Source organism: Rissa tridactyla, chromosome 1 (assembly GCF_028500815.1).
Source record: "Rissa tridactyla isolate bRisTri1 chromosome 1, bRisTri1.patW.cur.20221130, whole genome shotgun sequence".
NCBI classification, from domain to species: Eukaryota; Metazoa; Chordata; class Aves; order Charadriiformes; family Laridae; genus Rissa; species Rissa tridactyla.
The window spans coordinates 179,276,756-179,565,113 of NC_071466.1; the positions used below are offsets into that span (position 1 = coordinate 179,276,756).

Sequence of the window (288,358 nt, forward strand, 5' to 3'; positions counted from 1 at the left end):
GCGTGCCAAAATTACTCCCAAAATGCTGGACTATAATGAAGCAGCTAACACGAGTTACCAGGAGGACTCCACGACTCCCCGCTTCCACACATCAGAGACTTTGTCAACAAAGCACAGAAAGAAGTGAAGCTCCACAACTTTTCAAAAACCTGCCCCTTATTTTGAGGCAGCTGCCTATGAAATCAACCAGATTTCAAGCATGACAAAAGATAATTTTGAAGTAGCATTTATATATTCAATGTTTGTTCAGTGGAAGGCAGACCAAAACCCTTCGAGTTTATGAACACTGCTCCAGATGAGTCACCTCCCGAACATCAATAACCTCAGGTGCTTGTTCTCATGGATCTGAAGCAGCAGCAGAATAGAATATTTATTTAAGTATTGAGAGGCAGAGTAATAGGAAAAAGTGAATTAAAATATCTTTTACATACAACAGGAAAAGTTTTTAAGCTCAAAAGTTCAAGTGAATAATCTTGGTGTAAGAGTTGATAATTTTCTTACTGAATTTAAGACTTTCTGGTTCACTGGTACCCATTCATCTTGGAGGCATGTTCTATTATTTTTCATTCAGCATCCCGAGTAAGTTTCTAACAGGATGTGAACACAGTCCAGGTTGTGGATTCTTTTGCAACACAAACTTAGATATATTTTTGTGTTGTTGTGAAATAAATGCTTAATTATCACTCAGAGCTTTTTCTTTAAATGTTGTCTAAACTAGGGACCATATTCTGCAAAGATTTACAGATACTTGGTTTTAGCTGAAGACAGTAGGCCTATTCTAGATGTTAAAGTTAACACTTAGGTGTTTACAATCTATTGGGTCCAGGCAATTAGATACAACATTTGGACCAGGTGCCTTAGACAAGGGTGTACAGGCTTTACCATATTTTCTGCAATATTTATTTGTAATGAAGACTGGGAACACCTAAATTTTCTCTGAACTAGAGATCCATAAAACATTAATACTCATGTAGCCAGACTGACTTTGGTCTTCCTTCTCACCTCCCAAATTTTCAGTTGTTATGGTTTGAGGAACCCACAACAATTTATTGTCATTTAGACAATTGTTCTATCACCTGATGACCCCTCCAGGAAGGGGAATAGGGAAAAACAAGGAAACCTGTGGGGTGAAATATAAAGAGATTTAATAGAATAAGAATAGATAATTAACATTAATAACACTAAAGAACCAATATTGATCCTGATACCAATATAAAATGTACGAGGATTACACTCGGCCAATTCTATCAGCAGGAAGCTGTGCACTCCCAGCAGGGGACAGCAAATGTTGAACACTGCGAGCACTATGGCTCTGGGAGGAAGGGAAGGGCTCAGGGGTCCTGCACTGGGGCAAGAAGTTCTTAGGATCGCAGCCATCACGGGGTAGAGAGAACTTCTCAGCAAACTTTCTAATTTATATTGAATGTGACATTCATGGTATGAAATAATCCTGTTGGCCAGCTTGGGTCAAATGTGCAGGTCTCGCTCCTCCTCATCCCTGCACCTGGCAAGGCGTGAAAACACTGAGACCTTGAAACCCACATACCGTAGCTGGCTATAAAGTAAATATTTTCACAAATTCAGACACTAGAGTCTTCTAAAAGTGCAGTTTTCCCAAGCATTAGAGTAGAAATTAGTCCTGTGTCATTCAAACCAGGACATCATTAAACCTCCATCTGAGATCTGGACTTGAAATCTGAAAATCAGGGGCTCAGTAGCCGGGCTTCTCTGTAAGAACAGGACACCTTTCAAAGGATAAAACCGATATGACATTGCTTAGATGTTCCTGCCAAAATCTAAGTAACCGAATTTTTCAACCAGAACAAGATCAACTTTACTTAGACTGGTGCCTGAACAAGTAGCTGCTTGTTTAGGTGTAACCAACTCATAAATTTATTAACTCAGATACATCCTTCACTGCAATAAATTGCTTTATTTAAATTTATTGCTTACTTTTTGCTTTGGAAACTGTAACAGACTGATACTGGAATTTCTGGGGGAGAAATAAAGGTTCCTGCAGGAATCTCACAGCCCTGGCTGATAACCTGTGGGACTGTACAACCATGGGACCGTGATTAATGGTAACACACAAGCTGGTGTAAGAGGTTTGTGGAGCTCTAAAGGACCCTTCAGCTTCCTTCATAGATCCCATTCCTGTGTTAAGCAGCACTGATTCAGCGTGCCAGACTATTGCCCTGGCTTATCCACAGGCCTTGCGCCTTGGCTTAAAGCCACGGATGCTGCTGCTGGAGTTTACGTGAGCGAGAAAAGCAAAAGAGAGTACTGCTGTCAAAACCTGTCATGAAAGAGGTGGTTCTAGTCATGAAATCTGTATCAACCATTGCATGAATAGTGTTGGCTTTGACTCCGCTTTCAGCTCTGAGACTTTCATGAAATGTGGCTTCATACATCCCTCTCCCAGTGTTTTAGATTATATGAAACCAACACCTTTTCCTGCAGTTGCTTGGTACACAGTAAATGTTACAAGTAGATTAGAAAATGAAAAAAAAAAGGAACCCGAAGTCAGACTGCTTTCTACATTTAGAAACTGGAAGAGGTAGCCACGTTTGTGAAAGTAATGTCTACAGCACTTACTGCCGTTGGCCCAAATACTATGTTTTAAGTCCTCCTTTTTAGGTGTTGCCCTTTGGTTTTACTAGGTTCTGCAATTAAAAAAAAATCAAACAACAAAACAAAACCACAGCACTTCTAATGGGCAAAAGTTTTTTTTTTTAAATTTAAATGTCCAGCTGGACGTTTACAATATTGTGAATTTAGAATTCACATACTTAAAATGCCATCTTGAATCAGTAAGAAAAGTATTATGCATATTTAATACAATACATGCAATACATACATTTCATAAACAATTTTAACTTATAAAAAACCACATATGCCATTCACACTTAATAATATTGATAAACTTGATAACTAAAAAATGGCAAGTAACAGTTGCTTGAGACAAATAAACCTGAAAGCTTTGCTTCACAATTTCTCACAACTACATACTTGAAATAAGAAAAATCTGAGAAGTTTAAATAAAAAAATAATGTCAGAATTATAAGCTAGCTAATATTGAGAAGAAGAGCTTTTTCTTAACCTTTACCAAGATCTATAGGATGCAAAGCAGGACCAGCACAGAGTCTAGAAGTAAAAATAAATATGACTTAATAGGAGACAGGAATGTGAAATGATTAAAGGCAGCATGACAAACTGAAGATAATAGCATGTTACTGTACATAGCATCCTAGTCACTCTTTTACATTCATTCTTTTCTGAGGACTACATTAGAATTTAGTAGATTTGCCATAATACAGCATAAAATATCCAAATGTTCATGGAGACTTTAGAAATAGACTTTCTGTTCTGCTTTGCATTTCTGCCTATTTTTTTTTTGTCTCTCTGAGACAGTACTCTCCATTTCTCTTCACTGCTTAAAACATGATTCATGTTTGTGAGGGTTCTGTTTTCATTATGCTAGTCTTTTTTCTTAGTGGCGTAACATTGATAGGAAATGCTGATCTGACCATGGAATAATCCATTTCACCTCGCTCAGTAGTCTTTTTTACAAGATACGAAATATTGTTTATAGTGGAGGCAAGAAGAAAGATAAAGAGAGCTGGACATTGGTTTTTAAAAGCTGAACAGATGCCATTATTAAAATTCTGTTTGGAGATAAGTATTGTTCGTGTTATGGCTAATACAGCAATGAAAGGAAAAAAACCACCTTTGACGATCCTGATTTTTACTTTCTTTTACTTAGTTATTATGAGAGAAAACACCATACTTGGACATGAACTTTTATGCTCTACTTTCCTTTTTACACTTCACAAGAATTTTTATACATACATATATTTACTTAAGGGAATATTGCTGCTTTTTATCGGTTGCCTTTATAGTTTTTGTGCTTGATAGAATCTATTATGAATAATATAGCTTGAAGCTTAAATAGTAATATAAGCATTTTTTTATTCCTCTGTTAAACATGTCTTTTCAATAACTAGAGAACTGATTGAAGACAAAATAGTGTTAAATATGTGAGACTAAAAATCTGGAAACATTGTTAACATTGTTCTAAGGATAGCTACTTGAAAGAGGGTACATTTACATTAGATATTAGGGACATTCTTTACTGTGAGGGTGGTGAGGCACTGGAACAGGTTGCCCAGGGAAGCTGTGGATGCCCCATCCCTGGAAGTGTTCCAAGGCCAGGCTGGATGGGGCTTTGAGCAGCCTGGTCTAGTGGGAGGTGTCCCTGCCCATGGCAGGGGGGTTGGAACTAGATGATCTTCAAGGTCGCTTCCACCTCTAACCATTCTATGATTCTATGAATGACCGTAAAATTTTATGCTGATAGCATCATTAGATAGTCTACAGAAAACAGAAGGAAAAGCTTAATACTGCATGTAAATACTTGTCTCAAGCAGAGCACCCAAAATTAGTAGTCAGCTGTGAAAATGCTAACCAAATTGCAAACAATAATTTTCATACCACAGAAGTTGCTACACAGATGAATTCATAACATTTCTGAGGCAGTGAAAATCTTAAGTGATTAACACTAGAAAAACCATTCATAGCAGGATTTGGATTGTGGACTATACAGCAACACATGATGAAGAGTAAATATCCAACTGCCTCACTGAAAAGAAAAGAACACAGAATGATGCTTCAAATATTAAATTTACTAAATATGTGTGGATAGGCTTTACCTTTGTGTTGATTCAGTATTGTCAAGGATAGTGACATGAGTTAAATGTATTCATAATATTCTGAAGTGTTTTGGCTTTTTCAGAGCATCCAAAGTATTACTTGAAGCTTTCAAGAATGATTTGGTATTTCACTGGGCATGCCAAATTTATTTTAAAAAAAGTTATTTTTATTTCAAGTTAAGCATTTTGTGCACTTTGCATGCTGTGCAAAACTGAACTTATACCAGATAGAACTATAATCTTCCTTCCCCATCCATAACTTCAGAACAAGGACTGTGTTTTTCATAAAGCTTGTGAACATGTTTGAGTACTACTGGAAACAACTGTTAGAAGGGGTGGTATAGAGAAATGCTTCATGAATCTGTATCAATGTATTATCCCGGTTTAGCAAACTTCTGCAAGCGCCTGACTCTAAACATATTAGCCCTATTGTTTTATGATAAAATGCTTTACTGAGTCAGTTCTGTTCCCTATCTTGATCCCTGATGGTCTGTGAACAAAGGATTTTCCTATGCTTTATTTTAGCACATGTCCCTAATGAGTATAACAAATATTCCCAAACTGACAATGATTTTTTGAGTATTTTTTTTATTGTTTGAAAACCTACACTTGATGAGTAGTGATCTATTTATTTCAGTTCCTTTGATTAGATGAACATGAGTCTCTGTTTTCTCTTTGAGATTCTGGGATACTTTCAGAGATGGAAGTCCATCCCTTCTGTTCTCCTGTTTCCTCAGTTGGACACAATTTGTGATGGCATTATATGTCCAGAAACTGCCTTATATTGCAGGACAGCTTTCTGATGCAGCAAAATTGTCTTTTTCTAGTGGTGGAAACATTTATTGCACACGACCTACTTTTTTTACGATGTGTTTACTCTGTATTTATCTACTTTAGCAAGTAATTCGGTGAAATAGGAAAGGATCGATATATTGAAAGTAGTGAGTGTTCAGGCTTCTGATACCTCCAGTATATTTGATCTGGGGAGTTTATTTTGGATGAGATAGACTGGCCCAGTGCTGCACATCTCCATTGCGCTTGTAGTTTGAAACTGTCTGAAAGATAGACAGCCTACAAAGCTTTCTGTGGGTCCCTCTGGAAACACCAACCCCTTTGTTCATTTAATTCACAACAATGTCATTAACGTATTAGTGCCCATATTATTATCACTAGTATTAAAGATAGCATATGAAAGCCCTTTCAGTGTTATTATTTGTACCATTTCCAAGTGAAACAAGGGCGTGTGCTGTACGATCTACCTTCCCTGTGCAAGTTTGAACAACATATACTGCAAGGAAGATGTAGGGAAGAATAGTAGACTTAATCCAGCACCTGCAGCAGCAATGCTAGGAAGGCACCATGAACAAAGTGGCCTTCAGTCCTCTGACATGTCCTTTTCGCTGAGGAAGCAGTGGAAGAATGTCCTTCTGATGACCTTGCCTCTCCAGCTGCTTTGCCCATGGTTGACTGGAAATTTATGGGGATGGGAGGTGACCTCAGGCTTGTGGAACTCCATGATCATAACACATGGGATAATGAACACTGGGTGTGAAATTTTCAGATGCGGAGGGGCACCTTTTGAAGGTGTCTCAGCTGGCTGCATTCCTTTACCGTTCTTGCGTAATATTTTGGAATCCATACTTGTGTTCAAAAGAGTCCACTCCACCTCCTTGTGGAGTCTTGCAACCCCCAACTCCTACTAATCAGTGGCTAACCAGCTTGGCATAGACAAGACCACTGTGGGCAAAACAGTGATGAAAGTCTTCAAGGCCATCCATGAAACACTTTTTGTTTGAATAGTGGCAACCTCCTGGCACTGTTGCTGAGTTATCCTATTGTTTTTGTGATAACTTTGTCACTTTCAGATGAACAAGTAATGTTGTTAATTGGTTTCTGGGAGGTGGAAGGCATTTTATACAGCAGGAAAGTCAAAGAGATTGAACTAGACTGTAAAAATAAGGTAATAAAAATAAGGGGTTCAGCACTGGGGAAGAGGAACAAGAAGGAAGGCAGGTAAAGATGGGAAAGGACTATGCACAAGGAACGTGGATGATTGAGGAAGGATCAGCAGAGTTTTAGGAAAGAGTTGAGAGCTGGCAGCTGGCAGTTGAGGCAAATGCTCCCACGGCATTTGGCTCTGTAGAGCATCAGATGGATCCACTGTGTTTGAAAGCTCTGCCTTGCTTGAGAACCTCATATTGGCATTTGTTATATACATGGTGCAGGACTTTGCGACAGCGTGGTCCTCATGTGGGGTCAGGCCCCTCAAGACATTGAGTGTATCTGGGGGGAAACTGGGAAGTTAGGCTCCTCCAGGAGGAATCTAGCTCAGGTACACCAAAACTGCTTTGAGAAACGAATACCAACATGTGGTGGGTAAGAGCAACGACGGGACTGGCGTCAAAGCTGCATCGTTTTTCTGTAACACTGTGCTAGGTAGTCAACCTAGTCTGTGTTGACATAATAACAGCTATGCAAGGGAACAGGATTGGCTGGCTTTTAGATTTAGGTAACTCTTAAATGATTCAGAGTCATTAAGTTACATACATTTTTAGGCTGCAAAAACACATGTCCTTCCACATCTGCCTCAACACAAGTAAGAGGGTGTAACTTGTCATACATAATGACTCAAATCAGCAGTTTGACCTGTTTAGGCAGACTGAGTAGAAGTGATGGAACTATGCACATATATATTTTTTTCTACATAGATCACAGTTAGATTTTAAGACCTTCAGCAAAAGAACTATGTCACATTTACCTCTAGAGTTTTTAGCAGAACTGGTAAATACTGCTAAAGATTTAAGATGACTAACTTTTTGCTGTACTTAAAATAATTTGTAAGAGATACTGAGGGGCAAGGGGATGAACCAAAGCTAAATCATGGGAGGTATGGAACAAAGTCTTAATAAAAAATATCGTCTTCCAGGTTATTAGTGACTAGGCCTGGATTCTTACAGGTTTGCCAAGCTCCCATTGATTTTAGTTGGAAATGGGTGCCCAAATATCTGTGAAGACATAAGCTGTAGTTCTTTAAACAGAAAATACTCGGAAATGCAGTCCAGAGGAAGGGCAGATGGGAAGTATGAAATTGTTGAGCTGGGGCTTCATATAAAAGAAGATTGGTGGCTTCAGGTAAAAAAAAAAAGTCTAGGACAAAAATGGGGACTGCAAAGAAAAGAAGGGCAGGCAGAATGCCTGGGAAACACTGGTGGAAATAGGCTGGAACATGGGAAGAACCCTCAGGCAGAACAAGAGGTGGAAAAAGCTTTGCTGACTGACACCAGCAAGAAGAAACATAGAGAGGAAGGTAGAAATGGTAACATGATGAGTGGATGCACAAGTGCAAAGTGGATGTTCCAGCACTTTTTGACACCAATTTTCAGACTTAAATGTGGACAGAGGAAATCCCTTTTTTTTGTTTTCTTGTCAGCAAGATCAAATTAAGACCTCAAAAAGAGATTTTTGGCTGCAGACATGACAGTTTCCTCAAAAAAATTAAATTCAGTGCATTTACCTTCAAATGATTTAATGGCCTGGAAATCAGTGGGCACGCAGAAGACCAATGTTTACTCGTCTTTACTTGTCTTCACACAAAGAAGCAGAACAAGGATTAAAATTGGGTTTACTATTTTTGACCGACTACTCCAACCATCAGACTACTGTATTTTCCAAGGGATGTCCCTATTATAAGAGTTTTATCCACTTTCTGTCCTGACTTCAGGAGTTTCACAACAAAAAAATTAGTCAAAACTGTTTTGATTTTAGCACAACAGCACTTCCCAAAAGGAAAAAAAAAAAGTACGTAAAATTCCTAAACATTTCTTCCTGGTAGAGGAACCACATCAACAGGCTATCAAGTCCGACTATTTGTTGAACTTATGTTTCATTGTAGAGGTTCAAAAAGTAGACCACCCTATAAGCCATTGGAAGATGAAGAGCAACAGGGAAATATGACTCACATTTCAAAAACGATCTCCTTTAAGAGGACAGTAAACTATGCTTTCCTTGTGCTGTGTCTATGTGAATAGCTTTTAACTAAGATTTTTCAAGCAGTTGCTCATCGTATCTTTATTTGCATCTGAAATTAAACAGTATTGAACTACACAATGGCTGTTTGCAGGGGTAACTGCCAGTGTAATCAAGGGGTGGTGGTGTTTTCATCTGCCAGGTCTCCAATAAGGTGTAACTTCACATCTCCTCCTACTTCCTTTTTCCAACATTTTTTCAGTTGCTGTAAGCTATAGTGGCTCCAGTTCTCTGCCTTTTCCATGTGAAGGAGGGTTGGGATGCTCTTGTGACACAATGGAGACTTACATACATTCTGGGATGAATCCTTTGTGGCTCTATGATGCTGCAACACCAAGCAAGTCACTGAAGATGTGGTGTATTATAGAATGTGCAAGTCTGAACCAAAAACTCAAGGCAGATGCCGTTAATACCATCAAACAAATATTTGCTCACTAATTATTGTTTTAAGAGCAGACCTGATATCAAACAGATCATCAAACAGGTATTTGCCCACTAATTATTATTTTAAAAGCAGACTTGCAGTGAGAATTGCTTTTTATTAAAGGAGAGATTGTTTCTCAAACATCACTTAAATGCATTTATTTTCTTGTCTCTGCTTTTTTGCTGCTTGTTCCTTATTATGACCATCTTTTTTAATTGCTTCAGAGAAATAGATATGTGAAGCGGTATTTTTTTATTAGTGATAAATGTTTTCGGAGTGGTAAATCACAAAATGCCTGGGGTTTGTGTTCCCTCTACCTTGTAGATATATCTCCTTTAAACCAGTGGAAGAATTATGCTTAGGTACTTACTAGGCAGCAAAACTATGGGCCACAAAGCCAGCCTTTGCTGAGCTCATGAAGACAGATGACAGCGAAGAACAGATGACGAAGGCACTGTCCCTGCTAGTATATTTTGCTTTAGTTGCCTAAGGCATTACAGCTTGGACTGATATTAGATGACGCATGGATGAAAGTGATACAATTCATATTTCCAGTGAGAAGCGTGTTCATTTCGGTTGAATCATATGATGAATACCGATGTGCTCCTGCTAGTTCTGATAGAAGAAATAAAGTAGTCAGCACTTCATGCATTATTGAATGTGCTCTTCATTTGTATTTGTTTCGGTTGATTAAGATTAGAGGCACAATAGAGGTTACTGCACATGTACTAAATTCCAGGTCTGACTAGGGAAGTATAGAAAAATAGCCTTTGCAACTCTTTTCCGCAAATATGTATTCTTAGATAAAATTTATAAGCCATTTTATAAAATCGAGTGGAGCATGTAAAATGCCTCTTAAATCAACTTCAAAGCAACTTTATTTCACTTTTTTAGCTTACTAAAAAGAAGGGTTAGCTGAAAGTGACGTATCAAAAGCAATCTGAGTTTTAAACTGAATGAATTATGGTATGAAGTCACCTATTAGTGTAACATTATGACTGGATGTTATATGCATCTGAGAGGCAGGGGCACCAATTATGAAGACACAGCTTAAGTACTGCCTCTGAATTAGTAACACACGCTTTGCATTTCCATAGCAGTTCAATCATAAGAGGTTAAAAAGCTTCACAAACATTACATTTTGGCATAGTGTAAGGGAGGGAAAGAATATTGGTAAACGTCTTGTTCCAGACCACACGGGAAACTGAATCAAGAACAACATAAAGCCAGATGGTCTGCCAATTCTTTCATACACAATGAAACATTATATTAAACATTTTATTCAACATTTGGAAAAGACACTGTAAGCCCTAAGCAGAGTCTCTGGATCCTGGAATAAAATAAATGATAAAATCATCCTTCAATGCTTACCTCAATAACTACCAAAGAAACTGTAAGGAAAGTTTATGCTGGAATTATCCAGCTGAGGGGTGTACCTGGATTCAAATCTACAGCACTATGGGACTTCCCACACGTTTCATACATTGTAGAAGAAACCTTGTATTGATTTGGTCTCAGGACACAGAAGACCCTACACATTAGTAGTAGCCCATTAAAAATGACTACAGACAGCAGTGGTGTCTGATGAGTTTTTAAAGAGAGTTATTTTTCTTAACCTACACTGCAGCATTACTATAAAGATATAAAGTTTATAATATAAATTAAACCCCATAATTCTTAGATTTACAGTAGATTGCAAATATGTATTAGATTTACAGTAGATTGCAAATATGTATTTGTAAGGTTGTATCTGAAAAACTAGATGTTGTGTAATTCCTGGACAGATGTTCAGTTTTCTCTTAAACCAGATAAATATTATTTACTTGGAGAGATACATATTACAGGCCAACACACTTGTTAAGCACGCTACAGATTTAACTACATGTTGCAGCTAGATGAAAGCAGCAAGTTCTCCGTGGCCAACAAATTGGATTTCAGGAGATTTGCTTTTAAATAAAGAACAATTTTTGTATCATTAAATACTTCACTCATGCAAATACAATACTTCTGATTTTGGCAATCCAGAATTTTAGTCCTGGGTTACCTGGGGCAACTACCTGCACATCTAACTGTAAACACTGCTAAGGAGCTGAAGAGTTTTTCACTTTAGAAACTGGATAATTATGTAAGAAATGTGAAGACAACCTGGAAAACCCAAACCACAGAGTGAGGAAGGAAAGTTTTAGGTAAAAGAGGTGATTACAAAAATGTGCACTCAAAAGTTATGCAAAAATATCCCTTACCTTTCAAGACTTCTGTTCAGTCCCGATTCAGTAGAATCAGTGCAGAAAAAGTACTTCAAAAGCAAGATGAGCTTAAGTCCTGTGACAAAGAATCACAGATGCCCAGCGTTGTCAGCAACTGAAGCTTCTCATCAGAAAGAATATTTAACTGCCTATTCTGCTGCTTTGCCGTGATAATTTATTCCCATTCTTTCAGTCACAAACAGCAAAGTGATGCCACAGCAAATCATCCTGTCGTGAAGCAGAAGAAAAATGAAGAAATCCAGACACTAACAAACAGGGTGGAGCCCAGTCCACTCTTCTCAGGCCAAGACAGTGTCAATTAAAGATTTCTTTTCTTGTTCTCCTGACTTCAGAGATCCACCCAGTGTCATAAATTGGTATTGAAGCTGCAAAGTGCCCTATCACTGTTCACAACACTCTTAGTTACCACTGTTTTAATCTCAGAAAAGATTGTATTTTTGTCTAGCTGTGGGGAAAAAAAAAGAAAAGCATCCTTAATCTGTGAAAGGATTCTGTATTTATTCCCTAACGTGGTCATAACAAAAATAAACAAAACTTGGTGCTCTGCTTTTCCACATAAATCTGAGCTACTTCAGTTTTGGGAAGTCTAGGACATCACCATAGCAACAGGAGGTTACCTCACTGCTGCCAAGTCTGGCTACGTTTGATACTTTCTCTTGATGACATAGACATTGGGTAATATGAATGCAGAAAGGAGAATGAATTGGATTCAAACAGTATCTTCTCAGGAGAAATCTGAAGACATAAATAAAAAGTGAGTATTGTTAACATCCGTGATTATTTTAGTGGAATGGGTCATGATTTTTTGATATATTTTGCATTCTTCTGTCTTGAGACTTTACAGAGCCTGCTTTTATGCTAATTATTTGAGCCTCCCACTTTTAAGTCTGTTCAACTATCTGGAATTCATCTTATATGTTTAATTTCTCTTATGTCAGCCACTGATTTGGCTGTAAGCCTTAGGCAAGCTGGAGCTGTTCCAGTCTTTGTGAGCAAAGTACTTACATAAAAAAAAAACACCTTTTTTTTTTTTTTGCCAAAAAATTCAAACTTTTGTCAAAGGCTTTAGATTCCTCTCTTGCAAACGAAGACCATGAGAACTCTTCCAGAGTCAGTACTGCCACATAGAAAAGCTTCTGATTTATTCTGATCTTACGGTTTCCCTAGAAAATGCTCATATCCAAAAGATAAATAGTAACGAAAAGTTCTCTATACAACAATCAGGCCAGTGGTAGCTGCCGGCTGATGTAATGTACTAACACTTTTGCAGAGATGGCGAAAGGTCTGATGTTCATGGATTTATTGTCTTAGGGCACTTGTGTTGTATATATAAAAGTTAAGTTCAGCCTATGGAAGCCACTCTCCTCTTATTAACACAAGATTCCTGCTATGTGTTACCCCTCTTGAAGTCAGTTGGCATTAGGTGAACTGAAACAACTGGTAGAGAAATTTTTCTCTCTCCATTAACTAAGAGAAGACCTTGGCGATAAATTTATTCTGATAAATAAATAAATAGGACCAGGGTGCAGCTCAAGCACTGACCTCTCCGTAATCGACACTGCTTAATTTGTAAACTTACTCTCCAGCTGCATTTGGACTGCTCCAACTAGTTGTTTCCAGGAGGTCCCTAGAGAGTGGGCTAGTCCTAAGCACCACTTGGCCTTGAGGCCAGGGACTGGACCCAAGCCCACTTATTTAGGAGGACAGACAAAGCCCAATATTAGCCATCTGTGCTTTAAATTTGGGCTTTTGTGAATATCATCCGCTTCTGTTTTCTTTCTGAGTTAAGGTTCCTGAGCTTTCCTGAAGAAAAGATGTTTGGAGCTGGACAAAACATTTCAAATTCTTTAATTTTCATACATATTCATAGTTCAGATTAGGCTGAAGAATAACAGTAAAATGGTGGAAGAAAAGATGAAAAAATTGTCCTGGCACTGAGGGTTGTGACACACCTCTTTACATATCAGTTTAATTCTCCAGGACTGCAATCCCAACACTTTTCACAGCTACCAGCTGAGAAGTAACATGCATACCCCTTTTTTTTTAATATAACTTTTATAAGACATTCATTTTTGAAAGTCTGGCTCCCTTGTTGATATGTTTAATAGTATAAATACTCAGGAAACCTGGTGGCCCAGGTCCAATGGGATGTCTTTTTCAGCTGGTATGAAAAGACATCCAATGGAAAAAACAAACCAAAACCCAAACAAAAAAAATCACAGAAAGTCACTGCTGCTGGTTTTTTGATTTAACACCCCCCCCGCCAATACTCTGGTCCTGGATCATGCCCTAACTGTTGCCATTCCCCACCCTGTTACAGCCCTCCTTTTAGAAGAGAAAACACAGCATATTTCCAACTTGCACAAACATATTGTCCAACAAAAACGATTCCTGTCATCAGCCAACTTTTTTCTTGCTGCTCTGTCCTTAACCCTGCAGCATTCCATCCTGCTCCTTCTGATGGAGACCACCGCCGCGACCGTCTTTTTGTCACAGAACAACCCCTGGCACCCCTCCACGACCTCAGAGATGTTCCCCTACAGAAGCCAGACATAATCCTTTTTGTAGATGGATCCTCGTCCTTTCCCCATGGCTCCACAGGGCATCCAGCTGCAGGGTGTGCTGTCTGTACTTGCACCAACGGTCTAGAAGCTTATTCGTTGCCAACCATCTCTTCAGCACAAATTGCAGAACATGTTGCACTGACTCGCGCCTCTGTCCTTGCACAAGAGCATTCAGCCGCCCCTGAGCAATCAGTGTTTCGCTGATTCCCAATATGCCTTTGGGGCTGTGCACAACTGTAGGCAACTCTGACAACAACTAAACTTCTTAATATCTGGCACTCCTATTCGAAACAGCTGCTACGTTGAAGCTCTTCTGCAAACATTGTTATTACCCTCTCTTTTAGCAACAGTAAAACGCTAAACTCATGTTTTTCCTTATGAAGATATCACATGAGAATATGCCTTAACTGATGAATCAGCAAGGAGAGCAGGACTTCCTGGCCAGCAGGGTCTTGAACATGCTCTCATCAGCCTTTCCTCATTTTGGAATACCCTTGTACTACACAGCAAGCGGGGTACTCATTTCACAGGCCAAGTTGTCCAGCTGGCCTGTAAAGCCCTAGGAATCCAACAGCATTTACCCTGGGGAGCTGCTGAAAGGAAGAATTCTGTTTTAAAAACTAGACTGGCCAAAATTTGTGAAAAAAAAGGCTTTAAATGGCCAGATGCTTTACCATTAGCCCTGATATACATCAAGAGCACCATGAATAAAAAACACACGCTACCCCCATATGAAGTTGTAATGGGTAAAGCCATATGGGTACTGCATGGTTACCGCACCTAAGCCACCTCATTGATCCAAGCTACAGATGACTGATGATGTTATGGTGGATTGTTGCAATGAAATGTGTGAGGACTATTCACTCACGGGTAAAAGAGGCACTTCCAGAACCTGCCTCTGAACATGCCACTCTAGGGAATCTGGAGACTTGGGTCTACACCAAGGTGACACACAGACAACTCAAGATCAACAGAATGGAACCCATAAAGATGCCCTGTCTTCTAAGAGTCGAAAGTCCTTATCTCATCACATAAACTATTAAAATACCTTTCTTCAGTTGGCCTACCATTATACTAAAGATGTAGATGTTTCAAAATATTGGGTGTGTTTCCATATCCTTCATCAATCTAATGAATGTGTCACCACCCTTCCTATAGTATGTAATTCATCAGTAAAAAGACCAGTCTGGAATGCCCAGAGGGCAGAAATTTCTTGTCAAAGATTATCGCTAATGACAATACATGGGAACTGATCCAAATTGATCCAACATGGATGTGCATGAAGCTTCAACTCCTGCTCGCCACCTGGCACTGGATGCCCCTGGGGAACATTTGTTACTTGAAAGCAAACGCAACATGCGACATGTGACACAGTAATTGTACCAAAACTATTAATTTTCAGAATGATACTAGATGTTCATTTGATAACTCATAAAACCGTGAGTTGACATCATCTTCTATACATACTTCCTTGGGACACTATTTCATTAGTGCCACATTTGCATACCTTTGGCTCCCACAGGACTGGTTTGGATCATTACTGGTTATATTGGGTATATAATGCCAGCTGTTCCAGTTGCCGTCTCTCCCCTCTGAGTATTCTCAGAAAAGGCAAGCTATGTCAGCAAAGACAAGAGTGTGAAAAAATCAGGACTGTTATACCTCTCATGTATGAGGTGGCAAGTGCCATTAAAAATGGTTTATTAGCTATTATTTAAACAAAATTGGGAATAACGCTGCAGATTCTTACCAAATAATGATTGAAATGACTGCTACCTGTACAGCCACCCTTCAAAACAGGTTAACACTTGACTTTATGCTGGCTTATAAGGGGGAAATATGCACCTTAAGTGGAAAAGAATGTTTTAGCTCTTTCCCAGCCAATTTTAAACTATTCATAATTTGAGTAAACACATTAACAAAAAAGGCAGCCAAAGCAAAACAACCCAATAACTGTAACATGTGGAGCTGGTCTGAAAACATTTGAAAATGTAGGGTCGCTAGGTAAAAAGAAATTGGATGGTGTTTTATTCATATTCCTGCTGTTGTTTGTATTGTATGTGCTTATTCAAATAATTCCCTGCAGAGTAAAACTGTGTGTGAAGAAATGCAGAGAGACTGTTGCGACCACAGTAACCCTGGCCTTGCAGATGGGACTCGTGTGCCTTGACATGAAATGAACAGAAGTGGAAAGCGAAGAAGAAATCCAGAAGCAAAGCTGCTTGACACCCAAGCCTAGAGGCAAAAGCAGATGACAAGATGTGACAGTGTTGGTCTTTGGCAGCAGAGCCGTAAGACGGCTGCAGCTTGTCTGCTGCACTCCGTAGCGAGGTGAGGATCTGTCTCTTCTCCCAAGTAACAAGCGATAGGACAAGAGGAAATGGCCTCAAGTTGCACCAGGGGAGGTTTAGACTGGATATTAGGAAAAATTTCTACACTGGAAGTGTTGTCCAGCATTGGAAGAGGCTGCCCAGGGAAGTGGTGGAATCACCATCCCTGGAGGTATTTAAAAGACAGGTAGATGGGGTGCTGAGGGACATGGTTTAGTGGCAACCTGGCAGTGTTAGGTTAACAACTGGACTTGATGATCTTAAAGGTCTCTTCCAACCCTAATGATTCTATGAATCTCAAGTAGCAACACACCATCCTCAGCTGTAAAACTGAGGGGATAAAGCAAAGGGCACTGAGGTTCCTTAGAGGAAACTGCCATTCTTTTTAGCAACATCTAACAGGAGGAAGGTAGCTGCTGGCTGGCTGAGTGTGTTCCATCTGAAGTTATCTGCAGCGATTATTTTATGTTCCTAAAATTAAAGCCTCTTCCAAAACAAAAAAGCTTTGTTCTGGTTTGAGGTAAAACACAACCAACTTTCTGTTCAGTAATTTTTACTTCTTAGCTAGGCCTCTTCTAGCTCTCTGAAATTAACAGCATGTTGTGTCTAAAGCGGTTCGTTCTGAGTGATAAGACAGTTTGTGCCAAGGAATGGTACGCAGAGAGGCTCTTGCTTATACTTACTTCTATAACAACCAAGGTCAGCTAGTTTTGTTATTTGCCCCATTGGAGGGTCAGAAGCAGAAAAGCGTAGAGGGGTCCCACCTGCGGCCAGGAGCGGACAGGACAGGTGACCAAAAATTGACCAACAGGGGTATTCCATCCATGCTCAATATAAAAGCTGAGGGATCAGAGGGTCAACTCTCTTCCTTCAATGGCTGACGTCCGAGGAGGACCCTGTTCATCTGCCTTTGATCCTGATCCCTGTGTTCCTGACTCCAACTCTGGAAGCCGGTTCCCACCTGTTGCTGAGCCCAGCCTGGGACTTCCCCAGTGCCTGCCAGTGATGTCATCCTGAGAGCTTAATACGGTTTTGTATATACTGTATCTATTTCATTATTTCCTTTTTATTTTATTACTAATATTTCATTAAAGTAGTTTAGTTTCTTCTAAACTCGTAAATCTCTCTTTATCTCTCCCCCTCCTCTCTGTGCACAGGAGGCTGGGGGGGTAGCATCTGTTGCTGGCCATTGGCCAATTTGGCCAAAACTACGACAAGCTTCTTGTACACACTTTGGGAAAGACTGAAGTCACAGAACGAGCTCTTCCATCAAACACTATTATTACCTGAGGTGAAAATCTAAAATCACATTTTAACATCTTCCAGATTTTAAAGAAGTCTTCAACAGTAACTGATGGGCATTGAATAATTACACACTCATAAAAAGATTTTTCTCATCACTGAGTGAATCTCTGAGAGCTTATCAATGTGAGTGATTCATATTTTAGCATTAACTCAGCATAAATACCAAAGTAAAGATTACAGACTAGTTTTTGATTTGAAAATTTTTTCTAAATATTCCTCTTCAGAATATTTAATTTTCATCTCTTATCTCATATATCATACTTTTATCTGGTATTTTTAACTCAATGAAGGGAAGATTCCTTAAGGCATTTAATGTAACCTGCTCAGATATATCTCTTGGTGAAATATTATTTTATTTTAAGCTTTTGATGAGGCAAGTATTTTGATGTATCATTGTACAGCTCCGCCTTCTGTTTGAATGTGATTCTTTATTCTATTTCTTAATCTTACTGTCTCCTCTAATTTTTACTTCTTTTTACTTTCATGGGTCCTTTGAAGGCATTAACTGTGTTCAGTAAGAACTTGTTTACACTTAATGTTTATTTTGAAGTTGGATGTTCCTTCTTGGATATAAACCTCTTTCTTCTTAGGAAGATTTCACGCAAGTTTCTGTTGAAAAAAAAAAAAAAAGACGGAAAAAGCCCCAGAAGAAATGAGTTAAGAAACAGAAAAACAAAGTGATGTGAAATTGTGTGACTTGCATCACGTCAAATTATGGACTAACTGAACATAATTCTCATAAATGCAAATACAATCTATACAGTGTTCAACTATTTCTGTAGTGCCTTCATCATAAAAAATGCCTATTTCTGAATGTCTTCATCATAAAATTTGACCCCTTCAAAACCTATGAAGATTCACTTCAGTCACATACTTTGTCCTCACCCCTTCCCCAAATTCAATTTTTAACTGCTTCATGTTTTCTTGAATAAAAAAAAGATCGCATTATTTATTTAGAGTCCAATGTATTTAGAATTATAATCATTTGAATACCAAGAAGAAAACAAACAAACAAAAAGGAAATAAAAGGCGCAGAAGTTTCTTAGTTCCAGAAAGGTTTATTGTAGAATCATATAAAAGTTATTACAGTTCATCCTGTCAGATGTTTGGATGGAAAAAACAGTGAGTACGCAAAAGCAGTAACTAGTAGCACATGTATACGCTGCCCGTGTAGCTGAGGTATCCAGCTGTGCTGGGTTGACCCTTGCCAGCAGCTGAGCACCCACAAAGCTCCTCGCTCACCTTCCCCCCACCAGCGGGATAGGGGGAGTTAACAGGAAGAACAAAAGTGAGCAAACTCACGGATTGAGATAAAAACCTGGTTAACAGGTGAGGTAAAGAATTAAAAACCCCAAGCATCGGAAAGGCAATCGCTCGCCACCTCCCACAAGCAGACTGATGCCCAGCCAGTCTTTGAGCAACAGTCAGCTTGGAGAACAAGTCCCTCACCATCCTCCTTCTTCCTCTACTGTTTTTTATTGCCAAGCATGAGGTTATATGCTGTGGAACATCCCTTTTGGCTGGTTTGGACACACAGCTCTCCTGGCTGTGTCCCCTTCCCATCTCCTGCCACCCCATGGGGTCACGGTCAGAGTGGAAGAAGAGCAAGCCTTGAGGCCGTGCAGGAAAGGTTCAGCGACAGCCAAAACGCTGGTGTGTTATTTACAGTTTTAGACGACCTGAAACACAGCACCGTTCCGGCTGCAATGAAGAAACTCCATCCCAGCCAGACAAAATACATCAATACAAGTTTCAACTTAATGTAAAGTGAATTAAGTTTAAACTTGGCTAGATTAAGTCTCGTGTTGGTGTCAGGCAATTGTAATTGACACTTACAAAGCAGGAATGGAACAGAAATAATCATATAAATAGCCTCAGCCAAACACTATAGTAACAAAAGATACTGCACATCTTTTATATTCTGAAATGTGGCCTAGTCCTTAAGGGTCAGACTGTGCTTATGAAAAAAAAGACTCCACTTTACTTGTAGTCATTTAATTTAATTTGTATGGCAAACATGCTAATATTTTTCTGCCTCAAACTTTGAAAATTTGATTTTTTAAATGTTTTGTGGACCAGAAATGAGGTCACTTAAAGCAAAAACATCTTTGAGACCACTAACTGCAGTATTGTTTTTCAGCCCTGGATAATGAGTTTGAAACCCGTATTATGAGAAAATGAGAATATGGTAATTATTTATATCAGGGATATTTAAAACTTTAAGAGAAGTAATACTGCTAGGATTAGGATAGCTGCGGTAATGGTCGTAGTTCGCATTTGTAAAATATGCAAATGAGTTGCATTAAAGCTGTGTAACCATCCATGACCTTTGCTATTTACCTTTAAATACAGAACTTGTTACCAACTGCATGAGCTGAGTTGCAGGAAGAGATCTTGAAGATATCTTTTAATTCAGTGAGTCTTAACTGCTCATGTACACAAATTTCAGTAATTCAAATACATCTTCACAAACATGCTATTTCGCCAGTGCTTTTTTTTTGCCCATGTCTAGAGGTGCAGCTAATATTCAGGGAATGTGATAAAGAATAAATCAAATTCTGTGCTCCAGTATTAAGATGTATGCTTTCCTATATTTTAAATTATTAAATCCTTATTTTACTGAAAACATACTCAGTATTTAACACAAAAAATTGTGCTCCAAAACCAATACCAAATCTCAAAGAGAAATGAAGTCAATTGCAGCTAAGATAAAATCACTTTACTTTGGATTTTGTCTTAAATTTACAAATTGCAATGAAACCTCACAAAAAAAATTCTTCATCTATCACCCATGCCATAAGCAAGGAAGTTTCTTAATGTTTTCTCTTTGAATGGCAGCTCCCTCACAGTTTTCAAATGTTTATGGCTTTTTGTTCAAATGTGTAATGCCAAAACCATCAGATCAACACCTCCTTTTTACACATGCCATTTTCTTCTCTTTACAGAAGAGAATTTAACACATCAATTTCCATGTTTATTAACAGTGATGAAAACAGTTGATGAATCCACCTCTTCCTGAAAATTTAGACATAAAATTACTTGCCTGATAACCCTAGACGAGAGAAAAAAGCAGGCAGTATCAGATGACTGAAATAAAAGAAGGGACATATGATACCATAGGATACACAAAACCAGTGGAAGATTCTCAGGATCTTCTTTTTCAGATGGTTAAGTATCTCAGCTAGAAATTTATAATACAGATCATATAGCATTGTTGAATAAATTCAGCACACTTGTTGGATGAACTGTAGGCAAACACACAGTAACGATCAATAGATGGGGAATACCCACATCAGGTTAATTTCCCATAGACCTGCTGCTTCTTTGACAATACTTTACAGTTCTATAAACATTTCCACTCCCACTCTAAAAAATGCTAATTTCCTACTGGTGCGTGAAAGCCTTAGAAATAAAGGTAATTGTACAAAGGAAACTGGAACCAGATATATGAAAAGCTCTGAGATGCCCAAGTAAACAAACATCTGCTGGGAGGGAAATTTCTGCAGCTTAGGTGTAGCGATATTGAAAATTCTTTTTAACTACAGTAGATCAGATTTCAGACACAGACAAAGGCAGCTAGCACTGTTTAAGAAACCTGCCTGACCTCCAGCTGCGAGTTCAGAAAGTTTTCAGTAGGTCCTATGTCATATCTGCTGGCCCCTTCCAGATGTTGTTATGTAAAATAGTATAAGCCACCAATGAAGTGTGATTTCTAGGGGTAACATCTATTTGAATAGAAGAACTGACACAAATAACACCCTACTGTAGTATGATGGATACCTGTAAAAAAAAAGAAGCAGGCTTTTGCCTTGCTTCATAGTTCCTTGTAATTATCTTACTAGAACCCACACTGTGGAAGAAATTAGAGAAATTTAGTACATGATATACACATTTAATTACTTTACCCTGAGTTTTGTATGAAGTCAAGTCATTGGAACAGTATCTGTTATAAGTCATGTAGTTTGTCCAGTTAGTTCAAAACAAGAGCATGCAAAGTGTTTTGCAAAAAGAAAAGTAAGCTTGTTTGGCATAACATTTCGAACTTTACGAAGCACATCCATTATTTATTCCCCTATTCTTGTTGGATCTAAAGAAAACCTAGAGAGAAAGGCAAAGAAGAAAAATAAATAGTAACATGATGCTGGATTTTATTTTTGGTGCTCATGCTGTCATAGCACATTATTCATGGAAAAAAATCCCTTCATAATTCATCCTCAGGAAAAGCTCAAAAAGGCAACAGTCTTTTTCCAAGTATTAGAACCATGGCAAGTCTGCAAAGACTTTTAGCATGCACGATCAAGCAAAGAAACTCTCAGGGACTGTGCCAGAAGTTTTAAAAATCAAGTTTTGTGAGTTTTCCAGGAGACACCAAGTTGACTTAGAAAGGCTGAAAGGCTTTATTTAAAATAAGGTTTCTCCTTCTACCCAAGAAAGCCATGACTGCTTGCCTGGCAACACCCTGCTACGAGGCTGCATCCCTGGAACAGACAAGGTAGCACCAGAGTACTCAGAAAAGTGAATTTAAACCAAATGATTTAAGGAGCTTATGCAACTGCTTTACTTTTCACTCCCGTCACGAGTCACACTGGGGCCAACCTCAGCTTCAAAGCAATTACAGGTCAGGAGAGTTTGCCAGAAACCTCCCTCTTAAAAATTTTAACAGCAGTTCAGCTACTGGTAGGGAACTGGTGGGTTAAGGATGCGCACCAGGGTGCTGGGCACTGCCAGGACACCCACTGCTTTTTCTTCTTTAGAAGCCTGTGCACCATTTGAGGGGTGGCAGGACAAGAGCCCCACCAACGGAGAAAAGGGCTGCGGCTTAAAGGAACGAGCACCCACGAGTGCCCAGGAGGACCCCTGCTCCAGAAGCGCCGTCGTTGCCCTGCTCCGGACGGTGCTGAGGGAAGCTGCCATTGACACTCTTGTGGTGATACACTCTCTGACACTCCGCCACCATCCTGCCGCTCACCATCGCTTCACCACCACCCTCCTCCTCCAGGCAGCTCACTTCCCTTCAACAAGATGGCGGCCTTTCCACTCGCCTCCTTTACCAACATGGCGAGTCGAACTCCCATTGGCGCCCGCTCCCCGCCACCGCCCCGCTATTGGCTCAGCCACGGGCTTTCCCCGCCCCCCCGCCGTACACGGCCTCGCCCTCGCCCTCAGCTGCGAACTTCATTACCCAGGATACCCCGCGCTCCTCCCGTGCAGCAACGGACGGGGCGCGATCTCGCGAGAGTTCTGGCGGGGCGGGGCGAGGGGAGGGGAAGCGAGGGGAGGGGAAGCGAGGCACCGCCCTGCGCAGGAAACGAAAGGGCCCGAGCGGCGCTGCCAGCCCGAAACCGTTGGCCTGGGCCCCATGGCGGCCGCGGAGGCGGCGGCCGCGCCCGGGGAGGCGGTGGCGGCACTGGATCCTAGCGGGCTCTCCCCGAAGGAAGAAGGGGAGCTGGAGGACGGCGAGATCAGCGACGATGACAACAACAGCTTCGGGCCCTATGGCGGTGGCGGTGGCTCCGAGCCCGGCGGCGGCCTCGTCAGCAGCAGGCCCTACTCGAGGCGCAGGCCGCCTCCCGGCCTCCGCGGGGACATCTCCCTCTCCTCCTCCGGCCGGCGTTTCCCCCGCTCACGGCACCAGCCCCCGCCGGAGATGGGGCACCTGCACGGCCACGGCGGATATCGGCCCAAGGACTCGTTCCGCTCCCATCCGCCGCCCATGCCGGCGCCGCGGATGCCGTCGGGCTCGCACTCCGAGACGGGCCCCCGGCTCTCTTTCTGGGAGCGCAGCCACAACGCGCTGGACCGATTCCGCTTCCGAGGCCGGCCCTACAGGGGCGGAGGGCGCTGGGGTAGGAGCCGAGGCGGCGGCGGCGATCGGGGAGGCAACCCTCCGGGGAGGCCGCCCGGAGGGGGAGGCGGTGCCGGATTCAGTAGCAGCCAGGGCTGGAGGGAGCCCTCGCCTCGAAAATGTATCCTTGAGACGTGAGAGGGGGCGGAGGCGGGGCGGCCGTGCTGCTGGGGTGGGCCTGGGTGTGTTAGTGCCGGGTTACGTGGCCGAAAGTCCCTGGGAAGGGACGCTTTTTCCTCCCGTTCTGGCACTAGGACTCCCGTCGGGGTAACGGGGAGGGAGGCTCCCCTTCCAGTCCCAAGGGCTGGCCAGGACAGCGGGGCCTGCTTCTCAAGGAGAGGCTGCTGGGAAGCCGCATTAGTGCCGTGACCTGGCTTGCCACCCAGCCGATCAGCCCAATGTAGGGAAAAAGTGTAGCCTGAAACAAAGCCTTAGTCGACTGTGTCCCAGGTGGCTGATTTTCTAGCCTGAAGTGCAAGTATTGTGAAGTAGGGTCAGTCTTTGGTGCGGCAGTTTTAATGCGTATAATTAAAGTGTCACGGTTGTAAAACCAAAACCCGAAGCTTGTTAATTTCCTTTATTGGGCAATGAAGGATCCAGTGTTTTTTCATTTTCGCTTCCAGCTCTTCAGAGGCTGTTACACTTAGTTAAAGCTAACTTTAAAGCTAAACCTAAGTTGAACAGGAACCACAGAATGTGGTTTTTGTGGGAGTTTGGAAAGCTCTATTTCTGTATAAAGCCATACCCAGCATCCCTTGTAGAATGGTCTCTATTGATTGTAGGGATGGTTAGCTGACCTTTTAATAGAGTTCTAATGTTTCCTCCTTTTAGGAGTAGGAACTGCAAAAGTGATGGGAAAAGCTCCTCTCATTTTCCAGGGTTGCTGTAGGGCAGAAAAACCCACACAACTGATGCCCAGTGTAACTAAGGTGCAGCCTGGTACTGAAACTTGATGTAACTGCATTGTTGCCTAACTGAAAATGTAGACAAGTGTAAAAAAACACTGAGTGAGAGAACTAGTGGTTAAAACCTATTCTCCAGGATCTTATAGTGTTTTATTGTCCTCTGTACCAATAGTCAAAGGATGTGCATTGTTTGCTTGACTCTGCTGGTTGATCCCAGGAACAGGAATTTTGCTACTGGTGCCAGGACTTAAGGCTTTGAAAGCTACTCATTGGATCCTTGTGTTATTTTAGATACAAGATTATCTATCCATGTCATTAATCATTTTTTTTTGTGTCAATGGGATATGTAAACTGGTGATAAAAAGATGCTTTTATTTAATCTCATGTGGTAAAGGTACAACATTACTGAAGCCTTTATAAGAAGTCTTCTTTAAAGGGTCTTATCTTGAGATGCAGTGAGGGAAGATGTGATTTGCCCAAGGTCGCACAGTAAGACGGTTCTAGTGTCTTACCATTTAAGCCTAGTCTTTTAATTTGCAGTGTTGCTCTTGAGTACCACAAGATGGTTACTTTCTGTGTAATGGGTAATTTATTTGCAGGGCAAATGTGCTGATCGTCATAAACAGACCTTGCAGTGCTTGTTATTACTGATACACAGTCTCCTCTCTTTTAATTAAAAAAGTGTTCAGAAAGTGGTAATTCTATTTTCAAACTGTGAGCTGACAGGCCCGACGCAGGAACAACCACAAAACCACAGATGAGATGCAAAGAGTACATTTATTTTCGTTAACCTTGCAAACTGAGGCGTCTCTGAAGTAGCACCTGGGCAGAGGCACACAAATGGGAATGCAGGCACCATGCAGCTCGATCCTTGCTAGAGAATTTTTGAACGTGTTGCTTTTGCCTATATATCGGGGATTCACACAGGCGTACTTTACCACTGTGCTTTGATCTTTCCCACAGCAGGGCAGGAATCTCAAGCATGTTTGATAGGGTGCCTCTGAGTCTGTCACAGGTCTGTGTTATCTAAACACAGATGTTCTACTTGTCAAGCACATGAGACTAAGCAATGATTAGTATGATATAATGTGTTTTTCTGCATCTCAGCTGCAGGTCACTTAAGTGTGTTAATAACCCTCCTTGCTGACCTTTCCTTATTTTCCCCATAAAACCAAAAGCAGAAAAATAGGAAGTTGGGCTTCTGTTATTTTTCTTTAATGTTTTAAGTGTCTGTTAAGAGATACGTCTTTTTTTTTTTTTTTTTATCCTTGGAATTAGTACTTTGCACAATGCTCTGTAGAAGTAAGCATATGTATAAATGAAGTAGACGGCACAGTGGAGCACTATAAGAATTCTTGTTACTTCTCTTTGGGTATTAGCCCTTAATAGGCTTTTCTCTTTTAATTCCTAGCAACTTTAACATGAAGCTGTTGGATAGTCATTCTGCAGAAATTCTTGCATGGAGAATTGTGGAATTTTGAGACTGAAATATGGGACCAAAATGTGACTTTCTCTTTCCATTGAATTCTGAACTCTTCGCAGTGTACTCTTTTTTTTTTTTTTTTTTTTTTTTTTTTTTTTTTTCTTCTAACCCCCCAGTTTCTTTAGTTCGTCTCTTTTTGGTTGTAGGATGAAGTTTCTCTTGCATTGATTGAAGAGTAGCTGTTGTTTTTAATGTACATGTGCCTGTCTGCTTTTCATAGCATACCACGTAGTCTTGCGTTCTCTCTGTAGAGCCACATATAAAAAAAAATTTCTACATAAGTGAAACACAGAATTTCTGATTAATACTGTTGTGGGAGCTCTAGCAATTGCATTATCCTGAGCACCAAAAACATCTCAAAGCTTTGTCTTGTTACCCAACTCTAGATGACTCCAGAAGCTGTTGAAGTATTTCAGTATTAAAGAATAGTTAGACTTATTTTTATAAGTGATGTTAAATCACTTAATTAACTTCAGATGTTCCTGTGACTCACAAAATCACTAATGTAGTTGTCTTTTTGGAAGTAGAAATGTGTTGGAAGTGAGTATGGCAAATATGCTTAGTACATAATTTGGCGTTATACTGCACACAGCTCTGAATATTTTCAGCATATTTATGTTTGTTTGCTTACCTTCCAGACTTTATGTAGCTCATCTTTACTAGCTTCTGCTTTTTGTGCTGAGGCTTAAGAAAGCATTGTATAGCAAAACATTTCCTGATATTACAGAAGTTGGTTTTGTGGGATATGTACCAAGATTCTTCATACTTACTTTAGAAGTTAGCATAACGAAACATCCAAGTTGTTGATGCATGATGTGAGCAGAAGACAAATATAAAGTTATATTCCTCTGGATTCAGTATGTCTGTATTCAGAGGACACCTATTTTAGTTTTACTTCGTTTATTGTTTTAACAGATGACGTTGATGAAAAAGCATTTCATGTAACTGGGTGTGAGTCAGCTGTTATCACAGCAGGGTTGATACTGAAAAGTCGAATGAGTCAAACCTGACTTGGTATCCTAAAAGACTTATCCCCGAGCATGATTATTTTACAGGATAGTTTAGTTTTCCAAGTGTCAGGTTAAGGTACGAGAAAGTGAACCTCCAATAGCAAGAACTTTTATTCTGGATACAGTTGCCTAAGAATATTTCCGTTGCCTGCCTTGGGCAACATGTTGTCGAGAAAGTGTATCCCTCGGGCATACATAGACAACCTTTTCTGAGTAATTAGTAATTCCCAATCCGTTTAGCATTTTTTTTTAAAAATTTTGATTGCAAGACTTTAGCCACTTTTTTTTATTCCCTTCAGTTGTTGATTGTTCATTTGTTGAGCTACGATTACTGCAGTGTGTAATTGTGCTGTGACTAGACTTAGCGTTTTATGAAAGGATAAAATAAGTGAGAACTAATTTAACCTGTCTTTTTCAGAATGTCAGATGGGGAGTGAATACTTGAGTTATGAACTTTGGAAGTCTGACTTACTCTTTGTGATAGGAAACCTTCTCAGCATTACAGCTGTTATTTCTGGGAGGATGGTGTGAGGAAAAGACAAGACTTCTTGGCAATTCATGAAATTCTTGTCATAAGTAGGATATTTTAAATAGTGGGTTTGAGAAAATGTTTATTTAAGCTGTCAATATGTAATAATGGATATATTTTTTTGTATGCTGCTTGTATTTATAAGGGATACTTTTCAAGCTAGCCTTAAGTTAAAATTAAAATAAAATGTATGGGAATGATCTTAAGTTCTGTTTGTCATAATTCAGTCTTCAGTGATAATATTGCCACTGTTTTAAGGTTATACATGTTCTTGTCTTAGTTTTCTTGACCAGTAATTCAGCCAAAACTTTTGGAAGGTCCCCATCTAGAAAGCAGAACTACTCTTCTAAAAATGAAAACTCAGTGGAAGAAAGCTTTGAGGATCTGCTCTTGAAGTATAAGCAGATACAATTAGAGCTTGAACACATTAATAAAGATGAAAGACTGGCTTTGAGCAACAGGGAAGAAAGCGAACAACAAGATGATGATAAAGCAGTGGACACTGAGGACCAAATAACTGTAGAAAATGACAGTATTACAACAGATGCTATAAAAGAAGTATCTCCTGAGGAGAAAAATCCGGTTATAGCCTTTCAGGCATTTGAACTGAAACCTCTCAGACAAAAACTGCCTACTCCAGCTGAGAGGAGCAGATTAAAAAAAGGCAAAGAAGGAGCGAAACAGTCATCGCAAAAGTCTGAAGTCGCAGAATCTGGCCAAGGTAAAATTTTGTAAAGTTGTTCTAGCTTGTAAAGTTATTCTTGCTTCCTGTTATCTATCGTATTTATTAGACGTTGGGGAAATTTTTACTTTAATTAAAATACTAATTTTAATTGAAATGTTAAACATTTTAAGTTATAGATTTAATGTACTTAATTCCTGTTTTGTGTAATTCTTTGAATTACATAAACATGCATGGAAGCGTGTTTTTTTCGCTTTTGTTTTTAACTAATGTGTTTTCTTAGACTAACTGATAGTTTGGCAAAAAGCACGAGGACAGGTCTTGAAGGTTTTAATTACTGTTCACAGTAGAAATCATTGGCTTTGACTTAAATTTTTCTCATTTTCCCTTGTTCCTTTTTGCAGAAGCAAAATGTGATTTATTCTTTTTTTTTTTTTAGCTGAAAAGATAACATTTGGAGACATTTTTTTTGCATTTCATCTTCGTTACGTATTTTCTTCAGTGTAACAAGCCCGTATGAGATTTTCACCAGAATTATTTTGGTCATAATTGCTATTCAGGAATAGTGAAGAAATAGAAAGGATTTGTAGAAGAAATGTAGCCAAAGGGTAGAGTAAGTGTCTTGCCCAGATAGTTCTGGACTGCAGGCCAAAGAGGATAATTGCACAGATGCACGAACCAGTCAGTGAGAAACAAGTTACTGAGTCCAGCTGACCTGTAGTGAAAGTCCTTGAGATTACTTTTAAGTCTGCAGTAAAATAAGGCAGCTAGTTTAAATTTCCTATTCTGAGGCTTCATCTAGTTCTAATAAGTGTTCACTGTGGTTGAGGGTGTGCTTGTGGATATCACTTGTCATCTCATGTTAGCTAATTTGTCAGTGTGAGGAAACTATCAATTTGAGTGGGAAGAGACTGATTAGTAAGTGGATGGATTAAGAACACAGGTGAGTAATTAGTAGGAATATTAAGAAAGGTAGGACTAGAACACTGAAAGTCAGAATGATATGTACGTAACTTCAGGATGAGAATTTAGAAGACAAAGCCTATAAAAAGAAATCGGAAGAGAAAACTGATAATTGGTAGCCAAATCACCTAATTCTAAGTATTTTTTCCCATAATAAAAAAAGGCTCTGGTATTCTTTAAGAGGTAGTGTAGTTTTTAATGGGAGACGTAAGGAAAAACCACAGATCTTGACTATAGAAGAAAAAAACAGTACTGTGCAAGAAGACAGCATAGCAAGGCAGGAGTAAAAGAGATATTTAAAAAGCAAAACAGTCTCAAAAAAAATCCAACTTCAAAACTGAGAAGCACTAATGTTGAAAATACAGTTCATATGATAGTGAAAATAGATTCTATAGCATGGACGTTAAGAGCATCTTAATTTTTGCACACCACTCAGTGTAAGACACAAAAATGATCTGAAAGCAGACAGATTATGTATGAGGGTAACTGTTTGCGACAATGTAATACAGGCTTCTGAAGTAAAAAACCCAGCTGATTTCAGTTATTGTGGATTCATGTGTATCAAGTGAATGTATACTACTTGGTTATGCATATATTAGGAAATGAGAAAACTTGTTTTCCCATTGTATTTATTTTTAAATGGTGTACTGGATGCTCTCTAGACCTGTTCAGGGTGAAGAACTTGTCTTAAAACTCAGGGAAGTTTGTGTCTCCAGAATTCATTCTCTGTGGTTCAGCTGCTCTGACAGAGGCTTTCCTTCCCTTCTTGCCCATTAGTCTGTTTTGCCTCTGTTGTCCTCTTGTTTGAAAGAGCGTTTTAGTTGTGTAGTATGTCCCTGCATGTGTCTGTCTGCATCACAGAAACTACTGTACCAGCTGTGTCTCCCTACTTCCATTCTGTGGACTGAATGGTTAGGATCGTTGCTTAGTGTAATAACTCTTTTGAATTTTCTTTTATAATATGTATGGGTATTAGATGTTATTTTTCTTCCTCTTGTATGTGTGCTTTTAAAAAATAGATGCATGTGCAAAAAGGAAGACCTTCAGCATTTGCTACATACCATTTTTCTTTAGCTGTAAGGTCTTGGTATATTTTAAACAGTGCTTTTTTGAATGTGACTCTGTAAAAAGCTAGGAAGACTAAAAGCTGTATGGAATGCAAAATTTTTTTCTGCCAATTTGAATTGTGGGAAGGAATCCCTTTTTGAAGAAAGCAAAAATATTTTAATAGCTATTAGCTATAATAATTATATTATTTAATAGTATATGATATACAGCATGTATATTCTATATAAAATAGAATATGTTAATGTATATATACACTATGTAATAATCAGATGGATATATGGCTTTTGGGCAGTCTAGCAAATTAATATCTCAACATCTTAATGTTTATCAGGAAAGCATTACTATTTGTTATTCATTTCCATAGAATAACTCTTTTCTATTTTCCTTTGGCATGAAATAGAGCAAGTGTGTTCTTACTGCAGCTTTTGGGCTTTATATTTAATTCTGCAAAAGACTAACCAGTTACTCAAAATAGCTTCCAGTGGAATCTGAGATGCTTAGGACAGCAGCTGATATGAGATGGGAGCATAAAACAGATGGCAAGAAGTCATCTTTTCCCCTTGTCTCCAGATCTGTTTTTCTCTGTTTCTTGGGGCAGTACGTGTCAACCTTAAGACCGACAATTACCAAAAAATGACAAATCTTGCCTTAGGCTTATGGCGTAATGATGATGCGGATTTCATCAGACATGGCAAGTTTATATTAATGTTTGTTAATGTGCTTTTATACATACAACTGCTATTGTGTTTTACACTGTATACCAATGGTACTGGTAAAATATGTCTGTATGGATTAAATTCTGCACATAATTTTAATGTAGCTCTGTCTCATGGGAAACAGCTTGTTCAAAAATACGGTATTTTTCTTTTGGAAGGTGCAGAGGACAAAGAACAAACATCAGTGCGAAAGCTTAGCAGTTCAGATGTTACATCTGAAAAGGTAAGAAGGTATTTCTCCGTAGATGAGGCATAATTGCATTATGATACTCTGATGGCTTTTTCCAAATTGCAGTCCAGAAGTGTTTCAGTAATAGAAACAGTCCGTTCTTAAGGAATGACACTAGTGCAGTAGGATTTTTTTTAAGCTTTCTCCTGGTAAAAAATTTGGGACAGACTTCAAAAGACTTTTTAAAAAAAGATTTAGTTATTAAATGGTGTTTCTTGACTTTTTGTCTTATCCTTTCTTCTCTTTTCTTCTCAAGAAGCTGCTTGATGATGAGGAGGAGATGTCTGAATTGCAACTTAGGCTTCTTGCACTTCAGTCTGCCAGTAAAAAATGGCAGCAAAAAGAGCAACAGGTGATGAAGGAAAGCAAGGAAAAGTTAAAAACGAAAAGTGTAACACAGAAAGTCAAAGCCAATACAAAAGCCCACTCAACAAAAAAAACTAGTGCTACAGGTAATAAGTTTAATACTACTGAAATGGCTACAAATGGCATGACCTCTAAAATAAAAAACATAGTATGTTAAGTGAAGCATTGGGCAATGAGCCTTTAATGCTTCTAAAACCCCATACATCTACTCAAAGCGCTTGAAGAATCTAAGATTGGGGGAACTATTTAGGTAAGGTGGAGTTAATAATTTTTTTTTATTTATTTAAAGCCAAGCAAGCTTTGAGGAAACAACAGACAAAGACATCAAAGAAGATGCAGCAGCAAAAGGAACAAGACAGGCGTCAGAAAGAGGAAGACCTGAGGAAACAAGAAGAGGAGGAGGAGAGAAGAAAGAGAGAAGAAGAAATCAGAAAAATTAGGGACCTCTCAAATCAAGAAGAGCAGTACAATCGATTTATGAAGCTAGTTGGAGGAAAGAGGAGATCAAGAAGCAGGGTAACAAATTTATTATATATGTTGGTCAGGTGTTACATTTGTGATTCATGAGTAATTTCTGTCTTTATGTCCCTCCTGGTTCTATGTGCCTTCTAACCTGCCCCTCCTTTAAAAAAAAAAAAAAAAAAAAAAAAACAAACAAAAAAAAAAAAGAGAAAAGCTCAAAGTATTTCAGTGTTTAGAGTGTTTTAATCCCATGCTGGACAGACATTCCCTTTGGGTTTGGTAACATCGGTTTTGTACGAGTTGTACATTTGCAAGTTGGTGGAAGAGCATTTTTCTCCGAAAGATTTTTGAATGTCGTGATCAAAGAGTAGTCTGTAATCTAACACAAAACAGTCAATCAAATTTCCTTGGCTTTGTTCTCTTAGATTGCAGTTTTGTCTCCACGTTTTCAAAGTTTTTGGGTCTATATAACTTCAGTGGCCTCTCCTTTCAAAATGTTTTCTGAGGCTTGGTTTCTTTCTAGTATTTGTTTAATTTGTCAAGGTGAAAAATATGCCGAGAAGCGAAAGATAATTGCTTCAGCCTCATCATAGGATGATGGAATTGTGTCAGATTTATGAAGGAACAGAGTTTCTGCAGGAGTTGTCATGCTGCACTTGTAGGCTGTCTTCATTCTGTCATCTTGAGATTAGCAAAAGGCACTTGAATCACTAATGTTGTGTCTCTAAAACATTGGTACCTTACAGAAAAGAAATTCAGCGTTTCTTCAGCATTAATTCTTTCATCATGGAAGTACAAGCTGCTGCAGCTAGGTGCTTCAAGGGCTTGGAGCTACTGATGCTGTAATGAGAAATGAAATTGCAACTAAGGGAATTGGGACTCCCTATTTGAGGTCATGTTATAGAAGAGTCCCATTTATAACAATAAATGTGGAGAACAGTGGAAAATTGAGGCTAAAAGTGTTCTAATTGTAAACAATAGAAATTCTAAAAGCTACTAAAATGTCTGCTGTATGCACCTGAAAGATATGCATTGGGCAGTCTAAGAAGTCATACCTACCTGTTCTGCATATTTTCACTGTTCACTGAACATGGGTTGGCACCCATGCAGTGTTAGGCATTCTTTGAACAATCTGATTTGTTAATTGACAGTCTCTGGGCATGTGGCCCCTTCTGGGACAATAAAAGGATTCTCTACCCAAGACATCAGTCTTAGAACAATCAGAACATGTTTTACCTAAACACACAACCTTTGTCATACTGAAGATGATTCTCATGCAATCTTGTATTGTTTCTAACAAGGGTAGTTCAAGCACTCTTAGTAACTGCCATGGCAGATTAACAGAAATAATAAAGCATTTAATTCTCTTTCCCTGTTTCAGAAATAGAACCATAGCACTTTCCCAGATACATAATAACCTAATAGGTATTTAAAAATTGCTTCTGTGTTATCATGATACCACCTCCCCCTCCCTGAAAAGGTGTAGTTTTAAAACTGCCTGTTAATTTGTCATGTCACTACCTGCTATGGATTTGATTAAAAAGTAACCTTCAGTTTGCTCTTTTTGTACAAGCCAAGTAAATGCATTTATAAAGCCATTAGAAGACAAAATTGTAAGTGCCTGTTTCTAAAATTTACTTTTAATTGGTTTGCTCTAAAAGAATAACATATAGCTAAATAAAATACACTTATTTGTGTCTCTAGTCTTCAGATACGGACTTGAGATGGTCTTTGGATAAGCCGTCTACAGATAGTGCAGGAGGCATATATCAGTATGATAATTATGATGAAGTTGCTATGGATACAGATAGTGAAACTAACTCTCCAGGTAAGACTTATTTTCAGTTTTCTTATATGGTGAGTCGTAATAAGAGTTAAAAAGTAGGAAATGGGCTATCATTTTAGAAGGAAAGTCATTCTTTCGGGATGTGGCAGTTTGGAACTAACATTTTAAGGTGGGCTAATTCTATCTTGTTTTAATGCTGACTCTTTCCTCTCATCTCTGCTGTAATGGCATTTTGAAGGTCCTCAAGGTTATACTGTTCTCATTGCAGTACTGTAGAGTTTATTCTTTTACATTCCCAAGCAATACAAAGTAAGGGCCCCAGGGAATTGACTGGATAGACAGCAACTTTGCAAAAAAGGGCCTGTGGCTCCCAATGGACGTTAAGTCATATGTGAGTCAGCAGCGTGGCTTTCGATGATAAAGGCAAACTGCAGCCTTTAAAGATAGTGATGTACTAGAAGGAATCTAGCAAATGACCTTTTTGATTAAGGGAAACTATCAGGCTTGTTTTTCATAAAGTTCATTGGGGACTGGAGCTCTTGATTTATGGAAAGAGACTGGGAGAGCTGTTTGCATTGAGAAGAGGCGGCTAAGGAAAGCTTTTGCTGCTGTCTTCAACCACCTAGTCAGCAGTTACAGAGAGGACAGAGCTAAACTCTTCTGCGGAGTGTGTGACAGAAGGACAAGGGGCGACACTTAAATTGTAACAAAATAAATTCTGGTTGGATATAAGGGAAAAGTTTCACAGGGGATGGTCAGATGCTAGAACAGGTTAACTGGAAATGTTGTGGAATCTCCATCCTCAAATATACTTTGACTGGACAAGGACCTTAGCAAGCTGACTTTGGGGGCTGCCCTGCTTTGAGCACCTGTGCTGGGGCAAATGCCTTCCAGAGATCTCTTCCGGCCTAAATAATTTAATGACTGAGTTGAGGTGCATTTTAAGGTATTCAGGTTTCTTTGTTCCATCTCAACATGTGGAGTGTTGAGAAAGCTTCATCAAGTATATTACTTTATTGGCCACTTTTATTCTCTTGCTTTTCATCTTCCATCTCTCTTTTTTTTTCCCCTCCTTTCTTGTCAGGCTTCCTTATGTGTTAGTTTGCTAAAATACTGCACCTGCTGTTTTGGATGTGTAAGCTACATGAATATTCTCTTCATGAAGCATCTCAAGCTTTAGTTTTATGTTTCAGAATTCACTATGAGCTCTGCATTTGGTCTGCTTCTGTCCCAACTTGTATTGCATTTTTGGTAGCCACTAATCAGGAGGCTCTCTGAGATACCTAGTTGAAGATAAATTCTTGCAAATTAAATCAAATATGAGGTCTGAATCATTACCTTAGTAGTACTGTGTGGCTGTACTTGCATTTTGTATGTAAAATAGAAGAAGGACAGATAACTACTCTATTTATATACATATATGTAAAAAATAAATGCACTATACAGTGTCTGATGTTACCTTTCAAATTGGCACATAGCAAAAATATATCTCCTCCTTCTGCTGTGTTAAATCAGTTGAAGTATCAGCATGAGTTGGTGTTCAGTAATTACCTGCCACGTTTCTTATGCTCGATAACTTTTTTTTAACTACAGCGTCTTCTCCAGTGCAGCCTCCTTTCTTTGAGTGTCCAATAGGATATTTCCCACCTCCAGTTCCACCAATTTCCTTGCCACTGCCACCTCCAATTCCAGTAAGTAACCTTGAAAGAAGTGTACGCTTCAAAATGTTGGTAATTCTTATTTCTAATGCTAAAGTTAGGATTAAACTTAGATTCTGTTTTTGATGCAATTCTGTTTGGTGATTCCCTTGAACTATCTGATAGACTTGTGGTTGTTTTTTAAAAAACTTTTATTTCAGCTATTTTTTTGCTGATCCAATTCCGGTTTAATGGAAGGTCTCCCTATTGAATCAAAATTTTCCCTTCACTTAGAGTTATGCTGTTTCATAACAAAACAAAAATTGTCTGAAGCACATGAGGAAAAATAATGAATTGGAATTGTTAGTGCAAGGCAACTTTCCCTCTTATTTCTAGGCCATGTACGTAGATATGCTTATCCTCTGACTTGTTACCTGGTGGGGGGGAAGCACAAAAATGTAGCTCATCAGTCCTTCCTTCGAACTTTGTGCATTTTGACTATATGCTGTCTGTCTGCTCACTTAAGAGTCCGCATGGAAATTGAATTTGTTTAGTTTTTTCCCCACCACTTTTCTTCACTGTGTGATTCTTACCCTTCTTAGTAAAGCAGTAGAAAGTTGCCATTCCCTGTCATGACAGCTTCTGGATTTTTTGACTAAAGGAAATTGTCATTTTGTTATTCAAGACAAATTCATAAAACTGTTTAAGGACTGTTTTTTCAAGCAGTGTGAACCTATCTGGTCAGCCATACTTCTGTAGCTAGACTATCTGTGGTTCTGAATTCTCATTTATGTTTAGTTTGTATATATGTACTACTTGACTATCCAAATGGAACCTTGTTGTTTTCCATTATCTTCTTTGAGAATTGCTCACTGTTTAGTAACAGCGTTTGACAGTGGTCTGAATCCACTGCAGTTTGAATTAGTTTTAAATCATGAATTAATTTAGGACTCAACCTCTGTTAAATGATCACAAAGTAGTAGTAATTTTCAAGTTTCAAACCCTTGTTTTCTGTTTTATCTCAGCCTGTACCATCTTTGAGCCAACTTTATGTGGAGGGTATTTCTTGTGTTTCTCTTGAGCCGCCTCCACCTCTTCCACCTCTTCCCCCTGAAGAGCCTGAACAGCCACCAAAACCTCCATTTGCAGATGAGGAAGAGGAAGAGGAGATGCTCTTAAGAGAAGAATTACTCAAGTCTCTAGCCAACAAACGAGCTTTCAGATCTGAGGTACTGTATTGGTTTTTGAATGTAAACCTCTAGATGGCAATCTTGACCAAAACTTAAATATGACCTGCTAAGTGAGGATTACAGGCTTTCTCATGCTGCCTTTCTGATGACTTAAAAAAAAAAAACAAATTCTGAATTTTCATCACCCTCTACTCCTCCTCCCCACCCCAAAGAAACCAAAACAAAACCCACCCCAGAACATCCTTTAAATCGTAAATCACAGCTTGTCTTTTATTTCTGAAAGAAGTATGAAACTAAAAGTTTCATGTGTTCAGGGGAATGGGGATTTTATTTTCTGCAAAAGATGTTTGTTATTTATCAGGTATCAGTTAGAAAACAAGACACCTTTGTTTCAAGCTTCTAGCAAAAGGAGTTAGGAGAGGTTAACTGTTCTGGTTTTTATTGTTTTGGGTTTTTTTGAGTGAGAAGCAAAATCTGTGGTTTTGAAAAATTGGATTGTTTTTGACCTCATTAAAAGGTCCCAGATCTTGTGCTGCTGACCTATGAATAACTCATATTCTTCTGTGATTTTTTTTTTATAATATTGCAGAATTGCATTGTCTAATGTGTTTGGATAGTCTGCCTAAATTACAATTCCAAGTCATGTATGGAACAATCTCATTTATGCTTATGTCTTTTAAAATAGCTGTGTATAGTGTGTATTTTTATGACTGTATTTTTTTTTTTGTTAGGAAACCTCAAGTAACAGTGGTCCACCTTCCCCTCCTGTTCCAGATAATTTGCAGTCTGTGCCAAGAAGCAATCTGTCCGCTGTCAGTATTAATACTGTGTCACAGCCACGGGTACAAAACACAAAGTTTGTTAGAGTACCGAGGCCTCCACGAGCAGTGATCACAGTAAGGAAATATTGGTGCTTTCTGTTAATAAGACTATGAGTTGAAGTTGTCCTCAGTTCAAGTGAACAGCAAAAAGACTTAAGGTTTTTTAGTGAGACAGCAGAGAATGGTGGAGTTCCAATTAAACATCTGAATTATTAGTAACTTCAAAAATCCACGTGCTGTTCTGGAAAGAATTTGACACTGAAACAAGAATTTACAGCTTAAGAGAGCATCAAAACATGCCAGCACTCATCTGAACTAAAAGAAACTGTAAATGTAGTTCGATTAATTTATTTTCCAGATTAGCACAGACTACAGGGTGCTGTTCAATGGTAGCTGAGCCAATCTAATCAGTTTGTTGCCAAAAAAGAGGTGATCTTGCTCTTTCTCCTGCTGCTGGCCAAATGGTGTCTCCCTTTTTTTTTAAACTGGGGTCTGGAGCATCAGTCCTGTTGCTTACCTTAAATATAACGTGCTAAACTGTTTAGAAAACTAACCTGGCGGGGGAAAACAGTACTTTTCCTTCTAGGGGGAGTTGAATTTTTTCAGTGAACAGTGTGTGAGCATGAGAGGTAGCACAAAAGTGGTGGCAGATGGCATGTCTGTGGGAGGGTGTGAGACAGGAGAGAGTATTCTCCTTCAGGCAGCAGCAGACTTCATCACATTAGCTCAAACCATATTCTGTAACTTGACCTTCATTTGAATGGTCATGGGAGCTGTGTGCAGGTAGCATTTGATTTGTGATGTCTGCAGTCTCCTTGGATTGTTGGAAATGTGTTATAAAAACATATTTGCCTGTGTTATGCCAAACTAGAAGCCCATATAGTCTATTGTTCTGTTTATGGGAATGAACACTACATATGGATGGTTTGTGATGATTTTAACACCACATCTTACAGAGCTGGCTTTGTTGTAGCTCTTTCCCATGCAGATTTTCTAATGAATAGTGTGGTTGAGTCCGTACCTCTGCGTTTCTGTCAGTGGATGTTGTTTCTAAAACTTTTTTTAACAAAGTTTGGAGGAATATATAGTATCTTTGAGGCTATTGTATCACTATGAAGTCTAGCTGTAGCTGGCCAACAGCTTGCTTGCCCATGAATACAGACTGTATGATCACTTAGTCACCTGATTCCATAATGGAAAAAAAAGCTTTAGATGGTAGACACCTGTATATTCCATTTTTGGTCATTCTAAGGCCTACTTTCCTTTCTGTAGGAAAATAGTGCTCTTAAGCTTAAGTGGATGTAGGTGTTGGTTTTTTTTTTTTCTATACCAATCTTCATAATCTACTTGAAATTCTAGATATAACTGGAGTAATTGTTCAATTTGGGCATGTTCTATCCTTTCTATAGTTGCTTCACGTTTACTTAGATTTTTAAGGGTTCCTATGCTTAAATACTAAACCTATTCTGAAAAAAACCTTAAATTACCACATATTCTGTTGTCCTGAGACTTCATTAACTGCTGTTGCGTAAATGAGGGAGACCACATGTTACTGGGGAGCTGTTGGTTTGTTTTAGTAACTTGATAAATGTCTCTTATCAACTGTACATTATGTAAGCATTAAGAAAAACTGAAATGTAGTGCCTGTTGCTAATGATGGTTAGCTTAGTTAAAGCTGACAGATTAATACCTTGTATTTGAATCAGCTAGCTTGGCTAGGGCCGTTTTTACAAAAGTGATTATAGAAACAAAGCATTTTGCATTTGTTAATTTTTTAATAGCTAGGGATATAGAATATTTTTACATAAAATAAGTGCATGTATCGCCCAAAAAGTCTCACAGGAGACTAGTCTGAAAAAGACTTATTTGTCTTCTGTGAAAACAATATAAATTACTCCTGTTAGTTTAAGCTTTTAGAAACAACTTGTATTGAATGCTTATGACTCTTTCAGTTTTTGTAGTATTTGGTACTTCTTACTAGAACATAAAAAAAGTGAACTCATGAGAATTTTATTTTGAACTTAACTGATAGTTTTTCTGTGAGCATTTTTGGATATATCCAGAAATTAAAAAAATCACAAATGCAAATTCTTCAGGTTTTGAAATCTAATTTCATAGTTTTGGGGGCTCGGTAGCTTTTGAATGTTTGAGTATGCTGTACCATATTTCAGAAGAGGTTTTCTATTTACAAACCTTGGGATTTCTTCTGTGGAGTTGAGGACCTCTGCATAGTGAAATAGCCTGCAGATACTGGTTTGCTTTTTCAGTGACACCTTGTGACCCTCTTTCAAAGTAGTCATGGACACTCAGGGATCTATTCATCACAGATTGAAAAGAATGTCTTAGAACATCATGGAAAGAGATCTGCCGTTACAGCTGGGGCTGTGGTTCCCCTGCAGTAGAAGTTAAAAGCAGCCTGGTGTCTTTGGTCTTTCAATACCAAGAGCTAGTGATAGGGAAGAGGTGTATCTGGCATCTGAAAATGAGAAGGGTGGGGTGCCTTGCCTGATTAATTTAGGTTTCCATGGAGCTACAATCAGAATATTTGTGAGGAGAGGACCAGTGCCTTGCTTTGTTTTCTTTCACCAATATAAACTGGAATTTCATCTAGTTATGCTATGGTGGTGCCAAAGTGATGTAACTCTAGTACATGCAGGAGTAGTAAATATGATCCTTATTCTAAGAACTGTCCAGAAAGAGAGTATCAGAAACAAACATTAGAAATTGGGTATTTTTCACTCTTTAAAAAGTAGGGGGTGTTGTGGGTTGTGTGCTTTAAAAGACACTTAGAGCTTCGAAGAGGTCCTGTCCTGAGATAAAGGTTAATTGTATAACTGTAATTGTCCAGACCTACACTAGGACATGGGAAGAGCAGTCCTGGAAATGTGAACTAAGTTGCTTCTTTTCAAGCTGTAACTCCAGAGCATTTGAGGTTAATCTAAATTATCTGCTTCTTTCTGCATCTTTCTTTGTGCTGGAACTGGCAGTCATCTGATCTTCAGTGAGCTGTTCCAGTTAGTGATGTTGACAAAAAGTGATGAATCTTTTTTCATATGTTCTTTATGTACTGTTGATGTTCTGCCAATTTAACTGCCTGAGCGGCTCACTGTAAGGTCAGCTAAGTATAACTGTGGGACAAGAGGCATCACAACTGTGTGGCTGAAAGATGAGGGAGTTTTGGTATGTGTGCTGCAGCATTTCTAATGCAGATTTGATTTATTGTTACCTCTCAGTTACTTAAAAAAAATTGCTTGCAAATGGCAGATCATAATTTTCATTACAATTCAAGTAATTCATGAAGTATAGGAGTCAAAGGTTTGAGATTTGTATGACCATGCAGATGTAAATATGCTGCGGATACTTGGGAATATGTTGAAAATGTTGGAGTACCTTTCATGTTACAGTATCAAGAATTGGTATGGTATCTCTGTCTTTTAGTGGAGAAGCACAATATTTTTTTCTCTTTTTTTCTTATAATGTCGAATTGGTGCGCCATGCTAACAAAAAGAGTCAACCTCCTTTTTCTCTTCTAGTAAGTATGTGCTTAGTTGTATCTGTCTCTAGCTTTTCTTCTTGCTGTGAAACTCTTTTAATTCTCCCCACAGCTTCCAAAACACAAATCTGTTGTAGTTACATTAAATGATTCAGATGATAGTGAGTCCGATGGAGAGCCATCTAACTCAACTAACAGTGTATTTGGAGGACTAGAATCTATGATAAAAGAAGCAAGGAGGAATGTTGAGGTAAGCGTTATCAGCATTTAATAGATTTATTTTGTGATGAATTTGCTTTGTATATGGAATTTAAGCTTTAGAATTTGGTCAAGAAGTACTGGATTACATCAGAAACGGGTAAGAGAGAGTACATTACTTCTGACTGGACCATTGCATTGAAATTTGGATTGCACAAGCCTAATTAAAATTATTTTTTGGTTAAGATGGCATCTTGAAGATGGAATTCTGGCTTCATTTTTTCAATTAAAATTCAGTGCATATTTAACTACTAGCAAAAAAGTATTGGCTTAGAAGATGTGGTTAGCCTTGAACAGCTTTAAGTTTGTGCTGAAATGCCTCTTAAAAAATAGTAATTAATAGCTGTATTTTAAATTAGTGTGACTAGCATTAATTTGAACCTCATTGTACAGGCCTCAAAAATCAAAGCCCCTCCAAAATCAGAAAAAGAAAATGATCCAATGAGAACTCCAGAGGCTCTACCAGAAGATAAGAAGATAGAATATAGACTCTTAAAAGAAGAGATTGCCAGGTACAACTGAGTTTCATTGTTAAAGTAAAATGTATATTCTTTGTAGTCCTTTACTAGTCTATTTTTGTAACCAGAAGGGAAATCCAAGTTTGAAAACCTTGCCATTACCTTCGGGTTTTTTCCCCCCCTCAATTTTTAATAAGACAACATAGAAGTCTGAAGAAAGTCCTTGGGTTTGAACTGACTTACAGTAGTTGATTGCGGTTGTGGAAAGTTCTTTTTCTTTTAACTTGAAATCTTGTCTTGCTACTTTTTTGAAGACTTTAAAGCTATTGTAAGTGCACCGCGAATTTAATATTGAAGCTGAGGAACATCTTTGCTTTTAATCTCTCTGTTTTAGTCGTGAGAAGCAACGCTTAATTAAGTCTGATCCACTGAAGAACAGCTCGTCCCCTGCAAATTCTGATGGTGAAGTTGATGGAATTGGGAGAATAGCAGTAGTGACAAAACAAGTTACAGAAGCAGAAGCGAAGCTTAAGAAAAACAGGTGTGTATTTCACTGTCATGTTATATCTTTTTTGCTTAGGATTAAAATTGTAAATAATCTTCTTAAATGTGTGGCATTAAAGTACAGCAAATGATTGTTTTTCTGCTATCTTGAACTATTCACTCTTGAATTCTATTGCCATACTAAAGGAGTTGTGTTTGGTAACTTCTTTAAGTATGGTTTGTTGTGCTGTTTTCAGCTCTGTTTACATTTAGTGACTAGAACATCATCTGTGCCACCTAATAACTCTGAAAGATCAAAAAATGAGTGTGCTTTTCACTACTCAGTACACTTTGAAGGTAGCATGTTTCAATGCTACCAATGAAGGTAGCATGTTCCCACAGGCTAGGTGTGCTGTTTGAAGCTTTTCCTGTATGCCTCTCCTCTTCTAGCATGCCTCTTGTTTCTCACCCTTCTTCCAAGTTACTGTAGAAAATAAAAGTTCTTGTCATCCTTCTCTGCTTCTGTTGCCACTAGACTATTTCTGCATGGTCTTGTGGACAACCTGGTTCCTGGTCAGACATAAATTGAAGGAGATTCTTCTGCCCTGCCTTTATTCATACCCATCTATCTACATCTTTATCTTGCTTCCTTTAATGCATAGGTCTTATACTTAATTACTCTGATACTGTGCCATAACACTATGGCTTGTAATCTGCTAATATGCGTATGTGCCCTAAGGAAGAATTTGGTTGTTCCTTAACAGAAAGCAAGAACATGTGTGTTTGGGATGTCTTAATGTTAAAAACAGTATTAAAGATATACCATTTGCTTACCTTCTCTTGTTCTCATAACTAGGATGTTTTCATACTGACATGCTGAACTTCAGATACTGAAATCTGCTGTATGTACTACCAATATTTAATGTCCTGTGAATGTTAAGACTACCTGGAGAAACTTAGAATGTTGTTTGTTGATAAATGAAAAAGAGCTGTGTTCTTAAATAACTAAGGTTTCAGAAGAACAGTGATAGGTCTGAGAAACTTCATTTTGGAAAAAAACTTGTTACATTACTTTTCTACTTTTTCTACTCTTAGACTTCTGTTGATGAAGGATGAATCTGTCTTGAAGCATTTGTTGCAACAAGAGGCCAAGAAGAGAGAGAATGTTAGAATTGCTGAAAATAAGATTAACAAGCTGGCTGAACAGCTACAAGCAACAGAGAAGATCTTGAATGCTAATAAGATGTTTCTCAAGAAGCTTCAGGAACAAGTAACTTTAATTTTGAAATGTTTCTGTTTCCTAGAGCTGGAAATCTTGAAATGGGAAGCCTGATTTTTGGAGGCAGTAGGCTTTCTTTGAATTGATTATTAACTAATTCCCATGTCTTTTCTGATGATATTTCATTGTGTGGTCACATCTGAAAATTTGCATCTTACTGTAGTATTTCTTTTTTTTTTTTCTTAGATTCATAAAGTTCAACAACGAGTTACAGTAAAAAAAGCTCTGGCATTAAAATACGGGGAAGAACTTGCTCGAGCAAAAGCAGTAGCAAGTAAGGAAATTGGGAAACGAAAACTGGAGCAAGATCATCTTGGAGTAAGTCTGTTGCATACCTTTGAACCATGCTGTACTTGAAAAGCAGTAGCAATTTTGATTAGCAAATGTAGTTCAAATGGGATTTCAGGAAAATGGGAAAATATTTCAAAAGCACTATAAGAATCTTCCTATTGGTTTCCTATATTTTTGAGAATTCAACAGAAAAACCACTAGGTATTTAAAAAAGAAAACTGTTCAAAGCCTGCATTTATCTACCAGGGATATATTTTTGTGCCAGTAGATAAATAATAAGAGGAGCTATATGCCTGTGAAGGAAATACTTTATAGACATCAGGGATCTTGTTAAAATTACCTATTAAGGATGCTGAAGTGAGGATCTGATCTTCTTGTTTTGAAAAACAAAATATAGAAAAACAAGGCTAAAATATTTTTGTACATTTTTTCTTTGTGTTCTCCCTCACCCCTCCAACACCTCTGTGTATGCTTGTTTTATAGCTCACCTTTTAAATGCAGCCACAACTTTTGTTGAAGCCCTGTACATGATGTAGGCTAATTTTTATTTAAAAACCTGCAAACATGCCAGTTGAGTTGTGGCAAACTCCTTTGTGGTTTTCCTGCTGTTTGTTTGAAATTTTCTAGCAAGAGTTTAAAATATATTTTTATAAACTCTGAATTAAATATCTTGCCCGTATTTCATTTACATCCTGTTGATAGGTCAGTAAATGTGAAAATAAAGGGAACTTTTTTTCTTTTCAGCCAAGCAAAATGTTGAAGTTGGAGAGCTCCCCTGCATCAAGTCCAAAAAAGCATTCAGCAGAATTGATTGCACTAGAGAAAAAACGACTACAGCAACTGGAGTATGAATATGCTCTGAAGATTCAGAAACTGAAGGAGGCCCGTGCACTCCAAACCAAGGAACAATCAAATATTGCACCTCAGGCAGAAGAGGAGTCTGAATTTGCTTTACCTCAGCCATCACTTCATGATCTTACACAGGATAAGCTGTCTTTGGACAGTGAAGAAAACTACTTTGATGATGAAGTTCTGTCTAATTCAAACCGAGAACGAAGGAGGTCTTTCAGAGAATCTAATTCTTTCACTAAACCAAATCTTAAACACATGGACACTCCGAAACAAGAAACTAAAAACAAACTTTCTAAAAAGGCGTCAGAGGAGCCTGAGCTGTTCCTTGGGTTGAATGTTGATGAACTGAAAAAGCTTTATGCTAAAGCTGACAGCTTGAAAGAGCTCCTAGTGAAAAGTGCTTCCTTTATAGTACCTAAGGAAGATCTGTTGTGTGGTCAGGTAAATGCTTTAAAACTAAATATGAAGGTTTTCTTTATTAGGTGGTATTGCACTTGCTATATAGCTGTTTATCTGTTTCCTAGGAAATTTCAGTGGACATGGATTTTGTTACATCTCAAAACAAACAAACTGAAGTGAAACCATTTCCATTTGGACCCTATCATAGTCCTCTCCTAGTATTTAAATCCTACAGGTATGAAAACTGTAGCAGCTGTTTGACTACTGTGTATATGTGTTCTTGTTCAAGTATTCTTCACTGCTCTTCCGTAATACCCAGGCATGTACAGAAAGACAAATCGCAATGAGAAACTTGACTATCCTGAAACAATTTTGTCTAGTTTAGGGAACCTAAAGATTTAGTTACTTTTTCTGGTATGCCGGAATCCCTTGCTTTTGTGCAGTTTCCTGCTTTTACATTATATTGTGTACTATAGTTTGGTATAACTAAATTAAAAAATAATAGTTAAGCATTTGAAAACAGGATTTTTTCCAGGAAAAAATTAACAGGAGTGTATTTTGCTTATGCAGTCTTCAAACTTGGCTAGGATTTACATTGTGAGAGTCAAGATTGAGCCAATCACCTGTTTTTAGATTCCTGCTCAGTGGAAAGAAGCATGACTACAGTGATGCATCTTGACTTAAAATAGGCACCTGCAAGTGTAATCAATTTGACACATCTGTTTTTTGACTAAAGAGACTTGTTCCTACACATTAACTTTTAGAAAACAAAAGTTTGGAATTTAAACTGGAGCAGTTGAATCCTACCGTATGCTTCAGGCTTTTTATTTCTGTATTCTTAAGTAGCCAAAGATGGAGTATGCATCATAAAGTATTCATTTTATCTTCTAGTAGGTGATGGCTTCAACTCCTTAAGGAGCTAGAAATCCCAAAATTGACATATTCAAACTTCAGCTAAAGATTTAAAACAAGCATTTGTCCGCTCAGCTCAGACTGTTTTTTGTTTGTTTACATGTTCTAAAATCTGATGGGGATTTTTTCATTGTTTTTTTGAGGTTAATCTTCAGTGGTTCTCTTTATACTTCCATTTGACGTTGATCTTACGCTGACCAGAGCATGAGTGCATTTTTTTCTAGAACTGAGCTGAAATTTGATTTCAGTGGTTTGCGTTCTCTACTGGATGATTACTACACTTCCTCTTTTAACATGAATGAAGTTCTGCACCCAAGGGGGAAGAGAATGCTAGAGCAGAATCTGTTTAGATTGAGAAGTACTGTTTTGTTCCCCGCCTCTCCCACTGCTTTTACCTGTCTCTTAACTCACTGGTCAGCAATGCCTTTGGTTTGTAGTAGGGGTTTGGAAATAAAGAGATTTAATACAGAAAATGTGATTTTTTTTTTTTAACTTTTTGTTTAGTAAAACTGATGTCTTACCTTGGAACCTTTGTCAAAATAATTCATTGTTTCGTTTTAGGTTTAGTCCGTATTTTCGAACCAAGGAAAAACTGTACCTCAGTTCAGTAACGTATAGCAATATGATTGAGCCAAAACAGTGTTTCTGCCGTTTTGATTTAACAGGCACATGTAATGATGATGACTGTCAGTGGTGAGTTCTTTCTTAATTTTGTTCATTTAAACTAAACCTCTCTTCTAGATGTCTGACTCAAAGACTGAAATATGCATGATTCTCATTTCTTTAAGAGGTCTGCATTTATGATGCTATGCACAAGTTCTAGAAAAGTTACTTTTAATACCCTATTGCAGATACTTGGTTGGCAGGAAAGCCATGAAGAAAGGAAGCTCTTTAGATGTAAATTTAGAAAAGCAGTATGCATTGTTAAAGAATATTTGACCTTCTGGTTTCCTTGTAATTCAGATGGGACTCCTCTTGCTTCATTGCTTCAGTATAACTTCAGACCATCATGGAACCTCAGGTGGTGGCTGATACTGTTAGGCACAATAGAGAGGTATCATGCTGCTAACGGGGGAAAAAAAGCATATACCAAATATTATGTAATTATGTAAAAAACCAAACAGACAAACTGTTGTAGTAGTGGAATCCTAGTTTTCTGGGAAAATACTGGCTGAGTTTGTTTCTTTGAAGCGTGGTGTTAAATGATATTAAAAATAGTTTGTTAAACAGCGTTGCACAGTCTATTTAAAAAGTTGTTACAAGTATAAGTGGGTATGAATTGGTCAGGAGTAAACTCAATTTGGAAACTTCTAACTACTGGAAAAATATAATAGGAGTGAACTTTATCTCTCTTCTCCCCTTTTCAGTGGCAGGTGGCTTTTTGGATCAGCTTTTAGCTGCTACCATCAAACCATAGTTTGAATCTTTTAAATACAAAGTGATATCTACTTCTTAAAACTACCTTGTTTGAACGAGAAAGTTCTAAATACAGTGTTTTTGTGTTAGTGTGAAACAAGTGTGTAGAGGTTTATTTTAAAGAGTAATGCTTTAGTGAAATAATGAAGACTAGGGTTAAGTTACTGATGCAGGCTTTAGCTTAGAGAGAAGACCCAGATATATTTAGCAGAAATTTCAAAGCAGACTGTAGTGTTTTCTGTGGGTGTCATTTTCTTTATGCCTCACCCTAGTGTGTATCAAAACCAACTTTCTAGTTATAAGCCTCATTAAATTGCTGCTGTGATAAATATATTAATTGCTTATCTGTTTGTTTTAGGCAGCACATGAAAGATTGCACTCTTAGCCGTAAGCAGCTGTTTCAGGATATTCTGTCTTACAACTTAGAACTGATTGGCTGTTCAGAAAAAAGCACTGATGAAGAAATCAGCACTGCCACAGGTTTTTAAGTCTTTTGTTCACTTTTATATCCAAAGATTCATTTCTGAAGGGAATGGCTTTCATAGAAAGCTCTGGGTGCGAGGACTTTGATGTAAAGCAATGTATAAGATACAGCTATACGAAAAAATTGGTTTCTGCAGTTGTCCAATTCAGTCCTTGAAGTGGGTAGTTACCTTGGTGTCTTTACAGAAAGGAAAAGTCATTAATCTGTGGAACACTTCAGTCAAAAAAAAAAAAATATATATATTGCTAGGATTTAGGGGATTGGGGAGTGATGGGCACAGTCTCTCCCCCTCTCCTTCCAGACTTTTTGTAACTACTGGACTGGTCTGTTTCGGCGGAGCTAGAATTTTATAATAATGCTGTTGCCATATAGGCAAGTTGCCGAACAGAACTCTTTCAGTTTTTCATTTCTTTGTTCTAGTATGTTAAATTACTATACCTCTCGAAGCAGTTATATTTTGTGAATTCAGCATAAGTTGTGCTAAATTGCTCTTAAGTTACCTATCCATTTTCATTTATGTGTTTACCTAAGATACAAATATTCTTGTTCCAGAAAAATATGTTGAAAAACTTTTTGGTATAAACAGAGACCGTATGTCAGTGGATCAGATGGCCGTTCTTCTGGCCAGCAACGTCAATGAGAGTAAAAGTCACAGTAAGTAACTTTGGTAGATTAAATACAATATAAACTTTTAAAATTACATAAGTACCTGGATGACTTTTTGTAGACCAAGAATATTTTTTGTTGTTGTTTCTTGGTTTATTTATATCAGTATTATGTATTCAGCTTATGGTACATTAAAGGCAGCAGAGTTTGTTTTAAGGCGGTAATATAGTAGTTTTGGAGTCCAACTTGGAAAAAGTGACTTACGTACTCGAGCGCAATTGATTTTTAAATAAGTAGTGTTGAAACTTATACACTTGTATTGCACTCACAGAATGTTTTTATCTAAAATCTTTATAAGCAAAGAGGACTTAATCTTGAATATAGAAAAGTAAAAGAATTTCTACTACTTTGCTTGTTTACAGCACCTCCGTTTACAACATGGAAAGATAAAAGGAAATGGAGACCGAAGTACTGGAGAAAACCTCTGTTAGATAGTAGCAGCAGTGAAGAGGAACAGTTCGTTGGACCTATTAAATACGGTAAGCTGGATTGTGGCATCCATTAAAAAAAGAGTACTCGGTGCGGGGGGGGAAATACCTACCAGCCTCTTCCCAACACCTAATTTTTAAAGTGGTTCTTAAGAAAATCAGTGCTTTTAATATCTCTCTTAACTTTGTATTTCCTGTATGCAAACTTTATTTTGCATAAACTTTTGGGTAAAGTTTGACCTTAATTTGTTGTATGTAAGGAAAAAAGCTATCTAGTATAATGTGTGACTGGAAGTTGAAGTGGAATTTCTACTTACCTGTTCTTAAAAGGAATGTAAGGAACTGTTTCCCTAGAATGTTTCAACTTTGCCCATAGACCATTAGGGTGGGTTACTTTTTTTAATTTTTATTTTTCCTTCACAGAACTAGAGGTAGTAAAACTTTGTGCTCAGTTATCCTAAATTTGTACAGAATTAGTGTTTGGTGTTGAGGTCAGGAGTTAAAAAAAAGCTGCTGTTAAATGGCATTTGAGAAGCAAGCTTGCTAAAGCATCAGTAACCCAACAGTGTTTAATGTGTGACTCATGCAAGTAGGAGCTTTAGGATTTGTTTAGCAAATGCTGTAAAAAGAAATCTTAGAGACTTAGAGTTGAGATAAATTTTGCTTTGTCAGATGTGTTTATTTCCTAATGCTGCCTAATGAACTACCTTAATTGGTGTCAGTTGATAAAAGCAGCCTTTTACTGCCATTTATTTCTTGCCTTTGCATTTGAAATACAACCAGTTTTCTACAGACTACACAGCTCTAAGTTTAAGAGGATGTTGAAATAACCATATTTTGCTCTGGTCAATGGCTATACTTGAAATACATAAATGCCACCCCTTGTGAGTTCTAATCTTGCAGGTCACTTCTGTTTTGAAAAGAAATATATTTCTTCTTATTTTATTTTTATTTGCAGCCCATCCCACAGAACATAAAAAAAGAGTTCCAGCTCTTGATGCTGTGGTGACTCCAGATGATGTTCGATATTTTACAAGTGAGACTGATGACATTTCCAACTTGGAGGCAAGTGTTCAGGAAAATCCCTGTGATGTACAGCTTTGGATTAAACTTGCATACAAATACTTGAATCAAAATGAAGGGTAAGTCTGCTACATTTTAGATTTGATTTTGTGCTTTACGCATGTTGCTGTGATCAAGTTTCCTTTCTGATGTTTAAGAACTTTCTTCAACAATGCGACTTAAAAGCAGGTTAAAAAGTAGATTAGATTTCCTGTTGTATGCAGTATAGTATGTGAGTAATAAATGGCAGTGATGTTTTACCTTTAGGCAGGTTCTGATTCCAAATGGAATTTGATGGAAAGTAGTGTGGGAGAAATAATTGCTGGTGTTTGAAAAGTGCACAACCTAATGTATTCCAAAGATTGCAGTGGAATGTGGTACTTCCAGTGATAAAGTAGTGGACCAATGAACTCAAATCCATTTCTCCTCTATGGAGTGAATGGTTGGAATAGTGTTTAAAATTGCTTTCATCGGAAAGCTTTGTTATAAGAACAGTTCTGCTATATGGTTTTATCCCTGTACAAATTATGCAGTTGAGCACTTAATTTCTTATTTTGTCATTTTTTTAACTTTTTGGATTTCTAAGTTTATCTGGTTTATGTTCCTTTAAATTATTCTGCAGGGTACCACATTTTTATTGGCAATTTCAGTAGGAATTTTGTCATGATGGTTTCATGCTAGAGATTGACTAGGTACTGGCTTAAGCAGCTGCAGCAGGGAGGAAAATGTAGGAAAAGATTGGTTTATCTGTATCAATGGCTTCCTGAACACTAGAAGGGATAAAATTGGAAAGGCCAGTACTCAAAAGAAAATACTACCAGCAAGTGGTAGGGTGAGGAGAGCACACTTTTTAAATATAAGCATACTTGGAAAAATACCAAGAAAAGAAGGGAGAAAACCTAATGCAAGACAATGCATCCTTTTCTTAAAACAGCCACCTCCCCCATTCCCTACCTGCCCCCCAACCTCAGTATTCTGAAGAGACTGGTTTAGTAGGTGGCAGTGGTGACAGAAGGGGTTGTGAAGGCTTCAGGCTTATACATGGTTAACTGTGTTAATTTTATTTTGGGACATCTGTTTTTCCTCTCATAAATGTCTATGCAAAGTAATTTCTGAAGATGTTTTCAGAATAAGTGTGACCTTGGAAGCTTTCTGTGGTTTCATGGAAGCTTGTTTATGAATTAAAGCTCAGCTCTGTGGTTTGAAATATAGTCAGTTATTTGAGCTAATCTTGTATTACTTTGCTGGTATCATCTCATGATGGTTATCTCAAAAAGTAAAATTTTTTTTAATGATTTAGAGGCAGAGAAAACCTGTGTGACATGCATAGAAACCTGAAATAAAGGCTTGTATTTGAAGACTGTAGAAAGTAAATTAAATATGTAACAAAAATATTCAAACTTACTTTACTAAGCCTTTGAAATTTCCACTTAAGTTTTTAAGTCTGTGTTATGTAAATGCCTTTATATGATTGCAGCTTGAGACTTCTGCTTACAGGTGAATCCTATCCATTTTCAATTAAACTAGACTCCTATTTGAATTGGCACTCCTCCTAGAAACAATATTTTTTCCATCCACCATGGTAATTGCACCTAATAATAACTTCTGAAGGGTGAAGAGTTACTGAAACTTCGAAACTTTCATAGTAAAGGACAGCACATGTTTAAAATAAAAAAAAAACCTGACAGTCACTTCGATTCTAATCATATAAGCATCTATTTTCATGTTTGATATCATGTAAGTCATGATACTATCACAGTTGATGTGAATGCCTTTTTAATTTTTTCATTTTTACAGCTCATCGTCTGAGTGTTTAGATTCTACTTTAAATGTTTTGGCCCGAGCCCTTGAGAACAACAAAGAAAATCCTGAAATTTGGTGTCATTACCTCAGACTCTTCTCAAAAAGAGGAACCAAGGAGGAGATACAGGAAATGTGTGAAACAGCAGTGGAATATGCTCCCTCTTATCAAATCTGGTGGACAGTAAGTAAAAAAAACCAAAGTGTATGTGAAATGTTCGTGTTAATTTTCTACTGTGGAAAACCAGTATGTATGACAGGGGAACTGCGAAATGAAAAGCACTATAGCCTTCTGAAAACTCAAAAGTTCCTCAGAAAATGAAGTGATTCAAAGTTCTGTTTGTAGGATATTTGTAGAAATCATCACTCTTCCTCAGATAATAAAAGGTGTTTAAAATCAAGATAGAATCATAGTATAGTTAGAGTTGGCAGGGACACCTCCCACTAGACCAGGTTGCTCAAAGCCCCACACAACCTGGCTGTTGCATTTCTTATTTTTTGTTACTTAAGTTTGCAAATTTTAACTTTGACTACTTGATCTTTAAACAATATTTTTGAGGTTTAATGTGAAAATTCAGTGTGAGGTAGGGCAATATGGTTCATAAGGTGGTGTAAGACATTATGTGAAATTTGTGACTTTGACTTAGAAGCTTTATTAATAATCTGATTATTATTAGTAATATGAATTATTTCTCTCTAGTTTTTGAATTTGGAGAATTCCTTTGATGGAAAAGACTATGTATGTGGGAGGATGCTACAGTTCCTAATGGAGGTGACAGATGGAGAAGAAAATCCAAATCTCGTGTCCTTTCAGCTGCTGGAGACTCTCCTGTACAGAGTTCACTTAAGCCTGTTTACAGGAAGACAGCAGAATGCTCTTGTTGTGCTGCAGGTAACTTCCAAGTTACCACCCCAGGAACTGTCTTCATACCTTCACCTTTATAATGCCTGTGACTCCGATAGTGTCAAATCTAGAAGAACTGTTCCTTCCTTTATTTGCTGAAGGAATTCTTCTAGAGGCTTCTGTTTTGAGATATAATGCTGTTATAAAATTTGGATATACCTTTGGGGTTTTTGTTACCTGTTTTGCTTTGCTTGTGTAGCTAATAGCCTGGACCACTACATCTCAAATAATTCCCAAGGAACTGCTTTACTTGATTCCTGGTAAGCCCTAGAACACTTTTCTGCAGTGAAGTAATAGAAGCCATAGAATGTTTTTCTGCCTGTGAGTAATGGATTGCCTCAGGTGCTCAAATATTTATTGCTACAGAAATGTTCCAACCAGTAGTTCTTGGGAAGAACGTAGTATGATGTTATTTAATAGTATTGCTCTGCTCCAAAATTTGGAGACTCTTAAATCGGACGTTATTGATCCTATGAACTGCAGAATCATGCAGTTATCTCAGGCTTTTATTGTGACTGTAGAAAGTATTTAAGTCACTGTTACCGTCAATAGAAGTGGTGCACGAAGGTGAGAAATTGAAAGCTGAAATCAGCTCCTACTAAAAGTGGGAGCTGCTGTAGCTTTAGTTGCAAGTTTTTTCATGCCTACCAGCAGGTGGCACCTGTTGCTCGCTACACCCTAAAACACTTTTCTCAATTGTGTGGTTTAAGGCTGTCATGCGTTTTTCTGGCTCCAGTTTAAATAGAAAAGTGTAATGTTGTGTTGACTTCCTCCAAAAGCTATTCTAAAGACAGCAGTACTGATAAATGTAATGCTGAATGTTTGACTGAATGAGCAAAAAGAACAGAGGGAGGAAAAAAACTCAGTTTGTGTCAAATTGACATGGAAATCCAGTGTATATGGGGGAATAACGTGTTGGTTTCCCTTACCTTCCCATCATCGCAAAACCAAACGCTTTTCATATTAATTGGAAAGGTGTAGTTGAAAAGAATATCTTTGGGAGAGATTATTTAGCCATATTTGAGAGAAGATAATTTCTAAGTAAATGTTACTTCAGAGTAAGTAGCAATGTGTCTCTCTGAAAATTTGGGAGCAAATTTTCAAGTAAGTATTTATTTTGAATGGTGAATAAGTTAAATGGCTTTGAAACTTCAGGTTTTTGCCTATTACAGGACAAGTGTCCTGCTGAATTTTGTCTAAATTTGCAAGTGCTTTCATTCCCTTGGAAGTACATTCTCTGATTGTACTCCATTTATCCAGAAAAAATATCCAGAAAAAAGTTAGCATGTTGGTAGCCAGGAGAGTCTGTTCTTGTTTAGGAGCAACTGTGTTTAGACTTTGTCTAGTCGCATGCTCTAAGGACTTTATTTGGGATCTGCCAGTTTAACTGGATTATTCTAGTTTTTGCATATGACTGGCAGGAAAATTCGAAGCTGTATCCTTGTTCGCAGTAACATTTCCAACACTTTTATAAACAATATGCCTAGAGATGGTGGTGCTTTCAGTAGACTTGGATAGCTGTAATTTAGTAGCTGTACAACTAAACTTAATAAAAAAAATCTTCCCCAAAACCCAACAAACAAACCCACAAAACCCAGTAGGACGTAGCAAGCTGAATCCAACTTGTAGATGAGTTGTCTCTAGAGCTAACGTATTATTTGTATCCAACTGGAAGTAATTGTCCAAGAATTACGCAGAAAAGTAGAAAGTACTTTGGGAGATGCATGTTTTCAAAGTCTTTCTGTTCACTCTTCAAAATAACAATCTTCTACAATTTTTCTAAACTTGTTATTAGAAATTATGCATATGATTTGAATACAGTCACATAAGCCAAATATAGTCATGATTGATGTAAAGAATTAGTTCCTGTCTCTCTTATAGAAAAGATTTGAAAATATTAAACCTGTTTCCTTGTCTCATTCCCAGACCTTAAAGATTTTATGGTTGAAATACACTGTATTTCTTTTAACCTTTACAGAATGCTTTAAAATCAGCAAATGAAAAGATAATATCAGAACGCCTTACTGTAAGTGACCGTTGCTTGGCTTGGCTGGCTTACATACATCTAACTGAATTCGGCATTCTCCCAGGCAAGTTCTATGATCCAGCTAATGCCGGTCCTTCAAGGATCATGAACAAAGAGCCATTTTTAATACCATGGCAAACAGTTCAAGATGTGAAGACTGATCCTGATGTGCTGCTAGCTATGTTTGAAGGTAAGATTAAAGAGGTAATCTACATAATGCATTGCTTGCTTGTAAATCAAGAAATATTTTCCAACTTTTGGAATTTCAAGGCAGTGCAATAGTGCTGGTGACTGTGTTAAGCCATTGGGATTAATCCAGTGAGTATTTCATCTTGATTTGAACAGAGTAGTGAGGAAAGTCCATGTTCTCAGGTACTTAATGCACACATTGAGGTTTTTCATCGGTGGCTCAAGGCCATAGCTTTTTCTCTGAACTATGATACTCTATCAAGATAAAGACCAGTGGCTTGTGACAGTGTGACATTGCTAGTTTTCTTGGGTTTATATAAGCATAAAGCAAAACTTCTGTTGTCATTCTCTCTTACCCTACCTCCCCTCAATGGGATGTGTCTATTGGAAAACTACTTTCCTAGAAGATTATTGTGTTTCCTTAGAGGCAGAGCAATGCGTGTGTCTGCCTTCATTCAAAGTTAAGTAAAGGGAATCGTTTTTTTTTAAAGATGTAAAATGAAGATACTAGAAGAAATTGAATTCTTGACTTGTGGTGCTGCCAGAGGTAGACTTTATAATAGCATTGTATAAATGTCAGTACTTAGCATGTTAGCCAGCAGTAACGTTGAATTGACACTGGGAATATATCTGTGCTGCATATGGTAACGTAGTGTGGAAATACTCAAGGATAGATTGAGTAGCCCAGCTGTGGGAGTGAAGGTAGTCTAGCCATGATAACAGGGTGCTCATTATCGAGTAACATTTTATTATGCTGAGAAGAAAAATAATATCCTATATTAGCTTTTGTTTCAATAGCTTTCAGCAGCTATGCTGGAAATCCTGGAATGTAGTTTTCAATATAGTGATACACTGCTACCTGTAAAGTGGCTTTAATACTTCATTGGTATTTTAGATGAACGGGGGGTGAAACTTCTAACGGGCTTTTGTCTTTGTGCTGTGGTGATAAGTGTTAAGAAACCTTTTCCAAAGATGACAGTCCTCTTTTCTTTTAAATAATTTGTGAAAGTAGCCCCCTCAGAAATATTTTTCCACACTTAACATATTTTCATTATGTTAAATGAGACTTTTTATTATGTTAAGGCTTCAAATAACTTTGACATTGCTTGAGGTCTAAAGACTTGATTTTATACTTTTGAAGATGCTGTCAAAACATGTACTGATGAAAACCTTGAGGCTGAAAAAAGAATAGCTATCTGCTTTCCTCTCTACAGAAACATGATAGCTTTGCTGAAACTTCTTGAAAGGTAAGTTGTTTCAAAACACTTTTAATTGGAGTACTCAACTGTGCTTTTTTGAAAACTTACCTTTACTTGTCTTTAAGGTGGGAGTCTGCTACAGAACTCTGTAGATCTTTATTGGAGCTCTGCCCTAACAACTGTCAGCTCTTGGAGAGTTTGGCCGCCTTGTATTTGCAGATGGAGCAGAGTGACAATGCCTACAAAGTGTGGATTGGAGCATTTGAGAAGAATCCTCAGAATGCAGAAATTTTTTATCAGTTGTGTAAATTCCTTGTTTCACAGGTAATACTCTACTCCAAAACTCATTTTGTTGGTCTGCTGACTTCTTAAGGTTTGGGGTTTGTGTGTTGTTTCAAACATTTATGAAATTGATATTCTTGATATTTTTGAAATAATCATGAAATGAAATTCATGATATTTTTGTAATGTCTAGTTCTCCTTTATATCAAGAGGAAAAAAATATAATTGTCAAGATTAGTGACATGATTAAAGATAATTAAAGGAATTATATAAAATCATGAATGTATAGTTTGGCTTGTTCTAATTCAGTGTTAATATCCTTACACAAGAATAGACTTTAACAGTAAACCCTATAATAAGTTTTCAGCTTTTTCCTGCTGCCTGAGACAGTTAGATCTCATTCTTGAGAAAATGATGACAATGGAGCATTGCACAGATAAACACACCACTTGTTATTTATTGCGCTTAAATTGTTCTTGTCATTTTCAGGTTGATGTCTGATTTTATTTTATTTTTTGTTTTAAAAAAATAAAATCCCCAAAACAGGAAAGGTCAAGCAGTATTCTTCCACTATTGCAAGATTTTGTGGCAGCTTTCTTTGAGAATACATGTCAACAGCAGAGTCCTATGGATCTCTTAAGGTACACTTAGAATATTTTAAATTTTGGTAATATTGGCATTTTCTTGAAAAACAAGGCAGTCTAGAACTTTCAAACTCCTCTATTTTTAGCTTGGCATGTTTTGCTAAAACTTCAGTGAATTATGATTTGATACTTTTTATAAAGGTTATACTTGTTGTTTGTGCATATACACTAAATTGTAAATCCACAAGCATTTAAAGATGAAGCAGCCAACAAGTTTAATGTTTGGATTTGGGGGATGGAAGTCAGTCATATGTATGCCAAAATTGGTTGTGTGTGTGTCTTTTTTCCAAAGCTAGGAGCCTAAAATTGCATACCTAAAATACTTGCAAAAGACCTCAATCCAGAGGTCCAGCATGCTATTAATCAGCAGACTATGATTGCTGAAAGGACACAGGTTTGTATTTAGCCTGCTGATTTTCAGTTGAATTTTGGCAACTATTTGAGAGACTTATCAAAGTTCTGAGATATGCAAGTTCCCTATAGTCAAAGTAGGTGCCTCTGAAGGCCTTCAAAGGAAGACCTTATGTGCTAAAGTTTATGCAGATGAGGCTTTGAGATGCTTTTATCTCCAAGTTAGGTGTTAAATTTCATTCATGCGTACATTTTTTCGTGTTACTGTTTACAGTACTGCAATGCTGCTTAGCTGAATGTAGGTAGATGATGGTACCTTACTTGATGTTGGTATTTCTGGGTGGGAAGTCTGAGATACAAAGGAACATTTAACTTGGTACGTAATGAAGGAGTAAATGCTTTCTGTATGAACTATTTCTATATTTCCATGTAATGCTTTCTGTATAAACTGTATCTGGAGTTAAACAAAAATCTAGGAAAAGTACATCTTTTTTTAATATGTCCTGTGAACTGCGTTTTGGAACTAAATGTTACATCCACATAGGACTCTTCCATGTAGAGGGATATTCTCATTTACTACTACTTTTTTCTCATGTAGATATCTCTTGAATTTTCCAATGCCAATTGAATTTACATCACCTCTCTATAAAGAACAGCTTACAGATGATGTTGTCAACCAGCAAATCCCATATCTGTGGCAGATCTACTGGTGAGACTTTCTAAAGTATTTCCGAGAAACAGCTATTGGGTCTGTAAATTGCATTTTCAAAAGCAGAACGTTCATTATTTGCCGAAGGGTATATCACTTTGGGTTCTTTGAATAAACGATCTGCCAGGCCTTAGAGAACCTACCTGCCTGCTGCACAACAGAGACAATTTTATGGAACTGAATTGCACATCAACTTAAACTCTCCACTTGAGAAATCTTTCAGAAATTCTGCCCTGTGGGAACAGTAACAGGTGTGTTCAACTCACAAAAATGATTTTTTTTTTTTGTTTTACTTTTGGTTTAGGTTGCTACTGCTAGTAGTGTTCTTTCTTCTGGCTTTCAGTTGTCTCCCTTTTATTTTACAGTCATTCCCCCCACTCCGAACTTTGTTTAGCCTTGCTCTCCCCACTTTCCTTGACTCACTGTTTCAGCTATTTATGGAGCTGCTATCAACAGGCTATAACAGTTGGAACTAGCCACAGGCGCCCCTCTGTAGGCAAGTAATACAGCAAAGTGACCCTTTCCTCTGCAAGAGACTGCAAAGGTGACAGATCTTTGTCATCTATACATGTATACATTTATTTTTTTTGTTGCTTTTGGTAGCAGTAATATCCAGGATTGGCAAGCACCAAAGAATTAGCCATCTGTAACTCATACTGGTAGAACTGTGGTTACTGAGATGTTGACTTAAGCTATTTAGGAAGCTTACCACTTCATGGTCTGGATCTGTCAATCTTCACAAGTAGCTGTTTGGCTTTTCAGATAAGTAAAGGGGCAAAGATGAGAATGCTTCACATACTGAGTGAGGACTCCTCAGAACTCCTTCAGCACTGTTGCTTATAGCTTTTAATTGGTGGACAGCTTATAAGCAGGTAAAACGTATGGTTTTCAAGAAAATCTTTACATAATGTTTATATTAAGTTATCTTAATGTTTTCTTTGATATTGTCCATTAATAGCAATTTAAACAAATTGCTTGTTAACTGAACTTGCGAAGCAGTATCTTCTAAGTTTGGTACTTGCACTGTACAAACACTGTTAGGAAGACACTTAAGGTCACTGTTTAGCCTAGTCATTAGGGACCTTAACTTAAGCTCAGTTGCTCCTGCATTTTAGTACCTGCTTCTAAGAGGGAAACTAGTGTTCTTGAAATAAGTGCCTAAATTACTTTCAGAGCTAGTAATTGAGTGTTTCTGTGGTTGAGTTTTGCTACATTAAGTGCCTAAGTATTTGGGCCTATCTATGTGGGTTTCCTTTTTTCAGGTACAGAGAACAAAAGACATAAAAGTTCACTTTCACCAAGTGAAAATAGTTAGATTGAAACCAACAAAGCCTCAAAGCTCAAGAAACAATATTTTACTTGGAAGGATCACTGTGTATGTGTGCACATATGTATACACACACTTCAATAGAGAGTAGCAAATTGGTGATTTAGTTTATAGTGCTTGGGGAAAGCAGGAGCAGAATCAGGCACTCTGATTATGGGACCTTAGTCATGATGGTTCTATAGCAGGGTAGCAACATCAGCCCTATGTTATTTTGGGTTTCTGCAGTCTTCCTTTTCATGAGGTTTTTTTCTTCTTACAACTTACCAAAAGTCTTACCTTTTGTTCTACTGTTACTTTACGCTTTGAAATACAGATCATTCACTGAATCTGGGTCAAAAAACGTGTCTACTTCTGTCTTTGGTGAGGTCCTATATGTTGGTCTGATCATATGTTTGAGGGGCTGTGGAACAAAATGAAGGGGATTTTTGGCTGTTCTTGTCAGTTGTATTTTTTTTTTTTCCTGACTTGATCCCCACTGATACTTGTTTCAGAGCATTCGTTCTGTTGCCACAGTCTGATAACCATTTCTCAAGTGGTTTTAATCCGGCTTTGAAATTTATTCTGGAGCTTTCCAAATGGAAGTTCAAGACTTGTCTCCCTTCTGTAGCAGTCAGAGCATCCCTATTATGAGGATTAGTAAAAGGGTACTTTACAAGAGTAGAAGACAATTCATAATATTTCATTTCTATTGAAGAGTTGCATTTTAAACTGCATGGTTTCTGTATTATTCCTTATTATCTGCAGTTGAGCCTTACCCATTTTAATAAGTTGACTGATACATTAGTCCGTAATGTTGCTAAACTGAAAACACCTTTTTCTTGCATCTCAAATGGGAAGTTCTTCACTGTTTTTTTTACTCTTAATATGTAAGAACATGCATTGTTTATGATATACAACACTTCTTAACTTTTAATATAAACAGTTTGTGCCAGTCTCTTCACGCAAGTGTTGGTGAAGCACTGGATGCTTATGAAGCAGCTCTGGGGGCAGTGATGCAGCAGGAAACTGTCCAGAACATCTGGCTGGAGTAAGTTCTTAAGGAAGGATAGTAAATTAATCTCAAAACTATTAAGTGAAGGCTACCAGAACCATCTTTCTTTCTCTTTTTTTTACAGTTACCTTGTTTTTATCAATAGCAAAGTTGTTGGATCCAACAACAAAGTTCAAGAATTCAAGCTTTTTACTGACCTAGTGAACAGATGTCTGGTTACAGTCCCCACACGATATCCAATTCCTTTTAGTACTGCTGATTATTGGACCAATTATGAGTTTCATAATAAGGTAAAAATGTGTCTGTGGACGGTTTTAACTAAACAAAGAGACCAGTGATGACCTTTTAGCAGGTACCTGTAATTTACTTGTTCAAATACAGCACCAGTAGTATGTGAACACTGAGAGCTAGGAATTCGTAGAAAAAGAAACGAGTGTCAGAGGAGAGTAGTGTTGTGAGCAGAAGACTGTCTAGCAGCGACCTTTTCAATAAAGGCTGTGTAAGGCAAAGAGAAACTTTATGGCATGCTTTAATACTGTGAATACAGCTGTTAATGATGAACTGTTCTTTCCTAGAGAAAATGTGTAAGGAAGGGAAGAGATGGTTGAGCAAGAGGGGTCTGCAGAGCTGTAACACTGATAGAAGGAAAGAGTCTGTAAGCTGTCAGTTTTAATCATGGAAATTACAGTGGTTGAGAAACAGAAGAAATAAAGTAAAAGTAGGAGTAAAAACAAGTTGAACACTTACAGACAGAATAAAGCTTATAGAAATCCTGGGTCCCGTTTTGCTAACATCCGGTGCATTTCTCTTTACTCGCTAAGTGCAGGCTAGAAGGACTGAAATATGTGGTGTTAGCAACTTGACACTAACTTTTTATTACACAAATTGATTTCTGTACTCTTGAAGGATGAGGTTTGTAGTTGGTAACTCACTTTAGTCATGTTCATAGTTTCATTCCATTATTCTTAGCAAAATTAGACAGCTATAAAGTGGATTAATGTTTATAATTCAAATTCTACAGGTAATTCTTTTTTATTTGAGCTGCATTCCAAAATCTCAACATTCCAAAACTTTGGAACGGTTTTGTTCTACCATGCCTGCTAATCCTGGACTTGCACTGAGGTATGTAAAAATACTGGTAATCAAGACAAACAGTTAGTTAACATAACTACTGTTTTTTGAGCAAGACATGCATGATCTGCTTTCTACTATGCTTGTTCCATTATTGCATGTTGCTTGAGGCATATTGCGCCTTCTGACATCTCAATTTTTCTTTTATTTGACAGGGTTCTGTTCTGTCTACAGAAAGGTTATAATTATACAGGAATTAACTCTGCATTGTACATGATGTGTACAAATGATCAAAACTTCAAGTCTGTAGAGAAATGTCAGATATCCATTAAAGTCTTGTTACTTAATGATCTATGAAATGTATAGTTCCAGCATAGAACCAATAAAAATGGATACACCAGTGTATAACAGTGCTACCTTAAGGCTTAACTTCATGTTAACAACAAGGCTTAACAACATTAGCAAAGATAAGCAATTCTTATTTTTGGGAAGAAACTTATGGGGAAACAAACACTTAATGTAAGCATCACATTGATTCTTACTTTAACAGTATTTTAAACTGTACTCTCTCAGGATTAGGGTCCATGTTTTACCATATTCAGCTGCAGTGAACTCATGAACATTTGATTGAATGATTTTGAAAAGTCCCCAAGCACTTACTGGTCATCATCAACAGTGACCCCAAAGAATTCAAAGCAAGACTTGAAATAAGTGTGTGTGGTTGGGAGTGTGGGGAGAGTATGACACACCTGCCTTTGGCACACAAAGGTGAATGCATTTTAAACCAAGTTGCGATTCTGTCTAGATGGAACTTGCAGCTCCCTTAGACAATGTTGATACTACGTGAAATGGGTGAGCAGAACTGACTGAACAGCCCCTCCTCGCCACAGGACTGTAAAACTAATTAGCCTCCTGTCAAATATACAGTTACCTTGTGCATGCTAAAAATGGATCTTGTCATGTGCCAAGATCATATTTTCTCTCTGATGTCACACTCTAGTTATTCTCTGAAAGTATATCTTAACTTTTTGTTCTGAGAGCATGTTCAGTCAATATTGTATATGGTGGTCCGCGTTTTTTTTTCCTACTTGCAACTCGGCTTAGATTAGGTGTAATGTATTTCGTGTAATGTGTTTGTATCTTTGGATTGCTTTTTTGTTCCCAGTGATTACAGCAGTGTTCCTTTCTCATGAACGTCTTTTACAGACTGCTGCTGCGATACTGGGAGGAGAGCAATGTTCAAATTCTGAAACTGCAAGCCAAGATGTTTACATATAATATCCCAACATGCCTGGCCATCTGGAAAATGTAATGCAACAGTCATACATCTGTTTTCATAGATATTGCTTTTGTTTATAAGGTTTACATCACAAAGGTAAATCCAAAACGTCCTTCCAGTTGGGCTTATACTGGAAGTCTCTCTTTCATTAGCTTATTATTTAAGCAGTAACTGTTTGTTACAACAGACAGAGGTACTGTCACTTGTGTAAAATGAGAAATGAAATTCCCTCTTGGGGAAACTTATGTGAATGGATATTATGCAGATAAATATGAATGATGTATTTACAAGTTGCCTTTTTAATTCAACTATTGACTTCTGTCTCCTCCTCTCTACCCTCCCCTTTATATATCACAATAGCAGTAATCTACATTATCCAGTGATGCTGAACTGATCTTTTTCTTCAGTGTTTGTTCATAATGGGGAACCACTGAAATGTCTTGCTCATGTAAGGTTGCTTTTAAAAAATGGCTATTTTTATCTTGTCACTGTAGAATAACATCATTGGAAGTTAGTCAGTTTCTTCTCAAGGAACTTGTAATTCCATTCCACAGTCAGTATTCTGCCACTAGTGGCATTTAAAATCATTCAAGAATAAATATTTTTATATATTTCTTTTCCTCAGAGCCATTGCTGCCGAGTGCTTTCTAATGGGACAAAGAGAAGTAAGTCAACATACTAAAATGAGTAATTAAAAAATGCTGTAAAACTTTTCATACCATAGCTTTATCCAAAGCAATAGTCATCTCTTAAACCAAAGATTTCTAGGTAGTTGAAATATTCTATGTATAAATGCCAAAACGTTTGCCTCCAGTGTGAGAAATATTTGGCAATCAAGGTAGAATGGATTATATCATTAGTACTTGTGCATTCTGTTTGTGTATCTTTCCCTTACTGGGGGTGGGGGGGCTGTATTCTTCTCCCACTTTTTTTTTTTTTTGACGTGGAAGAGATTGCTAGCACTTACAGTAGAGGGAAGGAAGGATTGTTGTGCTGGAAGATGCTAACAACTATCTTTACAAGTAGTTGGAAGGATGGGTCTGCCAAGGCAAAGTACGTAGAGAGTTTGAGTTCCCGACCCCACGAAAGACATCAGCTCTCTTTCTCCAAAAATAACAAGTTCACTCATTGGTACTTTGGGGAGGGAAATATTTTTATCACCCTTTATACAAATACCAAGAGGGTTTTGGCACAGCAACTAAGTCACTTTTCAGTTCAAACAGAATGGATCTTCTTGGTATTGTTGCTGTCGCCTTCAAAATATTCTTCGACCAGTGGAAAGATGCTGTGTGTTGGGGGGGTTCATGGGGCCCTGTGTTTGTGACACCACTTGCCTGTGGTGTTTCTGAGCTGCTTCTCTGCTGTATCTTGTTTTGGGTCATTCTTGTAGTGGCTGATTCTCAACGTCCTTCTTTTCTGATAAGTCTTTCTTTGAAACAGTATTAAAGCTTTAACTGATTCATAATGGGTGGCATGGCTATTGTTAGACTCACATATGAAATCTTTGCTTTCCTTTTTTACTGTCTCCTAGAATGTTTTAAAAGAACACCCCCTAAGCAGCCAGTTATTTGGTTTGTAAGATCAAATAGTTCAAAGTCGGGAGATATCAAAGGCATGGTTGCCTATTCAACCTTAATTCTGTCTCCATATTGATGGTTTGGTGTAATCTGTAATTAGTCACAGATCCCTGCTTCAGTCATTGTATTAGATGGACTACACTTTAAGGCACTGCCTATAGTGAGGCTGGTGACTTAAGAGATCCCTGCTTTATTTGGTTAGAAAAATACATTTCAAAAGAATCAAAAAGAGGGTCCTTAAAGAAAATGAGCCAATGAGAATGAAGGCATATGTAAAACACTGTAGTTGGATTACACCCAGAAGAAATCTTGTGTTTTTCTTCTGCAACCACATGACTAACTATACGGTGTGGAGTAAAATATCTTAAGTAGGCACACAAAGTGCAGTTGGGTGTTTTGGGTTTCTTTTTTTGGGGGGGACGCTTTGGAATGTAGTGAGCACTTACGACTGTTTATGCAAATTGGTGGCTGTTCCAGATAACTGGATTTTCTAGTAAGCAAGTTACTGTTTTAAAATTGAATTGTGATTCAGATTCTGGATTTCCTGTTCCTGGAGAACTCGTCATTTATTCCCTTCAGAGGTCATGTAAAGGTTTGCTAAAAGAACATAAAAATGGATATGAGTATTTAAAATGTCAACAAATACCTACCCTAATGACTCTCTGATAAAAGTTGGTGCTATAGATACCAGTGGTTGAAGGAGACTTGTGTAAATACTTGAATTAAACATTTTGCTCCTCTACTTCCAACCATAAAATGGTAAACCCATTTTTTTCTTTTTAGACAGTTGCAAAGACACATACTGATTGTTAAAGCACAGATAGATGCTGAAGGAAAAAAGCCTATGAACCAGTTATTTTCATTGCAGGGTTGGGATGGTATGCAATAAGCAAGACCTTGAGACTACATATTGAGTGGTGAAAGAGAAATATTCAGTAAGCTGCTTCATTCCCTGACTGTGTTCCATCCTGTGCAATGAATGAGGCAAGAATCTTGTGAAGAAAAATAGAATGTCCTCATGTAATTAATCATGTGCATACAAGGGTCAGAATTAAGGTCAGACATAAACTTGCCTTTGCTTCTAGTAGCAATTTAATGCTTGACTTCAAAGCGTTTTTTTTAATAACAGATTCTAGAAATTATTGCAAGAGATTTTTGTGCTTCAGATCTCTTGAGTGCACAAAGTTGTGCTGACTTTTAATACTTGTTTTTATTTTACAGGTCCATCATTTATATCAGAGAGCCGTTCAGAAGTTACCTCTATGTGCAACACTGTGGAAAGATGTAATGTTTTCTCCTTATGATTCAGTTTGAGGTTTCATTTAAATTTTCTGCATATCCCATATCCATAGATGTGGTGATGCTCAAGCTCTGGCTAAATCTTATATCTGCTTCCCCATCTCTTACAGCAACTCTTGTTTGAAGCATCAGGAGGAGGTAAAACTGATAACCTGAGAAAACTAGTTTCCAAGTGCCAAGAGGTTGGAGTCAGCCTAGATGAGCTTTTAAATTTAAACACTTACAGAACAGAAAGCAAGAATCACTGAACGCTGGGTACGGTCAGCCATAAGTCCTATTAAATGCCAAAATCAGTTGAATGATTCTTCAGGCTGACCCGTGCCTAAGGTCTGTGTAAGGCAGATGAGTATTGCTGAGCATATCAAGTCTCCAATCTGCTCTCCTTGAACCTGGAAACAATTAACGTGACCCTCCTCTGGAAAAATGAACTCCCTGTCTGGCCTTGCTTCTGGGCCCTGCCAGATTCTCATAACGTCATGTACGTAAGTATAGTTAATCAAAATGACAGACATTATTTTTTTATGTTTTCTTTTTATTTTCTGTTTTCTTTGTTTTGCTGTTCCTGATTCACTTGACACTCTCGCTGATGCCTGAGAGATCTGTGTTTGGGATTAATTTACTGGGCTGTGTTTACAGTAAAAAGCAAGTAGTCCATTTTGGGGTTTTCCTTTTTTAAACCTTTTTTGAGACTTTTTCATTACAGGATTTAAAACAAAAGCAGCCGCTCTTAAGGAAAGTGTAACTGCCGTGGCCACAAGTATGCTTCTTGCACTTGAAGGCACTAAGAGGGTTGCTTACTGCCCTTTTCTGCATTGGACTCACGGCAGAGACTATTAAACTTGAAGATTAAAGAAACTATTGCAAATGCCAGTGCATCAGAACATAAGAGTGGTCAATTATGTGCAATTTTTTGTAAAGAAATTTTAATTTATAATAAAGTTTAACAGTTTAAAGAAAGTTAATATTGATCTGTTTTGTATTGGTACTACCTTGTAGTATTACAGGTGTTTTTACAGAGATATTTTCAATACAAGCTGACCTTTTTAAAAAAAAAAAAAAAAAATCTGTTGTCTTTTGTTATTTTGAGCTGCCTGTTGTGGATGTAGAGTAACTGCATAGGAAAATAGGCTTTCTTTCCTCCTCTTGCCTTACATGCACAGATGTTTATCCCATAACAGCTGTTCCTGTCAACAGTACCAGTTTGGTAACAGAAACTATACTTCATAATTTGTCCTTTTCACCTGTAATGAAATGAGGTCCCCTTTCCAAGTCTCTGCATGTACATTGCAGAGAGACACAGTGAGCCCATGGAACCAGTGATGGGGCTGTTCACATCAGGGTGGCTTTCCACCTGTTTTTCCATCTGTGACAAATCATATCAAAAGAGAGCTGTAGCACCCTTCACATAGGTGACTTATGAAGATGCTATGAAGACAGTGAAGGAGTCGTCCTCATCTTTGAGAATGAAGCAAAATGGTTTGGGACATACAACTTCCACTGCCTTTCCTTCTAGTAACTTTCAAAACCCTTACTTGCATGAAGCAGCTCTCTTAAAGGAGAGAAAAGTGGGAAATGCTAGTTTTCACCTAGGGGAATGGAGGGCGATTCTGCACCTTAAATAAACTTGTATTTAAGCATGAATTATAAAATACTACAAAAGCTGGCTCAAACCCATTCTTCCTGGTACTAGAGTGCTATCCTGATTTCTTCAAGCTTCTTCTGTGGCACAGCTCAGAATGAAAAAGGCGTAGACAGTGAAAGTGCAGTATTTAATTCTTTTAATAAAACACTTCAAGTATGGTAAATGCTGGCTTACCTATGCTGCTCAAATACTCTTTCAAAAATTGTCTTTAAAACCTTGTTGATAAACAGTTGATAATTTTCTGCAGTGACACTTAAACACCTGCGGTATTTATTCTAGTGTGACACCATTTTACCTAGTCTGCTGTTAAAAATAGAAAATCTTAACACTGTCAAGGGTTACAGCACTTTTAATGCTGCTTTATACATTCCCTAGCTTAGGCTTGTCTTATACTTAGGACTGTTACTTCGTTACTTTTCTTGCCTGTCTCTTTCTAAGGAGATCTTAAGCTTTAAATTTTCATCAGGGATTAATCATAGCTGCTCTGCCTTAATGGCTTCTCATATACTTGGAGATAAGGGGAGGGGGAACAAAAACCCCACAATGTTCTGTCTTCCATTGGCCTTAATCCATATTGTTTTAATTAAAATACTCCCACTTTATATGTGGCCTTTTGACCCAGTGTTGCTTGGCTTGATGGTCTGTGAAAGTAGCTAATCATAACGGGAATCGTTCATTTAGGAGCTGGAATGAAGTACAAGGAAGCTGTGTCTTCTTTAGAGCAGCCCACGTGCTTTTTTTCAGCAAGCGAGAAACAAAGCGCGCTGCTGGGAAATGTAGAACTGCCAGGAAGGATCTGGAGCTTCCACAGGCCTGCACTTGGCGTTGCATCCTTCCCATGCCCTGGTATTCTGGTGGTTACAAAGGCGGTATCCAAGAAACAAACAAGGTGGGGGTTTTGTCATTTGCAAAACTTCATCACGTCATCACCAGGAAGAATAAAACTTAAGCAAGGGTATTAAGTTAATTTTACATGTAAGTCTTTTACATTAGTGATCTTTCCTGAGGACTCAGTTCTACTGGAAATAAATTTGAGATTACGGGCAATAACGGTGAATAACTGGGAAGAAAGGATAATGCAGTCAATCAAGCAAAATGCAAACTGATTAAGAGGAAAAATAACGTTAGCGGGAAAGCACAGTCATTTTTAACATAAAACTAGGCTGCTACTTGTTCTATGCTCAGAAGGGCTACTTTATGAATAGCGATCTGATTATTTGGCCTTTAGTTTAAGTCTTTCTGGAAGCAAAGTCTAGGTCTTTAATAGCACTGCACCAAACTCCTCCTACTGCAGTATTTTTCATTTCCTGGCTTTTGCAAAGACACAACAATGTGAACAAAACATTCAGCTGTGTTTATTAGGAAGAAAAATAAGCGGAGAATATTGTTTGTTTTGTTTAGTACGTTCAAAGAAGAACTACATGAAGATCATCTCACTATTAATCTCTTTAGTGCTTATCAAGATAATGATCGATTTACGGGATGGCACGCTGTTTAGTTTTCACAAAAGTTCAATTTTAACCTAGCTTTGTTACAGGTATGTTCTCCACCAGTACAAGGGGAAGGCATGTTGGAAAGTAAGTGCAGAGGGAAACGATAACGTGAGGCAAGCCAAAAAGTTTTAAAGAATTGTTTAGGTAGAAAGGCTTAAGGTAGTCATAACCTTTCTGAGGTAACTGAGACTTGTCTTTTCCTATAATTTTAAGTTTTGGGACATGAAGTCCTATTTTTCTGCAAGACACATCCTCTTTTCACTGGATACAAATATGAGCCTATTCATTCTCCTAGACCCACTGGTAAATTGCATTTTATATAGCGATATTTATTGGGAATTGGCAACTCTTAAAAGCCTGTGGGTTCCTTTTCATGTTCCCCAAGCCCTGTTTCAGGTGAAAGATTTGAAAACTTGTAATGTGTATTTTGTGTTTATATACAAAACTCAAAAAAGATACAGGAATTTTAAGTGTCACAGGAATGTTTCCTAAAAGGAATGAGTGAGCAGGTTTACCTGATCTCGATAGCAACAGGGTGGTGAACCTTTTAAGAGAGGTCTGAAGAGGTTGGCAAACTAAGAGATGCGACGCAGCTGTACGGGAAGCTGAGAACACGGAGACACAAAATGGGAAAGACTCTTTTGATTAGACAAGAGCAGTGGGTGAATTCGGGCGGTACTGTAACAACAGTCCGCCGTCGGTGTGCTGTGGACATCAGCTGGGCACCTCTTGGTCTGCTGCTCAGCAGGAAGCTCTTCAGAAGAGCCCCGTAGTCTTGCAAGAAGCGTGACAGACTGTCCAGCTTTATTAACTGCTATTAGCTTTAGCTGTTTTACGCTGCCCTGCTCCCTCCTGCAAGTCTTGGTGCTCTCCTGAACACGGCGGAGAGCTGGTGCTCCGACATTCTTACAATTAGAGGTCACTGCAGAATCACAGAATGGTAGGGGTTGGACCGGGGGCCTACTTGACCATCTGTAAGTGAGAAAAAAGGGCTCTTGCACTGTGACATACAAACTGCTCTTTTCTGTGCTCCTAGAAATAACTCATTTTCATTGAATTATATTAATTTTACTTTCATTAATTTCACTTTCATGCTTCTTGTGTTTGGGGGCCCTTGTGCCTCCTGTTACCCAAAGTGTAAAAATGAGAAAAGCCTCCGACTGCTCTTACTGCAGCCTGTGAGGCAGAACACTGCCGTGTCCCTTTCCCTTTACTTAATGTGATTCTTCAGTTCATCTGCAAATTTCCTAAATTTTTGCGAGGGGAAAGGCAAAAGGGAGCAGTGAGTAAGTCAAATGAAAAAACAGGAAGAAAGGTCCCACCAGGAGTTACGTTCTTGTAAAGAATACAGGGAGCACCTACTCTTTTAACTTCAGGCGTCCTTCGTGACAGCTTATTTTTTTTAAGCAGTGCATGTTCTAAGGTTCCTCATAGCTTCAATTCCACTCTTCAGTTTTTCTTAGAGCAAAGCAGTATCAGGCTTTGAGTTATCTCCACCTCTTCTCTGTTTCACTGTTTTGAGGTGCCTCTGAACCACTGGCTTTGCTCTGAGCTTGATGCTGCTTGCCAGCCCTTACTTTTCTCTGGGATTCACCAAAAAAAAGACATTTTTCTCCAAGGTTTCAACTCATCAGAGTCTGAAAGCTAAGCAGCCTTCAGCTGTTAAAGCAGACCCACCCACAAGCAGGATTTCCATCACTAACATTTATACTATTAGTGGTGTTCTGAAGCACTGGGCTGGTACTGGGAGACGCGGAGATGGCTATGCTGGTGTTGAATACAGTCGTTCTGCGTAACTCTGCCGTGGGCTTATCATCTCTGAACGTTTGGCATTGGTATCTGTGGTGCAGAAAGGGAATGGGCTCTGATCTGATGCAAATCCATGGTTAGCTGAGTAGAGTGACGTCCCTGTGGGCAGGGACTTCTTTCACTAGATCAGATTGTTCAAAGCCTTGCCCAGCCTGGCCTTGAACGCTCCCCGGGATGGGGCAGCCACAACTTCCCTGGGCAACCCGTGCCAGTGTCTCACCGCGCTCAGAGTAAAGAATTTCTTCCTTATGTCCAATCTAAACTTACCATCTTGCAGTTTAAAACCATCGCCCCTTGTCCTGTCACTACAGGCCTTGGTAAAAAGTATTTGTCTGTCTTATAAGCGCTAGTTCTTAAACCCACATTGGATGCCAGTAGGACGCTTTAACTCCTAGCTGCTGGCCTCCCCATCTAGCAAGTTGTTTTGCAGCAGCATCCAGTCTTCTGAATTGCAGTCGTTGGTCATATAATTGTACCCGGTTGGTTTTTATTTCTGCTCGTAGTGCTGAGTTAATGCCATTCCCATATGAATTGCATTCTGTGCTTTGATGGTAGATTCTTGAACTGCTTTATCTTACCCTTTTCACACTTCTAGGACATACTGTGAAGACAGAGACGAGCTTTTTTATCTTTTCTATCCAGATTACAAGCCTCGAGCGAGGAGTGAAGGGAGGGAAAACAAAGCCTTGGCTTAACTCATTAATTTATTGACAGTTTTTCCTGGTTGGGTTATATAAAACTGCAAAGATACCAAGAATATAATCACATATAGAATAGGGCTTTTTACCCGATTGAAACATTACATCCATGCTGATAATTAAGAGCCTGCTACCTTTATTTTTTGGAGTACTGATTTATATTGAGACTACAAGAGGTGTTAGAGCGGTGCATCAGAACCTGACCAGTACACGCAGACATAAATGGATGCTGGTATTTGATACTAAAGATTTCATACCCAATTTCTCTCATATCTGGCAACCCACTTAACAGCCACGGTGATGTGGTCAATCTCATACCATGTCAGGTGTCTGTGAGGAAACCAGACTTGCAGGAGTATGTGCGGGGAAGATGCAGAGCTCTTCCATGGGCAGTAGCCATGGGAAGTGGGATGCCATCCTCATAGAGACGCTGATGAAGTAGGGACTGGATGAGCAGACAGCGAGGTAGGCTGAAAACAATCACACTAGGTGATGGGCAGAAACAAAAAATTAATGGTTTAAATTGAGAAGACTTAAGGATGCTTGTTGATCTTGCCCAGCAGGTGGTTGAGACCCTGCCTCAGGCCTGCGAGAGTCGGGTGGAGAACTGGCTTGCTCTCAAAGTCCTTCAGGCATATTCCTTGTGTGCCTGTGCTGGTGCTGCCCTCAGTGCTCATTAGCTACTACTCAAAGGAGTAGCTAACTTCTTAAAGTGGCAATATCCCACCAAACATTAGAAATTCACATCGTCTTCAGAGGAGCTAAGTGCAAAGGGGCAGTGAAAACTCCCACATCCTCCAGCTTTCCTGAGGAGCACAGTACGGCTCAAACCTCGGTACATTCATTGCTCTGTGGTACTGCCCTGTATGTATTCCACATCCAGATGGATGCTTGGAACCAATTCCATGATAAACAAGCTTGTGGTTGTGTAGATAATGAAGGACTGTGTGCATTTCTGTCTAATCAGGAAGCATTAGCTCCTTTTTTTTTCCCCCCTCTCCAGGCTTTTACTGTAAGTGTCACCAAAAATCTTACCCAGCCTTGAAGATTCTCTGTAATTGTCACCTAGGGCCCGGGATTAAAATCCTCTGAAGGATTAATCATTGTTTTACAGTCCTAAGGGTCTGAACAACTATGTGGTGAGAAACAAATCCAATGAGAAATAGCAGAGGTCGTCCCTGCTGCCATTTCTTCCTCCTTCTGCCAGGTCTTCATCTGCTGATGATAACCTTTTACTCCAGCATTTGATCAGTGTCATGGCCAAATCTCTGTAAATAGATGTCAAAATACTCTGAAACTTTTGCCTGTTCTTCAGCCCTTAATGCTGGAAAGACTATCCGTGCCAGACAAAACTTGCTGGAATTTCCATGCCACCTGTTGCTGATGGCATAATCTGTAGTTATCTGAGAAAAATTATGAACTACCTAGCGTCCATTTTTTTTTTTTAAGAACAGATCCACATCTATATTTTGCTTACTAACTGTAGCAAATTGAACACTCCCCCTTCACCCCCTCACCCCAAACTCTAGGTGTGTAGCAAGTGTCAGAGGAAGCCTTCCTGAGACAAGCAGAAGTGATTGGACTTGGAGCACTCTTAGAATCATAGAATCATAGGGTTGGAAGGGACCTCTGGAGATCATCTAGTCCAACCCCCTGCCACAGGAGGGTCACCTAGAGCAGGTTGCACAGGAACGCGTCCAGGTGGGTTTTGAATGTCTCCAGAGACGGAGACTCCACCACCTCTCTGGGCAGCCTGTGCCAGTGCTCTGCCACCCTCAAAGTAAAGAAGTTCCTCCTCATGTTTAGGTAGAACTTCCTATGCTCAAGTTTGTGCCCATTACCCCTTGTCCTGTCCCCAGGCACCACAGAAAAGATCCTGGCCCCATCCTCCTGACACCCACCCTTTAAGTATTTGTAAGTGTTGCTAAGGTCCCCGCTCAGTCGTCTTTTTTTCCAGACTGAAGAGACCCAAATTCCTCAGTGTTTCTTCTTAAGAGAGGTGTTCCAGTCCCCTAATCATCTTGGTAGCTCTCTGCTGCACCCTCTCCAGCAGTTCCCTGTCCCCCTTGAACCGGGGAGCCCAGAACTGGACACAGTACTCCAGGTGCGGCCTCACCAAGGCAGAGTAGAGGGGGAGGATGACCTCCCTCGACCTGCTGGCCACACTCTTCTTGATGCAGTGGCACCCCAGGATGCCACTGGCCTTTTTGGCCACAAGGGCACATTGCTGGCTCATGGTCATCCTGTTGTCCAGCAGGACTCCCAGGTCTCTTTCAGCTGAGCTGCTCTCCAGCAGGTCAGCCCCCAACCTGTACTGGTGCATGGGGTTACTCCTCCCCGGGTGCAGCACCCTACACTTGCCCTTATTGAATTTCATAAGGTTCCTCTCTGCCCAACTCTCCAGCCTGTCTAGGTCTCTCTGTATGGTGGCACAGCCTTCTGCTGTGTCAGCCACCTCCCAACTTTGTGTCATCAGCAAACTTGCTGAGGGTGCACTCTATCCCCTCATCCAGGTCATTGATGAATATATTGAAGAGGACTGGACCCAGTACTGACCCCTGGGGAACACCACTCATCACTGACCTCCAACTAGACTCTGTGCCCCTAATCACTACCCTCTGAGCTCTGTCTTTCAACCAGTTATCTATCCACCTTACTGTCCATTCATCTAGCCCACTCTTCCTAAGCTTCCCTATGAGGATGCTGTGGGAGACCGTGTCAAACGCCTTGCTTAAGTCAAGGTAGACCACATGTACTGCCTTCCCCTCATCTGTCCATCCAGTCATGACATCATAGAAGGCTATCAGATTTGTCAGACATGATTTCCCCTTGGTGAATCCATGTTGAGTAGTTCTGATAGCTTTCTTTTCCTCCACATGCCTTGAGATGACGCCCATCATCTTTCCAGGGGTGGAGGTGAGGCTGACCGACCTGTAGTTCCCCGGCTCCTCCTTCTTGCCCTTTTTGAAGACTGGAGTGACACTGGCTTTCCTCCAGTCCTCAGGCACCTCGCCTGTTCTCCAGGACCTTTCAAAGATGATGGAGAGCGGCCCAGCAATGACTTCCCCCAGCTCTCTCAGCACTCTCGGGTGCATCCCATCAGGGCCCATGGACCCGTGAATATGTAATTGATTCCTCACTCGATCCTCCTCAACCCAAGGGAAGTCTTCTTTCCCCGTTACTTCCCCCAATGCCTGGGACTCCTGAGGGCTGGGCTGAGCAGTGAAGACTGAAGCAAAGAAGGCATTCAGTAACTCCGCCTTCTCCGCATCCTCCGTCACCATGGCTCCTGTTTCATTCAACAGTGGGCCCACAACTTCTCTGGTCTTCCTTTTGCTTCCAATATACTTGTAGAAGCCCTTCCTGTTGAGCTTGACATCCCTGGCCAGGTTTAATTCCAAGGCGGCCTTGGCTTTCCTTGTTTCATCCCTGCACGCTCTGGCAGCATTCTTGTACTCCTCCCAAGGGGTCAGTCCCTTCTTCCACTTACTGTAGACTTCCTTCTTCCACTTGAGCTTTTTCAGAAGCTCCTTGCTTGAGCTGGGCTGTTTTAAAATTGCAAACCATGATGTCATTGCAGAGGTGCGATTATCCCAGTAGAGTTAATGACTGTGAGCACGTTCATCCTAGTAATGTATGGATAGCAATGTATGGATGAGTTGAAATTTCCTTGATCAAAGAAAATTCATTTGTAACATGTTTGAGGAAACAATTCATGGTCCTGATGCGGCCTTAAGATACATGAAGTCTTCATTGCCACCGCAGTTGCTATCACAGCTGTACTCTTCAAAATCTGGAAACTGCAAGTCTCTAGAGAAATTCTGCTCTCTGAGATACTGACACGATGATTGAAATGGAGGAGCCCTTCATGCAGAGGGGAATATCAAAGACTCCGGCCTTTAGTGAGGAGGAGCAATAGAAAGCACGTGCCATAAACAGGCAGCAATCACAGAGAGCTGCCCGTTGGAAGCAGGTAAATCATCACTGAAGGAGGAAAATAATCACAAAACAAAAAAAATCTCTTCCTTGCAGAAGCTGTTCCTGAGAACCACTTGGTCTGGCCCTCTGTCAGTTCTTCTGCTCTTTTCTAACAACTTTGGGCATTGCCTGGTTTTGTTTTTCCTTTGATCCATAAAAAAAGACCACGTCAAGATTTTGGAAATCATCAAAATAGATTATATTTATCAAGTAGAGTGTTTAATAGGATGGACTTAGATGAATTTTCTGATAGAAGAAAAAAAGCTAATTCCCAACTTGCCCATCACTAGATCTGTGGTGGGTTTGCGTGATGGGTTTGTGTCCCAGAGGCTCCAGAACGCCCACAGACCTGCATCTGTCCTTAAACTGGTCAGACCTTGGCTAAGCCCCCTCCTCCTTACAGGTAATTTGAGTCTGTGTCTCATGAAATGTCATTTAGAATTACAGGACGACAAAGTTTCTGTTTTATGTGAATAAATGAGAAGTCTGATCACCCAAATTTATACCATGGAACAATTCAGCTGAGGGCTGTGTGCATCGGTCATTTGATCAGCATTTTGGGATTATAAGCAGATTTCTTCCGTATGAACATGGAAACACAATCTGATCAATAATGTAATTTCTCCCCACTAGTAATATTTCTTTGGATTTCAAATATAAGGTTCCCAAGTGATGCTCAGCTACTCAAACCAATTACAGTTCCGTTTTCCCTTTGCAGGTTTTACATTGACTGACTCTGATCACATCTCTGCTAGACAGCTTTCTGTGCTTTGGTTTTGTCTTTTTTTTTTTCCTGAACTCTCGTGGAACAAACTGAACTCCATCCTCTTGGTTTGAAGGACACCGTTTATGTATCCACAGAAAACCACAGGCTGTTTCACCGATGCTGATTTTGGCCAGACGGGGAGACTGCATGGTATCTACATTGTTTTAGGAATACAGAGTTTTTAACAAACTGCATGTAAGCAAGCCCTTTTATGTTCATGGAGTTTCCTTGTCAGTTGTTTCTTAAAACCTAGCTTACCTTTCAGCATCTGGCTGGTAAAGTAATTTAGTTCCTTGGTGCTGGGAATATCAAAAGGAAATAATCTGAATAATTTTGCTAGATGCTATGTCACGTCTTCACATCTGATAGATTACAAAGATAGTTTCCAAGCGAGTTGAATGTCAGCATCTGTGTCTTGGTTGTGTTTGGTGACAAGGTAATGAATTTGTGGGTTTTGTATCTAATGAAAACACTGTTAGTTGAATATCTCTACCTACTTCATCTAAGATATACAAGTTATATCTCTATTCTGTAGCGAGAGTGTAATTGTAGATGTGGCGATGCTCCTCATTAGCTTGGATAGAGTACAAACAAAGACGTAGCAGCATTGACTTCAAAATTTTTCAGCATCTTTCAAATCCTTTAGAAATTCCAAGTAGGTTAGTGAGGCAGTTATAGTGCATAGAAGGATATGGAGCTGTGTCTTACCTGAGGGATCTCCACCGCAACCTGCAGATGTCCTTACACGTCCTGCTGTTTCACCCGAGACTGGGGGTCACCCAACCATTGGTTTTAGGGAGTGGTGAGGAACGAGGTGAGAGCAGAAAGGGGCTGTTTTCCCGAGTCGGTCAGTATTTCATGCCAAGGGATATCTGTTGCTCTGAAGAACAGAGCAGGGGTGTTAGCTTATCCTTATCTGTAAGGTGACTTAATGTTTGCGAGGAACCCAAGATCAAAATTTGGATATAGACGTTAACTGCTACTTTTCCTTTTTATTGCGTACTACTATTTGTTGTTGTCCCACCTGAGCAGCAGATAATAAAGCAGAGTATGGCTTGTAACTGAAACTTAACCTTGTAAAACCTGTGTGTATGTTTACTCTCTGTTAATGGGAGCATAAAATCCAATCATAAAGTTTGCGGTTCTGCACCTGGGGTACTGGCACAAGTGACCGTATCGTGGCCCAGTAAAAGGCTGATAAAGAGTAAACGGGAGGAAGCCTCTCAGTGCAGACAGCAGGGCCTGATCTGGCAGAAAATAGCATAGAAAATGCAGTGATGCTGTTGTGTAAGGGACTTGCCTCAAAGAGTCTGAGCTGGGGAAACCTCTGCATCTTTGAGAAAGGGAATGATTTTGAATTAATTTCTCACCTCTCCCACAGCGCATGATGGCCACAAGTGATCTGTAAGGAACATTTGCTCTTTGAGATGATAATCCTCCCTGATTTCTGTATCTGCTTTTTATTTTCATGACAACTGTCAATCTGGCTCTCGTTTGTGACCCTTGTGGTTTGGTCAGTCCCTTTTCTGGTCAGTTTGAGAAAACCACGTGGCTGAGGAACAATGGTTGGGTACTTCGAAGTACAGGTCTTGAGAGCAATGATGTTTTCTCTTGAATTGACTAGAGTTAATACAGCATGAGTAGGAAGGCAGAAGAACTGCCCTCACAACCCTGCATTAGGAAGTTTTGGTTCTGATGATGTGATGTAGGAACAGCCCATATTTTTCAGTCTCTGCCCTCTGTAATCACATCTGCCTTTCCCATCAGCTTTCACCATTCCTTCCTGAGGCTTCCTTCTCCTTACGAAGTCTTCTGTGAACTTTCTCGCTCTTCTAGAAGAGATGGTAATGTACCTTTTTCTGCCAGGAGCAGTTAGGTAGATTTTTGTAGAAGGTCACCACCAAGGCTTGTGCTGTTCCGATCCCTGCACCATCAAGAGAAGCCAAACTTTGTCTCGTCTCTTGTTGGGATAGCAGGAAAGAGTGGCAGTACATTCCTTACTTCACCCTGGATAGACCAACAAGACTGAAGCATGTTTTCCAAAGGGCAGTGGCTCTAAACAGTGTGATTAGAGGTATGATACCATCATTCCTGTAAAATGGCAGGCCAGCTTAAAAATCTGCCTACACAGAGGACAAACTCAGTGGTTTAAAAAATTATCTTCACAAAAGTTGTCTTGAGATAGCTGAGGCTACACCTAAAGACCCCAGCGCAGGGGATGCTGAAGGTTTGATGATGGACGCAGATGGTGTATAGCAAGACCAGATTCTGTCAGATGCATGCTCCAGTACCGTGTGGGCAGCACGGACACCTCTTTGCCTCGGAAGCCAAAGTTTCCAGTAGAGGGTAATGGGCAGATGTACCTGGGTACTCTGAGGCACTAATTAAAGAATCGGAGTGAGTCTTTGGGAAGAGCCCCCAGTATGGGCTCAGAAAGCTGTGGTAAACTCCAGTGTGTGGGTGAGGGGTTTGAGATACACGTGCAACACCGGGAGCAGTCAGTCACAACAGCGTTTAGCATTCCCTGGCCACCAACTTACCCTATTTAGAGAAAATACTGTGCTTTTATTGTAAGGAGGATATTGTTGGTCTTCATGGTGCGTTCATTCCCTGCTGATCTGAAACCAAAGGTTTTCGCAGTGTGTTGCTGTACTCCCTGCAGCAAAAATATATGATAAAATCATTGCTGACTAGACAAGGCACTAACTGGAAGAATATTGTGTAGACGCATATATTCTTTAAGTGGAAGTTGGACAATATCATAAAAGCAAGCATGTCTTGGTGACAGTAATTCTCTCTGGGAAAGGGTTAGGCTCTTCCTTCCTTCCTTCCTTCCTTCCTTCCTTCCTTCCTTCCTTCCTTCCTTCCTTCCTTCCTTCCTTCCTTCCTTCCTTCCTTCCTTCTTTCCTTCCTTCCTTCCTTCCTTCCTTCCGTTCTTTTCTTTCTTTTCTTTCACTCCTCCTCCCTGAAAACAGAAAAAAGGGCGTCTTGCCCTTAAAACATTTTTCAGCCAGCAACCCATGGCATATTTTCTGCTAAATTGTCAGGAGACAAATGTGGGAGGCTTAGATAAAGCCAAAGACTGAACTGTGGGCAACCATCTTGTTTAGACTGCACCGAGCTTCTGCTCCTTGTTTTTATCCTGGGCCTGTTTGCTCCAGCTGAGCAATGTCTGGGGGGGTACTCGCATGTGACACTTGTGCACCAACTCTGAGTGGAGCAGTTTTGAGTCGGTAAGTAGGAATTCCTGTTGCCACACGTTTTCTGATTGTAAAGCCCCAGTATAATCTGATGGGTTGTCTGGAGAATCGCATGGAGAGAGAAAGGTATCCCACCATCAATAATGTAAGTGGACTTATCATTGCATGATGGGAGGTAGGAAAATGACCACTGGAATTCATCTGTGAGGCAAAAAGTCAATGTTTTTGTCTGAATTCAGCACGTAAATGGGTCAGCGACTGTAAAGTGCCAATGAACGTAAAGCCTGTGCTTTTATCACTTGTTCAGCATAATCCTTCCAGAGTGCTATGTTGAGTTGTTTTTGAAGGCCCTGTGCCAGGGCTTTATCAGATCAACATAGATCAAAGGTTAGGCTTGATTATTATGTTTGTATATCTTTCTGCCTTTTTTTCTGTCCAGTTCTACTAAGCAGTCCGGAGGCTTTAAGTTATGAAAAGTGTTCGTTGAAATGGAGTAATGAAAACTGTTTCAGCCTGGCCTTCTCTCACCCAACGTGTAGATGCGTGGAGAACACAGAGGCACAGTGCCAGGATCCGACCTCGCTCCCTGTATTGTACACACTCTGCTTTCTGGCGTAGTGCAAGTCCTAAATCATAACTGGGGCAAATGGAGAGTATGGAGATAAGGAAAATGGAGATATGGTCCGTAGAAACTTGGAGTTAAGAAGCCCTAAGCCAGTCACAAAGGAGCCGCTGATGGGCTACTGGGCCTTATCCAAAATCAGTTTTTGTGTTTGCTAGGTCTCAGGCAATTGGACAATGGAGTGGGCTGGAAAGTCTCTAATCAAAGTCAGAAATCCACCTACTTGCCTGGGATTTAGCACTTCCAGCTTTGCTGGACACACTGGTAGGATGCTAAGCCGAAACCCTGGCCCCTTGTCCATCTGAACTGTCTGATTTGTGCCAGAAACTCCAGAAACATTGGTTGTATTAGTGTGATTGGGCAAGATACGGACTAGAGCACAGGCTAACAATTCAGCGTGCTGTTATCAGGCTCCCTGGCATGGCTTTGGCCCACGCGGCATCTGTCACAGGTATTGTATGGTGAATTAACGTGGACCAGACACTCTTCCCAACATGTATTATGGAGAAGACCACTCTATTTTGATGGAAAGAGGGACTGGAGGGAGTGTAAGTGTGTAGACCTGGATTATGACTGAGGGCGGAGAACATCCCCAGGTTGTTTAATTCACGGTACAGATGTAGCCACTGCAGCTAGAGGCATGAGTCAGGTTATGTGCTGGTACTCGAGAGCCAGAGGAGCTCATAGAGCCAAGCACACCGACCAGAGCCTCCTGGCTTTTTGCTGTATGGAGCTGGGATCCTGGAAGTCCTGAGTCCCCAGACTGCCAAAGATGGGATCCTGATGCCTTTTGCCGGAGGCAGCAAGAGGCAGCAGCTGGGCCGCTGGCACTGCCTGAGTGCTCTTCCAGCTGAAGCCCTCCAGTGCAGCTCACATCTCCTTTCCTTCAGGTCCCCTGAGCCAGGATGAAATGTCAACCTTCTCAGAGCTGTAGTGATTAAATGACAAGTATGTAAACAGTTATGCAGGGTGAGAGAGGGGATGGTTTCCTAATAAAGTGATTATTTTTCCACATGGCTTATAGAAACTGTGGTGGGGATGGCAGTGAAGACCCCTGTCTGAGCAGTGAAGTGTGTGCAGACTGTGGTACATTCCAGGATGTTTTTGCTTCTGAGGAGCGCAAGTCTCATCGTATATCCCTGCTGTAATGTGCCCACCTGCACACTTGCTGGGCTGCAGTTTTTGGGTTGCACACATGGGCCGGGAGACTGTTGTCAACGTGGGCTGCAGTATTGACCATTTTCTTGGCTTCTCCAGCACACTTTCTAATGTCCCTCCTGCCTTAAAATTTTGGAATTGGGAACTGTAACACTTCAACATATTCAGGACATCCCTGTCCCATCTCCAGACTCCCAGATACTTTGGGTTTAAAGCTTACCTTTTTAGATAGCTGAAGCAAACAGGAACACGTGCTTCTTACAGAATAATAAATGCATAGATATGAACAAAAGTAAGTCCCAATATGGCTAAGTTGCCTTGATTTCCTGACTACGTTTCTGTATGGACATGAGAGTCCTGTGTGCATGATTTCCTAGTCCTCATTTTCCCAGATCTGCTTAGTTGGGGCCTGTTTTCTGTGCCTTTGGCTTTCCTGACATCGTTTTCCTCAGTGTGGCTGATGACATCCTTTTCTCTTATAAGGCTGGAGCATTTTGATCAGTTTTATCAGTTGACAAAGCTGATATTCCACTCTGCTCTCGTGAGACCCCACATGGAGTACTGCGTCCAGCTCTGGGGCCAATATAAGAAGGACATAGACCTGTAGGAGCAGGTCTAGAGGAGGGCCATGAAGATGATCAGAGGGTTGCAGCACCTCTCTTATGAAGACAGGCTGAGAGAGTTCAGCCTGGAGAAGAGAAGGCTCCAGGGAGACCTTATAGCAGCCTTTCAGTACTTAAAGGGGGCCTACAGGAGAGATTGGGAGGGACTCTTTATCAGGGAGTGTAGTGATAGGACGAGGGGTAATGGTTTTAAACTGGAAGAGGGGAGATTTAGATTAGATATTAGGAAGAAATTCTCTCCTGTGAGGGTGGTGAGGCACTGGAACAGGTTGCCCAGAGAAGTTGTGGATGCCCCATCCCTGGAGGTGTTCAAGGCCAGGCTGGATGGCGCTTTGAGCAGCCTGGTCTAGTGGGAGGTGTCCCTGCCCAGGGCTGGGGGTAGGAACTAGATGAGGGACTTGTTTAAGGTCCCTTCCAACCCAAACCATTCTGTTTCCATGATCCTATGATGTCTTCATTGATTATTTCCTTTCTGCAGTTCAGAGTGTTTTGCCATGACTGGCAACTATCTGTCTTGCTGATCAAGGACACTGTGTTTCAGATGGGAAACTATTGAAGGCCAAGGGATCCCACTGCCAGTGTTATGTCTGTCTCCACCACCACCACCATGGGAGTGCCTGGGAGCATCCTTTCCACCAGAATTCCCCAAATCCACACAGGGACTTTCCTCAAATTGTCCTTCTGAGCCTTCCAGAAGAGGGATGACTCACTGAACCAGAAACTGAAAAGAAGTGTTTCACAACAGCAGTGAGGCACACTTGGGCACATGGTGGCACTAGGTGCCTGGTGAAAAAAGACCGACTTTCTCCGGCTGGCCTCACATCTACATCGCTGATGGAAGAGGCAAAAGCCTGAGTATCGCACGGGAAGACAAAGTAAGAAATCCAGGCCTCCAATAGGATGTCTGGGAATACTCTCTTAGCAAGTGTCTTCTTCCATCTGTCTGTCATCTGTCGTACGAAGTCTGCTTCTGGTCATAGTACACCCACGAATCCCTCAGGGCAAGCTTTTCCTGTAATGCTTTCTCATCCCTCCCTTGCAAATAAACCCAGGGCACATTCCTGCTACCTTATTACAAGATCTATGACATAGTTATCGAAATTCTTGCTCACATTAAACAAAAATTATTGGTTTTTTAAAAGGTGGTGGCTTAATTTTCAGTCTGGGTCCTTCTTCAGAATCTGTTAATGGCTGGTTAACATCATATTGGCAGCCTAAACTTCTGAGCTATAAAATGTGAAACTTTTAAATTTTTTCCTTATGACAGAGGTATTTGGGGTAGAAAATCTGAATGACACGACAGGAGAAATTTGCCAGGGAGCTCTAAGCGGGAAATAGAGCTGAACAATCTTTTTCTAATTATCCTAATAGAGTGCCATTATCAGGAATGCTCTGTGCTCCATTGGGGAAGAAAGTTATGTTAATAGAAAACAAAGATATTTGATCCTTTGTAGATCAAAGCACTTTTATGATGCTGCTGTCATTATGAAAAGCTCTTGGTGTAAGAATGGTACTTAGTGGACAATGGCTCTATTGTTTGTCACTTTTTTACCTTCTTAGAAAAAAACCAAAAATCAGACCTAGTGTATCATTTATGAGGTCCCAGATTTGATGAGAAATGCTTCATTCTACCACAAAGCAACAGTTTTTAGGACTATGCTGCAGTTCACTGCCTAGGAATGTGAGAAGTTCCACTGTGCAAAACGGAATTCTGGTATGGAAATAAAAACTTGCTGAAATCCACTGAAATGCAGAAGGTCCTTGCAAAGTCTCTGAATTCCACACTGGAAAGGCCTGTGGGCTTTCTTACCCATTTTCTCTCTTTCTATTTACGCATATTTTCATTCAGTGTTTAGCCCTGAGAGCTTCCAAGCAGCCTTTTCCCTTTTGTATTTATGCAGCGCTTAGAGCAGTGGGACGCTGGTCCATGACCAAAGCTCCGAAGTGCTCTCCTAACGCAGATAATAACAAAAGTGGAGAGAGATCGATACTGAGAACAGTTCACCCATGGCTCACAAAATGGATTTCTTACTGCTGTAAAACCCTCCGAGGAGGGAAAAAGTGCTTGAAGACCTGGAAAGGCATACGTACATTGGCAATGTTGTGAAAAGAATAGCGTCAAGAGTATGGGAAAAGGAGAGAGAATGTTTTTCAAGGGAAGGCCTGTCAATTCTTGTAGGTAGAAATGCAGTATTCAGCGGTAGAACTAAATAATGAATATGGGTAATTTACTTCGACCTGTATTTCAGTTCTGTACAAGCTCTTATCACCGATGCCTGTTTAAGTGTAGGATTGGGCAATTCCTGTCACTGCCTCTGCATGGGCCTAATCTAACTGGATGACAGTACTGTTTCCGTGTGTGCAGGACACCAAGACTTATAGCGTATACCATCAACAGCTCTAGCAATTCGTACCATTATTCTGTAGTTTGGGAAGAAGGTTACTTGACACGAGGAGGTGATATAGAGTGCTCTTCACTGGGATAAACGCAAGCAAGAACGCACGTCCCCAAAACTGCAAAGCTTTCTGGAATCTAAACCTTGGCTATTACTTATCCAAGAGAGGTCCAGAGAAGCAGGTAGAGCCGGCGGTGAGGAAGTACCAGTGTCACCCAGAGAAGCAGATTTTGTACGAGCAGGAAGGTAACAGAGCGACAGCATTTTGGAGTGTGCAGTAAATGAATGGGATAGTGCCAAAAAGGTATCCTCACTCTCTGAGGATGGCCCCTCCTCACCGGGCTTACACACTCAGGGTAGTTCACCACATCAGGGCATTTTAAAATATGAACAGGAGTTTCTGTGCACACGGGGCACGCGGGGATTCCCGTTCTCCAACAGGAAACTCCGATTGACTTTAGTTGTCAGGGGAGTTAGACTGTCCTGTAAACGAAGTGCCCAAACCCCGACCAAGGTGGGGAGAACGGGGGCCTGGCCGTAAGAGATTCATACTGAAGTTGAATGACATTAAATGGACTCACACAAATGTAGTCCTACTTTTGCCTTTTAAAATATTAAGTTGGCAAATTGCTAGATTAAAGACTGTTCCTGAGAGTTGTGAACTGAGATGTTTTCTTGCAGGGTAGGTCTTGCAAACTTTGGCTGGCTATATTGTCTTGTGTGTTGGGTAGGACCAAGTGTGATGGATTTGAGATCTTCAAGTGTGAACATAAGGGATGAGCATTCCGGCAGCTGGAGCATCTCAAGCCTCTCGACATTCCACGGGCTGGAGATGTTAAATTTGTTTGCAAAATGGAGACAAGTCCAGTGGAAAATTTGATGTTTTATTGTTTCTTTCAAGGTTCCTACAATTTCCAAGCAGCTGTAGATGAAACCTGAGGTAAGTATATAAACTCTGTTTTTAGGAAATGGCTTTCTGCCTCATTCCATTCTACAAATGGGCCTTGCACCCTGCTCACCTATGACATTGAATTTAACAAGTCTCAAATATATCACGTCATCACCAAAGAAAAGAGCAAACATGTAGAGCTGTGGCTACCCTAGAGGCAAGCAATGGCCGGTTTCCTTGAGGAATAGTCAGCTCAGAGAAATCTGTGTATAAAATTTGTATGTAGTTACATTTGTGTATTGAGGAATACGCTGAAATCGCACCAAATCCAGAATATTGCCGGTTGCCTAAACCTACAAAAAAACCCAAACCAAACCAAACAAGAAAAAAACCCAGCAAAGACCCCATCACAGGAAAATCCAATATGGAGGATTGTCTGTAATCTGGGACAAGTATATATCAAATAAAGCAAAACTTCTCACATTTTGCATATACAGTAGGGCATTCAATTAACTATTTTCCCACTTCATGGATTAAGATGCTGATGTCTGGCTCTTCCACTTGACTACTTTGCTATGGTTTAGATGTATTTTCATCAATCATCTCTTCTACGTACTTCCCTGGAACAATGACCTTGGCTCCTCTTTTGTTTGCTGACTGAGGACAATGTTCAGGGAGAGAAGGGCTGAGGCATTTTTTTTAACGTTGCAGACTTCAGACTGATTTCATATCCTAGAATTCATCCCCTGGCCACACAAAGCTTTCTGGGGTTCATTTTCATAGTTAACCAGAAAAGAGGCCTAAGAGGATTTCACAGAAGGCTGTGGTACTTCCTACAGGAGACGAAGCCCCTGTTTCTGGTAGAACAATCTCCCCATTCACTTTTTTCTTAGAAGGCCAGGAGAGCTCCTTCCTCCAGGAAAAGGTCAGTTCATAAACTGTAAATGCTGATAATAACTGCAGGGACATCTATAGATAGTCCTGAGAAGCTGTTGTTATGCATGAAACCAAATTAATAACTGCAGACACCTGTCAAAACAATGATTACATATCAAGAATGACACCAGACGAAAAAGGAGATGTTTGAAACTTCCTTCAAGTATTACTTTTGGAGTCCTGAGACTTTTAAGGCCAGTTGGAGAAGACTCTAGGTATATGCATCCATAATACTTAGTGGAAGTCTTGAGATTCACAGATGGACAGTTTTTTCCCCTGTTAATGAAGCGTATTTTTTGCTTGACAAGTGGAAAATGTTGCCACCTGTGAAAAGATTAAATAGGGATTTTGAGTGGACTCTTTGTCTGTGACTGAGCTTTTTAGAAATCCTGGCTGTGGGCCAGCTCTCAAGAGGAATATTCTTAATGTTTGTTTTTTCCTATGACTGAGATCGGATCCTTAGATAATTTTGACAATGCCACAACAAATTGTTTTATGGAGGAAACATACTCATATTTCCTATGTCTCCAGAGTCACTGGAGCACAAATCTGTGATTCTCATTATGTGAACAAGATGTTCATAATGTTGATGCTGCCTTTTCTTTCCACTACGCTTCCAAGTGTTAGGTATAACACTTGGAATTTCTTCTATTTTATTTATTAGCACAGGTAAATTTGCATTTTTCTTTAAAATTTCTAATCTCATGTAGCTGGGACTCTGTTCAAGCAAAGACAGAGCTGAATCCATTTCCTAGGCTTCGTTTAGATAACATACAATAATACCTTTTTTTTTTTTTTTACAATAACGTTGATGGACAATGACAGATTTGCCCCTTGACTGGCACACGCTCTTGAAAGAGAACATGAGCTGCTTGTTGCAGTTGGAGATGCTGGTCCATGCCTGGCTGGTGGAAGGAGTGCAGATCCGTTGGGAGTTTGACAGCCGTGTTCTCCTGCAGCATCTGAGCATCTGCACAGTTACTGCGCCTCATGGATCTGGAAAGGATTTTCTAACACTGTTGTTGTTGCCACTGTGATCCTAGTTCTGGTCTTCTATTGTTAGCTTTCCCCTGTTCATGTTCTTACTCTTCTTTCTCCACATCCTTGTCTTCCAGTGCTTTCCTGAAGGAAGAATGCTAATTTTGCTCCAAACATTTTTAATTATTTGAGCCTTTCTTAAGTCATTGAGCAATGAGGTTTTCTGCAAGGCCTGAACTTTCATATAGCAACCTAAACTGATGGCAGAAAAACATCTGATTATCAGGTTATTGTTCCAGTGTTTCATAAAACAGTCAAAGGGAATAAGTGGTGCCCAACACTGTAAAGCTGGAATTCCTATTACAGGTAATATGGCTAGGAGGCAGTTTGAATGTTTGTGTGCAGCAGCTTTCTTGCTGTCTAGTATATGTAGGCTTCTAAGGCAGAAAGCAAACATGGAGCAGCGGCAACAGCAAGGACTGTGCAAGTGGTTGGTCTCAACTCGATATCAAGTATGACCACCAGATTGCCCAGGGATGTTCTCCCTGCTTTTGGGAACAAGGTCTGAAGCCGCATGCCCGGCTGACGTAGCATTTTTCCTCCAGCATCATTCTCCGTGCTTCTCTGCTGATGTCTGCCAAGGCTTGGCCTTTATCCCCATCCATTTTTCTTACAGGTGGTCCCGTCTTTATGGCTTTTGCTTGTATCTCCGACTACCTCATTTTCCTTGGCCATTCACGTGCAACTTCCCTGAGGACCGAGTTCCCAGATAAAACTCAGTAACGTATCTAGAGTGCTGGCGGAGTGAGCAGGTGGCGCGCTCTGTCTGCTCTGCCTAAATAACCCATGGCGTGAGCGGGCAGGGAACTCTCCTCAGTTGTTATTGCGGAAAACACCTCATGTCTCTGCTGTGAGTGCTCTAAGGGAGAAGTCACCTGTAGTTATGTGTGACAGTACATTTCCCAGAACACCAAAGATGCACCAAAGCACTACTGCTCACTATTTGGTACATAAATTAATAAAAATCTTTCTTCCATGTACCAAGATGTAGAACCATGGATGCCTCTTTTTCCCTTCTGCACCGAGGCTTTCACTAACCAGCCCATTCTTCCTTTGCAGTTACTCACTTTCCCTTCTATGTTCAAGCCGTAGTATTTCCCTCCTAACACAATTTCATTCTTCTCCCCTATGGCCCCCAGCTCTAACACTGCTTACGCTGTCTGGTGCAAATAAGTGCCTGTGAAAGCATCTTCGCTGCCTGTTTTCTTACCGTTTCAATCCCCTCAGCCATCACACCGCTTCCAGCCTTTTGTATCCACTCTGAGCTCTTCATCCTTCACAAAACACCACCACCCTTCCTAATATCCCATTAAACTCTTCCCCTCTTTGCATCCTGTCTCTTGAAGCCCTCTCTCCTCTCTGGCTTATGCACTCCCTTACGCTTTCTCACGCTTCTGGTTTTTTCCTCCTACAGATAACTAATGCCTTTCTCATCCCCATTCACGGCTGGTTCTGTCCCACCTCAGTAAGAGGACTCTGAAACTCACCCACCAAAATTACTTCTCCACTGGCCCTTCTGGCTGAAATGAGCCCATCCACTCCAGCTTCCTTATCTATGATGAGAACCTGCACACTCCCTGCTAAAATCAGTTCACATCTAGGAACGTTTTACTTTCTTTTTTTTTTTTTAAATCTTTGTAATTTGTTACTTACCGTATGGAGTGAATCCCTGACGAAATGATTGGTTTTTTTAGAGTTCTTACTTCATTGGTATTTTACCTTTTTCTTTCTTGTACTTCCCAGAAATGACCTACGAATCACAATCTCTGTCAAACCAAGCACATGTAACTGTCCTGTGCTGCGGTCCCTCCTAACAAGTGCGCACCCACTGCCTCACCTTTCCTTGATGCCTCGATGACGATATGACTGTATTTAGCTCTGCCGGTCTTTAATGCAACTGAGCAACTGGAGCATCTCTCTTACAAGAAAGGCTGAGCCTGGAGAGGAGAAGACTGAGAGGGGATCTCACCAGTGCTTATAAATATCTAAAGGGCGGGTGTCAAGAGGATGGGGCCAGACTCTTTTCAGTGGTGCCTGGTGACAGGACAAGGGGCAACAGGCACAAGCTGGAACATGGGAAATTCCATCTCAACATGAGCAAAAAACTTCTTCACTTTGAGGGTGGCAGAGCACTGGAACTGCCCAGGGAGGTGGTGGAGTCTTCTTCTCTGGAGACATTCAAAACCCGCTGGACGCGCTCCTGTGCAACCTGCTCTAGGTGACGCTGCTCTGGCAGGGGAATTGGACTAGATGATCTCCAGAGGTCCCTTCCAGTCCCTGCCATTCTGTGAGCTGTAACTTCTACTGCAGCCTCAGCAAAGTCCCATGTTTTGGGCCACACCTTTCATTTGCCCTTAACATCTGCATCCTATGCATTTCGTGTGTGATGGTGCTACTGCCTCTCTGCTGCGTTATCAGATGAACTTTTCCAGCTGTTTGGAAATCCCCTGACCTGCTTCATCCGCCACACTAGGGATTGGAGAGAAAATAAGGCAGCATGCGGGAGAATTTGTTGTCTCACCAGAAGCAGCAGTCTGGTGCAGCAGAACCTCACCTCTCATGTGGTCCAATATGGTCTGAAGCCTGCTGGTAACTCACGCGTGTTCATCGCCTGACCTGATACACGCCCTCGTCACACGGTTGGAGGTGACAGTTTCGCATGTGGCAAATGTGAGAGGTTGTCACTGAGACGGGGACAGCACGCACCGGGAGCGGGATGTGTTCACAAGGGTCTGGGAGTGAAGTTTTGGTAAAAAGACTTAGTCTGTGTTGAAAGGAAACACTATTTTTCATTTTTTTGCTCCCTGGGCACCTAATGAGAGCACGCGACTTGTAATTTATACTTTGCCAATAATTTCGGACATCTGGGGAGGTTAGTGGAAGTATTACAGTAAATTGGGAAGGATTAATTGAGGATGCACGCGATTTTGTGAGGTGTTAGGTCCTGATTAAATGCTCTTTACTGTGTAGTCACATTTTATTACAACTTATATATGTTTGGAACACTGATAGAAAAGGAAGCATGTCACCTATTTACAATCACTACACATTTACATTATATTATTTACAGATAACGAATTTAGTAATATATATGAGCAGAAAATATAGCAAATATCAATATGAAACTGTACAGGGCTTAATCTTATGTCCTTTACTGTGGTTGCATTTCACTGTAATAATAAATACAGTTCTATATTTACACATTTTACTTTAAAAATCTATTAAATGAATTTTAACAATTTCAAGTTTAAAATATCTGATCAAAATATTTCAAACATGCTTATAAAAATAAGACACAAAGCCTTTAGGACTTTCTGCAAGCTAAAAAAGTTCCGATAAAAGAAGCTTTCTTTGACTAGTCTTTAGAATTATAACATTATTTTGCTTCTCAAATCACTTTACAAACTTCTTAAATATAGCGAGCCGAAAGGAATTTCACTGACATTAAGCAGTGCAGCACAGATGGACCCCAGTTGAATTAAAGCTAAGTAAACATGGTAATAGGTATTGTGCAATGGTTGACTGATCCTCTGTTTAATCCAAAGTGGTTTCAGGCATCGTTCCCCAGCTGTATGCTGCACTGCTTCAAAAGCCACAAGAGATAAAGGATTAAGATAAGTACCCAGCTGACTTTATCATACATAATTTCGGCATCGGTTCATTTTTTTTTTTTCCTGAAGGATGCACATGTCAGCCAAAGTCAACTGATGCCATCTGTAATTGCAAGACTAAAAATATGCCAGTGCGAATGGACAAGAAAATCAAGGCATATCCATTGTTGGCAACAAATTCTTCATTGTGAAAATCCATCCCTTGAGTCCCAGGAAGTTGTAGATTCAGTAACTGATGAACAACAGAGATCATCTGTAACTGATTACCTTAATTACTGGGCTAGCCTAACCTTGGTAATGTTAAAAAATTAGTCTCATTCACCTGGAGGTTGAGCGGCCATTAACTGAGCAGTGAGTACTGGGCTGTTAAATGTTACTCCTCAGGGAGCTATTTTTAACAACTAGAGAAAGTAAATTTTTGCACTTTTGTGTCTTAAATGATCAGCTCAATTGAGCGAAAGGTGCCAGCTCTGGGAAAAGAATACTGGAATATTCCCTGATGGCTTGGCCAAGGTAAAAGACTGATATTCTAGGGAAGTGAAGGTGACTGCTGTCTGAGATATTTTGACAGTAGACTTGGCAAAGACCTGAAATCTCTTCTCTCTAACTGGGATGCTTCTGATGTGTAAACATACATGCCTTGATTCAGCAAAGTATTATTAACACATTTAAAGCCAGAGAGGAATTCTGTGTTAATCTAATCTAACCTTTTCCTAAACTAAAGCCATCAGAAGTCCCTGAATTCCAATAGCTGCTCCAAAACTTTTTTTGGCAAAATATCCAATTTGAATTTAGACTTTTTGGTGCCAGATAATTCCACTCACTAATAAACATCACTGTCAACAGTTTGGACCTTTATTTCTATGCTGCACATCCCTAATGCCAACTTCCAGTCCATCTTACCAGCCTCTTCTCCTCTTGACTGAGTGGTCCTCTGCTCTCAAACTTCTGTTTCCCAGAAGTAGCTACTTACAAAGTGGGATCAAATCACTTCTTTCTTAAGCCGCTTTATGATATTCATATCTTTTTCAATTTCATTACTTTCTTTTCAGCATGTGAATGCAAGAACTGTTTGAAATATCCCAGTAGTGCTTGCAACAGCGCTAAGAACAACCTCTTCACTCCTACTTGTTATTGCCTTCGCTAAGGATTTTGGCTATCCTTAGCTAAGAGGACACAGTGGCCTCTAAATCTTCAATGGACTAGTGACCATGAACTAGAGGCTTTCTAGAATCACTGTTTCACAGAACTGAGGTCATGCCATGAGCAGGACTACAGTTTTTGTTCCTAGACAAATGACCTTAAATGAATGTTTCTACGTGAGCCGTCTTCAGTGTCCTTTAGTTGCCCTCAGCATGCCAGACTTTCTGTACTAATGACTTTCTGTGTGGTATTTTCCACCCTCATATTCTATGAGTCATCTGCCAATTTTATCAGCAGTAATTCTGGGAGTAATTCTACTGGCATGGTAGCAATTCAGGACCAAACCGTGCAGAACCTCACCAGAAAAATATCCATGTGACAATGGCTTACCATTTACAATTACATTTTAAGCGCTTAGCAGCATCTTGATCAACTTCTTTCACACCATGTTAATTCTGTAGATTTATCTGACAATTAAAAATGCTTTGTCAAAACAAATGACTTCTAAAAACCAAACCCGTTTCCAGTTAAACTATTAAATCAGCTTTATCAAACATGGAACTTCATCAAAGTCTATTCTGCAGAAACTTTCAGAACTTCACCAGGACTACTCTTCCATTTAGATACCTTGCTGAATGAGGGCCATACACAGATGCTTATAGAAACAATCATGGCACTGAAAAACTATTATTAAAACCAAATTACAATAAATGGGAAAAAACCCCAACCCCTGAAAACAAACTGTACCAGGTGACGCTTCGAAAAAAAAGCTTACCAATTTAACATGGCATTTTTGCACTTGACCAACTGATGCCCTTTCTGAGTGGTGCTACTTCAAAAGAGAGCAGCTGATACAGCTGCACAAACTGCAGCAGCTTTCAGTTTCTCTCTTCATCTCAGCGTTTCGGAAGCAGGCTGAGAAGGCTCAAGTATTGGATATTCAGCCTGCTGCAAATTTTGTCACTTTGTCTGTTTTCTGACGTGTGTAACAATAATTCAGAGGCACTCTCTAGCTTGTATACACACACCCATACTTACTTTCAGGATTAAAAAATTTGTAAACATAGATATTTTCTGTACTGCCACTGAAACTAGTGACATGGAACAAATGCGACCGATGAAAGGTTGCAGCTTTCTGTCATTTGATAAGACGATGGCATTAGTGAGTTGCTGGCAGGCATGTCATATGATATGCTGGCACTTGTGAAGGTTACCAATGCTTGTGTTGAGTCACAAGATTGTTTTTCTATGTCTTCTGAATTCACAGAGATCAGACTAGCATGTTTTGATCTCCTCCATAACAAAGTTTGCTTTCGCAGACTTCCCAAGTCCTCCTTAAAGTGTGGATTGAAAAGTATATAAAGGAGTGGGTTTAGACAGGCAGGCAGTGGGACAATCACTAGCAGTATTGACTTAATCACTTCTGGGCTGATAAAAGTGAGGTTTAGTAAGGAAGAAAAAGATAAGAAGGCGACAGGGCAATAAAGAATGCAATTAGTAAAAAGTAGCAAGGCTATATGTTTGACCATAGAGCAATCCCAAATGTTGTCCAGTTCTCCCTTTTCTAAACTACAGTAGAGCTTTGTGTAAGCAATAGTCATTACCAAGAAGCAAAGGGAGTTCAGCAACACCAGCGCGACCATGTAGCCCATGGCAGTGGGTTCCCCAAATGGTAGTGGTAAACAAAGCGGAGAAACCCCATACTCACTCCCAGTGAGGAGCGGTATCACTGCAATGATTAGTGCCAACACAAAGCAAAAGAAAATGGCAATTTTTACACCAGCAACGGAGTATTTTGTTTCAAACTTTGTAGCATGCTTTACAGAGAATGCACGTTCAAGTGCAGCTAGGGTCAGCAGGAAAATGGAAGCCTCTGAAGCAAAAATGGAAAGAAGGCCAGTTATTTGGCAACCAGTTCCACTTTCCCACTGTGCTCCGTACTGAGCAAAGCTACCAAAAGTTGATGCATCCACACTAGCCAGTACTCCGCTGGCCAGACCCATCAAGGCATTCACAATAGCTATTAAACCGATCAAAAGTTTTATGGAGGACATATACAACGGAGATCGGAAAACTGTAGCAGACACCAGTCCATTGCAAATAAAGGTCAAACCCACTATGGTCCACACTCCAATTCTGATCAGCCAGCTACCAAACAGATGGTCACATGGTTTGAAGGGACCTGAAATGACAAAATAAAAAGGACAAGAGAAACCCATGTAAATGAAAAAACAATTTTGTGCTTTCTAAGACACGAAATTTCATGCTCCTTGCAGGTTCTCAGCACAGCCAAGCAGTGACTTTCAGTCCCAAAGGGGAGCTCGAAATTTGGTCTTCCTTTGGAGTAATCCAAGACCTTGATAACATGCTGCTCATATGCATGTGGCGTTACTGGTTCACATGAGTTTTTGTCCCTCAACCCGAATAGTCTATGGGTTTCTTTTCCTGCCTAGCAGTCCAAGTGCAATGTGAATGTCCAGTCTGTAGTTTCAAGAAATGCTGTGATGTTTATCAGTGTGTGAAAAAAGCTGAAAAAGGTACATCTCATTAAACTAGGATAAGTTGCCAATGAGTCCTGGTGCAGTGTGTTGTAATGAACATGGACAGATGCACTTTGGCTACCTTGTAACACGGTCCAAGAAAACTGAGGCTGTCTTTGCATTTGGAAGTGCTGCCTTTTTGGAGGGGCTTCTGATGACCTGTGGGTGAAGTCAGGTCATTATGATTGAAGCCTGCAGTGTATTCTCATACAACTGAGGTGCACATGCTGTGTGGTTGAAGCTGAATGCTCTGCAGTCTAAGAAACATTATTTATCTTGGTACAAGCTAGCTACGCTCTCTCAAAGCAAGTCCTTCGCAGTGGTCTGTGCTTCTCCATGAAGACACAAACCCCACAGCTGAAATGCACTCCATATCACTACAGCTGTTGCCATCAAGTAGGCATAAGCATCTATTGTGTCAGTTTGAAAGTTTTTCTAAGATAACATTTGAAAGATCAACAAGGAATCTAAATTTTCTCTTGGGTCTGGTGATAACTTACTTTGAAGACAGCCACGTTTTTGTGAACTCAGTAGTTATATTTAGGCCACAGGAGAACATGGTCAAATGGTTCTAAATTCTTTAGCTTCCTGCCTTTTCTATTCCTCTTTACATAACTTTTAAAAATCTATTATTATTTGCTGTTACAAATAAGAATCTTGTCTTGGAATGAGTGTTGAAGTACTAGTTGTCACTTGGGTTTTTTTGTTCGTGTTTCACAATGAAAGAACGGCTAGGGAAAATGTTTGCTGAATCAAGCAAGCAAAACTTATGACCATGGCTGCTAAAGCTAGACGCGACCTCCCAAAGACATATTTCTTTCCTTGCCTTTAAGGAAACTTTCAGTGGCATTGATGGCCTGTAGCTTTGCAATTCAATCAGTCTATTTCTTTTTCCTTTCTGCCACACTGTGAAGCCAGGGATGCACTATTCTATAAAGAAAATGACAGTGCTGGGCGTCCTTTGCGATGGACTGCGTACATCAGTACAGTAGTGTTTGGTATTTCCTACACATTGAATAACTTGTATGCTGTTCAAGAAGCTAAAGTGTAAAATAATTCAGTGACGTTCAGAAGAATTACTTTTAGCTTTGCAAAAGACTGAGCGAGCAAAGATTCTGCTCCCCTTTATCATCTGTGTATTGGTAGAACACAGTCTTTGCTCTCTCATTCCCTTGATACGGGGATCAATTCATGTGAAAAGGGGCCCAGAGTGAGGATCCGCCTGAGGACTGGGTAAAACTTTTGCTACACTCCTAAATGAATTTAGTAGCTGAATAGTTTGCTGGACTTCAATGTAAAATTTTATATTATTGCGCATTGTATTTGTATTAATCTCATCAAATTATTGCAAAACATCATGTTACTGTCCTAGTATCAGATTCAGAGTTTGTTCTGCATCTAGACTATCTGGTAATACTGTGCTTGGATTCCCATCTGTCTGGCAGTTTCCTACCTGGAGAAGGTGAGCATTGCACTGAATGATGAGCTTTCAAATCTTCTTCGAAGTCAAGAAAAAAATCTTCAAAGTCACGCTCATCTGTGGGCGAGAAAATACACAGATTTGATACTGCAATTTTAAGGAGAACTTCTTTTAGTACAAATTGCAAAAACACCTGTGGCATTAAAGGCCTGCACTTGTCCCTTTGCCTGCCAAACTGTGAGCAGAAGCAGACGTATGTCTACTAGGTTTTGAATTATTGTACTCAGGATTCTTTAAAAAGTTGGCACCACCACTTCTTTGAAAATAATCACTTACAGGTACATTATCCATTACGTAATTTGCAGTGTGACAACTGCAAGGAAGGATTTTAAAATATGAATTCTGCTGTTGTGCCAGGCTACTAAGAATTCATAGAAAAAAATCATAGAATCATAGAATAGTTTGGGTTGGAAGGCACCTTTAAAGCTCATCCAGTCCAACCCCCCTGCAATGAGCAGAGACATCAGGTTGCTCAGAGCCCCATCCAACCTGACCTTGAATGTTTCCAGGGATGGGGCACCTACCACCTCTCTGGGCAACCTGTTCCAATGTTTCACCACCACCCTTATTGTAAAAAATGTCTTCCTCATATCTAGTCTGAATCTTCCTTCTTTTAGTTTAAAGCCATTACCCCTTGTCCTATCACAACAGGCCCTGCTAAAAAGTTTGTCCCCGTCTTTCCTATAGGCCCCCTTTAAGTACTGAAAGGCCGCAATAAGGTCTCCCCAGAACCTTCTCTTCTGCAGGCTGAGCAACCCCAGCTCTCTCGTCTTCACAGGACAGGTGCTCCGTTCCTCTGATCATTTTTGTGGCCCTCTTCTGGACCCACTCCAACAGGTCTTTCCTGTGCTGAGGGCTCCATAGCTGGACACAGTACTCCAGGTGGGGTCTCACGAGAGTGGAAGAGAGGGGGAGAATCACCTCCCTTGACCTGCTGGCCATGCTTCTTTTGATACAGCCCAGGGTATGGTTGTCTTTCTGGGCTGCAAGTGCACATTGTTGGCTCATGTCCAGCTTTTCATACACCAGTACCCCCAAGTCCTTCTCGGCAGGGCTGCTCTCAATCCCTTCATCCCCCAGCCTGTATTGATAATCGGGGTTGCCCCGACCCAGGTGCAGAACCCTGCATTTGGCCTTGTTGAAGCTCATGAGATTCACATGGGCCCATTTCTCAAGCCTGTCCAGGTCCCTCCCAATGGCAACTCGTCCCTCGGGCATGTCAACCACACCACTCAGCTTGGTGTCATCTGCAAACTTGCTGAGGGTGCACCCAATCCCACTGTCTATGTCGTTGATGAAGATATTAAACAGTACTGGTCCTAATACAGACCCCTGAGGGACACCACTTGTCATTGATCTCCACCTGGACGTTGAGCTGTTGACCACTACCCTCAGTGCAATGATCCAACCAATTCCTCATCCATCGAACAGGCCACCCATCAAATCCATCTCTCTCCAATTTGGAGAGAAGGATGTTATGGGGGACCATGTGAAAGGCCTTACAGAAGTCCAGATAGACGACATCCATAGCTCTTCCCTTGTCGCTGATGTAGTCACTCCATCATAGAAGGCCATTACGTTGGTCAGGCAGGATTTACCCTCGGTGAAGCCATGCTGGCTGCCTCAAATCACCTCCCTGTCCTCCATGTGCCTTAGCATAGCTCCTAGGAGCAGCTGTTCTGTGATCTTGCCAGGCACAGAGGTGAGGCTGACAGGTGAATTAAGCCAAGTTTTTCTGGGTTTCTTACGTCATCACTCTACCACTTCACTGTGTTCTTGCTGGGGCTAGCCCTGAACTCTGAGACCTACTGGTTTGCAGGGGCGGAGAGAGCACAGAAAGCATCAGGATGGTATAACATGTATGTGTGCACCTGCATAACAGGTAACAGATCAAGTAACAGACTTTGTGCTGAAGGGGAAGAAAAATACAGTATTCTTCTGTCCTGGAGAGCAGATGCATTCTCTGGTGTCCAGGACGTGCCAGGAAAAAACATTGGCAGCTATGCCAGAGTAGCCACATAAGGTCTGTGACTCATCCTGAAGCATGTGGACAGCAGGAGAGCCAAGGATGTATTGCTGCTTCCAAGGCTGGCAAGAAACTGGATCTTTGCTGGCCTCCTTTTGTATGGCGTTACATACCAGCACCACTTCCCTGTCTCTGAAATAAAGGGAAGATTTCACTTCCCATATTATTAAGTTATTATTTGGACAGAAAGACGAGCGAGTGAGATTTTTGAAAGGCAAACCTGCAAAAATGAGTTTGCTAAGCACAGGAATGCTTGAATAACATACTGTCGTGCAAGAGAGAGGGAGAGGCTGCCTCTGTGACTGTAAAAGAGTATTGGATTTAACATCACAGACTGCTCACAGCCTTCAGGTATATTTAAAAGCCAAAGATGCCAATTACCTTGAATTTGTAACAACCCAGCATCCTTCCTGTGCAAATCATCAATGCTGCTATTCTCATCTTTGTTCCATTGGCTGGAGATTTTGTAGTGGCTCTCACAAGCTCCAAAGGCACAGCACTGATAAGCGTAAGGCATTTCCATGACCCTGCAGAAGAATAAGGAAGCATGCCATGATACTGGTTTGGCACCAGGGTTAATGGATTGCACTGCTCTGCTGCAGTTAGCATAAAGGAACTTGTTTAAATAACCATCACTGAACGTTAAAATACCTATGGGTAAAGGTCAGTCATGATAATACAAAATGAGGACTCACAAATAAAATTCCACATCAGAAATTCAGACGATGTCTAGGCTAGTTTTAGTAAAGGCACAATGAAGTTTTCTTATGCATTTCCTGGGATATATGAAAGTGGGAGGTATGTCCTTGCAGTCGAGTGAATGTTACTCTAAGAGCTGTATTTCTGTTTTATGCTTTTACAGTGTAACTCCATGTAACTAAGATGTTTCTCCATGTTACCTTCTTAATGGTTTCTTTCAAAAAAAGCAGATCCAAAGATGACACCTGCATCTACCTGCCTAAGAGGCAAAACCAAAACAATACTTCCCAAATGGAATTTCTCCAATCTGGCGAGAATGAGAACTCTTCCACACATCCAACTGTTTTCACAGTAAGATGGCAAAAAGGAGGTTGTCTTTTGTCAGAAAACTGCTCATTTCCGGTATGTTTTGAATTTAATTCTGTTGGGGATGTGCAAATTCTGGGGTAGCATGGAAGAACAACATATATTCAAGTTCTGTAAATTACTAATTCCATTGCTTAGATGTCCTTTATGCTTTGGAAGCAGAGATATTTAATTTGCACGGTTTGCCAATAGTACTTAGTAAAACCTAACAACTCACCTTAATTCCAAAAGCCCAATAAACCAAAAAATTCAAAGATGAAGAGGTGCTTAAAAGTTATTCTGACTTAAAAGGAATAAAATGGAACTATATCCTCCTATCAGATTACTTTCAACAGGTTAATCATGTAAATTAACATAATGAGCATTCCAAGCAACCTCTAGCCCCCTGGGAAATCTGCAAAGAAATCAGTCTGAATCAGGCCCAGTGCCAACAGGACTTAAATTTGTGCGCTAGCTAAAAGCCTGGTACAAAGGGGAACAAATGGAACCCTAAGCTCTAAAGTGATTTTTAAATGAGTGCGTTTTGGGGCACTTAGATTCTATATACTTCCATTTCTGTTGGGAATTAGCAATAATAACCTGTACCCTTGTACCCAATAGAAAAAGCCACATAAAGTATTTTTAAGGTACTCCAATAAAAGTTCAAGGTAACCAAGATCTAACTATCAAGCAACCTCATGCCAGCAGATTTAAATACTTAATTTCTAACTCGTTTCTGTGCTTGCCATCTTTTAAAATAAGGAGATTATCTCAATTAAACATTTATGAACACATTTCCCAGAAGCCCTTAAACAAATTATTATTAAACCCATAGTCAGTCACTTGGGCTAAACCCAATCCCAAACCCCAACTAGAAATGCCCCTTTTCTGAAAAAAATCCTACTAACAACAACAACAAAAACTTTTCAAAAGAAACACTGACAGTTTTGCAAGGTGATCACTGCAACTTGTGGCTTCAGACCTTTTTGAATACATTAATACAGCTGGGGAAATGAACAGCTAGTGAACGTTTTAGGCTCAAGAGACTAACAGAAATGTCTTTGGTTATTCAAACAGCTCTGTGTGCTTAATAATGACAGATTTCCAAATGCTGTTGGACTTCTACCAGCCTGCTGGCCTGTCATGCACTGGAAATGTGGACCTCTCACATTGTGCTGGTCTGCTGCTTTGATGAAGTAACTTATCTTTAAAGACCAAGATTCCCATTTCTTATCCTCTCTGCAGGTCTGTCTAACATCCTTTGTTAAACTTGAACAGTTTTGGTTTTTTTTTTTTATATTAGGATATACATATAGGCCTCAAATTGCTGAATGCTCCTGAATCTCTGTGCAAGGTATAATTGGACTGGGACCCAGAACACAGAGGACAAAATATACTTTGCAATGCAGAGAAATTAGTATCAGCCCTTCTTGGTGACAGAGGAATTTCTTTCTCGCAAAAGCTACTTTTAACAAAAAGAAAGAAAAAAAGGCAGCAACTCTCAGCCATCCAGTGCTGGAAGCAGTGCTTTTTATGGCTGCTGCTTATTTGATGTGGGTGATTAGATTTGGACTTTGTCAAATTAAACTCTTTTAGAAACACAGGCTAAACTTATTTTTATATACTGCTTATCTTACTGATGATATCTGTACCCTTGATAATTTTTTTCCTGCAGCAAGGAATGCCTTTATTTTCTGTTTTTAGATTAAGCAGCAGAGAACACAAGGTCGTTTTCCACCTCACAAAGGTGTGCGGTTGACGGTGAATGGGAAGGCACAGTTATGATGGATGGAGCAAATCAATGAGTTCTTTACAGCGTTGAATCAAAGCATCAGATAAAGAAGGAAGGAGTGGCTGGCAGCCTGAATTTACTTCCTCATAGCTTGCCATAGCAGGCTGGGCTCGGCTCTGTAGAGCCTTCTCGTGCCATTGCTGAAGGTGGGGCAGAGGATGCTCAGCTCTTTGATGTGTCTGTGTATTGAACAGCAATGACCCATTTAGATGAGCAGGAAGCTTTTATACAGGAATTTGTCTTTAATGTTGTAACCACTGTCTAGTTCCAACAATTACAAAGGCTGAAATTTCATTTTCTTTCAGATCTCTGTTCAAGTTTGGTGCTTCATGCACTGTCTGTGCAGTGATCCTGTGTGAAGTCCTGGCCTCATTCTGATTCATGGTAAAAGCCCTGCAGACTCCAGGTCAGGATTTTACCCCATTCTCTCCTGAGTGGATGTAATTTGTTCTTGCAGATGTTAAACAACTCTAGATATATTAATAATACTTTTTATACATTTTTTTAAGACTTAAGCTACTGCCTGACACATCCTTGTTAACTACTCACCCAGAGTAAATACACTGTAGTTGCATTTGGGCAATGTACATAATTTTACTGGTGGAAAAATCATATCAAGTATAATTTTGATAAAAGAATTAAAAAATCTTAATTGTATATAATTCATTTTAATAGTGGATTATTCTAGGACTACTGCAGCACCTCTTATGCCTCCAGGCCATGGTATGTACATCACTATATAGGCTAGGTTGGAGGAGTCCATTTTCTTGTGTTTACATTCTTTCAAAGAACCTTCAGGTATTTTAGAATTGTCACCTGCTTCAACATGTGGGCAAAGTCAGTTGAGAGAAGAAAAGCTATGTCAGAAGTTCAGCCTCATCCATTCATGATTTCTTATGGTACTTGCTTCTTGACCTCTGAGACTCACCTGAAGGTCTCTAGTGTAAGAGAGGCATAGGGCCTCTAGTACTTTGAGTGTTTATGTTATAGTTTCATACACTGTGATGAAGTCACTGCCCAATCGCCTCTGTGACAAACTACAAATATTGGGTTTATTAAGTCTTTTAAGACAGTTCCTAACCTTGGAACCATTTTCTGCAGCACTTCTCTGTTTATATTAATACGCCATCATAGAAGAGTTCTAGCGTGGATTCCTCCAGTGCTGTACACAGAGGCCTAATCATCTCCCCACTTCTACTCATGAATCCCTTATCGATAACTCCAAACACTCCAGTCCTTTTCATTAGTGGTAATGTCTCCTTGAGTTGTCTGCCTGCTAATACTCATGAGGCTTTTCCAGTGCAAATGGCAAATCTAGGGAGGACATAAGGATGGATTCTCCATCCTTGGAGATATTCAAAAGCTGTCTGGATGTGGTCCTGAGCAACCAGCTCCAGGTGACCCTGCTTGAGCAGGGGGGTTGGATAAGATGACCTCCAGAGGTCCCTTCCAACCTCAACAATTCTGTGATTCTGTAACTATGTGCACACTGTTTGATTGTTCCAAATTTTATGATATCAAGCCTTTTACAGTAAAACATGGAAAAAAAATATGTTGCACTTGTCATCCTCTAATTAAAACATAAAAACCAAGGGAGCATTAGGGGACACTCCCAAATACCCTGAAGTCAGAGGCACAACTCTCTTTACTGTGATTTCCCTATGGTCTTCCAGTGACTGGCAGAGCTGCAAATGATCTCTAGAGAACATTTCCTTCCTGTATTACAGAGCATCCAGCAGAAAATTCCTAGCATCAAAATGTTTTAGTAATAATGGCAAAGTATTATCTGAATCTTAATCAAAGATTACAGAAAAAACATGTTCAAACAAAAGAGGCCAAATATTTTGGAACTTCATGAGTATATTCTTCCCTTGGCATTTTCTGTGTTCTTGTTAAATATAATGGAAGTTCTATAAGCACAGTCCAGTAGAAGAAGGACATATCACTAAGCTGCTAGCAGTATTGTTTTAACAGCTTTTGAAACATATCACCAGGAAGCAGATGTGGCTCGTATTAAGCAAGTACTGGGGTTAATATTTCAAAACCGTTCATAGTTTCTTCAGTTAAAAGTGAGCATAATAAAAGAAGTCTATCATTTTTATCATATTTGCTTTAGTTTTAATAGCACAGATCAAAGACTGACAATACGAAATAACATGCGTTACACACTGACACATCTTCCATTGCACATGAACACAAATGTGGCTTATTAGTTTTAATGATATACTCACTTGAGTTCTGGAAAATTTTCAGATGATATCAAACTTTGTAGAGCATGATTTCCTGTTAATTTTAAATGAGTTAAACCATGTAGCCCCGTCACAGGAAAAGAAGACAAAAGGTTGGATGACACATCCCTGCATAACAGCAAATAAAAATCAGCTTATGGGCTTTCATTTTTTTTCTTCTCGCACTAAAAGTGTCAGGTTGGATAAACAGGTTAGACTTTTCTGACTCAATCAAAAATGCCTGCATTAAACAGAGGCCCCAGTCAGCAGGGCAAAGCTGCAGCACTATTTGGGAGTATGCACTTATGTGTCCAACAGAAAGCTAAAAGTAATACCTAGCAGTTAGCTAAATCTCTGTTGCCAAATTTTGACTCCAAACATTCATAGTGCCCATTTTGAGACTAGCAAATGAATTTAAAATCTGTTCATTAGATTGTTTGAATTAAAGGGAGCCAGTACCAGAACAGCTTCCCACAGTTTAAAAGACTCAGTGGGATGCTAGAGGGCACGGCTGCCCTTAAAACTCCGAGGGAAAACATGTGTTTCAGGGTAGGACAGGTCTGGGCTGGAGCAGATGAAGGTGACAATTCTAAGCTGAGGTTTGTCTGAGGAGCTGAAGAAAGACAGCACAGAGCATGGATACGTAACAGGGAAAGTAAAATCACTGAACGAAAAAGTGACTGTGATCAAGGCGCAATGGTAAAGTAATCAAAGAGGGGGAAGTCCAGAAGTATTCTATTCTCTGTTTTTCTCCTCTCTCTTACATTTACTTGATAAGGCTTTTCAGTCCTCTTCACAGTTACCTACACTGCAATACTTAAGATGGTCAACAGTCAAGAAGGAGGAAGAAGGGCAGTCTGATGCTGCTGAAATGCTTTTATGCCCAAGGGTTAACAGCAAAGTTCCTGTCTCTTGGACTATCTGCTGAAACCTAAGGGGCTAGACATAGAGGTATGCTGATGGACTGGTCTTCTACCTTTTCTGGTTTAGTGTGTTTGTTCGTGTGCACATGTGCTTCCTGCTGTTCACAACACAGTTATATACAAAAGGTAAAATACTGGTCCTATTGCAATAGCAAAAAAACCCACTGTCTGCAGTCAGACCAGGGTTACAGACTTGTGTTTCAGGAAACACTAGTACGCTGTGTTGCTGTGTGTGTGTGTTAAAGGGCTTTTTCTTTAGCCCTCCCTGACCATTCTGTGCTGTTGATCAATGCTACAATTTATTGCTGGTAGCATGATGTTCCTTCACCCTTTCTTCTGTAGGAAAGTCCTGAGGAGGGCCCCCAAGAAGGGATGCCATAGGCAATATTCTCTTTATGGACATTTTTCAGTACACCATTCAGAAGGAAGGCTTTGCACATCAACAGAAATGAATACCCCTTTCCAAATTTGGGTTTCCCAGCAGCTACCGGATTATCTGTGAGCAGATGCCCAGCAGTGTATCTTTGTGACAACCATGGAGCAGGATGACTCCAGAGAAATTTTCTTTCATGTCTTTCCCATACACCCAGTTCCTCAGGTATTCACCTTGAAGAGGCATTACAATGACAGTGGGAAACAGGAATAAGTTAGTAAGGACTGAGAAGTGCTTGTGAACAAGGCCTGCAAAATTGGACTGCTGATGTTTTGACCACTAACTACTCTGTCTGAAGTTACTGAAGAAGAAAAACTATTCCATGAAATGAGGAACGATGAAATAAAGATGCCTACTGGAAAATGTTTCTTATTAAATTTTGAATCCAGTTCCTCAGTCCTGATACACAACAGGAGATATTCTCCACTACTAAAAGACTGAACTCCTAGCAAACTGAATGAAGAAAGGCAGATACACTGATATGCTTCACAGACCCCAAATCATTCTGATTACACAGTGTTATATGCAGCTTTGACATAATACTGAACTACAAGAAAGCAGGCATTAAAATATGGATTCAACAGACCAGAGGATCAGAATAAAGCCTCGATTTCTGCTGAGCGGGGCGCTAAGTTGTTAAATTTTTTGTAGGCTCTTGCAAGAAAAATGTGAAAATTTCAATGTAGAAGATATACAAATACTTACAGTTTGATCAGAGATGGTAAAGAGGAGAAGGCATTGGGGTGAATAATTTTAATTTTGTTCCAAGCTAAATCCCTACAAGAAAAGTGAGTGGAAAATTACATACCCACTGAGTGAATATGGAAGTTTTCATACACTTGATTAGGAGGCCTAAATATAAAAAAGGTATTAATTACATGCAAATATTTTCAATAAGTTTCTGCATACGTCACAGTCCAAAATATTTTTTCAGTTTTTTAATTATGTGAGTCAGTTAATGATGTTAGCTATTAAACTGACAACTTTCTGTAGAACGTCTTAATGCCTTCTGCAGTCTAACACGGTTATTTTCAGTCTGCTTCACAGCTTCTCACGGCAGCAGAAAGAAGTGCGGGGTACATGGACTACTTCTAAGAGATCTTCATGGTGTGACTAAGAACAGCAAATCTATTGTCAATAGGCTTAACTTCCTAATCTCAATCTTCACCGCCCCTGAAAAATCAAAAAACTGAAAGGAACTCTTAAAAAAATGTATAGGCTTGATCCTGCAAAGGCTGACACCCACGAGTAATTTCTTGACAAAATTACTCTGCTAGCATATGCGTCTGTGTGAAAACTACAAACCGACACATGATTAGAATCTATTTCTTAAAGACACTGTTCTCTATAAAAAGATTTCACGCTCTCTAGAGCTGATTATTACATGAACCTGCCAACAGACACTAGCTCTGGCTCAGTATCTCTCTCAATAGAGCATAGAATAGAATAAAATAGAATAGTTCAGTTGGAAGGGACCCACAATGATCATCTAGTCCAATTGCGAATGTTTAGAAGTAACAGCTTTTATAGCTGTAAGTTTATATCTTTGAATTCATTGCTGCAGATGCTGAACTTCACACTGTTTGTTCTGCTTTCGCAGTTATGACCTAATGGGTGAAAGATCAAAGAAAACCAGAAACAAGCATGTTTTGGGGCAGACAGTGAGCAGACAGTGTATACCTCATGTTTTTGAGAACCCGGGTAAACGGCTGTTAGGGCTGTACTCACAGAGACCGAAGGGCAGCCAGCTGCCGAAATGTGTCTGCTTTGATTTCACCGATTTCATTATGATGTAAGTCACTGAAATAGCAATAAGAATCTCATCAGTTTCAAAAGGCACTTGGAGGACACTTCGGCATGTTTTAGATTGTTTTAGATCCACTTCAATATAGTGTAAGGGTATGTATTTGGGATATGTCAAATCGGCCAGCAATAACAACGTTAATGATGCTCAAACAAATTTGTACATAAATGCCTCTTTTCAGGATAGTTTGATACTTACATTTTTTGGAGTTTTTTACATGCAGTAAAACAGGGTAAATCTTCCAGCAGGTTGTAAGACAGATCCCTGTAATACACAAAAAAAGATTAACATCAAAGTCACATTAAAAGAGAAAGATTTTTCATTGTCTACCTTCATGCTCAATTTAAAATAACATATTCTTATCCCCACTTACAGAAGAATAGAAATGTGTAAACTCAGTTCCCATCTCTCATCTGTCAGATTTTGATTTCTAACTGAGGAGAAAGGAGGAGAAAAGGCATGATGTATTAACTCCATATCCCACGTTTGCAAATTCCTTGCATTGTCTGAAGATTTCCTCCCTGAAGTGAAGACTTCTTCTGAGTGTTTTACAGTAATGATATTGGCCATCTGCTCATAGGGAATATTGGATTTGCATCACAGACTTCATATTCATCATGTTTAAATTCTGACAAATATTTAAACCACTTAAAATAATCTACTAAATATATATGCTCATATTTTTTCAGAGAAGATCCTGTATTTTTCTGGTATATAATCACAATGGACTGTAATCAGCTTTCCATTCTACGCTTTTAATTAAGCAGTATTGCCTCTGATCCTTAGACTGTTATATCTTATAACTGAGGGAAGTGGTTAAAAAAAATTGGAACTAACTTTGAAATCAATCACTACATGGAGGAAAAAAACCTTAAAAAGACTTGAGCCAAAACTCAACAAATTACAGAATAACTGAAACATCTGGACTGATTTATAGTATAATATAACTAATCAAAACCAAGCCCAGGCAATTTGCAGAAATTGGAGGGAAAAAAAAAGGAACCAAACACCCGCCCCCACCACCCAACAGTCTCATCCTATATATATATACATCTTGCTCTGGGAAAACTGAATGGGAAATTTACTAGGGAAAAGAATATAGAAACAAAAGTTTATGCCGATCATTAGGAAAAATATCCTTTTCCACAGATATAATGTTATCACATAAAAGAGTAATCTCTTTTCAGTCTTATTTCAAATCCTTCAAAACTGGTTGACCTCCACCCACTTACTTCCTTGGTAAAATTTTATTTTCACTGTTACTATTCCAACAGGGACATTTAGAATATTCTACATTTGATCTGTGGAAGTGGTGCAAGTAATGACCGTGTGTGTTTTTAAAATATTCCACTCTGCTTTTACTACGCACAAAGGCTACTATCAATATACGTATATTTTTTGTTACAACAAGGAAGATTGTGGCCTTTGTTTTTGTATTTTTCACAGGTACTCAGACGTGACAGAGGAGAATTCAAGTGAGCTAGAGGCTTTTAGGCCAAGGTAAAAGATGTTTGGTATGTCTGGTGGACGGTGGCTATTTTGTCATGAGCAGACTTGCGACTTAGGTCTTCTTAGAAGTATGTTACCAACTTGAATTTTGTGCATACTGACACTCCCTCTTCACACCCACCCCAAAACCAAAACCCTTCTCCCCTCTTGTTTATTTTTAAGGATTTTCTTCCCCACTTTGTTAATACACGAGGCTCTTGGCAGCAACAGAGGGCAAGTGGCTTTGGTTCCTGTGTGGAGGTGCGTACCCAACTGTGCTGAGGGTTGTCTCTCGAGGCCTGCTGGGACCGTGCTCTCACATACACCTTTACTGCAGGTGTGCAGACACCCAGGAAGCCTTTGTGTCCATTAATCCGCATTTGGAAGTATTGATGGGTAGGCAGGATGCACAAATTGCCTTTCAAAGCAGTGTTAGCGCTTGTAGTGTGTGTGCATATATCTAAGCCAGGAAGCCCCTTCAAGGTCATGGTCTCCAAGTAACTTGTGGGGCTCAGCACACCATTATACTTCATAGCACAGGCAGAAATGATGTACAAACCTAAATGTGGGCTTGGCAGGCTCATTCCAATCTGATGGGAAAGGGGGAAGAGCAACTCTGCATACATGAAATTGCTGTCAAATTGTTTCCCCATCCTTTTAAGTATCCTCTTTAATAATATATAATAAAATATGTGAATTTTCCATGGACAGTCCTATTCTACTATGAACTGTACAAATTATTAATTACTATAGTATTTATTTGCCTTCCGTTTTGAGATAATTTATTGTTTTTGAACAATACAGGACATATTTAAACTTAAGTCTGTGTGCAGACTTTCTTTTGGCAACAGACTCTGTTTCTGTCTTTTATCATTCTGGAAATGATTACAATGAGTCCATCAACTAAAACTTAATTTTTTCTGTAAATGTTCATGACATCCATGCTGGTATTCCAATAATGTGTTAGAATTAGTACTATTTCAATGTTGGCCAGAGAACTAATACCAAATACATTCTTAGTGATGTAATACATAGAGGAAAGTGCTGTTGGCTCATTCTCAAAGAAGCAGACAGAATGATTACTTTCGTTAGTGATTAAGCAAACTCCAAGGAAATTTCCAAGCTTAAATAATGTTGGATATTTAGTATAAAAACTATGCCCCAACTATGCCAAGCAATAGTCTATTAAAATTTCAGTCAGCTACTTATGTCTGGTTGGAAAAGAAACTAAAAGAGAAGCATAACAAGGACTCAAACTGCACTCCCTACTCAGTCATATTTTCCATTTACTTCACTGAATTATCTGCCTCAGTGAGGGAAAAAAACCCCCAGACTATTGTAGGAGGAGAATGAATGAAAATAAGGTAGTTCTGTTGTTTTTTTAAACAAAATCAAGAACCATTTTACTCTTTCCTAAAAATATGCAAAGTAATTATCTTTTTCAGCAACGTATGGGAAATCCTGACTGATAAGTGGGTTGTGAACTTCTTGAGTAACACAGGGGCCCGCTCCCTGAGCTGAATTCCTACGAAGTAACGTAATACACAGAAATAGCAGTAATTGGGTAATTTTGAAATCATGATGACTTAATTTCTTCCATTAATCTCTTGCATTAACATAATGTTAATAATCTTACTGAAACGTACAGCACTTGTAGATTAGGTAACTGGTCACAAGCTGATTTGGGGAGAGAGGTGATCTGTGCTCCTGTGAGTGTCCTGTTGAAAGTATTTATTAAAAAAAAAAAAAAAGACAAAAAAAGACTATAGTTTAAAGATTGCAAAACAAATATTTTTTTAGGTCAATCTTTAGAATAAGTCAGTTATGCAAAAAAATAAAACAAAGAAAAAATACTTCTCTAGCACTTACAAACTCTCCAGACTTGTAGTCCCTGTGAGATCAGGAAACTCTGTTATCTGTGAAGCACCATTTAAAGTCCTAGAATTTAAAAACATCGTGTCAGTACAATTGTGGTGAGGGAAGTGTGGGATAACTCTAATATTGTGATATATAAAATCAATTAAAATAAAAATGTAAACACATACAGAGTTCTCAGTTCTGGTAAGTGTTGAAAAGCAGATTTTCCAACGAGCTGGATAGGGTTATCATAAAAATGTCTGCAAAAATTGGATAAAAAGACAATTTATGAAAAGTATTTTAAAATATTGCAAATATATTACATGAGTATACTCTAAGCAAATGAGTAAACTCTCTACAATGAATCACAGACTGTGCACCTCCAGTTGTAGCAGAGGTGCACCTCTGGGCTTTTCTCAGCCATTAATCTATATCCATCAACCACATTTCACATCTTGAATATTCAAGTAGTCATTGTTTTCTTGGTTTTAAAGACAGAAGCCAGTCAACAAAATATTCCCTCTTCCTCCCAGGTTTGCAAAGATAGAAATCCAAATATGAAGAACTTTGTTATGACCCAAGACAAATTTAAGGTATCAGGTGAGTAAGTCAGAACTTCACGTACTCAGAAGAGGTTCCCTTGCACTTTTGAAGCCATGCTGCTTTTGCTCATAGAATAATATTGTTCAAGATGAATCACTATTCTTCTTACATTTATTTTGCAGTTTCTTATTTTGAGATGTGCCCATTACATGCATTCTCAGGTAAGGCAATGGGAACTGTAATCCATCAAGAGTAATTTTTGCTAGCTTCTACATTGCCAGTAATGTTAACAGACTTAAAATAGTTCGAATGAAAGGTCAAAGGCCAGCGACCACTACTTGCTTCCCTTCAACAGGGCATGCAAACTGCCATTCTTTACACGAAGTTGGAAAGATATGATCTTGTTTGCTTGTATAATGACGTGCTACACAGTATACTCACAAGAAGACCTACTTGACAACTAGCCACAAATACGATACTTAGTTCCACGTTCTTTATCAAGAAGAGTCATTGAAAAGGCTATTATCACTTACATTGTAATAAGTGATGGATTACCCACAAATGCACGCTCAGGTATTGACTTGATGTTATTGCTATGAAATCCCCTACAAAAGGAAAAATGGTTTATACAGTAAGGAAAAAAAAAAAGTGAAGGCACAATCTGTATTCACAATGCACAACAATTTTTTGTTGTAATAAGAAAAGTGTCTGTATGTAAACGTATGACCTTGCTTTCTGGAATAAGACAGAACTGAAAAAAGCAAAAGAAAATAAAAGCAATGAAATAGCTGGAATTCTGCACTTTTCTAAATGAACAAACTGTTCAGATGAAGTAAACTGCAAAATGGTATTTTGAAATTCAGATGCCCTTGGTTGGAAAGTGCTTTGTAGCTGTATGTCATGTATCTAAGAATCTATGTGTATATGTATATGATAAAAATACACACACAGATATGAATCAATAACATTTATAGTTAAATAATAATAATAAAAATAAATAACAATAAAATAGTATATATATATTTCCCCCCATACTTGTTAAACTGCAACTATTTCTTTTGCTGGGATAATAATGGATTGCACAAGTTTATCAAGTAAATGACTTTATACATTATATTGTAATATATTGAGCCTCCCACAACCACCTTTTTGTTGAAATATTTTAAATGTGGACATGAACAAACTATCCAGTGCAGTTGTGCCTGCTGGATAGAGGGCCAAATCTTTGTCTCATCATTAATTACTGGATTTTATTCATATGAGTAATTCTCCATTGTGAAAAACAAAAGAAACAACTAAGATTTCAAAAGAACAATGATGATTTGTGTGGGAAACTCCCATTAGTTCAGTCGGGTATGAAAAAGGTTTCCCAGCTTAAATTTATGCATTTAGAAAGCCTCAAATTGTTCACTGATGCAAGTACGCTTGGCCATTACTTGAACAGGTCCCACACTATTGGTTTTCCTTGTTTAGGCATTGTGCTACTGCTGATGAGCTACAGAGCAAGGCTCTAAATCCCAGGTTCTTTTGCACGCAATAAAAACTGCATCCATGCAGATGCAGACTCTAAGTAATATGAGGATCCCATTTAATCTAGAAACCATAAACAAACTGGTTTTGTGGCTGTAATGAATGGGATTCCTTGCATGGCAGAAAAGCTGGAAGAAATGGCATGACTACTTCCCAGGGCAGCATCTGGCCCCTCATCACCATTCTGACTTGAGTTGGAGTGAGGGACCAGCCCCATCATCGGTCAAGAGCAGACTCCAGTGCATTTATGCACAGAAAAGTCTGAAGCACTTCTGAGCCGGTCAGAAGAGAGTATGCTTACAGGTGCAGCCTGTGTCGTGTCGTGGGGCACTGTACCCAAGTGATACACCCTGTCCGAACCGAAGGCACTTTATAGGCTGTCAGTTCACATACTGAGCAAAAGAGCAGTAAAATCTCTCTTCATCCCTGGGTAAAAAGACTATATTAAGGCCACATTGGGAAAAACGCTTCTATAGGAATCTTCAAAATCCAGTCTGGAAAACATTATGTATACATTAACTTTGGGTAACAGCTATACCTACTTACTTTGGAGAGATACCTACTCCTACAGCTGAAACCTTGAAGTGTGGAGCATCTGGGACAACGGTGTGCCTGTAGCATCAAACACATATGGCCCTGACTCACTGGTCACTTGCCAGGAAATCTCCAGCTCTCACTGGCTGCCTTGGATGCCTCCAAGCTGTAGCCAAAAAGCCATATTCTGTGTTTTCTGCCCAGGCACAAATTCTGAGCGAAATGAGGTCCCACCCAGAAATACCCTTACTAAAGTGGCCCTGCAATGAGCTGAACCTTTGTGGGTCTGGGCTCCCACTTGGGTGAGAACGGCAGGGCATGCACAACCTCGTGGGAGACACCTTGTGCTTATAAGATCGGCTTCCAGTGCCCAAAGCAAGCACTGAAGCACATGGTCTCATGGTCTGTGCTGGATTTGGGATGTCAGGTTGCAATTTCACCCTCCAAAATTCCTTGCACCTAGGAGCTTATCTGAAACAAATACTTTGATACCAAGAAGTGAAGTCCTACAGGGCCAGTAGGCACATCAGGCAGTTTGCTGGACTGGGCAAGGTGCATTTCCTGCAAACCTGGGTTACCCATGTCTAGCTACTGGCTCTGGAGGTCAGCAAAAAGGCAGTCCTTTGAGGCCGCTGGATTTCATACCAATTATTTTAGCCGACAGACAACAGTAGGGCAGAGAAACTCATAGCCTCATTCCCTCCTCCAGAGCAGCACTCTTTGCCAGCACTGGAGGTGCTGAGCTGGAGTCAACACTACCTGGGGATCCCTGCTTTGGAAAAGATCCCAGGTAGCTACTTAGAGTTAGCAAGGCTCATGGACAGGGCTTTAAACTGGTATCGAAGGGGGAAGGGGATAAAACCAGGCCCACTAGTAATGAGCCTAGGGATAAAGGGCCAAGGATGGGGGTGAGATCAGTAGCCCAGCCCAAGTGCGTCTACACAAATGCACGTAGCACGGGCAACAAACGGGATGAGCTGGAAGCCATTGTGCAGCAGGACAGCTATGATGTAGTTGCCATCACGGAAACGTGGTGGGATGACTGTCACGACTGGAATGCTGCGATGAAAGGCTATAAGCTCTTCAGAAGGGATAGGCAAGGGAGGAGAGGTGGGGGCGTGGCTCTGTACTTTAGGGAGTGTTTTGATTGTATAGAGATAGATTCCAGTGATGATAAAGTCAAGTGTTTATGGGTAAGGTTGAAGGGGAAGGCAAATAAGGGAGATGTTGTGCTGGGAGTATGCTACAGACCACCTGGCCAGGATGAGGAGACAGATGAAGTATTCTATAAGCGGCTGGCTGAAGTCTCGCAATCGCCAGCCCTTGTTCTGGTTGGGGACTTCAACCTGCTGGGTATCTGCTGGAAATATAACACAGCAGAGAGCAGGCAGGCTAGGAGGTTCCTCGAGTGCCTGGAAGATAACTTCCTGACACAACTGGTAGGTGAGCCTACCAGGGGAGGTGCCTCGCTAGACCTATTGCTCACAAACAGAGAAGGACTAGTGGGAGATGTGGTGGTCGGAGGTCGTCTTGGGTTTAGTGATCATGAAATGGTCAAGTTTTCAATTCGTAGCGATGTAAGGAGAGGGGTTAGCAAAACCTCCACCTTGGACTTCCGGAGGGCAGACTTTGACTTGTTCAGGACACTGGTTGAGAGAGTCCCTTGGGAGACTGTCCTGAAGGGCAAAGAGGTCCAGGAAGGCTGGACGCTCTTCAGGAATGAAATCTTAAAGGCCCAGGAGCAGGCTGTCCCCAAGTGTCGCAAGTCTAAAGGGCGGGGAAAATGGCCAGTCTGGATGAATAAGGAACTTCTGATGGGACTTAGGAATAAAAGGAGGCTTTACCACCTTTGGAAGAAGGGACAGGCAACTCAGGAGGAGTACAGAGATCTCATTAGGTTATACAGAGAGAAAATTAGGAAGGCAAAAGCCCAGCTGGAGCTCAGCTTGGCCACTAACATTAAGGACAACAAAAAAAGCTTTTCTAAATACATCAACAAAAAGAAAGCCAGGGAGAATCTCCATCCCTTACTGGATGCGGGGGGGAAAGTTGCAACCAAGGACAAGGAGAAGGCTGAGATACTTAATGCCTTCTTTGCCTCCGTCTTCAATAGTCAGACCAGCTATCCCCAGGGTGCTCAGCCTCCTGAGCTGGAAGGTAAGGATGGAGAGCAGAACAGCCCACCCATAATCCAGGAGGAAGTAGTCAATGATCTGCTTCTGCACCTAGACGTACATAAGTCTATGGGGCCGGATGGGATCCACCCAAGAGTACTCAGGGAGCTGGCAGGAGAGCTCACCAAGCCTCTCTCCATCATTTATCAACAATCCTGGTCAACAGGGGAGGTGCCAGATGACTGGAGGGTGGTTAATATCATGCCCATCTACAGGAAGGGTCGGAAGGAGGATCCGGGGAACTACAGGCCTGTCAGCCTGACCTCGGTACCAGGAAAGGTCACGGAGAGGATCATCTTGAGTGAGCTCTCACGGCAAGTGCAGGGCAGCCAAGGGATCAGGGCCAGCCAGCATGGGTTTAGGAAGGGGAGGTCCAGCTTAACCAACCTGATCTCTTTCCGTGACCATGTGACCCACCTTTTGGATGTGGGGAAGGCTGTGGACGTTGTCTATCTGGACTTTGGTAAGGCCTTTGACACCGTCCCCCACAGCATTCTCCTGGAGAAGCTGGCGAATCATGGCATAGACAAGTGTACTCTTTGCTGGGTTAAAAACTGGCTGGATGGCCGTGCCCAGAGAGTTGCGATTAATGGGGTGACATCCTCTTGGCGGCCGGTCACCAGTGGTGTCCCTCAGGGCTCAGTTTTGGGGCCGGTTTTGTTTAATATCTTTATCAATGATGTGGAGGAGGGGATTGAGTGCACCCTCAGTAAGTTTGCAGACGACACCAAACTAGGTGGGAGTGTTGATCTGCTTGAGGGTAGGAAGGCTCTACAGAGGGACCTGGACAGGCCGGATCGATGGGCCAAGGCCAACTGTATGAGGTTTAATAAGGCCAAGTGACAGGTCCTGCCTTTCGGTCACAACAACCCCAAGCAACGCTACAGGCTTGGGGAAGAGTGGCTGGAAAGCTGCCCAGCAGAGAAGGACCTGGGGATGCTGGTGGACGGCCAGCTTAACATGAGCCAGCAGTCTGCCCAGGTGGCCAAGAAGGCCAACAACATTCTGGCTTGTGTCAGGAATAGCGTGGCCAGCAGGGGCAGGGAAGTGATCGTGCCTCTGTACTCGGCACTGGTGAGGCCTCACCTCGAGTGCTGTGTTCAGTTCTGGGCCCCTCTGTACAAGAGGGACATGGAAGTGCTGGAGTGTGTCCAGAGGAGAGCTACCAGGTTGGTGAGGGGTCTGGAGACCAAGTCCTATGAGGAGAGGCTGAGGGAGCTGGGCATGTTTAGCTTGGAGAAGAGGAGGCTGAGGGGAGACCTCATTGCCCTCTACAGCTACCTGAAAGGAGGCTGGAGAGAGGTGGGTGTTGGCCTCTTCTCCCAGGTGAATAATGACAGGACCAGAGGAAATGGTCTGAAGTTGCAGCAGGGGAGGTTTAGATTAGATATTAGGAAGAATTACTTTCCTGAAAGAGTGGTCAGGCACTGGAACAGCCTGCCCAGGGAGGTGGTTGAGTGACCATCCCTAGAGGTATTTAAGAAACGTCTAGATGTGGCACTTCAGGGCATGCTCTGACGGGCACAGATTGTAGGTTGTTTGGTTGGACTTGATGATCTTAAGGGTCCTTTCCAACCATGAAGATTCTGTGATTCTGTAAAGCGGCTTTTAAGATCTGTTTGTGATGTAGCAGGGGTACAACCATGTCCAACTACTATATGATTACCTGTTTTTTTCAAAAAAATATGCTGATGGTACCAGTAACATGGTAAATAATTCAAATGGAAAGAATTCTGAACAGATGCACTGATGTACATTCACGCATTGTGTGTACAATGTGTGAATATAACGTCATCCATGTTTTTATAATTCAGCTGTTTCTTACAATAAACGTGGCTGGTTTCTTTTCATTGTTGATTTTTTTTAATGCAAACTATGTCTGTGTATCCAGAAGTGTTTTATTTACAGCATTAGAAAGGACTATTTATATTGAAAAGAAACTGCTTTAATTTAATGGGGGGAAGGGAAGGAAGAAGGAAGACATTTAAACTTGATGGACTAATAAGGGTGCCACACCTTCTTCTTAGACTAGAAGACTGTGATAAATTGGATTGTTTGCAAAATCCAACTGTGTTTAGGACTCAAAGTGAATGAATTGTATTTATTATTTAAGTTATTCCAAGGATGAAGTTCCTGGAAAAACTCACTGCACAACGCAGTACAAAAGTAAAAGTTGTCAGAACTTGAATGCTCTAAACTGAATATTGAAAATGATCTTTTATGCATGTTGGCATGTTTATTAGTTTTTCCTAGGATATCAGTTTTTAAGGATTACTGATAAAATCACCAGCATTAAAAAAATAATCACACACTAGACAAAACATCCTCCTTCCTCATATGAGCTCCGTACTTACAGTTCTTTTAGGTTTGTTAGTGTCCTGATAGCAGTGGGGAACTCGTCCAGACTGTTGTAATTTAAATCTCTGTGTGAAAATAGATTTTATTATTTAGGTTATGCACTGCATAATGGATAACATATAATTGTTGGCATTTGTAATGAAATATCATCTCCCATGCACTGAATAAATACATACAGCCAAAAGCCAGGAAATCCTCAAAAGTGTATGGATGTTTTCCAACAAATTCTATTTAAGGCACATTATCATTCCCATTTTTTATCAGCATCCTATTTTTAGTTATATCTTAGCTATTCTGCAATAAAGAAAACATAAGTGGATTCAGACACCTGTAAGTAATTTGCTGTTTTGTAAATTGGCCATCCTTTTCATTACTTCAAAGTATTAACAGGAAAAAAAAAATCTTTCAAACAGAATATTCAACAACTTTGTATGGTGAACTGCATTTTACCTAGCTAATACATCTCACTATAAAGGTTGCATTTGCCTCTGTCTTACTGTCTCGTTGTATTAGTCTTTCTTTTATTTTTACTGATGAAAAAATCTCTGAAGAGATTTTTCACAATGGTTAAGTGGTAAAGATAAGAGATACTGGAGTTTGGAGGGTAAAAATGATTGGGGGAAACCCTAACACAGGTGGGAAAGCATACAATAAGTTCAACGTTACCATTAACTGTGTTGTTAATTTTAAGATTTGTCAGTGTTCATATGGAGAATGTTTCCAAGCATGCAAATTGTAAAAATGGTTGTTTAACTAGGGTAGTGACCTCTGCTTTAAGAACTGCTAATGCCACAGTGGTAATTAGACTTTATTCTGGTAGGCTGAATGGACTATAAGCCCACTTCTGCCCTCAACATGACATGCGCATCCTTTAGCATTCAGGAGACACCTGAAACTAAAATTGAGGTATGTCAGTTTACTGTGATGCTCTCTTGCACTGCTTTGTGAAGAACATAGCCTGAAAAACTTGAGCAAAAGCCTTTTTGAACAGGCAAAACACAAATCACAGTTTACAATAGATTGAAATTGAAATAGTATCAGGCTGAAGTAATGCAGGCAGGAAACTGCTGTCTGAACTCAACAAGGCTTTCCTTCCTGCTTGTAAATCTCTCTCTCCTGCTTATTGACAAAAAGAGATTACAGGCATGTATGTTTTGGTTTTGCCCTCCAGTGATATGTGATTTCCAGACCTATGCATCGATGCAAACAAATGATCTTAAAGCTGGCGTCCATCATTTATACCGAGATCTCTTTAGATTATCTTGAAACTATCTGGAAACAGTCTACACAGTATGCAATTACTATGCTTGAGGCGAGTGCTACATTCTCCTATTGCAGCGAAGTGGCTGCACCTACACTGGTTCCCAGGTTCATGACTATCCTCTGTGTTTCCATCTCTCTCATGCCAGGTGGCTGGGACTGGGTTTGCAATTACTTATTCCATTGTTCTGTTTTTCCCCATTTTTGACCAAGTGCCATGTGAATCTCACTTAAAAAAACAAAACAAATGATTACATTTTTACATTTTCCTTCTCCTTTTCCCATCCCCCCTTCCGGTGCTACACTAAGGGACTTCCTCTCAACTCACAGGCGGCTAAGAGTCAAAATTGTAAAATTGCAATTCAGTGCCAAGGGACCAATGTAATCAACACTAGTGATAAAAAAAAAAGCCCAAAACTTCTTGCTTTATGATCTTAATGAAACATGAAAGTGGACAGTACATAGTTCTGTGGATGAGAATGCAAATAGTCACCTTTAGACTAGCGTTATTCATATCTGAAACTTTGTCTATTTGTTCCTCATAAACAGGCCTTTCAGCCTCTGTCCAGGTTGAGTAGAATATTTAAAACCTCTGAAAACAATGCAGCTGATTCTGGCAGATGCCAAGGGGAAGGATATGCAAAGTTTTACTGTCCCTGTAGCATTTTTGGGGGTCTGTGGTCTACTCCAGCAGACAACATCTTTATTCCATTAACTGTGTAGCGAAATGCTTTGCGCTAACCATCAGCACTGCGTTCCTGTTTGACGTTCTTCTGTAGAATTATTTTTTCTTAGAAAACTCCATTGGTCTGAACAGAACTATGGGGAAAACTTGACGAAATTTCAATCTTTACCAGTGTTATTCTTCAGCAGAGCTCTTTAAAGACAAAAACTTGGATAAAACTGAAACACCGCTCTTCCCCTCCTTGTAAAACACAGGCATAATTTGGCTATCTGGCACTTTTGCTTTTTCCAGGGATAAAGAAATAAAACCATCTGATTTTATAACCCTCCTCTATGGCAAGATAGTTTCTTACCATTAAAGCTTCTCCTTGTGAAAATTTCCCAATCTAGCTATTAGCTTTTCTGATTAAACAAGACAAATAAATAGTACTAAACTATGCAAACATAACTGTTCATGAATAGCCACTTCTTTTTCAATGCTCAGTACAGTTTTCAACTGTCCTTCAGACAATTTATCAATTGGACAATGCTTATTAAAAAGGCAAACTAATTTTATAGTCAAAAATAGGATTTGCTTCATAGAGTCATTGTAAACCATCACTTAGATCCTGTAGCGATTAGGCAAGCCAAAACCCACATTTGGCTTTTAGGCTATTTTTATTCTTTCAGAATATTAATGAAAACACTGAAAAAAAAAGGAAACAAATAAGAGGTCAACTCACAAAGTCTCTAGGCTGTGGAGCCCATCAAAGCATTTCTTTCCCAGGGAGTAGATTCTATTGTTATGGAGATGTCTGCAGGGGAACATTAAGCACACAGTCAGGAAAGCACACTGCACACAGTGGACTTAAGCAAAACATTTTGATGGTTAAATCACAAGAAACTTATTTTCTGGCATGCACTGATTACATGCAAGTCATGCTCTTGCAAAAGCATGTGTAGGAGGCACCTCTGCCACCCTCCTAGCTTTTTCCCAATATCTCCCCACCCATGCAAGCTTCCATTTGGTGTCATAAAAGGGATTTGTTTTAAAACCACCTGCATTGGTGGTTCCAGGTTGGGGTTTGCATATCAAGTACTGCAAAATTGTAGACATATTCTCAGTGGCGGTTAATCAAAAGGTTGCCTTAAAAACTCTGTGTGGGGTGTATATTTGGAAGATTTATATACAGAGGGTGTTAGAGGGTATGGCACAGAACAGGAGCAGGTGAGGAGACGGATAATACAGCAGACAGGAAAGGGGCATTAGGCTTGCAGAATGAAAGAAGACACAAAGCAATAGGACAAAAGAGTCATAGCTTCACTGAGATGAGTAAAGTAACCAATCTTAAAAGTGCTGCAACTTGCCTTCCTTTGAAACTATAAAAATCAACAACTACTTTCTCAAATGTTTAGCAATTGAAAGTAATTTTGTTATATATTTCAACCAATTGCCCTGCATGAAGGCTCAGAGTGCTGCCTATTTCTGTGTCTTTTAGACCAACATGGAAAACCCCCACGCTATGTGAAGCTTATTAATGTTGAGTAGATACAACTTGGAGCCACTTCAGGTTGTTTTTTTAAAAGGATGCCTTTTCCCCAGATTTTTCCTTTTATTTTATTCTTGACACTCTACCCTTATAGTGGAGGGAAACTACAGGAGTAGCACTTTAAAAGAAAATAAAGGCTGTGAACGAGGGGTTGCCAAATACTCCCCCTTCAATGCTTCATTCTGCTCTGAAAATAATGTTAAAGATCAGAGGCTCTTTGAATATTCTGCAGAACCTACAGAAATTGAATCTACCTGTTCATAAAAGGCAGGGATTCTGATGGCAAAATGCAAATGCTCTGTGAGTTTTTCTTTCCTAGGAAGAAATCTAATCAACTTGTTTTATTAATGACTACACTGACCTTTAATGCTTTAGTTAGCGTGAAGAGTGCACCTTCAAATTCCAATTATGTTTGATCTTTGTCATGACAGAGCTTCAAACCTGCTCCAACTGACCGTGCGTTTTTGCACCGAGTTGAAAATTTGCCAGACTGAATAGAGTAGCAAGCAAAAGAAAGCAGAACCACACACAAAGATTTTGATGCGCCAAATATGTCAGATGTTGTAGATCACAAGGAATGATTCAATTATTAATCAATGTGAAGCCCAGAAGATTAGAAATGAGCAAGACAGATTTAAAATAAGGAAACCTAACCGAGGAGAAGCGATCAGGGCATGAAAAGAAATACTTTTCTCCTGCATCTCTTAACCGTCCTCTTACCACTGTATTTCTGGAAGGGATCTAGAGCATGGTGTTCAAGACAGTCTTTTGTGTTTGGCATTACTGAGTTAAGTCTAGAAGCTCAGTCAAATGACAAGTCCATCCACTCTTTAACTTGAATGGGATTGATGCTTAGTGCAAACAGAAAGTAAGTATTTTGTGACACAAGGCGGCTGTTGCCCTCCATTTTTGGTGCCTTATATGCTTATATGAATACATTAAGCACTAGGCAGAGATGGTGATTATAACTGTCAGTAGAGAATCCTGGCATATGCCAGGTTCAGTGCTCAAGCTGGGGCTAGAATATGCTAAAATATGCTAAGTGTCTTACAGACTATGGTTTCAGACAGCTTGTAAAACTTGAATATATTATTCTTTCTTTAATAATGCTAACATTTTCCAAAGTATCCTGAAATAACTTCTCCACCTCAGTTCTCCTCCTAAGATTCTGCAGCCAGTCTAGAATTTTTTCCACTTGGTACATTCCCAGAAGATAAAAACCTGAAACCACGCTCCATAGTACTCCTTCCAGATTTTGGTGAGAGCTACGCATGTTTCATTCAGTTGAACTGGTATGCAAAAATAACAAAATACAAAACTACATATACTTTCTATGAAGGGAAATGCATACTTTTTCCACTTGATGGCATTTCCAAGTCACCCAGAAAGCTTTTAGATCATTTCCTTTTTCTAATCTTCCCTCATTCAGTACAAGCTGCCTTAGAGTCTTAGAGGGCACACAATTCATCTCTTCCTGTTTGTTTTGCTGACCAGATAGGGTGATTTTTTTAGTTTCCTTATGTAGTTCTTTACTGGAGATGGAAAATTTCAAGCTAGATCAAAACAAGTAATTTAACAAATGCTAGTTTAAGTGTAGGAAGATGTAAAAAATCGTTTTAGCCAAGATAATTTTTTAAAATTTTGTTCTGTAGCACATATACAAGCCAGAAAATTTATCTTTAAAACAAAAATATTTCTGCGACAAATGGAATTGACCACTTGGTAAAGGAATATCACAAGCCTAGTGCAACTGTAGAAGGGAAACTGCAGATTTATAGCCCCGAGATATCAGTTTAATATCAAGAATGTAAGATACAACAGACGTTTAATTAAACCATGTACAGACCTCTTTACCTATCATTTGCCAACTGAGGAAGTACTAGGGGAACATGTAATTATTAAAGGTTGTCTCAAGCAATGTCTAAATTAAACATTGCATCTTCAAGTCATTTATCACAAAATGGTCAAAGCCCTGCACAGAAGCAGAGATTGTGGCTAAAAACCAATTGATAAAACTTACAGAACTACCAAACTAGAGAGGTTTCCAAAAGCATAGTCTGGTATGTTATGAATTTTATTCAGTGCCAATGTCATTGCCTGAAGTGCTGGTAAACTTCTAAAAGCTTGGACGGGAATTTCTGTCAAAGAATTATCATCTAGCCACAGGTGTCTAAGGGAGATCAAGCCATTGAAGCAGTTGGGGGGCACATAGTTGATGTGGTTGGCGTCCAGACGTCTAGGAGAAAAAGAAATAGAGAAAATTGACTCTGAGAAAAGAACAGTGGACTTACACAATGGATATCAGAAGTTATGACCAAGAACATAACACCAAAGGATGGACATGAGTTGCCACATCCATTTTTCATTTACAGGTCCCTTTGTCAGCTGGGTTTCCGCAGACAGCTCTCCTTTGGAGACACTGACTCAGTGAGAGCACGCACTGATAATTCGTGAGCACAGTCTCTCTACAAACCGGGTATGAATTTGTTTCCTTTCCCAATTATTTGAAAGTCTGGAATAAAATAGTATAAGAAATTCAGACAGAGATTGTCTTTCAGAACCTATAAATCACTGAGCTGCAGGATGATTTGGATTTCCATATGCTAGACACCCATTCTAGGAGCCAAAACCAAAACTCACTTCTAAATCTCTGTTCCCGTTTTACCTTTTCTTACATATTGTTTATTCCAATGACTCTAATGAGCACTGAAGTTCACATTTTTTAGTAGTGGAGCAAAATATTTGTTTGTATTTTGTTGTGTTTTTTTTTTTTAAATCGAGATCAGTATTACTAATGCGATGTATTTATTTTGAAAAAGAAGTTATTAAACACACTTCAGTTGCCACAGAGCCAACAGAGGGAGCTCAACTGCACATGGTACCTTTTCAAAGTCTGCAGGTGATATCTTGCTCTCACACTTGTGTAAATAAGGATTAAATCTACCAAAACTTTTGCAGATGTAGCGCTACAAATATTATGTCATACATTCATTGGCTTTTGCTTTTGCTGTTTTGCTTTCCCATTGTGATGCTTTCAGGGAAATATTTAAAAGCGTGCTTCAGCTTTCTGAAACTTCGTGAAACATCCAGCTGGTGATCTGTATTCTGATACACTTTTTCTGCTTTTAATGTGTTGTAGTGACGTGTACCTTGTTCGGAACATGAAAGCCACGCTCTAAAACTTTTCTTGAAGATGTCTGTACAGAGAAGTAATTAAGTGAATGGTGAAACAGAAATAAAGTTAAATAGATGTTTGAAAACATTACAGAACAAACAGACACACCCAGGGTACAAAGAAGTAAGTCTGTACAACCTAAATTCGGTCTGTTTGAGAGAAATCCAATACTCTTTGTGGCGGGCATACTAATCTCTTTATTTAAAGCTGCTTCTTCATTTACAGTCATGTAAAATGTCAGGTCCGTTCTATCTCCTGCTCCATGCTGCTCCTACCTACTGCACGAGAACGAATAATGATTGCTACGGCTCTGTGCCAGGCTGGCAAATAACTGAGACAAGGTCAGTCGGAACAAATTTATAAAGTTCAGTGTCAAAGCCCTTGTACAATTAAATTTTCAAAATAATAACTGACATGGCAGGCAGCAGAGACAGAGCTTCCAAAATAACTCAAGGGTCTGTCAACAAATGGGTGAGGCTGGAAATGTTTAGAAATACTCATGCTGTACCTCCCCCATTCCCCGGGCAACAACCCTGCTACGCCTGTGCTTTCAAATAAGGTATAATTTGAATGAGTAGATGAGGTTTCTTTGTGTTCAGTCAGAAGTACATTTCTTCCCTGGGTGATGCTGGTATGTAAACTAAGAAGTTACAGTTGCCTTAGTTTGACAGTTACACTGATTAAAGAATGGAGGCTTTATTCAACCTAAACGTGTTACTGTATTACAGCTAAGATCTTGTTCAATAGGAACCTTGCCTCGGCAGCTCTGACGCCCACACTGGCTCCACAGGGGTTACTCACAGGATGCCCGGCTGCATGGCAAAGCCAACAGCCAGTTGTTTATGTGTGACCCTGTGGCTGAAATGGCAATGTTTCCCCTGTCATCAGCAGGACCAGGATTTTTACCTGACCGATATTCGGTGGCAAATCAAGTAATTGATTTTGTTTATAGCTGTAGTTTCCATATATAAACCCACCACTGGCTATGTAAACAAAATACACAGCATAGACGGAAAAACAGGACTGCCGTAATATAAATGACATTCTAGGTAGTTGCATTATTGTTTAAATAAACTTTGGAATAAACCAAGAAGCTATGAAGACTTGTGCCGCAGGTCCTATAACTGGATTACATATCCTGTAAGTGCTCATAAGAAGTACTGCCTCAAGTGCTCTTTTGTTATCTAATCTTTTTAAAATTTCCAAGTACCGTTTTCCCTCTTGCAGATATTAAAAGGTTTCAGCAGTGGTTATGTTTCCTGTCATACTGTAGGTAATGCACACTGATGTATAAAGCATTGATCAAAATCACTGTTTTCAGCCAATTGTTTCACATGTGTTGATGAAAGTTTTGGCACTTCCAGAACTAAACCCATTAACTCACAAACATGACCCTGTTTATAATTGAAAATATATAGATAACATGTGGTGAGTTTGAAAGCTGCTATTATATTCCAGAGAGAGCCAATTTAGAGAAACAGAAATCCTTGATCTCTTCTGATAGGCAGCATGTAAATAAAGCAGCCAGTATGAAATTCACCATGAGCTCACTTAAAATGTCCAAACCTTTCAAAGTAAATGCTTGAGCTATGTGGCCTGTATCCCACTGGTGTTTCCTGTGGCATACTGTGAATGCTACAACCATGTGCATAAATTATGAAAAGATATTATTCATACAGAATTGTAAAAAGGACTCATTTATTTGTACTCTGGAATGGGTGAAGGTAGATGTTTGAAAAGCACGTGATTTGCATTTTTTTATCAGTTCAGTATGACTGGATACCTAGTTTTATGCCATTGGTAGATTTATAACGGAATATATGTTTTTTTCCTCTTTCTGAGTCTTCTGTCAAGAGCAAGCCCAGGTACAACCTGGATGTACCTTGTGATCAAGAAATTCCTCAATGTCTTGTTGGTGTGTCTTGCTCATTCATTCAGGGCTAAATCAAACGCTAGATATGGGATCAGGAAGGAGATTTCTCCCAGGTCATTCTCCCCTCTGAAATAAGCAGCTACTACGAGGATTGCCCCTCCTTGGAATGGATGAGGGCCTGAATACAACAAAGGGACCGGAGAAGAGCAGAGCCACGAAAACAGGTACAGAAGTCAAGGACAAAATATTTCTTCTGACATTTAAGATTAAAATAGGAAAGGTATAACTAAATGAATTGGGGCTCTATGTAACAGGCAGGGGAGGCAGAGAAGTGAGCGCACACGGCAGATTAACGAAAGCGTGCTCTCCTCCCTTTCCTACCGCCTTGCTCCTCTCCGGACCTGTCTCTGTTATGCAGAGAGCCGCAGCCAAGCTACTCCACAAGGTGTGGAGCAATGATGGAAAGAGGTTGGGGAGGGGGCCCGTGTGGAGCGGGCGTAATGGGCAGGAGGCGGTCACCTGCCAGCCCCATCATCTTCAATCGCGTTTCTTCACAGGAGTTGGGCTAAAGCCCCATTTAAGTAATGGCAAGTAACATCAAAACTGGCTCTGAAAAGTGGATGTAATGAAAATATAGCTGGCTATTGTGAGCCATGCTTTTCAAACATGGCCCCTTTACACAGGATATCCCCTTCAGTCCACAGGGGAAAATGCTAGGGCTATTGTAAATGCTTAATTACAACACACCAGTGCAGCAGTTCCCACAGCTCACTTTCAGCTCTGCCCTTGTATGGGCTTCTACCGGACTGATACAGAAAACCCTGTGTGGCAGCAGCAAGATCAAAAAAGAAAAGTCACAAGTCGCGGTTTAGGAGCATTTGTTTCTGTCCCACTGCTCAGTTTCACATGGGGAGGTCTCTGCAGCTCTGGGAGTTTCAATTCTTAGTGTTTCTCTTCATAGCCAAACATGCTGCTCAGGTGTTCTGGTAAACCTCCATTCAAGACGGTGGGCCAGGTTGCTAGCCCATTGCATAAAGCACAAACAGCCACTGAAATGCTGTTTTTATACAAAGATAGATTGGCTCTGATACCAGTTACCCTCAATCCCTGCCGGCGGGAAAAAGTGGGGGCCAGCAGGAGTTGTTGGGTTGTCCTAGGAATCTGGCTGCACACTCAGATCAGGAGTCCACGGCTAGACCAGCACATTTGGTGTGGCTGGGAACGCTCCCGGGTCCCGCAGCCAGCTGGCTCACAGTGGCCCGCGCTATGCCAGTGACCTCTCCTAGCCTCCCAAATGAGATGGCTGTATGCAGAGCACCGACTGGGGACGGTCCCAGGGGCGTGAGAACTGCCAGATGGCCCCGGCAAAAAGTTCAGACAAATGTTAATTGGCACAGGTCAAAAGTGTGCCAAGGACCCTGTTAACAGTGCAGCAGGACAGACGGTCATGGCCAGTGCCTGAGAGCACTCTGAAGCACTGTTTGCTTTGCTAGGCTGGCTGTAGCCACAGTCTGCCACTGTACGGTGTCCAGGAGGATCTCCTCGGAAATCTAGTGTGAGCCACCACGCTGCTAACCACTCCAACAGCGGGTCCTTGTCCTCCTCCCACACGTGGCATATGTCCTGGTGGGCTTCAGCCATGCAGGATGATTTTTGGCTAGTAGTTCTGAGGTTGAGAAATTTTTCTGTCCCTTGCAAACACGATAAAAAAAATTGCTCAGAAAAGAGTCAGATGCCCAGTAGCTTCTACTGGATGAAAGAAAATGTCACTCCGTGGTCTGTAACTGCTGATCTGGTTCAGCCAATTTTCACCCGACTTTGAAAGCAACTGGTCCCACAGCTGGTTGAGTTAGGGACTGCACACAAATAAAATAGTAGCACATGCATTTTAGGGAACCTTGCACCTCTGTCTTCCTCCCAGTCATTTATTAAGCTAGAAAAGTGTCTGTGACTGAGAGCGGGGGTCTGGTATTGTACTAGTGCTACACATCTCAATTACTCTTCTGTTATCTACTATGACCCAGGGCCCTAGTAGCTCAGATGGTTAAGACATGCAATAAAATGAGAAGATTGCAATGGTGAGTTTTGAGACATCTTTGCAAATGTGTAGACACATGCTTGATTTTAAGCTGTGGGAAATTCCTCCTCAGGGAGTTTGTGGGTACCTGTTGAGGTACCTGGTTTCCTCAGAAGGATAGTTCTGTAGGCTTCATTATCATGGGGTGTAACATGGAAAACCACACCTAAAGCTCCTGCCTTTTCATGAAAACAGTTCTCTTGAGAGAATGTGATTTCATCAAGCTTGATGAAATCTTTTAACTAAAAATCAGGATTATTAACACAAGCATCAAAATGGAAAAAAAAATTGCTTGAAGTTAACATTTCTGAAAAAAAGGCTTTTTCATTTCAAGCCTGAACTGGAAGCATTTCAGAACTCTGCCCTCAAAATCTTCAACTCTTTGTTTGGATTAAGAATGGAAACTTCTCCTGAAATGCCAAATATTTGGAGGAGTGAGGAGAAGATGAAAAATCCATTTGCTGACCTGTTCCAGACAGGCAATTATTAAGAACATCCAAGATGTTCTAGATCATCCTAGATAATCTCTTATGTTAAACTTGGTATCACCATCAGGTGCTCCACAAATACTGAAATACCTTAAAAATAAAATTTAAGCAATTTAAAAAGTCTGTTGGGAAATTTGAAACAAATTTAATTGATACTATTTTCTTATCTTGTTACTCGTAAAGTCAAATTAATTTGCTTCACTAAATTCCAACTTTGCAGGCTGTCAAGGGAGAAAAGGTGCGTTTATTTTTTCCCCTCTATCAACTGTTTCCAGCAGTTTGGAAGATGGGCTTTGTTGTATTCTGCCCTATTTTCTACTATAAAACATTTCTTTTTAAAGGGCCACCTAAAGAAAGCAGGTGATACAGTAAATAATGCTTGCTTTTAAATTCCCTTCATGACTTGTTTGGCACGGGCAGTGAAACAGCACCCGATCTGTTCTCGATTTTGACTATTTCTGGGTCTGACAACGCAGCAGTAAAAGCTGCTCATTAACAATGATGTCAACAAGCAAATGAACAGGGAACGAAGTTTCATCTGTAGTATTCACTGCAAAGGGTCGTACTACAATAGTACCAATAAAACAACAGCAGAAGCTTTGCTTTTCCATCAGCAACGCCAATAACGCTTTTCTCCTTTATTTATCAACATGCGCAAATGGAGATCTGCAACTTATCGGTTGCTAGTAACAGAAAATTTTTGATAACATGTTCAGGGAAAAAAAATTATTGGTATGTCATTGCCTGCTTTGCCAATCCCTGCTTGTTCAAAAATATTTAAATTATATGCCAATTCTGGTACATCAGGGATGTCATTAGAAATGACATGACAATTATACTAGAGAAAAAACCCACCTACTTAAACAAATACATGCATTAAATGAAAAAAATGGACAGAAAACAAGCTGTTAATTAACAGCAATATTTGAAAAACAAATCAATATACATATGTGAAAAGTTTTTGGACTATACAGGTATACTCCAAATCACTGAAACGCTTCTTGATTTAAAAGCAAAATGGAGGTATTGATGCTGTGGGAAACAAAATCCAGAGACCATCTGCTTGTCGTTGGTTCTGAAGAAATACATTTGCTCAAGGTAACAGGGAAGACAACATTCAAGTGATGCTTCAAACTCTGCTGCCAAGATCTAAATTGTAACACAGAAGTGATTGTGTGTTCCTCCCTTTCAATCACGGTACCTGCGAACGTGTTTTACTCTTTTTGGCTTAACAGAAATAAACGCTATTTGAATTCTCAGGACTGTTAATTCAGATATTTTGTATTCACACTAGATTTCAGAGGAAAATTATAGCCCATATAATAAGTTGAAGATATGCTTCTGCAGAACTTGAGGATCAAAACCACATCTTGCAATCAACATGTTCTGGTTACTTCCTTAAATCCTCCTGTCACAAAGGGAACTGGAGTCCTATGCAATCACTGTCCAAGCTCTGGTAGCTGAACTCATTTATTAATCAATGTAGCACGTCACTGTTGTTGACTATTGAACTACAAAGACTTTTATAAAATTAGAGAAGATTTTAATGTTGTTTAATCTTATTTTTTGCTTAAGTGACAGAAAAAAACATTGCTTGTTTTGAGGAAACAGTACAAAGGTTTTCTCATAGGTTTTTGCTGTTGAAGATGAAATTCTCAAATCGTAGGGTTTTCTGTTTTTTTTTTTTTTCCATTTATCATTTTATCATATTTATTGAATAATGTCAGCTGTCTGAAGAAGACTGATCTATTCTAGACGTCGGCCAAGCCTTAAGACACGCAAATCTGTCAAGCCATTCCGCATGCTAACAATATTACAACTTGGACAAGGAAGGTGGAAGAAATTGTTGCTCATTCCTGCAATACATCAGTTCTTGTTCTGTGCGACACAGGCCATTTAACATGAGTTAAAGTATCTATCAATATTTATACCTATACTGTCATTTTTGAGCCTGGAACTAGATAATAAGGAGAGCCTATCATTCAGAAATACCTTTCTGTGCAAAAATTTGTGGTGAACTTGCATTACGAGTGAACATGGAAAACTTGTGTGTGCATATATATACCCCCATATATTGTGCATGTACAATTTGTGCATACACAGTTATATATATATGTTTATATAAAAATGATTTTAACGTAGTACTCTTTACATTGATTAAGGTAGCAAGGCAGTTAGTACGGCTTGCCCCTCTACATGACTGCCCTTCTTGAGTAAAACCACAAAAAGCAGAGATTTGAGTCCTGTCAGCACTTTTCAGTTTTTTGCATCTATGCTAACCTAAAGCAAAGGGTTAATGAGGCTTCCAGAAATCGTGCCACTTGCATAGTTAAACATAATAAATACATGAAGTTGCTATCTTATAGGAACTGCCTTTGTGAAGGCTTTTAACCTCTTATTTACACTCTTGAAAAGACCCCTGCTATTTCAAAGGTTTCAAGAAATAATTCCTATTGTAAATCAGAAACCAATGCAAGAACCACCTTGTGAACAGAACATTCCTAGACTGTATGAAACAAGAAACTGAATCTGTGCACACCTTTATCTGACAGGCACAACCCAGTTTAAGCAAACAAAAGAATAATAGTTTTCTTTTCCTCAAAGAGGTCTCTTTTGCTGGTGATCGTCTTTCAGGTGATAGTAGCTTTTCTGTACAAACCCATATCATTCCATCTTGGGTCTGCTACACAGCTGTCTAAAGGTTTCTACTGACCACTCCTATTCTTCTTCGGTTTTAATTCTGTCACAAAATATCAGTCCTTTACACAGACTGCACAAACTATGTTTGGTTTACGTCTTCAACTTCTTCGCCCAAGGAAAAAAATATTTGCAACAAAGCCTGAGTGAGACTGTCATTTTGTTTAGAAACTGCACTGAAAATTCAACAGTCTCTTTCAGAGTAACAAAGGAACTCTTGTTTGCTTGGCTTATCGTGTTTTGGTCCAGATTGTGTATAGAGTGATGTGATCTCAGCAAGATTTTTTTTTTTTGTTTGTTTAGCAGAAAGAAAATCTAATATAGTCACTAGACCAGCATTTTCTCATGACTTTTTCAAAGATCAAAGGAAAGAACCGTAACCTCAAAAGTATATGCCTGAGATATTTCAGTCTGTGTCTGGTCAATAAAGAAAAAAGGCACTGACCAAATAACAATTATAAGATAATTAATTCTTAGGGCTGTTTCACCTTTAGAAACATTAACGAATGCGTTGTATATTAAGGAGGTACGTGTTGTTCAAGACGGACTTAAGAACCTGGGAATTAATACAGTATAATGTGTGTCTGTGTAGTGGTAAGTTATACACAGATGACATAGCTTTGCTGGAAATCAATTCATTTCATTAATTCTGTTCTTCAGATTTTGGCTGAACTGAATGTATGCAAAAGATGTTAATGTTCTGGTGGAACTTCTTTATACACAAAAAAGGAAGAGAGCATGTTCAACACAGTACATTTCTCAACCAATCTTAACTCTAGCCAGACTGGATAGCTTGGTATAGATGCTCACTGTATCCTTGTCACTGTTTGACTTTTACTAGTGACACTGGTGATGACCACACACTGTAGCAACACTTTTTGTGATAGTTATTTGAACTTCCAGATTGACTTCCACATTTGGATCTCGGAACTTTTTAGGAAAACAATTTTATTTCAAAATAATTCTGTGAAAATATAAGGTGGTCAACCAAACCACAAAGAGTCAGATGACATCTTACTCTCTCCAAAGAACCTGACTTTTTATCTTCAATTATATAGATATTTTATGCTGCGCATTCAAAATCATGAGATACTTCAGAAAATTTAGTCATCTTTTTGTATCAGGTGACCGTGGAATTCTGTGGATAATTCAAAAACATATTCTATTTTCTGCGTCCTGCATTGAGACAGCAGGCGTGGCCTCGTGGTTGCAAAACGTGAACTGCAAGTGCAGCAGAAGGAACTCAAGATACTCGATTGACTGAACAAGAATATGGCAGATGAATTTCAGTATTAGATAGGTGTCTTAGTGAGGTGAGGCACTTAGGGAAAAAGCAATTCAAACTTTACATGACAAACTCTTGAGGAGCTACTAGCATGCTAGGAAGAGATCTGCAGTTGTAGTAAGTACGAAAATAACAGCTCAGTGTTCAGTAAAGGTTAAAAAAATTAAGCAAACTGAAGTTTGGGGAGTTAGTAGGAAAGCGAACAAAAAGGCATACATAATTCTCCTCTATATATCCATGGTGTGCAAACACTTTAAACGGGCTGTGCAGGTCTGATCCCTCTTGACTTCTCTCAAATCAAATATACGAGAACTGAAAAAATGTTCAGTAAGAGTGACAAGGATGACCAGAGGAAGGGAATAGCTCCCACATGAGAAACAATTCTAACAGGCTATGTCTGAAAAACATGACTAATGGAGATACAACAGAGGTCTGTAAGAGCTGGCATAGCAAAACTGCTGTTTCTATTTTCTCCTGATGCTGCGCTTAGGGAACATCAAATGTGGTGGGAGGTTCCAAGTAAGTAACAGGAGGTACTTCACCATGCTTACACAGGGCTAGCTGATCAGCAGATATTCTGCCACAAAAAATCATGATTGTTGCATTGGCTCAAAAAGCAATCGTACAGACTCTTAGAAGAAAATTCTTTAAGAGCTATTACATTCAAAGAAGCCACAATAGGCTCAGCGAGCCCCTGAATGCAAACCTCTGGCAGCCAGGACAGATTACCAAAGGAGTATTATTGTATTCTTTGCCAGACCTTCTAGTTTTCCTTTGGCAACTGCCATTGAAAACTGGACACTGAGCTAGGTCAGCTTTTAGCACGACCTGGTACAACCATCCTTATGTTATGGGGCAGAAGCACATCAAAATAATTTCATTCATACCACGAAGCAGCCAATCCTCACTCCTGGTCTAGCAGTTCTGGCAGGAGTTCTGTTAAAACTGAAACTCGTGGACTGAGTCAGCACGGCACAGTTCAGAACTATAAATACGGAGACCTGCCTGAAGCACAGAATATAATTAAGCATCCTCTAGTACACTTTGTTTCATGAGTTAATAGTGTTTTCCATACTGCTTAAAAAGAAAAAAATTACACCAAATGAAAAAAACCAAGGGAGTCATTTGGGATTCTTTCTTTTCCCCTGTAAAGAATCTTAAGAAACCATGGGAAAGACCAGTGCTCAAGGGACCATATTACTCTTGACAGACAGAAAGCATTGCAGAGCAAGGAGTGTCTTCTCAGACGGTGAACCAGTTTATAATGCTGCAAAGAAGCTGCTGGTGTCATGAAATTACTGGAATGAAATCAGTCACTTTTGAAGTTTAATTGAGAGTACAATTCTCTTGAAAAGCAGCTCAAAGAGAGTTAAAAGAAAAAGTTGATTCAGCACATTATTAAGTGATATTAACAGGTAATTAATAGGTAATCATACATTATTGTTCATGCAAGGATACAAGCTGATTTATCAAGTATACTCACAGAGACTGCAGGCTGCGCAAATTCTGGAGTGCTTCAGTAGGAACTTGGCGTAGTTGGTTATTCTGTAGCATCCTACATTGTGAGTAGCAAAAAACCCAGAATCAACACAGTAAAGACAATTTCTTTCGATTTACATCTTCTTCCAAGCTTACCTCCTTTGTACTGGTTCTACTTCAAGATTACAAACAAAGCAAAGCTGCACAAATACTCTGTTCCCCCGCCCCTGCCGAATGCCAGTTCTCTTCAAAGCAAATACCTGTAGCATATTAGCTTTGTTAGCAGCTACACATGAGCTTTGAACATGATTTTCAAAGCAGCTGAGGAAGTTAAAAGAATGAATCCCATTTGCTTTCAACAGGACTCGAGCTCCTAATTGCGTCCAGTGATTCTGAAATGGTCATCCTCATGTACTGATTTTGTTTTCCTTCGGAAGTGCTTCAGTTCCTTATTCTCATAAAGCTCTTGACTGACTCTTGAAATCCTTACTCAGGAAAATGTTACTATGGCAAACAGAACTTTTAACTGTATGAGTTTATGATTTGGTTCGAATAAAATTTTATCTCTGTAAAAACTGCTGAATTTTTCTCAATGAAATAAATTTTCTCCAACAGAAGGCTGCTAGCAATGACCTGACAAATCTCTTTTCTGAAATATCACATCATTAAGCTTGCGAAGATTGAAATATCACTTTTCATTTCAAAATAATATTTTCTTCCCTTTGAATATGGCCTAACGTCCTTGTTTGGACAAAGTCCCACATATATAAAAGGATTCTACATGGGTAAAACTGAAGTAGTACACGCTGCCTTCAAAATGAGGCATACTCAATGGGACATTGTAAATGAAATAATTTTTGGCAGGCCTAAATCTCCTTAGGCCAAAAAGAGCTACAGCTGGCCAACTTAAGAGTAGATGGAGTGGGAAACTCTTCATACTTCTTTCCCACTTAGGTATTTTTTCAGTAGAGCTTTGAATACTCTTACAGTAGCATCTGGCTTGGTTTGACGCTGCCTAGGAAGCTGGCGTTCTTGCTAATAATACGGTTTCTGTGAACTTTACATAGGCAAAGATCCCCTCTAGTATAAATATTATGAGATGTAGCCTGCTAATAATTTTAGTAACTATATATACCGTCTTACTACTCCAAATAATACAGGGTTTGTAATATTTTTTATAATTTAGCTTACTGTAATTAAATCACAATGAAAAAGATACAAAATACAAATCGCATTTTAAAGAACATGGTGTTGTACAATAATGGTTTCCCCCCCCAGGTCTCAAGAAAAGGAAAAGGCAATTTACCCCCAGTTTTGTGTGATCATGAAAAGTCCACTAAGAGCTTTAGACTTGAAATCGGAACTTTTGAGACAATTAAAGAAGCTATTAACTGGACCAATTTTTACCTTTGATATTGTACAGAGACATCTACTTGATGAGCAAGTTGTTTTTAGAATGCCATTAAAGTTTTCCAACTTTTGTGTTTAGGATATTTTCTATATGAAAAAACAAAGATTTAATGATGTTCATATGTATCTTCACTTCAGTTGAGTTGTTCAAAATGAGCTGATCAAAATATGTAATTTACTTGATCAAAACTTCACTGGTTAATTAGTTCCCTGGAGCATTTAGGAAATCAGAAATATATCAAACAACACACAGTTTACTTACAGCACTTTAAGATTGAAAAGGCCAGCAAATGCTCCCTTAGGAATGTATGTCAAGCCATTTCCTGCAAGACGTCTGCAAAGTTTGAAAAAGGGAAAGAAAGAGAGTGAATACTTTTTCTCTTCATGTGGAATTAATTTGGTTTTTAAAAAGTGCAATACAGCTATGTTTGAGCGGCTGATGCCAGAGGCAGTAGTTTAAGAGCCTTGTTTTGTCATTAATACACTTTTAAAAGCAAAAAAAAAGAGAAGCCCTTAACTGTACAGTTGATTTACTGACAGCTGGATTGCAGAGACGAAAATGCAATTTCACTGCAAACTGAGCTTATGGTTTAGAATGCACATCTAATTCTTTATATTGCTCTTTTTAAGGATTAGAGCAATCTCAGCAATTAAAATACAGATACACTGGCAACAATTAGAATAACTGGATTTACAGGCATGCACTTTTAGAATTGTGCATGTATGATGTCTATGCATATTTAACTCATTTGCACTAATATCAAAACATATCTACATAGTTACAATCACAGTTCATTTAAAAATAACTATATGTAAAACTGCTGTACTGGTGGAATCATAGTTTTCCCTGTGAGCAGATGTGTAATAGGTTAGCATAAAGTGAATTTGCTAAAATCTGTAAGGCTTTTTTTCCCTACTTCTATTGCATCTCCCTTCTCAGAATGCCTAAAAGTATTTTACAGACCTAGGTAAGCATAGCAAATACCTCTGTAGAGTGTGTTACTCTGCCAAAAATAGAAAGCATTCTGTAATATTTGTGTCTATGAAAGAGATCATGCATTTGATATGAAATAAAGGCATTTCTATGTTCCCCATCAGTGCAACTCCAAAATATCTTGTGTTCAGCCTCCTGACATCTCAGTTCAGCGTGAATGTGCTGTAATACCTGTACCCTAGCTGGAAAACTGACTGGTAGGGGTCAGATTCCCCATCAAGTTACTCCGTATCAGTAGAGCCATAGTGTTTGCTCTTAGCTGGCAACAAATGTGGATTGATACGATGCAACCCTCTTTTATCTGCAGACCAAGTTAAGCCGAGTGTAACTGATATTTCCCATCAGCTAAGATACCGCACACCAAAATTGCAGACAGTTACCATAGACCAGATGATTTGATAACAGAGTTGACACTTGATTTGGCTACTTAGGAAAGTCCACAGGACTAGACCCAGACCAAGCTGCCAGAGAGGAACATACAGCACTGAAGTAGGCACCAGAGTTGCCAATGCTGTTCATGGAAAAGGCCGGGGGCTTATTACTGCACCCAAAGTCCCAAAGATCCAGCAGTGACTGGCCCTTAAATGTTGTCTTCCTTTGGAGTTTAGTGGCCCCAAGCTAACTACAGGGTCCTGAGCACACCTTCTCTTTAGAATCTCTTTCATACAGAAAATAAAAATAAAAATAAAAATTGGGGCATAAAGAAAGAAAACATGATTCCAGATCCCAGCTCCAAAGACTTTTCAGGTATTTTCAAATTGTGGAAAAGGCTCTTCCCTCTACACACACACCTGCTGAGCGATGTGACCTGTAACTCTGAGCAAGTGGCTCCTCCTCGCTCTGTTAAATTAATTTAATTGTGCTCTGCAGAAGCACTCAGCTTCAGACAGAGCTGCTGAGCTTGTCTCACCTTGGAGTACACTGGAGTCTGATGCTCAGACATCTGAGAATTGGGTATGTGCACCTGAATTCCTGCAGGCAGATAAGTGAACCAAACCTGGCTCACTTTTGCTCTGAGGTGAGGCGCTCACAGGCTAAGCCTATGATTTTTCAGATGTGTAAGGGGCTTCTCCAGCTTCAGCTTTCACTCTGAAGAAAAATGGCTATGACTTCTGGGTTGTTGCTGGATCAAGGAGGTGTGTGCTAGGTTAGGCACACCAAACTGGGTCCCTGAAAGTAAATGCCATTTGTGGATCGCTGACTAGTAGGGGTTCAGGACCTATCTAATACTCATCTCAGTTTATAATATAATTTTTTTTGAAAGACTAAAGACTGCTTCACTCCCACAGCACCCTTTTGCTCTGCTATTTTAATGACATGACTGGACATGAGTCTGGACAGAAGCCTGGCATGAACCGTAATGTGAGGAGTCTGCAAAGCTTTACTGGAAAAAAACTAGGTACAGGTATTGAGATTTTCACTTACAGCTATAAGTTGTTGCTTTGAGCGTCATACATTAAGATTGAAAAAGAGCAGAGGACTAAACCCATATGTCTGAAGACTCAAGCTGGTGCTCTGTCAGGCCACCATCCCTTCTTGAGAGTGGCTGTGTTGCTGCAACTTTCCTAATTGTTGCAGTGCAAACTGCCAAACACACTACACATTCATACCGCCTGTTTGAACTGGAATACTCTTCTTAAAATGGGCTGAGAAAATCACTTTTTGAAAACAGACTGTCATAATTTTAAAGGCATTTTTATGAAATGTATATCTAATATATTTAGAAAGAAATACCTAAACACAGAGACGCACCAATACATGCTACACATCTCACTGACATTCAGGATGGTTTTAGTGTGACTGTACTGCACTGGGCTGTATTTGAGCTAGTCTCTGATGGCTAAAACTTTTCCACGTAACTTTTTTCCCTATTTCTTTTTGTGGCCAGCTTTTCTGTCGAACTGTCTTCAGGAGAAGATTTTTTTCAGAGTAAGCTGTTGTCATTCTGACTGTAAGGTCCATTTGGATCATCTGTCCACCCACAATATACCACCCTCAGAGCATGACGTCTCCACATGGCCCCAGCTGCAACACCTTTGAGAGGAATATCCAAGGCTGACAGACAGTTGTAAGCAAGGGATGCTGAGCCATGTTCCTGAGCTGTTCTGACTGATAGTTACATGCACTGTTAAACTGAGATGTATTTTTTTCCTCTTCAGGTTCCAACCCTTGTTTTATATTCTGCTTCTTTTCCTTTTAGATCACAACTTCTTAATTATTAAATGCCTTGTACAAACACTTTAGACAGATGAAACCATGTGTTAATCTTCTTTTCGGTAGACACAGCTTCTGCATTTACTACTGATGCCTTTTTCAAACCTCAGGTCATTTGTGAATTTCTGCTTTGAATATTTTTCAGTTTGGAAAGAGCTATCACTAATTTTGCAGACAGTGATTAATACTATCTTATATGATACTCCTCTGCTTATGCAGCAGCAGATCACACTCATCATGTAGGGCCCTACATATTTCAGTAGAGGGTTACATCAAATGTATCACAAATGCCAAATACATGCATGTCTGTGTAGTTCTCTCACCAAACGAACTAACAATGTCAGAAAAGGTAGACATCAGGCAATAATTATTTTCTATGTAATGATGTTGTCTGACCTTCAATCACCATATTAAATTCTTTTTCATGATGCACTTTTCATGATTTTCTGTGGAACCGACTTCAGGCAAACCACCTATTTATTCCCAAGGCTCTCCACGAGACCACTTCTGAACACTGGCACAACAGTAGCATCTTCCCAGCCCTTTGGAATTCCCCAGGATTGTGGCATTTGGTAAAAATCAGCAAAAATGATTCACTGGGATTGTTATCTAATTCTTTCAATATTCTTGGATGAAAGTTAGCACACCAGTTCTTTATGGCATGCTGCAAAGCTCATTAAGTTTGGCTTATTTGTTCCTGATCATTTTAATGCCTTCCTTGTGGGTTTTTCCTGCTATTACTGTGTTTCTATTCTCAGTCTTGGCATAGGTGAAAATTAATCCCCTTGTTGACACTACAGTACCTATCAAGTATCTATCAGGGTTTATGCTTCTTCACTTCAGGGACTGTGTTTTCCATTACTCTAAACTGTTTGAGGGAAGCTGCCCAGTATTTTACTGAACTTTGGATGGACTTTGGGTAGTGTTTTTAGTCCGGATGGGTAAATACCGCATTCCCTGAACAGATGAGGATGGACACACTATCTGTCCCTATAGTTCAGCATTTAGTTAATGATTTCCGAGAGCAGGAATGAACTAGCTTGTTTATAGCACTTGCATAACCAAATGGTTGGCCTCTATTGTCTGAACAACTTCCATTTGCAGTTTTTAAAAGTTGTTTCTTTTATTTCCAGCATTTCTGACATTACTTTAGAAATATCTCATTAAATACATTCAGGCTCAAATGTATCACATCTTTTTAATGAAAAAGTAACCAAAAGTACACAGCATTACTGATTTTGGAGCTTTGGATTTTTGAAGCTGCATTATTCTAGAACTTGACTTTACTTACGCTGCTTCATATAATCTTGCAAATTGATGGAGGCTGGAAATGTTTATGGGGAAGCGTTACCACATGCTTCCCTCAGTACCTGCTACCTGCCACTGTTGGAGTCAAGATACCAGGATATGTTTGGCTTTTACATAGGCTACGTTTTTATACTACTGCATGTTTCTTTCTAAAAGATGTAAAATAAATGAGCCGAGAGAAAAGCATGTTGCCTCCATCCTTTCAAATGGCAGCAATTTATAAAATATCTTTCAACACAGTTCAGCCCAGGTGGCAATCTCTGCTCACTGCTGGAATACCTGCAGTGCTGCAGGTCAGGTTCACGGCCCACGAACCTGAAGAAGTTCAGGTGTGTCCGGGCTCCCCTTTGAGCGTTCGCCATCTGTTTACCCCTTTGGCGTATTCTGACCTCTCCTGCAGTGTCACAGTTCTGACAAATGGCGGTCACCAAGTCAGAAGAACATTCCCAAAGACAATGCAACTAATGAGACACCCACAAAGCTCTGAAAATTATCAGAAACTTTTCTTTGTCTTCTTTCCATTGTTGCTCATGTCTGAAAAGAAACACTTAATTCCTCAGAAAGAAGCAAATAAACATGAAGTTGTGACTGAGCACAGTCAACTGTGTTCTTTATGTTTTTAGTACAATGATTTTTCTTTGCCAACTCAAAACTGCTTTGTGCGTGGATGTTGTTTTCTACATCAGGACAACCTTTGCCTGGTACCAAGCGTCTCCTCATTACCTGCTGGGATGGAACTCTCACTACAGACTTCTCTCTACAGCTAACAAACTGTGGCATTTAATAAAGAAAGCATCTCTCCACTAACCATGGAAAGAAGCTGTGGCAAATCTAACCCAGCTACTCCCAAATGTCTGCAGCAAACAGTGACAATATGATATGGGTAGTGGCTGCTTCTTTGCTTGAGTAAGATCTAGGCAGCAAATGCTGAACAAGCACCTGTAAAGTGCATTTCAAAATCTAGTGTCAAACCTATAGGAAGGACATGAAAGGAAGATAATAGTCTCCTTGGGAAAAAGCATATGTTTACATTAATTAATATTCATGCCGTGTTCTAACAGGATTAGCACAATGGAATTTTCTGGAACTAGTTACTGATCAAATCTTGCGAAGTGCTGAAATGTAGGAGAATACGTGGCACTCTGGATCTTGGTGTGGCTCAACATATGACAGAAAAAAGCAGTGTTAAACGAGTGAAGCTCCACTATTAAGTGAAAATCCAGTGAAATCTGTTGTAATTCTGTTTCAGACACAGATAAGTGGAACTTCATTACACTCAAATTTATGATAAATATATTGGACTCTCATTATTACGTCAGTAAACTGTAATAGCAATACCAGACTGACTCAATATTTCTAGACTAATGCCAGTGCATGCCCTTTAATACAGATTAGGTTATATATCATTGCATCATTTGTGTTGCATTATATTTAATCACTCCACATGTACTGCAATATCCTATGCATATTGTAATTGTGAGTGCAGCCTGAAATCATCCTTCAACTGTGTAGATACTGAGGGATTTCTAAAAAAATAATTCTGTAAACTACTGTCTTGCCTCGAAGTCCCTTTGACTCTGAATTTTACTTCTGTTCACTAACTGGTTTGCTGATTTTATTCAAGGAATGACAGCAAAGACAGCACGTGCTAAGAGTATGCTATCATGAATTTGGTTATATATATATATGTATATTTACAGATGAGTAGGTTAACATAAATATATTTTTTATATCAGTTTTATATTTTCCTGTTTTTTGTAAAACAGGTGTTTCATTACAATTAACAAACACTCCAGACAGAAAATTGAAAAGGAATTATTCAGAAGAACCTAAAGACTGGTGAAAAAAAATCTTTGCTTTTATGAATAGAAATGGAAAGTACAGAAGGCCTGAGACAGTGAAAAAATGCCAACAGTTGGGACAGTTCTGTTGCTACGTGGTATTAAACTTCCTGAATCTGGTGCTAAAACTGTAGTATGCCATGTAGAAAATTCCATTCAAATTCATGCAATCGTGAATTGTTGTCTATTATATCTTGGGTACAGATAAAAAATTCTCTTTTGTAATTTGAAACTTCTTTCTTAAAAGCCTGATCTGCCTTTCCAACTGCCATAATTGTTCTGAATAACTGATAAAGAACCGTGGTGAAATCTTAGTCTCATTGATGTCTGTGGAAAAATTTGTGCTGACACAAGGAGAAACAGGATTCTCATTTGCATCCTACCTCAGTATCGTATTTGCCAGTAACTTATCCCTTCGCTGAGGAGCTGTACCAATAACACTAGTACCAATCTTAAAACTATTATCTCCATTTCTAAAACAGGAAATGGCTGTTTGTGGAGGAACAACATGGATGTATAACAGGAAAACATAAATTTCCAAATCTTTTCTTAAAACAACTTGTTCTGGTTAGAAAAAATTGCCTCTGTTCAAGGAAGAATTACCAACCTTGAATCTTTTGCTTCAATTTTGTTTCCTGTCAAACATAATCAAAGATACATAAGCACCCGACTACGCATATATTTAGTCCAACTATATAAATATATAGCCAATATATAATTTCTATATTTCTATGACTATAACTTTCTTCAGTTTACATATACATCTATAAGTAAGTAACATGAAATGTTCCTGCTTCTTACATCAAAAAGGCTTTGACCATATGGATACTCATCAAGCACTTATCCAAAGTCAACTAAAATTTTGAGAGAAGAGGTTAATTTGCCATTTATTAGTGATTATGCTTGGGCCAATGCAATAGAAATGTATGAATTAATGGGTGATTAATTACTGTGTTAATTATTAGTTAATTAATGGAGGATATCAACATATCTCTTTCAAAATGTTTTTGAGGAATTACTTTGTTAGACTAGGAATTTAAATGTTACTCGGTATTTTAATTATCTTTTTATATTTCAATCTGTCACATTAATTAAAACTGTAATCATTATAGTAATATAAAAAGAAATGTGGGTCAAATGATATATTAAAAAATCTGATGCTCAGAGAGATCAAAGAAGAAAATGTAAAGATATTCTCCTTTCTTTAAAAAAGGGGAGGGGAGTGTGCAAGTCATAATCGTGCTGTATATTATATTTATTACTACTTATAGTTTAGTTGGAAATTCAAGTATAACACAGTCTGTTCTTGCTTGAGGGCCTAATTGCCTTTTAAAATGTATGTGCCAAATTCTCATAGGGTGTAAACTGGAATAACTCCAACTGAGCTCAAGCAGTTGGAATGAAATCAGTGTGTATTTGATCTTGAGCTGGCTTTGATAAAACAGATCATAGATTTTTTGTCAGTTAAGGATGTGGTCTAAAACGTACTGTTTCTTTCTCCACTTATAAAAGGCAGAGACTCTTTCTGCACCTGGCATGAGTGTGATCCAATAACTGCTAAAGACAACTGATCTCTGCTTTCGTGAAGCTGTCCATGGCCGGCACTGAGACAAGCTGTTTTGCTCTCGGCGCTGCAGAAGCCTTTCTACAGGGCTCCACCAAGACCCTTCTGCTGAACAGCCAGCCAGGTACCTGCCTTCTGATTGCAGCCAGGCCAACTGTCCGGAGGTGCTCCAACATCATCCAGGAATACCTGTGGTGATTCCCAGCAGCAGATCCCAAGGATACAACCGATAAGAGACATAACTTCACTTCTGTGTTTGAAGAATGCTATCACCAAACCACTACTCACAGATCAATCTTAAATTTGTTAAAATTCTTTTTTGCAGTGTTTAAATGTTACAGTAAGATGGAGCAACAAATGGTGGATCATATACTTTACATTTCCTAGGCTGGGTCTTCCAAGTGTCATTTACACTTCTGATGCTGGTTTTTGTTTCGGTTTTATCCCAGTAGTGCCAGTATCACCAGAAAGGGTAAGAACTAACAATAATAATAATCATTAATAACAGGAACTGGATGAAGTGTACTGCAGTACAACACACTATGATCAAATTATCAATAATGAAAAATGTGTTAACTGTTTTGTCATTCCTGTGTGATAGGCAAAGGACAGAAATTGTGTAAATCCAAGTTTTGAGGTTACTACCGTGCTTTGAGTGGTACAATGAAGCAATACCAAAGAACTACTGGAGAAATTACTGCTAACGCTGTCTGGAAATTCAAAAAAACAACTTAGAGAGAAAAAGTTGGTTTTACTGTGCTTGTAAACCTATTAGGTATAAATGTGATATTGGCTGAATTCATTACCCGTAATCCTTCGCAAGTGGAAAATTGAACAGCGTAGGTAACAGAAGTATTCACTGCACTGAAATCAGGAAGTCTACAAACAGGCTGAACTTCCACTGACAAAAAAAGAAATTATTTCTGCCTACTTGCTACTGCAGTACACACAGAATGTGTAAGACTCAAATTAAAATCCTGCCTCAGGATCTACAGATATACAGCACATTTAATAAAGAACCGTTTCACCATAGTTTAATTAAGTATAATTTCACTATCTGTATTGATCGCAAAACACAAAAAGCTCTTCCTATGACTTTTTTTTGATATTCTAAACTAGTTCCTAATGAGTATTGCTGGATAATAAATTACAAGTTCCAGAAAGCATTTACAAACTACAAGCCAAAAATAAACTTCAACATGCCCTCAGTAAGAGCAACGCAGCAGCACTTGGACTTCAACCTAGAACATTTAGTTTTTCCACGAGCATGCATATCTTACTATTTTCACTTCTCTTTTATCTTCTTCCTTCCCCCATCTTCTCCCCTTCTTCCCCTTTACACCACAGATGCACAGCAGTTCCAGTGTCAAGGTTGCTCTGTGCAATTTGCATTAACATTTCCAGAATAATTGTCTGTCAGCACAAGCTATTCAACAAGCAATGCAAGCAGCTCTAATTTAGTAAGGGCATTTGCTGTGTTGTTTCTCTCTTTTTTTTTTTTGTTCCCCATCTTGTCATTCTTGGTAAGACAGCAAAAAGGGCAGTTTGGAGGGTGCCAGGCTGACACATCCACATGTCAGAGTTCTTTGTTGTTACTCGCTTTGGTGGCATCAAAGGGATAGCAACAAAGGCAGTGACAGCTCCAGAACATCAGGGCCCTTATTTTGTGAGCATGAAGGTTACAAGCTGTTATCTCATACAGTAGGAATCTTCTGTGTTTGGGTTTGTTCTTTTCTAGCAAATCAAACTAACTGTGTATGCAAAAGCTAGGGGAGAAATGTACCATAATTGCTTCCAAATGATTAACTAGATAGACATCTTCTCACTGTTTTTACCAACATATGGTTAATTTAAAGATGACCGTTGCAATTCCCTCTGTCAGGACTTTGAGTGCCTCCCTGGCTGTATTAAAGCAAAGTTGGGGAGTCCCAGCCCTGAGTTATCAACAAAGTCTGTCTTATGGCAACAGAATCTACAATGTGCCATGGGCCACTTGCCTGGCTGCTGGCAGGTACTTCTCACTGACAAACACCACATATCGAACACAGTGGCATAGTCTGAACAGATCGCCTCTACATGTATGCGTGTATGAAGTGAAGAAACCAAATTCACAATTTATGTGAAGAAATTGAATTCACAACTTATGCTGCGCAGCTCTGAAATTACCTATGGGATTGTAAATCATTTAGCAGTGAAAGTTCTTGGAACTGTAGCTGACAGAGGTGGCATAAGCCAATTTCCACCAGGAACAGCTCCACTAAAACCTGCTGTGCAAGAACTGTGAAACTGGTATTTAAGTGACATCGTAAGGAAGCATGTGTGGACAATCTGAGACCACTAGATGATATGCTATTTTTACTTTTGTTGCGAATGTCAGTTGCAGATATTTGTAGTTTTTTGCCTTGGAGGTTTTTAAATCTATGCAGATTAATCTTTGGAAAAGATTTTAGTATTTAAGCATTCTGTCCAAAGACCTTTGAAGTAAATTACAAGATTCCCCCACTTTCTCCAAAAAGTTTTGGACTATGGTTTCAGCACTTTTATGTTTTCTACTAACTTACAGAATAGTAAAAAGTACAGAATCCGTTTTCAATGCTAGCCACAACGTGCCTGCACCAGCACAAAAATAAAGACTGTGCAAGACCCCAGGAGCTAATGCTCTCATTTTTCAAAGATGTAAATGACCAGAGAGCTCAGTCCCACTGGTCAAAGTCAGTGGGGAAAAGAACACCTAATTCCCATTAACAGCTTTGAAAACCTCTTTGTAAGAAAAAAGAGCAAACAGAGAGAGAAGTAAAGGGAAAACAGTAAATAAGAACAGATGGTAATGGATTGTGCCTGGTAATTTAGGACTTCATTTTCATGTATACAGTGGCCTCTCGACCACTTCTGCAGTGTAAAGGGATTTCCACACAAATCATGGAGAGATTCACATAATACGTCTGTTTTGTATTGTATCTGTAATTCTGCGCTTCAGTATTGCAGTAAAATGCACTTTTAAAGGCACTTCTGCATGAGTAACTGCTGTAATAATACTGTGATCAATCTCCAAAACTTTGTACATATATTTAATTCCCTTCAAGGTTATTTTAAGAAATAACACAGGTGTCAGTAAGCTTTCTTGCACCTTGCAATTAATGAATTAATGCTTCATTTTGTGAAATGCAAGTTATTTTGAACTGCCTTACTCTGTAGGTAAAATAACTGTAATAAAGCAGTCCTTTGTTTCTGATTTACTAAAACACCTATTTTAAATTGCTGAAAAATAGCAATGTACTAAAAATCACTTGGACTTTTGCTTATCTGTAGAATGTTCCTGTGCTTAAAATTAAAATAAAAGCCTTATATATGTGCATGCGTGGGTGTGTGTGCATATATTTATGCATATACATATGTATGTGTGTGTGGAGATATATCTAGTTGGAGATATTTGTAGTTAGGTCTGATTCAAATAGTTTTAAATTACTATTGGCTTTCTTCCTCACTCTTCATAGAGACATTAATTTATAAAATAAAACAGTTTCAGGCACTGCTTTGAAGTGTTAGTAATCACAAAATGATATGTCTACACTCAGATGCAGTTGCCTCTTAAACTCTTAAGAGTCACACCCTAGGTAATTCTTTACACTTTTTAAAAAATCTTTTTTTCATGCTCTACTCTAACTTACTGCTCTATTAATATGGGCATTCCACACATATTGTAGAATGGCGTATGTATAGGAATACTCCACATGAGATCAAGTCTTGGACTCAGTCATACTGATAAATATCTGCAGTTATTTTGAATTTATAATGAAGAATTTGACTTAATGGTGTTGTACAAGTTCATGCAGAGCAACTTGCTGATAATCAAGCAGCCGAAGCATATTTCTTTCTTGGTGGGAGTTCCATCATATGCACTTTAAGAGAAAATTACACCTGAAAGGCCATCATTTTCACAAATACAAGATCTTGCACAAAACCAAACATTTTAGGAGCTAGAACAGTTCAGTTTTCAAAGTACCACAATGTTTTCCAAAATTTTTAGAGGAACACGCACCTCGAAAATACAGCATACTTTCAATATGTTGTATTTCAGTGACAGTGATCAAAGTCTTTGGTTAAGGATAAATACCAGGCATGATCATCAGGATTGCAAGAATGCTGCTTGCAGAGGTGTCTAACCTTGTCTGGAAGACTGGATCAGATTCAGCCTAGAAGGTCAGAACTGGCTGAGCAGACCTGGCTCATACATCCTTGCTTTGGAGTCAAAACAATTGGTTTAACTGTCTTAATAAATTCTCAGTTCTTTTGGGGTAATGACTCACCAGTATTGCCAAACCAGGCATCTAGGACATAACATCTAAGCTAAAACTCAGAGGATCAACTGTTTGCTTTTATCAGATTTTTGAACCAGCCCTCTAATAAAGGGATTAGTAATACTTTTTTCAACACTAAAAAACCCTAAAAAATGCATTTTAAGATCCTGCTGTTGTTGTATTTCAAAGAGCGGAGAGACATTTCTAAGATGCATTTTAATTTCATGGAAACATTGCTTTGGTCTAAAGATCTCATAAAACCTTATTTTTACAATGTTTGCATTATGGGCCAAAGTTATATTTTGCAACAGTCCCCTGTAACTGAGCTACATAAACAAAACACAGAATTCCCAGGTAAACTGGGAATAAAAATCATGTGGCAATGCCTGGATGGGCAAAATATTTTTCAAACGTACAACCACTGCTCAGAAGTGAGCATAAGGGAAGCATGGGAACTACGATGGCTGTTATCCCCTACTTCAAAATTGAATAGCCAAATCCCTTTCCATCGTCTATACTTTTTCTACGTAATACTAGACTGAATTGTAATACATGCCTCTGAACACCGAAGACTCTCTCAGCACAATGGGTGTGAATTTGCACTAAGAAGAGGTAATCAGTTGCCTCAACTCTTTGAAGACTTCAGTTTTCTATGTTTATTTGAAAAGTGAATACCAAATGGAGGGGTTTCAGAAAACAGCATCAGAATAAATAAGATACGGAAATTATTGTCTTGTGTGAAACAAATGGAGGAGCTGACTGCATATATGTAAACCACAACTAACTAAATATTTTTCTGGTACTACCAGCAATGAATGACTGGAATTACTTAATCTGGAACAGAAGGGTGTAAGGATAATGGTTTAATATTTCCAGTGGAAAAAGTAGGCCTGAGACAAGAATAAGGTCAGTACACTTTCAAAGGTCTTCATCAGGAAGATGAATTAGACTGCTAAACGGTTTCTTAAGCAGCGACAGAAGTCTCACTATTTGGGTCCTCTAACTTTGGACCGTAAAATGAAAGAGTGAAGGTAACTTGGATTAATGCATTAGAACTTCCTTCCATGAAAAGTCCAAACTTTTGTTTTTCTTCTTTTCTTTAATGACTGAAATCTTTGGGCTGGAAGATTTTAGTAGGGTTATTACAATTAACAGGAGACTGGACAAGCAAACATGAACATGATGCAAAAATCCACAAGCAAGGTCTTTGTGGCATGATTCACTTCATACGCACTTGATTCTGTTAACTCTTGGTGTGCGACACCTCTCATTGTTATGTCCATATCTGTATGTTATTTGAAAGTTCCACCAAGAGCAATACAGATAATGATAACCAAAGAAAAGAAATAAGTAAAGGAGGAGAGAGAATGAAAAGAAATAATGCTTTTAAAATAGAAATGCTGACATTAACAAAAATAAGACATGAAAGGAAAATCTGCTTGCAAAAAGAGTATTGTTCCAAGTTAGTGTTACCAAAATTGTTTTAATTTCTTTTTTTTTTTTCATAGATGCCAGCTGGAAAGACCAGGTGGCAAAATTCAAATGAGCATTAGGAAGGACACCAAAAGTTGTCAGTGCAATACCCATCTAAATAGTGGAGGACTGTACATATTTCATAACTTAAAATAGACTGTGACTTTGCAAGAAGGGCAGCACCATGACTTTGCATATCTTACGTGGGTTTTATGGTGTGTTAGCAGCTAAACTTGCTATAAAAAAAGGAGGCTTTCACTTTTAAAAGCTTATAAATCCCATTTCATAAGAGGCTGGATGCCTAGACAATTCTTTTAATCAACTTTCAGAGGTACTCATGCAAATGCAGGTGCCAGCTTTTCCCCACCAGATCTATGGTACATCAGTTACAGAGCCTCCATCACTCCTCAGGAACTTAAATTTTCTTTTAAGCTTAGGCCATTATAACTAGGGTCACTGCCAAATCCAGGTCTCATGAATGCACAATACTTTTCACTTTTGGTTAGTCACCATCACTTCAAACCAGCATTCCTCTTTTGATGTTGTGCTTGATTAGCTAGTTTTCGCAGTGTACTTTTTCCCCTCAGTGAACATACTAGATAGCGTAACTAAGCTTTCTGCAGGATTCTGCATTTTACAGTCAGCCTTCAGGGATGCTAAATTTAAGAGCAAGGAAACAGTAATTAAAAGTGATTAGGACAAGAAGCCTCAATACAATGAAATGTGGGCTCAATTGTCCTTGACATAGGGAGAACGAGGCAGCAGGTTTTGGTTTTGATTATAGCTTTACTTGCGATTTTAATAAACATGAGCCAGTATTCAAACTTTTAATATCCTGCTGCTTAACTATTTCCAAAAAGCAATCCAGCTCTTTTAAACAGCCCTTGTTTAAAAATTTTAATTTGTTTGGCTCTGTCTCTGCTTAGAGAAGTTGTAGCCTCACGGTAACTCTTTTATAAGTTCATTTCCAGAATCACGAGCAATTGGTTTTTTTTCAGCTAAGTGTTTCCGCATGTGCCAAAAGTGTCAGGCTGACAGCTTTCCTGCACCGTTTTATCTGGTTCCCACAGTAAGTATGAGAGACAAACACAGGAATGTGTCTAGTGCTGACTATGCCCATCAAGGATACAATGATACTTACAGCTCTTCCAGGAAGCGGAGATTGTGCACAGGGTTTGAGGGCAGTTTAGTAATGTTGTTCATACTGAGATCACTGTAGGGGAAAACAGACAGAGACTTAACATGGCATGCCACAACTGTGGTATCCAGCTGTTCATTCCACGCATTTTTAAGTACTACATTAACAAAAATTAGTTCCTCTGCCAGAATTGATGAATCATTATCTAGTTAGCACATTCAACATTCTTCTTTCCTATGAACACAGCTTTGTCAAACCAAATACAGGTTGTGGCATGTTCCTTGCTTCCAAAGATTTTGGAATGTTTTATCATGCTCTATAAATCAGCTGGAACACTAAACAATCCTTTTAGTCTACATAATTTTAATAAACCGCTGTACTGTATTAAAATTTACTTGGAGTAGTAAAGGGCAACTACTACGGTTTTTGTTGTTGTTGTAGCACCGTAGCACACTTGGTTTACTAAAGTAGACAAGCAAAAGCGTACAGTGTATAGCTGCATCATTCTTTACATTTCACGAATATGGAAACATTTTGCTTTTGCATACAACCTGCTGCATGGTGGTACTGATTTGCGTTGCCTTACATTAGGCACATCAGGTGTCCCCCAACCCCACCTTACTTCAGTCAAAGAAATGACATATTTTCAAATAATAAACATCCCCTTTTTAGAGTGCTCTTTTTTTGCAGGTTCTCAAATTGCATTAAATAAGTGAAATGAACCATAAAACAAGGGTGTAATGTGATCCTGCTCTGTAGCACACTTCCTGGTGGGGTTCCACGGTAGTTCCTGGCACAGGAAACAACCAGCCATATCAGCTCTGTCAGAGCTCATTCAAGCTATGTTTTAGACTAAATTTCATATAGTACCTTTTTATTTTTAACATGTTTTTTCATTGTTTTCCATTGTCTTCCCCATGGCCCACAGCATCATTATAATTGCTTTGCATTAAGTATAAAAACTGTAAACAGACTGCATTATAAAATTCTATGTGAAAGATATGACTACACAACTATATCAAAATTCCTGTAGACTGCTAAAATAAAAATATCAGACCTGAATATTTCATGCAAACATTTTGTGATAATTTAAAACTCCCCACTATTTAAACATATATATATATATATATATTTTTATACTTTCCAGCTACTTTGGGTAGTATTTCGATAACTTTATTTCTTCCAGCTGTTGAGAGCTTACAAGGTAAATAAGTTATCTGTACTTCGGTGGGTAGACATCCTATTCCTATTCCATCTAGTTCTTATTACTCACAGTCTGTTTCACATTACAGAATATATGCTTTTAGTCAAAATAGTTAATTTTGTTGTTTGATCTTTTGCTGAATTTTAAAATGTATAATTTAAAAACATACTTCACGTAGAGATTTTGAAGTAAAGGAAATGTGTTAATACTTTACAACAATTATCAAATCACTGTTGGGTAAGGTTTCTGCATTCACTTCAAAATCAAGGTATAATTTGAGAACTGTGTACTTATTAAATTCATTCTTTACTGTAATACTTTATCACCTAATTCTTCCATACTGTTTAGCACGTTATTATCCTTTCACTTTGATAAAGGCTCAAAGGATTTATTCTGGCAAAGGAACAAAAACATTGATTTATTTGGCAAAAGAAAAACTCATCCAGGTAGTGAATCATACACTACTGAATATTAAGATAAACCCAGTATTTTAACAGTATCATTTTGATCACGAGATTTTCAACACTTGTCTTAATGCGTTTTTGTAAACACAACAAATCACATTTTAGACTTAAAAAGCCAGCCTTGGTGGTAGATGGGAGTGATTCACCTTCAGACAGATATATATTTAGGGGATTCTAGAAAACCAGCATTAACCAGTGCTCTGGCTGACCAGGGAAACCTGAAGCCTGTTTTTCTAGCATATTAATTTCTATTAGTAGTAAGCAATACTTGTCTGCTTGTATCACCCACAGGACGACACCAGTCACAAGAAATCTACAGACCAGACCCTAATATCTTAAGAGGATCGGAATAAGAGATGGTGGCTTTCATTACATTCTTTGATCCACAATGAGAAAATCAACAATACATCCACTTTTCTTAAAAACATCTTTAAATCAGAGCTCTATTTACCAAATAGAGGTGGAATTACCAAAAGTGAACTCCAATGTCCTAGTCTCCTTTTTGGACTCGACTCATGTGGTAAAGTATGTGCTCCACATCATATGATGGAGGAAAACCTCTTCTTTTTCCCAGTGTATGCTGCAGCAACTGCCAGCTCTTTTTAACCTACCAGTTAAATAATCTCGTTATTTTAGATAGGTTCCTTTTTTTTCCATATTATTTTCTTCTTCGAACATAAAGTAGGAAGATGGTTTTGTGCAACAGAACTACTAAACGTTACCTATGCATATTTCATAGACTCATAGAATCATTTAGGTTGGAAAAGACCCGTAAGACCATCAAGTCCAACAGTTAACCTCACTCTACCAAGTCCACCACTAAACTATGTCCCTAAATGTCATGCCTACACATCTTTTAAATACCTGCAGTGACGGTGGAGGTAACAGAAATTATTTCCAAATTTGTTCAATAATGTCTTCCCAAACTAAACTAGTTTTTCACAGGCTAGTAAGTAATACACAGGCCATTCCAGTCTGTGTTGGCTATGTGTTATTGTTGTATTGTTGTAACTATAAGGGTTTAAGAATATAAGGAAAGCTACTGTAGGGAGAGTTTAGCTGATATGGATGGAAAAACTGAGAAACTTTCAGGCACAAAAATCAAAAACCTCTACTTCTTCCAACTGTACCAATTGGCTAAATAGGCAACATTATTTCTCCCTAAAATCCTCACATTGCTTACACGAGCAAAGCAGTAGTTCATCTGCGCTAACAGTTTTTAAATTCAGAATACTCTTTTGGGTCAGAATCACCATGGAGACGCTTTTCATCCAATTTTTGTTCACTGAGTAACTAAGGGACTTACGAGAGAAGTCCCATCACCCAGAGCTACTTCTCGGGGGATGTCTGGAGAAGTGAGACAAAGAAAAAGAGTTAGTGCAATGCGATCAGTCACTGGGTCTCATGTGAGCAATACTGCAAAGTTTGGGCTGCTGAGAAGAAATTCCTCACAGTGCTCCAGAGACAAATATGGGAGGTTCTCAACAAACTGGCCAGCCGTTAAACCATATTGCCAAGAAGACATAGCTAGGGTGAGATTTATGGCCATTAGCTAGATCAAGCACAGCTAATAGCCAGAAAGAGCTAGTTGGTAAATTGTAGGCTTACATATTATTACTATGAAAACCAGAAACAACTGTAATGGGTATGTCTCATGTCTGGCACCTGCAATGTTTTCCTTCCAAAAAGGGCATCAAACAGGTTTTCTAATTTCTCCTTTCAGTGTTAGCCTGTCAAAATCAGCAATTTGCTCTCTCTAGAAAAGAGAAGGAGATGAAAGATGGCTTGCAGGTCAGCATTTGTAGTGTAATGCTGAAAAATACTAAGATCAAGGCACTAGATCTTTAGCTATCCCCAGTGGAATGGTTCTGATTATATTTTATTTGTGTGCCTGTGCATGTATACTCAGAACCAAACCAGCTGAAACTGCAAACATTTCTTGTTAAACTTGGTAGACTCTTACAAGCTACAGTGATTAAAAACTTACAATTATTAGAATACTGAAAATCTTTAAATAAGTTAGTGTAACAGAACTAGTCCTATATCACACCACCAAAGCACACGCAAACCCCACTTACATCAGTAGGAGTGGCATTGTAAGAGTACATGCTGAGTTTTAAAATGCTCCTACTCTAAACAAAAGTACCAGATCTACCTTTATAAAAAGTACCTGCACCATGAGCTGACGTACTGTACTGGAAAGGCGATAGGTTATTTTGAACAGTCAGATGAACACATCGTCTGTTCTCCCATCAGTACTCCTGCAGCCTGTTTCCAACTGCTCACTATAAAAGCAACATACCAGCAAACAAAACTTTTATCTTTTCAAAAGATAAAAAGTTTTACTTCAATGACTGCATTGGCAACATGGCTCACTATAATGATATCTTAATTATACTCTGTGCCAATCAATCACCACGCTGTGTCTCTGGTGACTTGCAAAGGGAATCCAACCTGTGCTGAAATCTTTGAAGATCAGAAAATACTGTGAACTGTAGCATGCATCTGTTTTTTCTTGGTGACTAGATGGGTAAATTCTGAGCATTTGCAAAACTGAGTCCAAGAAGGCAAATACAACAGGTCTTTTTTTCCCCCAGTTTTGTCGTCCATGCATATACATGCTGAAAAAATATCCAGTTACCATCTTAAAAGTGAGTAGCTCACAATGAATTCCCAAAAGCAAGTAAAACAAGTTAAGTGAACTAGTTCTTCACATGTAACAGATGAGTCTGGAGGCCAAGTTACTAACCTGTTATTAGCCATTATTACAAGAGTTGTTTCAGTGACTATTCATCTTGGAAGATCAGTTTTCCACATTATATTTAGGTCTTTTAGACAAGAACCCAAATCTGTCTTGGGATACATGCAAGGTTTCTGTGGGCTTTCACCAACCTGGTAATCTACTACTATGGTAAACTTCAATTATACTGAATGGTACAAACTTGTCTACCCATTGCAGGGCTTATACAACAAGACAATTTTAATTTTGTAGCCTATCTTTTTTTTAACAGTTGCAATATGTTTGATTTTTAGAAAATTATCAAGACTTATTATTAGGATTATTAATTATGTTTCCTCTAGGCCTGCCTTAGCACAACAAGATGTATTACTGATTATTTTTATGGAAGTCTTCAAAAGACAAAGCACTCATAAAAATACTGAATAGACTGAATGTACTCCCTGAGTTCTTACCAGCTGAACTAAGACAATTTCCTTAATTCATTTACAGCAAAATTTGACACTATCTTATATGCAGCAATACAAAATAATGAAAAGGGATGAGAATTACTACTGCTGTCCCCTTGCTATGCCTATCTTTTTAACACAGCAGTCTTGTTTTTACTGCTGGCAGAATAGTTTACTAGCTCCACTGTACAATGGAAGAATATGCCAGCTATTAAGTGCAAATGCTACTAATGCTACTAATGCAAATGCTTCACTATGGATATTAAAAATAACTTCATCTGCTACAGCTACTTGAAGTAGATAAATCTATCTGCCATCACTGTAATAGTGGTAGTACTTCCTATTTTTTACAAATAAATTCCTATAGCATGTTTTCATTCAAGGTCTCAATAAATAAATAGAATAATAACTACCATCATTTTACAGAAGGGAAACTAAGACACCTAATGGCAAAGTGACATGCTCACAGTCAAACAGCAGGTTAGACGCCACAGAGGAACCAAACACTGATGATGATTTGTCCAGTGCCCTTTTCATTAAATCACACTGTCCACCCCATGGCATTTACACCAGTTTTCCAAATGATGATGCATAAGCTGTCAATAGCCTCAGAAAACAATGACCATATTTTCATTTTAACGGTCCTAGATGACATTATATTCCAAAATCAACATGAAAATTGGTAGTCATGTATTTGCATGTTTAATACACCCATGCAGAGCAGCACAAGGCAGAGTATGAGCATGTATAAATAAGCATTGTAAGCGCTTCCTGACAATTAAATCATAGCATTTCTCCTCACAACTAGCTTCCAACTTCATCTGTGGTTCTTTGAAGGACTCTGTAGTAAACTATGATTAAGATGTGGATTTCCACTAAATGATTCACATTTGAAGCAGTACATCTTTGTATTAGGAAAAGCCTTCTGGAAAAAATGTGGTAGATTTGCAGGAAGAAGCAGTAAAGAGGGAGAGTTACAATAGATCTTACATGGAGCAGGTAATCTCTCTATCAAAGAATTCACAGTAATTCATTATCCCATGCAATATTATGTGTAATAGCAAATTATCAGCAATTGGTCCCATTCTATGCTTTTAAAAATTAACACAGAAGTGATGCAAGGCTAAACCATGATTGCTTGTTACTCATTTTTACAGAAAATTTCTGTTACTTGACATTGAAGTTCATTGTTTCCAGAGACCCAACACCTTTTTATTAAAACACATCTTACAAAAAGCAAATGACGTGGTTGCATGAGAATAGACCCTGCAGTGAGAGTACATGTGCCTGTGCACCTCATGAAGAGCTTTATGCCAGTAAATGGACTGTACTCCCACTGTCCTCCTCGCACCATCCTTCCCTTCCTTGGCATACCAGCGATGCTTATTCCAGCAGTGCATTTTGCTTACAGAAGAGATGATAACCACTGCAATTGTACATAGACATCTATGGGAAGGATCAGGCACCTTGAACTTATGGAAGCCTCAAAGGTGATCCAGCAAGATCAGGAGGGCTCTGTCTATACCTCTTCTCTACTGTTGTGTCTTGGCCAATAACCCATTGTGTGGCTATTAAACATCAGAACCTGGCAAACCAAACTGACAGGCCACATCTGGATTCAACACAAACTAACAAAATGGTTGGGCCAAAATTCTGCACTCCCAACACCTGTCAGTGGGTTCCTCTAACGTCACAGACAGCAAAATTTGGCTTATCACTGCAGAAGCTCTGTAACACTGTCATTTTAAACAGCATACATTATTCCTGAACATAGTAGGCAATTCTGTCATATAAACAGCCATCAAAGACTTACTTAAATCTTGACTGTAGAACATTTGTAAAGCAAACAGTACATGCATGATTAATCTTTTCAGGAAACAATTTTGCCATTCAGTTTATCCAAGACTCCAGCAGAGGGAGCAGGGCAGAGCAAACAATTAGGGTCAAAAAGAAAGTAAAGATCAAAGATCAGATCAAACGCACACAGTGCCGAATTAATCTGACAAGTACCTGACATTTCATTCTAGGTACAAAGATTCTGGCTCTCTGCTTTTTTTGTATATCAAATTCACAATGCTCCCCAGATGAAATTATCCATTTACTTTCAAAGCTGATTCATGGCTGTTCTTTTGGCACTGAAGACTCAGTTTGCTAAGTAATAATTACCAGGGTAAGTTACAAAAACATTCCAACATGTCAATCATTTACTGTACTTAACTCACATATTTTAAAGCTTAAATAACTAAAGGAATATTTTATAATACAGAAGCCAGCAGAACCAATTAAAAGACAACTGAACGGAATTCCTCTTCCTCCCATGCCCACAGATTGTATTAGTATTGTTTTACGTTGTGAGTTATTACTTGTTTCTGCTACACTAATTCAAATAGATTATACAAGTACTGCATACATAATTCATATTGTTCATATACTGAAAAAATACGCAACAGGAAAATATATCAGTTTTTACCATAATTTATGAAGACAACTACTAGAATGTTTTTCATCATTACCTGTGTTTTTCAGGTACTGATTATCTTATTTTTCATGAAGAACAGTACAGTTAAATTGAGAAAAGATATGTATTAGAAGTGACCAAAAATTCCTTGGTCTGTCTTAGTTTCAGAATGTTTTCTGCAACTCTAGAAGTTACTTATTTTTACAACTATTTGTTATAAAAATGACAGAAATACAGGAAAACAACTTTTTTTTCTGAATGAATGGACACATTCACCCATTTTAGAAAATGGGGGTTCAATTTCCTTCTAATTCTAGGTCTACAATTTTATCCCTCTGAATTCAGTGAAGCTGTTCCTAAATTCTGGTTATTTATATGAGAGTACAGTATCTACAAAAAGCACAGCATAGTTTGCTTATTAGCATACTACACCTTGACTACAGGAGAAACTAATTCAAAATATATCTAAAAGTGCAGACCAAGACTCAAAATACAAGCCTAAAGTCATAAAGTACAACTTTCCTAAACCAAGTGTTATGGGCCACACAGCCAGTTGGGCTGAATACCCACTGGAAATTATGCACAGCATAGGTTACATGTTGCACAAACCAATTTTAAAACTCATTCACCAAAATATCCAATACCACTTCAGTGAAGCTCCTGAGGGTGGAAATGAATCAGGATTAGCCTGATTTCAGTCATAACAAGATACACTATAAATTAGTCATTTTGCTGGTCTTAATTTGCCTCAACTCAATTCCACAGCATGGATTTGAAGAATTAAAAAGCAATCAGCTTTGAAAGCATCTGCTACAAACACATTCTAACAGTGACGGAGTTGCAGTATCTGGAAATCTGTGCACAACACAACTGCATTTACAGCAGGAAATACATATCCTATATTGCACAGTCCAAGGTAACCCCAGGTACAGATGAGTGAGCTGGGTCCAGAGCTGGAAGTTACATTACCATGTTAGGTGCCCTCAAAATGGCTAATGATCTCAGGTACAGCAGGATGCTGCTGTGACTGTACTAATTTCAAAATGCAGGGTCTCTGCACAATGCTACTTTGTGTGATGTAATGTAGCAGTTGTCATATATGTAAACTTGGTATTCCCAAACTGCTTCACTGCAAAATACACATACTCTAGATTGGGTGAAATTCTGACTTGGTAAAGGAAATGGCAAAAACATCATTCAGCAAAGACAAGAGTCCACCTCTTTGATTCCAACTGATCTTTTTATCTTAGAGGAGTTTTCAGTAAAATTCTGGTTAGCTTCTTCACTACTCTTATTCTATAGGTTCCCATTTTCCTATGCACTGGTGCTGAATGATTGGACTTGTTTTAACACAGCACTGTCACTTCTGCTTTTATTGTAGTTTAGTTGGACCTTGTGTTGTTGAAGAATAATTGAAGAGTTTCATCGTAGAAAATGATGCTACACTATATCACAAGTACTAGAGTTCTGCTCTGAATTACTAATTTGATTGTTTTTGTGTTGTTGCTTTGTTGAAATAATTATTTACAGAATCTTCTCTTTATTGTGTGGACAACCCAACTGATGTCATATTACCAGTACACTCAGTTTCATACAACATTGCTACCAAAAGAATGATTCCTGATCTCCACTGCCCCCTCCCCCTCACCCAACAGCACATCCTTTTGAGGATGCTGTTGAACCAGAGCTGGCAACTGGTCCAGGTTAAACAAATCCATCAGGAAAAAAAAAGGTTTTAATCCAAGTCAGTTCCCTGACTTGTGTTGCTGTTTATGGCACCACAAGCTAAAGCATAGAGGGGAAACAAACAAGGAGCGTGAAGCAGAACTATTTTCTTCAGTTGGCAGTGTTGGCTTAGAAATGCCCGGTGATCCTATACCTAGGATGTAAATATTGTAAATCTTCTTCAGATATACAAGTTGTGGATTTTTTTCTTGCGTGCAGATCTTCTCTTTTTGTCTGACAGAACTTGTTCATTGAAATACAATGGGCCTCCAGATCTGCCAGCTCCTGGCTGGCTGACGGCCTCTTCCAACACCTCCTACGGAGCTCAGAGGAATGACAGAGCTGTCAAATTTTTCACTGACAGCTTGAACACCCAAACTTCTGCAATAGTAAGTGCCAGGAAATATGTATAGCTTGATTCTCACAAAGATAAGAGACTTAAAACCACTGTATTTCACCATCAGGTACATTTTTTTTTGCTTAAGTGTTCAAAATTCACTTTCATCATGAGATACCTTCACATGGGCTGGTATAAAATAGTCTGAATATACATAAAACCAAGGTCCTTAATCTTATACTGACATCCTGTACACCTGGTCTCCATGCATTTTGTTTGCTTGTAACTGAACAGCTGCCCTTCAAAGAGACAGAATACTAAAAAACCTGAACTAGCTTGAAACAATTCAGGTCAAGGAGCAGGGCTGAGATGTGCTAACTTACTCTACCAAAGAGAAGTCTCCGGTAGAGGCCTCGTGTTGGACTGGGCTGGCATGTATTCTTCATGTGGTTATACCAGCACAATCTTCAGGCAAAAGGGTTGTGCTCCTTCTAATATAAAAGTGTCATCTCTTTGGATAAATTATTTCCCTTTCCAGTAACTTAAATTACTGGGATCAAAACCGTACAATTTATACATAGAGGCAAAATATTCAGGACTTGTTTCTACTGAGATCAGCTGTGCTGTTCAGAGGATAAGCTAATATTTAGTATGAGTAGAGGCAGCAGACTCTGATCCACAATAAATGATCCCTGTTTCCTTCCTTTTATTCATAGTGTTTACATAGTCCACTGTTTGGCAACCTCATTTTGAGGCCAGTGACCCACCACTTCTCGTGATTGTTAAGACGACCAACAGAAAATCTCTTCAGGGCAAGCAATTAACTGGTGATGTTCAGTCAAGTCCACTGCTGTGTCTCAGTTTCAGGTTTCGAATATCAGTTTTTGGTCTTCCTGGAGACAATATTGAACAATATTACAAAACATCAGTACCCAAACCAAACCTTTAACAAATGTAAAGTGTTGCAGCCAACTCTATTCCACCTGCACGCATCTGTGAAATAAGCATGTCCCCTATACTGCACCTGTCTTCTCTGCTTTTTTTTTGCACATGAAATGAACTTTCCAAGATCTCTTTTCTTTAGCTATTCCAAATGCTATAAAAATGCTGTAAAGAATCAGCCACCCTATTATTTACATGTCTTAAAACTTATAACACAGCAAGTCAATGTCAGCGCTACAACAGTGCCTGGGGGTAAACACCTGGCTCTACTGATGCTGGTAGCAAAACTCCCATTGACTCCCATGGGAGGAGGACGTCATACCAGGCCTCCGAGTGCCTAATGCCAGGTTCTACCCAATAGGCAGTATTTCACAGTTGTGGAAGTCATGCAACAGCACATCGTTTTGCCTGGAGTAGTGAACGTAGTACTGCTGGGTTTACTGGGAAGATTTCTACATATTTTTTCCGGCCCTTTTATCGTTTCTAAAATCTGTCGAGTTAAACGAGGGATGACGTTGGTTTGCATCACTAAGGAGATGAAAGTATGATTTTCTGCTGACGGAATCACCCTTATACCTTTTTTTTCAAGTGTGGAGGTTACAAAAATCTAAGGAAGTGGTTTATTTCAGTTTCTTTTACTTCTGTATTGTTCACTGTTAAAGCCCTTCATTATTTTCTGTTAGTTTGTCGTTCCTGCTCCAACTATCTGGGTACTTAATTTTCGTTCTGGGTGTTCCGCTTCTAAAACGATGTGCTGATTCTGCTCATTTTTCCTTCCTCACCCTCTCTTTTCCATAGCCTTTGCTCAATTTTTCTGTCACATGAAGTTCAGTTTTCCAGTCAGCTCCATCAGGAAATCAGAAGGGTTACTCATATTAATCTGCATTGTGATGTTTCCTTCTGGGCAAAGATGAATCAACGTTTTGGAATTAGAAGGCTTAGAAACTCTGGGAGTTCTCTTATAGGCTCAATTTGTCGTGTGATTAACAAGTAGCCACACCCACCTCCTACACAACAGCAACTGCTGATGACCACTGGTCTTGCCTTGCACACGAGTGCACAAGACAGTACCTGCCACATACTGCTATTGCTGCACTCCTCCCCCAAATGGTGACAAAATGGATGCCAGCTTGAAAGTAGTGCAGGTAGAAATGAAATATAGGACAGAAATAAAGTCAAGGCACTCACTAAGAAGAAGAAGAAGGTCTTCCGCTGAGAGGTGTTACCCTATTTTCCACACTCTGCAGAATCCAGTCACCCCTGCTGTCCCTTCTTGAGGAGTCTGGAGTTGGTGGGATCCAGACTGGTGCTGCTCTTCACACCACACGCAGGGTATAAACGGACTACCTCAGCCCACAGGCTGGCTTCATTCTCCCGTCCCACATGGAAAGTGGTGGAAGATTAGAGAGGTGAAGGACGACCCTCTCAGTCATGGTCTTGGCATGTGGATCTCAACTTTTGCATACTTGCATCAAACTGAAGATGGCACCGCATGGCTCTACACGGATAGACATGTTGCTATTAAAAGGACCACAAAGGAGATTTTGTGGGCATCAGTCATGACTGAAAAACACAAACCCATTTGGAACTTCCTGAATAAAGCCCCGGTATATCCCTGCACGATCCACCAGAGATTCCAGAGAGATCCTTTCTCCAGAACTGTCCAGTGGGTTCTGCCACTTTTTCCTTTGTGCACTTATATTAAACTCCTCAGAATTTTCATCTTGAATCCTGCAGATTCAGCACAGCACAGGAAAAAGCGAGGACTTCAACCCATCCTGATCCTAAATTAAAACCCCTTTAACAAAAACATGATCATCTAAGGTGTCTTTTTTTCTAACCTAATCCCATAATGGACATTTTTTAATAAAGGCATGTCATTTGAAAATGAGCTTTTAAATAACCAGAGAAAAGAAAGAACATAGAAACAGGTTTTAAAATGTCTGCAGAAAAAATACAGGGCATTATTTGAAATAATTAAAGCTCAGGTGATTTGTCTTGTCACATGTATAATGTATGAAGTTACTTTTCTTCAAAAACCAGTGTTAGAGAAGGAAATTGTAGCATCGTTAACAAATGCTATAGGGCAGAGAGCCTCCTCTGGGCAATTTTTGAATTCAATAAAATTTTCAAACTTGTATTTCGCCATTTCCAGCTCCCATATTAAAAATCTATTAGCAGAAAGCCTATTGAAAAGCTGACCATGAGCACAAGAGACTTTTTCTGGAAACACTTCTATTCAGTTCTCATGCCTGAACAAAAGCAGATTGGCACATTCAGTTATATACAAATGCCTTTGAAAGGGACCTCCCCCCCCTTTCCCATAGCCACGCGTTTCAGGGCTCTATATGCTGAAGGAAGCCAGTGAAAGGTTTGAAGGGGTGGGGAGACCAAGGGCTTCCACCAAGATCCTTCAAAGTCTTCATCTTCTATAGTGGGAGGATTTCCCTCTAAATCCCTTTCAATAGCATATTGATGGCTTTGAAAGCTTAAATGGCATTTGTCAACCATCAGTAAATCTTGAAAACTGTTTCTGCAAATAGCCCAACTCTGAGTCTCAGCTTTTCCCATTAATCTGTACGTAAGGCCACTGAAGACTTTTTCAGAGGCTAGATAATGCCTGGATTAAAAGGTCCATTCAGAAGGGAAAACTTTAGCATTCACCTTGTGTACATAGCCATTTCACCAGTGGTATTCATGGGTTGTTATTTCAACTCTGCATTTGTCCTGCAAACAAGACATTTTGCCACAAAGACTTGGTAGAGACATTCTTCAGTGAATTACTGAAACCTAGCCCCGCTATTTGTCATGGCTTGTTATTTTTATCAAGTGCAATCAGTTCAAATAGGAACTCTAGACTGACAACTTTACAATTATGTTACTATTTTAAGAGTGGAAGGTATGTTTCTTCTAATTCAACAATGAAACTGATTAAAGCACAACCTGATTGCTTTATCTAAAGAAACAGTCTAAAATTTCCCTTAAGTAGACTTCAGAAGACTTTTTGTTTTATATTGAAAGTAAAGACAAGAACTTTGTAAAAATTCAACATTTTTACTTTACGATATTTTATAAAAACGTTATGTATTTACAAGGCTTAACAATTTATAATATGTTACATACTGCCTTGTGTTTGTATTTTAGGACAATACTGTATTAATTTATCATTCTCCAAATAGAGCAGCCTCTGTCCCTTACATACACAAATTCTTTTTCTAGGCTGTTCTTACATCCTATCAATGTTTGTGTTCTCTCCTTTCTAATTTTATTTTTTTTTGCATTTTGCATCCAGTAAGTTATACCCAAGCCAAGATATGAGCTATTGTGACAGGCACGAGGCATTTCGTTATTATTATTGTTGAAATAATCATGTCAAAATGTTTATGCATCACAGAAAAGAAGAAAAACAGAACAAGATCATACACAGGAGGCTCCAGGCAAAATTTGAGGTGCCAATGATGCAATGCTAGGCAAATTTTTTAATATTAAAAAAAAATCAGACCCCTGTCAAATTTTCCCAGTACAGATAGATCTCATTGTTTGAAGAAATCAACCTTTTCACCATACTGGACAATTTACTGTGAACATCAAGAACACCCAGCCTGGGGATCCGTGAAGTTCACCTGACATCCCTCACATGAATACACAAAGATTATCCTTCCCTATAGTACTGTTGAAAGGGAGCGGCTTAGTCAAGGATTTATATATGTGAAATCACATGAACTATGGCTGAAGGCCACTCCTTGCACCTGCTTCTTTTGTTTGCCTTATTGTCCACCTGTGCGAACATGTCCCACCCATTTTTTGCTATCAATGGAAGAGACCTCACAATTTAAATGTGAAAACTCTCTGCAGCTTGGACATGGCATAACAGATCATCCACACTCAGCCCAACTCACTGTAAAAGTAACATGAAGCCAATCACACAAGTTTAAACAGAAGGCTTTTTCTACTCCAAACCTGCCCCCTCCCCCCCACCTCAAGTTACTGTGTTAATAATACTGCAGTTCTGCATATGTCTTGAAGATTTCTAGGGGAACTATGCCATGTGTCTCTTGCCTGATTAAAAGTAAACTAGGCCAGATTTTTTTATCTGTGGGTCACTTCTTGAGGTGACTTAGGGTATCCCACCTGGCTTCCAACCAACACTCTCCATACAGTAGGGGATGCACACCCTGTAAAGGCCATATCACATGTACCCCATGGAGACACCTCAGATAACCTGGAGTACCTTAAATGGCGTAAGGTACATATTTGTGAGCATTTAAATGAAGCTCCAGCTACATTAAAGAATGGAGATTCAATTTAGTTTGCTAAACACAGGCATCTAGAGTCATTCGAAACATCCTCAGTTACCTGAGACACCCACCATGGGCCTGGCAAATATAACATTATGACCTATGGCATGACCTGTTGCCTTTTCAAGGGACAGCTGACGGCCAGCTAAGATACCCTAAGGCAAATCGAGTGCACTAGATAGATACCTATGCTCAGGCAATTGCATTGACCTCGGAGACCGGGATTCAGCTCCTAACACCACAAAGTTTGCTGTCTGCATGTGAAATAGGCTTCTGGGCTCCTAGTGTAGTCAGTTTAATCTAGAAAGATTTCTCTCATCTTCAGATAAGTGACTTTTTTTGGTCAATGCTCTGCAATGACTAGGACTACACTGACTGTTAGGGGAGTGAGACAATGCTTACTCTAGGCAGCTGCATTTTCGATCAGCATGTGAATCTGGAGCGGAATACCAGTTCATCTGACTTCAGGAGCAACTAAATTACAAGATAAAATGTATGCACAATATTTATACTAGTGGTGGTACAAGAAAATTAGATTAAGAAATCTGCTTCCTTGATTCCTTCTCTGCACCAACACAACTTAAGTTTTCTGACATCTGAAGCATACTGTAATGCCTGGTTGCTTACTCAAGCTCTTCTTTTAATGAAAGAAACTAGTTTGCTTTATGTGGGAAAGTAAGAAGTTGTCTTTACATTTGTCAGTATATGTTAAGACTTGTGACTTGATTGTTGGGCTTTCTTTTATAAAAATATAAATAGGTAAGTCTTCCTAGAAATACAGAATACTTCGTAAGGATGATTTAATAAAAATTAGTAAAACCCTAATGAAAGTGAATGCAAGTTAGGCTGTAACAACACTTAAAAGACTTTCGAAATCGTTCTTCTCTGTAACACAGGATGTGTTTCATGAAAGTAGAGCTCAGGGAGCCCAGCTTCACGTGAGTTTCTATCTTGCAGACTCCTCTAGGTTCAATGAGATGGAGCAGGTTTCTCTCCCATGCAGATTCTTAGGTGTCTCTAGATAAAAACCATCCTTTTTGGTAAGGTTAGTGCTCAGGTAAGGTCAGGCTCAGTGCTTTGTTGATGGTTTCCAGATGGCTTAGAACAAGGGCAGAGCTCACACACATCTTCCTAAAAAATTCTATGCAGATATGACGTCGTATGTGTGCTGAATCCTTTGGGACTAGAAATGACTGACATCACAAAAGTGTGAAGTATTCCTTGTAAAAATATTTTTCTGCACAATTTTGAGAGTTGTCTATTTCCGTATTACCAGGAGAAAGTTATTTTAAAAACCCTCGGTCTTGTAATGAACACAACACTATGGAAGAAGGACAACTTTCATAATGTTGGTCAGTGTTTTCCTCCTGTAAGAGTCACAGATCCTCCGATTTCCTCATGGTTTTCATTCTGAAAAACTCCAAGGATTTAGGAAACTAATTTCTGTGCAACTTGAAAAGAGGGATAAAAGCAATCCCCTGTCCTTCCTCAGGTTTGTGAATAACAGCTGTGGGAATCTGCACTCTAGCTCACATCCTGCAGAAAATGTGATGTAATTCAAAGGTCTGAGACAAAATTGCTATCTCTTCTCTTGGGAGTGCCAGGGAAGCAACTTCTGCCAACCCATATCCAAGAAGGATGTGTACTGGTGGGGAGTGAGGGAAGAATTTTCTGTGCCTAAGCAATAACGTGCTTGCTGCCTTTTCCCTCCTGCACTTTTTGTACAGCAATATTCAATTATGCAATACTTTTCAAAGAACAACATAAAGAAATAGTTAACTATTATTTAGAAGTTGAGGAGACTGTAGCGTGGGAGACGAACTAATTTTGCTGTGGCACTAAGCAATGCAATAAGGGAATTAAATAAAATATAAGTCTGAATCTCAGATCAATGCTTTATCTATGAGGTGGTGCTGTCTCCTTATGCAAAACCAATAAATATTCCCAGGCTAACCGCAACTCTCAGCGGTATTTCAATGAATGCTTCTACATTTCTTTATAACTCTTCCATCAATTTTTATTTTTGTGACCATGTTCTCACATTCAATCTAACATAGCTTTTGCAGCTGACATCACATGGGTTGGAATGCAAATCCTGCAGATGTTCACAATGCCAACATATTTTAGGATGTAGAAAGACAACTGAAAAATCTGTTATCTACTTCAGTTTAAGAGTGCTATCATACAGGAACATATTTTTTTTCCCCAAAAATACTATTCAATGCATCTTGCTGGCAGGGGAAATTAATTTTCCAAACTCAGTCTTTAAAGGATATTATTTTTTTAATAGGAGTGTCTTTGAGATAGAACATATGCCCCTGTTTCTCTATCCACACCATAAAATGGTTTTCCCATTCATCACAAATAGCTGAGGTTTTTTTTCCTATGAAAGCTTTTATAGAGCCTGCCTCTGTATTTTAACTGTTCCTGACAGAGTGGATCCACAATCCCAATTATGGCTGTGGTCTGCAATACAACCGTAACACAAATGATAAACAGAGTCCTTATGCTTATCTGACTTTTTAAATACAACTTGCAAAATACAAAGAGGTACGTGGACAGAATTATTAAGGAGGCTGGCTGAAACTGCCTGCTGAACGACTCAATTCATACAAAAGATGGGGAGACCTTGGGGAAGATGTAATCCTTAACCTGCATTTAGTACAGCCTAAGGTTACATGATTCTTCTCTGCATTATTATTGCATAGCACAAAAGTATGTACAAATGTGAGGCCCTAATGTTATGGAAGGTCTGTCTGGCCTCCACAAGGAATGGGTGTTTTAGGCCCCTAATGCCCCCCCGAAATACTTTCTATACCTTTGTAAATCAAGCTTGCGAAAGTGAGATAGCTAAAAGCTAAACAATGCAGTCCAGTAATTTCTTCTAAATCATGTATGATGGACAATTTAGAGATGTTTGCTTATGATAATAGGCATGTTACTGACAGAGCACCAGACTGCTGATCGACAGCAGTCAAGCATAAAAAATTACAGGAACACATAATCTTTGAAAGCTTCTTAGTTTAATACTAGTTAAGATGGCTAATACGTATTTCTAAAATAATCTTAATTTTAAAGACAGAGATTAAAAATGGGGAGTTCTGCAGCCTACAGACTTCAGTAAGATTACCTGAATGAGTACTGTTTGCCTGGGAACAGGCAGCAGTTCTGTGTCCTGGCATTTCACTATGTCTGCATATTAAGGGGTTTTTAGAGAATCTTTCAAGGCATCTTGATTTATACTTAAATGGAATGGCCAAAACCAAGGAGAAGAGGAGCAAAAGCTTCCAGAAAACTTAGCGGAGGCACACTACATCGTAGTGCCTGTGTCAGGCCAACAGTCACAGCTCAGGCCCACCGAACCACACAGGTGTTACCTAACAGAATCAGGAGATGGAGATAGCCAGTAATTTGGCTTTGGCGTTTTTGATTCACTATGTGGACTTAGAAACCCTCACCTTAAAGCCTTATGGTAGCAGCCAACCCAGCCTTAATTAACCACCAAATTATTCTAACGCAGTTGTGGAGAAAGATACTAAAAAGCCCCGGGAAATCAAACAGCATCCTCAGAGAATGGCAGACATACTGTTGACATGGGATACGTTTTTTCCATAAAAGAGAACAGAACCTAAATATACTAAAACCCATGTGAAATTAACCTTCAGAAACATTTAGCTGCGTAGCATTATAGATCATGGTGTATAATGACATCCCAGCCCATAAAGGCACCTTAATCAGGGCCTCTCTCCTGTGGCACCATCCTATTTTCAACCAACAGTGCTTTCAGATGAGCCGAAAAGGGGTACTTTGCTCCCACCATTACAATTTCTGCTCTTCTTTTCTTTACCCTTTTCAAAAACATGAAAGCATTGGATTGCTAATTACTTTTATCCAGCCTATAGGAAAATTAGTTTATCTTCCTGATCAAAGCAAATTAGGCAGATCATGGCTGATTAGAATGCAACAGTAAAATCTCCATACTTTCTATTCCACCCCCTTTTCTCTCAGAAATGGGGCCTGTGTCAAATATGTAGGTATTTCCCACGGCCAGTCTGGACTCTGTTTCCAACGGGCTCTGGGGCTGGGACAATGGTTCTTACACAGACACTGAAGTTCTTTAGTTCAGTCATTGTGCAAGGAAAGAACTGGTAACCCCTTAGCTAGCATTTGATGAAACATCTAGATTTACATATTTCCCTAATTGCATTTTTTGAATGTGAGTGAGATTTATCTGACCAGAGTTAAATGCCTCCTTTATTCTACTACCAAAAATACAAACCTATGCTCTCCAGGCAGACTCGCACTTAGTTCTGATCTCAGCATTAAAATTTTGGTTTTCACTACAGTGGGACAAAGCAACGTCTACCTTTACTTCTCAAAGCACGATCTAAAGAATGGCTTGGCTCCTTGCTTCCAAGGTGGCTGCTGCATTACACTGCAAAACTGAATACCATTACTGCTTCTAAGTAACTGCTTTAAGTAGCATTTTCTATCACTCCAGTATTTTACTATTCCCTCTTTACCCTTCATAACTCATTTCCCTTCAATTTGTGTTCTATGGCTTTAACAGATGAAAGCCAAGCTATACTGCTACTTTATTTATAACCAATTACTATAAATTAACAGTAAATCTCACATTTAGCTCCATTTAAACATCACTATGCAGCTGCCCATTTGAAAATAAAATGGTTGCCTTCTTTCACTTCAGTGGGCACAATACAAAACATCCATTGAGCTTTTCCTTTATTGCAGCTGCCAATGCCCAGCCGACTTTTAACAAACCAACCAAGCGGAATAACAATGCAGCTGCAACATTTTATGGTATTTCTGTTAGTTCTCTTTTGAGACTGAAGGTGTTAATTAGGAATCAAAGAATACAACCCTGCCAGCTTTCTTTCACAAACTATACACTGGCCACTGCAGTTTTCAGAAGAAAAATAAATCTAATAAAAGGACAAAAATGTTGTTTGTCACACCAGTAACGTGTATTTAAGGCCCTTTGATCATGAGCTTTTTATGTAGTCTTGTCAGACAGGCTGAAAATATTTTTTCCTCTCTTTTCTCCTTTCTTTAGGCTTTTCTGAATACTGATTCTAGGGTTGTCTGGAAAGGTGAAAAATCCAACAGTAACTCGAACACTTTACAGGTTAAAATGGCTTTTCTGAGCAAGCCAGCTTTAAATCAAATCAAATCATAATTGCTCACTTTTCTGATTCAAGTATAAATTGTTTGGAAATACAAATAATCTGTTCCTGTTGTGGAGTTTACTAATTCTGTGTATCATTTAGTATTTCAAGCATTTAAATATATGTAGGTGTTTTTATATTAATACATCTATTTTTTTGTGCAATCTCATTTTAAACCATCAAAACTGACAGTTTATAGGATGTTGTAAAATATCCATTGCATACCTATTTTCACGTGTAGCATACAACAGATATTCGATATTTTATTTACACTTATTAAACATAATCGTATTAAAGTATCATATATTCAAAGGTAGCAGCACGAAGACATTACCTTAATCTTTAGTCAAAGTTAAAACCTTAAAATAGGTTTATGAAGTTAGCACAACTGAGAATTAGTCAAGCTTGCTAGCTTACCCAGCAAGAGCTTTCACTGCTAAATGCACAAATCATGCCAAAATCCATTAATCCTGCCAGGGAATGGCAGAAAGAAGCTCTGGTTGTTGATTTAATGATAATGAATTGAACAGGCTCTTAAGGCTACCTGCAGAGTTTTCTAAACTGTAAAACAAATAAAGTCAATTTTAAAAAACACTTTTTACAGAAGTATATATAACAGTGTTCTTTGGCTTAAACACTATGTGGGACGAGCAAAGTTTTAAAATACAATTCTACTTATCTTGTTATATGTTTAATATAATTCCTTACAATGTTATATATAGAGAATGTCACTATAAAACAAATTTGGGGGATTTGCTATTTGGTAATCAAGAAACACAGAACTGCCTTGAAAATGTTAAAACACAAATCTTAGTAAAAAGAAAAGTTCTGATCAAGATTGCCATGTTGTACGTCTCATGTACAAGTGCATCTTCTGGCTACTGTAACAGACACACAATGAGATGATTCATAGTTATAAAGGTACATTTTCTTCAGTGCCCTAAGTGTACCATTTCCTACATTCCTGAATTTTAGAAAAGCGAAACATAAAATTGGAGAATGGTTCGAGTTTTTTAGAGACACAAACATGTCCATCTTCTGGGGTTTGTTTTGTAAAGTGATATATGAGATGATAATTTATTAAATGTGACTGCCATATTTTTATCTGTTTTATTTGTTCAGCATTGGTTGCTGATGCAGAGTTTGGCTTGATTTTCAAAGCAAGCAAGGAGGCAAAAGAGAATATTCTCTTTCTGCATATGGAATAAGGTAAAAACAGAAAATATATTTGAATTTGGATGCTTTAATCACTTCTTACAATGCTTTTTGCCTGTTATTGCATCATAATAGTGCCACAGTGTCTGAAGGAATGGAATTATTCTTGTAGAAAGATGTCAAGTATACACACACATGCCATAGTGCTCTCCATAGGGTTAATAATAATTATTAGAGTCTTTTTGCTATTAATTTGTTGAAGTTCTGCTCTGGACAATATATTTCATAGCTATTTCAGAGTAAGGTGGCATTTCCAACTGTAAGCTCATGTCTGATAAGTCTTCTTTCACTCTCTCATGTGGTCTATAGGCTAAGGATATCTTTATCTCGGGTAAAGTTTGCCATTAAGCAGACAAAATGTTTTACCTGTGGGTACTTTAATACGAAGTGGAGGTAATATTTTTTTCCCCATTTTATAAAAGTTTTTTACCCAGTCATTATTTTGAAATTATTTGGTGTATAAACTTCATACTTATTTGACTCACAAATTGAAGAACTGCTGCTCTGGGCAATTGCTTTTATAGAACTATGTCTGGGTGAAATTTTTTTTCTCAGTTGACTACTAAATTGAACCACTGCAAATGAACTCAAGTTGTCTGCAAATGTTTACCTGCTCAGTTTTGCTGAATTGTAGACTCATCTGGAATAGTCTGAAGAATTTTTATTGTGCCTATTATAAGCACCTCCAATGGAATTTTTACAAAAGGCTGTCTTTATCAACTATACCAAATTAATCAAGGCAAAAGAGTTTTGATAATCAGCACATCACTACAACTAAATCAAATATAAGAAAATCCCATCCCTATGGTTTTCTGTATGTTCATTTTTGTATTGGAACCTGCAATGGTACAAGAATACTTGAAAAGTTTTCCACTCCCCTTCAGTCGCTCACTGTACTCTCAACCAGTTGTCCCTGTCCCTTCAGCTGCGCTGGTTTGGCTGTTTCTTGGCTACATTCTAACACAGATCAGTGAAATGAGATATGTATTTTTCAAAGACGAGAAATATGTTTCTTTTTAAACCGGATTATTCACAGATCTGCTTAGAAGCACAGCCCAACAAACAGCTGAGTCAGCAGAGCCGACAGAGATGAAACCTAGAGCAGGAGGGTGAGAACAACTGGCTTTGAAGGGGAGAAAGGCAACACGAACATCTTAAACTGTCTCTGTTGCAGAGGGACTCTTAACACGGAAACACATTTTTTCTGAGTTTCCTATTCCAAATCCAATCTTCCAGAAAATTCTGAGCACCATCTTCCAATTCTGTGAATTCAGAAACTTAACTAGCAAGGACAAACAGCTCCTATTCAAAGAATTCAGCTGCAGAGGAAGCGAGTTCTTTCCCCAGTGCTCTGCCCTGCTAAGTGAAATCGGGAATTGTTCTTGAGCTGGGAGTGTCAGGAGTCAGTACGCATGCTGGCACCTTGGAAGTCCACTTTTGGTGGTCTAGTTCTCCTAAATTGTTTTTCCTCACAGATTTAGCAAGTCCTTCATCTGTTACTTTTCACAGCTCAGAGAAAAAGTCCGTTTGGGTTTCTTATGCTTTTGTATGAGGAGATTTCTGCGCTGACAGGACCAGACGAGAAAGTGTATAGATAAAAGATAACAGAAAATAAAGCATATAAATCAGGCTTTTCCTGCCCTCTTTCCCATCTTTTCACTATCAATGTTATAAGATTTCATGACTTACCCTCAAGTACAATCTTTGGACTGAACCCAACGAGCCCACTACATCCTCATTCTGTTGTCCTTTCAGGCACAGTAATTATAGCAAAGAACAAAACTGGCTTTCAAAATTGGCTTCTGCAATTGCACTGATTTTGGATTACTCTGTTTTTTTTATTTATTTTGGTAAGCAAAGAATTGGAAAAAAAAAAAAATTTTGTATTCCCTGAACATTCACTATTTATTTTGAGAACTCTAATTAAAAGGAATTTAAAAAACCATAAGAGCATACAAAAAAAGATTACAACTGATCTTTTTGGAGATAAGATGAATACAATGGTTAGACTATGCATATATCTTGTCTTCAAAATGAGAAACAATCCTCTTCATAATAGATTCCTGTAATCATAAAGCTATCATTATTTAATACTTTAAAAAGCACGCTATTTGTATCTGTAAAAACAGGCATGGCTGCTGATAGAATGAGATACAGATTTAATCACCTAGGTCTGATCCATTCTGCAAATTCTTATTTTGCCCTTCAGAATACAGGTTGCTTAATAACTCATCTCTGATTTTCCCTATTTTAATTGCTTTATAATTTGTAGACTCTTCAGTAGTTCGATTCTATTTTATCAGAGCTTACATAGTTCACTGTGATAACAAGACCACTCAATTTTCAGATTTATTTGACAATAACTCCTTCCACAAAGAGGACAGACCTAGGAACATGACAGAAATCTAGTCAGTGATCTGAGGATCAGATTTAGCCAGCTGTCTTATTCTCTACTGCCTCTACACTTGTAGTCACACTCGTGTTGTTAATCAATGTAGTTGTAGAGGTGTGCAGATTTCCAAAGTGACTGCCAGGCACATTTAAATGACACAGGATACAAACATTAATGTAAAAATAAATATTCTGAGGCCCAAATATTTGCCAGAACCTTTTTCCCAGCATGTATACAGCCACATACAATATCTGTATGTGTTCTACCAACTGCAACTTAGAAATGAAATAATCGTCCTCATCTTATCTTAGTGTCTTAAAAAGTGAGAGATGTAATTCAGACTCAATAGCTAGAAAAATCTTATGAAAAACCTCTTCCTATATTGGAATAGTAAGACAAGAAGCTTAAAAAAGCTTTGTTTTCCCATGCAAGGCATCTCTTTCCTACTTTAATAGCTTAAAGATGGTAAGAATAGAGGTCTTAAAAGCTGTATAGGCACCTAGAGATGCAGATAGCGAACGCAGACTTACTGGGAAGGCACCAGGCACTGAGTAGATGATACGGAGGTAATACTTCCCACAGTTGGATTGCCTGATGTCACAGCAGTCACACCATGACCCCTCTTTCCTTCCAAACACAAAACAGCTAGGTCTGCAGCTGTATCCAAAAGTATGTAACTGCCAAACTCCCATGAATATAGGATACCTTGGTATCCAAGGAAAAAATTAATGTGTAACAGAACTTCAAAAGTATTTCCACTTTGACAGAATGAGAGATTCAGATACTGAGAAAAACACACACTGATTTCTACATCTTAATATATTTTACACTTTAAGGGTAAGACTTAATGAGTGTATGGAGGTTTTACACTATAAAGAAGCACTGCAGCTGAAATCATTAGCCTCAAGATGCACACATTTGCATTAGCTTGCATTTGTTTATGTCTCCAGAAAACTTAATATGTATAATAAACCCAATCATTTTACCAGACACCTATATCCAGAACTAGCAAAGCTTGTAGTTATATTGTCAGGTCTTCTAAATGTGAAAGTTTAAGAACATAGATCTAAGTTTTTTAAGATCTAAGAAAAGCCAATGATTTCCACTGCTGAACTAAATTGATAGTTCTGATAGATCTTCATTGTTTTTCATAGAACTGGGGAACAGCGCTTCACTGACCCAGCTGTGGATCAGTTCGAATGTGGCTCACTTGCCTCTAAGTAGCCCTCTCAGGAGGAGGCAGACAATAGTACACGGCAAACCTCCTCAGAAGCCAGAGAAGGACACTGACATTCTTTGCCCAACAGTTCTGATTAGTGGAACAGTTCCCACGATCTGTGCTTTTCTAAAAAGCAGCCTTAGACATTTCTTTGTGAGCTGCGTTGCTGTCCTAAGTAACGTACACAGGAAAATATTTTAAAATGACAAAAAGTACCTCTAGCCACCCGTCAGGCCTGGATTTTAGAAATAGCATAAACTCTGCTCCAGTATCCCTTACTGAATTCTTCTTAATCAGTACCATTCAAAGTTAACAGCATCACGTGCTTTGTGAAACACTGAAAGAGTAGCATGAGGTACAGAACTCGTATTCAAATCAACCTTTTATTCATTTTAATATCACTCAGCCTCATGTATATACCTACATGGTGACATCTCAAACTTGCTTCTCTACAGTGGGAAGCTTAAGTGTTATTTATTTATTTAGAGAAAATTGCAGGTCTATGCCACGTCATATGTCTGAAAAGATTATTTCACGGTCTAACGTGTACTTTCTTTTGCCCAGTTTGAATTTTTATCCATCAATATTGTGTCTTATGTTAATATATTAATACTGAATACATTATGTTAATGGCATTTGTGCTCCGAGTGCTCTACAACAATTCTAAAGTTAGTTTATGATCTCATGCCAGCAGTAAACATAACCATCATCTCACCTATCAGAACATTTACTTACATATTTTTACTAAATCTGGCAGTCAGAGACAACCCTGTCAACATGATTTTATGAATATGAAAGAAATAAAAAAATATTAATAGGAAATAAAACTCTTGATTTTACATGAGCTGTTATTATCTATTCTGATGGATGATGATGCAAAAGGAAAGACAGATATCTGAATGTTATTGGGTTTTTTTCTGTCCATGTTTAAACCCCTGTGCACTGAGATCAATCTCTGTGCGCAGTTATTTCTTTATACTTGCCCTGACACTTGGCAAAAATATTCAAAAACTGCCTTTTTTAACTAGAAGTGAAAAACTTGCATATATAGTACCATTAAAATACTTACTCAGGAATTATATGCTCTGAAGTAGCACTGTAGAATCATCTCAGTATGCAACTTCAAAGCCTCTTTTTCATACTGTAACTACTGAGAAATTCCACTTCATATTTTATCCTCGTCAATAATGATGCCGTAGTTCATAAAGCAAAATTCTGAGTTCCCTTTATTCTGTGTCATCCTTCCCACGTGGTGCAGCCCTGGGCTGTTTCTTTCAGGTCCGCTTACATAGTCTTGAACCGTGCGTTCCCAAAGTGCAGCCAAGGTCACTGCAGTAGCAACAGGTCTGCTCTAATTGCACCCAAGTGGACTGACTCAGGCCTTTGCCTCTAACACTGAAGACTCCAGTTTGCCTAATAAGCCAGGAGCTGCTCCATGAGTTAAACAGTATACAAATATATGAGTTGCTTTGTCAGCTCTTTAGACCCATCTTCCAAAGAGTCACTTTGGCTAGTGCTGTTCCAAGGCATTTCATTGTGAACAGACTTGATAGAACAGAGGAACACTCAGATTAACGTCTAAACCTGCTAATAACTGTTAGATTACCAAATGTTTTAATCGGTGGAATTGTTTCTGATAAACAATACCATTTTATACATAGAGAACAAACAGAAGGCTTATTTCATGTCTGATTTTGTTTCACACTGGTACAGCTAGATGTGTATTTCATTTATCTTTAATGCTAGTAGTGTAGCTGACGGAATATGGACATAACGCTTTGCTGCTAAGGTATTTTTTCTTCCTTTACATCTTTCTGTTATTATTCTCCTGTGGCTAGGGCGTCCATCCATTTACCAAATTCACATTGTTACATGATGATACATGGATTGCTTGTTTTCATTTGGTCTAATCTTGATCAGTACATATTTACTGAACAATCACCGTAATGCTGCCTTATAAAAGCTGTGAACACTTTAATGGAAGGTCTCCATGCTGAGATAATCAAAACCACTAATGAATATCATTTACAATTAATTACTATCATTGTGTACTTAGGTAATTATTCATTCACCAAATATGAAAAACAAATCTGTCTGTGTACTCAACATATGGTCATATTTGGACAAAGAGTGAGTAATTTCCTTAGATTAGGCTCACCGTGACCCAACAGAACCCTCTACAATAAAACTAACTGTGACATATCAGGAGCTCAATCCATATCATCAAAAGGAGTTTCAGTTCTAGCTTCACTGGGAACCAAATTGGCTCATAATTAGTTTTCACAAACCCTTATCAGTATAGATTAAACTAGCAGCATGTTGAGACCATGCAGCATTTCCCTATACACTTCCCACACAGAGATGCAACACAGTAAATAATACCATGCAGTGAATCTGGATATTACAAATTCCTTGTGAAATCTGATGCTCTTACAGCACTCCTCTATAGTCAGACAGGCAAGAACATAGAGGTACATGACTGCAAGATGCTATATCCATGATTGATGATAAATGGAGAAAACAGACCACATCTGGCTTCAGGTTTATGGGATTCTTCACAGATTGACCAGAGACAGCCATTGAAGGCAGAACAGCTGAGGCACCAATATGTACAGAAATGTGATTTTGATAACTCTATTTGGTATGACGGTTCTTTCCGTCTATGATAAATGGAATGAAAAACAGGAAAACAGGGCTGTATAAGCATCCTCCAAAAAAAAAAAATCTGTTGCTCTTTTCACTGAATGTTGTCAACAACAACAAAAGTGAAAAACAAACGAAAATTCCTCCTTCCTCAAACTGCTGGGAAGTCTGTACAGCTGACCACAGCTCCCTGACACAACACAATACAACTCTCCTGCCAGAGTCTACACCCTGACACAAACAAGGTAATAATGATCACTTGGCTGTATGCCTGAAATCATTTTTTGCAAAAAAAAAAAGAAGTTGATTTATATTTATTTCAAAAAGACAGACACCATGCACAGTAATGGCATAGTAGAAGCTTTTCTGTCAAGAGTTGGCATATTGAAAATGAAGTGAATGCTTCATTGTAATTATATTAATTAATGCTTTTCCAAAATCTTTAAATTTTTCAAATTAAATTTATTCAAACAGTACCAATTCCAAAGAATTAAGTTAGTTCCATTAGTATAAGCAGAGCAAAAGCTACCTGAAGTCTTTCTTGGCATAAGTCTATTAAATTACACACATGGAATGACATGTAGAGATGAATCTGGCACTGGGTCTTTTTTCTCCATTCCCTATAATGATTTATTTTAAATACTCCATCCAAGTAACCTAAGAAATACTTTTGCTACAATATTCCTCCACATGTATCTGCTTCTTCACAATGGCTTTTTCTATTCCAGATCAAAGTTTTTCGCCTTATCGGTATTCAGAAAGCATTTGTTTTATTCTAAAAACATGTACTTCAAGATTTCAAGAATGTGTTCAGCTATGTTCCGTACTGTCTCTGGCCTTCAGGCAGGTAGGATATTCCAAGATGCTTGTCCTGCCCTTTCTTTTCACATCTTCTGTCTTGGCCAGAAAGAAGTAAAGTTCTGGCACTCGGCAGTTCACACTCCTCTACACATGCTTAGGCAACCAGTAAGAGGCAGCACAAAGCCTCCATATGCTGAGGAACTTACAGCCTTCTCAGATGCTATTCTCAGATCATGAGCTTCCACATTGTCCTTTTTCAGTAATAGGCCTAAATAACACCACGTGAACCCCTTATTCTGCTACCAATTACTCTTCCACAGTGCCCCACACCCAATTTTTACAAACACCCAGCAGCAGTACTGCACACCCTTACTCTTTACCCCAACTATATACTTAGACCTATCTCCACTAGGGCCAGTTAGTCACAAACGTTTCTCATAACTATGCCAAGGTAACTGTACCCTACAAAGTCTTATTGCAGACACATGGCACAAATGTAAACTGTGATTTGCATTACTGCCACTTCTCCTGAGGGTTTAAAATTGGTTGAGCTGCCTGATGAGAGACACATTTTACTACTCTATAGCACCAATACAGACGGATTCCCAAGCTATCTGCCTTCTCTTTCTTCACAATGCACTTTTTTGTTTCTCTGTTCATCTTCCTGTAGTTGTGTGTGCCCATAGCAGGTTAAAGTCAATATAGTGAGGCTTTATGCAGGGACACTGCAGGACTGGAATTTACTCCCTGGGACCCTTGTCAGGTCACAAGGTTGAACCTGCACTTCTTTTGGCCCTTTTCCAAATCCCTGTCTTTGCATAACTTCAGCACGGGTGCAGGCAATACTTCCATATTGCACCAAGCATATGGATCCTGTATTTTGCTGTCAGCAGGTCAAATATTGCTTTCAGAGGCCTGCATAGACTTCACTTGTTCCAAAAAGAATCTTACATATCTCTGAGTTCAGCCCATATAGACAGCCATGAACAAAACTGAAAGGCAGACACACATCCTTATGAAGAGAAGAAAATCCTTTGGGATTTCACCTTATTTTACCATGCCATACTCCTAATTAGCACCTCATTAAGTGTTTTTAATCTACAGATCTCCAGCATCTATAAGCCACTACCAAATAAGCTAAAACTCAACTGTAGGTAGTTGTGCCAGCCATCACATATATAGAGTAAGACTACAGAAGTTGCATGATTTGCTTAAATTTGTAAACTACTTCATTACTGTATCCAGGAGCAGAACTCAAAGGTCTCGCTACCTAGATTCCAGCTACAGCTATCTGATCATACTCCCTATTCCCAGAAGCAGCTCCTGCCCCTTTCTCATGCTTCCAAAATGGCAATCTGTGAACCAGGTTGTTTAAGAAACTTTGGTTTCTGTGCCTTCATAAGGATTTAATCTCATTTGTGGACACTGGACAACTTGGTCCGCCCCCCACCACAAACATAATTGCAACTTCATCATGCGCGAGACCAACTGGAGAAAGATTTAATTTCTGAGGCAGCCTCCATGCCAAACTGATCAAGGATGAAAGACCCAAAGGCAAGTTACTCATCAAGGTGGTTCAGAACAGGTAACTTTCAGTGAAGGGTGAGAGAGAATTTTGTCTTATCTTACTTGCTTCCTTTGCCAGCTATGACCTACTTCTCCCCTCAGGGTACAGAGAGACTCATTTACAAACTCAGTGAATGCCAAATTAGTGGTTACACTTCCCTTAATGCTGACATCATCTCACATCTGCTCTTTCATTCACTTACACTAGCATTTATGCTATCACAGAATCCAGAAGACATGGTATAACTGGCATCGTAAGATGGCTACTGCTGCAGAAAACAAGGGCTAGGGAAGCTTTATTTCTGTGTAATACCAGTGCTGCATCTATACCATCCATAAGCAAAGCAGACTGAAGTGTTTGGTAAAGGAACTAACAGCAAAAAACCTGAAGAAAATAGAGTAGTAGTAGTAGTAGTACTAAATACCACCTTGACTTTTCTACCTACCTCCCCTTCATAAATACCAGCATCGAATTATTTTACACTTTTCATGGGAAAAGTTGTGTGACACAAGCACAAAAAAATGATAAGACTAAAGGGTTAAGTTATACACAATCATTATACGAAATAAGTCCCAGTCCAGCAAATACTTATGCATTACTTAAGTATTTAATGTGTAAGCTTGGTAACATTAGTAAGCATGGTTACTCTCAATAAAAAGAAAGCATTTATTCAAGTGTCTACAAAAGAGGGGAGAGATTTTGTGTGTTGGGAGCTGTAGTTGTTCGTACTGCTTTAGGCTGACAGATAATTTTTTTTATTTGCCCAAAGCCTATCTATACACACATATCTCCACACGCACAATATTACATCTCTAGTACAAAAGGATTATACTTTTATACTGTAATGCAAAAAAGTTTTAGCAATTTTTTATCAAAAATGTGTCCTTAAAATTACTTAATTGCAATTACATAACTTAATGCTATTGAAAGACAGTGCATTCCAGACTAAACTAAATATTCATTTTACATAGGATTTTGAAAAATTTGGAAAGAAAGGCCTTTAAACGATTTATGATATACATAATGCTTTAGGCTGTGTAATGAGACGTTGTAGCAGAACATCTTAGTAAAACTATTCCACACAAATCAGTTGATAATTGGGAGAGGGGGATAATTGTTTTAGAATTATTCAAGGCCTTGATCCGACTAACATTTGCACATGTGATTTCAGTGGAACCATTCCTGACACTAAAATTAAGTATCTGGATAAGTATTTGCAGGACTGGAGCCAAATCATACAATTGGGTCCAAACTAAGAGCCCATTTGTTACCAATAAAATCTTAATTTGGGAGTGGCTGATTATTATAATTATCACTGTTGGATAACACTACACTTCAGAATCATTATTCTTTGCAGCCGTGTCTAGCCATGAAAATACAACTTGTCCTTTCTGGGACGGACATTAGTGCTGTGGCCACTACCCCCAAAAACCAAAACCTCATAGCTAAAACTTAGTAAAACACAGCAAAATAATAAAACTGGGAGGTCATATAGAATGCACTGCTTTAGCAAAGGCCTTATCAAGCTGGGGACATACCATACCAGCTCCTGGGGATCTGCACTAGTATCCCATTTCATTTCTGCTTGGAGTTCCAGGTATTGCTGGTGCCTAGTATAACACTAGCTGGCTTGTGCTGTCTCAGCTTGAGTGATCACACCTCTCGGTGTTTTTCGTCCAAATAGCAAAGACACTCCAGGATGGTATTTCTACTTGGGTGCTGCTGCTTTAATACTCATTCCAAGCAAGGTCTCTAATTCAAAAATTCCAAGCTGTTGTCCCTAGGCTTTTAGAAAAAAAAAAAAAAGCTTGCTGTTTTCATTTAAACCTTGATTCCAAGAGAGAGGAGGGTAGCACTTATTCAACAAGTAACAGTAACATCACTTCAGGCCCTACCTCTCTGCAACTCCATTTCTTTCTTTTATAATTCTCCAGGCATTAGAGTTCTCACATCTGATCAGTAAAATTGTACAGAAGTTTCTCAGGCCTTCTTGGTAAACAGTACGGAGCATGTAGCATAAGGATTTGCCACATGAATTGCTAAATCTCTGAGAAGTAAGCATGCTTTGATGACAACTCATTTTTTTTAAAGACGTTAGGGTATTTTTTTCCTAACTGAAGTCTAAAGCTGTTTTGGTATGTCAAAAACACCACATCATGTTCTGCCGTCAGTCAGTTTACTTGAAGCCAAAGGAACCACACCTTATTTACCATGATTTTTACTGGGAAAAGAATCAGATCTGTTGGACAGTTCAAGGAAGGAAGTCAGGGAAAATATCATAAATTTTATTAATCAAGACCATTTAAATAACCAATAGAGAATTCAGAAAGCAGTGCAGATGAAATATTATCTTGGCCAGCAAACAGAATAAAAGAGAGCAATCTGGACTGCTGCAAAATTGGTAGCAATTTTAAGCATTTGAAAGACAAATGACATTGGAGAAAAGACTGGGTTAACAAGGGAGCACTTGAGGAAAGCCTAATCTCCGCTGGCATGCTAACTGGGAAGGTCAGCCCAGTGCACGCGTTCTCAGCTGGAGTCAGGCTCCCTCTGCCCGGCCAATTGTCCTATGCACTTCAGATACCAAACCAAATTGAAGGTGCCTTCACCCTGCCAGCTCCTTATATTCTACCAGCTTGAAGACAGCTTCCTTTTCCCTGTCAATTTACGCAGCGTTTCTACCGAGAAAATGCCACAAAGGAGAGAGGTAGTGTGTGAGTGCCTTTTTTCCCCCTTCTGAGCAGCACAAGGCTCTTTAGGAAGCAATGTAAAGAGTTATTCTTAGCACTGTATTCTCAAGTTGGAAGGGTGACATTCTCTTCTTAAACACATTTTTAATCCAAGTTTTTCACAAAGAAACTAACTTTGAGTTGACATACTATGTTTTGAAATTTAAAGCAAATCACTTGAAAACTGTCAAATATGAACTTTAAATATTTTGTTACTTCTTTAGTTTTTATGTACCTATAAGTACATTTTACCTTTGCATACCTACTATTGCCATGATTAGAGAGGAAATGCCGTTTTCTTTTCAAAAGGGGGATTTAACACTAAATTCTAAATCTAGAACCTGGATTCGCCTTCATCCTCAACTGGGACAAGACTCAGATTATTAACAACCACACAGCAAACGTTCAATTTATTTACAACTCCAAAGGTGCAAAAATGGTTTATAAAGTTTGTAGCTATGTAAAGAAGTACTTTCTAAGAAAAGGCAAACATTTTACTAACTACCTAACACCTAAATCTTGTCAAGGGATCTGGAAGTTTTAAGAGGCTTTGTAAAGCTTACTTCTTCATAAGAAGACACCTTGCTGTTTGATCTCTGTGAAAAACTATGGTCAATCCCAAGATACCTTAGATGAAGATGCAGACGAGACTTGAGTTTTCACTGAGATCAGCATAACTAAACCTGTGCAAATTTACCCCAAAGGGTTGATCTTAATGTTTTTGGGTGTTCCTGACACAGAAACAACTATCTTTTTTATTTCAGAAGTGTAGCTAATTTCTGGGCATATACTTTTTAACCTTCAAAAAGTAAACAATTTTTTTTCTCCCAAATTTTTTGTCATTTTTTTTTCTGTTTAGTAGTGTTAAACATTTTCAGATAGCCTACACAGTTTTGACTGTGTTCTACAGGGATATTTATCATCAAATAGAATATAATGGCAATGAATGAAGCAGAAGACCAAAACTGATTTGAAGACTAATATGTTAGGAACCTTAAAATATGCATTGATTTCTTCTTCATAGGTTTTACTGTAATACTATCAATGTTATCATAGTTTTGAAAAAAAATTTTTTCTTAATTATTTCTGGGAAGAATTAAAAATTATGAATCGGATTTTCCCAAATGTTACTATGCAAATTTACAATATACTCAAAATTAAAAATTTTAATGTAAATAACACATATCCCAAAGTAACTCATTAAGTAAACTGTAATGTAAAAGGCAACATACCACATGCTGCAACATTTATACATGTATGCATGCATGTCTATGTCAGTCTAAGATGGTAACATTATGAAAATATTCCACTTAATATTCCACTTAAAATATTCCACTAAGTTTATCACTGAGAGTTTTTGATCACAAAGAAGACAGCATCTGAACTGTTAAGACAGCCCTGGCATATATAACGAATTTACTTTTCTGTGCTATCCAGGCATGTAACAGAGACCCTCAAAATCTTTAAGAGCTATCTTCTATAGCGTCATCATATGAGATATGGAAACGGATTTTTTTATATACTCATCATACTAAATATTCTTGAACGAGAGTTGCCAGATTTTACATTGTTTTTAATGAGTAATTACTTAGGAGAAGTAGGGTGAGCCTGTGGTTGAAGAATGGAGTTAGAATAAGGCATTCTGGCTTTAATTACCAGCTTTGTCATAAACTTCACCTCTAACTTTGAGCAAGCCCTTCTTTGCCTCAGTTTTCCACATCACAGTAAATGGTAACAATATTTCACTAACTCACAGGCTTGATTTGAGAATTAATGAGGGTCCCATGTGCAAAAGACCTGTAGATTCTGGCTTCTTCTTTTTACTAGGTACTGATAGGAAAGTGACATGTTCTTAATTTGAAACAGAGACTCAGTGCTGCCCTTCATCAACACATGGAATTCACATTTATGTCAAAAGGAATTGCATTAAATACACTGAGTACATTATTTAGCCTAAAAGTTAATGAAGAAAAAGGCATGGAAAGAAACTCCTGGATTCTCCTTGTCTGCTCCTAAAAAGTCTAACAATTCATGGCAGCAAACACATAATCATAAATAAAAAGATTTTTGATGGGAGGCAAGAATTGCTGCCTGGGAATATAAATGAGAATGCAGAAAGGTGTAGCAGGTCCATCTGTAGACTACATTTAGCTCTGCTGCAAGAGCACCATCATGAAAAACATGTAAAAATTCAGTCACTACAATATATCATGTTCTGTACATATTTGTCCCAACATAAAATAAACTATAATGGCCTCAATATTTCTGCTTTTCACACAAATTCCAGTGCACACAAAGAAAACATTTACCTTTTTTTTCTTTGCGAGTGTCTAGATAAGATAAAAATGACAAAAATATAGAAAAAAACTTTAAAAGCCCAATCTTAACACAAGGTAGTACTGCAGATTGCTTTTGGCCAGATATGTCTACTGTGCAAGAACAGAATCAGCTGAAGATGGGGTTTTTTCCTGGAAAGAGAGGTAATGCCAGTATGTAGTTTCAATCTCCTGCTTTGATCTGAAGTAAAAATTGTCACAGCGCAAAAAGACATTTCTGTTTTTTGTGTGGAAAACAAAACCCAAAAAAATAAAAATCAAGGAGCATCTGGTTGGCCTCTACCAAGCTCAGGGAGGCAAACATCTCTATAACAAGCAGGCATGTTTTACAATTTGCCATTGCTTAGCCATCTATAGAAAATTAGACCTGACAGTTCTTTACAGAAGGCAGGCAGGAGCTACAACTCTGCATAATTAGGCAATAATTAATCAATCGAAGGATAACAGCCTGGTAAATTTGGAAAAGGGTAAGTGTAGCTGCCTATGTGTATGAACCAGTCTCTTACACTGTTATACTGCATGTCTTTTTTACTGTATGCAGCCTTGGCCATTTAAAAGTCTGCCTGTCCCACAGTGGGGTTTATTTACTTCAGGGTGTACACTACTGAACAGCACGGAATTCTTGACTGGAAAAAGACATTCCTCTGCTGAAGGACAAGAGGATTTAAAAACAAAAGTGCAGAGCAGATCACAACCCTACCAAGAAGCAGATTACTGCAGGTATGTATCTTTGCAACGGAAGGCCCCGGCAGCGGTATTTTGACATCATCGTGCATGTTTATGTTCTTTTTTTCTTCATAAAACAGTAAAACAGTGCATTCTCTAGCACTGGAAATGCTAAAATTTCCAGTTTTAGCATTCCTCTAAGCAACCATGGATTTACGGCATCTACTTCTTGACAGAGGGTTGGTACAGCTTAAGTATGTCTTTATACCTTCATTAACTATCTTTCTGCTTATGGCTTTCCAAAGCACCAGAAAACATTGTGTCTCTAGTACACCCAAAATCCTGACCTGCTACTTTTGAAACCAGCGGCAGACTTTGTATGTCTTTGTATCTCAATTACGTATAGTAATTCGTATCTCAATTACGTAGTCAAAGTTCTGCTCTACTGTAAATGGTCATTCAGTAATGCTGACTCCCATCTCTTAACATTACTAATAGCTTTGACTTTGAAATGTTTATGATAAATAAGCTAAAACTGACCCTATTAAGATAAATTTCAAAAGAGTATTTACATGCATAATGTTTAGAAAAGTTTTTCAGCTGCACATCCTCTTTCCAAACCAATCCTATTTTCACTAAACTAAGCCTTCTCCTAACATATACTTAGTACTTGGATCGTATTGGTTGCACTTCATTTCTACCTTGACTATGTTGTCATGTTTATACTTCTCTTAGAAAGGCCATTTCTAGCTTAGTTTCATCTACTTTCTCAGATTCAACGTACATTTTATGTCCTTTGAAGTATGGTATGAACAGAGAAGTGAGTTCACAATTATCACTTTAGTGTCCCAGACACACAATTCCGTAAAAGCATCTTTACAGTAACCATAGTAGCCAGCATGTCAACAGCATGTCAAAATATACTGATGGACAAACACATTCAGAAACTGTCACACTGTATGATGGATGTGGAGGGTAGGTATTAAATTAACAAGCTACTGGACCCGCAATCACAAAGAACCATATGAAATCGGTGAGGAGGGCACTAAACCGACGCTTTTAGCGCACCAACATTTTCAAGACACAAACCGAAGAGACGCTAAACGATGACCCTTCTGCCAAAAATAAGGAAACAAAAGAAAAAGTTTCCCCACGGTTTGGGGCGGTGGTGGTTTTTTTGTTTAGGTTAATACAAAGTTTCTCCGTTCTCGCCGTCCCTGTCCCTATGCAGAGGAGTTTCCCGGTGGGGATGCCCGGGCGGAGGGGGGGGTCTCGGGCGGGCTCTCACACACACACACACACACACACAGCCACCTGTCCGCCCGGGCACCGCACCGCTGCCCCGCCGCTGCCCGCCAGCTCCCTTTATTTATCGCCTTTCCCCAACCCGAGGGGAGATCTGTTAAAGATTAAATCAGCAGCAACCGCAGTTCAAAGCCCTGTCCCGGGAAGCAAAGGTGAAGATAACGTCCCTGCGGACCTAATCGGGTTTCTGCTGTTGCAATCGCTTTTAATTACCCTCTGAACGGCACATCACACAGCGATCCTCCAGGCGCCGGACCCGGCACCGAGATAGCGAGATACCTATAAACGTTTTACAGCCCGCCCGCTGATTAAAAAGCGATTAGAAACTTACTTGAAGTCGGGCATTTTTCTATCGGCAGCGCCGCGGCAAACGCACCCGACCCCGCCGCGCCTCCTGTCACCGCCGGGGCCCGGCCCCGGGCTCTCCCCGACCGGCCGCCCCGCCGCCGCCGGTGTTCCCCTCGCCCCCTCCCCCAGCCCCTTCCCCGGCTGCCCACACTTACAGGTAGGAGGTGAAGAGGCTGAGGTTGGCGGGCACGGCCGTGAGCCCCAGGTCGGAGCAGTCGGCGCGGACGAGCATGCCCTCCTGCTCGCAGCGGCACGGCGCCGGGCAGCCCCGCGGGCGCTGCCCGCCGCCCCACGCCCCCCGCCGCAGCCCCGGCAGGATGAAGAGGAGGAGGAGGAAGAAGAGGAAGACGCGGGCAGAGCGCGGCGGCGTCGCCATGGGGGGTTACCTAGAGCCGCGGGGCGGCCGCTCTCATGCCCCGCGGCGCGGCGGGGGGGAAAAGCGGGCGCCCGTCTGGGCTCGGGGAGCTGCTGCGGCCGCCGCCGCCGCGCCGCTGTCTGTGGTAGCATCTCAGCTTACACGCTGCTTTAAAAGCCCTGGAGCCGGCACTGCGCGCCCGCTGACGCCGCCCCAGCCTTGCCCGCCGTAGCGCGGCGGGCCCTGCCCGCGCCGCCGTACGGAGCGGGCGGGCGGGGGCGGCCGCGGGCCCGGCGGGCGGGCGGGAGAGGCGGGAGGCGGGGGGACCCCCGCCTCCCGCCTCTCCCGCCCGCCCGCCGGGCCCGCGGCCGGCCGCGCCTCGCCTCATGGCGGTGATCTCCCCTCAGGGCGATGATCTCCCCTCAGGGCAACGGGGCGCGCGCGGCGGAGGTTTCTGGAAGGCGGCGGGGGCGGGCGGCGGAACCTTCCCTTCCCCTCAAGGGAAGCTTGTGTCCCCCCCTACCCCCCAGCCAGCCTCGGGCCAGAGGTTTCCACTCCTCGGGTTGCGTGGAAAGCGGCCTTCACGCCGCTCCTCGCTGCCTTTGAGTGTACCAAAGCCATTGCTGAGGGAAAGGTGAGGATGGCAATTTATTTATTTATTATTTTCCCCATCCAAATTGGTGTTCAGTGCGAAACAAAAGTCGACCACAAGCTCCAGGTTTGAGGCGACCTACCTACCATCTGAATAACCCATTCCCGGCCCAATTCCTCTTTAGGCTGGTGCCTAAACGGTTGGTCAGGCTGCTGGGTATGCGTCGGAGAGCATTTATGTTAAAGGTTTTCTGCTGCCCTGTCTTTGAATCTACAATTAATTCTGGAACGAGAGACTAATGAAAGGGCCCTGCAAATATACGTGCTTTTATATTCTACCCAGTTTGTAATCCCTCTTCTCACCTCTGGACCAGCATTTGATGTAATCTGAGCTGCAGAAGGACCTTGCACCGGAGCTCAAGTGCTTTATTTAAAATAATAAGAAAGGAATCTGCAGCCTGGCTGGTTAGACAGGCCAGAATGTTTTGTGAATCTAGGCCTATGGGGCTGCTGGAAAGCTTTTCCCCAAGCATCACCTTATCCTAAACTAATAAAAACAATGGTTAAATTGTCCGGATGAAATGGCTGAGAAGAAAAACTCTACAGGAAATGGAGTTTTCATTATGTATCATGATACCCGTCCAGGAGACCTGTTCCCCCAAAACCCTCTGACTGTGCTTACCCATGTCTGATATTACTGCGAAGCAGCAATACTTTCATCACTGAATTTCATGGTTTTTAAGAAGTTTCATACTGTGCGGAATAGGTGCATGCTAGAGGCTTGATAAATTGTGAATACTTTCTTCTAGGGTGAAATAGTTTCTACTATTAGAAATATTCTACTATTCCGCTATTGTCTGTCTGTACCACATGATATTAAGAGTTCTTAGTGTACACTGCCAAAAGACATCAGAATAGTTGTAGTTAACAAATAAGTAAATATTTTTCATAACTGTAGTGAAATAGTATTTATATAACCTGAGGCCATTACACACATATTTTGTTTGTTTTAGAAAGCAAGGCGTATACTGTTTGTTCATTTTCTGTTGAGGATTTGATCAGCTTGCATAAGATATCTGAAGTTAGACTTTAATAGTAGTGAGGGTTTAGCTGTAAAAATCCTCCTTTGACTGTTGTTTATTTTGCATGAATACATTTGTTCAGCTAATGACTTTCTTTGAAATATTTAATGCACTTGTATTCAATTTTACTTGAAGATTTTTTGAAAAAAGAGTGGCTTGAAGATTAAAAGAAGGATTTGATAGGAATGGATATGGATAATTCCTACCTTTGTACATTTAAATTAGGCTGTGCAGTTATTTCCTTTTCATGTTTCTCATAGGTCTCTGGTTCTCCATAAAGAGAAAAGGAAAAACATCTGTCAGTTTGGTAACGTCTCTGGGAGGTGCTGTTACTGTTCCAGAAGGCCATTGGGACTGTAAGATTTCCTGCAGGTTCCGACATCGCAGCATAATGTCACTTGGAGTGACATCCATGGTGCAGCCATCAGTGGTCTTCAGCTTTCGTCAAGGTAGTAAACAAACCCCTTAGGGATCTCAGGAGAGTGCTCTCTCAAATCTCTTCCTGTCTTCCTGATACTCAGGCAAAAAAACCCGTCTTCTGAACATGATATATAATGTGACGACCCTCGAACCTAAGGTTTATCAGTACAAAAGATATCTTCATGGAATGTTATGTATGAATAAACAAAACAATACATTCTGTATTGTTAGCACACAAAAAGCATACCAGTCCATATGTCAAGAATGCACAGCAGATGGATATTTAACTGGCATCTTTTAGATCTCTACTTATAGCACGACAGATTCTAGACTTTATGTGAAATATGATTTTAAAAATCAGATATATTTAACATCACTTTATTAAGCCAAAATCAGGTATCCAAATTATCACTCTTTCTGTTTTGGAAGCTGGATGAATTGATTTTTAAAAAAAGTGTGTCTAAAGCATTTAGCAATGGAAATTTATGCTAAAACCTGAAATGATCAGTCATTCCAGCAAAAATGGAGTTTAAAGCAGAAATGTTAACAGATCCTGCACTAGCAAAGGTAGCAGTTAGTGCTTAAATATTAAGGCTAGTCCAATACAGCACCAAAGTCAAAAGCACAGCAGCAACGGCAAGTTTACAGTTGCAGGTAGCTTGTTTTTTCTTTCCCTGTCTATGGATGAAGGGTAAGTTCCTAGAAGGCAATACAACTGTCTGGTTAGGCTGTGGAGAAAATAAAGCTTTTGTGCAGGGTGGGATTTCTTTTCCCATCCATTGGGGAAGAAATTCTTCACTGGATGTGTCCAAGTCATTAGATTGAAAGGGTTCATTAGGCAAGTGTGAAGCTCCGCTAGCCCTTAGGCTGTGCTACTGTAGAGCAGTACTGCAACTGCCCAGTGGTCTATACAGAAGGATCCTTTTGTCTTTACAGGACACCTAATTTGTCCTTTTATTCTGTCTAACCCTGGAGAATGGTGCATGTCTTTTAAGATTTGTCACTGTATAGGTTTTTTATAGATACAGCTGAAGGTTATTTATATACTGTATTCATTTGATTGCATATTTACCTATCAGTACATGTTCATTTGCATCATGTTTCACTGAGGATCCTAAGCTAACACATGTGTTTACATTACTTTATTAAGCCATGCAGTGTCCTTCAGACCAAGGCAGATAGCACTATTTCTGTTTTACATAGTGATAAATGGTGGTACCCAAAACGTAGGATGTCAGAGTCACTCCTAGAACCAGGAAGAAATAACAGGAGTTTTAATTACCCTGGCCCAATTTACCACATGGCTGCAGCCTGTCAATCCCAATAATATTATGGATTATGTGACATCAACTTGTTTTTGTCCAGGTTTTCATGCTATTTAAGGCATTCTGTGTTATGCATCTTTAGTCTTTTTATATTCATTCTTTTATTTGGCACACTGCCACCTAGCTGCCCTCTTCCCTCAACAGTTTGGTAGTTAGTGCGATGGTAGGACCAAGATCAAACATTTGACAGGTAAGATCTACTTGGGTTCACATGAAATAATGTTCAATAGTCAAGTTGTTGATGGGAAGAAGGGACAGAAATAGAAAAACAGTATTATTATTACTGTTACAATTCATACAGTGACAGTTGACTTATCCATATAATTTTGAAGCAAATGCTCACACGAACATCATTTTTAGTCTGAAAATATCTGATAATAAAGCATGCAACATTAGTGGAAAAGTCAGGATTACCCAGGCAGATTTTAATAGCTAGGCATCTGGGAAAAGAAACAAGAAAAAAATGTAAATATGTAGGATGCAGATACACTGAATGTTTGTTTGGAGGGAATGAAAGCTGACCATTACAGTAATTCTCTGTTTAGGAAATAAAATCCATGTGTTAGGGAAAAGGTGTGGAAATAACCTATATGAAGAGAACCTTCTCTTATTTTGAGTTGAGGTGGATGTGACATCATTTAGGGGATTGCAGCCGGGCTGCAAAAGCATTAAGTGGATATTTCACCAACATAGGAACTATGTGCTCTAAAAAATACTTCAAGTGATGCTTTTTAACTCTAAAATTTACTGGTCTGTTACCTTATCCTTATATGTCTCACATAAATCCAAAAGAAGAAAGAGAAGAACACGTAAGCTATGGCTAAAGGTACATGAAGAATAGTAAGGCATTAGATAAGGAGTAATACCTTTTAACAGAACAATTAATAGCTGAAAAGAGACAAGAGTTATCTTTCTGGCTCATCAGTCGTTTTTTACAAGCTAAATGTAACTGCCTATTCAAAGCTTGTCTCACATGTAGCCCTAAAGAATCATATCAACAGCTACAATACAGTTTCTTAAGAACTGTGACAGATAGGAGTGTGGCAGCCAGGCAGGTCAAACCGACTATAGCCGCCTCCTAGTCAGGTGTTTATATTATAGTCTTAACTGCGCCTTCTGATAGTCAGTAAATCATTGCAACAGGTCTCCGAAATGATTTGTCCTCTTTTGACATGCACAGAAAAACACATAGTAGGTTTGAACCCACATGGCAAGTGGGCTCAAGTCTTTCTCAGAAAGGACTGGAAGATGGATGTGAATTTTGGAAGGATATGTTGTGATGGATGAATCCCTTTGACTGTTTCCTGAATTGCACAGTCCTGGGACTCTACTTTTTCACCTCAAAAAAATAATAGCTTCTTGTTCCATATAATAGAAGGTGTCAGAGATACAAATTTAAAAATGCAATATTGTGCATTATAGCACAGTAGTAAGTCCAGAAAGTGCTGCATTCTGTGGTGCCTGTCAGGGGGACTTTGAGGAAGGTCTCCAAAATATTGTTCACTTAATGCAACACAAGTTCAGCACTCCCATGGAAAGTCAATACTTCCACATCTGTGAGGAAGTTAACTCCAGTTCATAGAGGGTTGCAGGGTTTTTTTTCCTTAACACTTGTAAAACATAAAACCTTTGAATATGCATGTGTGTGGAGACGCATGATATATTTCTGTGTCCTCTACGTGCTGTGGTGATCTGCATTCTTCTCTGGGTAAAAGACAAGAGTTGATACATACCATGTGCATGCATAGAGGCATTTCTTAATTTAGCAGCTCATACAGAAATTCTGTCCAATTCTTTTCATCCTTCCTTCTCTCACTGTGTCTGTGTGGCAAACACCCTGGGGCTCCTGTGGTTTTTGAAGTGTATTTGCATGATACTGTATAATGAGTGATTACATTGTTTTGTAGTTGTTTGAAGGAGGTCACAATAATTTTTTTCTTCTTCTTCTTTTTCTTTTTTGTGGTGGTTGTAATAGTTTTAGTCATTTTGGGATCAGCTGCCATGCAAAAGGAAGAAGTGTATCTAAGAAAGAAGCACCTAATTGTGACAAATTGCAGGAAGGCTTTAGATGTGGTGTAATACCTTGTTTTCCTGTAAATTCCTCTCTAGAAGGGGGGGAGAGGTCTGTATTTTTATTTCTGTCTCTGTGTATTTGGCTTCTGAGGTGTAAGCACAGAAAAAGCAGATTTCTGTGTGGAGACAGAAGTCAAGAATTTTTCATTAATGAGTAAAACCAAAACATTTCAAACATCTCTATCATTGTGATAGCAGTGCTTTTCCTATTCTTGACTGGGACTTTGGACAAATCAAACAGGAAATGCCTTATAGGACTTCATTTTTCAGGAAGTTTTTGAAAACTGTTTGCATATTGCCCAGTGCAAAATTAATCAACAAACCTTTTTAGTACATACTTAATCAGACCAGATGTTGAAGTGACCATGTTTCCGTGGCTCACATGCTTCATCCTCACTTTGCACCACAGTGATAAACTGGCACGATACATTACCTGCGTCTGTTAACTCTTTGAAGTTGAAGCTGTCCCACCTTTGGTAATGCAAAATGACACAAAGGGAGGCAAGGAGCGAAATGTAGGTCTGTGACCTTCATCACATGCACAAAGCTTCCACCAGAGCCTGCCAGTGACACAGGTAATGCAGAATGCTTACAAAGATGTAGAAGAAATGCTATTCCTTCTGTACTGCTGGCAATGATGCAGGGCCCCTGCTGTAGGTGGAGGAAGGGAACTGGGTCGAGAATTTGGACAGAGCAACCAGCAGGAATCATAGATAGAATCATAGAATCATAGAATTGTCAGGGTTGGAAGGGACCTTAAAGATCATCTAGTTCCACCCCTCCTGACATGGGCAGGGACACCTCCCACTAGATCACGTTGCTCAGAGCCCCATCCAGCCTGGCCTTAAAAACTTCCAGGGATGGGGCTTCCACCACCTCTCTGGGCAACCTGTTCCAGTGTCTCACCACCCTCATGGTGAAGAACTTCTTCCTAACGTCCAGTCTGAATCTACCCACCTCTAGTTTTAATCCATTCCCTCTAGTCCTACCATTACCTGACATCCTAAAAAGTCCCTCACCGGCTTTCTTGTAGGCCCCCTTAAGATACTGGTAGGCCACTATAAGGTCTCCTCGGAGCCTTCTTTTCTCCAGACTGAACAACCCCAACTCTCTCAGTCTGTACTCATAGGAGAGGTGCTCCAGCCCTCTGATCATCCTCGTGGCCCTTCTCTGGACACGTTCCAGCGTGACCATATCTCTCTTGTAGTAGGGGCTCCAGAACTGGACGCAGTACTCCAGGTGGGGTCTCACGAGAGTGGAGTAGAGGGGGAGAATCACCTCCCTCGACCTGCTGTCCATGCTTCTCTTGATGCAGCCCAGGATACAATTGGCTTTCTGGGCTGCTAGTGCACACTGATGGCTCATGTTGAGCCTCTTGTCCACCAGCACCCCCAAGTCCTTTTCTTCAGGGCTGCTCTCAAGCCAGTCACCGCCCAGCTTATATCAGTGCTTGGAGTTGCCCTGACCCAAGACCTGCACTTGGTCTTATTCAATTTCATGAGGTTGGCATGGGCCCACCTCTCCAGCCTGTCAGGGTCCCTTTGGATGGCATCCCTTCCCTCCAGCTTGTCAGCCGCTGTCCCTACAGCTTGGTGTCATCGGCAAACTTGCTGAGGGTGCACTCAATGCCACCATCCATGTCACTGAAGAAGATGTTAAGTACTGATGTACTGATCTTTGAGGGACTCCACTTGTCACTGGCCTCCACTTGTCACTAGCCTCCACTTGGACATGGACCCATTGACAGCCACTCTTTGGGTGCAGCTGTCTTTATCCACTGAATTGTCCATCCATCAAACCCATATTTTATCAGCTTGGAGACCAGGATGTCATGCGGGACAGTGTCAAAGGCTTTGCTCAGGTCCAGGTAAATGATGTCAGTTGCTCCGCCCTTGTCTGTTGATGTTGTGACCTTCTCATTTCTATGATTTGTCAGGCACGATTTGCCCTTGATGAAGCCGTGGGAAGGAAAAGTGGGACTCAGTGCCTAAAGCTGCCGAGGAGCTTAAGATAAAAGGAGCATTATTCAGGGAAGTGTGGAGCAAAGCCAGGAAGAATGATTGCAGCACAGATATTTATAGGAAGATGAAAGTGTGTGGGTTGGAGGAGCCCTTGTATTTGAAAAAAGACAATGGGGACACTCAGAACTAATAGGAAGTTTAGAGCAGGGAATGATAGGGAGATCATTAACAGAGAAGAGGAGGGAAGGTGGACCACAAAAAACTTGCAAGAGAAAGAGATGAGAAGTCATGGTACCTGCAAAAAACTCAACCAGTTGAAATACAGAACTCTGAAGTTTCTATGCCATTTCTTCTACAAACACTGCCCCGATGATAGTGTTAATAGTCTGTGAATTGCTGTCTATTTGCGTTAAATGTTTTTGAAAGATATAGAGATGTATTTCTGGACTGAACGTCAGAATTGGGGCTTTATATAACGTTAACATGTTTTTTAACACGCATTGGGTTGCTCTTCTGTTCCTTGGCAAGGCTGCTTAGCTGACTTCAGGGCACGCATGTTTATTTTGGGATGTGTTTGCCTTTGAGGCAAGCAACTTATTTGAAAGAGTTTTATATTTATAAACCTCACCTTAACAGAGTGTCAGCATAGACCCATGACCTGTAACTTCTTTACAAAAGTGGGGAGCAGGGTGTTTGAATCGTTCAGCTTCATCTGTCGTCACTGAAGACAGAGGTACCTGCAGACGGCACTTGCTCTCCCCTGGCTCCAAGCTAAGAGAGCTCTTATCTCTGTCCATTGACATCACACAGGGAACCTCAGAGCCTCTGACAAGGCTAATACGGTTGCTGGTGCAGGATGGTTTGAATGTCCTTCCAATTGCTGTCATTAGCACTGAAATTTCCAAACTCATGATTGCTGCAGGACTTGCTTTTTAAAAGAATGTCTGAAAGAAGTTTAACTTCATAGTTTATAGGCTTGGTTCAGATCTGTTAAACTCTTGTAAATCCACAGTAAAGTTCATTTTATTGTAGTAGCTGAAAAGGCAAGATTATCAGCAATACAAAATCAGTACAGTTTCACGGAAGCCAGTATATTTATTCCTGTTAATAATGCAGGCCTCTGAGGGTTTGGCTACTTTTCTTTAGTAATTAACGGAGACAGTAGGAGATGAGGAGAGAGTGTTCGTACCACCCAAATTTAATCTCCCAGGCATCTCTCTGAAGCTGATTAAGAGTAATAGACTCCTCCAGAACGTGGTTCAAAGCACCTATATTAATTATGTATTTGTAGATAGTTAAATCAAGGTTGCTAGGCAAAAGTATCCTTGCATTGATTATGATTAGAGTTGCTGCTAGAGTAGAGCAGGGCCCTGAAAAGTTATATGCAAGAAAGAGAAAACTTTGGCAAACAAGCACTAATATACAAAGCCCAGGCCTAGTATATTCTGTTTGTGTACATTTTTTTGGTCTGCATTTGGCTCAATGTATAAGCCCCTGAGATAGGTGAAACAGAAGATTGAAAGCAAATCAATGCTAATCATTTTGGTCTAATGCCACTTGGAATCTGTCAGTGCAGCAATAGCATAGAAAGCAGCATTTGGTCAAGTTTGATTTTTCTCTGAAATATTTCTGTGAGCTATGGTAAAAACAGATGGAATTTAAAATACACAAAGAGAAAGAAAATGACAAAAGGAGAAAGCAATGCATTGTATTGAAAAATAATGACTTTAAAGTTTGACCAGTTGGAATGGGTTTCAAAAGCTCCAAGTCAAAAGCAATGTATTTGTACTTTTTCACTTTAATTTCCATTATAGGTTTTCCTTTTCAGGGAACACATCTTCATCTGTAGAACAAATACACACTTAATGCACTTAATAATAATGATGATGAATGCAGAATTTTAGAAAATGTTATTATGAAAAGAAGTCACAAGTGTCAGGTCTGTTGGCTGATGATTTTAGGGAGCATTTCTTTGAACATGGGAACTTAACGCAATTGAAATTATTTGGGGAGAGAAAAAGGGATGTTGTGCTGCTCATGGGTGGCCATGCAGAATTCAGCTGTCCTCTTATTTTACTTCAGACTTCTGTCCTCTCAACAACTTGCAGCTTGACCCATTTGTATCAGAGAGAAAAATCTGCCCCTTCCATACAATGTCAGAGTTTTAGGATAAATTGTCAGATTATGCATTCTGTTATGTATATGTATGTATACATTAGTATTGTATTCAACTTTTTTTAGGCCAGGAGCATATTATTCACAAGCAAATTTGAGTCAAATCAGATACTACTCTTTAGTAATGTTCATTTGTGCTCAGAAATCTTCAGAATAGGGTATTTCTATTTATTTACATTTTCAAGATGTAACTGATAATTTTGAGACAGTGGAAGTTTTTGTGGTCCTAAATTTGGACAACTAGATAACCAATTGAGAACAACCTAAAAACAGTTTCAAAAATTAGACTAGGTAAGCTATTTTTAAATCATAAATTCAGATTTACTGTGATGATCAAAGAAGATTGTTTATGGTATATTTTACTTTGGAGCTTTCATGTTTAGAATTTCGTTCAGTTTTACAGTTGTCCGGCAGTATATCAGCGAAGTTTTTCCCTCTGCATTTTTTAAGAGAACCTTTTTCCACGCAGTGAGAACTCTTACTTTATATTTCTTGAGAGTATGTATTTGAGACACAGCATCAAATTCATCATTAAGTTAATTTTATTACTAAATTATTTTGAGGTGCAGAAGTTCAGAGTAATCTGGTGAGACTAAATTATTTCAACTCTTGCTGTAGGTTGATAGATACAAAGAAAATGTATTATCAGGTACATAGATGTTTCTCAAATGCAGCTTATTATTTACTGTGGTCTGTCCAAATAATAGAGGCTTTTGTGGTAGTTCCATTGCATTTAGCATGCAAGGCCATTCCTCCCATTTCTATCTCAGTACCTCACCAGAGTAAAACCTAAAAAGTTTAGACTTGTGTTCAGGTGACTTGCAACTGTTCAGAGGAATTTCCGTAAAAACATACCCATAACAGATGAAAAATATGGTACCTTTTATTAACGCTTTCACACAAAGAGTAATTAACATGAGTTATGACAGAGCTATTTGAAAAAAAACCAAAACCAATTACATTTCAGTAAGACATTAAAAGGACAAACTAGTCACAGTTTTGGAAAAGTCACAGTTATATATTATAAATGTATTTCTTGTACGTTGCACAGTTATATGTATAAATGTATTTCTTATATGTTGCACAACTTCTTTGGGACTCTTCATATGGACAAAATAAATGTATGTATTTGTTTACAAGTCTGGAGCCTAAAGCAGTGGTTGAACTGAAGATGAAGCAGTAGATGAAAATGTTATTTTGACTTTTGAAAAAACAGTGACAAAGAGGCATACGAGGCCAAGGGTTAATTAAAAGATTCCAACCATATCTACAAGTTGATCTGTGAAGAAGTTGAATGGATTCCCATGCATTTGTGTATTCACATCAAATAATTTTTTTACTGCTTATTACTGGAAGGTGTGGATTTTATTTATTGTTTTGCCAAAAGCACGCACACCCAAGAGATAGATACTTCTGTTTGAATTAAAAAGTAAGTTGGCTACCACCTGTTATCAAGACTTGAGTTTATCTGTACGGAAGCCGTACACTTAATGTTGCCTTTTTTGCGTTGCTCACCGATTTTTGTAAGCCAAGACCAAGGTAAAAGCATGGGCTCCCTCTGCTGGCTGCTGGCCTTGCTCTGAGCCCTTCTCCAGGACAGTCAGCAGGCACTCCAGACAATAGAATTGAGAACACGAGTTGCAGCTTATTTTAAACAGTTTAAAAGTTCTTTGAGGCAGAAATATAATCAAGTGGCTAATAAAACAGATTTAATCTAGCCTTTAAAATAAACAGTAATATAAAACTTGTGTTTGAAATGCCCAGACACTCTGAAGTAATAATAGTTTTGTGGTGAAAGAGCATCAGACGGACCAGAAAAGAAAATACTAGGCAGAAACAAGTTTTTACTTTCTGTGATTTCAGATACTGAAAGAGATGGGGGTAGTGGAGAAGCGAGGATGCGGTCTAACCAATCCTAACTCTTGTGTAAAACTCAACAGAAAACTAAGAAGTCATCTTTCTCTTTTTAGCCGTCCCCAGACCCTGGGGCATAATGTAGTTCAAGATCCTTTGATTTCTTTTCGGATCTCAACTGGATAAGGTCTTGAGCAACCTGATCTGAAGTTGGTCCTTGAGCTGGAAGTTGAACAGATAACCTCTGTAAGCTCCTTCTAGAATACATCGTTCTGTGTTTCTGTCCCAAATGTGAGAAAGGTTAAATTTATGAAAAAGAGTTTGTATAATATAGCCTTTAATCCTGTGTTTATCCTGAAAGCCCTTTAATATTCCACAGTAGAAAATGGCATTCTACCTGTGTAAAGAGAGGGGCCTGGATCCACTTTCTGAACTTTCTGAACATACCAGCAGGCCTTTGCAAGAGGAGACTGCAGAGCATGAGGCTGCAGATTAGGAAGCTCCTCAGGCATTAAGCAAAATGGCTGCATGTCCCCTATACCAACTGATATCTATTAATAAAGCTGTGGAAAACCACATACAGCTCATTTAAAAAGGAATCCTATCTTAGAGTGAGGGCTCAGGTGATAGTCCCTGACATGTGTACAATAAGGGAAGGCTGCACAGGCTATATTAAAGTAAGAGAATGTTTTTAACTCTTCTGTGTTGTCACCAACAGTTACAACAGAGCTGCTTGACATAACTATTCACTGCGTGGGAGAGAGGGTGGATGAATGTGAACTCTCCATCCTTCCCCAAAGTACTGACCAGCAGTACATAGGTTATATGAACGAAAAGTTTACAGTGCCAGAGGAAAGCAGGGAAACATACAATATTCACAAGAGAGAGAGGCTTCTTTAGAAGAAGGTTCAGAGCAGAAGCCATAATTAGGCATTCTTGATTTTTCCCCCCTGGTACAGCTTATCTCCTTCTAGCAACAGTGAAAGTAGCCTAGCAAGTCTGGTCTTTGAAGGCTAAACTTAGTGAAGTGAATACTTCCTTCTCTTCCCTCACTCCAGTGTCCAGTGTGATTTTCTCAGTTCTTTAGGCCATGGACAGGTGTGGATTTATAAGTGCTTTTTGTTTTCTATCACATTTTCAATATACTGGCGAACAGATTATGCTGTTGATACGAATGCCTGGATTTTCAAGAAAATATGAATAAGATTACCCTAGTCTCAGTTCTATCTGAGTTTTAGCCTATTTGGTCCTGTCACAAAATGCAAGAGAAAAAAGTCTTCCATATGCTGCCTAAAAAATCCTGGGAGAAGCATGCACTGTTCATTAAAATACAGTGTATATTCTATGAAATCTATTTTTTTTTCTAACTTCATTTTATATTAGGCGTATCTGCTTTACAAGCGTAAATTCTTTTAAAAGAATTTCTTCTACACATTATGTTTGTCTGCTGTAATAATAACATGGAAGAATGTTTGCTGAAATGTGCTGAATCCCAGCCTGTAGCTTGTGCCTTTACAGTCATCAAGTAGGTGTTCCAATTTATGAATAATAGGTTTTATGGAAGCAGGCGGGTGAACCAACACCACTGGCTTGCCTCAGCAACTTCAAAGGGAAACCTTTTTTTTTTTTTTTTCAGAAGAGACAGAAAGTTCACATTTGGAGGTTGAAAGGGTGCACTGCACCCTTTACCCAAGACAAGGAGAATCAGCCAGCGTCTGAGACATCTCTTCGTCAAATTATTTAAATAGAAATACAAAGAAAATGTTCTTTAAGTTGTAAGTAGCATGGATAAAGTTACTTATAGGCAAAGTGGCTTTATTATTGTTTCCAGATGTAAATTTTGAAATGCAGAAAGGGCAGTTAGCATTTGGGTCCATTAAAAGCAATATAATTCAGGACTAATTCAACCTCATAGACTTCTCTGTTGGATGAGAAAGGGAAGACAGGACTGAGAACCTGGTGCAGCTGAAGGCAGTAGGCAAGTAGATATGGATGAAGCCATAATGTGGAGCTTGGGTAGGATGTGTTACTTGAAAAGCAGCATCTGGACACATACACACACTAGCACAAATAATTGACACTTTTGTTCTATGGCCAAGAAGAAATTGGAAAAAAATATTTCTCTCAATCTGACTTTTTTTTTTCTTGCAGCATCAAAACTAATATACAGATACCTGTTTTCAAAGGAGGTGAAGGGAGATACAGCTTCCCATTTCCCACTGAAATTCAGAGACTGCTCCTCACCTTGTAGGCAACTCTGAGGACAATTACTGTGAATAAACTAAAACTGCCCACTAAAAATAACATGTTTTTCCTCCTATTGTTTGCTTCCACTGTGTGCTGAGCTCTGCCAGCTTGCTGTGCTGACTCTACAGAGGAATGTCGTTCCTAGACAGTAGTTCTCATGTAGCCCAGAGGGCCACAGGGCTCATGGTCTATAGTTACAGGCTCCTTCAGGGTTCATGAGGTGCTCAAGCAAGCAAGGAACCCTGAAGCATAAAATCAAACAGAAAACAAGCCAGTGCAGGCCCACATACAAACTGCTGCACCACCAGGCAGGGCTAAATAAGCAGCCTGCAGCCTGTCTGTCCTTCAGCAGTTGTGTGAGCAGTAGGCAGACAGGAGCTGGAGCACATGGTGCTGTTCCAAAGGGGGCATAGCCCTTGCCAGTATGTTTCAGCTGCTTTTCGCTTTCTGGAGAGCCAGCAAATTTAGTGAGGCTGATTTGGTTTGTTGTCAGTCTTGCACAATAGCATTTCTAGTGGAGCTCCAGCTGCGGAACATCTTTTACTGGTGATGTTGATGAGTATAAAATTGAGAAAACCTATCTTGACTTTTACATTTCAGGCCTAGTTTGGAGGGTTGGCATTTACAAAAGGATGCACAAGCATATTTTAACTTGTAAACTGAATAGAATTGATACAAAATCTATGAGGTCACTCAGAAATAAAAATCCTGAAGGACCACATTTTTACAGAGGAGTATTTTAGTACACAACTGCATAGGGAGATAGGTTTTATTCTGTGAATTCCTTCAGGACACTGTTTATATCTTTCTCACTAAGGAATATGTAGGACCCAATTTTTCTGTGACTGTACGCACTCACAATTGCTGTAGGTTTCAAGGGGGTGCCACATGTGGAACTGAGTAATGCAAATTACAGGACCCTTGTAAAAAGATCTCTGCTGAAGTGTTCCAGCTTTTAAAGTTTGTCCCTTGTTTCTGCACATAAATTTCTACGAAGGCAGATTTTGTCTGTAAATGGATGCAGCCAAATGTGTAGGCGATGCATATACATTACTTAACCAAAATAAAATTTTCATGAGTAGAATTTATTTTTGCTTTTCTTTATCCTGACAGTGTTACTGTTTTAAAAATATTTAGCCAAAAAGCACAACTGCACTTCACATAAAACCCTCAGGAAGTGCAATAATACACCACAAGAGAAGAGAATAAAAATTACCAATTAATAATTCATAGCATTTCAGTAGCTAGAGTAATATCAGCTACTAAATTAATAGAACAAGCAACTTCACAAAAAGCATAACAAAAAAGATTATACCAGCAGTGGCTGTTCTGAAATCATTCTTCCTTGGATGACCTTCAGTGTGGGATTTTCACAAAGCAAGCCAGAGGTCATGACATATCTGACTCCATCCTTCTGCTGTTTATTTATGCAACTATCTACATAAATCTTTCATTTCTTAATTAAAATATGATTCTACTGTGAACATAAATCCCACTGAAGTTGGTGGAAAGGTTCACATGGAATTCAGTAAGACCTCACTGGTCCCTCAGTCACCCAAATATCTGTCTGTTTTCTTGAAATAAAGCTACATTTGAGGATGCAACTGCGGCACTTGCTGGTGCAAAAGTTAGGCTCATAAAATATATGACTATCAGGCTTCACCTTATGAAAATCTGGCCTACAATGCAAACAGATAAGGAAACTTAAAGGCACATAATACTCTTCTGATTTAAAGATGACCATGCATAACTCATTTGTGGCTTTACTTCAATCGACACCCTGCACTTTTGTGCATAAAGTCATCCAAGAGTCACAACTAAAAGGGGCATATTCTAGGGGGCCACAATTCCTTTGACGCCTCTTTAAAATTAAATGATAAAAATAAATTGCAACTGAGAGAATCTGGTAAACCTGATGCAAAAATATCTAGACTGCCACACTTTACTAAGTACCTTCAGATGTCAATAGGCATTTCTGGAATTAAAGCTTTCTAAACTAAGCTATTTTGCATTACCACCACTTAGCTCCCTAAGCTGAAGTTGAAGATTGCTGAAACTGCATTGAAATGAGGTACCTAATTCCTGTAGAAGCAGCCAAAAAAGCTGTTTTCCACCATTAGCTACATCTGGTGCGGCCTAAAATTCCTTCAGTGTGACCCTGATTGCCCTTGAAGTTGCCCCCAGGCCCGTGCAGAAGTGCCCCCAGGGTGGGTAAAAAGGCCCTCTTCTCCCACCTGAGTTCTGCTGGGTTGCAGGAGTTTGGAATACCTCCCCCATCCAAAACCGACCTTGGATTTGCACTCAGAGGTCAGGCCCTGACCGCTCGCCTTCTAAAGCAATGCCCATGCCACTGTCCCATCTGCATTCAGCTGGGAAGTGAGAAGGAGGAACTCCAGGCTTTCTGGAGTCACTGGCTGTCACTTCCCCTGAGAGTGCTGCAGTGCACGCCGAGAAGAGAGTCCTTTTGTTAAACCCAGATCACCGTGCTGCTGGGAATACAAGAGACTGCTGTCAAAAGGAAACCATGAAGTTTGACTTTGCAGCTTACCAAGTCGGGGAGACCAGGGCTCCTGGATCGGGAAAGCACATACCTAATGCCTGTTAATGCTGGCTACAGATCTAGCCTTGGAATAACTGCTTTGTCTGATGGAGGCAGAAAACTATCAAATTATATGAGACTCGTGTATCCTTTGTTTGGGAAAGTGCAGGTACCCTACAAGCAGGAATGTTTAGTAAGGGAAATAAGAATACTCCTGTAGCATATACTTTAAAATATTCAGTTAATTCAAATACTGTTTGGATTTAAAAGACCAAGTAGGCTACAAGGCTGGTTGTATATAGACAGAGTTTCCTTCTAGAGAATTATATTATATTATATTGCATGTAAATTAACTTAATTGTTTCATATAGTTTAAAATTATTTTCCTTCCTGGGAAAACTTTTAAGATTTTGATGATTCTGCTCATCCCTTGTCAAGGCAATATGTTGGAATTTCAGAATGGTTGTGAACTTAACTATTGCTTTGACATGAATTGTTCTTTTTGATTGTTTCTAAATACATAATTCTGTTTTTAAGGTGTATTATTTCAGCTATTTCTGCCTTACATTTTGACATTAAAGTTTTGAGAGGAAAACTGACCAAATAGAAAATGAGTTAGAAAATCATCTAAATAACTCCTCTCAATACCTTTGAAATGTTTCCCTTTTTTTAAATAAGAAATTCAGTGAAGCTGGCTCACGTCCCCCAAACAATTTCAGTTTAAATCATTTTGTACCTTGTGGCAAAAGTAGATTTCTTAAAATTTTCCATTCGGCAGCATTCCTAATCCTGGAGGAGTAGGGACTCATTATTATTTCTTTCAATGTGATGACAGATAGGCAGTCTGCTTTTTTTACTTTTAAAGTGTTACCTGATGGTTAGAAACATAAACATAATACAATATCTTAAAACCCACAAATGCCTTAGTTATTTAATAGAAGAACTGAAACAAAAAATATCATTATGTTTTTTCCCAGCACCGAGACCATGCAATCACATTGTAATGATTACATAGGATTTACATTGGTGACCTCACCCAAGTATGAATATTAGTTTCTGATTGGGGTTTCCTTTTAAACATCAGAGGTCTGGTAGTGTCAGTCTTCTAACAGAAAATGTAGAGGAATTCACTAGGTGAAAAAAAGGCTTATAATGAGATGAAACATGTTCAGTTTTAGGTTTGCAGCAAACGCTTCGAGCATTTTATATTTTACAAACATTGTTAAAATCCCATCTGGTGTTTGTGAAGTATTTTACTGTCTCCTGCTGGGCCAGGCAGACATTGGTTTTCATGTCTGTATGTTTCCAAAACATTAGGAAAAAAAATGAATGGACCTGGACCAAGTGCAGCAAAATGATAGAATACCATATTTCCATTCTGCATTCAGGAACGGAGACAAATGTCCCCGATTCCAGAACAGATCCATCAGTTCCCATAATGGAACTTCTTGTGAAAAATGCAAAGGAGTAAATTTCTCTAAGTAGTTCAACATTCAACATCTTGCGCATGATAGATTTTTATGAGCAATAAATATATAATTTCTGTTTCAATTATATACTTCATTTTCAAGGGAATTCATTCAGAAAATAAAAAAGCCAGATGAAAATGTGTTCCATTTTTATAGACGCATTTTTCCTTTATGCAGTTGACTTTACTTATTAATTGGGTGTGAAAAAATAAATAAATACCAAAACAGAAATGCAGAGTCCTCCTAGTTTTGTATTCCCGGAGTCAGCATCATCCATACCGATGACCCATTTTCTCTGAAGTCAATGGAAGCAGACCCATTTCTGGTCTTACACCCCATCTACAACTGGTATAGCTTTTAACGATTTTAATTTGGTTACTGAAGCAATAAAAAAGGAGAAAAGAGAATCAGTTCAGAAGGGGGAAGGGTCAGTGGGTCTGCATTAGCTGTTGTTTGCAGAAGGGAGATAATTATCTAAAATGACATGGCTGTGATAGCATAGCTACTGCATACAACTGCATTTTAATAGCTTAAGAAATATAAGTATTTCCAAACACATTTTTTGCACTGAAGATCCTAGAAAGCCTTTCCTATGTTCACTGATAATTCGTAGAAAATGTAGATACATTGCCAAAACAAATAAAAAAAAAATCTTAGAGGAACAGAAGTATAAAAATAGACTGATTGCTTTTTAAGATGCAGTGGTCATACCATTGGAATACCAGATGGATTTTTCCATAGACACTTTTGTGCCTTTTGCTTGATAAATGGCTGACGTTGTATCGGAAAACCTTTTCTGTGCATGCTTTTTTTTTTTGATTATGCATTTGCTATTTTCTTAAAGGACAGGCTTTTAATGGGAGTGTAATGCCTGCTGCATTTGTTCATCCACACGTGATTTGCACACATAGGGCCCGTCTTCCGGCCAGGGCAGGTGGGGAGGAGGTATACACGCAGACACACGTTTCATGTCAACTTCATGTGTGAGCAACCCGATGGATTGATTGCGTCTGCAGACAGTCAATAGGCGCATCCCCACTTCCATACAGTCTTGGCCCTTATGGAACACATTGTCCCTCTCATTCCAGTCCCTCGTTCCTCTGACTTTGCTGCCCATTCTTAGAGCTGGGGGATGAAGTCAAGAATGTGAGGCCAACAGATCATCTGATGCATATATAAAACCATGGAAATTAGATTGCTCTCTGCTTCTCATTTTCTCTGACCAGTGTAAAAAACAACCTCCTTTGCTATTTAAAATGGTATTTCAAATAGTGATCTAAGTAAATATTATTACAGCAATCTTAAATGTCGTGATAATCAGCATTCTGGATAAGTGACTTCTATTTCTATTTGCGGCACTTTGCTAGGCCTGTATACACAGGGTTTGATAATGACTTTATGCTTAGCAGTGAATGTGAACTGTTAACTCTGGGAAACAGGGTAGAGGGGTGGAGAAAGTCATCTGCCGTATGGCAGATGTGCAATACAGGTATTTGTTCCATGAAGATCTGAATGTCTGATAAACTGGAGCTGGAGGAGGACTTAGAGAAAGGTGAGAATCAGAGGGGGAGCAGGAATTGCTAAAGTCTGTAACAGCGAGGAGATAATTGCCTCTTCCAGCCCCTTTACCTTTTTTTAGGGGATATGGTGGTCAGTAGCGAGCTGGTGACCAGCTGTGGAGGCGGGTAGGGGGGTGGGGGGGTGGGGCAGGGGAGGAGGGGAGGAGTGATGGGAGAAAGGAGGCCAACTGCAGCTCTCCAGCAGGTGGGAATGATTACGGAAAGAATGACGACCTGTACTGTACAAGTTATTGATGGTAGTTCCCAGAGGAGTTGAGTTAATAAAGCTGCAGCCAAAATAAACCACATCCCTTGCATCTTGTCTTTCTTCCTGCATGTCCGGAACAACGCAATGAAAGCCTATTGCCTCCCCTTCCCCCCATGCCTCCCTCCACACGCTGAAGTTTTCTCCTACTCTGTTCTTTGCAGCTGTGTCATGGAAGGATTTAACTTTCGTTTTCTGCTATAAGTGCAAAACTATGAGCATTGAATAGATTCTGATTCTGTTTTTCTAAAAGGAGGTATACACTCAAAGTGAGCAAAGGAGTGGAAAGCAAACGAGCAGAAATATTACTGGCTTGATGTGAGAGTATGTTGGTTCTGCCTTTAGCATCCGTTCCTAAATCTGTGCTAAACTGTGTTTCTCTAGGTTGGGCAGAAATTACTGTGTTTGCACTGTGCGATCCATGAGGGGAGCTAACACCCAGCAATCAGGTGACGGTCTTTTGAAGTGATTGTTCTTTTTAGTAGTATGGACTTGCAGAAAAGGAGTTGTTTTGAACAAGAAAAATTGTAGAATGGAACTCATCTAAGGGTTGAATTCCTAGAATCCAGATTTCGGCTTTCTTAGTGGTTCCTGTTGATCTAGAGCTATTTTATTCTATTATGTCTTTCTGGTAACAGTATGTATGGTGTCCATTTCATAGACAAAGTCACTCTCTAGGTATTTTCCACAACAAATAACACTGGCAACCCCGATCTCACATCACGTTTTTCCAGTTGATTTTACAGCTCCAATCTTAATTTTCATGATTTTCATCACTGATGCTAAATGGCATTCTTCAGTACAACTTGGGTTCCAAGCCCTGTCAGTATGGAAGAACATTTGAACTAGTAGGAATTGAATGACTGGCTTCAACACCATGTCCATTATTTAATACCGTTGGCTCGCTATTTCCTTGAAAATTGGTTTGTCTGCTTCCAAGTCTATCATAGGAGCTGCGTGTGCCAGAATACTGCTTTATGTATACGTCAAACCCTGATGCTGTTACCCTGGATATGATTCTTTGCACAATTGTTTGCACAGTCCATCTAGGAACTGGCCCGTTACTGAAGTATCAAAGTTCTTCCTAAGTATATAAAAATAGAAATATCTGTAGCAATGTAAGCTTGTCTTTTTTCCTTTTTCTTTGTCCAGGGTATCGGAAAGATATCTTCATTAGTTTATAGCTTGCCTGAATGGACATTTGTGTACCTGTGTATGTGATTGAGTGTGAGAGAGCTCTGTATTTATACTGAGAATTCATAGTGAAAGGTATATTGACTGTACATTTATTTCTGAAGGTGGTGACATCTCTGTTCTTTCTCCTGTGAGTCCTACAATCAAAGTCAGTGTTTCCCGGACAGGGGAGCTGCAGCATTCATGGGAGGTCAGAAGTGGGGTTGTGGTCCTGAAACTAGGTGCACTGGTGTAAAAGCTTGGGAGCAGCTCATCTGGGACAAACTATTGGTAAATGGCAATTGAATGGAAGTAATATATGAAGGCAGATTTGTTAGTTTATTGGTAAAGAATCTTCTTTTAAGCCCAGGAGGCAAGGAACTGAAAATTGAAAATTTAGAAGGATAGGCATGGGCTGCACATATGTTTACTAGCAAGTCAGGCATTTTGTGTGCAGTGGTTTGTTGCTATTTAGGTATCTGCTGTTATTGTAAAATCATTACATCTTCCTGTAACAGTACTTCTCGGTCTTTTAAAAGCTGAGCCCACTTTCAAAATGAAATCAATCAAACTCATTGCTTTTCCATGAGCTTTTAAGGTCAGACACTTTTATACATACATACATACACACATACATACATATATATATATTATATTCTATTCTATTCTTATTACCTTATTTTTTTACTGCTTACTCTCAGAAACACTGGGGTAAGGATACCTACTAACATATCTTTTCCTTTGTACATGCATCAGTAATGAAATAGTGAGCAGTATTTGCATCAGCACCTCTTGTAATCAGTGGATTTGGTGCATGCCTAAGAGTAGAAGTTGGAGGCAGACCTTTCTGAACCAATTGCTTTGGTTTTTGCAGGCACACCTTTCACAGGGGCAAGAGTTAGAGCTTTAATTTTTAATAATAGCAGCTCAGCCTCTTTAGGAGAGGTTCCCCACCAAAGTTAGTCCGTATCCCAAGGAATGCTCTACATATTGAGAAATGTTATTCTGTAATTACCAGCTCAACAGCAGGCAAGTGGAAAAGTGGAAAACTCTTTTCACACATACGGACTAGACCTTTTATAAAGATAAAATATTTTGCAGGCTGCAGAAATTTTGCAGTCATGGTGATGATCTTGGATAAAGTTAAAATGAGGGTATTTGCTTCTATTGACTGAATTCCAACATTAATTTAGACCTAATCAAACTCAGATCTAATCATCTTGATCTCTGTTTCCCAATGAGGGGTGGAAAATTTCCTTAAAATCCCTTTTGTTTTACTTGGTTTGCAAATGTAAGAGTCTATCCCTATAATTTTTTCAGGTGTACACTGATGTGGAAGCCTTTAGGGAGAGAATCACTTGACTGTGGGCATTTCATGTTCTATGAAGTATGATGGTTTTACTAATGCTTTAGGTATCAAATGTTTTGAATTCATTGAGGTACCATTTTTCCTCACAGCTACTGATGCTCAGTATGCAGGAAGTTTGGCTAGTGGATTCAATGACCGGGGATAAGTCAGTAGGTCAGATGTGGATCCTTGCCACCCTGCCCTAACCTCCAGATTTTCTTAGGAAAGAATAAAAAAACAGAGCGTGGATGCATACCAACGGAGGGTCTGTTGCTGTCTGCACACAGCAAGATCTGCCCCAGCATTAATAACCACAGTAAAGACCAGCATTTGTTTCATCAATTGTTTTTAAGCAGCTGGGTCAATGATATTTTTGACAATGTGAATGGTGAGCATTTAAATTGCTTTCACAAAAGCGGTTAACACATTGTACCACTAATTATGTGATTACAGAGGAGCTATTTATCAATTTACTTTTACAGGAACTGTTTATTTTGGACTTAACCTTTGAGTTTTGCTGTAGTTTGAAACAGAGCCTCTCACAGAAGGAAGCTGTTAGTAGTGGCTAGTTTATAGAGTTTGGGGCCCAACAAAAATACCTCAGAATCATCCAAGGCCAGACAAGAGGTTTTATGAAGGTCTTCTAATTCCACACATGAAACATGAGTTAAGTTTCAGTTAAAAAGCAACCAGATTCTGTATTTCTAAATACTCATCTTTCTTAAAATTTGTTTCAGCTCATGCAAGCATAGATAACTGGTGATGCATAGAAGAAGACAGGCAACCTTTGCTGTACCTACCTTAGTTGACTTCCCTCCTCTTTTAGCATCCCTACTCTTGGTTTTTAGAAGCTCATGCTGTCTGGCATGTAGTGGCTTTAAGTGGAAAGATTTTGCAAGGGACAGAGCAATAAACCAAGCTGCCTATTTTCAAGCTGTGTATAAGGGCTGTAATGTCCTTAGATCTCCTGGTAGGTCTGCTGGTGATGCCATGAGGAATTTTGCATGATAAGTGAAATATGAATGTTGCAGAAAAAGTGGGCATGCACAGTGCTTGAGTGGAGTAAGAATGTGGAGCAATGAGAGTATTAGAGGGAACAGTGTGTACTAAACCCGTAGCCAGAATGGCATTAACCAACACAGGCTGGCCTTTTTGCAAGTTAATTCAGGATTATATGGAATAGACTGTTCTCAAACCTGGGAATTTATGCCCTGTGCTCCCTTTGGAGGAGTCTGCATATGCAGAATAAATGCAGGGCAGCATGCCCTGATCTTTGCCTGCAGAAGCAAGTTGCATTGATTTAACTTAAATTTTTAAATTGATTTCAGTTAAACACTCTGTGAGGACATGGTTCCCTTAGTTTAAGCATTAGATACGTTCCTGACTAACAGTTTGCAGTGCTTTTTATGCGAGAACCCTCACAGACTACTGTAGACACTACCAGGTTGAGCCTAGAAAAGGAGAGCATAGAATTTATTCCCAGACTGTTATTTAAAGAGTGTCTTTTGAACACAGAAAGTTACAAAACACTTGTACTTTCATAAGAGTTGGGCAATTTGTCCAGTTCGGAGCCTAAGGACTAGTCATACTAAAGGCTGTTTAAAAATTAGCCACCACGCCCCTAGACTGGATCCCACATCCTGTCCTAAGTGCTGGTGTTAGCTCTGCTGAGCATGGGGAGAGAGGATGAACCAAAACCAGCTGCAAGATGCCTCTACAGGGGACTTCCTACAGAGAGCCAGAAGGACACATTGAGAATCTCGTTTCTCTGCTGAGGGAACAAATTTGACTTACAGCTTCAAAAGCTGTGTCCTTCTAACTTTGGATGCCTGGTCTAGAATCCTTTTCATGGGACATCCTCAAATTTCAGTGTGTTACTTTGATTACACATTTGCTGATAGTGCGACAGCCATCTACTTCACTACTTAGACTAACAGCTTGAGGACTAACAATCTGAGAACTTGGAAGAGCTGGGATCGCTGTCATTGGCTTGAGAGGCAAATCTGGATGCAGGCAAGTGGACTCTGAAGTGAACATTGCAGTCTTGGTCTCTTGAAGATCACATCATGGGCTTGGCCATAACACACTGAGGCTATGTACTTTGGTTTCATTCTCGCAGGGTGCTAGGGTAGTGATTGTGCAGACTGTGTTGTTCCACATTGAGATATGATGTGATGTGGCAGGGGCACTTACTGATATTCAGGAGTCCCATAAAACCAAGGGCATCCCAAAAGATGCCTTTAAATTACACCGTGCCTATACTGTTGAAGTTGTGACACCATCCAGAAAAGCATTCAAAATCCATTGATCCAGAAAGGCCAAGAAGAAACCTGTTTCTGTACCTCCTATTTAGGACAGACACCTCACAGTGATGATTCTTGATTTTTGTTGCTATTCCAGCCTCAGGAGCAAACACCAGCACCCAGAATACCCCATCTGGTTAGCAAGTGGTCTGTATTGCCACCATTCAGAAAAATACTCTCTGCTGTAAATTGCTGCATCACAACCGATCTTTTATGAATGATAGCCTCCGCTCCAACAGCCAGCAGCTCCAGAGGTAGAATTTGAGTCCTCTCAAAATATGTCCTTAAGCTGTTGAATTTGCATTTCTCATTTTCTGGGTAAATGCTGTGAGATCATGTGTAAAACGGGGTGCTCCCACTTTCGGGGTATTAAAAAAAACCAACTTGGTGGCTCACAACAGCTGCCTCTAGAAAGTCCGGTTCCGTGAACAAGTGTTAAATGTCTCTCCGAATGTTGTTACTCAGAGATTTTAAGCTAGTGGAACACATGTTTTCTGGATCCTGACTGCAATGTCAGAGAAAGCACTGAATCAAATATATATATATATATATATATGTACACTGTGCAAATTTAAGCAACTTCAAGGTTAGGCAACAGCTGATGGGCCTTACTTGGATCCCAGTTCTGGTCTCAGGACCTCAGTTCCAACTTCAGTCCTGCTTTAAATGCGTGTGTCTTTCCTGGATACAGCACAAAGTCTTTAGAGAATGCTAGTGCCTGCGTTCAAGTGGGCTTTTGCATGGAGCACCTGAGGAAAAGATGACTTTAGATGACTCTTTTAGTCTTCTTCAGACTCCGTACTACGGCATGTGTTGTCTCTTTTTCACTGTTGAGTAGACAAAACTTATAGGTTCATGATGGCCTGTACAGATCTCAAATGTAACTTTTTTCTTCTTTCCTTATTCTTAGGGCCCAGTTACTCCAAACAAAGGGTTTAGGCGTTTTTTGTTTCTTTGGTGTGATTTTGTTAAGGTCTCATTATTGCTTTTGTGAAGTAAGGTGTAAGTTAGTAGATTGTAACATATGTGTTTCTGTGCATGTTAATTACGTTTTGCAAATCTAATCTCAAACACCACAAAATCCCTACTTTTTAGCACATACTAATCTGAGATTTGTAGCGGGAGTGAAATGGAAAGAAAGGGCAGTTGTTACAAAAATACACAGAGACTTTTCTTCTGAAGAATGTTGACCTAGAAGCTGTGTACACATATTTCTTTTGTTAGAAGAAATGTTCTAAAAGGTGAATACAATAGTTCTGTATTTTCTCAGGGGAAACTTCAAGTAACAATTATATTACTACTATTCAAAATTATATGTATACACTAAAATGGAAAAAGTGTTACATTCAGTAACTTGCAAATACTATTCTTGCTTCTAAAGCTTCTTATAAATCTCTCCCTCCTTTCAAAACAGAGAACCTACAGGTAGTCTGTCAAGAGCATTAAAGCATTAAACAGTGATTACTGACCTTTTTGTTAGAATCGTAGAATCCCAGGTTGAAAGGGACCTCAAGGATCATCTGGTCCAACCTTTCTTGGCAAAAGCACGGTCTAGTCAAGATGGCCCAGCACCCTGTCCATATGAATCTTAAAAGTGTCCAATGATGGGGAATCCACCACTTCCCTTGGGAGATTATTCCAATGGCTGATTGCTCTCATTGTGAAAAATTTTCTTCCTGTGTCCAGTTGGAATCTCCCCAGGAGCATTTTTGGTTGCTCTCAAGATGCTAAACACTAGAAAACATGAAAGTAGCTAATTTGGGGTTTAAGAGCTTACAGCTCAGATTAATTTTATAAAACTGTTGCCCAAAGAAAATAAAGAAGTAGATGTTACCTGTTGGTAAATATTCATTGAATAATTTCAGCCTGTAAAATGCAAGTTGTAAAGGAACAGATATCTGAGGCACAGGAAAGACTGCAGATAGATAGGTGGCTTGGGTTTAGTCACTCATTCTGAGAGAGGAGCATGTCTGATATTTACACTGTTTGCCATCCATTTATTTCTAACCCAAAATGAAAATTCACTTAAATGTGGAGGTCGTTCTGTCAAGAGGATTCCTCAGATGGATTTCCGTAAAACCTTGTGCCGGAGAAGTCAGCTCTGATGCAGCTTTTCAGCAGCTCAGAGGGGTGATCTAGGCAGATAGAAATCTTTTTGCTGGAAGGACTACCCAACTTGCAACACTGATGGCAAAGAAGATGCTGTTGATAGTTGCACTGCTTCTCCCGGTCCGGCCAGTGGTGTTGACAGCAGCTGGGGGAATTGGATTCTCAGGCCCACAGCAGCATCATGCATAGTGTCTCCTCATTTTGAGGGAAGAAAAGGAAAAGTTAATTTCAGCCCTACATGCAATACTTTTATTTTTGTGTAGTGCATGAAGCATGAACTCAGTGGGAGGTCCATGAAGCAGAGTCTGACTCTCCTCCATTAGCATTCTGGTCATATTTTAGGACAACATAACGAGACTTAGAGCATTTAGAAATGTTTTGCTCTCATCTACATCTGCCCCATAACTGAGTTCTGTGTAGAGAGGGGGTGATGTCCCATGCTAAGATTGGAGTATTTCAATTTCCCAGCTGTGTATTTTCTATTTAATTATTTTTTCTCCCCCTCCCCACACATTTAGAAATCAATGAGAAAAATTAAAGGCAATTAATTCAGTTCAAGATTTACTTCTACCAAGTCATTCTCTAGCCTATGTTCATCTATACCATTTTCTTTTTATAAAATAAGTACTAGTAGCTTGAAAAATTGTGGGTTTAGTGTCTGCTCTTGAACAAAGTCCTAAGAAGCTTCACTGACCTTCTCTTGCTTCTTCTGCAGGGAGGGAAGAAGAGCCATGCTTCTCATTTCCATGACCACAAGTTGAAACAGGCCGTGGTGTCTTTGCAGCAGCCCCGCCGTCTGCCCAGGTGAGTTCTGCATCTGGCAGAGCCACGGTCCAGAAGCAGGCAAGGGCATGCTTAAAGAAATTCTTGTAGTGGACACCACTTGTACTCAATACAAATGACCTCTACTGCAGGTTCTTCTTAAAAAATTAATTATTTCTCATTTCTATAGTGATGAAAATTTTGTATTTTTCACTTTTCAGTTTCTGAATACTGCAGGGAATATATTGCATTGACTGAATTGTTTGATTAGCTTAAGAAACTGAAATGTTTTTCTGCTGTTGTGACTAGATCACATGAAATAACGCGTATCATGGTAACAGTTTATTTTGTTTAATTATTTCTGCAGCCAACTTGAACTAAGTTTTCAAGTTCCTTAGATATTTTTTTTTCTTTCAGGCAAAACTTGGTGCAATTGGGTTTGCACTAAGCAGAAAATAAAATATTCAGAACTGTTTTAGGTTTATGCCCTCTAGAACCACAATTATGTCTCTAAATGAGAAATTGATTTTGAAACAAACCACAGGTTTTAATAATTCTCAATGTTCCCTTCAGGTTCCCGTTCTGTGTAGGGAGTGTTGTAAATAATTTGCACCTCTTGGTTCAAGGCAGAAGTGCATAAATATGGATCAGAAATGTATCTGGCTGCAAAGGCTGGCTCTGTACTTTCCCGAAGCTTGGGAGTGTTTAGATCTTGGAACTTGATTTTGGTCAGGCTTGTTCTTTGATACCCTCAGATGAAAAGCAGCCTATAAATGTGAAGAGCAAATTCTTCTGCCTTGGTTACACCAGTGTTATCGAAATAATGCCAATGTGGTTGCATGCTGTAACAGGGTAGAAAATTTGGCCCAGAGTGTTTATTGTAAGTAGCAATAAGGAAAAGAAACCTAGTGAAGAGAAGAAACACAAAACTGTAAATGGTCAGGCAGCAGGCCTCTTGCTAACTTTACTTGCCAAACTGATGATTTACTCCAACATTAACGTTTTATACAACTAAGCCAAATTCACTGTATAAAACATTTTATTGCAATAACCCTGCCTCCCCTGCCCTTTGCCTTTTCCAAGAGACTGAAGGGCACATATAAACTGCTAAAAGAACTGAAATTGTTTAGCTATCTGTATTCAGTATCCCTCCAGGCTTATTTACTACATAAAGAGCAAAGAAAAACAGCTAAACATTTTAAGAGGATAGAGAAGTTTTAATTGCGAAATATCCAGGGGCTTTACTGTAGACTTATGGGTCCCCACTACACATTTCTAATAGCAAACAATAGAAGTGAAAAATAAAAGGATTTAATGCATTAGTTATGGGTTGGCAACGGACAGATGTGTGGTGCTTATTCTCTGGCTGGCGTGGCATCAGCATTGGGTCCCTACTAAAACAAAAAAGCGGAAAGTCAAACAACAGTCATGTCAAATTAAACCTCTTTTTGTTTAATTTTTCAAAGTGATTGATTTAGCTGGTTGGCAGAGAGTCAAGCTGATAGCTAACAATAGTTCATTTATTTAATGTTGCTTTCAGTACCCTGTAGCCACTCGACTGTATCAGAACTTATCTTCTGCAATTCTCTTTGAGCTGTGAAGATAGGCCAGGAAACTGGAGTAGGTCAGGTGTACATGAACGCGCAGCTCACGTGGTGGGGCAGTTTATGCTTCACGAACCATAGAATTGGGAAGGGATTTTCAAGAACAGTTTTAATCTGAAAAGTGAATAAAACTGATATCACTGTGTTCCACGTTTGCTGAGCCTCAACAATTCAAAAAATAAAAGAGCTCAGTTTATAGAGGAAAAAAAAAATGTGTTGTGTAAACTGCCAATGCTGCAAATATCCTGTGAGAGCAAATAATGAAAATGAGATCTTTCCTGACTACATTTTCTCACCAGTTATAAAAGTTTGGGGATGGTAAGTTAGTCTCTTGGCAATTTCCGTGTAATTCTATTTTCTTTCACAGGGTTGAAAAAAATAAGTCTGATCAGAATTAGTAAACAACTCTGCAGTTTTGCACAATTATGAGTAAATCTAGTCATAAGCACTTTTTAGTAATGGTTCTATGGGGCTTATAGAAATAAAGTTAAGCAAAGGCTATTATGTCAATAAAGTCAGTAGATACAAATCTAATAATCAGAGAGGAAGCAGATCAGTTAGCTAAGAAGATAATATTTACAATAAGTGTGAGTGTTGATTGATAGCAAAGTTTTTTCTTATCTGTTTAATAGAATTTTGTGTGACTGTTGCATGGTGTTTGATCAAGGAGCTCTGGCGTAAGTTGTTCACCCAATGAAAACAAGTGTAGTGTATGACAGTTCTCTGGCATTTTAAAATGGTATATCACGCAGTATAGCTGTATACAGAAACGCTACAGTGAGTGGGAAAATACGAGCAGCCTACACATGGAAGACATCTGTTTAAATCCCATGTATAATTTTTGTTTGTTTGTTTGTTATAAAGGGCTGGGTAATTTTGAACTTCAGTTTCAGTTTTTACGTTTTGCATCTAAACTTTTCCATATATTCATGATCAGACAAGGTGATCTATGATAAAAGAAAATATTTTTATACATAAGAAACATGGATTGTATATTAAATAAATCTTTCTATTATCCAGCTCTGGTGAGAATTGTATATGCTTGCAAGTGACAAGTCTTCTCAAAAGCCAAGTAGCCCTTTCACCTCTGTTCCTGTAAGTATGCTCTGCCTATGCCAAAAGCTCTTGTGCCTGTGATTCACTTCTAGTTCTATGCAGGTCTTCTACCAAAGAAGGTTATTTTGGAATAATTTTCAAAAGCTGATTTTCTTAGAGAAGCATGGTTATCTGTGATTCAACTTACATTTATGAAAATATAATCATTCTGGTTGAATAAAAACATTTTTTCATAAAATGTGTATAGCTGTTTACAAGTAGAAGGATTCTATCAAAAAAAGACTGGAGAAAGAGCATTGGTCCACCATCCCTGATTCTCTGGGCTCTCTTTATGGGTCTCCATTCAGTCAATTCAGGAGTGGATTCTGATCAAAAAGAATCCATCAGCCTAACAGGGTAAAGAAGCAAGAAAAATTTGCATTATAGAAACAATACAATGTCCATAAGAAATACTCTGCTCATGGTGTGTATTTTCTGGTGGTTTTTAGAGTGATATGAAATGTAATGGAGAAAAGCAGATTCTAAATGTGTATTACTCAGCACACTATGGTAAATGTATCATGAGTACTCTGGTGGGTCTGCCAGAAAGGCTACCGGTGTTGAGAATATACCCGTTATGATGTGGATCAAGAACCTCTCTGCTGTAATAGAGGCCCACACTTAGCAGACTTTAAAATAGAAAAACATTTAAGAAATGTAAAATCAATACAGTGTTGGTTGGGGTTAACATAAACTCAATGTAAAAACCAAAACAAATGTAATTTTATTGTTATTTATTAACAGTGTTATTTATATTGCACCAGCAGTGGTATAGATGTTATGTAGATAGATATATAAATAACATTTTCTCCCAAAATCTAAATCTAAATGTCTGGGTACATTTAGATGTGTACAGAAAAAGCAAGACCACAGGAAGGGAGGTGCCAGGATTGTTCATGCCAATGCAAAAATGTCCTGCTATGTGTGGTGCTGGTGGGGTTGGCATGGGGCTTACAGGACATTTTATACTGTTGAAATGTATAGTTTGAAAATATACCCCAGAGGGTAAAATCCAGTCATGAAATTGAGTTTTGCCTTTGACGTCAAAAGGGCCATGGTTTCACTCAGGTAGGTAGTTCTGTCAAAGTACAAAAAAACATATGCCTGGGGAGAGTATTAGTCAATAACTGGGAGGCAAGTAATAAAATTTTATAGTTAATTTTCTTGAAAGCCCTTTTAGTTCTGGAAAAAAACAGGAGTCAGTATCAAGGTTATGCTTAAAAGTTACAGCCTAAAATATGTGTTTTACCTTCCACAGTCAAAAAGCAGAGAAAGTTGGATCAGCTTCTGGGCTGAAACCACTTCACTTAAATGAAAGGTGGAGAGAGATCGCATTAAGGGACCACATTAAGAGACAGGAATTTTAGTCCAAAACTTACGAGTTTTGATTTCCACAGACTTCACACATGAGCATGCAAAGGTGACAAAAGAGAATAATTGCTGAAAGGAGGCAGCTTCTAGGCTGGAGTATGGGTTGTGCACATACTGCTTTATTCAGTGCAATGTGATACCTCCTGAACGCTGCTGGGGTCAAAATGTTTAGAAAACTGAATGTAAGTCAACCATCTCCCCAACAGCCTGAGGTGGGTTTTTTTCATATTTCCCACAGTTTTAAATAAAAGTGCAGGGAATCATGTTTTTTCCCACTCTTACTTGCAGAAAAATATAATTGCTTACTCAAGTAATCTGGTTCGTTGCTAATACTAGAGAAAGAACTATTGCTGGGAATATATCATTATAACAGACTTATTTGGCATAAATATTTTAGGAAATACCATTCTGAAGATAGAGTTAAATCTCCATGCTGTTACAGCATATACGTTTCTTCACCAACAATTTCTGACACAACTGGAGGGCACTGTAAAGGCTTATAAGCTTTTAAGTAGTTGGAGCAGTCTGCATTTAAGGAAGACGTTATATAAAATAACCTTAGACTGGGCAATTCAAAGTTCAATTAGAAGGATGCAGAGTTTCAGACCTGTAAGTGGATTTAGGATTTCAAAAGGCCAGAGTTTGCCAAGTTACAGGTACAGGTACACGCCTTTGATGAATAGCAACAGCTTTACAAGTGACCACCTGTCAGCCGACGCACAGAAATTATCTGTAAACACACCTCAATCATGCAAAAACACATCAGCTCAAACCTCTCTGAAAGTAATCAGCTGCCTTGCATTTACCACCGCATGTGCATAGATGGCCACAGAGAGGTAGCTGGCAAACTATAGGTTAAGATGATTACTCTGCAGCAATTCATCACTGTGTTGATGCACTAAACACAAGGACCGAGATACCTAGGGATGAAGACAGAAGCTAAAGACCTAAAGTAAGTAGCTGAATGGTAAAGAGGTTAAAGAAACCAGAGCCATTGACACAAAAGGAAAGAATAATCTGCTCTGCTTTTCAGTAAGTTGACTAATACTAGCTACGGGAGAAAAATGAGGTATAAATGGGAATGAAATAATGGAAAGAACTATAACAGAATTAAAAACAAAATTACAGGTGATTTTACCAAAAGGGTAACAGACTCAATAGTGACCGTCCTCTTTCAGAATTTGCACCAAAATACAGGTCTAATAGCAGCTATTTTAAATCAAGCTTACTGACTTAGTGACAGTACTAGATGTGAAGACAAGCGTTTTGCATGTGTTTGTATAAGGAGAGGAAAATGCCGTATGCAACTGCAGACTTGTGAGTCTGGCTCAGTAATACTTGCAGTTTAAAAACACATTTTCAAGGGAAAGAACATTAGAACTACAGGTAAAAGGGAAGTGGAATATTGGTTTACCAAAGCAGGATACGCCAAACTAACTTGATCTGTTCTTATTTTTTTTTTCCCTTTTTTTTTCTTTTCATTTAAATAGGATGACTTCATTTTCTAGAGAAGGGAAATGAAGGGGGTATATTCTGCCTGTCCTTCTACAATGCATTCATTATGCTGCTGAAAAGAAAACTACTTACTTGCTTGGAGAAAGTGGAATTTAAGAGTGCAACTGGGAGATGACCATGGTAGATGATTTAGGGCAATATAGAAAGAGGAGCCATGAGGCTGGGGGGTAGGTAGGTAGTTAGGACTGATCCTTAAGAAGCTGTATTAGGAGAAATCTTTTCATTGACAGTCTTAAAAGAAGTGGGATTGAAACTTACTGATAGTACTGTATTGGGAAACAGATAACTGAGAAAAGGTTCAGTATAGCCAATGAAAAGAGCTGCATCACCTTGAGGACTGGGGAACTAGACGTGAGATTCCACAGTAAGAACTGCAAAGCATTGCAAAAAGATGCAATAGAGAAAATATAAAATCTTGTTATGAGGTGAGAACTCATCACCTGGAAATAGGGGTTATCAGAGACCTGATTTCTGTCTATCAGTATACTAGATGGCTAGAGAACACCATTCACTGTTTTAAAAACAACCTTTGGGTCTTATTTATGCTTTCCTCTGCTGTGCTAAAAATCATTTTGTTATCAAAAATCTCTTCCCCACATGGCTAGTTGTAGAACATGGTCCAGTCACTTTCTTAATTAACGACATGAATAGAGCTTCTGTCACCTCTCTCGCTGCAAAAGAGTTATTCCCAAACCACTACCTATTCTTGTAGCTCCTTTACGAGTCTCTGCCATCAGGATCCCTTTAGAAGTGCGTACAGCAGTGTGTTTCAGCAATGATCTCATTAATACCGTGTTACTAAGAAATTACCACTCCTGTCACTGTTACACATCCCTCCATTCAAGAGTTATATTCTCTGTCTATACCATAGAGGAAACAGACATTAGTTAATAATAAAAATTTTGACAAGTTTTCCAGTGATGCTGTGGTTTAGCGTAGTATCCCCATTCTTCTGAGTTTGACTTTCTGTCTTCATTCCTAGGTATCTCTGTCCTTGTATTTAGTCATATTAAACAACTCGTTTATTTACCAAGCGATAAAGATCAGCCTGTATAGATGGTTTGACCCTGCTTTTACATGTTATTCCCATAATAAGTGGAAGGTTAACTGCAAGTAGGTGTGATAAATAAAATACCACCTTAGATACAGAGGGATTTTTCTTGGCTTTGTTAGAAATTGACCCTACCAGTGACAAAGTGAGGATCCCTGTGGACAGAGCTTCTCTTTCTTTTTTTTTTAACCTATCAATTAAGTAAGAAATTGTTGCTGTCTTTATGTACTAATTAACAATATATAGATATTTATCAATGTCTTTTGTGTGTATATATATATGGAGGACATACACGGCTATGTTTTTATGTATCTCTGCATACATAATTAAAAAATCAGTATTGATGTGTGTAAGTCTCCATACAGTTACCCCCATTACAAAGCGCCAAGATTAAGATCTTGTTTATTGGTAAATTTCTAGTACTGTGAATAATAAACCTCAATAATGAAATTAGTAGGTTCTTAACAAATAGGTACACTAAATTAATTCAGTACAGTAAATTAATTAAATTAAATAAATTAATGTGAATTGAAAAAAACATAGTAAGTTACTAAGAACTAATGTTAAGGCCAGAATAGCAAGAAACATATGGCACATAGAAAGAGAAATCTTGCCTTCATAATTAAATCCTATATATTTAACACCATTGTAAAAGCTCTTGTACTGTATAACTCTGCAACTTGAAGACGTATCAAGCTGCTGCTATCTGAACTCCACTTCTTCCTTCATGAACTGTAGCTATAGGCTAGCTCTGTATAGGGAGGCACACTTAAACCAGTGTCCAAAAATAATCACAAATGAAAGGCTATGAAGACAGATGAAATGGAAAACGAGAGGAAGCCAAAATGTAATTAACAGCATAACAAGACAAGTGTTGGCTTGGAATACCTTTTGCCATGTTGCCCAGAGTGCCCCAGAATTGTAGACACCTTTGCTGTTTGTTGCTCCAAAGGGGAGTGGACGTGAGCTGAGCCAGATAGCAGTGGTAGAGCCATTGAGAGTTTGCAGGTCTCCTTGCTGGCAGAGGAAACAAGGTGATGTTTCTCTGCCCAGATGTTTCCCACTGCCCCAACTACTCCCAAGGGTACAGAGACGGTAAACAGTAAGGCAGGGGATGTTCTACTGCTCCCTACAACTGATGCCATATACAGCAACTTGCATGATCTGTGCCTAAACCCAATGTTTTTCCTAGGTGAGCAGCGCCAACTCAAACAAAAGACACCATGGGTTACACAAAAAAAGGGGGAAATAACCATTAAAAGGGCATCTGGAGAAAAAAGACTGTTCACACAGAAGTCAGCAATGAAGGGCTTGTGTTTCACACTGGACAAGGAGGCACAGCTAACCAACCAGCTTACTGTCAGCCAAATGACACTGTAGTGTCAGTGTCCATGGTTCAGCATCTGTATGCTTCTCCCTAAATGTGTCGCTTCCTGTCACCATGAATGACAGTGACAAGGTTAGACAAATAAAATGCCGTGTCGTTTTGGACACCAAACTGGAGCTATAACACATGACATGGGTTAGGCCCTTCACTTACTGAAATGTAATGCATGATTGGGAGACTCATTATCTCTTGTTCCAAGCAATAGATTCTGAAAAACAACCCAACCTTCCTGTGCAATTAAAATGGAAAACAGTCACAACAAAGACTTAACTTCAGAATAGCAGTTTTACTGGCGTTACGCACTGTGAGAGTTATGTGTCGTTCACACAATTCAAAAACTGGCTATACTTTTGAGTTGGTGTCCAAAAAGTACTTTGGAAATAATTTTCCATGTTAAATATAAAATTACTAAACAGTTTATTACTGTCAAAGTCATTCAACGCAGATATCCTTGACTCTAATGCAAATCTCCCAAGGGATGTATTTATGGCAAAATACACACGAAGCATTCATTTCTGAGCATCCCTGTAAGCTATCTGCAGCAGGAACACTTCATGGAACTTTCCACTGCACATTGCTTTCCTTCCCTCTCGGTGATTTCTTTTATGTCGTTATGGCTCAGTGGCTGTTAGGTGAGGGAACTGGATACAATGCTGCTGCTCTAATTAGACTATGGTGATCAGTCAGTGGAAATTGCCTTGCTTTTCTTGCGCTGCTTCGTTCACCTTCCTGTTTGAGCTCATAAATCTTTTCTGTCAGCCTCTCTGTTCCATCTTTCCATGTACTTTAAAAGTTGAGGTTGGGATGGGGATTGCTATCTCCAGAACTGTCTGTGTATACAAAGCTTTCTCTCTCTTTTTTTTTTTCTCTTTCAAAAATACCACATTTTGCTAAGAAAACATTGTGAGAAATTCTTTGTATTTGGCTAAATCCTGTTGTTCTTATTGAGGATAATATGCACTAATGGTGATAAGATCTCGCTCACTCTAAGATCCCTTGGCCCTGAATCATTTCCTCTACCATAATCCTTAGGACCGAATGAGTATTTTGAGCTAGTTGCCATTATGTGATGAAGACTCTACCAGATTAAACTGCTTTGCTGCTCGAAAGAGCTTGAATCTGTCCTTTCAATTATACTTGTAGTTTTGTATATGCAGTTCTTCTTGTGCCAGCTCTCTATAGTCTTTATTTTTTTTCTCTGTCTTTCTTACTGAAGCAAAATCCAATTGAACATTTCAGAATAAGCCCTGGTATTTTCAAACTTCATGTTTACATGCACATGAATCACACTCTGTATCAAACAGAGCAGCTGGACGTGACACCACAAACTGCAGATCTCAGCAAGGGCCAAAATAGGAGACCTGTTGCACATCATTTTTATGCAACAACATTCTTCAAGTGAGGAACATTTGCTTATTCAATGTCTTTAAATACATAAATGTGAGGGAGGAGGGTTAAAGAACCATTGAGCTCTTCTGCCTTTAACTGACTTTTATGCTAAGTCCAGGGAGGATTTTTTTGTGAAAGCCACTTCTACTGGCATACCTTTGTGAGTATGAGCTATAAAACTATAAAACATTTTAAAACAAGGAGTGTGGAGCTGCTGTGCAGTGTTTGTAAATGATATGTATCAAAGAAAAACCTGTCAAGCTGTGTTTAATAACATAAACACGGAGATAATTCAAAAAGGGATGTCTCCAGTTTTTAATATTTTTTAAAAATAAGATTCCAGTTTGTAATTAAACATGTGTATGAAGAAAACTTTTGTTATTATTCCTGGAACTAACAGAGAGTGCTATTTTTCTATTGTAAATACTTCATTTAAAATCTTGAACAAGTCGATTTTAGCTGTTTGCTTTCTGCCACTGAACTCAACTTGTATTAACAGGCCCAGTAGCAAACAATTTTTTTTCCACTCAGTTATTTTTATAGTAAAGAGTACAAGTTCTATAGGCAACTTCTGTAACTTTTCATACAAGAAACCTGATGTTGACTCACCCTTAAAAATACTGAAAACAAAAGTAGTTCTAGATTACTTACCCGATTAGAAGTAAAGTGCAACTTCAGATTTTTCCACTTGAGACTACAGAGCAAAGGAAGCTTAAATGAAAATGATCAAATGCTGAAAATGTTATGGAAGTTCCTGAAATATTCATGAAAAAAGCAAAAATTACCCAGTAAGTCGATATTCACTATGGTTTCTTCCTCTCTGATGATTTCCCTTATGATTGTAATGAATTTGTTTAAGTCTTGTATAGTGCTGACTATCAATATTTTAATAGTTAATCAAGAAAGGAAGCCACATATCAGTGGGTAGACTGCTGGGGTGCAACCGTAACTGCCTAGCAGACAGAGATTTGTTTCACTTCTTATCTACATCTGAAATATTTCCTAGCCCGTTGCCTTCCTATCGCTTTTCTCATTCTTTTGGAGTAAGGATTTTGGAGGAGAGACTGTCTTTCTGCTCCATGTTCTACAGTCATGGTCCACGGCAAGTGAATTAATAATAATCTTTCAGCCTTTCTGTACATTCTGTTCCCTGAGTAGATACCGCCATTCTCATAAATGCTAAATATCTTATTTTTATTTGCCAGTGATGCTTCAGGTGGTATACTGAAATTTTATTTTATTTCCCCCAAAGATAAGTAAACAAGGTTCAGCAAAGCATGTAAGCAGACTGCACTTGAAGCATGTACACCATATCACTGCTAGGAACCAGTCCAATATGAGGTTTCAGTGCATAGTTATGTACTGTGCTAAGCAGTGATAACAGACGTTTGGTTAAAATACAGCATGAACTTCAGGGCTTTGCTGCCCTGGGGTCTTTCTATGCTTAAAAGCCATTAAAATCCTAGGATATGAGATTGTACTGTCATTTCAGACCATTTACCCACAAGACCTTTTGCAATAGTTATATTTTTCATTGGGCAAGATGGAGGAAGAGGACACTGATGCTTGGAGTCATGATAACAAAGGAAAATAAATCTGTTCGGCAAATAAAACAAGACCAACCACCATTTAACTCCCATGCCCTTTTTCAGAGTCTACAAGACATGGGAAGAAAATACAAGCTGTTTGCTTCCTTTTTCCAAAACTGTATCTGACTGCTGCGTGGATGAAATCTGCAGACTTCGGGATCTTGAAAAGAATTTGGTTCTTCAAGTATTTCTCAGTGTAGTTCACCTGAGAGAGTATCCAGGCAAGAGATTGTCACACTTCACATACAACTGAAGATTTTTCTAAGCTACCATTGTGAAGCTTTGTGGGCCTATGCTCTTAACTCATACAAGCAATTGTACGAGTTACACAAGCAATTACAAAGGCTAGAGCACTTTATACACTGCATATAATCTTTAAAAGATTTTCTTCTTTCTTTGCTTAGAACACAGTTCTGGTCCCTAAAGTAGAGTAAGGAAAAGCAAATATGAAATTATCCATCACATGGATATAAAACAGTGAGTTGTATTTCCAGTTTCTTTCAACACTCGGAGAAAAAAAAATAATCTCATAATAATGAAATCCTGAAGTGTGCATCACAAGACTGATTAGTCTTCCTGATCGTAAACCTCAACAGTAAAATTATGTCCTCAGGGAGGCAGTGAATGTCCTCATGCAGGGCATAATCCCAAATATCATTCATATGTAGTCAGATCTGATTAGCCTAGGTGAATGGTAAACTCATTTTATATTTAAATTACAGCACTAAGAAAAAATGTGTGAAGGCAAGAGATTGAGAAAAGGAGGCTGCAGGCAAGTGAAAGGGGGAAAAATTCCATACTGCTGTTTTTCAGAACATATTTGGAGTGTGCAAAACACACCTGAACCCTCACATATGTTATCTGTCTTTAGAATCAAACATATAAAAACTTGCCATTAGCAAGAAGAATGTCCTAAAAAGTACATAAACAATTGAATACTGCCTTTGATTTACAGAATGTATTGATACTTTTGCAAGCCCAATGAAAATCTTACTAATCATTATCATTGATGTGAAAGGAATAAATGATAAAAGCAATGTGTTTGTACAGATTTGAATGAATAGATTTTAGTTGACCACGAAGTGGACTAACACAAAGACAGTTCCTGAGGAGCTACAGTACAGCACAAAGAGGTATGAAAGGGGGAGCAATCCGTGAGAACCAGAGATGAGGGCTTGTTTTTTGTGTGTGAGGCTTCTTTTCCCTATTTGTTTCATCATCAGAGCAGACACGGTGTTTTAAAAGATAGTCAAATGATCAAGGAGGAAAGCCTTGATACACTACCAAAGAAACTGATCTGGAGGCTTAATTAGGAAGTCAGTATCTAGACGTTGCTGACATCACTAATGAAAGTCTATATTACCTAATGTTTTTATAATTATATTTCATTGTGGATCAAGTACCAATTTCCCAATAACTTCAAGGGATGACTGTTTTTTTCATGATAAAAAATGGATTAATTTTGTACAATACCATTGATATTTCTCAGCCTTTGAATGTTACCAGTCAAATTCTGCTGGTTTTACTTGGAAAAAATAACTGCCTTTTTGTCATGGTTGGCTTTGATGTAATCTGTTGCCACAGTATTAGAAAAGGATGCAAAATGATCAATAGAAAATTGCTCCATAGTCATTTTGCAGCCTTTTCCTGTTTATAATTCCCTTTCATCCTATTATTCATCATCAGTGTGTATTATTGCATAAGAGTACTTGGAGTTCATCCAAATATATATTTATAAGGTAGGTGTACATAAGGTAGGCTTTTATAAGACAAAAATCTTAGTAGTCTTAGCTTGGAAGAGAGGGTGTGAATGAAGAAGCATGTCTCTGAAATATAAAGGCATGGAAACTCTCTTTGGAGAAGGTATAAAGTTAGAGGACATTCTGGTCAGCCATGAAACTCTCATAAAGCAACACACAGAAGAAGGCCAAGTAAAAAATGTGGGATTTCTTCAGAGTGGTGAAAAGGTGAGACAGATATCCATTCTTAGGGCACAGGTGTGTGGACCTGACTACGTACAGTAGATTTTCAGCCACTAAAAAGATAACTCCAAGGCTCTTAATTCAGTTTGGTATAATTATCTCTATGCAGCCAGAGTTAAGCCTCTTACTGCAGATTTCATTGCCTCTACTTTTTCTTGGGAACTTAGACCTGAATTCTGAAAACCATTCAGAATGTAGTCAAAACTTAATTCCTGCAGTACTTAAGGCATGTGTTGGATATAGGAAAGCCCATTCTGTTAATGGCAATTTCTTGCTGTCGTAACTCTTGTGGGGAATAAAATGATGTAATGGTGTCATGAATCAGGCCCACAGTTAGCACATGTAGTTAGCCTATTAGTTGGTGTCTTTAAACAAATTTCACATTATTTTTATTAATACTTTTTTTTTGATTCCTAGTTTTATGGATGGCAATCCATGGAAGGCAGCTAAAGGTCATTTTAATTATATTTCACATTTAAGGGCCTGCTTTTGCAGGAATTATGGCAAGAGAAATGTTGGCAAGTTCACAACAACTGCAAGATTGGGCAATAAGGGAATTAAAAAGATTTGTAAAAAACCAGTGACTAAGTGCCTATTTCGCTGCCTGTTGTATCCTGTTATATCTAGAGAATGGAAAAAGGAAATTCCATATTGACTAGATTGAGCTGTACTTGCCATCTCAGTAATGAATCCATCATGCAATTCCTTCAAATGAAACCTCAGTTAAACTGCACAACTGTTTCTTTTTACTTTCACACTATAAAAATTCAGAACAGCCAGTGTCCAGGAAAATATATTCATTGGAAAGAAGCTACCAAAGTCTGTGCATTTGACTGTCATCTGCAGCTTATTTCACACATGTCCCAAAAGCAAGAAGTCAAAAATGGAAACTGCATGGGTGGTTTATTACTCAGCATTGGGCTCCAAACGTGTCTTCTTGATACAATTGTCTTCTTGATACAAAACAGACTGATAATTTGTTTCCCGATTCCATAACTATCTGAACTCATTAGATTTCAGAAAATATGAAAACATTGCAGATTGCGCATACTCGCACACATGCCCCTGTATTTAAATTTTGGGCCTGAGTCCCCTCTTCCTAGTAACCAATATAGTAATTTACAGCTTTGCGGGTCTAAAAGGGTGTAACAAGTAAACGAAGACCCCTCCATTACACCGAATCTGAAGTATTTTTAACAGAATATGAGACCTGCGTACTTCAATTTCCAATGAAGTCCTTTTCCATGATCAATACTGTCTAAAGCAGTTTTTCAGTAAATGTTTAATGCAGTGATGTAATGATGCAACAATTTCTCTAGAAAAAAGGCAGCTTCTTTGTGTCACTCTCTTTTTAGAGAAAGCTGTCTGCTCAGTTCCTGTGAAGAGTATTGTAACTGAGAGAGTCCAGTTATTCTATTCATACAACAGAATGATGGACAGGCTAATACTGTTGTGCAATATTCGTATGTTGTGCTTTAATCAGCACAAGTCCCTGAACGTGCTTCTGCCAGAAGAAAAAATTCTTGATGCCTTGTTAAGTATCATTTCTTACTCTTGGAACTGGGGGGGGAGGGGGAGGAAAAAAAAAGATTCTGCATACATTAAGAGAAAAATGCACAAAGGCAGGCAAGTAAAATAAAAAACACACTTTAAACTTCTTTTTCACCACCTTTTACCAGAAATTTGTTTATAAGTATGTTTCATTTTACTAAAATATTAGCTTTAGACTGGAGTTTAGTAGCTCACATTGGAAGTCAGGAGTCAATGACTGGCTCCTCTGTGTCGGGGATGAGGAAAGATGGAGAGGATTGATTCTTACACTTACATAGTCTTTCCTGGAGTTCTCTTGGTTCTGCATAGCTGCTCATCCCTCAATATTAGCAGTAAAGACTGTTCCAGCCTTCACAAAATATTGTCCAAATATCTGGTTTTGAGTAGGTCATTAATTTTCAGGGACTCTCCAGCTATCCTACACAGTAGGTGGTAAAAAATGTTGTGCTGCTTGGGTGTCATGCCAACAACAACTAGCAATTCACAGCTATGTTTTCTCACCAAGTAATTATAACTTTTACTTTACTAGGGGAAAGAAAATAATACTAAGAATGAATATTTTAATAACATTTACCCATTATCAAATCATTCTTAAGTTTTCTTCAGGAAAAGGAGCTAGGAGCCTTTCTTATTGGCTGGAAATTTCCACTAATTTTCTTGGGAATTCCAGCCATGTTAAAAGTACAGTATCTGTATACCTATGTGGCAAAGCTCACCCTCTTTTCCTAGTAGGATGTATTCTCTATCCAACGTAGACATCTCACAGTTGTATCATGGTGTTTATGAGGTGCTTGGCACAGGTTCCTTCCCAGTTCCATTCTGTAGAGCATTCATGCAATCTTCTCCTGAAAATATCACTGCTTTTAGCATCATAACCATGTATCACTAGTGTAATGTTGTTAGAGAAGGTTGAGACATTCGGGTAATCTCCAAATCTTGTTTTCTTTCACAGCAACAGTGAAATTAGGTAAAGGGTAGCAAAAATGCAGTCAAGGGGTAGGAAGTTATTGTAAACCAAAAGGACACTGAGAGGAATAAAAAGAAAATATTGATAATTAATAGAGTCACAGTCAAGTACGTCCTGCAGCTAAAATCATGCAACCTAGCTGACAATTGAATGAAGTCAGAAAGAAACAATTGAAGCAGGTAAAGACTGAAAGAAGTAAGGTAAAGAACCTCAAATAGAAAGTGGAGGAATCTGGACAACTGATGCACTACATGAATTTAAGTATTATAGAGAAAAAAAGAGGCATAATGAGCTGAGAAATACCTGTTGAAGGGTATGCAGTATTCAGAGAAGAAAGTAAGTTCAATGCACTGGGCAGGCATTGTACATGTTTAGATGCAGAATGCCGTAAACAATGAGAAAAGGAGCATGCATAGAAGACAGCGGATATTCAATCTGGGGAAGAAATTAAGAAAATTATACTGCGAACAGATCTTGAAGATCAGTTTTACATGTTGAGAGTGTTCCCTTTAACAGTAATGTAGAAATAATTTTACTAGGCATTGTGTTGGGGACATTACTTTCCCATTACCAAATGCTTTTGGTAATTGTAAGACCACCAGTAGTGCATTGCGCTGAGAAGAGAACAATGCAGCACATTTGGGGATGGATTTTATTTAGAATTTTCACTATTGAAAGTGGTACAAAAATCTGGAGGATGATCATGAGGTTTCACAATGCCATAAAGTGAAGAGATATTGCCAATATCCAGCAGGATAAGACTATCATAAGAGAAGCATTGGATTATTTTGAGAATTGTAATGCTAGATAGAAATGGGCAAATGTTACAAGGAAGATGCGCAAATGTTTTTGAAATAAGCCAGGGATTCATTAGCCGAAGACACGTCAAAAGATGTGTTTGTGCTAACGTAAGGCTGAGAAGAATCAGGAAGACTAGCTGATCACAGGACCGCCCCATAATGCAGAAGTTGAAGGAGGCACAAGTGACTGTAGGACGTGTGAGGTGAGATATTTCTGAGAGAGGAGGAGGGAGGCAATCCTTGGCGCCGGCTGAGCAACTGCACTCACCTGTGTTCAGGGAAGCCAGCTGCTCTGAAGTGGAGGAGGGATGCTTCATGGATGGGGAGTCAAGAGACTCTGTGAGAGAATTTAAAATAAATTCTCAAGAAGAAGACTGAAAGGGAATGTCATGGTAAGTGCACCGTGTATTGAAATCGAAATGGGAATGAGAAGAAATATTTTAGCCACCAGAAGTGCAAGATTGTGGAACAACCCTCCTAGTCCGATAGTGCAGGCAAGACGCCCAGCAGCTTTTAAGATGGGGATTAATGAACGGGAGCTGTCTGGCATGAAGGGGATTCAGTAACACAGGTGTTCCTGTCCCCCAGCAGTCAGCCAGGACCCCCAGCTCCACCTGTGGGTCCAGGAGCTCAGAGCAGGCACAGACTGGGACCCCAGGTCTGACCACAGCCGTGTTGCCAGCAGCCCTGTGCCCAGTCCAGGCCCCGCAGAGCCAAGTGGGGCTGTCTGGATGGACTCCAGCCCTGCCGCCATCCCTCGCTGTCTCCAGTGATTGACAGGGGTTGGCAGTGCTGTCGTCGTCACTGCCTTGGGGTCTCCGGGCCTGCACCCACCAGATGGCCACCGCCTGGCCTGTGCATGGGTTGCCTGCAGCTCCTGGGTTGTCCTGAAGTGGGCAGCCCCACGCCGGCTACTCCCCGGCAATTCCCTTTCATCCTTAGGGGTACCTTGCTAGAACAAGGTAAATATGTGATGATCACGTAATCCAAGGACTGTTAAAGAGCCCGTGGTAGTACTGATCCAGGTCTTGATATCCTAATAAACATGATAATTACTAAGTAATCACGCACTGATTGTGCATGGTGGTCTGTTATGCACTGGTTATAACTTCATTGGCTTCATGGCCTTTCTGAGATCAATATCAGATTTTCTGGTTGGAGAAGTGGCAAGCAGGTACTTCAAAGGACACCCAGCAATGTAGGGGCAGAGGCTGAAGCAGAACTGGGGGTCTGTCCAACATCTGCTTAGAGAGACCTCAGAAAAACTGCATTTCTTACGGTGGCCTGTTTTACATGGAGTAAAAACCAGGCCTATGGACTGCGCTAATGCTTTGCCCAGTACCTAAAATGCTAAGTAACCCTTCAGTGACTTCAGATTTACGTTTTAAAGATGCCCGTTTCTGATGGCAGTGCCTAGAATGGAAGAACAATAATAGTTGTGTTGGTTATAGTATTGAAAATATCTTTGAAAAAGTTTAGAAAAATCAGTCATTGCTCTAATGACCAAATTGGCCTGGATGTTCCCAGCAAAAGAAGCTAATCCTTGTATTTCGTTGAAATCTTTTGAATGCTCAGTTCTCTTGCATTTTCATGAAGGCAGCAGGTTTTCCTGTCTATTCCACTCGGGGAATTAATTCTTTTCCAGTTCTGTAATGGAAGACTGTGAAACCCTGCATCAGACCCGGTGACTGGAAACAGGCATCTCTCCTGTCAAGCCACACAACATACCATCTATGTCTTGCATGTAGTTAAAAGTAAGAGCTACATCCATTAATATGCTTGCTGATGCCAGAGATTCTTCCCTTGCAGTATGATTCAGTGTTGGGGAGTACATCCCCTGAATTGCATTTTTTTTTTAAATCTCGTCACAATATATTGTACGAAGACTCGATTAAATTTTCTATTTTTTTTAATAGACTAAATATCATCTCCTTTGGTAATTTAAATGAGTGTAGCTTTTGGAATGGCTTATGCCAGATGAGAATCCATCTCTGTCTCTCCTAATAACATCTAACCTCAGTTCACTCTGGTATTCAAAATGCTCCAAATGGATTATCTTGGAAGTTATTATAAGGTGAACAGGGTCCTAACATACAGTTATGCAAGACAAATGCTATACTTACCGAATTTTTCTGGCTGAGCTTCATACCTCTGAAAACCAACATTTATAATAGAAGTGTTGACAAAGCCTTTAAATACGGAATTGTAATAGAGGTGTTAGACTAAATATGTTAGCATGTATACGAGAAGATTGAATAAAATTGTAGCTTTTATCCCGATGAAAGTCAAATCCTGTAAAAAGAAAATCAAGGTCTTTGTACTGAAGTATGGCATCCAGGGCAACTTTTTCAGATGTATGGAATGCTTTACTTAGAACAGGCTTGGCTAAATCCTTCATCTGCTTATGTGGTGTAAAGTGAATTTAAAATAACCGCAGCAACCAGCATAGGTTTTCCTACTGCAAGGGAGTCCTCTGCCTGCAGAAAGATCATAGCAGTATGGAAGTATCTTGTGCATTGGTCACGTTTTCACCTTTGAAATAAGTGAAAGCCAATGAAAGCCATATGTGGACAGTGGAGCAGTCTGACACTGAGGTATGTTTGCTAAGGCTCTTCATTCGGTGGAAAAATTAAAAGACCTTCTTCTAAATACAGATCTCCTGAGATTAAGGACTTACAATCAGCTTTTTTGCAGCCCTTTTCTCCACCATCTCCAAATATAGACCAGCTGGAGTGGAACATCTAACTCTTAGTGCAAATGTATTCAGTACACAAAATTGGTATGTTCCTATATATTGGTAGGTTAACCACTTCGCATGCTCTACTGGGACTTCTAGACATATGTACTCAGACAGCTATTTATGTGCTGGGATTTTTCACATAATTTAGGGGTATGCAAGCTCATACTGCTAGTTTAAAAATGTAAATCCATTTATATAAATATATGCAGCCAATTTGGAATTCTCTACATGTGACAGCACTGAAACCATGAATGAACCGCGATGAAGAAAGTTAAGTCTGATAGTGTATAAACTTAGCAGGATTCTAGACAAAAAGCTCCAGAGACTTTAAAATAAAAAAAGAAAATGTTTATGTTGGATGATTAGAAAGTATATAACAATACCAGCAATGTCAGTTTCTCCATTCTATAGTCACTGTGGACATCTCGAATTCCCTATGAATATCCAGCCCTGTCGCATTTTAAAACAAACTGACCCTCCCATAATTATTCCTTTTTACAATCCATATGTGTTCTCAAACAAACACACACTTGCATTTATATGTAGACAGATGCCTGTGATCTATGCTTTCCCTTGTGCTAATGATTTAAAACAGAAATATTTAAATTTGACTGTGTGTCTCCTTTGTTAAAATAGCTTTCTACTTGACTATCTGGATGTTGCAGTTTTTAAGAAACTGTGCGAAACTAAAATATCATGTAGCCACACTTGATGTCTGATGAACAAAGATTTTGTGTATGTACAAAGAATTTTTGTGATGTCACTGATATGACATGCCTTGGTGTGAGCAAATCTGGGGAGTGGCCTTATAGTCCTCATCCTATTCATTGGACTTCAAGAGAAACTCAGGTGTTTGACATGAATGACACTACAGATGCAAGTTTACTCAGATGTCATTTATCCTCAGGTACCATTTTAATGGCATAAGATGGTGATTGGATTATCATTACCTTGTAGCATGTAAATACCAAAATTGTAGTTTGCATTAAAATTATTTTTTTCTCATAGGATTAACATAAGAATAATATTAAAGATGGAGGAAGGAGTAGGTTATCTGGTGTGCTCCTACTCCCTTGCATCTGGAAATTTCTCAGTTTTCATATATTGAAAGCATTTGTGGCATGTTTTTTACAAAGTGTAAGTGGTGGAAGAAGAGTCTGAATGAGGAAGTAAGACAGGGCACAGAGGCGCCTAGGGAGAAAGCTAAGGTCCAGAAAGTCTAGTATGAAACCCATTTGCTTGTTGAAATAACTGCTATTTGCAGCTGAGAATGCTCACCAAGTTCCAAATATTTGGCTGTGGTTCTCTTTCCATAAACATTGGAGTCACATCATACATGTCTACAGGGCTCAGCCACACCTCTTCTGCCTTTGCCTCAGAATCCCTGCCTCTAGTGGTGCAGCCAACACAACAGTCCAGAACACCCTCCTTATCATTCCTAATTCCTCCGTTTAAAGTTTGTTTTGGGGCTGCAACAGGCAAAGTCTTTCCCCCATCTCTCTCCAATTCAGGGTCGCTGACCTCTTTGGACATTGGCAAACCAGGTTTTTCTTATGCTTCATGAGACCTGAGCTTAACCTATGTGTTGATAGAAATAGCTGGTGATGTTTTAACTTTCAAGAAGAGTTTGAAGCTTTAGGGGCTATCTCCACCCTGTTGACCTATTTAGCCTAAACAGATTGCCAAAGCTTTGGGGATGCCAAAGGTTGTGCTAGCTAGTTCCATTTGGGTCTCCCACCCAAACAAAAGGGTGGAGAATTCCAGATGCAGTGTGATTTGGGAAGGCCAAAACCCCTGTAAGACTCCATGAAAAATATTTATTTTTCATTTTTTAAGCCAATCCAGAAGAAACAGCACATCCTTTTTGCCTTTAACTCAGGCGCGAGAGAAATTTGAACCACCGCTGAAGGTGGAAATTCTGTGTACCTGATCTTATTGTTGTTTTTTTAAGCAGAACCACAATGGTTTTAGTGGAGTGTTCTGGTTAAAACAGAGGTCAGCCTAGCACTTGGGATGTTTGGTTGTTTACATTTCAAGGCGCATGGTAAAATGTAGTGACAGCTCTTTGCCTGTGTGTTGACAATGTTTGTGCAGGTCGTGTTACTTGTCGTATCAGTCGGTTGGTAGTGAGCAATTGTTTTCTTTTGCGTCACTTGTTTTCCTTGGTTGTCAATTTTTCCCCCTCCATTTTTTCAAATAATTAAACTGTCTGTATCTCAGCCCACAGGTTTTCTCACTCTTACCCTTCTGTTTCTCCCACCCATCCCATTGTGGGGGTGTCAGTGAGCAGCTGCGTGGTGCTTAGCTGCCTACCAGGGTTAAACCACAAGAAGATCTGAACTGCCACACGACCCATTTGCCTCTCTGATGAATCCCTGGAAATCATAGTTCAGAATGTGGTTCGGGTGCCTGTCATGAATGTGCACCTGCAGTGCTTAATTGGCCTTGTTTCTGCTCTGCTGCACCCCTCACCAGTTTTATTGTGATAGTAGCAGAGAAAAAGAATAGATAAAGTGGGCGAAATTCATCTGACTAAATATAAACACCTACAATAATCACTTTTGGCTCCCTTTGTAGTCAATGGAGAGAAACAAACATTTGTAGAGTATGATTCATCTCATTCCGAGGTAGATGTCTAAACTAGTTTGGATGAATCATGTCCTAAAAATGCCCGATTCTCTACATAATGAGAGCTGTTGGTGACAACTTCAGGTGTAGGTTTCTTCACTTTAGAAACCCTTATCCAAAGGGAGGTGAAGTGAATCTCACCTAAGGAGATCCTCAGAACAGATAAACTACCCCATAAGGCCAGACCATCTAGCTTAGTACCATCAATGAATGATGCCTGAGACAACATACTTAAAGAATAATGCAAGACCAAGGCAAGTATTATCTTTCCTCGTTATACTCTCCCAGCTTCCGGTAGTCAGCAGATTACAGTCTCCATGTGCCAGAGGGTTACCCCTGATCATTACTTTTTGTAGCTATTAGTGATGTCTTCTATGCATTTTTCTAGGCCAGTGAATTAATGTACCCCTTTAACCCTGCCCATCATACTCTCCTCTGAGGCTTCAGGATTCTTGTCCAAGGTTAAGAGCATCCTGCTATTCCTAATCTGCCCACGTATGGGAACTGTTTCAATCTGATCACTCTGATACTTTTCTTTATATTTTCTCTATTTCTATTATATCCTCCGGGAACCAGAACTGCATGTTGTGTTCAACACATATGTACTGCATGGATCATATTGATGTATTTTGTTCTCAGTTACCTTCCTGATATTTTCTAACATTCTAGCTGTCTTTTGGATCACTACTGAGCATTACAATATTTCTGTAGGTAATTATTTGTCATCACTCCAGAACTGGTTTCCTTAACAGTGAGAATTAATAAATGAATGAACCATAAGGTACTTTTTCCTGTGTGCATTGCTTTACGCTTGTCAATAGTAAACTTCAAATTCCATTTTCTCTCTTAGCCCTAGAATATTCTGAAATTCTTCTGCAATTCTTTGCGTTTATCTTGATTATGGCTACTCTGGTTTATTTTATATGATATGCAAGTATTGCTGCCTTCTTGTTCATCCAGTTCCTGTGTAAATGTGTTAAACAGAACAGATTCCAGAATAGATTAACATAGGACAACTCGTATAAAAAGTGACCTCTTAGCCTCAGTCTTTGCTTTGTATATTTTAAGAAGTTGTTTATGCTGTAACAGCTTAGCTTTTTTAAAGTTTCTTTGATAGAGGATCTCACCAAAATCTGTTAAATTTTATGGTGCATCTTTGCCAGTATAGAGATTTTCACCACAGAGAGAGAAAGTGAATTGTGAAATTGTCGTATTAGCAGAGAACTAGGGTATTAGGTAGTGGAGGAAAAGCATAGAAAATCATTTTATAACAAATAACAAAGGAATTCTGTGGAAAAGGAGAAGAATGAGAAAAAAGAGATAATTGCTTTCATCGTACAATAAATTAGCTTAATAGGTTGCAATTCTGGTACTTGGAAAGAGCAAGATTCAAAGGAGGCATCTTCCCTCGCCCTCTGTTTCAAGCCTGCTACTATAGAGTCTGCCTGCTTCTAATGTGAAGCTGTAGCACACCATGCAAAGTATAAATATGGATTCCTTCGGAGGTTTGATGACATTTTGTTGGAAGACAGAAACATGTTTCTTGCAGATTTGTGATCTGCAAGAATTCCGTGTGTGCCAGTACATTGGGGACCATGCCATAGATCACAGTTCAAAATTGCCAGCTCACTCTATTTATTTACCTGGGTTAATAGAAACAAAAGAATATTGAACTGCAATTAAACTGAACTTGGAAAAGGATTTATGAAACCTTGTCAACTGTGTTATGCAACACAATACCATTTGTGGGAGAACAAAGATTGTTCATTTAGAATATGTTGAAACCATAAGTGAAATCACCTTACAAATATTTTTCTCCTTGAACGGATAGCATCTGACACACAGGAAAGCAATGCCTAACCCACTATTAACCATTACCAGGTTACCATTATAGTTAATTAGCAAGGCATTACCCACAGTCCTCTGAAGACAATCGTTTTCTGGCTGTCACCCAGGCCTGCTGCAGTATAGGCTCACTGACTCCAGAAGGCTGACAAGAGTTTTTTTCCCGATAGAAGCATGTTGTGAAAGAAGCCTGGTGAAGGTGAAACACGTGTTGTTACTTCAGCTTTAGGAGACCAATTTGATCACGTTACCTGGCAGCACTTCTGATGTTCATTTCAATGTCAGGGAAATTTCTGCATCAATTTTCAAAACATAACTCTATGTACTAATTGCTTTTTCTCTTTGGCAGATACCTAGCTGTAACTAGCAACTAATTTGAAATCTGTGCCCTTGTTGAGAACTCATCAGTATCGTGAAAAGCAGGTCACAGTTTGAAAAACTGCAAGGTGTTTTCACTCTATGAGGAAAAGAGTTTAACATCTTCATTAAAGATGTGGATGATGGGTCAGAGTGTACCCTCACTGTGTTTGCTGATGACATAAAACTGGGAGCAATGGCTGATACACCAGAGAGTCTTATTGGGCTTCTCTACAAGGATGGCCTGACAGTAATGATGAACATATTTATGTGGGAGGTGTGTGTTTCCTCTTTGGACTGGGCCAATATGGCCCATTTCCTGACCTGGAAGATGCTAGCATTACTGTGGCAGTGCCCATTCAGCTGCTGAAATGAATGAAGTACCTGGCATTAATCCATAATGACATACCTGGATCACAAAAAAGGAGAGTCAAAGGCCTTCAAAGTGCTAGCTCCCAGATAGCTGACTGGCATGTGGATGGGCCGTGCAGCGAGCATGTTGCACCTTTATCACATACAACTTCAGAACAGTCCAGCAAATATCAACACTGACCACTTCAGACAGTAAAGGGACATAAATAGGGATTGCTAAGGTTCTGCTCCTTACAGGATTTCTGACTCACAGTGATCAGCTATTTCGGATGCGCACGTATTTAAGCCCCCGCATTTTCAAGGTGAATTTTCAATGACCTTTGAAAAGAATTCTTGCCTTTCCATTCCTTTCATACTTTTCACACATAATTTTATTTTAATAGTATTCTAACTGGTGATGCCAGAAGAAGTGAAGATCAGAAAGAAAAATGTAGGCTATTACTCAGCAGTCTCATTGCTCAGCCAGGCTGCATTCTCCATAACCTGCAATCAGTGCTTTGCTCACTGAAACACCAGTGTGCAGATTGCATAGTCCAGAACCTGTGTTGCATTATAGGATCTGTGTCAGGGGGGTATTGGAAAAGACAACCTCATGTGACAGTCACTGCACTGCATGGTGGTGTAGCACTTCCCATTTGTGGAGCAAAATTTGTTAAACAGACAGTATATATATATACATGGGCTCAATCACTTGGTTTTCTTCCCATCCTATCTGCCAATGTGTAGTGGCAACAGAAAGACCAAGATTTCATGGCTTTACTGGTGACAAAGGACCCCTCTGTGAATTTTGTTGTTGGGCTGCTGCTGAGAACCATTTGGTACTCCGCATTGGTGCATAGGTCAGGAATGGGAGGGACAAAAATGGAGCATATGGGAGAAGGCTGCCCCAGTAAACTAGGTAGCCTTGGACAGATGTTGTGCATAAGCTCACCTGGGGTTCAGAACTTAGACACCTCCTCACCAAAGCACATCGAGAGGCTTCATCTGTAGAGCAGGGCCTACTCAAAAATGTACTGACAAAGGCATTCCTCACAAAATTTGACTGTGGGTGCCACATTCATTATAAAGCTAGAGCATAAAGGCACCCTCCCCATCCTCCTCTATATAATAAACTAATGGTGTGAGCCTTCAGCCTGGAGGTGTAGGAAATCTGGATTCAGGCCTTCTTCATATTAAGGACATACAAATTCAGATCTCCCACTAGAATGCCTTAATCCTTGGCTGTGGAAGACCATACGGAAGTGATCTTAGTCCATTTTGTCAAAGTAAATGCAAAAAAAAGGAGCCAAGATTCATTGGGCCAGAGAAAAAGAGGGAGATCTGGACAATTTCCTGAAGGATGGGAGTCCTGGGCTCTTGATCTTTACTTTCAGAGAACTCTTCCTGTATATTATATCAAGAAGTCACTCGATAAAATGAACTGATTTGAAAAAAACCCAAACCAAACCCTTTTCAGGGGCGTAAGTCTTTTTGGACGTAACCAGAGGTCCTTTCATTGCTAACTTTTATGGTGCTATATCTCTTTGATGACCCTGTTGTGAATTCCCTTCGTTTTACTGTAGCAAGCATGGTGGCCTGTTACTATAGCTTTCCTTCTGAGAACAATGACATGACTGTAAGCTGTCCGTGTACATGCAGAACGTGCGGCGCACATTTTAACCTCACTTCCCAGAGCAGAGGTATTATTCTTACTTTGGCTCACTTAGTAAGTTTACTAACGGACAGGAGAAGAATAATGGAATCCTGGAGATCTGGCTCATGAGATACAGCTGTGTGCCGTGAGCAAAGCCCCCTTTGGAGATATCATTTGGGGCCAATTTCTTTATTTTGTAGTCAGGCAAAACTCCCATTGACGTCAATGGGAATTTTTCTTCCATAAAAAATGGGGACTCAGGTCTGGCCCTGATTTTTTTGTCAGCTTGGGCCATTTCAGATAGTGCCAGAATTCTGAACACCCATTGGTGGGCAGAAAGCTTCTGTAACATACTTAAGATATTCTTAGGTTGGCATAGAAAGGTAAAAACAAGGAAAAACAGCTCATCGGCCAGCCTTTTTACAGTATTCCCAGACGTATCTTCTATGAATAGTTGGACCCCCTCAGATGCATAAGGATAGCAGGTATTTTGAATTTAATGTTTCAAAAATGCTTTTTAAATCAAACATCTGGTAATAGCTTGTAAATAGAAATGTTAATAAAAATGCATCATATTCAGGGATATTCACAATGTGAACCGCTTACTCCACCCCAAGCTTAGGAAAAGTAAATGTTATCCGTTTTCACATAATCTTTTTAGCCAAAGTCTTTTAAGCATATAACTTTACAGCTTTCATAAAAAGGGCATAAAAATGAAAAATGTGTTTTGCAATGAATCTGCCACTGATATGAGTGTTCAATTAAATGGACCGTGCAAGAAAAGAGGAAAGATTTGCTACTGGGATATTGCCAATGATATCCTTTGACACTTCTATGGTCTCATGTGTTCCTGATCAAGCAGCACAGAGCACTGGAAAATCCCAAACCAGTAAGCTTGAAACCAGAGCAGTCTGCATATATTTGATATGTAGTCAGAAGAGGCTGATTTGAAATGATTGGCACTGAACTATGGCCTTTCTATTAACTTACCTTAAACCATTTTTGCCCTTTTGTTGACACAGAACTTCACCAACTCTATTTATACCCTGGCAAACGGCATGTTTCTGCTTAGACAACAGATTCGAACTGTGTTTTTACTAGTGGCAGCCATTTGGAATTCTTTCCTACCACAGTGTATCTCATTTCACTTTAAATCTTCTCTTCTGGACACATACAAGATTCATACTTCTGTAAAATCTAGTTACCAAATTTAGTAATTTATCATTGACATTACCCCATGAAATATGTAACTGGCTTTAGTCCAGTTCCTAAATTTGCGTATTTTGTTCCCATCATGGAAATTTCAGCATTCCTGATGCAATCCGGTATGGTTCCCAGTGTAATATCCAGGTTGCCATGCATGCTGTACTGCAGGTACAGAGACAAGTGTGTCTTCTCTGCTGTCTTGTCCTTTCTGTCCAGCTCCAACCCTCTCATGCCTGTACTTCTATGCACCTGGTTTAAGGATAGATGAGCATGAAATAAGGACTGGTAGTTGATCCATCTTGGCCATCATTTAAACCCTTAGTAGCCGATGGATGCTGAGATTGTCACGGGTCATAGAGTTGCCTCCCACCTTTGTGGTACAGGTTCCTAGGAAGGGAAGTTCCAGGGAAGAAAAGACAGGATGTCTTCTGGTGGCAGAAGGCCTGCCTGCATGCTGACCCAGGAACCAATGTTGAATTCCCATGATTTCTCTACCTGCAAGCTTTTGATTTTGGTGCAACCTCCTGAACACCAGGTACAGGGAGAGCCATTGGTTTTGGGAGACAACTCCTCTACTCTTTCCTCATTCTGACTGAAGAAAGAAAAGGAAACCCTATGAAAAGGGTACATAAAGGTTACATCATCTACTCTGTCACACACTCATACACATAGAAAGGTGCATTTAGAGCATAGTAGGAGCTCTTAACAAAGAAAGTGTGAAAACCAGAATGTCACAGAGACCATTTTTCCTTGTAAAGCTGAAAAGTGGAAGTGCATCATGAATATATTTGCATTCTTGACACTCACTGGCTTACCTTCTGTAAATCTGAGGTCTTCCTTTTCCAGTGCTACAAATCTGGCAGCACTCATAATGATTAAATTCTCCTAAAGAAAAATAAGAAAGAGAGAAAAAGAATTATTTTGTTGTGGCCAAGGAATGTGCAAACTACTGGAAGAAGAATTTTATAACTGCTTAACACAACATAACAGAGAGGTTATGCCAGTCTTCAGGATAAAAAAAAAATCTCATGAGGAATTCAGCTTCTTACTTGCTGTCTTATGTAATTGCATTCTCATCTGTGCAGATGACATTTAGTTCTAAGTATAAAGCTACTATCAAATTTATTTTTCATATGCGAGAAATCCTATTTCCATCAGTTCAAGAGTCATCTAATATGACTGAATTTGTTTTCTTGTGCATGAGGAAAGATATGTAGCTCATCTGTCAAACAAATGACATGTAAAGGACCTGCGATTACTCTTCCAAACACGTCCAATTCAGATATATCTTGGTGAAGAACGCAGTTGTTCAAGATCTGCCTTTCTTCATGGCAACTCACCCAAGTTCCATCTTCAGCTGCATTGACCATTGCATCCCCAGCAGACACATTGGCTCCTGGCCCTGCATATGGACAGTTGATCCCTATAGTAGAGAAAATGGGACAGATCTCAATCTCAGGGACAAGTGCCATGGCAGACCTTGTGATTTCTAAATGCGTTTCCTTCTCAGAAGAGGACAACCTTGTCCATGCTGCTCCTGGGAAAAGTCTCTGCCCTTTGCTAACCCCTGTATCATACCTTATCTAGGAGAGTATTAATTGTCTCTTGTCAAAACTGGAAAGTGTTTTAACAATTATATTTTAACAGAGATTCCTGGGAAATCATTCACACAATGTCCTGACTGTAACCTTTTCACTAGCATAAACATAGTCCAAAATATCTAAAATCCACCCCATTAAATGTGGAACATGAAGGAGTAAGCTTGAATTGTTTTGTATGTGGAGCACACATTTTAGTGGTCTCATCGGTCTTTCTGACTTCAATTTAAGTCTCACTGAATATTGCCATTTAGTGGTAATTTGGGAACAGAGGAAAAATGCTGAAGACAAGTAAGCACGGCATTAAGAAATAAACTCAAGCCTTTGAAAATGTCGAATAAACGTATCTATGTAACTTTTAAAACAAATGATGGACATGTCTCTAGACTGCTGAAATAACATTATCCTTCCTTTTTTTTTTCCATAACTTTATTCCCTTGTCTAACGAGGAATAATTCAGTGCAGCTGAAATTCGGGAGCTGAAATGAAATGCAAGTGGGACTAATCACAGTAAAGTTACTTGCCTCATGCCAGCCAATGACTTCAATACAATGAGTCATTTTAATTGCATCATGAGTGTCCAAAACACCTTCTGTTTCATTGACCTCTTGGAAAAGTGAAGGCTTCTTGTTGGGATAAGTCCTTTTTATTTCTTTCTTTGTTACAGCGTGTGTATGTTTGTCTATGAGATGTATAGAGGACTATAAAGAACTGAATCATCAAACTCCAAAGTTAACAATGGTGTTCAGAACAAAGCAAGATGACTGGCAAACATACAACCCTTTATAATTCCCTTTTCGTCCAAGTGGGAAATTAAACAGAGATGGCATTAAAATTTAAAAGAAAAACTAGTTATGTTTTACATACTGCTACATGGACACCTTCAGAAATGAAAACTTGGCATTCTCACATTTGTTGAAGCAAAGAAAAAATATAAATCTGTACTTGCAACTGTATTATTTTTTCTTTAGCTATTTCAGACCTTTCATCTATCATATCATGAACTCCTTTACAGAGAAAAAACAAATAATCCAGTAATATAAGTTGTGCAATTTCATGCCTCTAATTTCCTTTCTTGTGAAGTGGTCAAAAAGAGTGTGTTTATTCTATTTTGGTTACAGAGCATTTTGGCAAAAACTTAATTTTGCAATAATTTCCTTGACATTTGACTTACCAGTGTAAAGGATAATGAAGAAGGAGAAAGCGGAATTTCCATCTGGAATCTTTCCATTTGGGGCTACCACTTACTCTGTGATAATCAGAAGCTATTCAAAACCTTCCTCAGATACAAGCAGTGAATGGTATTTGCATGATAATATATATTTTATTTTATTCTGTTTATTACAAACAGTGTGGTTTATTTACATGCAAGTTTGAGGTAACAGTTCACAGTGATTTTATGAAATGTTGTTTGATAAATAATCTAAAACTTTTCATTATCTGCATGAGACCTAGGCTTTAGGAAATGAAAAGAATTTCAGGAAGTCACCTATTCTGAAGAAGATCTTTGCAGGATCAGGATGAGGGCAAAAGTGTTCCTGGGATGTCTTCTCAGCAGAGGATAATGTTTCAGGGAATCATCACTGGGGAAAAACCACGCATGGTACATTGAGATGCAAAATTCCTGCACAATAATACCTCTGCATCGCATTAAATCCCACATTAGCCCAGTATAATTTGTGCGATGTATAGGTTTGAGTAGGCCTCTGCACAGTTAAAATAGATTTATAGAGCAGTGCTTTCTTTACTTATGAGGAGAGTTGTTGAAAAAAGTACCCCATAATAGCAGGAAGTGGGAATAAAGTGGGAATGTGGTTTCAAGTAAGGATAGAAACCCTAGTAAACACTGTACTCTGAGACTGAGAGACTATGGACCTGTTATTAAGTCCATTAAAGTTTACAGGAGCAGTTCTGACCACGAGAACGAGTGCAATTCACATACGGACTTGGGCTCCGTGAACAAGTTTGCATAAAACAAGAGCAAACCTGAAACCTTGCGAAAAAAACTTGAACTGAACCAAGCCTTTTCCTGAGGGTTGGAAAAAATTTGATTAATTGCTTAATTTTCACATTCCTCATCTTTTCCATTTGCAGCGGGGAGAAGAAGTGGACAAGAGAGTATTTTGTGGTATTTTTACTGGCCAGACTGAAACTGAAGAGGTATTAGAGGTAATCTCATGAGAAAGTTTGACCTTGCAAGATTTCCGATTGGTTTCTGGAGCCAAAAGATTCAGATACATTTGGATAGACTTTGAACAAACATCCAAACTTCTGCATGCTTGTCTGAACTGAAGATCCAAATGTTTTGATACGCCCTCCTTCCTCTCCTTGACGAACACACGTGTACATTGTGTGTGTATTTGCATGTGTTCTTTGTGAAACCTGGGAAAATACATGTACATTTAGGCTCTTGTCAGAGGGGTTTCTGGGCTGAAGTGCTAATTCATTACTGGAAATAAAAGTTGATATAAAACATAAGTGCTAAGTGCTCCAGAAAGTACATTATGAAAAATAGTTGAGCTATATGCAGTCTTCAGTCTCATTAGGAAGTGAGAAAGAGATGGCATGGAAAAAATTAACTTGTCAACATAGCCATTTATAATTTTCAAAGAGCACAATGTGAACATGAGATGTTGCACTGACCATTCAAATAAATCAGAAAGCTGTGAATTGTTTCAGAGATTTATTGATTTAATTACCGATCATAACACAATGTGTTTGTTCTAAAGTAATCCTATAAAATAGGAAAAACATGATGTATTTATGCAGCTCTTGGACAGAAAAGCAGATCCTTTGAAACTGGTGAGTTATGGACTGCATGTGAATCACGCATTTACTATGCAAAGCTTTTAAAAACTTTCTACAGAGAAGAGCAGCAGCAACAGGGCATGTTAAAATGTTAGAGATGCCAGTGGAGATCTTTTTGACCTCAGAGTAGCTGAAGATTTCTCTATGATTTTAGTCATCACTGAAGCCTGAAACAGCAAAGGAGCACACTGACCAGGAAGACGATTTAGCATGGGAAAAGCATTGTCACTTTTCAGCTTTATGTACAAACGGCACCTAAAAATAACTACCCTGCAAAACTTCTACTGGGTCGAAGGGAGCCTGAAGAAAATTACCTGATGCTCCTATCTGAATATTTGCCAGCACTTCAATATTTAAATACCCTGATCAGAAAAACTCATTAGAGTTAAGCACAAGCTAAAGTCTCCTGAGGCAGTTCACATGCTGAAGGTCACGCATGTGCTTAAGTGCTACCCTGGGGCAGGTCTGCATAGATATGGAAGCCAGTATACTGGAGCAGTACTGGGAAACAGCAGCAAGCGAACAGATGTATAATTATGGATAAGGAGCAAAAAAGGCAAATAGCCACAACATAGTGGAAGAGACGTCGCAATGATTCAGTTCTTCAATTCACTGTCTTATGACGGATCCCTGTGAGGCAGATTTTCATCCTCAGGACATGCTGCTGAAAAACCTCGGTTGGGTTGTCCAAAGAACCCTCAAGACACATGACAGGTCTTTTTGCCATAACAGCACAACACAGTTTGCACGTATAGTCAAACAATACTCATAACCCAGAAATTTCAAAGGTTTTGATTTTCAGGGACTTGGTTCATCCAGAATGGGAGCAGAGTAAGCTTGTGTGTGCTCATTGTGAGCAGTCAGGGTACAAGACCCAGTGAAATGGGAAGTGAACTAAACTTAGCGTTTTAGACTAAAAAGTATCACCTCCTGTAAGGGATGGGGAACGAACTTACCAAAGCCGCAAGGGTTCCTGTCTACTTGACTTTTGATCCATGTTCTGCATGCAGGGACATGAAATTAAACATAAATGAATGTGATTTCTTTGGGACAAAATTTAATTTTCCAGGCTGTCCACTGGAAAAATTAACCTCTAAACTAAATCTCTGGGATTTAATTCGGGCCTGATTTTTATTGGTCCTTAAGGAACCATCTATATGATCTATAAAGTTTTATGAGTGACTGAACTTTAGTCAGCAGTGTTTCAGTGGGACTTCTAGAAACATCAAAAGAATAAAAAATCCAAATATAACACCATTCCACTTTGGTGGCTAAGAGTTAATAAAGTTAAAACCTCTTCCATACTCTGTCATTAAACTCCATATCATAACTCTTGTTACACTACGGTTCATTGCCAAGAATTCATAGTAGTGGAAGCAGCAAATGAAAAATGGCCAGAAAGACCACAGTTTTGTTAGGCAAAACAGTTCAGGTACAAGATTTTGGCTGCTGTGAAAGAAGGAGAGGTGGCCAAAACTACTTGAGTATAACAGCCTCGCCATATTCTGCAATTATACAACAATGAGGCTAGCCATTAATATCCATTAGCTGTCTCAAAGTCCTGAGCAATCCAGTGCTATAACCCCTCCTGGAGTGCATCAGGCCAACAGCCTAAAGAGGTTCCCAAGACCTAAGCAAGCAGAATGATAATGATAGCTGGGAATAAACACCTTTGTTCAGTAAAATTAATCATTGCAATGCTAGAGTCTGTGACCAGGTCATTACCTTAAAGGCAGGTCCTGATTGTGGCAGCTGAGCAACCTAATGGAAAAGCTCATACGCAGAGGGCATGAAGCAGTTCTTTCATAACATGTAACTAGGTCAAGGGAGCAAGACCTTACGAGTGACAAGCTGAGCTGGAGCTGGCCACCATGTCGCTAGTGCAAAGCAGGAATCCTACTCTGGCTATAGAATACTGCCATTATCACAGAATCACAGAATGGTTCGGGTTGGAAGGGACTTTAAAGATCATCTAGTTCCAACCCCCCTGCCGTGGACAGGGACACCTCCCACTAGACCAGGCTGCTCAAAGCCCCATCCAGCCTGGCCCTGAACACCTCCGGGGACGGAGCGTTGACAGCTTCCCTGGGCAACCTGTTCCAGTGCCTCACTACCCTTAACAATAAAGAATTTTTTCACGATATCCAGTCTAAATCTACCCTTTTTTTTGAGGTCATTGCCCCATGTCCTATCGTAACATTCCCTGATAAAGAGTCCCCCCCGTCCTTCCTGTAGGCCCCCTTTAGGTACTTGAAGCTGCTATAAGGTCTCCTCGGAGCCTTCTCTTCTCCAGGCTGAACAACCCCAACTCTCTCAGCCTGTCCTCATAGCATAGGTGTTCCAGCCCTCTGATCATCTTTGTGGCCCTCCACTGGACCCGTTCCAACAGGTCCATGTCCTTCTTGTGCTGAGGGCTCCAGAGCTGGACGCAGTACTCCAGGTGGGGTCTCACCAGAGTGGAGTAGAGCGGCAGAATCACCTCCCTCGACCTGCTGGCCACGCTTCTTTTGATGCAGCCCAGGATGCAGTTGGCTTTCTGGGCTGCAAGTGCGCATTGCCTGCTCATGTTGAGCTTCTCGTCCACCAGCACCCCCAAGTCCTTCTCCTCAGGGCTGCTCTCAAGCCATTCTCCGCCCAGCCTGCCTTTGTGCCTGGGATTGCCATGACCCAGGTGCAGGACCTTGCACTTGGCCTTGTTGAACTTCATGAGGTTTGCACAGGCCCACCTCTAGAGGTGACATTCACTGACTGGCAGAAAAGGAAATGAGAAGAGAAAGGATAACTCTGTGTAAGGCAGAGAAAGCAGATGAAGAAGCAGGACAATCTGAGACTAACACAGCATAGTCCCAGAAACTGAGCTTCCCTTGCTGGGAAGAGATGCAGTTATACAGAAACCCTTGCTCTGTAGTTGGGCATCGGCAGTGCTAACCACCCATGGCCTCTGCTGCAGCCATTAGTAGGCTTGAGGCCTCAGCAAGATACCTGCAGAGCTGGGGGGAGGAGGGTGTCTAGTTTCTATAGGGTGCCTATCTTGCTACCGCTTTCCATGGGGAGTTAGGCAGCTAAATATTAAGTTAGACACCTAAACATTAAGTTAGGCACCTAATACCTTGCATGGACCTGGCCCTCTATCCTTACAAAAATAAGGTGATTTGGTTCCTTAGTAAGAATTCCAAAGAGAGATTCCTCATGGTTACTACTACGAATTCTATAAGCAGCAAGGGTTCCCGTGTGGTGTGCAGGTCAGAGGCAGATAGCAAAGGATGCAACTCCTCTCCACGTCAGTCATGGTGGATGAACTCTGGGAGTTAGATGAAAGGATAAGACAAGGATAAAGTGATCAGGGCTTAGCAGGTATGTTGAAATCACAGCTTTGTATTTGCTTGGCCAGTGCAGGATGGGAGGTATGGAATTTATTTCTCTGTCCCCAGATGGAGAAGACTATAGGGGAGGTTAAATTAAGAATTCTCCATAGTAGTTTTCCTTAAGCATAGGGGACAGACAGATGAAAGCATAGTGGTGGATGAAGCAGACATAGTGATCAAGGCTGTCATCTTTGTCAGATCACGGGCAGGGGCTGACAGTTTGATGGGACAATATATTTGAGAGATAGGGTGAGGCTAAACATGAAGGATCTTAAAGGCAAAGATAAGATGCCTTTGTTCAAAAATGCAAAGCCACTGGAAGGACACAAGGAGAGTAGTGATGCAGCCAAAGCAATGAGCCAGGAACGTGGTTCTAATCTTGGTGTTTTGAATGGAAGTGAAGGCAGCATTAGTGCTGGAACATGGCTGGAGACCAGATTATTACAGACGAAGTGCAAAATGATGGGATCCTGCTATGAGCCTTAGTTGGCTGCTGAGAGAAAGGATGAATCTGTGAGCTATTATGTAGGAGGAGGCAAATGGGCTTGGATCGTACAATGACTGAATGAGGAAGCAGAATTGAAAATGTTCCTTTATCATGGGCTGGAGAAAGTGTGAGGTTGAGAGCAGTGGAAAAATAGGGGAAGATGGACAGAAAATATAGGTTTTGCCATTACTAATTGTCAGAGACGTGGAAGTGAAGTGTTAGAACGAGAATTTCATACAGAAAAAAGAGATAGTGAGAGATGTGGGAATCATTTGCAGAGATAAATTTTTAGGAGAAGGGCACCTAAAAATGGGATAGATCTAAGATCTTTAAAGAAATCTCCCTACCTGTTTGGATCTCTCCTCCTGCTGTCTAGGCAGCTGGAAAAGTCATGGGCATCACCAAAACCAATTCTTCCTTTCTTTGCTTAATAAAAGCATAGTTTACTTAATTTTGTTATGTTTTTCTCACTTCTACAATAGGTTGTGCACTGGGTGCACAGCCAATTGACTCAGCTCCAGATATCCCAGGTACTGATAGGGGTTACTGGCAATACTGGACACCAGTAGAACTTTTGAGTTTTATGAAAAAGGACAATACTTTCAGTGCAGTGACAAGACCCATCCCAAAATGTGATAATCTGCTGGATGCACAATGGGCCCAGTCTTCTATGGATTCAATATAAAATAGTGTGGATATATGACAAGGCCTTGCGTATTCTTAAAGCAGCTTTATGTGGCTTCTTTAATTTTCGCAATGAGATAATCCTGTGCTTTTCTACCTGGTGAGAAATGAGAGTCTTGATGGGAGTTACCAGACTGATAGACCAGGAAACACTTGAGGGACATGTCATTCTTATCAAAACCACAAGCTTTGCAGCCAGGATGGATGAAGTCCCACCAGCATGCCATGGTTCAGTTTTTCTGTACTTCCCTCTTCCCTCCCCCACCCCACCATCATTCTTGATGGACATGCCAGCCTCAAGAGGGGAGGGGCAGTAAGGGCTTCTGTGCACTTTTTTGCTCACTCCTTTAATCCCAGACTGTCAGACTTGGTCTCTGATGTGGGACACTGGGATGAGCTGGCTTTCAGACTTGCTCCAGGACCCGTCTCATACTCCATCAAAGAGTATCAACAACACTCTCACCGATTTCTGCTGAGAAACCAAGGCCAAAACCCAAGGAAATTATTTGAAGAGATGGAGGCGATTCCTTTTTCCTACTAAATTTCTAGCCAATGTCTAAAAACCAGGGTGATGGCTGAAGTGCTGAGAGTAATAAACAGAACATCTTACCGATTGTTTTGGCTTAAGAGAAAAAGAAAAGCAGCACGTCTTTGTATACTTGAAATAATTATTAACAGTTTTTATTAGGAAGAGACCTAATTTGTTCAGCTTCTTTTATAGTAAACACGTCTGGTGGGGTGGAGGGAAAGGAGGGAAAATCACGCATACTTTTTATACAGTCTGGTTGGATAACTGGCAAGTGCACCTGTAGGGCATATGTGAATGTATAAACCCACACATGTTCACTTAAAAGGACACCGTCAGCTTGCTTCAGAGCTTTTGTTTGCTCTTTAATCTGCATTATTTTAATACCGTCTTAGAAGCTTAGAAAACCTTATTTATTTCCCTCTTGATTTCCTTCTTCTCTTTCCCCTTGTCAAACCCTTTCTGTGTGTGTTTGTTTTGCTTTGTTTTGAGTGGAGATAAAATTAACACAGCTGGTCTTATTTAACAGCCCAAACAACTTCAATTTGTACCACACTTTGTCAGGCCAGTGCAAGCAAGGGCGAGAGCGTCAGCGGACAGTGAGCGGAGTGGGCTCGCCGTGGGAGAGCCGCTTCGTGGTGCTGTGCTTAGACCAGCCTTTGATGGGACACCAAGGCAACACAGTTCCTGTTTTGGTCGCCTGGGCCTGGGAGAGAGGACAGGCACATTAAAGAGGTTCAGTTCCTGTAAAAATGCGAGTAGCCACTTGCTGCCCCATCTTCAACAAAATAGATGAATTAAAAAACCACAGTGGGCTTTGTCTTGGTCTGTGCAGTCAGGTTAACACCTCTCTGACGCTGCAAAAAGACCTGGCCTTAGTGTAGCTAAGTGCAAGAACCTCTATTTTCAATTCTTACTGACCACTGTTTTCAATTCTTACATCTGTTATGAGTGTGTGTCCGTTTGGCATGATGCAGAGCTCCACAAAGAGCCCTGGGGGCAGGGGCTGCCTGTCCTTGCCATCAGCTGGGGAACTGCAGGCGGCGGACACGCCAGGAGTAGCAGCCTGGTGGGAGACATCCAGTGAAAGCCCCTGGCTCCTTGCCCTGCTGTATATGGAGGATGAAAGGTGCTAAGAGGAGCTCGCTAGAAAAGCAGTGATGGAGGGAGCCATTCTGAGTATTGGGCTTTCCAGGTAGATTGAAGTGGGGAGGTAGGAAGGAGTGGAAAAAGTGGGAGAATGGGAGTTTCCTATTCAATCCACTGTGCAATAGCTCTGCTGTGGGACCTCCAGGTACCTTGGGAGATGTAGCTGTGGTCACAGCTCACTCAGCCGTTGCCTTTAGAATCTGTTCCAGAACAGGTTAGTTTAGCTGCTGACTCTGATTTTTAGATATCTGATCAAGTGAGGAAGCTAGAGAGATAGCAACAGACGTTCAAGGATCAAATAATGTTTCTGTCTTCAGCCTTGCAGGCTTTGCCAAAATCTAATAACCCCTCTTTAACGTTCCACGTGGATGAAAGGATTTTGTGATTTCACCGACGTTTCACTCAAAAAGAAGGAGCATTGCCTTTGACAGCTAGCTTAATGCTGAATGAAGGCGAGCGGGACTGGCACGGGCACTGTGCTGTTGCTTCTCCTTCCTGATGGCACGGTGGGACCAGCTTGCAAATGAACCCTTCCAAGGAGAAAGTGCAGGAAGATCTTATTAAGCAAAGCATCAGGCTAAAACATACAAAATAAGCTGAACAAGAGCTCCAAATCTCGTGTTTCATCCCTTTTTGAGAATTCACAGGATTGCTGTCCTATGGAACGTGACTCTCCAAAGGTTGCCACAAAAGAGCAGAATCGGATCTCAGCAATAGCCGTGGCTACAAAAGCAGTACGAAATAACAGGGCGAAAAGAGAAATTTACACCCAGTTACGGGATTAAGTGTTTTATGTTCCCACAGAGTGTTCAGCTATTCTCCAGTACTTCTGATGTCAAAGAAACCTAATACACCAAGGCAAAGAAAACACTCCAAAACGCCAACATGAAAAGCCACCCTCACATGGAGGTCAGATATGGCTACTTCTTCCTCTGCACCGAGCGGCTCCGTGCAGGGCTTTCCTACCTGGGCTGGTGGGAAGCCATTTCAGGGCTTCCTTCTGCCATCTTCTGCCACCTTGCAGTATTGCGAGCCGGGGAACAAAGGCTGCAGGCTCCGGCACAGGTCTTTGGTCGGTGGTAGCAGGACCTGGGCTCTTGCCCAAGGGCAGAAGATCTGCTGATAGTCGTGCATCGGGAAATAATTGAAAATAAATTGTTTACAATAGTAATTATGCTTTATTGAAATGATGCTCTAAAGTGCTTATAGGCATCCCTGACTGAGCATCTGGTGTCTTGAGCGTATGTGTGAAGATAGAGAATAACTGACAAAGGTAAGAGTCCATGTTTCCCCCTGAGGGTTTTTGACCTTGACCCTGTGCTGTTAGCTGACCCCCTCCTGTTGAGGGAGAAGCTTTGTCCACCCCAACAAGGTGAGGTGCCCAGTATCTCTGCAAGGAAGCCTACAGGTTGCATCCTTTGAGACAACCAAGAGGGCAGACAAAGAAGGAAGCAAGAAACCACCTGCTTCTCAGTGTTAGTAGGTGGCTGCGCACTCCCGTGGGTGCCCAGGTGTTTTGCTTCCTCCTAACAAAAATCATCCAGTGACCATGTAACTTTACCATGTCTGTCTCAGGAGACTGTCGATTGTCTGGGAGCCTGGTTTACAGTCGTCTCTTTAATTTGCTGCGACCAGCTAACAGTGATACTGCATACTGCCTTGTGCCTAGGCAGGGGTTGTCTCCTTGGGCTACCGTAGCAGAATCATACACAGTAGTGGTTATCATCCCCCATCAATTGTGATGGAGTAAAGACTGTGAGGGACCTTCCTTTGCGCCTCTTTATTTTAAATTCCAGACTGAAAGATAACACTCATTCAGTAAGGTGGAAGGCTACTAAATGGACACGTCCCAAAGAGGACAGGGTTGTGTGTCTGTGTGTGAGATCTGTGTCCCTTCTAAAGGGGATCTCACTCTGCTTTTGTCACTGACGCATCCAGTCTTAGCCAGGCAGCTTTCCAGATATCCCTGCCTCCACCACAGTACACATTAATCCCTGCCATTGCTGGGTTGGGTATGAATGTTTGAAAATATTTTGCATATGTAAATGTGGCATTATTTCCTTCCAGCTGTATCCATCCACCATGCTGCGAGATAATCTCACAGCATCTGGGGTTTTCATTGGCATTCTGCTGCATTTTTCTTTTCATATCAGTACGTAACATTTGCAGCTTTTGAGAAAACCTCAGCTAGGTTATATGTGTATAGATATATGTGTATATATGTGTGTGTATATATACACATATATTCTGTGAGGCATTTGCTACTGTCGTTTAAACAACTGTGACAGTGACAGCTAGCAATTTATGTTCCTGCTATTTGAGTCTGAACTACAGTACTACCTGAGAAGGTGGAAGGAGTTTAGCTATTTTCTGCTTTTTCCGAAGAAGCTGATTTATAGTTTCTCATATGTTTTTCCTCATCTTGCTTTGGCCCTGGATGTGTCTCTCTCTTGTCTCTATTTACAAATGTTGTCCCAGAAGAATAAGGTTAAAACAGTGGTTGCCACATTCACCTCTGACTTGGGAGTTATGGACACAGAAGTCCCTTTCCGGCCAATTCCTCTGAAAAACTGCATCTAAAAGCTCATATGATGGCTTTCCTGACAAAATGCTTCTTCTCATTTCCCTTCTTTTGTTACATTTTTTGTCCCTACACAAAATAATTCATGCTTTCTGTTCTGCTTTCTCTTACCTTCCACTCATCTTTGTTTCATTTCTGACTTCGTAAATTTGTTTTGGAATAGAAAGGTCTTTCTCTTAGCTCCTTCCAACAATCTTGTGTACTACATTTTATGAATGATTGTGACTTTTACAAAGTACAGTCTATTTGTGTGTGCGATTTTGCAGTGCTAAAGTTTTCAATAAAATTCCTCTTACCACAGAAGTGAAGTAAAAAATTGAATTTTTTTTCCAGTTCTGCTTGGGGTTACTTTTATGTGTTGTTAGGCAAATCTAATTAACATTGGCACAATAGTTTTGTCATAAAAGTGGAGAAAATACAAGCTAAGTAATCCTTGCCTAAGATCTCAAAATACAGAGAATGTTGGGGTTTTTTTTTGCAGTTGTACTGTAATTTATTTTAACAGAAAACAATTTACTCCACCAAATCTTTCTGGGCATTCTTAACCTGTAAGGTTTATTTCCTTGCTTATGAAATACAAATATTTACTACATCGATTATTCGCTATTTTTATGTGGCTGGGCGGGGGGGAGGGGGATCTGAGCAAGGAGCGGGGTTTATTGTGCCTGGCTGCCCAAGCAGCCCGGGGAGCAATGAACTTTTCCAGGCAAAGTTCTGGGCACGGAGCTGGTCGCTGGGGGTTCAGCAGGGCTCTGAAATAGCACAGGTGCGGGAGACTTTCGGGGCCAAAGTCTGAAGTAACGTAAAGACTGCTGCCAGCAGCAGGGAGACGTTATTTACACACAGAGGAGTAAGAAATAATCAACGGACAAAAAGCCTCCAAGAAATGAATTAAAAGGTGGGGAAGGTGTAAAGCATTACAATAAACCTATGTTTAGTTTATAATTTCCGGGACAGTATTATCTTACTAAAACTTGCTAAAATACGCTGTATCAGTTGCACCCTAGTAAAGAAGCTGGGCACATGCTGAAAGAGGCAGGGTTTAGTAGAAGAACGTTTTGTTTGCTGCAGTGTTCCTTTTCCTTCCTCTTTCTTCAGCAAATTTGTGCGTTAACAGCACACACCGTATTTTACCTTAATCAGTAATGTACCAGGCACCAACAGTTACACATCATCACACACACGTTCTTATCATCTCTCAAGGTGTGTTTGTAGCTAATGTGTAATGTAAATGTGAGTGAAGTCTCCATCGTTACATGAGTTCCACATACCCATTATTGTTATCTACAAAAATTATTTATTAACAGAATAAGGGAGGAGAACGGCTGGGTGCAGTTTCAAACTACGCTTTCTTAACCTTGACTCACAAACTGAGGGGTGTGAATGTGTATCTAAAGCTGTGCTTTATTGCCCCAACTGTGAAGAAGCTCAGGAGCATTTTAATTTGTCTCTGATCTCTGTTGTTAATAACTTACTGCGTAGCGCAGTCCATGTATAGCCCCCATCTTTCTTGATTTCCCACCACCTTCCCTGGTATTTTCTGTCATCAATTCTCTGCCCTGTTTCTGTTTTGCTGTTCTCTCCCCAACTCCTGATGCTGGAGCAGAGCGATTGGCTTGGAGAAGTGTCAGGGTTGCAGAAGCCTGCTTTGAGTGCTGCAGTATTCCAGCAGTCAGGGTCGCTATTGCTTGGCTGTGCCCCAAAAGACTTTCTATAACCAGAGCTGGTGCCAGCGTAGTTATGCCAATTTGGTGAATGTAGGGGATTCCTTTGTGCACAGAGGACACTCGGTTTGCTATTGAACTACCTTTAATTTTTCTCATGAAATCTGCAATCTCACCCAAGCAAGCCTAATGTGGTTAAGTGTTCAGCACAATGATCTCACATCCTCCACAGCGGTTGAAGACTCATAAACACATTTTATGTTTGTATTGGTATGTTGTCATAATTTGGGAGACACATTGCCTGGAAACACAATAGTTGGTTATGAAAGTCTAGTTTGATGCTGAGAGATCTCAGCCAGATGTTACATTCCAGGAATCAAAATTAAGTTATTGCAAGACCAAATAGAAAGTAGTGAAACACTAACTTTATATAGCTCCTTTTCTTCAAAACTTAATTTATTTTTGTCCTTAAAAGCAGGAACTACTTGGAGAAGACAATGATGACTAGGAGACTACTAGGAGAAGAAACCCAAAGAATTGTAGTAGAGCTAGTTAGGGAAGACACTTCATATTATGCACTAACTTAGTATGTATATCTGATTAGAGCTGTACATGCATTAAGTATATCAGAGCTCCAAGGAGAGATCAATAGAAAGTAGAATCAACTGGTGCAAGAGTACAAATGGATATAGAAGATATGGTAAAGAAAAGGCTTCACAGAAAACTCAGATTTTGCAGATACCTACTGCACAAGGCAATCTCAAGGATGTTTTTTCAGATAAGTTGACCCGGGGAAGTATGTCTATAAGAAGAATGTAAAGGAACAGAGAATCAACTGAAAGACACAGGGGTAACTAAGGGATGAGTTTTCTGTGCTGTGAAATGAAGAACAGGAATGGAGAGAAGGTGGGAAAGAAGGAATTTGGAGAGAATAGCCAGCTTCACAAAAGACAGGAGGAAGAATGGAGACATCTGGCAGCTACAATCTGGAGAAGAAGAGGAAAAATACACAGAAAGGCTGTGTCTCTGAAAAAGGGATGTGAGAGGAGGATGCAGTGTAGGGGGGTGGAAGGCAAACAGTCTTGTTGGATGTAAAGGAAGATTCACCCACCTCTCTGAAAAGCAAGATTCTTGGTGGAACAAACTGAAAGACAGTGTGGTGGACAGAAGTGAATATTTAAAGGTGGAAGCTCAGCGATCTTCTGTTTCTGACACATATTGAAGAACCAGTTCAAATCAATATGCATAAACACCTATGGTAGTTGAATCCCAAAACTAATCCATGGTTAGTTTATTGTCCTAGCCAGTCAACTAATACAGAACTAACCTTATTTTCTTACTAGTCACGTGGATTCTGCTTTCTTATCTCCACAGCGGCCTAGGAGAAGTAGATGATGTTTGCACACCCTAGTTTCGTACCTCTTCACAATGCACCATCCCCTCATAGTGGGGATTCCTCCCCCTCATTCAAGGCTGAGATTTACTTTGACCCTAAGTCTTCTGCTTCTCTTCACCTAATATTCAGAAAATCACCATCACTGGCCTTGTCCTGAAAGACGTGAAAAGACAACCACTTGTTGATAAGACAATCACTTCTACAGACAATGGAAAAGCAGAAACGCAGGAGCCCTTCTCTATCCCATCTCTGTAAAACATTTCGTGGGATGCCGCGTTGGGGTTATCTGTTAAACCAGTGAAGATGTAGATCAATGGAAGCACTCTATGGTGGGTAAGGAGATGCTTAAAAGAGAGATCTCATCAGGTAGCATTGAAAGGGAAGATGCTGGCGTTAAAGGAAGTTAGTTTATAAAGGAGCAGAACAGGAGCAGTAAAGGAGCAGAGTTGGGACCGTTTTTTTTTAACCGTTTCACTGCAGCATGAAGAATAGGGGAGCACTCATGAGGTTTGAGAGACGTTCAAGATATGAACGCTCAAGATATACAGAAAAAGTGAATGGCCTGAGGACTGGGGGATTAGAGTGGGCTAGGTTTCTACAAAACGTAAGGTCAACTATTTAGCTTGGGCAGGGGTAAGAAAAAACCTTTTGTTGTAAACCAGAAATTAATCAGGTAAAATCAACTGAGGATTGGAACTTGGGCATATTATTTACCAGGATAAGTATGCACTAACGGTGTGATACAGCCAAGAAGACAAATATGGGCAGGAGAGAAATTACCTGTAGAAAGAGGGATGGCTATTTTTCAAACCTCATCTGGAACTTCATGTCTTACGTGAGGCTCCATTACTCAGGAATGATGAACTCAAATGAAACAGGCGCAGAGAGATGTGGTTAGGTTCAGCAGGGGAATGGCAAGCATCTTGCGAGGAGAAAGCAGAAGAATGTGGCATCTTTGCAGCAAAGCAGTCTTTCAGTTCATAAAGGTGTTATGGAAAGAAAATCACTATTTAAACTAGAAAATGAGGTGGTCAGAAAGGACAGAAATAAACTGTATAAATGTAAACTGTTCACGTACAAATTCAGAATGGAAATTAGAAGAACTTTCCTAACCAGTATAGCAACAGGAGTAGAGGAAGTGAAGAAAACAAACTGCTAAAATGGAAGTTGATAAAAAAGGCTATAATATGATGTCTGCAATAACAAGAGGCTAGGTTATGTGACTCAGGAGTGCTCACTGAGCTCAAAGGCCAGTTTCTTAAATTAGATGTATTTTTATCGTTCATGAAATCAGCATACCTATGGCAGTGAAGTACTGTCTAGCTAAATGAGACTGGATTCATATGTTCAGGTGAGGAGAGAGCATTAAGATCGTCTATTCTGAACTCTAATGTAATACAGCCCATAGAAACCCACTCATTCATTTTTGCTCCAGGCTCAATGCATTTCTTTGATCTATAGCATATCTTTTCAGAAAGGTATTCAGATTTAATTTAAATGCTTCAAGTGAAGTAGAATCCACCACATTTAACAGCAACATCTATTGAAACTGCAATGCAGATGGGGTTTGAAAGAACAGCTTTTGACCTTTGTGAATTTTTTTTCTTTTTTGCCATCGTTGACAGGCTTTATGAAGAAATAAATCAGACAGATCATTGTGGAAGATATTAAACTTCCTACATCTATTCTGATCTGATGAATTCATTTTCAATAGTCTCAGGAGGAGTTAATGGCCTGTGGTATGTTCTTTCTACTATTGAGCCCAATTTTGAACTCAGTGAAGTTATTCCCATTTACACCAGGTAAGAATCTGCTCCTTTATGCATATGATTAACAGACCTAATGGGATGAATAAACATTTTCTGAGTAATCCAACAGGCTGGAAAATAGCTATACATCTTACCTCTGGGTAAAACCAGTAGACTTTGTTTTATCGTATGCTGTGTGCAGTGCGCAACATTTAATTTCTTACACGGATAGAAAGATCTTAGAGTAATATCTATTTCCTTTAATATTAGCTTCCTAAATCTGGCACATAATCTGAGCTAATCCTTTAAATTCTCTCTATAGTCGGAAAAGAGAGATAAATACTCACCAACAATAAGCCATCTCACCTGTTTTATATACTTGGGAAGGATCTCCTTCAGGTTAGAAAACTAACTTAAATTACAGACTTACCTTTAAAGTGACTGCAATTAAGTGAAAGGAATTCTATTTATAAATTCTGGGAAAGAAATATCTTCATGTCAGGGAATTCTGGGTGGCTGTCATAGAATAAATTTGGACTAGTGCAGTGGTTAAGACTAAATAAACCAAAATAGCAGTACTCGGATGCAAACAGAGATCTGATTTCTGTGTGATGGGGAGAAAGGACAGGAGAGGAAGCCATTCAGATCTGGGAATAAATTCGACTCCTTGGAAAGAGCTACAAGCCTTAAAAACCAAGTATGGAGCTGAACCCAAACATAGATAAATAGTGATTAGATTCACGGTTATTCTTCTTTTGCAACATTTCTGTTTGGTTGTAGTATTTCATTGGTACCCCTTCCAGAGGTCTCAGGCACCCTGGAGCGCAGTCCTGTGCGACCAGCAGCATGCATCCCGGAGGATGCTCCCACTTCATATGACACCTTTTGACAATAAGCTTATTGTTTGCAGCACTGTGGTTATGCCTTATTTTTAGGACCCAAAGACTCTTTCAAGAACGAAGTGCAATGGTGCCAGACTTTGAACTAAATCTCAGACTCATCAAAATCCTTGCCCAAACGACCTTTTTTATGTATAGTCAGCACACTGTTAAGCATGTCTTTTATAAGGACAGTTTGAATACATTTAATCTGTACTATGGTGCTATGGAAAGAAAGATGATGAGTCCAAACTCTGCTCTTAGCTACAGCAGTCAGCACAACCATCTGGAGGTCAAGTATTTTGAGAGGTCTGACTTGGATTAGAGTATGACCCCCATGCGCATGAATCATCACAAGGATTAATGAAGTGTATAAAGTGTGTGTGCTTGTTAATCTCATCTACGGACATGACAAAGGAAGAAATTCTTCACTTTGAGATAGTAAATGGTTTAGCAAAGAGAAGACACAAAGCCTAACCATATGCTGATGGGGAGCTTACAGCTTAATGGAAAAGTGTCTTTTATTATCTTAACAGTTAAGAACTACAGCGATTGTTCTTCAAGGAGGCATGACATTAAAACGATCCTGTTTCACTTTTAGCCATGAAGTTTTCACTCTTCCTCTTTTGGCATTCCCACCTCTGTTTTAAAAGTTATTTATTGTGTAGATTCTATTTTAAATTAAAACTAGAATTTCATCATTTGCATTGATTTCAGTTTACACTTTCTGAAAGTGCCTCTGGCTCATGCTATGGATGTAAACACAGTTGCTCAAGATTTGGCTTTGGCGTGGCCAAATGCTTTTGCAGGGGCAAGTATTTCCCATAGCAACCCTGATAACATAAAATCGGAAGTTTACTAACTTAATTTTGGCTTGAGATGTTGCATTAGTTCTTTAACTGTAAGGTTAACAGAAGCTTCTGCCATTCCAGCTATCCACCCAGGGCAGATATTCTGAGGCAGAGTAGTTCTATAAAGATTGTCTTCCTTGGCTCTGCAGAGGAGGTTTTTAAAGTTTCGGAGTCGTCTGCAAGATAAACTGTGTGCAGAGCTTTGAAATCCTTCATGGATGGTGGGAATCATAGGTTTGTCTTCGGAAGCTCATCCCTTATGATATCGTACTGTTTGACACAGAATGAGTCAAGGGGATTAGAGAGCAAGTGAGGAAGCACATCATGGCCTCCAAAAGGCTGAGCTGGTCTTAGTTCTTAGAAGAACTTCTGTAGATAAAAAGCCCCGGCTTTGTTCTGGTGTGCGTCTTCTTTCTTTCTACATCAGTAAAGGAAGGGTTTGGACACTTCTCATAGTGTTGAAGCGAATCACCTTTATGCAATAGCCAAGAGTATCCTAGCTCCATGTGCTTGTCTGTTCAGAGAGAGGTAATCCCAGAAAACTTGTGAAAGCTGAAAAAAGGGGAACTATTTTTACAGTATTGGTTAACATTTGGAGCTTAGCGCTGGATGGTACTGAGATTCCTCTGAAAGCAGTTCAGCACTCTCAGCTCTGATTACAGTCTTGGGAGGCCGACAGTCCCTCAGCATGGGCTTCTTAGTTTTTCTGAGAACCGGGCTCTTTACGGCATCTTTCTTCAACGGCTTCAGTAGGAAATTAGTTTTTAGTACAAATGTGAATTGCACATGTGCAAGTTATAAATCTGGATCATTGCCAGTAGGTAAAGCCGCTAACTCTGATATTTGGTAGTTACTATAAAGTTTTCAGTAATACTCTTCAGTTCTCTTCCTGTCCTTTCAGCTACAGAAAAAACATTTGGAAAGAAAAGAGTCTTTTTATGTATAGAGGGGATAAATGAATAGCACTTGTGGGACAAAGATGAGTGGGAATGAAAATACGAGTTTTTTCAGCAAATGTTTATAGTCTGCAAATGATAGAATTTTCATATTCAAGCTATTTAAAAAACTGCACTCAGGGGCAGAAATGAAAGGTTTTTGTGTGAGAGGATTAAACTGAAAAAGCAATACAACTATCTGAATCAGAAAAGACCCCAGTGTCCACAGAGCGCTGCAGAGCAGCAAAGTTTAATGGCAGTGGGATTGTGAAGGTCAGTGAGCAGATGAGGACTGATGGAAACTCCTCTCTAGACTGTGAAAAGACTATACATATGTGGTAGAGTAGTCCCAGAGGATCTCTGAGTTTCAGCGGGTTGTGAAGCCCGTAGCTCACTTGCTGTGTAGCCTTATTTTGGTAGTATCGGTTTGTCTACGGCAACCACAGAAAAATAAAGAAGCTCCCATTCAACTTTCAGAGCATGGATGTTTTACCCCGAATGAGACTTAAGGAATTAATAATGTTGAAAGCTAAAGCTTGCTTACTTACATTTGTTTCTTAATTTTTGTATGTGTTTACTTACTTTGCCAAACAGAGGTATGCCTCAGTGAAAGTGGGGATTGAGTGTCATGTTATCCTGAAATAGAAGAAATACACTTGTCAAAATAAATATAAAATCTGCATTTTTGGAGCTAAATTTCATGACAGATGTTATGTACTTCCCATGTACTAATTCTAAACATCACTGGTGACCACATTGCCTGCCTGCCTGCCCATATTATGTGGAGTTTTTATATAAGGCATTAAGAAAGCATCTTTATAGGCAATAGTATAATTATAGTTACATAACTGATGTCTATAAAACAACAACAGAATAACCTAGTTCCCATTTTCTAACATATAAGTATCTGATTTTTGCATCTCAAAATAACTATATACCTGTCTGGGTCTCATATCATTTGGGACACTTCCCACCCACAGCTGGAGGGCAGCAGGGAAGATTCAGAGAGAAAGTGTCACACTTTTCTGGCAGGTTTATTCTTTTTCCCTTGGAAAAATTAGGGCAGGGAGGAAGGTTAGATGTATCATTTCTAATCTGTACTGACAGTGACTTGCCTTATAAGCTTCTTCTGATTTACATGGACATAAACAAAATCAGAATCAAGTTCCTGGTGTTTAGACCTGAGTATGAAATATGCATGTCCTTTTCCAGGAGAAAATCTCCCCCATCAGCTCCCCCTTGCTTGAAAAAGAAGGCGATATTCTAAAGATGCATCTGAAGCTTTTTGTTTTGTCATAGACGAAGGCTGTTCTCTGTATTTTTAAGGCATCTTTCTTCACAGCAATCTGTACTTTGTGGCACAGACAGTTTGAAGATATGCTGAAAATGGCAGGGGTCAAAAATACCACCTCTAATGTTAGTAACAGCTCCCATACATTGAGTGCTGCCTACATAATACAAACCTACAAGAATCATATTCAGTATGGGCTCTTTAGCAAGCATTTTGTAAATGAAGTTAGGCTTAGTATTATACTTACAGGCTAGATAGTGAAACCCTTACTGACACCGATTATCATGTTAATCCACGACGAATTCATTTTGAAACCAACAAAATATTTTAAACTCAGAGACACGTAGTTTAAATGAATCCTGACCAGGCGCTGGGAAATAGGAAATCCCTGACATAAGCCCTGACATAAAAGAACAGCTTAGTTCATGAAGTACATAAATGAGCAAAAAGGATGTAAAACAGCCAAGAAGGCTGGCAGTAAATGAAAAGGTCTGGGGAGGCAGGGAAGGTGAAAAGAGAAATACGTGGATTAGGTACGTGAGTTTATTTGTACTTAAGATCGTCTTTTGTTTTAATATGAGCCAAATATCAAATATATATTTCAGAGAGTTTTCAGATGAAAGGCTTAGAAGAAAACTGGTGGTGTACGGGAAGAGGAGGCTGCATCCTTTGGGAGGGAGAGCAGATCACAGGCAGACCTGCTGCACGAGGTTTGCTTTCTGGTGGAAGAGTTGTTGCTTTAGGGGAAGTGAGAGTGTTCGAGACACTAGACCTTGCTAAAGCAGGAACATATGAGTGATGTTGGCGCCAGTCCATGGAGTGCCTGGACAGGAGTTCAGCACAGAGCTGTCTGGGGATTTTCTGATGAAACTCTTTTGTCAGAACAGGATCCTTTTGTGGAGACATATCCCCATTTAAACTCCTTCCTCGGGGACTAGATTTCCAGTACTAATGTGAAAAGTATGGTCAGAAGGAGGACGTGAAGCACCCCTGACCAACACCCCAATGGCCGACACACTCGCCGTGGCCACAGGGGTCCACCTCCAAGCGCTTATTCTGGGATGAGGGGTATTATAGATCCGCGCTGCCTTTCTCCAGGCCTCGTGAAGAGGGGAGAGCACCTGGTTAGTCCAGCTATGCATTTCCCAGCCCAGTGCTGGGGCTGGCATGGGACACAGCAGGATTTGCCTGCTCCTGAGTGTATAGACATGGCTGGGATATCAAGGTTTGTTTTGATGGTCAGGCCACTGCCTCTTCCAAGCTGGGTTGCTCATCAGCTCATGTGTTGGGCTGTATCTTTTGTATAAAAGTTTACATTTTTATTGGCTGGAGTGCAGAGGAACATAGTCATCATGAAAGAAGGCTTTGGCTCTGGGAGCTGAGTATAAACTCAGCAGCCATGGCAGTGCCACGTATATTCCAACACAAATTAATTCTCCATAAATAAGATCTGTTAGGACACTGTAGCATTTTGATAAGAGTCAGAAAAGGGAGTATACTTCAGTTTTACAAGTGAAGTGTTTCTAGCTATTAAGGTACTGCAGTAAGATCTATTTGCTAAGGCTGAACCCAAGACATGAAGTGTATCAGACTGACTGCGATCTCAGTCACACCCAGTGCTGCAAATACCTTCAAGGACAAAAACAGTAGTTCCCATTTCCTACTGGTTTGAAGGTGTTTAGACTGCAAACATGTCTTCTTTAGGCAGCATTCCCCATTTAGGTGAGTGCCAAAATGCTCTCAAGGCTGATGGTGCATAGCATTTTTTTCCCCTGGCATGAAGGGTGAGCAACTTGTGAAAGCATGAAAAAGGTCTTATACTTCGCACTTCTGTTTAGACAGTTTAATCATGAAATACAGAAACTTGTATTGAGTAGAGACCTCAAGGTAACACATGAGGTTGCAAGAGGTGAAGTATCCCTTTGGCTGAAGGATGAATACTGTGACAGTGCAAGATCTGTCTCTGCACAGCTTATATAGGCTGTGCCTACTGATTCAGTAGATCCAGTGATCCGCCGATCTCTTTGAGGTTGCAAGCTCCATGCTGAATATAGCTCTTACCCGTCTTTGTCTTCTCGGTTGTGCGTTTATCACCGCCCTTAGCAGAAATTCAATGGCAAATTAACTTTTATTATCCACTATCCACATCCCACTGTTCAAAGAACTCACTGCTACCCAGGACAAACCAGTTTTTCAAGTCCAGACAGGAACTTGTGACTGGGTATGCAGTGAATCATCTGATATGGGGCTTTGGTCACCGCCTGACCACGGGGAGGCACCTCACAAGGGGAAATGGAGGTTGTAAAAAAAGAAGAAAAACACTCCCAGTGAGAAAATGCTCAGAGGAGAAGGAAGAGAAAAGTATTATAAAACCAACTGCAGCTGTTTGGGAGGGGTCAAAGGGGAGATGCTTTACTCCAGGTTCATTACAGGTGGACTGGCATTTTCTTCTGCCAAAATGTGCCTCTCCCTCACTGGTTTCTTGTGTGACACAGTGGGCAAAGTCAGCATGATGTCATAGGTCCCCTGTTTGGTGGGGAGCTGTCTGTGCTGCGTCAGAGGCTCCCACCCCGCGCTGCACCCACGCCGTGCCCTGATAAACCTCCTAATCTGTAAGGAGGCACAGTAAGTGAATGGAGTTTTGCAACTTCTTTACCGGGTGAAGCTTTTGAGCAGTTCGTAGCACAGGCTGTGTTATTGGTAGGGCATAGCTGACTGTCTAAACAGTTATTGGAGGGGTAATGGGAGCAATTGCACATGCAGACAAATAGCAGCAAAATTTCTCATGCCATTACCGTGATTCATAAGCCTCTGCAATTATCTGCATGACCTTCATACTTGTAGGTACAACTGCAAACGTAATCTGTGCCATAATTGTGGCTTTCCTCTGCTCCAAGACATATGAAAAAGCACCGTGTAGCCAGGAAATAAGAATTCATCAGCTCATATAGAAGATTTAACCTGAGAATCTGTCACTTAATGGAAACTGCTTGTTTGCTTTTAATCTTAGATGACATAGTTTTACTTTGGATACCATTAAATATAGATATGAAACACGTAGGAATTACAGTAGATTCAGATAAGGAGTTTCTATTCCGCAGCCATATTTAACATGTTGGAAACCCACTAGCAAATGTATTTAACTTTGATATTATTTTCTATTTATCATCTTAGAAAAGGAGCTTCTATCAGGTTCTAGGAAAGTCTACTTTTGCTTTTTCCAAAGAGATCAGTAAACATATAAAATGCAGGTAGATTCTTCAAGGTTTAGGAAGAACTGGGATCTTAACAGAACTTGCTTGTGGCTAATGTTCAATAGGCATATTTTTTAAAAAAAAAGGAAAAAAAAAATCCCAGAAGTTCTGGCAAATTTCTTCAGCATCCATAGCCGTAAGTATAAAATTGTAATGAAAACAGGTTTCGGATCTAAATCATATCTATCTTCAGCTGTTTAAATTTCCTAGACTGAATGAGAAACTCAGCTGTGCTTATACCTCCTGAGGCTGGAGGCTGGGAAGGGTCCAGAGATGCTGTGGATCTCTCTGTCCCCAGACAGGCCTTGGGTCCTCCAACACCCCGGGACTGTGTGCCACTCCGGGAGTCATTCCAGGGCATTGTGGGCACAGACCCTCACCTGCCCCAAATCCAAGAGTGCTGTGAAGGAAAGAAAGGAGGCAAAGAGGGAGCCTTGAGCGTGCAAGGTCCTCGCACACTGGCCTTTTATGAAGGGCCAGCGTGTGAATGCTCTCACTCACTTCTTACACTATCCCTTCCCCAGAACCGTTTCCCTTGGACATCTCTGACTGACTGAATGCCTGGGCTAAGCATCCCACAGACAACAGTGCTACAGCTCAAGCCTTCTTTAATAAGTATCTACTGCCCGTGAAGATATATAGCTGTGTAGTTTTTGGTACAAAATGCTGTTTCCGAACTCTGCTTATAATAGACTTATTTTACTGCAATTGCATGGTCTGATTGCAGACTTATCTCTCTAATTCTGTGTCATCTGTGATCCTCTTATTACCCTTCATGGCCCTTTTCATACAATTTTATATGGCCCTTTAAACTTTTCTCATGATTCATCTGTGGCTATGGCATCCCTCCATAACGACACCCACATTTCTCAACTTACTTATTTGTTGAGTGCTTTAGATCTAAACCATACCACACAGTTGTTTCTCCCAATCCTTACAAAATCTGTATTTCATGAGCGCAATTATTTTTAGGAACATTCTCAGATTCAGGGTGGATATTGCGAAATAAGCTAGTCAGACAGCCCATCTCCTAGAGTTAGAAAACAGAAGATTACTCCAGAAAAGAGCCCAGAAAGTCAAAGGCAGGTATAGAAACACTCATAAAAGCGGGAATGGTTGTGTCTGTTTACATACAATTAGTGGAAGTGAATGGAGAGATTACAACATCACACCTTCATTAAAAGCTGGTTTAGAAAGCACCCAGAGGAAGCTGATTTCAATGTAGATTTTTTTTTTTGGTGGATCCTATAAAAGCCACGCTTTAAGTTACATCTTTTTGTCACCATCTACAGGTGTGTTATATACTAACACTTTCCATTTTTTTTTCAAATACAGACAGCCGAATTGAAGAATGTGAACTGACAGTGACGTCTGAAAAACAGGCTTGGGACAAGGAGGCTTCATAAATCAGTTCAGTCTGGCATGTCCTTAAGCTCTCTTATTTAAATCCTTTGTGCTCACCTGCAAAATAAAGCTTCCTTTTTTATGACCAACCCAGGAGAACCTGTGTCTGACCCTCATCCCTCCAAGGACTGGTATACGGGGCTTCTCCACAAAATGGGCTGATAGAAAAAACAGAGGAATTATACCTTTATTTCCCCCTCAGGATTCCTCATTTGTGGAGCACAAAAGAAAACAAACAAGACATAAAACAAAACTAACGAAACAGGTTTATTGCCTTGTCTTCCGGGATGAATCTGGCTCCTGTTGTGGAGAGGTATCCTGAATCTGACGCCAGGACCGCGACTGCTGTGCTGTGAGGCTCACAAGGCTTCTGGAAACCCGCACAACAGGGCAATTTGTGCAGCACAATGCTCAGGTTCCCGGGGTCCAGATTTGGTGAGGAAGAGGAAAAGGATCTGAAGCAGGCACCAAGAGGGAGAAAATGGCGGCAGATTCCTTACCCCTCCTCTGCAAGGATAATGCAGACCCATTCCATTATTCCAGTTGAACGGTTGCAGCAGGGGGGTGAACACGACCGAATGAATGTTGGCAATAGTGGGCAATGAAAGAGTAAACCCTGTAACTTAAAAGCACTAAGAAATGCAGTCCTTTCCATCTTTTAAAGCAGGTCTGTAAAATGTTTTTATTCTCACCTCCCTTTCTCTTGAAACTATGACTTTTGCTGCATTATGTGTTTACTTTCGAGGCGTAGGACAAGACTAACAGGACTATAGAAACGTATAAATCGCAAAGGCACAATATGAGTCTGGAGACTCAATGATAACACTTGGTAGTGCTTCCCCAGTGCTCTGGTTAATATTTACCTGTGGTATAGGAACTATTTAAATAACTGTTGATGCCCTGTCCACGTTTTTTGCTTTTAGTAGCAGAGCACAGTGTATTTGATGTGGTCTGAGAGGTTTTCTGAAGAGAGAGGAACAACTTTTATATCAAGGTCAAACTCCTAGCAAAGCTTCTTTTGCAGTGCTCATTTTTGCCTCAGCTTGTTGAAAATGGCGGGTGTAAGCAGCTGCATGAAGTACTCCATGTTCATCTTCAACTTCTTATTTTGGGTAAGTTGGTGTTTAAATTGTTATTAATGTTGCATAAAATGTGTTCGACATTATCTGAATGCTGTAGCTGAAGAAATTGTAAAGAAAATAGAGCATAAGTGGAAACAGAATGTGAATCTAAATCAGGGAGGGGAGAATATGTTTAGCTTTTGCCCTTCCCTTTGTCTTTTTCCTTCAAAATAGCTTTCCCTCTGCATTCAAAAGTAGACCCGCCAGCAGTCTGTCTCCCTGCCCATATCGTGCCACTCATGTCAGGGAACATCAGTCATTTCAGAACAGACTCTCCACTTACAATGCATCATTCTCTTGCTTTTATTGTCTGCTGTCATAATCCCGAAAACGCAGTTGCAACAAAAGATATGGAAAATTCACTTTTATTTTTGGCCTTCTAATTGATAAATAGTTTTCATATCCTTCTTTGTGGTTTTTTGCTTTACGTTCAGTGTCATAATTAGTTTCTGATGGTGGACAGTAAACGTTTGTAAAATAGCATGGGCTGGCAGTGCCGCCAACAGCTGTATCAAGGCAGATATGGCACAGGGCAGCAGGCAGGTTTTTGGGTGTTGTTTGAACTGTATTTGTCTATTTATCACATGTCAGCTGGTTTGCAAGAATTTCAGGTCCTGGAAACTCAGGAAAGGTTTGAGTTAAAGAACTTTTCTCTCGTGGTTCAACCTCACTGTCAGCTTTCCCAACAGAGATTTGTCAGGTTCACCAGAGGTTCACTGAAACCAGAAGCGGAACTACTAGCCACATTATGGACTTTGCCTCAAGGGATATTTTTTTTTGAGTGAAAAGGTGATACCATTCAAAAGGGACCACAAACAGTAGCCTTGGAAAATTTGTGGCTTGCCAAAATGAGAAGAATTAGCAAAACTCTTTGATCGCTTTGGACCTCACAAAGAAATTCCTAACAGGGCAGTGATGGTTTGGACTGCCTCCCCCCTCTTCTTCCTCCACCTTCATCAGGGCAGATTGAAGATATTTGACATCTGTGTTGTAGTTTTTCTGCAGTTGTACTTAAAAGGGTCCATAAGTTTCTGACTTGAAATTCCTGCCCCTCAGGAAGTTTTTCCTGTTCTCATTCATCCGTATTTACTGTAAGCTAAAAAAAACCAACATAGGCAAATGTCTCAGACTAGCATTAGAAAAGCTCCAAACTACTTCTGGAGTGAACATGTGAATAATGCCCATGCCTAAGCCTCCACTGACAGCATGGGTTTCCTAGGAGAGAACACAGGATGCGACCTGGGGGGGCAGGCGTGGAACAAACTTCCCTAACCTGCCTGTATGCCAAAGGTAGGAAAATCCATACCCTACACTCAGAGCATTTGCTGTGCATGTGACTGCCTGGGCGGGACAGAGGAGGACAGGAATGCAGCTACAGTTACTTATTTGAAAGGAAGGGATTTAGCCCTACTAAGACAGGGAAGAACAGAAGTGGTGCCAACAGGAATATGTGCCGACAGAGTACAATGAAGCTGATTTTTTTTATTCACTTTCCTATCTCTAATTCCTGGAAAACATTAAATTGCTGTAGTAAAGTACAGGGAACAGTGGTGTCTTTATAGACACTGCTACCATAGCTGTTCTTCCTGGTTCACAACGCAGTTAGCAAATGGAAAATTAAACTGATAGTGGGAAATGAAGGTGACTTTGACCTTAACTAGACAACAGCAACCACTGTATATTTACCTGGCGTCCATTCATTTTAAGCCCTTTGCAATCTTTCTGGGAATGTCCCTTCTTAGGGGACTCGGGAATGGCCTTTAAAGCCTTGTGGTGCCTCTTTCTAAGCAGCTCTTACAGCCCAGTGTGTAAGCCCTGGAACAGCCTAAGCTAGCTCTGCAAAGTGGCTCTGGCTTTGCTGCCCTTTGCCTCATCTCTTGTGTGACACATGCCCCCGGGGAATCTGCATCCCTGTGCTGGACCCTGGCATGTCCACAGAGTTTTGTATCCTCTCAGTTTGGTGAAAAAAAAGATAAGCATGGGCTTTTGAAGATCTGTGCTTTGGAGCTGGGTGCCTATATGGAGCTCGTAATAGTCCTTAAATTAATCCTTAAGTCAGTTTTTTGCATTAAACCTGAAAGTTCAGATTTTTCCTCCTTCTCTTCTTCGGAGTTTGCAGGATATCTAGTCTCACCTGCTGCCCTCATTCTGTCAGCTTGTGCTCCTCCATATCATGCAAAATCGTAGAATTCCATTTTTTTTTGCACTAAATGTTGAAGTCTGATCCCTAGTTTGAGACAACTTGATAAGTGACAGGGAAATCTTTGATCAGTTGTTAATACCAGACTTGCAGTGCCACCTACAACCAAAGTGGCTCCTTCCCAATACCTTACACCAGGCAAGAAAGTGAATGTCTGGTTGCTTAAAATGTGTGTGCCAGTGAAGGGAATTCCGCACCAGTTTGGTATTCTCATGTCTGAGAAGTACAGAGTCTTGATATACTGCTGGTCCAGAGTCACGGCAGGCTCATCTGAGGTGGTATTAATTTAACTAGGCTGTATTTCTTCATCACACCAAGACTGAAGGGCTTGAGAAAAAAAGGACTCATTGAATTTGAGGGACAACAGTCCTGTTCCTGGTCAGTTTATGAAACCGTGATGAGGTCATTGATTGTTGGTCAAAGGTTGAGGCAAAACTTCAATAGACATGCAGTTTAGAGAAAATCGGTGAGGACCTTTTCCAAGAAGCTGGTTTTATTCCCTTGGAAAATGCTGGTTCATTAAAAATGAAACAGTTTCCTGAAATGAAAGTTTCTTTAGTCGAAACTTAATTTTAAGAAAACTTAATTAGAATGGAGTATTCCAGCAAACTTGAAATGTTCTACTTGGACTCTTTGGGAATGGACCATTTTGATTTGTTATTTCAAAACTTTTCTTTGTGCGTTCTTGTATACATTGTGTATTATGAAAATAAACAGAAACAAAACATTAAGATTTTACGGAGATGGAACATTTTTTTAATCAGTCTAAACCAATTCTATTTTTATAATTCAAATATATACACCTTACTAGAAATTTTGATTCATAAATGATATTTCTTTTATGAATGGGGGAAATAAATATTGTAGCATTCCCGTCTGATTGGTAAGTTCCTGTACATTCACAGCTACATTTACTTCTACTACTGTGCTGTATTTTATGGGAGGCCCTATATAACAAATAAGGCAGTGGGCCAAATTCTCTTTGGATTTATAGCAATAGCCGCTTCAGTGGAAATTTTCACATTAGTGAGCCCATGTTGTCTGGTGCATAGCCACATGGCTCACATAGTGCTGCTGAACAGGACCCAAATGTAGAGTCATATGATACCATCAGTTTCTAGACAGATTCAGTGGGATTCAGAAGATTTCAGTGGGGAGTTCTAGTTAAATTTGATAACACGATGTAGCTGTCATCGATTGTACAACTTTCCTTTTCATGTTTAAAATGTACTTATAGGAGCTTTACTTATAGCAGGAAAATGTGTGGTACTCATGTCTGAGTGCTGGCTCTGTTCCATATTAAATAATCTGCTAAAGTCGTTATGGCCTTTGATGCTGAATATTATATGAAACCTTTTGCGGGGAAAGCATTTTTTTAAGAAAAATTATCTGAAACATATAAAAATAGCTCTTTCAATTTTAAAAGGTTAGAAGCAGTCCCAGTCTTCATGGGAAGCTCATAAAACATTTCAGGGCCATTTGTGATTTGAGTATCAGTGACTTACAGAAAGATAATTCTAAATCTGACTAGAATTTGGTCCTCAGTGATCTCTCTCTCCTGTCAGTCCTCTCAGTAGGCACAATTCTTACACCTGATCAGCCTCTTAACTACCTGTCTCCAACACTTAATAAAGAGAAATTCTGTGTGAGAATCATCACGGACAAGGTTAGGAATAGAGTGACTGCTGTGTAGTGGAACGGTACCTCAACGATCAATAAAACAGGAGCACAATTAGTGATTAGGGAACGTGTTGGGATTCATCTGTCCTGACTTCAGCACCCTAAAGCAAGTCATTCTAATCTAACTTTCACATGTACACGACTGAGTAAGTCTTTTTTGTGTAAAAATATAATGGAAATACTAACTATCACAACTGGCATTTTTATAAGAGAAATATTCTAAGAATTGGAGATGGCCAGATATTGTTGCAATAGAAATATCAGAAAGACTTTATTTAGAACTTTTCCTGATAGTTTAACCATAGAGAATATGTCTCTAGATATGTGTCCTGAATAATACTAGAAGCAATGTTTATACCAACGTCCCTTATCAAATCTCACGTGTTTCCATTATACAAGAAACAATGTTCTTTACAGTCATGTTATATACATACTACGGCAATTTATATTCCTCTCTCATCTGACAGAATTTCTATGTGCTTCCCAACCACATGTATAAATCATCAAGGAAATGCGGAGTCCTCTGAGGTAGAAACATCAGGGATTTGGTGCATAACTGAAGATTTAACTACCCTTATGAAGTTTACTGGATATGAATTCTATGCTCCAGCAACTCATGTGTGTTTCACTTTGCCAAACAAATGATTTCAGAATTTTGGCCAGCATCTGGTGTAATTTGGATGTTGAATGTTAATCTAAAATTGCTGATCTTTCTAAATATTCTTTGTTTTCTCCTTCAGGTGTGTGGTTCCATTATTTTGGGAGTCTCTGTGTGGATCCGTGTCAGCAAAGATGCTCAGCAGGTGAATGCATACAGTCATACCAGAACCATGTAAAACGTGGAAGCTACTGCACACGCTTTCATTTCCCATTTTCATTTCCACAAATTTGTTATGTTTTTGTTGAGGTGGCTTGTGTGGGTAAAGACTCATGCATTTTGTGATGTTTAAGATTAAACAAGATGGTGCAGGTAGTCAGATAAAGTGATTGACGTAAGCACAGACATGGGACTACAATAAATGCCTTTTAGTGTTATTAACGTAGGTTCTTACAGATGCACACAGATTTCTGTTGGAAAACACGTGTCTCTCTTCTCTAATGAAAACTAATGGTGGTTTTGTTATTGATTTCAGTTTTAGAGAAAATAATGAGGAGCCATGCGGTTCCTAGACTTTTCTATGTCTCTCTGTATTAGAATAGTATAGTCAACTATATTCCTAAGGTTACTTCCATGTGTTTTTAGGGAATATTTTTACCTTTCTCACTGTCTTGAATAACACAATTCTTATTTCCCCAGTAAGTGCAACTTCAAAAGGGAGCAAGAATTTTTCCCTTCTGTTTTCAGTGGTTCCTTAAAAATACTGCATCCTTTTCCCCTCATATCTACATAGAAAGAGCTTTGGAGACCCAAAAATCTTTATTTAGGATTAAAATGTCCCAACAGCCCTCCTGAAGGGGAGAGAAGAGAGCCCCTGAGTTCCCTTCCTGGATTTTATCTGGGTTATTAAATTACTTCAGACTTTATGAATTTCCTTTTCTGCAAAGCTAGAGGAAATACAATTTTGAGGATCCCTTGATTTTGCAGACTTGCAGCAGAGGCTGCTCCTTTTGGTGCAAAGGCCCTTTGGCCCTGTGGGCCCTGCCAACCTTTTGCCAGATGTGCTCCCAGTGGCGCTGGTCTCTGACTTGCACTATGTTTTCTGCCACCCTTGAGTGAAGCAGATTTCACAGCTCGTAGGTGCTTCTCTGAAAGGCACTGTGCAATCTTTGTATGTTGGTACTTTGTTATACTAAGAGGAAGAGCAATCTGACTCTAAGTTTTAAGCAGTATATTTCTTCTTGTGAGCTTGGGCTACAGAAATGTAAATGAATTTGAAAATTTGATTTGCATACTTCTATTTCCAAAAAGGCTTTCTGGCCACAGAAGTGAAAAAAAGGAGTACTGTGAAAAAAGCGCATTTTATTCAGCTTTCAGATTGAGCCTTTAGTATAGATTAAGTTGCAGATCTTCAGATCACTCACTCCTCTGCTGCCCTACAGCAGCCTGTGAATTAAGAACAATCATTTTTAAGTCAGTATATTTCCCATCTGGAAATAAAAAGATGGGGGAGATAAGAAGATAGCTTTATATATTTCCTGGCATTTGGCTGATGACACTGTTGCTCTTAGCCAGTTCCACATATCTTGTGTCTCACAGAGGATGGATGCAACAGAACTCAGTTCATGATGACGTTGTGCCATGGGGTTAATTAGGTCAAATTAGGTCATTGTGGAGAGTTCTGCCATTCTCCGTTGTGGAAGAAGAATAATGGTGACTTTCACTCCTCAGTCAACATTTTACAACAGGCTAAAAATGCCATACTTGCTAGTTGACCATCTCTAGTATGGTGGCTTAGATGGTACAAGGGAGCCAGGAAAACCATAACCACCATATCCTTTCTTATTTTTTGAGAGATTTCCTACTCAGAAAAGCATACTTAAGTGTATCCCAAATTGGTTTGCTGAAGTGACGCTTAGCACTCCCCAAAACCTGTAAATTAAGAGTTAGGGACCAAAATTGAAAGCATTTTCTCACATTTTTTCCTCTAGGCAGGCAAAGTTCCTATTCAAAACCAATGTATGTTTTGCCTGAGTAATAATTGAACAGACCATAAGGATTTGGCTGTAGATGAATAGAGCTTTCTAAGAATAAATAACAGGAGGTTCAGTCCAACTTGGATGGGGAAAGAACAACACATTCTTCAAATTATACATGTCTATATACCTTTGCAATTTCCATCAGAAGATAAATGTGACAACTTCCAGACATTTTTGCTAATCTTGGCACCAGCCACGCTGGAAAATATTCTTTGAACATTTTCTCTATTTTGGCCTTTGGCCTTATTCATTCCTATGGGAACTGAATAATTTGATATTTAATAATATTGAGGAATATGAATTGTTTAGTTGAATGTCCCACACATCAAAATACAGTCCTCATCTCTGAGGATAATATTAGAGATCATGTCTAAAAAGAAGAAAAAGAAAATTGCTTTGGAAAATACATTCAACTATTTCTCTGGTATATCCAGCATCGGTCTGAGAAGCGTTCTCTCAGGAACAGTCAGAGTATGTTCCTGGCCTTCTAATGACAAACAGAGGTTTTGTTTCTTTAACATTTGGTTAATGTAGGAGAGATTTCGAGATAATCAATTTTGCTACTTCCAGTAAAAAGCAAAGATTCATTGACTGAAAGCCACTTTAAAGACAAGAGATCTTTTATTTACTCTGTAAAGTTGACTTTCATCTTGTGCGGAGACAAAGACTGAGAAAAGCCAGGTTCTACTGAGCTCCCCAACAAAACATTTAAGAAGGGCGCATTAGAGTTTTGTTTATTTATGGGTCAGAATATCTCCGTGATTGCTAATCAGTATGTTTATCAGTTGTGAAATAATTCTCTTGTTTTGGGGGATACAGATGTTTTTAGGAGAAGCTTCTTGTAGCTGAAAGATTTTTTTTTCCCCTCTCTTTTCAGGAGTTGGACATAGACAGCAGCCTGTTTGCAGGGGTTGATCTGCTGATAGCCGTGGGCTCCATCATTATGGTCCTTGGGTTTTTGGGGTGCTGTGGTGCCATAAAGGAGAGCCGGTGCATGCTGCTGTTGGTAGGAAAGAAAAACATTTGGCTACCTTATCAGGCCACAGCTACATTTGATGGATAAGGTCCTTGCAAGTAGTACCAAATGAGGATGGGGGCCTTTTTGTTTAACGAAATGCTTGATTGTGATCATGTGTTTTCATTGCTTACCTTATCCCAGAGCCCCTTCTGAATTCTAAGTGCGGAAAAAGTGGTGGGTGGCCATATCAAGAAGAAGACAGGGTCCAGAGAGCCCCTAGCATGTCACTAGCTTTTTTTGCCATCCAGTCATCACCGAAGTTCCCTCCACCAGTCCTCCACCAATACCTATCCTACTTAATTTCATACATTCCCAGTTGCTCCCTTTGCTGGTCCTCCTAAAACGTCCTTCCTGTCCCCCTGCCCAACACCTCACCTACACACTGCCCATCATACTGCTGCTGTGGTGTGCACCTTGTTATGACCACCAGCTGAACACACTCTGTCTCAAGCACCCCTTTTTCTCATCGCCAAAGAAGGAATAACTCAAACAGCTCTGACTGGAACTTTAGTTCATTCTACCTACATGGTTATTCAAGCACATGAAAGCTTGACATTCACTTAGAAGAAATTGTATCATCTTGGTCAAAAGTACTATAGTTTTCTCCCCCTTTTGTTTTCTTCCTAGTTTTTTATTGGGCTGCTGCTGATCCTGATACTTCAGGTCACAGGAGGTATTTTAGGAGCAGTGTACAGATCTCAGGTACAGTATTATTCTGCATTTTCATTGATGTCTTCCCAGAGTTTTGTTTCTACCCCGAAAACTAATAAAATATTTGGACTTGCAGATTGAAACATCCCTTAACAAGACTCTCCTGGAGGATGTGAAGTTGTTGCAAAACTCTTCAGAAGAAGCTAAAGCGTTTCAAGAGAAGTTCCACAAGTTTCAGAGAAAGGTAATTAAAATGTAACGAAGGGCAGCAGTTGTTGCTATCTGTTCCATCTCTATCATTTATCTATGCTTCATTTTATGGCTACTCTGCCATAGATTTGAATTTCATTTCCTGGGGATGGGGAAGGGTCTGACTTAAATGCAAGTTAAAACATGACACAAAGGGCTTCTGCTCTCTTGATATGACATGGGCTTTCTGTAATGATTCCTTTGTGCAGTAGTGTTTATAAGCGCAATGGAGCAAGGACACATAACATGCAAGCGAGACTGACAATTAGCTAAGATTTTTCCTGAGAAGGTTGCCTGCTCCTTTGTAACAGCTTTCTTTTCTGAAGGGACATTGCTTCTTCACTGTATCCCAGCTAAGAACTATCCAGATTACCCCAGGGATAAGGAAAACTTCAGGAGTGTATTTCATTTGGAATATCCTATTGCTGTGAAGTCATTAAATGCTATACTTTACTGTGTAAGAACGGGGAGGAAACTACGATAAAAGGGAGGTTTGTTTTCACTTTGCTTATACCTGTCCTGGCTTCCGCCACATGCAGGACCCCAGAAGGCAGACACTTAGTGCCAGCTTGCTCCTGGGTATCACAACGAGAATGCCCTTGAATCTCACTGATACCATTGATGGTGTAGACCTTCACCCCTCCCACTGTATCTGTACATTGACAGAGTGCTGCTGTTATTTGTTTTTCAGTCCCTAATGGGTGATGACTTTGATGGGTAGGCTTAAAGAATTCCTATATTTTTAAAGGCTTCTGGTGTGAAAGAAAAGGAAGCAAGAAACAATATTTGGGTGGCTTATATCACTTCCGCTTCTCCTTCCCCATTCCACCTCTAGCCCCGTCCTCTGCCTCTGAGCCAGCTTATTTCTTCTGATATAATAAGCAGCTCCCTGGAGAGATGATTGAAGGGTGAGCAAAATGAAAAATGCCATAATTACTGTATTAATTTTTAAGTAGACCAGGATTGCTTTATTATGTCCCATGGCCTTTGCTTTTATACAAAATTACGTGAACATTTCCAGCTGCCTTTTAAAAGAGGAAGGACCTCAAACCCAAGTCTGCACCCCTGAGCTTTAGTGGCTTGAATAAAGTGGAACATGAAGTGGAGCTGCACCTGGTTTAGGTTTCACAAACCCCAAATGGACCCCTGGCCTCCTCAGTCCATTTCTAATTTAAAGGGCTAACCATCATTCGAGGTGGTTATTTTTCTAGATTTCCGAGTTTTATGTGCCTGAATTTTACATTTTCAGCTTGGCTTTTCAGATGTGAAATGTGGATGTTACTGGAGCTGTTACTTACCTTCTGCAAGTATAACCTGCAGAAAGAAGACTTGATTCTCAAAAAATACTATAGCCAACATTGTTCATGTTCCAGTTCCATTCTGTCACTGACTTACTAGCTTCATAGTACATTAATGTTTTTTGAGCACTGTATACTGAAAGTCTGGTCTTCTTTCCATTTTTTGTTTGCTTGTTTGTTTGTTTGTTTGTTTGCTTGTTTTGTCTTTTTTTTTTTTAAACTTGTGCACTTACATTCTTATAACTGGTGTGGAAACATAAAGGGTATTTGGGACATTCCAGTTTGGTAAAACTTCCCCAGTTTGGTAAAACTTCCCCATGGGAAAAGAGGAAAGGAAATTTCTCCTTCGTTGTTCCTCTCAGCTCCCTCCTTTACTCTCCTCCAACTGCAAATCGCCACTTTTTTCCTCATCTCCCCATTTCCTCCTTTTTTGCAGCAACAGTGCTGTGGTTTGCTGAATGGACCTGCAGACTGGGGAAAAAATTTTAATACTCTTATTGGTGGCAATAAAGTTTGTGAGTGTGAAGAAGCGAACCCATCAGCAGACCTCTGCGCCATCTTTGACGGCAGATACATTTATAAAACAGTAAGAAAAATATAATGTTCCACTCTTCTTTCCAAAAAGAGGTTTTTAACCCAAGGTTGTCTTTGGTGACTGGCATACTTAGCAGTTCTGTATCTTTCCAAAAAGGCAAAGTTTTGTCTTCTGTTTGTTCGCCAGAATTGCCCCTGTGGCATCTCTTATGAAATGACTGTGCATACATGAAATACACTGCTGCTTCCTCTTCCTGGGATGCCCCTACCTTAGCCGTGCAGTGCAGCACCCTTCGGACCTCAGCAGTTCTGCCTGGTTACTTTGGGTGGAAACTACTATGTCTTTAGGGTCAGCATATGCCTTTGGGTCAGAGCAGCACGTTGGCTAGTCTTTGGCTCTCATTCCTTTCTCAGAAGGTTGTGATCCCACCCAGGCTCATTCTGGTGGTAGACATGTTGACTCAGAGGCTTTCAAAGGTCTAAGGGATATTGAAAAATGAACACATTAAATCCAAGACCTTAGTCCTTTAGTACAAAACCCCAGAGTCATTTTGCAGGATTTGCTGGAAAGAAACCTTACATGTTGTAGGCTTCACGGCAGCGTGCTCAAAGTTAATTTCCTACAACTACAGCCTTTTGAAAAGTTTGTGGCAGTAAATATAATAATAAGGCAAAAAAGTCTAGTGACAGGCAATAAGAAAGCATACTCAAAAACTGGAAGGTGGGCAACAGAGATCTCAATTAATTAATTTCAAGATTTATATGTCTCTTTATATGGAAATTTGGACTCCATGCATAGTAGGAAAAATAAGAAAAAACACGTGGAAAACTAGCACAAAATAGCTGCATTTGTAAATGCTGGTGGTACAAAGTTTGCCAGTCTGCACCTAGCAAAAAGCAGATTTTAGCAAATGTCCAAATCTGGTTTTATGCTTTTCTAAATGCATAGCTCCTTAGCCAGGTCCTGCCTGAACACTAATTTCCTCCCTAGGTAGTCCCACAGAAGCAAATACTGTTTTAAAGTGAGGGAACAGTCTGGTTAAGTAGAGGATGCCAGAACCCAATCTGGAAATAAGATGTATACAAAGAGGCTGTTTTGGCCACATTTTAATGTCTTTTTGGCCTCAGGCAAACCCTCAAAGGACACATGAGAAGCAATCAGTGAAATTACTGCAGGTGCAAGATATCGCTCAAATGAACACACAGATTTCACGGTGGTGTTAGAGGCTGGTAAAGACATTTGACTCTTCTGATCCAGGAAAAAAGATTTGAAATTCAGTGCAGTTCTGAGTCAGCTTAAATGAGAGGTTTTTTAGAAGAACTGGAAGGAGAAGACCCATGTGTTTATTGTGAGGGAGGAAATACGGTGAAGGAATATAACTACACATTATATCTGGGGGGAAGGCAGTTGTAGTGTTGGCACAGTACTGTAGTAGCTGTACTTGGCTTTCCCTACAGTTTGCAAAAGGAGCATTGTCAATGCCTGGAGAAGATGTAGTCATTATAAGAACAGATGTATGCATTTATTAAAAAGGAGAGTAGCTCTGCTGAGAACCTCAGATATGATCACTTTCTTCCTCTCAGCCCAAGACCACCAAACATATGACAAAATTAATATTTAAGCTAGGTTTTATACCCAAATATTGATAGTGGAACCTGATTCTAATATTAGGCTTTGAATTTTCAAATCCAAAGATCAGATTAGTGGGAAACGGAAGTTTTCCTTCTGGTCATTGCTGCAATCACTCTTTCCTAGTGGCAAATGAAGCATAAGTACTTCTTCCCTTGTCAATTGAAAGTCATGCAAACATTAGACATTACAGCTCTATATCGTCATTTTAAATTGTACCCTTTTATGATCAGCTACAAAATTCATCTTTGTATTTGGGAAGGCAAAGACTAGATGTTTTTGTCAGAGCACAAGGTGTCTATAGCTGTATTCTTTGTGTTTGTTAGCAACAAGGCAGAGTAAATTCAAATAGCCTTTCTTCAATGCAGAGAGAGAGGCAGCAAGCGTGAGAGGAGTTACTTTAGAGGATGCATTCCTAATAACCTTAGAATAATATTGCTTACCTATAATTATTCATTTTGTCTTATTTTTTCAGCCGTGCAAAGAAGTGATTATGGAATACCTTAAAGACCATCTGCTCATAATTATGGGGATTGCCTTTGGACTGGCCGTTATTGAGGTACCAGTATACACCATTAAAATATTTACTAGTTGACAAGCAATATGTTCTACTCAGAAATACACTGGGAATGGGATTAAAACACCTGGCTTGCTCAATTAATAGATGAGGGGAAACCACCTCTCGCCTTAGCTATAACCTTACTGTTATTTCATATAAACAGTATATGGCTGCCGAGCTGCGAACTTCAGGTGGGATCGGACCACCCTGCTGCCTGGATAAGTTTAGCACGTGGCACTTTTTTCTGCAAAGATTTGACAGTCCTGTGCCTTGACAGTGAGCCCTGTGGACAGAAGGCTGTGCAGATACCCAGCCCCAGGAAGACACGAGGCAGAAGAGCTGGTCTTTTCCTCCTCTTTCCCTCTTTGCTTGAGAAAAAAGTAATCTCATAAGAAAACTTAGCCCCTAAACTGCATATTCTTATCACGGAGAAATCATGGTACAAAATTATTATTCTGAGGCATAATTTAGCCCTCAAGATGGTGCGTGAATGTGCCTGAGTGCACACCTGTGCCGCTCCATATATTCCTGTGTGTAAAAAAAGCTGAGTATGTGAGCTCTTTATTTTAATTGCTTCATCATACACTGAAGAATAACATGCAAAAGTTTCTCCGAAGAGAGGAGGAAAAACAATGAGGTTATCCAGTCAGCTACTTGACGAATGATAGGCTTTGATTAGGAGAAAATAACAAAGAAACAGGGGACTTCATCATGTTGCTTTCTTCGGTCATTTTCTCTTTTCACTATTCCTCTGTGGTTTCCCTCCTCCCTCACCCCCCACCAATGGATGTTTGAGGGAAAAGCAGAAATGACGAAGATTGCTGTGCAGAGTTCAGTCTGTTATTCTGAGTGAAAACTTCTTAACATCATTGGCAGAGGATTGCTCCTCATGGTAGAAGAGTGGGCAAGAGCCCCAAATCAAAAATACATTTCCAGGAAAATAATAGTAAGCAGGGAAGAGTTACGCAGCTGCAGCACTGGGAGAGGACAGGCCACTAATTTCTCATTCGGCACAGGCTTCATGTTATTTAAGGTGGTATATGTGGGGGGTCAGGTCTCTCACCTGTACATAGACTTTGGGGGGGAAATAGGTGAAATACACCCATATTAAAAGGCCTTTAAAAATAAAATAGAAGCGTAAAATTGCATCTGTATCCCAAAGGTAAGTTATAAGTCACTTTGCTCTAGTTACTGCAGTTACGAGTTGTAGCCTTTAGTTCATTGGCCACCATTCTTCCCTGTTCTCCAGTTGGCATTTTCTGTGGTGGTTGCCTCTCCCAATCATAAAAGGATTAGAAAACAACATGAACAAACAATATGAGCCTCAGCTGGTACAAATTGTCAGCTGGCAATTTACACTTGATAAACATTTAGCCTTTCCAAAGATATTAACATATTATGACTTTTCAAGTGATTGCGTATCAAAGGCCATGTGCTTAACCATCTCTCTGCTCTGGAAAACCCCAGATAAAAAGACATGGACAAGGAAAAGTGCCCTTCCTTTGTCTTCCCCCCTTTGCCTGCTCCATTATGCCACTTGCAGGCTGTTAATGGTCTCAGCTCACCCTATTAGTGGAAACGATAATGAGAAAAAGGGCCTAGTTTCAACTTGGGCACAAGTGAAAATGTGGGTATGTCAGGGAAGCCCTGTCTGCTTATTCCAGCTGTGAGTTTATCCCCTCATCTTAGTTGTACCCCTGTGTTCTGTATGCTCTCCACTGTCTCTTCCTTAAATAAATGAAGCATCCTTGTGTTCATGGCTTCATAAATGTCATTTGGATACTTTCCACTTTTGAGAAACACCTTCACAGACTGGTTAATTTTAAATCCAGAAGGAAGCATTCCGATCTTCTGATCTCGCCAGCTGTCTGTCACAGGCTGTGGAGTTTCTCCCAGTAATTCCCACTACAGAAAGTGACCCTCACTGAGTTTTGTATTTCAAGCAACAGCTTCTTTAGTGGACTCAGTGTTTCTATCCCAAATCTATTACTGATGAATATTAAATACTTTTTGCATGATCGTTTGCCACTCTAGAGGGGGGGCTATGTGTATAGATGTATGCCTGTATACATATACACATGTATACCTTTACACATATATTTACACAAGAGTGACAGTGTAAGAGAGATTTCAAAGGGAAACAGCCCTTAGAATACGCAATAGAATCAGATAGTTTCTCCAGCTTTCTTAGAAAATAAAAGACGGGATTTTTGTCCGAATTTCTAGAACTTCTCAGTATTTGCTGCTCTGTTGCAGCTAACAACTGCATTTTAAACCCGCAGAGTTACAGGGTTCCCCATCCACAGAGGCAATCCATCTTTTAAACAAATGAAAGTTTTCCATCATGTCTGCAGTCTTACCTGTGGTACATACTGATTTCATTAAAATGGCTATATTCTAGAGTCATGTTCTTTAAGAATTACATTGGAAAAGATCTTCTGCATAGCAAACTTAGCCTGCATGTAAATCCAAGACATTTGCAAACAAAATGTTCCCACTGTGTATCGGTTGTATCCTGGGATTTCCAGGACTGCCAAGTAATACCAGAAATGTCTTTGTTTTCCAGATTCTGGGTTTGGGGTTTTCTATGAGCCTCTACTGCCAGATCCAGAGAAAATGAAACTGTGGAAGTGTCAGAACGATGTCACCAGCCAAATCAAAACCTTTGTAGATAGAGGCATATTTGGCTTGGCACATTCACATAAATATATGCATGTCCCAGGCAGCTGTTCTGATGAAAACGGCAGCCCTTGTGTGCACGGACGCTTCACAATTTGCAAAATGACCTCCTTATACTTCATAAGTCTTAATGATACGAATGTGAATTTTTATTTGCAATAAACGTCTTTGTTTATGTTTCTGAGGAGTTTATTTGGTCTGAAGATAGCGTTTAAGTCATGTTGAGATTCCGAGTTCACGCCGCAGCGTGTCCACGTGGGTGTTACGCCACCCGAAGCAGAGTCACCCTCAACAGCTGCAAACGATCTTGTGGTGGCTGACTGGTCCGGGGAATCACATGCCCCCAGGCGGCTTTGCTTGTGGGGCAGGTCAGTTTGACACTCGATATGGTATATACGGTCAGGGGTTTGTTACTCGTGAGAAGCGCAGGGACTAACTTTCATCCAAATAGGAAAGCCGCATTTCCCTTCAGGGGCATTTAAATCAACATCCTGACAGCTGAGATGGTCACTCTCAGGCCCCAATGATGCTTAGATTGCATTTGGGAGTCGGATTTAGTGGCACGTGTTTTGCAAATATGCATCAAGGGTGAAATCCAAGCCCGTGTGGAGGGAGGCGAGACGTACACAGGAGCCGTGCGGGTGAGGTGAGTGATGGGCTCCCCAGCAGCTGGTGGACAACAGAGGGCATGGCCACCTACACAGCAGCACCAATATAAAATAAACTTGCCTTTGGACTGACCACTGACAGCCCTGACTGTCTCTGCCCAGTCCCCCCGTGCTCCCCGCACCCTGCCAATGGCCCAGGACCCCATGTCAGCCCCCCAAGGGCCATCAGCCCCTGCCCCGGCCATGCTGCAGCAGCTGGCCTCCAGCTCCCCACAGCCGTGCCCTGCCCAGCCATGGGGCCATGTCCTGGCCTGTCCCCAGTCTGTCCTCATCCCCAGGGAGGTGCCCGGGGCTGGGGCTGTCCCAGTGCCCTCCAGCTGCCCTTTGCCTGGCTGGAGGGGTGGGATGGGCCCCGGCTGCCAGACCCTGCCCTGCCACCCCGCCTGGTCCTGGCCCCCAGGGGGTTGCTGGCCCTGGTGGCTCCCTCACAGAAAGTAAGTGGCATCCATCAGCGGGTTTTTTAAAGGTATGAAGATGTGTAACGATGCCCATACGGATCTGTTTTCCACAGCATGCCGATGGCCTCGCGGTTGTGCATTGGGGGCTAGCTGTGTTCACCAGTCCTGCTGGGACCCCATCTTCATCTTTAGGAGCAGCTTTAAACGCCTTCAGGCAGCTGCTCTGAAGAGAAGACCACGTACCATGCGCTTCTATTTTAATACCCCACAAGTGCCCACGACGTGGTGCTGAGGGACGTGGTTTAGTGGTGGTTTTGTCAGTGTTAGGTTAATGGCTGGACTCAATGGTCTTAAAGGTCCCTTCCAACCTAGATGACTCGATGATTCTATCATTCTAGGACTGTCTCAAAACACACCCAACTGCTCCCAATTTGACAGAGCCATGCAACTGTTGCTTAGAAATACATTAAAAGATTTCCTTGAGCAGAGATCTTTGTCCATGCCTTATAGTGACAGGACTGGGTTCAGGTAAAATTCATCTGCAGCAAACACTTTCTTTTGAAACACATCCAGAGTAAAAGTTTGTGTACGATCCCCTACCCTCTCCCTAGCACTCAGACCATTACGCCAAGCAGTGAGAGCTGTTTTCAGAAATTCATGTGTCTCCCAGGAAAGTCATCTAGTTACCAGACAGTTCTGGCACTTGCCCTTCCCTTTGCTGAACCTCAGAAGCTGTGCCAGAAGAATTCAAACTTTGTTGGACCAGAGAAAAAGCATGACTCCATAACCCAGCCGTACTCCCTGGAAGGAGAAACACTGGCTTCTGGCTCCTCCTCCCCCCCAGACTGTTTTTTCCTGTGCAAATCTTACCCGTGATTTGAAATCCTACGAGCTGAGCCTGAATCACCCAGATCATGGGACGGCAGCTGGACTCTTGGATTATCACTACAGAAAGACAGAATTGCATCTTCATCTTCCTTCTACTCCTTCCCATGAGAAGGAATGTTCTCTTTGAACAAAGGACCAGAGGGTCTCCCCTAGAGAGAGGGCTCAGAGCTGTGGATGCCTAGCAGATGGACATGAAGGGAAAATGGCAGATCACCCTTGCTACCAGAAGTAGTTAGCTTCAGGCTGCTGTAAACTTGAGTATTACTGCTAGGGATTTGTGATGAACGTTGACGCGAGGTTGGACGCTGGTTTGGACACAAATCCAGTCCTGTATCTACTCTGGGAGGGGGCAGATGTATAAAGGAAGGTGTTCATACATGTAAATTTTGGTTGTCTACAGCCTGGTATGCTGGTTTTGGCTGGGATAGAGTTAATTTTCTTCATAATAGCTAGTATGGGGCTATGTTTTGGATTTGTGCTGGAAACAGCGCTGATAACACAGGGATGTTTTGGTTACTGCTGAGCAGTGCTTACACTGCCTCGAGGCTTTTTCTTCTCCTCGTACCGCCCTGCCAACGAAAAGTCTGGGGGTACACAAGAAGTTGAGAGGGGACACAGCCAGGACAGCTGACTCCAACTGACCAAACGGATATTCTGTACCATATGACATCACGCTCAGCAATAAAACTAGGGGGAAAGTTGGTGTGGGGGGGGCTGTTGCTTGGGAACTGTCTGGGCATTGATCGGTTGGTGGTAAGCAATTGCTTTCATTTGCATCACTTGTTTTTCTTGGGTTTTATTTCACTTTCTTTGCTATTTTCCATTTCATTACAAATACCTATTAATGAACAATAATAATTAATCCATTATTATTTTATTTCAATTATTAAACTATTTTTATCTCAAACCACAAGTTTTTTCACTTTCACTGTTCCGATTCTCTTCCCCAATCCCGCTGCAGGGAAAGTGAGCAAGCAGCTGTGTGCTGCTTGGTTGCTGTCTGGGGGCTAAACCACGGCAGTCCTTTTTTGGCACCCAAAATGGGGCTTGGAGGGTTCAGATAACAAAAGATTTGATTGTAATGCATTAGAATGAATTTATAGCTGTTATTGCTGTTTGGCTATTAATTGTCAAGCTTCTGTGCTTGCCACGGGGTTTGATTGCCTCACTGTATATTGAAATGCTCGTTAGTGGCTGTGTTTTGCTTTTTCTGCTTGCTCTACTGCTGTACTGCTTATCATCTTACTTTACTGTGCCTGAGAACATTTTGATAACAGCAATGGTGATGTGCCTGGGCTGGCAGATGGCCAGGGCATCACTGCTTCTATGCTGCTGTACTGGACAGGATGGAAGTCCGGTGTGGACTCAAGTCAAAGGTACTGTGACCTGTGGATGAGTCCGTGCGGGAGCAGGACATCCTGAAGCGTCTGTGGCCATGAATAAGTCCACATGAGAGCAGGTACATCTTGAAGGGTCTGTGGCCATGTTTATGTCTGTGCCGCAGCAGGTATACCTCTGATGGGATTGCGACCCTTCCTACTGTCATGGTAGCATATAATCATAGTACTTCAATGTTTTGGATACAGCGCTCAAAATATCCTCCTTTTTTTGTCAACATAATGACGTATGATACAACAGACTTTTTGGTAAGGCTGTGGTGCCATTAAATTCAACAGCAAAATGTTGTCTTCAGTGAGGAACTTTGACACAAGAGTTTCATCTGGAGCAAGGCGAACAGCTCCTCTCTTTATTTAGGCAATTTGTCTTTATTTCCTAATGCTCTAAGGGATAAAACTAAAGTACTATAATTACATACTACCACAACTGTTTAAACAGGATTGAATCAATGGAATCATTCAGAATATTACCAACTTGCTGCTGCAGTGAGTTTGCCTCTAAAACATGCTCATTGCTTCTAATATTGCAAGACTTATTTGCTTGTAAAGTTCTGTAGCCTCCTGAAGTTTTCTCCTCCATTTTTCAACAGAAAAGGCAAAATACCAAGCAAAAAACAATCTGGATGGATGGGATTCACCTGGCCATATGCAGAACTTGACAGAGTAGAAATTCATCTTATAGAATCATAGAATCACAGAATTGTTTGGGTTGGAAGCGACCTTTAAAGATCACCTAGTTCAACACCCCACACACCCCTCCCCCCCCCCATCATGTCTGAGCTACCTGTTTGGATGCCCGTTATAATCAATGAAGAGGAATAAGCACATCTAGGATTTGTGCCATCTCATTCTGAAATAGATGCCCACAGAGGTTAGACGAGTCATTTGCATTGCAGATGGGTAAAGTTGGAGTGAATGAATCCCACCCTACAATACCAAGCTTGTTAAAATCAATAGAAGCAGTTCTCAGTCGGGAAAGAACATTAGTATAATGTTCCGTGAGGGTGCATTGATTATTCATTGATTCATTGACCTTTTTTCTCAGTCATAACACAGCCTGCTAGGAAATGACCCCTGCTTACTCTCTGTGCTGGTAGGATGAGATTCATCTGCTGTGCAGGAATGTCCCTCTCTGAGCCACGATGCTGTAACAGATATCCCAGCACCACTCCTTCAGGGAGTCCTCTTGCTATTCTTATCAGAGAACATTTTGTGTTAGCAATTGACTCAAAATAACAATGGGACATTTTTCTGAGTCCACATCCACTTTTTAATCATGATGTCTGGAATCGCTGAAATGGAATTTGACAATAAATCCTCGATAGAACAATAAAACCATAAGGGCTTTCTTTTGTGGAGCGTTGGGGAAGGTTATTTTGTTTTTTCACAACAATCTCATCCAAGGTTATTTTCCTCTCAATGTTACCCAA

General features: G+C 39.7%; 3 protein-coding genes and 2 long non-coding RNA genes across 13 annotated transcripts; 4 read left to right on the forward strand and 1 right to left on the reverse strand.

The window, feature by feature from the left end:
• Nucleotides 1-22,904: 22,904 nt before the first annotated feature.
• ZFC3H1 (zinc finger C3H1-type containing) lies at nucleotides 22,905-66,532 on the forward strand. 7 transcript variants are annotated; one of them, XM_054188449.1, is made up of 35 exons: nucleotides 22,905-23,591; nucleotides 27,699-28,118; nucleotides 30,985-31,049; nucleotides 31,312-31,507; nucleotides 31,711-31,937; nucleotides 33,588-33,711; nucleotides 35,263-35,360; nucleotides 36,332-36,535; nucleotides 37,228-37,392; nucleotides 40,923-41,060; nucleotides 41,462-41,580; nucleotides 41,921-42,067; nucleotides 43,105-43,279; nucleotides 43,475-43,606; nucleotides 44,324-44,872; nucleotides 44,956-45,065; nucleotides 46,304-46,435; nucleotides 47,517-47,638; nucleotides 48,195-48,296; nucleotides 48,671-48,787; nucleotides 49,695-49,878; nucleotides 51,596-51,782; nucleotides 52,299-52,490; nucleotides 54,481-54,718; nucleotides 55,859-55,964; nucleotides 56,042-56,240; nucleotides 56,745-56,839; nucleotides 57,792-57,902; nucleotides 60,152-60,256; nucleotides 60,345-60,510; nucleotides 61,242-61,342; nucleotides 62,498-62,599; nucleotides 63,196-63,235; nucleotides 65,369-65,431; nucleotides 65,557-66,532. In XM_054188449.1, the coding sequence occupies exons 1-35, from the start codon at nucleotides 22,985-22,987 to the stop codon at nucleotides 65,692-65,694; spliced, it is 5,976 nt and encodes a 1,991-aa protein (XP_054044424.1). In that variant the 5' UTR covers nucleotides 22,905-22,984; the 3' UTR covers nucleotides 65,695-66,532. The 7 variants fall into 7 exon arrangements, 6 of the variants coding, with proteins under 6 accessions (XP_054044424.1, XP_054044425.1, XP_054044427.1 ...); XM_054188450.1 differs by having other exon boundaries at nucleotides 31,315-31,507; XM_054188452.1 differs by having other exon boundaries at nucleotides 30,991-31,049.
• A 986-nt stretch (nucleotides 66,533-67,518) lies between these two features.
• Nucleotides 67,519-88,520, forward strand: LOC128904320 (uncharacterized). Its single transcript, XR_008464466.1, has 4 exons — nucleotides 67,519-67,977; nucleotides 75,785-76,027; nucleotides 81,977-82,310; nucleotides 88,438-88,520. It is a non-coding gene; the product is annotated as an uncharacterized LOC128904320 (long non-coding RNA).
• A 1,303-nt stretch (nucleotides 88,521-89,823) lies between these two features.
• On the reverse strand, nucleotides 89,824-186,586 carry LGR5 (leucine rich repeat containing G protein-coupled receptor 5). Of its 3 annotated transcripts, none has more exons than XM_054188459.1 (18): nucleotides 186,397-186,586; nucleotides 148,993-149,064; nucleotides 134,422-134,493; nucleotides 132,754-132,825; nucleotides 121,696-121,911; nucleotides 118,869-118,940; nucleotides 116,199-116,267; nucleotides 110,140-110,211; nucleotides 109,252-109,323; nucleotides 109,076-109,144; nucleotides 108,853-108,924; nucleotides 105,917-105,982; nucleotides 105,643-105,714; nucleotides 104,620-104,691; nucleotides 102,562-102,687; nucleotides 97,876-98,021; nucleotides 95,442-95,525; nucleotides 89,824-93,630 (listed from the first exon to the last, which is right to left on the reverse strand). In XM_054188459.1, exons 2-18 carry the CDS (start codon nucleotides 149,052-149,054, stop codon nucleotides 92,540-92,542), a joined length of 2,505 nt encoding a protein of 834 aa, XP_054044434.1. In that variant the 5' UTR covers nucleotides 149,055-149,064; nucleotides 186,397-186,586; the 3' UTR covers nucleotides 89,824-92,539. The 3 variants fall into 3 exon arrangements, with proteins under 3 accessions (XP_054044434.1, XP_054044432.1, XP_054044433.1); XM_054188457.1 differs by having other exon boundaries at nucleotides 186,166-186,586; XM_054188458.1 differs by lacking the exon at nucleotides 121,696-121,911 and having other exon boundaries at nucleotides 186,166-186,586.
• On the forward strand, nucleotides 98,432-100,731 carry LOC128904321 (uncharacterized). Its single transcript, XR_008464467.1, has 3 exons — nucleotides 98,432-98,595; nucleotides 99,616-99,783; nucleotides 100,636-100,731. It is a non-coding gene; the product is annotated as an uncharacterized LOC128904321 (long non-coding RNA).
• An 81,665-nt stretch (nucleotides 186,587-268,251) lies between the features above and the next one.
• TSPAN8 (tetraspanin 8) lies at nucleotides 268,252-283,703 on the forward strand. Its single transcript, XM_054181200.1, has 8 exons — nucleotides 268,252-268,433; nucleotides 273,063-273,125; nucleotides 275,837-275,965; nucleotides 276,605-276,679; nucleotides 276,765-276,872; nucleotides 278,612-278,761; nucleotides 280,815-280,898; nucleotides 283,465-283,703. The coding sequence occupies exons 1-8, from the start codon at nucleotides 268,374-268,376 to the stop codon at nucleotides 283,516-283,518; spliced, it is 723 nt and encodes a 240-aa protein (XP_054037175.1). The 5' UTR covers nucleotides 268,252-268,373; the 3' UTR covers nucleotides 283,519-283,703.
• The last annotated feature ends 4,655 nt before the right edge of the window (nucleotides 283,704-288,358 follow it).

What these genes read in the sequence shown, in the direction of transcription:
- ZFC3H1 (XM_054188449.1), top strand. Translation starts at nt 22,985, where the DNA reads ATGGCGGCCGCGGAGGCGGCGGCCGCGCCCGGGGAGGCGGTGGCGGCA. An exon ending in AGTCCTATGGATCTCTTAAG is followed by an intron (nt 56,840 to 57,791) that starts GTACACTTAGAA and finishes TTTCTCATGTAG; the next exon opens with ATATCTCTTGAATTTTCCAA. An exon ending in GTGCAACACTGTGGAAAGAT is followed by an intron (nt 65,432 to 65,556) that starts GTAATGTTTTCT and finishes CATCTCTTACAG; the next exon opens with CAACTCTTGTTTGAAGCATC.
- LGR5 (XM_054188457.1), bottom strand. Translation starts at nt 186,386, where the DNA reads ATGGCGACGCCGCCGCGCTCTGCCCGCGTCTTCCTCTTCTTCCTCCTC. An exon ending in TGTAAAAAACTCCAAAAAAT is followed by an intron (nt 105,715 to 105,916) that starts GTAAGTATCAAA and finishes TTGCTATTTCAG; the next exon opens with TGACTTACATCATAATGAAA. An exon ending in CTGGCTGCCCTTCGGTCTCT is followed by an intron (nt 104,692 to 105,642) that starts GTGAGTACAGCC and finishes CTTTTCTTGTAG; the next exon opens with GGATTTAGCTTGGAACAAAA.
- TSPAN8 (XM_054181200.1), top strand. Translation starts at nt 268,374, where the DNA reads ATGGCGGGTGTAAGCAGCTGCATGAAGTACTCCATGTTCATCTTCAAC. An exon ending in GAGCAGTGTACAGATCTCAG is followed by an intron (nt 276,680 to 276,764) that starts GTACAGTATTAT and finishes TTGGACTTGCAG; the next exon opens with ATTGAAACATCCCTTAACAA. An exon ending in TCCACAAGTTTCAGAGAAAG is followed by an intron (nt 276,873 to 278,611) that starts GTAATTAAAATG and finishes CCTTTTTTGCAG; the next exon opens with CAACAGTGCTGTGGTTTGCT.